Source organism: Tamandua tetradactyla, chromosome 1 (assembly GCF_023851605.1).
Source record: "Tamandua tetradactyla isolate mTamTet1 chromosome 1, mTamTet1.pri, whole genome shotgun sequence".
Taxonomy (NCBI): Eukaryota; Metazoa; Chordata; class Mammalia; order Pilosa; family Myrmecophagidae; genus Tamandua; species Tamandua tetradactyla.
Window position 1 is genome coordinate 8114517 of NC_135327.1, and position 288358 is coordinate 8402874.

Here is a 288358-nt window from a genome sequence, read left to right on the forward strand (position 1 = left end):
ATTGGGTGAAACAAGCAAAACTGCTCAATGTAATCTGTTGTGATATGCTGACTCCCCCTCTACCTTCACGTTTCACAGACATAGAATGCTAGTGTTGTAAAGTCTTTTACACAAGTATGCCTACTCAATTTACAGATTAAATAAACAGGATCAAGAAGTAAAGGATCTTGCTTAGGGTCATAGTTTGCTAGAGGCAGAGTCAAGATCAGAATTCAGATTTCTTGCTTTTGATAACAGCCCTCTGGCTACTGGACAAAGGTTTGGCCAACACATAGTTTCATAGTAGAAGATATTTGGAGTCACTGCAACCAAGGGAGAGAAATTCATGGATATGTGGATGTTCTCTTACAGATTTGTATCCCATTTTCAACGTTTCCTGTCGCCTCTCTGATCTCAAGCAATTTAAAACATTGAAACGGAATTAGATAATATATGTAAAATAAAAAAGGAGGCAAATTGTTAATGAAATAGGTGGAAGCATTTTTCTATTTACCGAATAAAAGCCCTTGGCATCTAAGCTCAATGTAATATCAGAGACACAAACAGACAGGCCAATGCTGTGTGGCCATGTTATGGGTCAAAGAGATGTCCTCACACATAGTGTCCATTTGCCCAGTAGGTTTGTGGATTTCTGTGCTGGTGAATGTGGGAGCTGCAGAGAGCAGACACATATCTCACAACTGTCTTCCTCCTTCCCTGGATTTACCTTACACTCGCTTCCCTTTCCTAAGAGCATTAGGAAATGAACAACTCAGAAGAGAGTTTTATTTTCTTTCTTTAATCTCTATCTTCTTTTGTTCTGTTGTAAAAAAAACTTTATTGAATTATAACTGACACATAATAAACTTCATATTTTGAAAATAAAGTTTAAGTTCTGTCTTATCCTGAGAAATCATCACCACAATCAAGATAGTGAACATATCTCTCATACCTTAAAGTTTCCTTGTTTTCCTTTGTCATCTCTCCTTCCCAACTTCACCTCCCCTCCTCCCATCCCTAGGTACACCTACTTTTACTGTAGGTTGGTTTGCATGTCTTTGAGTTACATATTAAAGAAATTATGCATTAGGTATTCTTATCTTTGGCCTATCTTTAATCAGCACAATTATTTTGCATGCTCTGCTTTTTAGAGTGGGTTTTAGAAAGCTTATTTTGAGAGTTCACACATTAAAATGAAAAAGTAGAAATAAGTCAATGGAAGCAGCAGGAAAAATGTAATTAAAGTATTTAAATGTATGAAAGTACCCTGAAGCACTGCTTTATCGTATCCCACAAATTCATGTTTTATTATCATTCAATTTTAACATTTCCCTTGTGATTTCTTCTTTGATATAAACTTTTTCTATTTCTATTTTTCTTATGTTCATGTTTTCCTTTAAATCCTTTAACATTTATAGTAGCTGTTTTAAAGGCCTTGTCTATTAATGCCATGACCTCTGTCATTTCTGGATCTGGTTATACGGACTGTTTTTTCCCCTTGTATTGTGTCACATTTTATGGCTTCATATGTCTAGTAATTATTTTTATTGGAATCTGGATATTGTGAATATTGTGGTGTTGATTATCTGAGTTTTGTTAGCTTAAAGCGTATTTTTGTTTTATTTTTGCAAGAAGTTCATTTGCTTCTTCCAAGGCTAGCTTTGTTAAGTGTAGGTCTCGAGTAGCTGTTACTCAAGGGGTACTTGAACCCTATTGGCTCATAAAGTGGACTTTCTGTGGTATCTACTCAATACTCGAGTGTTCCACAATATTGCTCTACAGTGATTAGCTGGGACTCAACTCTCTTCCGTCTTGACATCTCCCTGGTGGCTGTTCTTTCTTTGGTAGCCATTCCCTCCTGAGTTCTGTGGAGTCTCTGCTACTCCTGGGCGTCTTGGTATTCAGCCAATGGCTCAAGGAGATGCTGCTGGAAGTTTCTGGAGCTTTTTAGATATCTCTTCCTCTCCAGTGCTCTTCTCTGTAAGTTCCAATGGCCTCAGCCTCCTTGAATTCTGAAAAATGTCTCCTTAGCTCAACAAGACAGTGGGCTCTTCTTGGAGTCAGTCTCCCTGCGCCAGGGCCTGATAAATGCGTCGAGGTGGAAGGCTGGGAAAATTGAAGGATTCACCTTATTTTTGTTTGTTTCCCTGCTCTCAGGAATGGTATTCTTCTGTTGCCGGTTGTCGTGTTTGAAAAAAATTAATATATTCCATTCAGACTTCTGGTTGTGTAGGATGGGAAATCTAGTCTAGTACCCAGTACTGTGTGATGCCCAGAGGCAGAATTGGGAAAATTAAGAATAAATTTGGTAGCTGGACATATTCAACTTACAATTTTAGGTTTTTACTTCTAGCTGCTCTAAAATACTGGAGACTAAAAGAGATATCAGTTTAACGATTCAGCATTCATATTCGTTTGTTAAGTCCTATCTTCTATGTATAATTCCACCATCACCTTTGATCTTTCCATACCTCTCTTTAGGGTTGTTTGGGCTATAGCAATTCTAAATTTTTGATATTGGAAGGGTCTGTCACTAATACGGGGTAGGGAGATGGAACTATCTGATGTTCTGGAGAGGCTGGGCTAGGTTTCAGGACTTATCTGGACCAGGGACCCACCTGGAGGTTGTAGGTTTCTGGAAAGTTACTCTAGTGCTTGGAATCCTTGTGGGATCTTATATGTTGCCCTAGGTGTTCCTTAGGATTGCTGGAATGCTCCTGGTACAACCATTTTTAATGGCTGGGAAAAAAAGAATAATGCTTGTGGCATGTAAGAGTAATGTGAAATTCAGATTTCAGTGTCCATAAACCAAGTTTTATCGGCCATAGCTAAGCTCATTCACTTACATACTTTTAACCTCCACGAAAGACAGAGTTGAATAATTGTGATAGATGCCTGCCTGCATTTGGCCTGCAAGACGTAACACTTTTACTGTCTGGCCCTTACATAAGAGGCTTGTCAACTCCTGGTTTAGGTGATTCAAAGTCATCTACTGACTCGGCTTCTGCAGGGAGCCCTGTCATCTGTGCTCTTGCTTAAGGTCTGCTGAAGACACACCTCTTGCCTCATGACCTAGTTTATAGGAAATGAAGGCTCACTTAGGCTCTGGGCCCTGCAGATTTGGGAGAAGGGGCAGGGGCTAGATTTGAAAAAAAAAAAAAAGGCTTCACATGCATCATCTTTTCTCCACTGTTCTGCTAGCCCTGGACTCTGGTACTCCGTCAAGATGGTCCAAGAGAACATGGCAGGTGGTAGAATGCCAATCCCCGTCCCCTCCAAGATGGCTATGGCTGTGTCCTACTCCCCAGAACCTGTGAAATCGTTCTTCACATGGCCAGAGGGAATTAAGACTGCGGCTGTAATTAAGGTTGTTTGTCAACTCACCTCCAGATGGGGAGGGTAGCCCAGAGCATCCAGGTGGCCCAATCTAATCACATGATTCTTTAAAGACAGAACCGTTCCCACCTGGGTCAGAGAAAGCTCTAGGATGGAGGCAGGGTCAGGGAGAGGCAGATTTGTTGACTCAGAAGATGGAGGAAGAGGCTGTGTTCCGAGAGATGTAGGTGGTCTTTAGAAGCTGGAAAAGGTAAGGAAAAAGATTTTTTCCTAGAGCCTCCCAGAGAAATGCAGTCCTGCTAGCACTTCGCTTTTAGCCCAGTGAGACCTGGGCTGCCTCAGACCTACGGAAATGTGAAGCTCTAGACACGTGAGAGGAGCCGCCTGGCTGTCCAGCTCTGGTCACCCCAGCCTCGGGGACTGGAGCGGGAGAACCACCCCGTCAGCGCGCGATGCCCAGGTGGGATGGATCATCAGATTAAGCACCGAGTTTTGGGGCAGGCTGGCAGCAGTGGGTGGCTGACCCCGGGTGAGGGCTGGCTGCTAGTGACTCCCTTTTCCCCACTCTTGCAGGTTTGCTCATTTCCTCTCTCGGGCCTGGGGTGCACCGGGGGCTCCACAGCCCCACACCTGGGCCCAGGACTCGGGTCTCCTCTAGACTGCGTTCTTCCCGCCTGGGCTGATGTAGGGACAGGTGGGCACCCTGCTGAGGGTCTCCACAGGGGAGCTGGGGGGAGCCTGGGTAGGAGGCGGGGCAGCAGATTCCATCCTTGGCTTCTGGTCAGCACCCACCTGCTTCTGGGTGCCGTCCCAGTGCCCAGGCAGCCTCGCTAACGCGTCCCGTGGTGTTTGTCTGCAAGGGTCAGGCGGTCCTTGGTTCTGGCCGATCAGATGAGTAGTTAAAATTAGCTGGCCAGATAGTATGCCCATTTTGGAAAACATTTTGGCAATTTCTCATGGAGTGAAACATGTACCTACTCTGTGATCCAGTTTTTTCACGCCTACGTATTTACCCAAAAGAAATGAAAACATATGTCCCAAAAGACTGGGATGACGATGCTCGTGGCCGCTCTATGCATAATTGCCTGAGTGGAAACAACACACATGATTATTGACAGGAGGCTGGAGAAACAAACTGTGCTCTTTCCATCTCAATGGACTTCTGCTCAGCAATAAAAAGGAACAAACTGTAGCTGTATACGCAATAACATGGATCGGTTAGAAGCCCATTATGTTAAGTGAAAGAAACATGCAAACCAGTATGTACCATGTGCTTCTGTCTACATGAAATGCTAGAAAAGGCAAAGCCAAGCTATGTGATAGAAATCAGAGCAGTGGGTGCCTGGGAAGCAGGGGTGCAGGCTGCCTGGAAATGGGTATGAGGAAATGTCTGGGGTGATGGAAAAGTTCTATATGCAGATCTGTCAGAAGTCCTCAATCTGTGCACTTAAATTCTGTGTATTTTAGTATATGTAAATTATACCTCAATTATTTAGAAAAGAGGTGTGGAATTTAAAAAATAAGGCTATTTTAAAAAGCAAAGATGAGTAAATCAGGTCATGCTTTTGAAAGCCCAATGGCTGCCCAATGACTGGTTACAATCAGTCACACATTGGCCTCTAACTGACCGTGGCAGTTCAGTGGTTTATTGATGTTTCTTTATGATGCATCTGTCAGTGGGGGAATGGGTGGGTCTTTGCTCTCCCAGGCACACGGTCAGTTAGCAGCAGGCCTCCTGGGGCAGGCTGCAGGCTCCTCCACTCCCTAGCAAGCCACTCACCCCTCTGAGCCTCAGTTTCCTCATTTGTGAAATGTGGATAATCGTACCTACGGCACGGCTTAATGAGATGATTAGTGAGATGAGACAATGGTTTCCAGTGCAAGCTGGTGGAGCTGTTGTCATTTCTTCATCTGGAAGCAGGAGCCAGCCCTTCCTCTTTGACTTCCGGGCAGAGGGTGGTGGCTTCAATTGGCGGGCAAAAAGCCAGGGATCTTCCAAGGAGACATGAACAGAAGGCAATAGGGGGAGACCTGGTGTGCTTGTCCCCCCTAAGCAGGGAGCCCCGGTAGCCTGAGCCCCAGGCCTGGCCCCGAGTCCCCCGTCCCCTGGGACAGCTCAGAGAGCTAGAGGGCGGGGCTCCGGTCCCAGGTAGGCCTCCCCGGATGGGCTCCTCCTTCTCTCCCAGGTCGGACTCCTGGCCTCTGAGAAGGGAGAAAGCTCTTCAGGCCAGCACAGCAAGTGGGACAGAGGCGTGAGCGGAGTGAGGTGTCCAGCTGAGGACAGTGACAGCATGTACTGTGCCTATCCTGCTGTCCTCAGGTCCCTCCTGTCTGGGAGGGAAGCAGCTGATAAACTCATTCTTTCCTGGGTATTGGGGACGAATGCAGTCATCCTTCCAGGGGAGTTTTCAATCTGTAAGAGAATTCTGGAATGTGTAATCCAAAGGACTATTTTTGACCCAGTGAAATTTCAGGTTTCTCCTGGGGGCTTTATAATTTCGGTAAGGGGCCCCAAACCATACTAACTCCCTTCCTAAAAGAAGAAAAATAATAACAACTGGGAACCCACGTGTTTCATCTTCTCACAAGAGAGAGGGATGTTGGCAGTTGTGGGGTCATGCCCTGTGCTTATGATGGGCTTACTGTATGCCAAGGGACATTATATTGTGTCATTCACCTGTCAGAGTCACTCCTTGGGGTCCTAATTGTTAGGAAGTAGGAGGATAAGAATGGAGGCGGTGACTTATGCTATGTAGTTCCATATGGCAGAACTGGATTCAAACTCTGTTTTACCCTTAGCCCAGCTATAGCTCCTGTTAGGCCTGTTACATGCCACTGCAGTTCTAGACTGTAGCCGGCAGGAGGCACCCTTGCTCCACAGATGAGCACTCTAATAAATTTGCTTGAGAAGGTTGCCTTTTTAAAAATTCATCGTATCTATTTTCTGATAATAATAATAGCTAGTATTTATTAAGCACTCACCATGATCCAGGTCCTGCACTAAGGTTTTTTTTGTACGCTGTATGGTGGGGGTCACTTTTCATTCTTTTTTCTTGGGGCTATTCTGTTACTGCAGCAGCATTTGTGGATATTTTATTTGGGGATGGGGGAAATGCACAGAGTGGGAATTGCACCCTGGTTTCCCGCATGGCAGGCGAGAATTCTAACCACTAAACTATCCTTGCACCCCCTGCACTAAGCATTTTGCATACATTATTTTATATATTCCAAGCAACTCTGTTTTGTTTATAAGCACACTGAGACGGGCTGACAGGAAGCGCCTTGCCCAGGCTCACAGCAGCTGCGAAACTGAGGTGCAAGCCCTGGTCTGTCCGCCTGTGCCCAAAGCCATGCGCTCGGCCGTGTCCTCAGGGGAGCTCACAAACCAGCCCTTGCCACTGGTGAGCCTCTCTGTGAACTTGGTGTCCGGCTGGCAAAGTGTGCCAAAACACACTGAGCTGAAATGTGTCATGACGGGGCAGCCATGCTTCACTGCACCCACGCCTGCCCACCGTGTGGCATCCCACCTCTCTCCTCCTTTTATGCTACCTGGCTGTCCCTGACCGAGTTTGCAACTCCATCTGTGCCAACAAGTTTGTTGACTCCATTTATAATACCATTTTATGGACTGACTTAAAGGATCTAGAAAAGAAGAACTTCGGGGACGTGTGGAGGGTTAGGGGCACCCAGGAAAGATGGCAAATGGATGTGGCCCCATGTCATTCTTGAGAAGAGAGGAGGCAGCCCTGTCCTTCGGTGCTCTCCCCTGACGTATGACTAAATGTCCTTTGAGTTCCTCCAGCATGCGCGGTGCCAAAGCAGACGGGGGCATGTCCTGCATTGGCACAGGTGAGGTGGAGGTGAGGCATGGTGCCTTCCGTTGTCACAGCATCCCCCAAGAAGAGGGATCCAGCTACTTTCTGCACCTGTGCAGTATCCTCTCCAATTTGTGTCTCTCTTTGTCTGGCCCACAAACAAGCCGTTTGATTTAAACAGGACCACAGGATTTCTAATCCTCATCAAAGACCCCTCTCCATCAAAGGTGGGCGGGCAGTGGCTTAGACAGGGACGGCTGAGCCGTGGACATGAGTATGTCCTAGAGCCAGCCTGAGAGAGGAAGATGAGGGGCCTTGGAAACTACCCCCCACCCCACTCTCTGCAGTGTGAGACATTTCAGTGAAGGAATTAATAGATGTGCTTTTTCCATCACCACGCTCACACTATTAGTGATGAGAACCATCAGTGCTTCATGGAGAAGATAACAAAGAAGCCACCTTCTCGGCTTTGCAGTTCAAAAGCATGATCTTGGAGTAAGAAGAGTTTCGAAGGGGAGAGGTAATTTAGCACCCTTTGGATTCATTCATTTCACCATGATTTACTGAGTGCCCGGGTGCTTGGAGTATATCGGGGAACCAGACAGGCAAGAGGCTCTGTCCTTTTGGAGCTTATGTTCTGGTGGAGAGAGTAGGACATAAAGAATAATATGTAAATTATAAAATAAAGAATTTTAACTGAAAAATGCAATGACAAAAAAGAATAGGGCAGGGTAAAGGGCCATCAGGGCTTCTGGGGGGTAAGGGCACGCTGCATATTGGATGGTCAGGGTAGAGCTCATTGAGAAAGTGACATTCAAGTCAAGTGTTAGAAGTGAGAGAGTGAGCCAAGTGGATGTATAGGGGAAGAAGGTTCCAGAAATACGGCTCAGCTGGAGTAACCTGGAATATTTAAAACATTTAAGGCAGCCTCTAATACCAGAGATTAAGACAAAGCAACATTAAAAAAGAATTCTGAGGAAACAGAGACAATGCAGGAAACAGAGAAAACAAAAGCTTTAGGGGAAAAACATAATTAATTATAATTATTATAATACTGTAATTAATATACTCAGAGCAGAGCTACCATGCTACCAACTCCAGGTGGTAGGCTTGAGACTGCTTTTCGTGTGAGTAGTATTCCCTGCAGCTGTGCCACACAGCGGCCCCGATCAAGTGAGAAAAGAGGAGACACTGCATCTGTAAAACAAGAATGGAATTCTATAAAAAGAAAAAAAAATTGAGAGCAAGAAATTTCATTTAAAAATTAAAATATGATATGGTTAGAAGATAAGTGAAGGAAATTTCCCATAAAGTCAGCCCAAAAGACAAATATATACAAAATGAAAGAGAAAGGAAAAGAAAATGAGAGGATTGATAGAGGGGGTCCGATATTAGCCCACAAAGAGCTAAAAGAAGACGGGGGCAGGGTGAACTGATAAGAGAAAATGTCCCAGAAGAGGACAAGAAGTTTCAGAGTGGAAGGGTCCACCTGGCACCAGCATACTGTAAAAGACCCTGATAAATGGACATCACTGTGAGATTCCAAGACGTGGTAGGTAAAGAAAAGACCTGAAAGTTATCAGAGAAGAGGGGAAAAAGTAAGCAACATACAAAGGAATAAGAACGATGTTTGACTTTTCAGCAGCAACGAAGTCAACTAGAAGGTAATGAAGCAATGCTTTCAAAATTCAGAGAGAGAGAGAGTGATTTTCAACCTAGAAGTCTTCACCCAACTATCAACCAAATGTGAGGGTAGAATAGAGACATTTGCGGAATTGCAAACTTATTTCCCACATGCCCTTTCTTAGAAAGCTGCCGAGAGACATGCTCCACAAGAAGCAAAACAAGAGAGAAAAGTAGAGGAAATCCAGGAAAGAGACGAACTTTTAGAGGAGAAAAGCAAAGGAACTTGCCCTGTGACAACACAGGGAAGCTTCAGATGACAGCTGCGACACTGCCTGGAGACCGAAACCAGACCCACGTGCCTGGCCATCTTCAGAAAGAGTTTACAGGTCCGTGAGGGTTCGGGAAGACAGAGATGGAGGCAAATTAAGCACATGAAAACCAAAACGTTAAGAAAAAAAGTTATTGAAGAGAAGGGTATAATTAAAGTGTACAACTTGGTCCCTCAGTAACAATAACTACATAATTGTGACATTGTAAATGCAGAATATTGGTTTAACCACAATCACGTAGCTTCACTGGGACAGGGAAAGAGGAAGCAAAGATGGAGGGTGTGAGTGTGGAGTCCTTTTTGTCCACAAAAAGAAGTCAATAAATATTTTAGAACAGATAAATCAAGAAATAACAGTATTTGGTAAACAGCAGAAGCTAGCTGAAGGGGTTGAAAGTATTTATCTCTATATGGAGAGACTCCGGATTGGAAGGGATGGAAGGCAGGGGACAGTTTTTTAGCTCAGTTTGACTTTGAAAGCTGTGTGCCTGCGTGTTAAAAGTGGAAGTCAAGGACCTTGAAAATGAACATTCTCATGCCACGTAGCCGCTAATTGCTGTTATATAAAAAAAGCATGAAATTTCTGTGTCGGTGTGTCACAGGCGTGCTCCATGCCATCGCGGTCCTGGTAGGTCCTGCTTTCTCCGAGCGTCACGGCGTCATACCCCCTTTCCTGGTCTTTCCGGAGCCCTTTATCATTGGGAAGGCAACATCCAAACCACAGCTGGCCTCGATGGCCCTGCTTCTCCCTTGATTGCAACTTCTTCAGAAGCGTTTCTTTAACCGCTTCACACCTGTGGGCCAGATCGCCCTCTCGTGTCCACGCTTGGTCCGATTCCCTTCCCAGCCCCGGCGGGTGGTGTTGGTGTCCCAGCACGGAGAGGCACCCTGCCATGTGCCCTGCGGCGGACACTTGGGGCTGGGGTCTCTGGGTCAGGACTCCTGGCTCCTTGTCCAGTGCTCCTTCTCTCGGCCAGCAGCTCTTCTAGGCCCCGCCGCACCCACCAGCACCTGCCTAGTTTCCCACGGCAGGTGTGAATTCACGTCCCCACTGCCAACACTTTTGGGCAATGCCACCTCCCGCCAATCTCCCCGTGTCCACTCACGCTCCCCTACAACCCTCCCTCACCCAGCAGCAGAGGGAGCTGGTGAGGATGGAATTTGGATCCTGCCCCTCCCACTTAAGTGGCTTCCCCTTCCCTGGCAGCAAAGTCCAGTCGCCTTCTGTGATCTACAAGGGCCAAGTGTGCCCCCCTGCCAACTTCCTCAAACCCACCTCCTTCCACCCTTCTCTCGCCTGGTGTGACCCTTGCAGCTCTCAGACAGGCTGATTCCTCCCACCCCGGGGTCCTCACTGGTGCCTCTTCTTCCGTGAGAGCGCTGGTCTCAGATGTTTTCTTTGCATGTTCTTTTTTTCCCTTCAGGTCTCTGCTCACCTGTCCCTACAGACATCTTCTGAAGTAGCCACCAGCTCCCCTACTCTGTCACTGCCATTTCTCTTTCCCGTGTCATTTTTTTAGCATTCATCATCACAAAAGACTAATTCGGTAATTCATTCGTTTCTGTAAGAAAATGTAGACTGGAACCTTTGAGTTGCCCAGTGTGGGTGACCAGGGCTCCCCCCAGGAGAAAGAGGGTCTAAGGGCTGCAGAAATTAGTCCACAGCTGGGGCCAGCATCACCTCCCCATCAACACACTTAGACCCAGTTCTCATAAAATGTGCATGGATCCCCCCTCTTCCCCTGGCCAGCACCCAGCCCCAGCCACACCCCCAGCTCCTGGGGCAGGGGTGGCTCTAAGGTCACAGCATTGGGACTCTCGCCCAAGGCAAGAGAACTTTCTTCGTCTCCCCTCACTCCCGGGGGTGCCTTACCTTTCCTGGGGCTGGTGGGGGAGGGGCTCCTGGTGCTCAGCCACAGGTGTCAGCACCGTGTCTGGGTAGGGGGGTCATCTGTCCTCTCCCTGACAGGTCACGTCCTAGACTGCAGGCCCAGCCCTGCTTCGCGGGTGCTGCTCTCGGAGCAGAGAGCACATGGCACCTCAGGAGGGCTCGGCACGTGCCACCCCGCAGCCCGGAGGGAGAGTTAGGAGGGCAAACGAGCCCATTACGACTATTGTTAAGTAATAAACCACCCCCCACACTTAGTGGTGTAGACAAAAACCACCGTTAGTGCACACGGGCCATGGCTCAGCTGAGCAGTCCCGCTGGTCGGGCCCTGGCTGCTCTCGGCTGGGCTGGTTCCTGTGGTCTGCTGGGGCACAGCGGGGGCCTGGAAGGACGAGGTGACCTCGCGTGCCTAGCGGGTCACTTGCCATTCTTTGGAGCAAAGGAGCGATGGGGTCTCACGCCTCCTCCTCCAGCAGGCTCGCGGGAGCTTACTTGCCCGGTGCTCGGTGTACAGCACAGACATACACATGCAGTGCACACATGTACACACAAAGTGCATCCCCCTCCCACGTGCACACAGGCGCAGCGCATATATGCACACAAACACACCACACAGACACACACATACTGCATGTACACACTCACCCCCAACGTGTAGGAAACGCATGGGCACATCATATCCAAGCACACGCCTCCACGCCTACCCCACACACGTGTCACCCTACACCCCTCCCCACCCACATAGCGGGGATCAATGTTGGCAGGAACCCCTGGGGCTGGCTGCAGAGGCTCTGGAACAGGCACTGCCCGCAAGGCTGACCTTGAACCTGAGGGTGGCCTTCCTGTTCCTGACTCAAAGAGCTCCCCACGCGGCCACGGGGACCCTCAGCCTCAGCTTCTTGCAGAAAGTTCTCCAAAATTCTCATCGGGAGTCTCAAGTTCAGAGTCCCCCACCCCCCAGCTTTGGGGGTGAGGGGTCAGGAAAGCCTGGCCTAGTGGAGCCACGTGCCAGGCCTCCAGCCCGCTCGGGGCACAGCCGGGGGCTGCCTGCCATGCAGCAACCTGGACCCCCTCTGCTGCCGTCTCCTGGCCCACTCTTCTTGCACCTGGGTTTTTTTTTTTTTTTTAACTTTTTAAATTTAAATTGTATAATATCACATATACAAATCAAAGAAAGGAAAAAGCAATAGTTTTCCAAACACCCTTCAAGTAGTTACAGGACAGATCCCAGAGTTTGTCACGGGCTACCGTACCATCCTCTCCGATTTTTCCTTCTAGCTGCTCCAGGAACACTGGAAGTTAGAAGGAATGAATATTATGTTATCATCACAATCAACTTTTTTCTTTTTTTGTGAGAAATAACATGTATACAGAAAGGCAACAAATTTCAAAGCACAGAACAACAGTTAGTTGTAGAACAGATCTCAGAGTGTGACATGGGTTACAATTCCACAGTTTTAGGTTTTCACTTCTAGTTGCCCTAAGATACTGGAGACTAAAAGAAATATTAATACAATGATTCAGCAATCATACTCGGTTGTTAAACCCCACCTTCTCTGTATAACTCCACCGTCACCTCTGATGTTTCTCCCACTCTAGGGGTATCTGGGCTATGCCCATTCTAACTTCTTCATGTTGGGAGGGGCTGACGATACTATGGGGCAAGGGATGGAACTAGCTGATGCTCTGGAGAGGCTGGGCCCTCTAGGTGTCAGGTCTTACCTGGCCACCTGGGGTAATTTTAATTGCTCTTCTCCCTCTCTGCCTCCCCTGCCAGACCTTAAGCTCCTAGAGGCAGCGTCTGTGTCCAGGTCCCTTGTTGCCCCTGGTGCTCAGCCAAGGGCCCGGCAGAGGGCAGGTCCTCAGCTGTTTTTATTCTTGCTAACGAACAAATAGAACTTACGTCATGGTCACTGAGCGTTAACTGGAAGGTCCTTCCACCCTTCCCGCCCCACCCCCGTCCACATGGAAATTCACACACAACCCTCAGGAGGGGACTCGCCACGTGGTGGCCTCAGGAGACACCACCTCCTGCCCGCAGGACCTTTGGCCATGCGGGGCCTCCCTCCCGCTGGGACTCCTGTGTGTTTGGGGGTGGGGCGGGGGCAGAGGGGCCCGTGGGGAGGGCCAGTGGCTTTGGCCTGGGGCCTCTCTGTGCACAGTGGGGTCTGAGGAGCTGTGGCTTCTCCCAAGGCAGGGGCACCTCCCCAGGGCTCGGGCTAGGAGGCTGCCCCTCACTTGACAGGAAGAGATTGCCCACTTCTCTCCTCCATGCTGGGGGCGCCAGTAGGACAGGGGTCACGGGAGGGGCCCACAGCTGTCACATGCCGGCACCTCCGTGGCCCCTGGGCAGCCGCCTCACTGAACCGAGTCACCTCCAGCACCACTGCGGCCTCGTCCACGGACAAGCCCCGCAGCCCCTGTCCCCGGCAGTACCCCGCAGCCGCGCCCGCAGCCCCCCACGCCTCTGCAGGCCCCCGGCCCCCGTAGCCCCCTGCGCACCCGCAGCCCCCTGGCGCCCCCGCCCCCCGCCCCCGCTGCCCCTCGGGCGGGCGGGATTTGCACCCTCCGCTGCCTCCCAGATGCCGCTTCCGGAGGCCCTGTTCACACAGCAAGAAGAGACAGACTTGTTTTCAACTTTTTAGAAGTTTTATTACAAAGAAATTCGAGAGAAGCACTGGGCACCAAGAGAGACACTGCCTGGGTCAGGAAACAGCTGCAAACACCATGAAAAACCGAAACCGAGACATAAGAAACCCAAACAGAAAACCACGCACACGCACACTTTGTGATAAACTGCAATTTTGTTCTCAATTTTTCTTCATAAATAGACCAAAGTCATGGTTGGCAATTTTAAATAGATGGACATAGTTTAAAAAAAAGAAAAAAAAAAGAAGTAGCGCAGCGCCTCCGAGTGCGGCCGGCAGGGCCCGGCGGTGCCTGCAGCGGGGGACAGGGTGGCAGCCGCTCTGGTGACATCTCCCTTCAAATAAAACTTAAAAAAGTGTGCTAAGGGTCATATAAAACGCTTTTTTTACCTTAAAGGAAGCTACTTTTTCGCCCCACAAAATAATCTGACGGATGTCTTTAGCACAGTTCTAAAACACTTAGTCAACTACGCACACGGAGCCCACAGCTGAGGGTCGTCAGCTTTTGTTCACGCCGGAGAACCGGGTTTGCACGTCTGCGGCCGGGCTGGGCCCCGCGACCCGTGGGCAGCCCACGGCGCCCGGGCTGGGCCGGGACCCGCCACCCTGGAGCAAGCGCGTCGGGGCCAGGAGCTGCCCGCGGGGGCTGTGGGCGGCGGGCGGCCCCCGGAGGAGCCCGGCGGGGGGTGGAGGAGGCCCCGCCCTGGGGCCCGGCGCGCCGCGGCTCTCCCGCTCGTCCCCCTGCGGCCCGCCAGAGCCGCTCTTCCGCGGCCGGCCCCTCCTCCGCTGAGCAGGGCCCTTCCAGCCAGCCTCAGGGAGGGGAGGGAAGGCGGCTTAGGTGAGGTAGAGCGACTTGTCCCTGGGGAGCAGGCTGTGGGAGAGAGGAGGGGCTGTCAGCGCAGACCCCACCCCACGGGGACCTGCCTGGCCTAGGGGGTCCAGGCCTGCACTCGGGCGCTGTGCCCGCGGCCTGGGCCCACCTGCCCCTGGATGGTGAGAGGCGGACGCGAGGCCGGACCCCCCAGCTCTCCCCCAAGCAGGCCCCTCCTGCCATCCGGGAAGGGGCTCCTCGGCGAGGGGGGAGGGGGTAGCAGGGTCTCCACCATCAAAGCCCAGCTCACCATCAGTGGGGTGCGCACATTAGCTGTTAATCCCAGGGTTTCCATGGCTAAATCTCAAAAAGGATGAAAGCAGGGCAGGAGCTTTCTGTTTCTCACATGGCACCACTGTGGTCTGATGCTAGATAAAAACCCCCCAGTTCTCTGACGGTGGGGAGGGGAAATCGTGGTGAGGGGTGGAGGTCTACACCTGTTTGGTGTGGGGAAGGGGATTCTTGCTGAGCTGAGGGTCCGCCCTGCAGAATCTCTCCCTAGGCACATGGGAAATGGGGGCAGGTGCCATATTTGCAGGCTCAGAGCCCAAGAGCTGCCTGAGCTGGACCCTGCCTGAGCTGGCGAGCTGGGCAGAGAGGGCAGTCTGAGCTGGGAGGCCGACAGCGAGAGCTGGGGTGGCAGGAGCTGGGCGGCAGAGACGGCCACCAGCCCAGCATGCCTCCGTGTGCTGTGTGCCTTAGTGGAGAGGCTGCTGGGGGGCTGCTCAGCACTGCGCCCCCAGGCGTGGCCACAGGACTAGCTCCTGCCAGTGGAATAGAAGCCAGAGTAGGCAGCTAAGCAAAAATGTGCTCCCCCCACTTCATTCTCCCTTCTGCTGGCTGAAATGAAAGTGCCACCCTCCCTTGGGTGGCAGGGGGTAGGAGGAGGTTGCACGGACCCAGAAGGCTGCAGGGCACCAGTAGGGGAGCCTCTGAATGTGATTCTTTGGGTGTGATCTGTGGACCCTTTTCCTAGGTGCAGTGTACACTGTTGGAACCTCACCCGGGTCCCTTTTACCAAGGCCCCAGCTTCTGGCTTCTCCAGAGAACTGCCCTCAGCTGAATGGGAACTGCCTTGCCCAGGGGGCCACAATCCCTAGTAGGTTGTCCCTAGTGCTAGGGTACAAATGACTGGCTCCCTATCTCAAGGTGGGGCCAGCTCTGTGGTGCAATTCATGCTGCAAAGCTCCCCATGGCATCAGGCTGAATGGGTCTCAGCTGTGCCTACATCTCTGCCCACCTCCTTCCCCTGCCCTGTCCTGCCCCCTCCCCTCCTTCTCCTGAGAGCACTTCCCCAAGTGCACTCAAACCCCTGCTGCAGGCCCTGCTTCTAGGCAACTAACACATAGGACCTATAGGTGAATATGTGAATGTCACATGAAAGCATTTGTAAAAAAAGAAGATGGAGGAGAAAAGGCCCCCAGGGGCCTCACTTGCCTCTGCATTCATCCCCTGAATACCTCCAGCATGAAGTGCCCAAGGGAAACTCCAGCAGGTCAGGCAGTGGCCTGCAGGGACTCATCCCTGCTCCACACTCCGCCTAGCCTCTTCCCCATCCCCTTATCATCCCGGTTCCCACTCTTCATGCATCAATAGGGCAAAGAAGGGACAAGCGGTGGGCTGGGGTAGGAACTGACCTGCAGGTGCTGATGCCACACTCCCCACTGGGGTAACTGCTGTCCCAGTCTCCACTGCTCGGGGGGTTGGATGGACCAGGTGAGCGGGAGCCTGAGCCACTGGGGAACTCAGAGATGTGAGGGAAGTCCTGCAAAGGGGCAAGGAGGGGACATGTGAGGAGAGGAGAGATAAAGGGGCGGACCGTCTCAGGCAGCAAGGAAGCAACGGGGGCTCCATGTCCCTGAGAGTGTTCCTACACGCTGGCGAGACACTTCTCTGGGGTATACAGAACCCCCGCTCTGCCTCTCTGTCTGGAATGCTTCTTTCTTTCCTCCAGTAGAGCACCTTTTGAGAAATTCAAACTTTGTCTTAACTACCTAAGAGGGCAAAAAACTTTGTCTACAGGGTCTTTCTCCTTATGGGCCTCAGTTTCCCAATCTGTGAAATGGAGTTATTGGGTTGGTTGACCTCCAAGGGCTATACTGAGCCCATACCAATCTCTGTGGACTAACTGGAGGGGGTGGGTGGTCAGACTTCCAAGACTTTGGGGAAAGCCAGAGGCTAGGGACAGATCTGGCAGAAGCCACAGTAGCCTCAACTCCTTAGGTCAGAGAGCAGAGATGGACAGAAGGCAAAAGATGAGCCTAGAATAGTCTAAGAATCTGTCTGGCAACTTGGTCTCTGTTCACTGCAGCCAGTATATCTCAAGTAAGGTACACTAGACCCATTTCATAGATATGGTAACTGAGGTTAAGACAGATGAGGTGCCTAGGCTGAGGCTGGTGAGTGTCAGGGCCTGGATCTGAAATCCCAAGCTGCCTCCTCTCTCTGCAAGGGGTCACAGAAGGGCCCATGCCTGCTCCACCTGCTTACCTGTGGCCCTGGAGGTGAGGGGCTCATAGCCAGCTGCACCTGGAGTGCCATGGGGGTGGGCAGGACAGGAGGCTGAGGGGCTGGGGACATGCTAACTGGCGGACTGAGGAGGGCACCCTGTGCATGGTGGGGCAGTGGCAGCTGCTGGTGCAGTGAGGGGCTGAGAGGGAAGGAGGGTGGCGGTGGAGGTGAGGGAGCACTGAGGCCTGGCAGCAGGGACTTGGAGCCCAGTGTCCTGGCGAGGCTGGCGGGAGACGCCCCGCTGCGGAACGCCTGGAGGTCTGATGGCGTCAGGAAGGAAGCCAGGCCTGGCATGGCGTACATGGGCTGCTTGGGTGGGAGCATTTTGGCTGGCGGGTTCGCCTGGGAGCTCTTGGTCTCAGCCTGGTCCGGGGGGCTCTGGAAGGAGACAGAAACCAGTCACTCTGGAGATTAGAGAAATGCCAGAATGGGGGCCGTGACAGCAGGTGATTCTACAACCCACTGAAATGGCTCCTGACTGACTCTCTGGCTCCTTAGGGGAGATCTGTGGACTAACCAGAGCTAATTCAGGTCTTTAGGAGACTTGGCTCTGCCTCTAATCCCTGGGGACCTCCCTGTCCATGGGGTAATTCCATGCTCCTCAGCCTGGCCAAAGAAGTCAGCATCATTCAGCCGAGACATCCTTTATGTATGCTCATCCACAGCCTCTGAGCCTTTGCATATGCTGTTCCCTCTTCTTAGGATGCCCTCTTTGCTTGGATCTTTATGGCCTAACCCAGATGCTTCTGTAACAGCTTCCAGGACAACCTCCAGCCCACCTGGTCCACATATCCACCTCCACACTCAGCACCTCAGTTGCTGCTGTTCTCAGAGGAGGCAGGTAGTGTGAGAGTAAAGGTCAAATTGAAGACCTGTAAAACTGGGTCTGAATCCTAGTCTGGCCGCCTAGCCATCTGGACAATTTCAGGCGAGTTACCTGAACGCTCTACGTGTTAGGTACCTGCTGGAAGAACCCGATTAAACAACATGCGTATCAAGTGTCCAGCCTGAGCCTGGCACACAGAAGGCGCCCAGTGGAAGGTCCCGCATGAGCACTGCCCATCCTTTCCAAGGCCGACAGCACTCGCCGTTCCCATGCACCCTGGCTCTTGCTCCAGCCCCCAAGTGGCCCTACCCTCACCAGGGCTGTGTCTGGGGCTTCCAGGTGTTACCTTGGAGATGAGGCTGGCCCTGTAGGCTGCCAGAGCCTTCAGATATTCCTTCTTAGCTGCTTCAGTCTTTTTCTTGTAGGCCTGAAAGATCCAAGACAGGGCTAGTGTTAGGGAGAATGCCCTGGGGAGGGGCACGGAGCAGGGGCCTGGAAGGAATGGACAGCAAGCCGCTGATTCAAGAGCCAAGCCGAAAGGGGCGGTGGGCCAGGAGCTGGGTCAGTTTCCCACGGCGCCCCTCTGGGAGCACTGCACAGGGAGACTGGAGATGAGGCTCCATCCCTGTTTCTCAGCCTTGAGCCACAGGCTTCACCTCCCTGGTCCTCCAGGTCATTGTACCTGACCATACAGAAAAGGCTGCCCTCAAAGTCCCCGGTTCTGACCCAGCCCAGCACGGATATCCTCATGGCGAGCCACCCTTGCATTCTAGAATGAACCCTGCTTGTTCACAGTATGCTAGTCTTGCTCCAATTTGCCTTTGACTTTAATTAGGGCTCCTACATCCAGATTCATAGACAGGGTGGGCTGAGGGGGGCTGTTCACACCCCGCTGTGCACCTGACTTTTGGAACTGTCCCCCACAATCACTCTAGGCTTGGCTTTACGGCCACTTTAGCCAGCAGGGTGCTAGCAAATGTGGCGCCGATGGTGATGTGCGCTCACATGTTACACAGAAAAGCGCTGACACGCAGCTGTTCTCGGGGCCCTGAGGTGCTGTGGGAAGAAGCGTGGGCCAGCCTACTGGCTGACGGGACACACACAACTCAGCATGCACCCCCTGCTCCCCTGCAGCATCAGCCCCCAGACGCACTGCAGCTGACTCAGGTAAAGGCGCGAGCCCAGCTGGGACCAGCTCGCTTCAGGGACCCTTGCATTCACGTGCTGAAACACTGGCTGGCTGAAGCCACTTGGGGTCATTTGTTACACATTCAGAACTAACTGATACAGTTAGCTTCATTATGTTTTAGTGTCAAGATTATGCTGTGATTAAGACTTGTGAAAGTTTTGTTTTTTCTAAGTTCTGGAATTATCTTCATTTGAAATAAGTTTTGTGTCAGTTAACTAGACCTGGAAACTTCTGGACCAATAGTTTTTTTTTTCCCCCTCCCATAATTTTCTTAACCATTAACTCCCTTGGTTGTTAGTATATTAATTATTAGTAAAATATGAATATAAAGAAAATATCTTAGTATGATAAAAAAAATTGGCACAAGCCAATAGCCAGCCTTATGCTTAACAGTGCTGTATGAGAGACAATTTCAAGAAAATCTGATGACCACTATCTCTATTGTTATTTAACACTTTTTTTTGGGGGGGGGCATGGGTCACCATTGCACCACCCTATTTAACACCTTTTATAGGCGGGCCTAGTCAATATTAACTTGGGAAAGAAAACAAGAATAGAAATACAAGTGTGGGAAATGAGGAGACAAGATTACTGTTTGGATAAGGAATTTATACGTGTAACTTAAAAACAAATATAAAAAATAAATAAAATGTAAATGTTACCTGGAAGACACAGGAATTAATTGAAAAACTATTAGAAATGATGAATTGGTTTAGTACAGTAGGTAATGACAAAATAAATACTTAACTTTTTAATATATCAACAATCTGCTGGAAAAATATAACGGGAAAAATATGCCATTTGTAATACATTGGATAAAAAGCGAGATAAATACCTAACTAGTTTTTGGATGAAAATAAAATATATATATATGTATACCAAGTTCTTGGATTAACCAGAAAGGCAAATAAAAGTCACTTTAAAGTTCAGAAATGAAACTGATGTGAGAGGCAGGACTCTCAAGCATCTCTGCTTGCCCCTGGGCGGTTCAGAAGGAGCAGCTGGCCAGAGCCCCTGAAATCGCTGTCCCACCACGCCTGGGCACAGGAGGGAGAGGAAATCCCTTGGGCCCCTATTTAAAAAGTGTTAAATAGGGCGGTGCAATGGTGGCTCGGTCATGCTGGAGACCCGGGTTCGATTCCCGGAGCCTGCCCATGCACCCCGCCCCCGCCAAAAAAAGTTAAATAGCGATAGAGATAGTGACCTCCCCAAGAAACAGGAGGTCTTCTGAGGAAAGGGGATGGATGTCAGGGTAAAAACAACGACAAAGGTCCTGACTGCAGGGCCGGGCAGCTCAACTCGCGGCTGCTGACACCGCAGCCCTTTGCCCGGGGAAGCAGGAGCCTGTCAGGTCGGAAATGCTGGAGAACGAACGTCCCAGCAGCAGCATCCGTTCCCCAGGGGTTGGTGCACACCCTGCTGGCTTGCCTCTCGGATGGGTCACCCCAGGGCACCACGAGCTCTAGCTCCCAGAGGTCCCCAGCGCCACGGATCTTCAGTTGCGCACGGAGCTGTCTGCTTTGATGACGCAGTCTCTCTTGGCTGCCTTCCTTTCCCCGCCTCACTTCTCCACGCCCCTACCCGTGGGTTCTGGGCTCCCACGTAAACTACTCTTGCTATAATATATCCCACAACTATTTTAAACTCTAGAACGTGAGAGAGACGCATTGCACGTAAGTAAAGAAAGGACTGATGAGTCGATCAAGCTTCTCCCCGGCCCCAAACCTGGCACTCCTCCTGTGTTTACCATCTCAATGCGTGGCGCCCTGTTCACCCAGAACGCACACCAGGGTCAGGAATTAGTCTTTCTTAACACTCTCTGCACCGCCCCCCCCCCCCCCACCTGGCCCTGGCCACCGCTGTCTATCACCTGGAGGGCTCCAAAAGTTTTCTGCTCCACTTTGCCCCGTCCAGGCAGCCGCTGCGTACAACTGCTCAGTGGTTTTCTCTGCTCTTAGATCAAGGACCCGACTTGTGCCAAGGCCTACAGAGCCCAGAGGGGCCCCGCCATGCCTACCGCCCAGCGTCATCTGTGCCATGCTGTGTCACACTGACTCTCGCTGGGCAGGTCTCCTGTGAGCCTGTGTGCTTGCTAGCCTCCCTCCCCTCATCAAGCGTTTGCAAGTATAGCTGCCCTGCCTGGAACACTTCCCTCCTCCTAGGTAACTCACCCCACTACAGTGCCTGTTCCCCCTCTTTTCACTCTCATGCATCCTGTACCCTCCTGGTCCATAGCACCATCAGAATCGTAATTTTACATTTATTTATCTGCTTATTGTCTCTTCTGCAGACACTCCAATTGAACCTCTCAGCTCTAAGGATTTGAGTGCAAATTCTGACTGCATCCTGACTCACTGTTGGGGCCCTTGGGCAAATTAGCCTCTAGGAGCCTCCATCTCCTTCTTTCAGAACAGGAAAGCAAAGGTTACTCCGCAGGGTGTTGTAATGGAGGGGAAGTCCAGCACAAACACAAGATTGGAGAATGGTAAGGGAACAGGTTCAGAGAGGTTAGGTGATCAACCTGAAGTCACACAGCTGGTACCTGGTATTTGCTGATGAACTGGTTCTGCTCCCTATTCCCTGGAAGCCCTTTCGAGGGACCAATGGCACATGGCCAATGGAATACGAAGCTCTGACCTGGCCTCTGGATTTCTGGAGCTGAAGGGACAAGCTGGACAGAGATGTGTGTCCTCATTTTATATATGAAGAAGCAGAAGCCCAGAGGGTTAAGTTGCTGGTTAAGGCAACTGGGGAAGAGAATGAACAGTGACCTGGCATCCTAGCTTGCAGCTGGGCAAAAGGAGCCCAGGAAGGGCCTCCACCAAATCTCTGCCTCCAAAGGCTTCAAGGTATGTCCTTGCCTCCAGGACCACCCAGCCTCGGGGAGTGGCCTAAAAAGGGACGGGGCTCACCTGCTTCTGCTCCTCTCCCAGGCTGTCCCACATGGAGGCCACGATTTTGGACACGTCCCCAAAGGTGGCGCTGGGGTTCTGCTCCTTGATGGCAGCCTGGGTGTCTCTGAAGAACAGGGCGTAGGCCGACACGGGCTTCTGGGGCTCATTGGGATCCTTCTTTTTCTTCTTTTTTGGGTTCTTGGCCTTTTTCCCTGGGTCAGCTGAGGGTCTCTTCTCTCCGGAGATCTGCCAGGCGAGAGGAGTCAGAAAACCATAGAAGCCCAAGGGCGTGCTGCCAAGCAGACCCCACCCAGCCCCCACCACAGCGGGGCTTCCTGGCACCCCTGGCACCCCCGGCCCCACCCCAGCTGGTCAGCCGGGCTCACGCCCAGGCAATGGCCAAGGCTGACCCCCACCCAGGGCTCGGACCCGTGCAGCCGGGCTGCGCTGCCGGGCTAACTAGTGGGGAAGGCAACCGAGTCCTGCGCAGGGTTGGACGGACAAATGGACAGACAGATACACACACACTGGGAGGAACCCTGGGGCTTTTGTTTAAGTCACTGGTGTGGAAATCAGCATGATGACGAAGCCGAGTCAAAGAAATACAAGAGGAAGAGACATACTTAGAGTCACTGAAAGAACGCCAGAATAAGAAAGAATACTAAATTACATGTAAAACCGGTTAATGCCCCACAGGACAATAAAACTATAACCTTTGGGGGTTTTAATCTTTTCTACTGGACAGAAATCATTTGTATCTCCACAGGGCAAAATTAATTTGCCTTGTAATGAGACAAAAGTCATTTACATTTCTCTCACTCTCTTCCAAGTTAACGTCTTTCTTTACAGGGATGTAAAATGCCTTAATCAATAATGGATAATGAGTCAAAGCAAAGGTCCATCCTCCCAGATAATCAGATAGTTCTTGAGGGGGTATGTTAGACAGTGCTTTGGCATCACATCGAAAGAACGTGCAGTAACTATGGGGGCTAATTTCCAAGGTTTGGCTGTATATATATTTTCCTTAACAGCCCTGCCACCTCATCATCACAAGCAATTCCCAAAGGTTATCCTTGATTACCAAAGGCCGGTCTCTCCCACCACGTTTCAGCTGTGCACTCTGGGCAGGCTGCTTAAACGCTCGGATGTGCTTGTCATCAGCTCAGCACAAGAGTGGCTGGCCTCACTCGCACACCTGGCCTCACCCGCACACCTGGCCTCATCTGCACACCTAGCCTCACCCGCACGCCTGGCTTCACCTGCACACCTGACCTCATTTGCACACCTGGCCTCATTTGCACACCTGGCGTGACTCACCCGCATGCCTGGCCTCACCTGCACACCTGACCTCATTTGCACACCTGGCCTCACCTGCGCACCTGGCCTCACCTGCACACCTGACCTCATTTGCATACCTGGCCTCATCTGCACACCTGGCCTCACCCACACGCCTGGCCTCACCTGCACACCTGGCCTCACCCGCACACCTGGCCTCACCCGCACACTTGGCCTCACCACACATCTGGCCTCACCTGCATACCTGGCCTCACCCGCACACCTGGCCTCATCCACACACCTGGCCTCACCCACATACCTGGCCTCTCCCGCACACTTGGCCTCACCACACATCTGGCCTCACCTGCATACCTGGCCTCTCCCGCACACCTGGCCTCTGGAGCAACCAGCCTCCAGGAACACCAGTGAGGGCCTGGGTCAGGGCTTCAGAGTGGGTAGGGATGGTTGCCCGTCCCTCTTCTACTCCTTTCGAGAGGCAGGGGACACCCATTTCCAATGGCACCTTCCCACCCTGCCCCATACCTTGAAATGCGCTTCAGATTCCTCCTCCTGCGTAGAGCTGGAAGGGGAGGGCGTCGCCGACTTGCTCCCTGGGGGTGACGGGGAGCTGTGGGGGATGCTGGTCCGCAGGCCCATCTGAGAGATGAGCTGGGACTGGCTGAGGGCGCCCATGTGGCCGGCCAGCATCCCCGGGCGGCCCAGCAGGGGCCCCGGCCGGCCGGGGTCATAGGCAGCCACCTCCGAGTGGACCATCTCCTGGATCTGAGAGAGGAGGACGGGGGAAGCGGAGTCAGAAAGCCCGACCCTGCCACCCCATCACTTCTGCATTAAGGGCTGCAGAAGGTATGCGGAGATGAGGCCATGGCTGGCCTGGCTCCACAGGACAGAGGCTTCTCCCTGAGAGACCCCTGAGAGGTGACTCTCACCGTGGTGGCACCCCATTCTACTCTGACTCCTGTGCTTGGGGAGTTCACTTGGGGAGGGGCCCTCTGGTTCCCCGAAAGTTTGCCATCATGTTGACATGCACCCTGGGCAGAGGTTAGCATGTCAGCCCCTGCCAGACAGCTCGGCCCACTGTGAACTGACCACTTGATGCTACCAAGTCCCCTGCGGGCACATGGTCTGTGTCTCCATTTAGTCACCTTGCAGCCTCATGGCAAAGAGCCCAGACACCGAAAGCCACAGCCTTTGAGTCCTGGTTCCACCACTCAGAAGCTGGGTGACTTTGGCCAAGTTACTTGACCTTTCTGTGCCTCAGCTTCTTCATTGATAAAATGCAGATAACAATGAAACCTGCCTTATATGGTTGCTAAATGATTAACTGTATCTGACACACCTGGTAAGCCCTATGTTAGATAAGTGTTTATTAAATAGATAAAATATATACTCTCCTTCATAAAAGGTCACACTTTTTCTCTACAGGGCAAAACTTTTCTTATTAACTCTATAACAATGGGATTTTTTTTTACTGGTTATTTTTGGAATATAAGAAAACTACTGATTTTTTTTCACATATGGGTATTTCTCATATTAAAAATATATTTAGAATAATGCGTACTTAAACCTAAACTTTACGTATATTCACACTGCATATACCAATATGTATTCTCACATAATTAATATTTCCTTTGTGTTTGTGGTTATTTCCTACTTTTATTATATCTGTGTTTCCCTCTCACTTTTTCTTTATTAGGCATGCTAACAGGGTTTTTATTTTATTATGTGGGTTGCTTCTTTTCTCCTCCAAAGAATCGACTCTCAATTATCTCGATTATCACTTCTGCTTCTCTGCTTTCTAACTCTTTAATATGTAATTTTATCTTTACTAATCCTTTCCTCTGCCTTTTAAAGATTTGTTATCATTGTTCCCCCCTCAATTTTGAGTTGCATATTTAATTCATTTATTTGTATTCTTCATTTTTAGTAATATGCTTAGTGCTATGAATTTTCCTCTGAGCATAACTTTAACATTTCTCATAGACTTCATCATGTAAGGTTTTCATTATTATTTTCTACATATTTAATTTTTAATTTCAGTTTTAACTTTCCTCTTTGATCCAAGAGTTAAAATTTTAGAATTTCTAGGTGGTTAGGTTTTGTTTTCATTGTCTTCCTTTTCACTCCTAATTTCTGATAACAAAAGCAATCAGAGAATATGGGCTGTACTATTTGCCTTTTTGAAAATTGGTTAAGGATTTCTTTGGGACCCAAATATGATTAAATTTTATACACTCCATAGTACCCAAAAGCAAAGGGTAAACTGTGTCTTTAGATTAATATTTCAATCTAATATATATTGATTTGATTAGAGATAATTATAGTCTTTAAAGCCCCTTCTTACTCTTTGGCTCTGGGCTCTAAGGCAGGCTGAGAGAGGTAAACCAAAGTTGCCCACAACTTTTCTGCTTCCATGAATATCTCCTTTTAACACTTAAAATTTTTGCTTTGGGAATCCGTTGTTGGGTTTCAGTGCAGAAAGAAGAACAGCAACTATATTTTATTGTGGCTTGAACCATTAATTATTATAAAGTGTCTTTCTTTGTCCCATTTTTGTTGTTGTTGTGAATTCAGTCTGATTTTAATATTGCTACCTTTGCCTATAAATTTGTTTGAATTTATTGTGTCCTTGTTTCTGAAGAACTTTTTGTATACATATCTTTTAGCTGAGTTTTCATTTTTCAGAGTTATCTTCGTCAAATGTTAGTGCTTATGTTAAAACACAAAGTTTATAAAAGACCTAAGATCCTTCCTTTTTTCGCTATGCTTTGGAACAGTGAAAATCACATAGAAATGATATTTTTCTTATGGAAATGGAAGAGATTAATCATAAGATCTTCTGAGGCCTCGTGCTTTTTGAAAGGGTGACTTCTACAATATTTTCCATGGCTGATAGGTCTAATTAATGTCTATTTCCTCTTGAGCTTGTGTTACTAAATTATATATATATATAATATATAAATGTGTATATATATGTATATATGTATATATAATGTATATATAATATATATAATGTTATATATTTTAGAAAGCTTTCCATTTCATTCAGATTTTAACACTTAATAACATACATCTGGGATGATGTATGTTATTTTTTAATCTACTCTATGGCTTTTATAGTTATGTCTCCATTTCCAATTGCTTTTAAAAATGTTCCTTCTTAAAAACTTATATATCTTGGGCAGTGTGATGGTGGCTCAATGGCAGAATTCTCACCTGCCATGCTGGAGACCCGGGTTCGAATCCCGGTGCCTGCCCATGCAAAAACAAATAAATAAATAACGACAAACTAATATATCTTAATTTATCTATCCAAAAGAATCAATTCTTGAATTATGAAAGTCAACTTGACAACTTTTCTGATCATTAATTAAATTCTGCTTTTCTCTCTAGTAATGTCCAATCTTAGACATTTTATGTTGCTTTTTGTCTAGCATTTAAAATTAAAACAGGCATTCATTTACTTTCACATTTTCCTTTTTAATAGAAACGTCTAGGGCAGTGGTCCTCAACCAGGCAGGGTTTTGCCCCCCAGGGGACAATTCAGCAATGTCCGGAGACATTTTTGGTTGTCACCGCTGGGAGGGGTGCTGCTGGCCGCCAGCGGGTGGAGACCAGAGACGCTGCGAAGCATCTACACTGCACAGGACAGTGCACAACAACAAACTATGCAGCCTGAGACGTCAATAGTGCTGGGATGGAGAAACCCTGCTCCAGAGCTATGATTTTTTTCCCCCGAGGACTGCATCATAGAAGTATTTTTTAAATATTCTACCACTGATGTTTCAATTTTCTTCTTGACTGTAGCATTACTTAGGAGAGTGTTTTAATTTAATGTGTCTTTTTGTTATTGCTTTCAGAGAACGTAACTCCTGGTACATAACTTTCCGGAATGTACTAAGGTTTGATTATGGCTTAGGATATGATCAATTTTTTTATACAGTTTTCATAGACATTTGAAATAATACTTACTTTGTAATGAATAAGTTTCTGTATTCAATAAACCATTTTATTTGTATTAATCAGATCCTCTATATTCTGGCTACTTTATGTAACATTTCAAAGAAAATGAGTTAAAGTCTCCTGCTACTTCTGTGTTCCCATCAGTTTCTCTTTAGAATTTAAACAGATTTTCTTCATATGTATTGCTGTGAAGTTATTCATCCAGTAAATGTCCCAGAATGCTACAGCTTCATTATTGGCTTTTCATTGTTAATAAAAAGAAACCAAGAAAATTGAAATTTGAGTTGTAGAATATTTTAAAAATACTTCCATGGTGCAGCTAAAATCTTGCTTCAGTTAATGTTTCTGTCTTAAATCCTACTTTTCTGCTATTATTATCACATTGTTTTACCCACTGATTTTTGTCCCGTATCATTTTAAGTGTATGTCCTGTAAATAGCACAAAGTTAGATTTTGGTTTCTAGCCCAGTTCTTAATTTATCGTGAAATATATATTGACTTTTTGTTATTATATTAATCATAAAAAGGCCTGAGAAACAGACATATTTTAAATCTATTCTCTAAACATCCCCTTCTCCCTACCCCAAAATGTACGCACTCTTCCAGCCACACGCCCTAAGCAAAAATCTGACATGATTTCCTCAAGGGCAAATTGGTGTTGGGGTGTTAAAAAGTTCCCAGCTGCCTGCTTTAGACTTCCTCAAACAGGTATCTCTGACTCAATAATTTAATATCCTTGCCAACACTTGATAAAGGCAGACTTTTGAATTTTTGCAAATGTGCTAAGTGTGAAATGCTATCTCAAAGCTGGTTTCATTTGCACGGTTCTGATCACTAGTGAGGTCGAACATTTTTTCATAAGTCTAACAGCCCTTTGGGTTTCCTCATATACGTAGGAAACCGTCTGATAATATTGCTGCTCAAAGGTGCCCCGGTCTTACAATGTAGCAATTCTACTCCAAGGGAGTTATTATGGAGAAACTTTCCCATTTGCATAAGCAGACATTTAAACTGCCAGGAAAAATTGAGAAAGACTTTGAAATGGGCAAATGAATTCTTTAATGGAATGCTAGGCACTGTCTGTGTGGACCTCTGGGGTTATCTGAGTCTAAAGAAATGTATGCCTTTATCTTTCATGAGACTATTCTAACTCTGTAGGCTATCGAAAGTGGATATTAATACAATGGACTCTTGCTCATAAAAATGCAAATTAATTTTGTTTGGTAGAAGTATAATTGATCCTGTCCTATAGAATATATGATTTTAGATGTTGCATTCTATGACCCTACAGACATTAATAACCAGTTGTGAACTATTAGCAAATTTATTTTTGCATTTCTTATTATCTACATTCGTGTCTGTTCTTCAGGTTCTCCCTTGAACCACTGTTACATCTTACTGGCTTTTTCATTAATTGATGAGTTAAATAATTTTTACATGTGCTCATTTTACATCTGTACAAGACCACGATGTTCCCTTTCAAAAATTATACATTACAACAAATAAAAAAAAGGATGTTCATTACAGCATTTTTATACTTCCAGGAAAAATGAAACAATCTCAGCATCACCAGTTGGGAAATGGTGAGAATTTTTTATATTTTCACATAATGAAATTCTAAGCAAAGTTAAAGCAAATGACCTAGAGCTACATCTATCAATGTGAATGAACTGAAAAACAATAATGAGTGAAAAGAGTTTCAGAAGGAGACGTATGAGACAACACCTTTATGTACACACTTACAACATGAAACATTACTATAAAGCGTTACGGACATACAGAAATGCAGTAAACACATAAAAACACCCACTATGGAATAGTGGCCATTTGCTTCTGGGAAAAGAGTGACAGATATAAAGGAGGCTTAACTTGTGTCTGTAATATTTTATTTCTTAAAAAAAAGATCCCAAACAACAACAAGACTAAATGGGCTCTTTAAAGCATTATGTTGATCTTTAAATGTGGTGGGTTCTGGGAAGTCTGAGGTGAGAGGAAATGGTTGGTGAACACATGGCTTCATTGGCATCATGAAATGATACAGATATCAGGAAATGTCCGCAATAGGGTAAGACTGATTCCTGTGCTGGTTTGAAACTGTTATGTATCCCAGAAAAGCCATGTTCTTTTAATCCAATCTTGTCAGGACAGACCTATTGTTTGGTGGAATCTTTTGACTGGGTTGTTTCCATGGAGATGTGACCCTACCCATTCAAGGTGGGTCTTAATCCACTTACTAGGGTTCTATAAGAAGGAGCTTTAATGAGGGGAACTCGGAGCCGGCACGGAGAGCAGAGAGATGAAATCAAGTGACAGACCTCTGGAGATGCAGAAGGAGCTGAGAGAGCTGTCTGAACCCAGAAGCCGGGAGAGAAGGACAGCAGACATTTCTGTGTGCCTTCCTATGTGTCAGAGGAACCCTGGAAGCGATCGGCCTTTCTTGAGAGAAGGTATCCTCTTGTGGGTGCCTTAATTTGGACATCTTCACAGCCTTAGAACTGTAACTTCTAACCTGATAAATCCCCTTTACAAGATCAATCCATTTCTGTATATCACATCCCGGCAGCTTTAGCAACTGAAACAATGACCTAATCTCCAACCTGGGCTGCAGACTCTTACACTCAATTGCTTAACTGACATCTTCACTTGTATGTCGTACAAGCAGATCAAATGCTATACCTTGAAAATGGAACTCTAATTCTCCTTAAATCCATTCCTCCTCCATTTTTACTAAATTGGTAAATGGCACCTCATGGTTGCAGTTAGGTGCCCAATCCACAAACCTGGGCAGCCTCCTTGATTTCACCTTTTCCCTGACCCTGCCATCACTGTTGGCTCTACTCGACAATAAATCCTAACCCCTCACACTCCTCTCCTGCCTACACATTGCCTCCTCTTCTCACTTTCTTTGCTCTTGCCACCCCAATCTATTTTCCACATAACTGCCAGAGGGCTCTCCAAAAATTGTCAACCAGACCACACTACTCCCTGACTAAAATGCTTCATTGGTCTCCTGATCTCCTTAGAATAAAATATAATCCACTTATGATGGCTTTCACGGCCCTGCATTATTTGACCCTAGTTTCTCTCAAAATATTTTGGCGCACCGTCTTCCTTACTTACTGCCCTTCATCTCCACTGGACTTCCTTCTTTCAGGACTTCAAGCACACAATGACGATGGCTGACTCAGACTTCTACGCTTGCAGTTCCGTCTGCCTGGAGCTCTTCGTGTGGCTCCCCCTCCTTCAGTTATTGACTCGAATGCCACCTCCTCAGAGAAGCCTCCCCTGACCACTCTGTCTAAAATATCTAGCCAACCAAGACTAAGATTTTCTAAAGTCTTCCTTTGTTTATTTAATGGTTATTCCAAGCTGTAGTTACTTCATGACATTTATTTGTTTATTGTCTTTCTTCCTCTGGGACATAAGCTCCATGAGTGGTGGGCTGACTGCTTTCCGTTGTATTCCCAAAGCCTCTGACAGTTCCTGGAACACGGTATGTCTATGCTTAATCAATACTTGTTGATAGAGGGAAATGGAAGGAAGGGATGGAACTTCTGGAAGTAGAACTCCACACTTAGCTCTTTTCTTGAGGACGTTATGGAATGTGCATCGTCATGGACAGAGAATGGGGCAGAATTGGTTGGGGGTTAGAGGAGATGTACCATTGGTTGGATATTTCCTTCTCTGAATTAGACTCGGGATAGGACATTGTTCAAAATGAACACAATCTCCTAACATTTTATGAGCCAGATAAGATTCCATTTTCTCTACATTTTTTAGGGGGGCAGCTGAGGAGTTTCCTTCACCATCCTGGTAAAGGAAACACAAGTATTCAAAGAAAACAAAAAACTGAAAGTACATAACAAAGTGATAGAAATAAGAATAAGTAAGTAGGGATAAGTAAAATAGTTATGACAACATGTATGAGGCATCTTGTTTATAAATCAAGGAAATTAATACATTCATACTTATTGCTGAAGGGTGAATTATTTGTTCATAGTTATCTCAGCTCTTTGCTTCCTTACTTTTAATTTTTTTCCTATCTTTCCTTTGTTGATCAAGTGATGTAGTGAGCTGTATAGCATCCAATATAAACCTCATCCAAGTTGTTATTTTTGTATTTAAAAAAACTTAAACATGTCTCTGTCATCCATTGCACTATATCTCTGCCTCCTCATGTAATAAGAATTCAACTTTCATTTTTCCTTCCATGAGAGGTTTGAGTTACAGATTGTTATTATTAATTCATGTTTTTCATAAAACAACTTATTCCAATTTTTTTTATCTTTTGGATTAAATTTCATAACCTTGATAACAATCATACTTAGATGTTAACTCTAAGTTTTGCCTTTTTTCATTGCTTGCCACCACTTTATATTTATACCATGTATTTTCCATACTTGACCTCTTTATTTTGATTCATTTCCCAAACAAGTAGACTGCTTTGTTAAGTAATTTTCTACCCCAATGCTTCTTTGAAATAAGAAAATTGCCCCATGATATTTTTAGATAGTAATATTTGGTAGGCTCTTTGGAGCTAAACACTTGCCACTTTCCTCAAATAAGAGATTGTGCTGGTTTGAAAGGATGTATGGACCCTAGAAAAGCCATGTTTTAATCAAAATCCCATTTCATAAAGGTAGAATAATCCCTCTTCAATACTGTATGTTTCAAACTGTAATCAGATCATCTCCCTGGAGATGTGATTTAATCAAGAGTGGCTGTTAAACTGGATTAGATGACGACATGTCTCCCCCCATTTGGGTGGGTCTTGAGAAGTTTCTGGAGTCCTATAAAAGAGGAAACATTTTGGAGAATGAGAGTGATTCAGAGAGAGCCAGAGAAGATCAACATAGCCATGAGAACCCACAAGCCAGTGACCCTTGGAGATGAAGAAGGAAAACGCCTCCCTGGGAGCTTCATAAAACAGGAAGCCGAGAGAGAAAGCTAGCAGATGACACCTTGCTTGCCATGTGCCCTCCCAGCTGAGAGAGAAACCGTGACTGTGTTCACCGTGTGCCTTCTCAGATGACAGAGAAACCCGGAACTTCATCGGCCTTCTTGAACCAAGATATCTTTCCCTGGATACCTTTGATTGGACATTTCAATAGACTTGTTGTAATTGGGAGATTAGCTCAGCCTTAGAACTGTGAACTTGCAACTTATTAAATTCCCCTTTTTAAAAGCCATTCCGTTTCTGGTATATTGCATTCCAGCAGCTAGCAAACTAGAACAGAGATATTTTTTGTATTTTTTTTATTATTGCCTCTTTTTTATTGGCCTTATTTCTGAATTTCCTATTAAACAATCATTGAACCATCAGGATTCAATGTGTATTTCTTTTATCTTTTCAGTTATAATTTTGAGCTCTTTAATTTCCTCCTTGGAGTTCTGGGAGCAAATCTTGACCTGGTATTCTTAGCTTATTTATCTATTTGCAGGTTTTTTGTTGTTTTGTGTGTGTGTGTGTATGCTGCTTTCATTGCATTTTAAATCCAATAATTACATAATTTATTTGAAAGCAATCTTTCCTAATTTCAAATCTTTCTCATCACTTGGATACATTATGTAACTAAAGCTTTTCCCCCCATTTCTTGAACTAGGATCCTCAGAATGGACCTTTTTTTGAACTACAGGAATTGTACACTGACTAGTGATTTTTAAAATACATATATTCTTAATACCTAGATTAGTGCCTTGCACCCATAAAAAGCAAATGCTTCTTGGACATACTGAATAAAGTTAAAGACAGAACGGCAGGACTGGATGCGATCCGGGAGTGGTGTTACATCTGAATGGTGAGGGCTCTGGCACCCTCTCCTGTTGGAGAAGTAAGGAGGCCAATCTCCTTCCTCTGTGGTGCAACTGTGCTTCTGCACTTCCCGTGGGATCAGGCTGAAGCAAGTTTCCAGCTGAGACTACAACCCTGCTGAGCTCCTCCCTTTGAGCCATCCTGATTTCTTCAGCTCCCTTCTCCTGAGAGCACTCCCTCAATAAACAACTTTCCCAAGAATCCCCATCTTGGGCTCTGCTTGGAGAAGATCAAGCCATCTTTTGTCCCACCTTTAAACAAACACCCCCCTTAGTTCCAGGTCTCCTAAAAACTTCTGTCTCAACACTCTTCTCTCTGCACAGCTAAACTTCAATGAACTGCCTGTGTCTAGGTCCTCCTCCCGTCAACTCACCTGGCATCTGTCCTCATTCCCACCTCCATCACTACAATCATCTTCACTGTCCTCACCACCATTCTCATCAGAAAAAGGAGGAGGAGGAAAATTTTTATTAAGCACTTACTACGTGCCAGGAACAGTGCTGAGCATTTCCATGTATGATGCATGGGAGCTCCCTAACTCCCACAGGAGGCAGGGAATATAAGCATCCACAACTGCGGAAACCAAGGCTCAGACAGGTCCAGAGAACTGCCCGGGATTGGTGCAGCTACTAAGGGTGGAGCTGGGTCTCTCCAGATCGCAAGCCTTCTCCCTAGGCTGGGCCACCTTCCCTAAGACGCTCCTCAGTCCCCACCCCCAGGACTGCTGCCTCCCCCGCAGCTCTTCCCTTTGTCCAGGGCACAAAGCTCTAGGCTGTCCGATGCTCTCTAACCAGTGCTTCCCTGTCGTCTCCAGCCCAATCCTGGAGCACTGGCAGTCCTTATCCTCTGTCCCACCTTCCCTCCTCTTTCTTACCCTCCCTCCCAGGGAGTCATGGCTTCTCCACGGATAACTATAAATCCGAGGGCATCTTCCTGGTGGTGATTCTAGAGTCCCATCTCCCACCCAAGAGAGTTTCATTTAAAGCCAACTGTAGGGTTTTTTGTTTGTTTGTTTGTTTTTAAACTTTTTTATTAATTAAAAAAAATTAACAAACAAAACATTTAGATATCATTCCATTCTACATATACAATCAGTAATTCTTAATGTCATCACATAGTTGCATATTCATCATTTCTTAGTACATTTGCATCGATTTAGAAAAAGAAATAAAAGGACAACAGAAAAAGAAATAAAATAATTGAGAAAAAAAAGACTATACGTACCATACCCCTTACCCCTCGCTTTCATTTACCACTATTTCAAACTGAATTTATTTTAACATTTGTACCCCCTATTATTTATTTTTATTCCATATGTTCTACTCTTCTGTTGATATAGTAGCTAAAAGGAGCATCAGACATAAGGTTTTCACATTCACAGAGTCTCATTGTGAAAGCTATATCATTGTTCAATCATCATCAAGAAACATGGCTACTGGAATACAGCTCTACATTTTCAGGCAGTTCCCTCCAGCCTCTCCACTACATCTTGAACAACAAGGTGATATCTACTTAATGCGTAAGAATAACCTCCAGGATAACCTCTCGACTCTGTTTGGAATCTCTCAGCCATTGACACTTTGCCTCATTTTACTCTTCCCCCTTTTGGTCAAGAAGGTTCTCTCAATCCCTTGATGTTAATTCTCAGCTCATTCTAGGGTTTTTCTCAGTCCTTTGATGCTGAGTCTCAGCTCATCCCAGGATCTTTGTCCCACGTTGCCAGGAAGGTCCACACCCCTGGGAGTCATGTCCCACGCAGAATGGGGGAGGGTGGTGACTCTTAGGCCTAAATTTTAAGTAGACTTGACCTATCCTTTGTGGGGTTAAGTTTCATGTGAACACACCCCAAGACTGGGGGCTCAGCCTATAGCTTTGGTTGTCCACACTGCTTGTGAGAATATCAAGAATTCAACTTGGGGAGGTTGAATTTCTCCCCACTCTCACCATTCCCCGAAGGGGGCTTGCAAATACTTTTCCAGTCACTGATCAAATCACTCTGGGATTCATTGGGGGATCACTCTAGACAAACCAACAAAATCTCATGTCCTACCTGAGATTCCAAGTACTTATGACATTCAATCAAACTATCTACATGAGTTATATTAGGAAATGCTCTAGTCAAAATCTAAATTTTGTAACAAACATTTTTTGCTTTAGTCTCACACATAAGGTGACATTTTAAAGTATTATCATCTATTTTCAGCACCCTGCAATAATGACATTGCTTTGTTCTTCCTCATGCCAAAACATTTTAAAAATCTGTACATTGTACATTTCACTATTATTATACACTCTAGGCATTCCTAGATTATACCATCTCAATCTTTAACATCTATCTTTCTTTCTGATTTCATTTATGTCCCCAGTCCTCCTCCCTCTATCATTCTCACTTGCAGCTTCATTCAGTGTTTTAACATAATTACATTACACCAACTGTAGGTTTTAAAAGGAAAAATAAGAAGAACTCACAGGAGAGGCACACAGAAGTGGTCAATTTCCCTCCCTCTACTGATTTTAGGAATACTGTATTAGTTCACAGGACCCTTTCCTCAGTTGGAATCCACCCCTCTGCCCCAACACGCTCAGCAGCCATCACCTTCCGTCCCTTTCAGCTACAGCAGACGTCGCACCCTAGGGCGTAGTGTACCTTCTGCATTTCTGCCGTCCACACCCCCAGCCCGAGGGTGTTTGCAGCTTGCGGGGGTGGGGGAGGGGAGCTGGACACACCAAGGAGTTGAGGCCTCAGGAGTGAGTCACTCAACAAGCACAGGGCAGTTCTCAGGGGATTCCAGCGTCCCCCCTGCGGGTCCCCACGGGGATTGCACTCCAGCTGCCAGCAGTGATACCAACTCCTTAACACCCCCATACTGGCTTCTTCCCTTCTGGCTCTCACCGCCCCTCTTCCCTCACAGTGTTTCCTGAGATCACCCCAAAAAACCACTTGCACCCAAGTCCTTGTCTCAGGGTTTGCTTTTAAACTGCTTAGCTTCCCTCAGGGTTCCTGCTGGCACCAGAATGACCCTGCCTAGAACCTTTCAGGGGCTCCCCCGTGGCCTCGGGGCGATGTCCCAGCCCTACACAGTGTCCCCCGAGGACGCACAGCTGCACGCAGTCTCTCTCCCCATGACGTCAGCCCTTCCCAGGGCTCCTGGGCCACGTGGGCTTCCCTGGAGGATGGGAACCCTTTCCTCTCTGGCCCACTGCTCAGTTCCCCACCCCCATCCTCGGGGCTCACGAAGGCGTCACCTCTTTAGAGAAGCGCTCCCTGCCCTTTGTTACCCACCCCCTGCCGCGCCTGCTGCCTGCGCGCTCCCAGCACTCGCCCACGCGTGCTCCTCCCCCACGTGCGCCCCCTGCCCACGTGCAGCCCATCACCCGCGGTGCGTCCCCCTCGCCCACGCGCGCCCCCCCTCGCCCACGCTGCCCCTCCTGCCCCGGGCTCAGGGCCTGGAGCCGGGCAGCCCACGACCTCCGGCCTCTCGCGTGGACACAGATGGACTCGTGCGGCAGCCACACGGCTCCACGAAGGGTGAAAGCGGGGCCAGCGACAGGCACGCTGTGAGCGTCAGTAGGTTCGCCTGGCTTAACAGATTTTCAGGGCCGCGGGAACGCAAAGGCGTGTTTCACAAATCCCCCCCAGAGATCGGTCCTGTGCGCTCAGGGTAACCCCACGCAGCCAGCGGGGAGAGAAGAACTCACCCCTTCTCCTCTCCCCTCCCAGGCATTCACACAACTAAGGCCAGCCAGGTACGAGGCCGCTTTAAACACTGACTCTCCCCGGCCTGGGGAACTGGAATGGTCTTTTCCTGGTGGCGACAGTGGCATGTTCAGCTGTGTCTCTCCTTAAACCCCTGCCCAGTTCCAGAGGGCCCAGAAAGTTCTTAATCTCTAAACACAACCAGACCCCAAAGGAAAATTAAGAAGCCACTGACCAGCATTTTGCAATCCCTTCCATAGTCTCAGGTAGCCACTGATACTAACAGTCCTGTTTTACAGGAACAATGACAAGTACTGTACTTAGTGAGTACTCACTCTGTGCCAGGCACAGTGTCAGAAGCTCCGCAAACAAGCTCTGCTATCAACCCCATTTTACCACAAAGCCATTGATCAGAGAGGCTAACTAATTTTCCCAGGGTCACACAGCCAGGGATTGGTAAAGCCAGCATCTTGGGTGTCTGAGTCTAAGACCCAGATCTTACTGGCTTTAATTTAGAAGGAGGAAGGTGACCTGGGGCCGCTGGGAGGATCCCCACACATGGCAGGGGTTCAATATGTGAAGGTTTCCTTCCCTTCATCCCTTTATGGTATGAGTTCGCAGATCTCAACTCAGCTAAGAAAAGGTCAGAAATAGCAACATTCTGAAATAGGAGAGGGAAGCAGGGAGGGTGGCTCCTATGACAATAAACATAACAGCCTAAGGTCTGGCACAGGGGCAGAGCTTCACAAATATGTATTGTATTTATTAGATCGGGAGTTGGTTTTCTTCTTTAAAGGGTCACATATGGACTATTTTAGCATATCATGAAAAATTTTACATATTGTCCGTGGACAATCAGTGGGTGTGGCTGTATGCCAATAAGCCCAGGTTGTAGGCCCGATTTGGTGGGCAACCCCCGTGTTAGATGAATGTAGTTGAGTGACTAGAAATAATGACTAAGCTGTGTCTTTTACTTAGCAGTTACCCCTTGCCAGGCACTGGCTTACCAACCACATTTACTTCTCCCCTGGTAGAGAGAGGAGAGTGTGTTCATTATTATGATGTTACAGATGAGGAAACTGAGGCTCAGAAGGAGAGCACTGAGCCCGAGGTCATGTCGTAAGTGGCAGAGCTGGGATTCAAGTCAAGGTCAGCCTGGTTCCCAAGCCCATGTCCTCAGCCGCCCTGAGGCCGGTGTGGCCTCAGCTAACCCAGCTCAGGGAGCTCCCCTGGGTGGAGCCCTGGCCTGGCCCTCGGCTGGGCGTGCTCTCTGACCTTCATCCCAGCTGCTCTCCACAATCAGGGCAGCCGTGACCCTGGTATGACTGCCACGGGGTACCTCTGGTCTCCTGCTGTGGGACCACAGCACCCTGTGCCCCAGCTGCCGGCTGTGGCTGCTGACAGTTAGCAATTGCCTCCCTCTCTAGGCATTGCCTTTAGCTGATGAAGTTGCCTTACCGAGGCCACGAGCCTTCCCAAGGGAGTAGGAAGGCCGAGCCCCTTTGCCTCCATCTGGGAGCTCATGAACGGGACGTCCCAGCTCCAGAGCCCCCCACGGGTCGGCCGAGGCCTCTGGTGAACATTTTGGCTCATGCTCTTTCTCTACCCAATCCTGCTCCCCTTAGCCCACAGAGATGAGGTTCCCAAGAGTGGCCCCCATTCCTGCACAGCCTCCATCTCTGAGTCCTTCCAGAGAACCTGACTGATGACAGTCCCCTCGCTGCCCCTCCCTGAGCCCCACCACTGCAGAGGGGCAGGAAGCAGATCCTCGCTGATGCAGTCGAGATGCCTCCTCTGTCCCTTCAGCAAACCCAGGGCAGGTACTGGGTTCCGAGACTACAGGTTGACCAAACCCAGCCCCTTCCCTCGAGAGGCTTGGGAGTGGGGGCAAGGGAGCGAGGCCTGTGCACGCCTCCCCACCCAGGCTCAACAGGAGGCCCCAAGAAGTGGGGTCTGAGCGGAGGCTTGCAGTTGCTAGGGGTTACGTGGCTGGTGAAGGAGAAGCACGAACAGGAAGAGGGAGCTGCCAGACAAAGCCTGCAGGCGAGACGAAACCAGTCCCCCCAGTATGGACAGCGCTGAGGCTTCGGAGGGCGGCAGGGGTCAGTGGTGAGGGTCCCTAAGTGCCAGGCCAAGAAGCTTCTCCAGGCCAATGGGGAGCATCAGAGGGTTTTAAGCAGGAGACAGATGTATTCAGGTTGCCCTTTGGAAAGACCTGTGAATTCAGGCTGCACCTGTGAATTCAGTCGGGCTAGGATGCCTCTCAGGCTGCTGGGGCGTGGACAGCTGACTGTGGTAAGGAGTACTGCATGGTGTGGAGTACTGCGTGGGGAGGAGTACTGTGTGGTGTGGAGTACTGCATGGGGAAGAGTACTGCGTGGTGTGGAGTACTCTGTGGGGAGGAGTATTGTGTGGGCAGGAGTTCTGCAGTGCTAGGGGCTGGGGTGGGGGTGGAGAGAATGGGGTGGGTCTGAGAGGCATTTACAAGGACTGACAGGTGACTGAGTGGGATGTAGGGGATGAGTGGCCAGGAGTTGAGTGCGGCTCTTCGGGTAAATAATGATACGGAGTGGGTACTGCCGTTTTCTGAGGCACAGACATAGAAGGGAGAGCAGGACTCGGGAGGCGGGCTGAGCCCAGGCCGAGATGTGCTGCAGTGTCCATGGAAGTTACACATTCCCAGGTTCTGGGGAGTAGGGCGTGAACATCTTTGGAGGGCCGTGGTTCAGCCTCCCACATCCTGGAATCACTGACTGTAGGAATTTGCTGCCCAGACTGCCCTGTGCCCGTCCGGAGGAGGAGGACAGGCTGCAGGTCTGGGGTCCAGCCCAGAGGCCTCGACCCAGCAGAGAGGCCTGGGATGTGACAGACCTGTCCCTCACCTCTGGGCTGTCTCTGCTGCCTTGAGCCTCCGTCTCACGTCCACAATGGGGCCTCTGCTGTGGTTTGTCTCATCAGAGCTACCTCTGAGGTTGTGTCTCTTCTCCCATCCTCCTGGGTCCCCAAGCCTGCTCCTATTACTCATTCCTTCATTCAACAAACATTCCCTGAGGGCGGCTATGTTTGAGACCCTGGGTTGAATGCAGGCATCAAAAAGCAGATAAAAAGCATCCCATCCTGTGTGCAGAGTGATGAGAGAGGCAGAGGTGTACCCTAAGAGTTTTGACCAGTGCAGCCACACAGGGCCACACAGCGCCCTGGGGGGCAGGGGGCACCAGAGGAGAAGCCCCTCTGATGCCTGGAGCTCTGAAAGCCTTCACCCAGGAAAAGACCCTGAGTGGGGTCTTGAAAGGGAGGCTTGCAGAAGCCAAGGAAGGTGTGGAGGCGTGCCCGGCACTGGAACAGACTATCTGGAAGGCACAGAGGCGGGAGCTGTGCCATGAGATCTGCAGCTGCCCGTAGCCTGGCACAGCTGGTGTCGGGGAGAGTGGGAGACCAGGACGCAGGGGGAGTTGGGCTAGGAACCCAGAGGGTCTGTGGGTGTGCCTCCAGGTGCTCTAACAGAGGCGGCCCCAGACCTGTGCTTCAGAACGCTGCTGGGCTCAGAACCCAGGTCTGTGCCTCGACAGCCACCAGAGTCCTGTGACCTGCAAAACGGCCTCCCCAGTGGAAGTCACCACATCTCGGACTCCAGGGTCTGAGCATTTGTTTTCCATTGCTGTGATACACAACCACAAACTAAGTGGCTCAAAATCACACAGATCCATTACCTCACGGTATTGGAAGCCAGGATGCCAAACTCTCTCCCTGTGCTAAAGCCAAGGCGTTGGGCTGCTTCCCTTGGGGCAGCAGGAGGGGCGCAGGGCTCCTTCCCGTGCTCCCGGCCTCCTCTCTCTCTGCTTCCATCACTGCGACGCCCACCCTGTGTATTCCACCCTCCTGCCTCCCTTTCCTAAAGACCCCTGTGATAACTCTGAGCCCACCAGGATCTCCCCATTTCAAAGCCTCAACTTACACCTGCAAGGTCCCTTCTGTCACAGGAGGTGACACAGTCACAGGTTCTGGGGATTAGATGGGGACATGTTTGAGGATGACCAGCCCCCCACGCCCTGGAACCGACGACACGGGGCGTCCCTGCCAAGGAGCCCCCAGGCCAGCCTTCCCGGGGGGACACGGCTCTCTGAGGTTCTTCAAGTCGAATTTTTGAAAAGTATTTCCTTTTCGGAAAAAATTCCAGCCCAAGAAGAGAAGAAAGGAAAGCTGATCAGAAGCCACTTGCAGTGCCTGCCCCTCAGCCCCAAGCCTTGTCGGGAGTGTTTCTAATAAACTTTCAAGCTTGGCAGAAGATCCTTCGTGCACTGACAGATTTCTCCAGGAACTTGAGATGTCTTGTTCAGAGTAATAGCTGTAGCACACAGGTGCCCAGCTGCTATTGTAAAATCAGTAAGCATTTAATTGAAACAAACGACTATAATAATAGTGCATTATCCCTGCAGGCCGAGCGCCATCACAGTTTTAATTATTGAGTTAAGAGTGAGACTAATTTATCCTTTAACGCAACAGCCCAATTCCTCGCTCCACTATCCTGTCAGGGCTGGGAGGGCGCCAGCAGGGAAGTCTGTAAACGGAGAGCAGTGGGCCCCCTTGGGGGCTGGTTTCGTCTTTGGAGTAATGTTTGCAAACATGAGTTGCTGAGCCGCGGGGTCTGGGGCTGCCCAGCCGGGGGTGCGAGACGTCTGTGCAGGTCAGGTGGGGGCCGCGGTCCCGGGGCTTCCCATCTGTGGGTGCAGCCCTCCCTCCTTTGCTTGGAGCCAGCAACAGTTCCCACTTCATTCCGAGTAAAAGCCGAAGTCCTGGCTGCAGTGTAAAATGCCCCTGCCCCACCCTGTTCTCTCTCTGGCCTCCTCCATCCTGCTCTCTCCCTCCCTCCTTCTGCTCTTGAACTTGCTACGCCTGGCACGCCCAAGCGCACTCCCTCCTTGGGGCCCCTCACACACTCCCTTCTTGGGGCCCTCGCACACTCCCACTTCCAGATCCAAGTATACTCCCACCCCAGGGCCCTTGCACACTCCCATCTCCGGGCCCTCGCACACTCCCACTTTGGGGCCCTCGTACACTCTGACATCAGGGCCTAAGCAAACTCCCACCTTGGAGCCCTTGCACACTCCCACCTCTGGGCCCAAGTATACACCCACCTCAGGGCCCTTGCACACTTCCATTTCTCGGCCCAAGCACAATCCCACCTCCGGGCCCAAGCTCACTTCCACTTTGGGGCTGTTGCACACTCCCATGAGGACCCCAGCTCTAGCCCCAGGGAACACCTGGCAACGTCTGGACACATTTTTGGTTGTCACAGCTTGGACAGCGCTACTGGCATTGAGTGGGGAGAGGCTAGCAATGCTGCTAAACACCCCATAGTGCACAGGACGGCAGTGGACAGGCCACCACCACCAAGGATTGTGAAGCCCAAGATGTCAATGATGCTGCGGTTGAGAGACCCCCCAAGGCAGCTGTCCCCTCTGGAATGCTCTCCCTCCAAAACCTACCTGGCTCCCTCCCTCCCTCCCCTCTTGCAAGTCTTTGTTGAAATCCCCCCTTCATCAGGGAAACCCTGATGAATCACCAAATGCTGTGGCCTGTACCCCCAGCCCCTCCCAGCCCTGCTCCTGCCTCCCCTGCCCGCTTTCCGTGGCTGTCCTTCTTCGAAAGCACGCCTCGCCTGCCGGCCCACTCTAACTACTGTGCCTTAGTTTACTGTTGGTTACTGTTCTCCTCCTTTAGAATGCAAGTTCCACAAGGACTAAGATCTTCATCTGCCCCCAAGGGACTGTCAGCTCCCGGAAGAGCACCTGGCACCTGGTGTGGGATTTGCTGAAAGAACAATGTGCAGACTCCTGCTGCCCTCACCTCCCACAGTCTTTCTGCCTCCGAGTCGAGTCGGGCACGTGCTACCTCCTCCTGAATACCCAAATCCACTCCCTTTTTGCCAACCAGCACTGCCAAGGTTCAAGCCCATTTCTTTTCCAGGACAATGAAAAAGTGCTTCATGGGCTGCCCAAGCATTTGGGCAACTCCACATGCTACGTGGTGCATCCTCATTTCTTTGAGGCCAGACGCTGAGGTGGGTGACCTGCCATAGGCCCCGGCCATCCAGGAAGGGACACCAGGCCCAGCAGGAAAGAAGGACGCATAAGCTGACCATGTCATATGAGGCAGCAGGCACCATTAACTCACTCTCTGCTCCACTGTGACCCAAGTATAAGTGGGGGGCAGTCACGCCATGCGAAGTCCTGCTCAGGCGCAGGTTTCTTCCACTGCACCAGGACGTTGTGCCTCCATGGAACAGCAGCTGGACATGGAGGACACCGATTGTGGAAGTTAGGTTCAGTGTCAATTGGCCAGGTGAAGGAGCCTAGTTCTGTAGCCGTGGACAGGAGGCAATGGCATGTGAAGCTCACTTGTCACTGATTGCCTCTGCAGTCGGCTAGGAGGAGTGCCTGCTGCAATGAATGATGTTTGATTTAACTGGCTGGTGCTTAAATGAGAGACTCAGCGTAGCACAGCCCAAGCAGCTGAGCACACCTCATCTCAGCACTCGCAGCTCAGCCCAGGCCTTTGGAGATACAGAAAGGAATCACCCCAGGGAAAGTTGTTGGAACCCAGAGGCCTGGAGAGAAGGCCAGCAGAGATCACCCTGTGCCTTCCCACGTAAGAAAGAACCTCAGATGAAAGCTAGCTGCCTTTCCTCTGAAGAACTAATGAAATAAATCCCCTTTTATTAAAAGCCAGTCCATCTCTGGGTGTTGCATTCTGGCAGCTTTGGCAGACTAGAACACTGATCCAGCCAAGCTCAGCAAGCAGGGGAGACACAGAGCGCTATTCCCGTCACCCTTCCTTCTTCCTCTGGTCCTATTCTGGCCCTGTGCCCTGGCCCAATCTTCATGCATTTTGCATTTGTCCACAGAACCCAGTAGCCAAAACAGGTCCTTACATCCCCTTCTGACAAGCTATCTTCCCAGTTCCTACGGAGTATTTTTTTAAAAATGTTTCCATACATATATCAGGATTGTCACAGAATTTCCTTAGTAATTTGGTTAGAAACTCATGTAGACCTCCATAGTTTGGCCCAACCATTTTTCCCACAAGTCTTGCTGCTTTTAGCATTTTGCAGGCTTTTTAGGAATTCGTCTAACTATAGCAGAAATGCCCGTGTTTATTATGCATCTGCTGCACGCAGGCACTGCCCCACGCACTGGGGAGTCACGGTGAATAACCCAGGTGCCTTCCCTGCCCCATGGGGCTACAGTCTTGTGGGGGGAGATGGACATTCATCAACTCAACACCAGACAATACACAGCCACAGTGGTAACGAGCACTTTCAGGAAAACCACAGGCCACCGTGGGGGGCCCAAAATCAGAGTGGTGGGTCAGCATAGGTCTGGGTCTGGCTGATGTGAAGCATGTGGGGATGGCTGGGGACAGTGAGGAAGGACTTGCTCAGAGAAGCAGGCTGGGGCAGGCTGCTTATTCCTAAGCATCACTGGGAACCCAGAGGGGTTGAGACAGAGGCGAGTCTTCTATTTTAGAAAGGCCAGCTTAGCTGCTCAGTGACAGGTGGAAGTTTCCAGATAAGAAGTGACACCTGTGGCCTCTGAGGCTCAGATGGATGGAACAGAAGAGATATATGGGAGAGATGCCAAGAAGGAGACTCTGCAGGACTTGGGACTGCTCGTGGCAGGTGCCCAGGGATGACACCAGGTCATCGCTGACAGTCATGGGCTTTCACACGGGGAGGAGGGCACGTCCAGCCACATGGGGACGAGCAGTCAGCTCTGAACAGGGCCTTCAGCTGGAGACAGGGCCTACCCAGCTCAGTGCTTAGCAGAGGGGACTGAGCCGCAGAGACTGGCCTGGGCTCCCCAGTGGCACCAGTCCCCGTGGTGGGGGATCAAGCAGAGTGTGCTGGTTTGAAAGGAAGCATGCCCCCTAAGAAAAGTCATGTTTTAATATAAATCCCATTTCATAAAGGTAGAATAATCCCTATTCAATACTGTGTATTTGAAACTGTAATGAGATCATCTCCCTGGTTGATATGATACAGTCAGGAATGGTTGTTAAACTGGATTAAGGGATGACATGTCTCCACCCATTTGGGTGGGTCTTGATTGGTTTATTGGAGTCCTATAAAAGAGGAAATATTTTGGAGAATGAGAGATTCAGAGAGAGCAGAGAATGCTGCAGCACTATGAAGCAGAGTCTACAAGCCAGCGACCTTTGGAGATGAAGAAGGAAAACGCCTCCCGGTGAGCTTCATGAAACAGGAAGCCAGGAGAGAAAGCTAGCAGATGACGCCGTGTTCGCCATGTGCCCTTCCAGCTGAGAGAGAAGCCCTGACCATGTTCGCCATGTGCCTTCTCACTTGAGAGAGAAACCCTGAACTTCATCGGCCTTCTTGAACCAAGGTATCTTTCCTTGGATGCCTTAGATTGGACATTTCTATACACTTGTTTTAATTGGGGCGTTTTCTCGGCCTTAGAACTGTAAACTAGTAACTCATTAAATTCCCCCTTTTAAAAGCCATTCCGTTTCTGGTATATTGCGTCCCAGCAGCTAGCAAACTAGAACACAGAGAAAGATGCAGGAAGAGCCTGCAAAGGGGCCTGAGCAGTGATGGAGAGCCCAGAGCTTGTCACACGAAGGCAGCAGAGTAGGGAGAGAGTTTCAGGAAGGACAGAGTGGCAGCGGGCCTAAGCCAGCCAAATTCAAGTGTGAGAAGGACACTTGAATTTGTGCCCGATGGCATTGGCAGCATGACGGCACCAGTGACACCACCTGGAACAGCTTTGTGGTTTGGGTGGTGCCAGGCCCGTGTGAATGGGAGGGAGGAAATACAGGCTGCCCATGGGGAGGCTCCACCTGGTACCCCACTGGGCCGCGAGGGGAGAGGTGGGACAGGAGACCCACATCAAAGGGACTTTTCACTGAGAGGTGAAGGTGAACGTGCACTTGTCCATGGGGCCCTGAGCTGCAGAGCTGATGGGCGCTGTGCCACCGATGGGCCACGTTCCCTCTGGTCCCAAGAGGTCTTCCTGACAGCCCTGAGAGGTAGAGGCTGCGTGTCCACTTCACAGAGGAGCCAGTGGAGTCTCGGAGAGACAACGGGACTCCCTCCCCAGACACGACTCGTAGAGAGCAGGGCTGGGATTCAAACCCGGGTCTGTTGGACCCCAAAGCCTGAGCCCTTTTGACTCTGGGGCCAGAGGGGCCCAGGGCGGGCTGGGCTGGCCTTGCTGCTTCTTTCTGCCCAGGGTTCTGTTATCACCGTTCAGGGAGGGAGCACAGACCCCTGTCTTGTTCTGACTAACGCAGCACGATTCTGCCTCTCTGTAAAGAACCAGGAGGGAGCCACGGGACAAAGGCGGTGACAAAACACCATGGAACTGCAGTGATGACAACCAGAACTGGAGGGTAAGCTCTGGTGTCAGCAGCCAGCATGTCAGGGGGCCACGAAAACTCTGTGCTTCCTGGGGGGTGGGGGCAGCATCCAGGCTGGGGGAGGAGCCAGGAGGGGCAGATGCCAAAGAGGACTTGGTTCCAGGGGCGCTGGGGAGCCAGAGTGGCATCAGAGCAGAGGGTGGCACAGCGCGTTTCCCTGTGCCCAGGGGGAGGCTGGAGGAAGGGTGAGGAGGCACCTGGGGCTGATCCTGGGGCAGAAGGAAGATACCCCAAAATGACCTTTCCAAGCAGCAAACCTGCCGTTTCCATTTCCCCAGGGGCCTGGTGGCCCTGCCCCCAGCACTGGGGCTCAGCTGCATTCTGGAAGGACGTGTCAGCTTGCCAGGCAGAGAGCCTCTATCTGCAGAGTGGCAAAGGCAGAGTTTACTTCATCTAATTGTCTGTCCACTCCACTGGACGGGAAGCTCCACAGGTCAGGGGCTGTCACCAGCTTTGCTCACTGCCCAGGACTTGAACAGTGCCTGGTACACAGACGGGGGCTCGAGGAAGGCTTGCAGAATGAACGAAGATGTGCAGGAATGGGTCCTGATGGCAGGAAGCTCAGAAACTCCACAGGACTTGCAGATTTAACATTGGACCCAGGGTTTGGACCCAGTGAGTTCCCCATGGAGAGATGCCTCTTCCGTATCACCAGCCCAGCCCCGACCTGGCCTCTGTGGGTCCTCTGCTCAGCCCCCTGCCCTTAGCACCTGCCCAGGGCACAGGGCAGCTCTGTTGCCCTGCAGGCTCAGTTCCCTCCACCTGGAGCCCCGTTTGCCTCCCTACCCCCTACTCACCATTCAGGACCCTGCTCAAATATTACCACTTCCAGGAGGCCTCCCCTGACTCTCCCACCTAAACCAGGGTCCCCCAGTGATTCTCTCTCCTGGCACCCCGTGATTTCTTCAGTGAACTTAACCCAATTTGTAACTATCCATTCAGCTGTATGTGAGCTCCACCCATGAACGTGGGCACAGGCTGCTTTGCACTGGGCCATTTCTCGTGTCCAGCCCCAGGCCTGGCATACAGTAGGCACTCAGTAAATGTTGAATGAGTAAGCCAGGTCGGCCTGGGAGCTCTGGGTCTGTCTCCAGACCAGGCCCGTGGACACTGAGCCTCCTGCAACCTCCCTGGCCAAGCACTCGAGGCACCCATGGGTGGGCAGGGTGGGCCCCTGCTCCCTGCAGCCTCTCCTCGTCCACTTGCTGCACATCCCTGTCTCCTTGGCTTGTGACAGCCCCTCTGCCCGCGAGGCCTCGCCCCATCCCCACACGCCCACGCAGGAGGGCCTACTGTGTCCCTTGGGCCGTGGATGACCTTAGCAAGGCACGTGGGCTCCGGGGGCTTCCTCAACTGAGGGTCCCAGGAAGGGGCATGAGATGGGATCTGGCCTGCGTTTTGGAAAGCTCACACTGGGGGTCCCAGGATGAACGAGACGGGGAGAGACAGAAGCAGGGAGACCAGTGCAGAGGCCTCTGCTCCAGGCCGGGCCGGGGCGGTGATGCCCAAGCTGGGATGGGGCAGTGGAAGGGGTGGGGGTGGGGCGGCGGGAGGCAGCTCTGCGGGGGGTTGGGGGGCGAGGCGCAGCTCAGCGACTTCCCGGGTGGCGGCACCCACGTGAGGGATGAGGCCTAAGCCGAGGGGGGCCACCCAGCCCCTCCCCTTTAGCGCCGAACACTCTGCATTTTGAATTAGCACGTGTGCTAATTAAAACCATCTTTCCAAAGAATTTATTATAGGATAATCCAAGCTAATTATAAATTCTCTGTTGCTGATCCTGAGCAGTTTGCTAATGCGGCGTTGAAATCTCTTTGGCCACCCTCATTTAAATTATTCATCAGGCCCTGCAACAGTTGTGAACTGTAATTTAAACAGTCAGCTCATGAATATTCAATTAACACAACAAACACTGGCATGTTTTACTGCCTTGATGCTCAATATTTTGTATCCTCACCCGTGTTTACATGTTTTTATGAACTCTCGAGGAAAGCGCTGCCTGCCGAAGTCCCTGGTTAAGCTGAGACTGAAAGGCGGGGCGGGGTGAGCAGGCAGCGAGCAGCAAAGCTTTCCCTTTCCCTCCCCAGGAGTTGTGGGGGGCCCAGGCAGGGCTGCTCAGGGTAGGGGTGAGCAGAAGAGGAAGGGGGGGGGCCCCAAGAGGGCTAGGACTGGCCCTGCTGGGACTCAGGCGTTCTGAGCCACTCCTGCTCCCTAGTCTGCCACTAATCCATGGGCACAAAGGGTCTGGGATGAGCTGGCCGCCCAGAGAATTTTGGGGAGCAGAGGTAGCCTGGCATTCTGTCCCCCAGCCTCTTATGGGCAATGGCCAAGCACTGCCCTCTCAGGTCCAGTGCGGCCAAGGTGAAGGGATGTCTTGGAATGCAGCTTTGGGGCCTCCCCAGGCTCCACAGCTCTGGACCTGCACAAATGGCTCCTTTATTCTCACATCCCTCCTAGGCCAGAAGCCGATGACGCGTCCCATTTTCACGGAGGAGAAAACCCAGATGCCAAGGGCCAGGCAGTGTGGCCAGGACGGAGCTGGCGCTTGAGCTGGGCCCTCTGTGCCAAGGTCCCTCCTCTCCTCCTTGCATCACACTCTCCCCCGCTGAGGATCCAGTCGTCCTCGGGGACGCTGAGCAGAGGCTCCGAGGTTCTAGTCATCACATTAGTTCAAACATTTTTTACATCTACAAAATCCAGTGCTGACATAGTGGGAGAAAACTGGCACCTCTGGTCCCGTGATGGGGGTGGAAGCTGATGCATCCATTTGCTGGGCCAGAGGTGGTGAGCAACAGGTGACACCTGTTACGTCATCTCTCCTTAACCCTTGGTGCCCTTATCCATACAATGGGTTAATAGCAGGGCCAAGCTCAGATGGCTTAGTGAGAATTAAATAATGCATAAGGAAGCACTCAGCAGTCGCAAGCAAGCAGCAGGAGCACCCGGCTACAGTTTGGCTATTATCAGTCCTGTCTCCAGCTATTACCATCATCAAAACGACTTGGCCACAGGCTGCACGGTGGCATGCCTCCCTGCCCCCACCACTCATTCAGATTCATTAAAAAATATTCGAGGTGCATCCACCATGCATCAGGTACTATTTGACCACTGGGATACGGCAGTGACAAAACAGACCAAGTCCTGCGCTCAGGCAATGTGCACTCCAGCGTGGGAGACAGAAGACACCAAAATAAGTAAATAAAATGAGTAATATTCTAGGCCATGCACGTGCACTGATGAAGAGGAACAGGAAGTGGTGTGGGGGGAGGGGGAGGGAGGGGGCTGTAATTTTAGAAAGGGGTGGCCCGAGAAGACCTCACCTCCTTGGTGTGGTCACTGAGACGTGGAGGAGGCGTGGGCACCACCGGGCAGCCCTCTGGAGGGAGAGCATGTCGGGCAGAGGAAACAGAAGGGCAAGGAACCAGAGGCGGGCGTATGGCTGGCACCTCCGGGGAGAAGGGAGGCGGCCCTGGGGCTGGAGCTGAGAAAGCCTCGAGGGAGGGCTGCAGGGCACGCTGCAAAGACCTTGATTTTACTTTGAGGGAGAGGTGGAGCCACTGACAGGCTTTTAACAGGACCCTCACCTGGTGCTCTCTCCTTAGAGAAGGAGGAGGCCAGGACGACCCCAAGTTCTGTGTCTGGGCAGCTGGGAGACGGAAGTTGCTGTTCACTGAGGTGGGGTGGGCAGTGGAGGAGCAGACCCGGGGGGAAGCAGCAGTGGCTCGGTTTGGGAGAGGCTGTTTTAGTTAGATCCTCGAGGCTGGAGCTAAAAATTTGGAAATGATCTGTTCCTAGGGGGTATTTAAAACCACAAAACCGGACGGGATCCTTGCATGCCTGAGATGGGTATAAAGGAGAAGTCCTAGGACTGGGGCTTGGGGATGGGGGGAGCAGGTCCCGCAGAATGAGACAGAAAGGCGGAACATGTGTCCTGGAACCCAAGTGAAGACAGTGTTGGCAAGGGTGAGAGAGCGAGGGGTCACACACTAGGGTGATGGCAGGCCAGGCAGGGTGAGCCCTGGGGACTGGCCGCGGGATCCAGCCCCGCCGAGGCTGCTGAGGACCAGGAGACGGCTTTCTGTGCACCGACTGCATGGAAAGTTGAGAGACTGGGAGGGCAGAATCCGGGAACAGTGCAATCAGACAACTGCTTCAAGGGGCCCTGAAGTCCCAAAGGAGATAGGTAGACAAATAAATAGACAAATAGAAAAAGATAAGCCAGCCCACAAACCATATCTATTTCAAGATTGCTTATGTAGTGCAGGGTCTCTCAGCCTTGGTACTATGGATATTTTGGGGACTTCTCTGTCCTGGGAAGCTGTCCTGTGCACTCACTGCAGGGTGTGTAGCAGCATTCCAGCTTCCGCCCAGTTGTGATAACCAGAAATGGGCTCAGACATTGCCAAATGCTGCCTGGGGGGCCCCGCCACCCCCAGCAAAGAGCCCTGATGTAGTAGAAGCGCTTGGAGTGCTACCAAGACCCCTTGCAGTGTAACTCGTGCTCCCCATGGGATCAGGTAACTTGTGCTCCCTGTGGGATCAGGCCGTGAGTCCTCAGCAGAGAGAAACTCCTTCCTCTGCCCTTTCATTTCTCTCTCACTTCCCTCTCCCGAGGCCAAGCTCTCAAAAAACATTTTCACAGCTGCTAAGGGCCCATCCGAGAGAGTATATAATAGAGAAAAATCAGAAACATCCTGAATATCTGTCAATAGAAGATTGACAAAGTTCACAATGAAATATCTATACTATAAAATGCTATGCAACCACTAAAAAAGTCACAGACCTATAATTATGGAGGTGGAAATACATCTGTTACATACTATGGCAGAAAATTAGGAGATTACAGCACAGCTTCAATAGAACAGACCAGAAAATACAGCGAAAGGCATCATAGTATGGTCCCATTTATATAAATTATATGTGTATAATGCACAAAGAGATGACAGAAAAGATATTCAGCAAATGGCTAGATTAATAATGGTTACTTGTGGATGATACAATTTTAATGATTTTTATTTCTTCTTTGTATTTGCTTGTGTTTAATTTTTTTTTTTTACGATGAACATGCGCCCTTTTAATAAAATCAATAAAGCTATGTTTTTGGAAAAAAGAAGGTAAGATGTAAGAATACTTCATTTCAAAATTTATGGGATGCAGCCAAAGCCATATTAAAAAAATGTACACCCATAAACTTTTATTATTAAACTATAAACAATAAAAGTAAATGAACTAAAGGATCTAAACAGAAAAATCTGAACATCTACAGAAAGAAAGAGGAAGGAGTAATAAACACAAAAGATGAAATGGATAAATTAAAAAAAGAAAGTAATAGAATTGAAACATAACTCTGATTATTGGTCCTTTGAATAAGAGAAATAAAACAATGTAGATAAACCAATAAAATAGATAAACTTCTGGTAAAGATTAACATGAAAAAAGAGAGAAACTACAAATATAAGACATTAGGCATATGAATAGGGACATATTTACAGGTTCAAAAGCTATAAAAATTATAAGATAATGCCATATACTATTCAGCGGTAATAACTTTATAGATGTCAGTGACATGAACTATCCATTTCATAAAGATGGTATAACCTTGATATAGAAATATGAGGAATTTCTCTTAGAAAAAGAAAACTACAGACCAATTTCACTATAAAAAATAGAAAAATCCCAGGTAAAATAATAGTAAATTAAATTCAGCCACGTAGTGATATGTGTATGTGTTGGCATGTATAAATGTGTGTATACACACACCCCAAAACCAAGTAGAATATATTCATGTTGGAGAATGTATAATAAAATTCATTGCCTCAACATGCCAAAAAGAAAAACTTTTTGATTATCTCAATACATGCTTATAATACATTTGGTAAATTTCAACAAAATAATTAGTGAACTGAAAATGTGAGAATGTTTTTTTAAAGTATGATAAGAAAATGCACTTCCTGCCAATGGCGAGTCACTCGAGGCTGCCCATTAAACTGGGGCCGAGGCAAAGACCACTGATCACTGCTATCGCTAGTATTTAGTGAAAGTTGGGCCGAATATATTGAAATGAAAATAAATAAGAGTTCCAAACATTGGGAGGCATATTTTTTTTGAGATGTGATAACATATCTAGAAACCCCAAACAAACTGAATTTTGAAAAATTAGAATTTAACACAGCCAGGAAAAATAAATATGAGAAATAAATTGATTCCTTATTTACCAGCAAAGTTAGAAAACACAGCGGAAAAGTTCTAATCATAATAGCAATGCAAAAATATAAAATTCCAAGGAGGGCGTGCCACAGTGGCTCAGCAGGCAGAGCTCTCGCCTGTCGTGCCGGAGGACCTGGGTTTGATTCCTGGTGCCTGCCCATGCAAAAAAAAAAAAAAAAAATTCCAGGGAATGAAATTTACAAGGAATAAGATGAACTCATATGTGTATGTGTTTGTGTATGTGTGTGACTATAAAGAAAGGCAAAAATTATTTAAATAAATGGAGATTGACATTATCTTTTTAAATGGGACAACTCAATAGTACAATCATGTACCCCCCATTTTAATTTGAGAATATAATGAAATTCCAATATTAAAAAGCAATGGTTTTGTCAAAGTGACTTAAAAATTCGTCTGGGAAAAGAAATGGGGTGAGATTTTTCAGGAAATCATTGAAGAAGGGCAGTAACTTTGGAAAACTTACACTGTGAAATATTAAAACACACTACAAAGTTAAAGTAATTTTAAAAGTGTGGTAAGGATGTGAGAAAAGACAAATCAAATCATGGAACATGAAGGAAACCCAGATCACTATGACTATAATTTTTTAGCATATAATAATGGTAACAATTCAAATCAGTGGCAGAAAGGATGGACTTTCAAATGAACATGATTGATAACCATCTAACACTTGGAAAAATAATATTAGAATTTATGTGTTGGATTAGAATCTATTCTGTTGCAGAAGGGCTTTCTAAGTATCACATTGAAGGGAGAAACCATAAAGAAGAGCACAGTTAGGTTTAATAATATAGAAAATTAAGGTTTTACAGGAAAAGAGCATAAATTACATGACAAGAAAATAATAAATTAGGAATAAACATATGCAACACATATGACAAAGGCATAGTATTCTTAATACGTAAAGAACTATACATACCAAATCAATAAAAATTAACAAATGCCCTAACAGACGACTAGACAGAGTAAAAGAAAATACAAATCACAACAGAATGAATTAAAATGGATAGCTGCTGTGTGGTGGTGCTGTCATGGCTAGAGCGAATTAATAAGGCCTCAGGTTCATGGTATGCGGCCATTAATTTGTAAATGTATTCCTTTCTATTCCAGTTAGAAACGAGGATCAGAAATAGTTTGCATTCCCGTGGGCCAGACAACACTCACTCACAGTTTTGTCTCAGGGCCATGCTAACTCTCCTGCCCTCTGCCATAGCACAGCGAAGCGATCTGAGCATCCCAGAGGCTCACAGTAAATTAGTGCACTGATGACATCTTACTGACCAACCAGGACAATCAAGAGGTGGCCAGCAGGCTGGAGGCCTTGGAATGATACACGCCCTCCAGAGGGTGAGAGACAGACCACATGAAGATCTACACACCTGTCAATGCTGTGAGGTTCTTACTAGTCCAGAGTCAGGGGCACACTGAGACATCCCCTCCAAAGTAAAAGAAAAATATCTACAGTTTGCTTCTCCTACTACCGAAAAGAAAGCAAAGGGCTTGGTGGACCTTTTTGGGTTCTGTGACACATTCCACTTCTACATACATGTCCCACCGCATACGGGGAGGGAGACACTGAAAGCTGAGAGTGGTCCAGAGCACAAAAGGGCTCCCGGCACCTCCAGCTTCCGGACAAGCAGCCTTGCCGCCTGGGCCATTTGGGACAGTGTTGGAGGCGTCAGTGTGGGAAAAGACATAGTGTGGAGCTTATGGTAAATTATAATGCAGATTCCTGGGATTCTGAGTAGAGTGATGTCATTTGCAGCAAGTAATAACTGAGAAAGAGCTCCTAGAGTGTAACTGGGCCATAACAGAGATGGAATGCTTGACCATGGGTACCAAATGGCCATGTGTCTGGAACCGCCTATGAAGAGCTGGGTTCTGTTGGACTCGCCGAGTCTAACATCAGCTGGGCCCAGCAGCAGTCCATCATATGATGGAACTGGTGTATCTAAGATCAAGCCTGAGCAGGACCAGTGGCATGGGTAAGCCAGATGGAAAGACAGCCACGCCCTCAGGTCACATTCCACAGATGCACCAACGAGCCTTCCTCAGCTTACACCTATGGCTACACTGATGGGGAGGGGGTATCCTATGCATCCAGCTGAAGGAAGAGGAAAAGGTCTAAACCAAATTGGATGGTGATTCCATCATAGCAACATCCATTGGGTGCCTTGAAAGGGAGCAGAGAAGAAAAATCTTCCCAGTGGGTGGAGCTGTGAGCATTGCGCCTGATCATCCACTTTGAGTGGACAGAGAAGTAGCCTTAAGTACATGTCCACCAGGCAGTGGACAGTGGACAGTGGTCTGGTTGTCTGCTCAAGAGCCTGGAAGAAAAAGAACTTGAAACTAGGGCACGAGCTGGTTTGGAAGAGAGGCATGTAGATGGGCATAAAGGAGTGGGCATAAAATAGGATACTGGAATCTCACATTTTGCCAATCATAAAGAATTCACAACAGAAGAAGTGTTGAACAATCAAGGTGCCAAAATGGCTCAGCCATTAATAATAGTTATACTTCATCATCAGCCATCCCAGAACTGGCAGCAGGCACATGAGTGGGGTCGCCAAGGTGACAACGATGGAGGCTCCCTAAGGGCCCAACAGCAGGAACTCCCCTTACCAAGGCCAGCCTAGCTGCTGCTGCCTTTGAATGTCCAACTTATCAGCAATGGAGACCAATGGGTGGTCCCCAGTATGGCACTGTCTCTTGAGCTCAAACATGTGATGACTACACAGGGCCCCCGGCATCCTCTAGGTAGATAAGTATTCTAGGTATGGTTTGCCTCTCCTGTCTGCACAGCCTCAGCCAACACCACTCCCTGGGGGCTGAAAAGAAAGCCTGATCCACAAGCATGGAACCCCATGCAGCCTCCAATCAAGGAGCCTGTCTCCCAATGACAGGGGTACGAGAATTGACCCATCACCACTGGCTGTAACACGTATTACACCAGACAAAAGGGGCTGGCCTCAGAGAGTGCTGGAATATCCTTCTGGGGTGGTCTGTAGTTGTTATGTACCCCAGGAAAGGCCATGTTCTTTTGATCCATTCCTGTGGGTGGGACCTTTTGATTAAGATGTGATCTGTCTCACTCTGGACAGGTCTTGATTGTCTTTTATCTCTTTATAAGAGATGAAATTAAGAGAAGCCCCAGGGAAGCTGAGAGGCAAGGACACACCCACAGAGGCAGAGAGAGGAAGCCACCTAAGCCAGAAGCCGAAAGCAATGAAACCTGGGAGCCACGGGCCAGCAGACACCAGCCATGTGCCTTCCTGTGTGACAGAGGTGTCCCGGGTGCCAGCAGCCTGTCTTCAGAGTCCAGGTATCATCTAGTTGGTGCCTTGAGTTGGACATTTTCACAGCCTTAGAATTGTAAACTTATAAGCTAATAAATCCTCATTGTAAAAGCCAGCTCATTTCTGGTATGATGCATTCTGGCAGATTTAGTAAACCGAAACACCTTCTAAAAGCATAGTTGAGGTGCTCGCCTGGAGCGGCACTCTGAAAGGATGGAGCACTGTCCTCAGGATGTGGTATTGCCATTAAATCGGAGACCTCCATCCGGTGATGTAAAGGAACAGCACCTGGGTCCAGGACAGTAGGGGTCCAGCTCCCAGAGACCCACTTGAGGGTTCTGTGCTTCCCAATCCTGCAACTCTTGGCTCTGCTGGATTGGGGGACCTGGTCCTGAAAGGGGGTGACTTCTTGTTGGATGACACAACAAGGGTCCGACTGAATGACAAGTTACGGCTGCCACCAGGGCCCTTTGCAACTCTATGTCTAGGGAATAGCAGGTGAGAAGAGGCGTCGCCAACACGGCCAGGGTAACTGATCCCAATCGGCAGGAGGAGGTAAGGCTGCCATTACTCAGTGGGAGCAGGGAGTGGAACTCAGGTGATTCACCTGGACACTGGCTGGTGGCCTTTGTAACTGTGATGGACATGTGCAGCAAGCCTGGGTGGAGACGAGTATGACTGCCAAGGACTTGACGGCTCGGGAATGAAGGTGTAGAGCACGTCACCAGGGAAGTGCCAAAGTGACTGCTGAGGAAGGAGGGAAACCAACTGCAGCAATGGGGGTTGTAATTTGTAAGTCCACCCCCCCGCCCCCAGGAACCATGGTGAGGCTGCTCCCTCACCTGCAGGGAGAGGTCATCTGCATGGCCCAGGGAATGGACTGGTGGCCGTGCAAATGCACTCTCTGGATCTCCTGCTTTGGGGAGCATGAATGCTCACAGCTCCAGCATTTGGACCCTGGGTTCTCACGGAGGCCACACTTGCCCCAGGCCACTCCCAGCCAGTGCCTGAGCACACCAGGTTTGCTAAGGCAGCCCCTCCTGGTGAGACAAGGGACTCCTCGAACCCATGACTTTGGCTCGAGGCCTCCCCATCAGCTGGGTCAAACCTTTCTTGGCACCTTTCTGCAGTCCAAGACTCCTAGCCCACCCCATCCTTCCTGCTCTCCTTCCACAGGGTCTGAGGCTTCCCCTGCCCCCTGCCTTCTCTTTTTTTCTCCTTAGCATCTGCTTCCTGATGGATATCAACTAAGGCAACCCAAAGGCATCTCTGGGAGAAAACAGTACTGGTTTGAAAGAAATACACTGATGACCTGCTTGGAGTGGAGGGCAGGCCCCAAAGACGCTCCAATAAAAGCAAGTGGTCACTAAACCGACCTCTTAAAGGGTGGACCCTGCTAACGGAGGGACTTCTGTTTAATTGAGCACAGAGATACGTCTGGAACAGTAAGGCTTGGGGGCAGGAGAGCTGAGGCTGAGGGATCATCGTGACATGGAACCGAGAGGCGCCCCCAATACTGAGCACGCCATGGGGGCAGAGACACGAGGGATCATCACAGGGACGGGGGCAAGGGGAGGCGCAGAAAGGGACTTGTGGGCACAGAAATGCGCAGACTCTCTATAAAATCCCCAGCAAATCTACTTTGCTCACCAATGCTTGAGCAGGTAGATTTCTTGGGGGAACCAGTTTCCCACGTGGGTTGGCAGGAAGCAAAAACAGAGGCCGCTGACACAGAAACTGCTTAGACAAACCGCAGCATTGTCATGGCTGCCATATCGCACACCCGACAAGCATTTCTGCATTTAATTTTCAAAACAATCCCATAAGATAAGAATTACTAATACACCCATCTTACACATTAGAAAGTTAAAATTCAAAAGGGCCAGGTAACTTGCTCAATGCAGCAAGTAATTGGAGGAACTCAGATTCAAATCAAGGTTGCTCGAAGTCCAAAGCCAGTGATGCCAGTCCCGACAGTGGGCCGACCCCCTTTGTGCAGCCTGGTGGGCACGGCCACAAGGTGTGAGGGTCCAGGCCGTGGGGCAGAAGGTGACAGAGCAGGCTGTCTCCAGCATCACTGGCTGGCACTGCCCACTCATGCAGTGGACACCAGCTGGTGTGGCACGACTGCAGCATGTGCTGGGGACAAAGTGATCCTGGTCCCCACTGCATTTAGGAACCATTCTGCAGGGAATTATGGGAAGGTACAGTTCTGGTTTAGTGTGATCCAGGCTACAAAGGTGGCAGCAGCAGAAGGGTTTGTCTCGTTTGCTGGCTGGGGCTAATTCTGCTTCTCCTAGTAGGAATATAGGAGGAGTAAGTGATGTCAAGTTTACAGGCCAGGTGAACAGGAGGGGTAGGGTGGTCATGTATGCAACAGCACAGAGGGCTGGCGTCTGAGGCTCCCAAGGGAGAAGAGAAGGTCTATAGGATGGGGTACTGACCAGCTCAGACTGACCCTCTGACCCAGGATCTCAGCCAGGGGGTCCCACACTTTGGTGTCACTCTGTACCTTTGACCAAGATGCAATTATCTGGTCCAGTTGCTGCCAGTGCTGCAGATGTGAGGCTTGAGGTTCTTTCGTCCAGCAGTTCTCGCTCTTTCTTCTCCGAGTTCTGAGAATGGGCTCCAGTGATTGTCCCTTACCTGGTGCGTGTGCCATCTCACCCATAAGCAGCTGGCAGAGCCCGGCCTCCTGGTCACCCAGAAGCCCCTCTGTCTTCCCCTGCCTGGGGGTGGCCATTCTTTTTACCTCTTGCATCTTATTTCTGTCTCTGCTTAGGCTGTTGGTGCACAATTGCCCCGGAAGCCTTCCAAGGATGAAGCATTCTACAATTTAAGGAGACCTGGAGCCTTTCTGATCCCAGGTTGGGGACTGTCCTTCTGCCAGGTCTGCTTTGACACCTGAGCCAATGGGAAGCTGGAGAGGTTGACAAGGGTCAGGAGCCAGAGGCAGAGGTAGAGCCCCTGGGGAAAGGTTTGCAGCTGTCACAGGGCAATGAAATCCTCAAGGCAATGGAAACACAAGTGACAGTTCCGTGTGTCCTAAAACAAAGATGACCACAGTCCAGTGGTGCTGAGCGTTCATCAGAATCATCCGGGGGGCAGGGGAGCAGTTAAAGCACGTTGCTGGGCCCCACTCCAGAGTTTCCAATTCAGTAGGTCAGGGGCCTGGGAGTCTCCACTTCTGACAAGTTCCCAGAGGATGGTGATCCTGCCGGCTCGCGGACCACACTTTGAGGACCACTGTCGTGGCCGACGCTGCCAGGGCCTCTGCCCAAATCGCCCGCGGGGAGGGCTGGGCACCAGAGGCTCAGGCTCCCCTCGCCCGGGACTGCCCTGCGCCCATGGGGGCCTCCTTGCCGAGCAGCCTTGCCTGAGCCCCACTCCCAGGCCAGCCCATGGTCAGTGACTGTCCCACCTCATGGGGTCAAATGCTGGCCCCCTTGTCTCAAGCTGGGGGCAACACTCAGCCCTACTTCATGCCCCAGCGCTCCCCACAGCATGGGATGGGCTCCCTCTAGCCTCCCGAGGGTCTATTTCCTCCTCCCAGCAGCCCTGAGGAGAGGGTGCCTGGCTGCGGCCACCGGCTGGCGGCACCCCCGAGCCCTCCCTCCCACCCCTGTGGGCCCCCTGACCTGGGCTCCGACTTGCATCCCCACTGACTACAACCTCTCGCCAGGCCCTTTCACAGAAGCTTTACAGGGGAACTCTCTCTCTCGGTGTGCAACTCAGCACCCCGAGGTGGGCTGGGTGGTTTCCATCCAACATGAGGAAAGCAAGGCCCAGGAGGAGAGTGGCCTGCCCCATGCATCCGTTCAGGGCAGAGGCAGGACACGCACCCAGCACCTCCGGCTCCGGTCTCCCCATCAGTTTCCGGGTGACGGGAAGGACTGGCAATGACTGACTCAGGTGGAGACTCCCCTGGGGTCCAGCATCCCGGGCCCATGGGCCCATCCAGCAGACGTGACCCAGTGACAGGGTCCAACCACTCACCTCAGTACTCCTTTCCTTTCTCCTGGCTCCCAAGAGTTTGGAGAAACAACCACTAGGGACCAAGGTTTCTGCTCCTCCCACCTGGGTGGGAGTCAGGTGAGAGACCCCACCCTCAGGTCACAGGCCCAGGGCTGGGGTAGGGGACACTTCTGGGCAGTGCTGGGAGCACAAATCTAGGTTTCCATCCTGCCGCCACCACTTCCTGCGTCTCTGGACAAGTCACCTGCCCTTTTGAGTCTCGGGTAAATGTCTGCAAAGGAAGCAGATTCCATCTCCCTCCAGAGTGGAGAGGAGGTTCGGGTGAGATACGGTGGATGGCACTATGGCAGAAGAGGCCTTACAGGCACCATCTGGACTAGTCTCCAATGCTGACATGGATGGCACGCTACAGTTTATGAAGCATTTCCACAGGCAGCACTTATTTTCATTCATTCATTCAATCAGTCAGCCAGCCAGTCAGTCCATCAACCAGTCAGTCTATTATTCAGTCAACAAACACTTAGCAATACCTGCCAAATCCCACACACAGAGCTAAGCACCAGGAATATTTCATTAGTATGTTTGATTCTCACAACCACCCTGTAGAGTAGGTATCATCAGCTGCATCTTACGTGCTCTTTACTTACTTATTCTTCCACCTTTCAGAGAGGGAGAGCAACCCCAAGATCACACCATGGGGTAGAGCAAGGACCCCAGACTCTAGACTCTCAGTTAAGTGCTCCTGGCTTTGGTACCATGCTGCCCATCATAACAACCCTGATCACAGCCCCAGCCGAGCTGGCAGGCTGAAACCCCCAACAGGACACCCTTTCCCTTAAAACACTCCCGGGCCCTCAGCTTCAAGAATACATCGATGCTTGCTTCCTTCTGGAGATTTAATATTTAGATGAGCTTTCTTTGTCTTGCTGCCTTTTATAAAGACTCGGAGTTCTAAATGGACAAAGCCACAAGATGAGAGAAAGAGCGCATGAGACGGACTTTTTATTATCCAGCCAGAGCAGGGGGAAAATGACTCCAATAAATCTCAAGTTTTATGTGCTCCAGACATTCTGAGAAGCCAGAGATGGTTTCTCAGCAATGCCGACGGTACATTAAAAGCTCATTTTCCCAAACATGGTACTGAATATGCACTCAGAGGAAAGAGGCATTACACCGAGTAATATCAAAGCTGCAGCTGACAAATGCCGCTGTGATTCTCTCAGATTCTCCCTCCTGACTCGGGACCAGGTCTCAGGGCTCTTACTCTGCTGTGTTTGGCATTCTCCTGGAATGGCAGTTCAATGCCCACCCTCGTGCCCCTTATGGCAAGTGGTCATGACTCCGATTGGGAGGCTGGTGAGAGGTGGAAGGGGTGGGCACAGGGGGCAGCCAAGCAATCATAAACCACTACAAGCTGTCTTGCAAATCAGAGGCAATGGCTGGACCTGAACAGGGAAGTCCATGCAGCTGTGAGGTTTCCTTTCCTCAGGCTTTGGCCACTGTCCTCCGGCCCTCAAGGCCCAACCCAGGGCCACCACCTCCAGGGAGCCCTCCCTGCCACTACTCTCCTCTGAGCTCCCCCAGCACTTCATCAACGCTCTTATACTTCATGCTGTGGTTATTTAGGAACATGAATGACGAGGCAGGTCTCGATCCTGTATGCTCACTCCTCTACTCATTCATTTGTTCCCTCCTCATTTGCTCATTCAGTTGAAGGCTATACAGATTACATTTTGAGGGCACAGGGTAGAAGTCAGCCTGCCCAGGTTCAAATCTTGGCACCACTGTTTGATGGTTGTTGGCCTTGGACAAGTCATTTTGCCTCTCTGTGCCTCCATTTTCTCATCTGTAAAATGGCAATAATAGTACTTCCTTCTCAGGAGAGTCATAAGGACTAAATGAGATGACAACTATAAAGGGCTTACGTGGGTGTCAGGCACATAATAAGTGTAAAGGGAATGTTCGCAGATGATTACAGTTATAGAAAGTTCATCTGTTCGTTTAGGAAAAGTTCACTGAGAGGACAAGGGATCAAACAAGATGTCGACCTATTACCCTCCAAAGGCTAAGACGAGAAATCTGTGCACGCAGAGCGTGTGAGCGGTGCTCCAAGGGGCCAGCAGGGCCTGGAGAAGCTGCATTTGCCACCTGCATATCCCAGCTCCAGCCTGGGGGATGAGGCTGGAACAAGACAACCCACAGGGACAGCCAAGTTGACCCCATGCCAAAATTGTGGCTGCTGTTATCGGCCCCCCTGGCCTCCAGGCTGTGAGTGCCCCACGGCATCTTTGCATCCTCCCTGGCTAGGCACCACTCTACAGGCAACTATTCACCCTGTAGGCAGAGAGCACTGGATGGGGAGTCAGAGGTCTTAGGTTCAAGGTCCAGCCCTAGACATGAGACCTTGCATGAGTAATCTCTCTTCTCATTCATTCAGTCAACAAACACACTCTGTTTGCAAGGTCCTTTGCTAGATGCTGGTGCCAAAGAAGGGTATAAAGCTCTACCCCAGCCTTCAGCTGTCCCAAGCAGGCAGCACACATGGCCGCACAAATGGACACACACCTATTTCCAGGAATCCAGACTGAGGTGGACTTTATTTAAAGTTTTGATGTTTTGCTCATCATGACTTTTTCACATTTATTTTGATTTTTAAGAACAATATATTAAAATATTATTTTTCTTACTGCTGAGATTTTTTTGGTGCCCTCTTAAATTCCATGCCCAAAGCGAGCACTTCGTTTGCCTCACCCTAATCCCACCCTGATCCAGCGAGTCTCAGAGAGAAGACGCCTTCTGTGTTAGCCCGAACACGGGTGTAGGGATTCAGCAGGTGGATGAGGGAGAAGAGCCTTCCAGGCAGAGAGAACTGCATGCAGTGGGTCTCAACTGAGGGCAGTTTTGTCCTCCGGGGGGAAGGTGGCAGTATCTAGGGACATTTCTGGTTGTAACAACTGAAGAAGAGGTGCGGCCAGCATCTAGTAGGAAGAAGCCAGCGATGCTGCAAAACGTCCTACCATGCACAGGACAGCCTCCTACAGCAAAGAGTTATCTGGACCCAAACGTGAGCAGTGCCGAGGTTGAGAGACCTGGTGCTAAAGCGCAAAGCTGAGCAGCGTCCCGGCATACAGAGTCACCCTGGGTGCTCCTGTCACCTCACCAAGCCTCAGTTTCTGTGCCTGAAAAATGGGGACAACGGTGGTACTTAACTCAGAGGGCTGCTGGGAGGAGGCAATGGCACCTGAAAACAGGTGCTTAGTAAATGCCACATCCCTTCAGGGCTCTGAACATACCCCAAACTCGAATGCAAACAGTTCTCCAAAGCGAGAGCAAGCCCAGCATGCAAAGGAAACTGGGACACAGAAAAGCGCATGTTTTGTTCTCTTCCGACCGGTTCATAGGGAAAACCAAGAGCCTTATCTCTCAGCCAACGTGAGCCTGTTCACAGAGGCTGGTCTGGGCAGCAGCTTATCAGTGGCCTGAGTTTTAACAGGGGGTGAATTTTTATGACCGAGTTATAAACCTTTACAAAAGCCATTTTGAAAGTAAAAAAAAAAAAACGCTGACAGATTCTTAACTACTATAGCTGCTAAATTAAGCATGAGGAATGGGGCAGGCAGGGATAGGAAAGAAAACAAAAGTGCCTTAAAAGAGTTAGTGGAGGTAAAATAATGTTCATTAAAAATAGAAAAACAAACACACGCACAAAAATCTTTTGTGTTCAACTTCACACTCGTACATCATAATGTTCCAGTAAAAGGCCATTTCCCCCTGAGATAATAAAAGAATTGAATTTTTCCTTATCGGTCATCTATTTTTCTAGCTGAAGCTATTACTCCCGCTCTGGGGTTGCTAGGCAACAAGAAATATTAATAGCAGCTTTTATTAGCTTAGCTTTTGCAGCCGAGTACCAGAATGAGAAAATGGGAAACATAAATGCGTTACATAAATCTTTCAACCTTTCAGAGCCAGTGTTAGTCTCTGTTTTCATAATGATTTATTGAAGTGATGGTTCATTTATGAGAAAAAGGAGTGCAGGATAAGAAAACGGAGCAGTCCCCTGTAGGAGTGTTTGAAAATAAATAATTATAGCAGGGGAGCAAAAGCTGTTTAAAGTCATTTTTTTGAGTTTTAGAAAATGTAAAAAGACATATTTCTTTCACTTACTGCATCTGAAAAACGCAGGGAGGGAGTTTTACCTGGGCTCTGCTGAATACAAAGCAACCCGAGGCCCCTCGGAGGGCCCAACTGGGAGATCAATTTCACCGCCTCTCCCGGGACCCCTGTGCTCAGGGGGAAAGCAGACAAAACACGGCACCTGGAAGAGCCTGAGCTCGAGGCAGCCTGTGGATCCCCTGCTTTCACTAAGATGGATCCTTCTTCCCCGGATCACACAGCAAAGGAGACCCGGTGTCCAGCCCTCACTTTTCGGCAAGCAGAGAAACGGTGGTTGTTGCTGTCCTGGGGTAAACTGCCCCCCTTGGCCCCCTAGCTGGGGCCTCCTCACACTCCCAGCCACCCCTGCCTCTACCTCCCTTTTCTAACACTCACCCCTTGGACATTCCTTTTGGTGAACTAGTCTGGCTATCACCTCAGCAAAGCTGACCTAGATCCCCAGCAGGCCACGATGGGCAAACTGAGATGCAAGACTGCACACACTCAAAGCAGTCAACAAAATAAAAATAAATCAATAAACAGAGAGGCTGACGTTTTTTCAATGTCTGCTGTTTGCCTGGGACTGGACCGAGCACTCTATGTATGTCCGATTACGTAAACCTCATGCGCTCCTACCAGGCACACATTACTCCATTTTACAGATGAAAAACTGAGGCTCAGGGAGGATTCGTCCCTACTCTGGGCCACAGGGGTGGATAACGGTGGTGGAGCTAGGTTTTAAACTTTAGTTTGGTCTGAACTCAAAGCTCATGCTCCTAACACTAAATGTCAGGGGAAAAGAAAAAGGAAACCTCAATAAAGACAAAACACAGAAGAAAACATTATCCAGGTAGATCACAGAAATGCCCACAAATTCCTTCTCTCCCTGCAACACAGTCTCCTGCAATATGACTACCTTCTACCACCCAGAAGTGGGGTCTATGTCTCCAGTCCTCGAGTCTGGGTTTGCCCACATTACTCAGTTTGGCCAACAGGACATGAGCAAACATGACACAAGCAAAGGTTTGAAAAGCTGTTATTGCTTTGGGGGACCCTGTGACCATCCCCGTATTTGAACAAGCCCAGGTCACTGCATGATGAGACACCTACGGCCAGGTCATCCCCAATGCCACCAGCCGACACTGGGCGAACTGCCAAGATGCGAGTAGAGCCAGCCCAGATCACCCAGCCCCAGCCAAGCCATAAGCTGAGCCCGCAGATCAGCCAAGCGGGTCCAGATCAAAAGAACCTCCCTTCTGCAGACCACAGAATTGTGAGAAATAATAAAAGTTCATCGTTCTAAGCCACTAAGGGTTGAGAGGTTTGTTACCCGCCCAAAGCTAGCTGCTTCAATCGTAAGACCAAATGAAAACAGAAACGCGTAATGCATTAAAAACAACAACATGAATAGGTTGCGCTAGGAGGTCTCCATTACCCCCCGTGGCTCAGAAGTCCAGGGGACAAGGGTTGGGGTAGGGGGAGCCTCAGGACCAGGAAGGCATCTCCCAGGTCTCAACTTGTAAGAATTAAACAAGGACAGATCGGGCATGAAAGGGGGAGGGGGAACGGCGAGGAAGGCAAGGGAGTACTCCCGTAGTCAGTGCACAGGTCCTGCCCCTCAGCTCAAAACCCTGCTAGAAGCTCCAGGCTCTCAGCCCTGCCCAGGCCCCAGGCCCTCACCCTAGGCTTCAGGCTCCCTCACGGGAACCACCTGTAAGACCAGGAGGGGACGCAGCAGCCAGGTCCTGCCCGGTCTCCTCACCTACAGCCCACCTAGCCCACCCCACATATTGACTTGTAAAGACGCTTCCCTTGCGGTGGGGGGGGGTCCCTGGGCCATGGCCTCCAATGCTCATGGAGAGTAAGGACAAGTCTTGGCAAGATGTCTTGGGACAGGATCCTAGAGCACAAAGGACCTAAAACAGCCAGTTTAGCACTAAGAATTCTGATCCAGGCTGAACGGATTTGAGCCTCCCAGGCCTGTGGCGTGTGGAATGGTAGTAAAAGAAGGTCTACACAGCCTCAAACCCACACACGTGTCCAGAGTATCACAGCTGACAGTGCAGTCAGGTGCATTTTCCTATCTGTGAGTTCACCAGAACTGCAAGCACATTCCCCATTTCAGAGATGAGAAGACTGAGATCAGTAGAGAAATGACTTGTCCAAGGTCCCAGAGAAAACAAATAAGAGTCCAAGTTGGGAGGAGAATGCTTGAATGACAGTGTCTTAGTTTGCCAGGCTGCTTCGACAAATAGCACACAATGGGTTGGCTAAACATAGAAATGTATTGGCTCATGGTTTGGGAGGCTGGGAATCCCCAAAATCAAGGTGTTGGCAAGCCATGCTTAACTAATAAAGTCTTTAAAGGTCCTACGTGCAGATGAGTTCACACTCACAGGAATGTGGCTTAAGGCTTGAACATGTCTTAACAGGTATGTGATTCAAGCTCCTAAGAGGAGCACACAAGCACACTGACCCAGAGGATCAGCTCTGGGAAACCTCTTATTTCACAGAACCCATGGCTGGTATTTCCAGTCCCCGCCCCTGCTGTTAAAAGGCTCTTCCAGGAATATCCCTGGCCTCAAAGGAACTTGTCCAGGGAATGTCAAGCTTTGTCCCTCCCCAGGACAATTCCTAATCTGGGTAAGCCAGGACTATAAGCGCAAACATTTCCCAAGGACAACACCAAAATATATTATTTCAGACTTAACAGAAGCCTAATAAATTCCACTCTTCTAGTTTCTTTGGGTATTTTAGAAACTGATTTATACATACAATATCTTTCTTCAAAATGAGACAATCAACATAGGATAAAATTATTGAGTTATGAAAATAGGGGTCAGATGGAGGCGCAGCACTTTAAATTAAACTGGCAAAATATATCTTTCATTCTAAATTGACTCTTTTTGTCTCGGAAATGAATGTTTCATCAGTTAAGACGTTAAAGTTGAAGGAGAACCCTTAGGCATATTTAAAGGACCCAATTCCAATACTTCACAAGATTTCTGCTAACGGTAGGAAGGCTGACTCCCACGCCTGCCTGGGAGGTGGAGTGGGGTGGACAAGGGACCAGAAGAAACCAGTGGACTCTGGGATCAGAAGCAAGGAATGCCTGGTACTTGGGAGGTGGCTGTCAAATGCCCTGGGCCTCAGCCGATCCTTGCTGCAGCTCAATCTGCATAGATAGCTTCTGAGGTACCCTGGCCACCAAGGCATTCTTTGTACCCCTGCCCTATGGAGCAGCCCCACAGCTCCAACCCTTGATCACCTGGTAAAACCGAGAGGTGGATGGTAGGGAGCAGAGCTGGGTTTGAATTCTGATTTTGCCACTTACTAACAGTATGACATCCATTCATCCATAAAATATTTATGGAATGTACTATGTGTCTGGCCATCACTTTCCCTATCTAGGAAGTTATCTAGGAAGTGACAACCCACATCTGAGCCAGGTACCTGGTCTGGGTGCATACAGCAGCATGCACTGAGGCTATCAGGGCATTTCCTACATTTTTAGCAGTGGCCACTTCGCCTGTCTCTCCATGTGTACTAGGATCTTCTCAAGGACACTGTGTATAGCAGAGCTCAGAACAAGGACTGTCACCACGTAAGCTCTCAGCAAAATACCACTGCCTGGTGACGTTCACTGTGGAAGGTTAAAAACCATCTCCCAAAGATCTCAGGTCCCGAAACCCGGAGCCTGTAAATATTACTTTATTTTGAAAATGGGTCTTTGCAGATGTGATTAATTTAAGGATCCTGAAATGGGGAGTGCCCCTGGATTATCCAGGTGGGCCCTAAATGCCATCCCAAGTGACCATATAAAAGGGAGACAAAAGATTAGATCCAGAGGCCATGGAGTGATGCAGCCACAAGCCAAGGGATGCTGGCAGCCACTGAAGTGGGAAGAGGCAAGGGATGATTCTCCCCTAGAGCCTAGGAGCAAGACCCTGCAGCCACCTTGACTTTGGCCCAGTGCCTCAGATTCCAGACTTCCGGCTCCAGAACTGTGAGAGAATACATTCATTTTGTTTTAAGCCACCAAGTTCACGGTAATTTGTTACAGTGGCCACAGGAAACTAATGCAATCCTCTACCTCCTCTGAACTTGCAGTTTCTCACCTACAAGAGGTTTTATAGTAACACGAACCTCACTCGGTTCTTAGGAGCATTCCATGAAACATCGTTTGCAATGCCTTCTGTACAGTGCTTGACACCGAATAGTGTGTGACACAAATTCCAGTGTCATCCATCTAGCATGTGTGCCCATGCACACACAGACAAGCATACATGCTCCATCGTCATCCTGCAGTTCAAAACTATTTCTTTAATTGCCTTTAAGGGTGCCATGTTACTCCTGGTCTGATATCCCCAATGTGGGTAGATGTTGTTCTGTCATCTTCCCATTAGTCCAGCCGCCTCCCCTGGGTAATACCTCTTGGCTTATCTTTCATTACACAGAGAGGGAATATAAAATTCAGTGAACCCTCACAACTCTGACTAATGGAAGAATTATGGCCCTCCGAATTTGTGAAGCATCTTAACCATGAGCTGGTTTTAAAGAAATCTGGAAAAGACGACAAAGTGCCTATTTGGACAGAGCCCAACAAAAGCATTTCCTAGAAGGGGTCGCTAGGGGGTCATCTTTGATAAATAGATAACATGCTTTGTAATTATCATAGCTATTACAGCCAGGTGGCCTTGCAAATGCACCTGAGAGTATTTGCAGTCTGTTCCTTTAGGTAGATGAGACCTAAGGGAAAACACTGTAATTTGGTTACAGTGGGAATTTATTTTTATTACGAATCATGACAGCAGAAAATTTTCACTGACTGCATACTCTCTGCCAGACATTCGCCAAGACTTTACATGCACTGTCTCAGCCTCTGCACCACAATCTAAAGTGGGAGCTATTATGATTCCTAAGACAAGAAAACCGGAGCGTGAGAGATAGAGCCAGGACTCTGTCGCAGGTCTGTGGGGCTCGGAGCCCATTCACTAACCATTGCCCCACACTGTCCACGATGCACCAACAACCCCAAAGGCCAGCGACGCCGTGGCCAGGATCGCAGCTACGCTGACCAATACACTCACGGCCCTCCCAGGAGCTCCTGCTCACATCACCGTAAATCCTAAACTGGGATGGTGTGGAGTAGTGAGGTTTGTGTTGTTAAATTAACTGGGAAAGCAGTTAAGGAACAAGCATTCTAATAAAGTAGAACTAAAACCATTTGGATGCGGAGTCTGAACCATCAGGTATGTCAGAGAGAGAAGAGGAAGCCGGGTCAACATTACTGATGGGACCAAAAGGGAAATATATCCCATAAGAAACGGGGCATCGATTATCATTCAACGCTTTGTCGGAACCAGAACTCTTGAGTTGACTTCTTCCCTCCTTCCCTTCTCTCCATCCATTTCTTCTCATCTAGCTTCAAAAACTGTGTTGTGACTTACCCAAATACAGAGTACACCAAGTTTTTTTAAGCAAGGGAATCTGTTGGGAGTAACTAAGAAGAGTAAACAAAATAAAATGTAGTTACGCTGTTATTTCTAAATTCTCAGATGCCGAGATGTTTGTGCATAACCTGGTCATTCCCTGGAACTTCGAGCATTGGTGTAACACCCGAGACTCAGAGTTAGAGCTCTGAAGCTTTGAAAATCAGCATTATCCCATACAGCAACTGTTTAAAAGGTTGAAAAAGTAATCGGACTTCAACTAAAGATATGAATGACGCTGATCTGAGTGAGACTAAGGTAAATCAGAACACAGGGTAAGGATGATCTGGTCTATATTTTAAAACTTCAACTTCTGTGTGAGACCAAAGGAAGAGATGTTTATTTGGTGCAAAATGTATATTTTGGGGAGCACATTATCTAATTTAACTTGTATGGGCAGTGTATTCGAACACCATATACATGGAATCTTGAATAGGGAAAGATCTTGTTGGTTTGTACAGGTCAATATGATGTCCCGATACATCCCAGAGTAAGCTAGGTAGAAAATAAAAAAGTATTTGCAAAGTTCTCTTGAAGGACTGTAGAGAAAGGAGGAAATACTCAGCTTCTCCATCTGGGGAATTCCTGATATTCTTGCAAGCAGTGAGGACAATCAATTCAATAGGCCAAGCCCTCGATCTTGGGGCTCACCTCTGAAACTTATTCCTACAAAGGAGAAGCTAAGCCTACTTGTAATTAGGCCTAAGAGTCACCCTCCCCCAGAGAAGCTTGTTTATTGCTTAGATGTGGCCTCTCTAAGTCAACTCAGCAGGTGAACTCACTGCCCTCCCAGCCTCATGTGGGACATGACTCCCAGGGGTATAAATCTCCCTGGGAACATGGGACAGGACTCCTGGGGATGAGCCGGGACCCAGCATCATGGGCTTTAGAAAGGCTTCTTGACCAAAAGAGGGAAGACAAAAATGAGACAAAATAAAGTTTCAGTGGCTGAGAGAGCTCAAACAGAGTTGAGAGGTTATCCTGGACGTTATTCTTATGCATTACATAGATATCCCTTTTTAGTTTATGGTGTACTGGAGTGGTTGGAGGGAAGTACCTGAACCTGTTGAGCTATGTTCTAGTAGCCCTGATTCTTTTTTTCCCCCCACATGGGCAGGCACCAGGAATCGAACCCAGGTCTCTGGCATGTCAGGTGAGAATTTCGTTACTGAGCCACTGTCAAACCATCCCAGCAGCATTGATTCTTTAAGAAGTCTGTATAACTATATAACTTTTACAATGTGGTTGTATGACTGTGAAAACCTTGTGGCTGATGCCCCCTTTAGCCAGGGTATGGAGAGATGAGTAAAAAATAAGGGCAAAAAATAAAGAAAGAATGTGGGTGGATAAAGGGTAAAAAAAAATGAGTAGATTGCAATACTAGAGGACAAGAAGAGGGAGGGGTAAGGGGTATAGGATGCATATATTTTTTTCTTTTTATTTCTTTTTCTGGAGTGGTACAAACATTCTAAAAATGACCATGGTGATGAATACACAACTATGTGATGGTATTGTGAGTCACTGACTGTACACCATGATTAGACCGTATGTGCATAAAGATTTCTCAATAAAAACATTTTTTATAAGAACTTAAGGAAACATAGGACATAACAGATTGTTCTCCTAACTGATAAGTCACATTCCTGCACAATTAACTAGATTGACTGGCCCTACATAGAGAATTTATGGAGGTGGCTACTTTGAAGGCAGGTAATGACTTCTATTTTGCTTGTACATGTATATGTAGTCATTTTTGTCAGATAAATCAGTCAGTTGAGGTTAAAAAAAAAACGTAGTTACCATGGTTAGGATATAAATTGCCTGTCCTAAGGTCCGGACCTCTGCTAGAACTGAGTCACCCACGTGGGCATGGTATTTGAGCAGCTGTGGCAGAGATAAACATGGTCTGCCCCACCCCCACTGTGTGATTTCGATGGGAAAATCAATCAAGCGGCCCTTCCTTCACCGCCACAGATACGCCTGTGACCCGAGCTGACGAATTCGAGGACGGTCTCCTTCTGGACTCAGTGGTTGGTCCAGGGAAGGTGGTGGCTGCCACAGAGTGTGTCCAAGAGTTGAAGAGAGGGATGGGGCCCTACGTACGTAGCTGGAGCTCCTGGATCCACCCATGACTGAAACCCTTTGTCCACCCTTGATTTTTTTTTTTTTTTTTTTGCTTAAGCTAGATTGAGGTTGATTCCTGTCATTTAGGAACGAATGTAGGAGTCATGACTAATATATAATATTAACAGTGAAGGAAAAAGCAAAAACTAAAGAACAAGACAAAACCCATAAATCGCAGCTGTTCAGAAGTACTAAAATTGACTTAGGGGTGTCTTTCTATTGTCCAAAAAAAGCTCCACTGATTTTTCTATGGATCTTGAAGGCTCAAATCAGACATCTCCTTGGCATGGACCCTTCTGGCTCAGCCTCTGCTAAGCTCTTCCAGCTCCTCTCTCCCTCCCTGGCTCCAGGTCCCTCCCCTCCAGTGAAATAAAAGAAGGAACCCTGTGCCGTTTCCAAAGTTTCCAAGCACATGAGCCTCCTGCCTCCTGCTTTAGTGCACGCAGCTCCCCCGGTCCCGGAAGGTCCTTTCCTGCCTTTGTCGGCCACTTTCCACTTGTCCCACAGACTCCAACTCATCAATCACCTTTCCTGGCACCTTAAGCAAGATACGATTAAACATATATATATACATATGATTCCATTTATATGAAATGTCCAGACAGGCAAACCAAGAGAGGCAGAAAGTTGATTAATAGCTGCTGGGGGATAAGGGGTGCAGAGGTTTCTTTTAGGGTGATGAAAATGTTCAAAACCGCTTGTGGTGATGGGGCACCACAGCTCTGTGAATACAGGAAAACCACCAAATTATATAGCTTAAATCAGTGAATTATATGGTATGCGAACTACATATCAATAAAATTGTTAAATGAGATTACACTATAAAAAGTAATAATAATTTCAAGAACTATTGCTAACAGATCTCCAAAAGTGAGTGGTCCGAAGACCCCAACTTCCCTCCATACCCACCGTGGGTTTTTGCGGACCCCCATGCCAGCAACCAATGGAACCCATGCCCTGCCCACAAACCCCCATGCCAGGTGGGGCCTCGCCAGGGCACGGCACTCTGCTCCCTTCTCAAACCCCTCCCCTGCTGCAACCCACAGCCCCCAGGCCCGGTGGGAGCCACAGCGGGTGACAGGGACTCACCGTGGGCAGCTGGCCTGTCAACAGGTGGCCGTCCTGGGCCAGCATGTTGGACACCATGATGGCTGGGAGGTCCATGGCCGGGTACGAGTAAGCCGGGAGCAGGCCGTTGGGCGTGAGGCCGTGGCACAGCGAGTGGTAGCTGGCTTCGTGGTCCCCCAGGTGCAGGAGGGGCGGCTCGGGCAGGTTGGGAGGTGTTATCGGGGGGATCTCATAGTCTTCATTGCTCTCGCTCTGGCTGCTATAGCTCTAGAAGGTCAAAAGGACACGGTGGCTGGGGTCAGTGTCTTAGGGTTGCAGAGAAGGCCCCACAGCACCAGCAACAGCAAACAAGAACACGGCAAGCCCTTAGCAAAGGAGAGGAGGCTCAGGTGACCCCTCACTCCATCAGTCCCCTGCCCCATCCCCAAATGGAGGGTCCCTCTCCGTACACAAAACCCTGCTCTCCTGGGGAGTGGGGGCCGCTCCTGCCCACCTGTGCCTCTGATTCACCAGACCTGCCCACTACACCCCACCGCAAATGTGGAGCCCCACACCCAACCACTTTACAGAGAGGGAAGTCAGGACCAAGAAGGAAGGTGGGTCGTTCGAGCTTAGGAGAAGAGCTGGGAATGGAGCTGAAGGCTCCTGCCCCTGCCTGGGCCCTTTCCACTGCAGCTGACAGTCTGCTTTAAGTGTCCCTAGCCCCCAGCCCACGTGGGTCCTCCCTTGGTCGCCCCCGTCTCAGTGAATGCCACAAACATGCCCCCAGGAGCACAGGCTGGAAACCAGGAGTCATCTCAGACACCTTCCTTTCTGATCCTTATTTCTTTATTTTTCCCACCTTGCTGCACAGACCAGGAACTGACAGCACAACGTCAAACAGGAATAACGAGAATGGAGATCCTCATCTTTTTCCTTATCTTAAAAGTAATATTATGCAGCTTTAAGATAGAATAAACTTATGAAGTATGTAACAACATGGATGGACCTTGAGAACATTATGCTGAGTGAGACTAGCCAAAAACTAAAGGACAAATACTGTATGGTCTCATTGATATGAACTGACATTAGTGAATAAACTTGGAATATTTTGTTCGTAACAGAGACCATCAGGAAATAGAAATAGGGTAAGATATTGGGTAATTGGAGCTGAGGGGATACGGTCTGTGCAACAGGACTGGATACAAAAACTCAGAAATGGACAGCACAATACTACCTAACTATAATACAATTATGTTAAAACACTGAATGAAGCTGCATGTGAGAATGATAGAGGGAGGAGGGCTGGGGACATAAATGAAATCAGGAAGAAAGATAGGTGTTAAAGATTGAGATGGTATAATCTAGGAATGCCTAGAGTGTATAATAATAGTGACTAAATGTACAAATTTTATAAATGCTTTTGCATGAGGAAGAACAAAGGAATGTCATTATTGCAGGATGCTGAAAATAGATGGTAATTAATATTTTAAAATGTCACCTTTTGTGTGAAACTAAAGCAAAAAATGTTTATTTGGTACAAAATTTATATTTTGACTAGTGCATTTCCTAATATAACTTATGTAGATAGTTTGATTGAATGTCATAAGTACTTGGAATCTCAGGTAGGACATGAGATTTTGTTGGTTTGTCCAGAGTGATGCCCCGATGAATCCCAGAGTGATTCGATCAGTGAGTGGAAAAGTATTTGCAAAGCCCCCTTCGGGGAATGGTGAGAGCAGGGAGAAATTCAGCTTCCCCAAGTTGAATTTTTGATATTCTCACAAGCAGTGTGGACAACAAAGCTATATAGGCAGAGCCCCCATTCTTGGGGTTTGTTCATATGAAACTTAACCCCACAAAGGATAGGTCAAGTCTACTTAAAATTTAGGCCTAAGAGTCACCCCCAAGAGAGCCTCTTTTGTTGCTCAGATGTGGCCTCTCTCTCCAGCCAACACAACAAGCAGTCTCACCACCCTCCCCCTCTCTGCGTGGGACATGACTCCCAGGGGTGTGGACCTTCCTGGCAACTCTGGGACAGAAATCCTGGAATGAGCTGAGACTCAGCATCAAGGGATTGAGAAAACCTTCTCAACCAAAAGAGGGAAGAGTGAAATGAGACAAAGTGTCAATGGCTGAGAGATTCCAGAGTCGAGAGGTTATCCTGGAGGTTATTCTTACGCATTAAGTAGATATTACCTTGTTAGTCAAGATGTAATGGAGAGGCTGGAGGGAACTGCCTGAAAATGTAGAGCTGTGTTCCAGTAGCCATGTTTCTTGAGGATGACTGAATAATGATATAGCTTTCACAATGTGACTGTGTGATTGTGAAAACCTTGTATCTGATGCTCCTTTTATCTACCTTGTCAACAGATGAGTAGAACACATGGAATAAAAATAAATAATAGGGGAAACATGCTAAAATAAATTTTGTTTGAAATGCTAGTAATCAATGAAAGCGAGGGGTAAGGGGTATGGTAGGTATAATCTTTTTTTTTCTTTTTCTGTCTTCATTTTATTTCTTTTTCTATTGTCTTCTTATTTCTTTTTCTGAATGGATGCAAATGTTCTAAGAAATTATGAATATGCAACTAAGTGATGATATTGTGAATTATTGATTATATATGTTAATGTTTTATTTGGTTTGTTAATTTTTTTAATTAATAAATAAGTTTAAAAAAAAGGAATGTTTTCAATAGCTTACCATTAAGTACGGTGTCTGCCTTAGGTTCTCAAAGGAACTCTTTAACAGGAAGAAGGAATTTGTAGTTTACCAAGAAGGTGGGTGTTTGCTTTTATTTTTTTAGTAGTGCATAGATTTTCACTTTCAGCAAACTCTTTATCCCTGCATCTATTGAAATGCTTAAATGATTTTACTCCTTTAATTCAATTAACATGGCAAATTACCTCATTTGGTTTTCTAATATTAAAACAACCTTGGGTTTCTGGGATAAACTCTATTTGGTCATGATGTATTACTCTTTTTATGCACTGTTGGTTTTTGTTTGCTAATATTTTGTTTAGGATTTCTGCAACTAGTTCATGAGTGGGATTGGTCTATAATTTTCCTTTCTCATATTGCCCTAGTTGAGTTTTGGTATCAAGGCTAGAGAGTGATTCTTCCTTGCTATACTCTGGAATAGATTAGACTCAGAAGAAGAGAGATGTGTGAACGGGAAGACGTATCTGAAGAAATTTTCTAGGATTCAGCACAAAGGAAAAATATGAAAGACAGGTTAAGAGACCCAGAGGACAGAGTAAGAGAGTCTAATGGATGTCTGTTCAACTTCTCTCTTCCCCCTTTTGGTGAAGAAGGCTTTCTCAGTCTCTTGATGCCAGGTCCCAGCTCATCCTGGGAGTCATGTCCCATGTAAGGGGCAGGACAATGAGTTCACCTGCCCAGGTAGCTTAGAGAGAGAGGCCATATCTCTCTGCAGGGCTCCTGTGGGATTATTTCACAGATGGGCAAACTATAGCCAGGTGGGCAAATGCTGGTTAAACCAGTGGCCAAGGGAATTTGGAGCCATCAGAAAAGGTTGGGCCACTTTTGTTTGGATGAGCTTGGGAAAGTAATTCAAAAGCACATTTTCTCACCCCAAATCCTGATATTTCCCCTTTCCTTATTACCTCTTACTTTAAATAATAACCATGCACCACATATGGGTGTTCTACATGCATACCATCTCTCACTGTAAAAGAACCCAGTATTATCCCCATTTGACAAGTGAGGAAACCGAGATTTAGAGGCTTCACCCAGGTCACAAGTCTCGTGACCACCCTTCCCTGCTGCTGTGACTGCAGTAGCCTCTTCAAGGAGCTTCCAGGCTTCTGGCACCTTCCCCTCTGTCCCCTCTGCTCCCAGCAGAGTCGTCTCCTAAAGTACACACGCTTGGAACACTTTCTGCTTAGAAAACTAGTATCTCTCTACAGAAAAACAAAAACAAAAACATCTTAACATGGCCCAAGGATGATTTAAATGCTTTTTGGATAGTATTTTGATGAATTTTGGTGTAAATATGTGGGTGTTAATGTTATTTTATCCTTAAATGTTTTCTTTTCAGGACAAGGTACCAATAAGTCAAATTATATACTTTTGTGGCTAAGGCTATGGGTGGTTCAGAATTTAGGGATGGTAGACTGTCGTGGGGAGCAGTGAGGGGAGGCAGGGGAGAAGGTCCCAAGTAATCAGAAGCGTGGGGGGGCGCGGAGAGGAAGCCCCTGTGTCCTCGTATGCCAGGCGTCTGGACGGAAGGATCCCCACCTGATGGGAACCCAGGCTTCCATCCCCGTGTGCATGCATGAGCCTCTGCTAGCCTTCGCTGCCACTGGAAACCATCCCGTACGTCTCTCCCCAACTTGTTTCTTAATTTCCACAGTGATTCTCTCAAGTCTTTTATTTTCTCCTCAGTCTTCTAAACCCCACCACTTCTCCCTCATTCTTAGCAGGTGACTGAGGGAAAACAGAAAATATCTCCAACAACATGCTGACCCCAGAGCCATAAGTGTGCTCTCTCCTCCTTTGCAAGGCCCATCTCTCCACCCAGGCGTGGAATGACCCCATCCCTCCCTCTGCCCCCAGGACCTCGGCCAACCCATTAACCCTTCCTGCTCCTGCATCTTTGATGGTGGACACAGTATGGTATAGTGGTTAAGGTGCCCTGGGTTCGAATCCTGTCTTTGCCATATGAGCTGTGTGTGACTTCGGACAAGTTACTTAACCACTCAGTGCCTCCGTTTCTCCCTGTGACAGTACGTATCTACAGAGTAGTTGTAAAGAGTAAATGGATTAAGACAGTAGATGGTTCAGGACCTGCCTGGCCCGAGCCCTCCCTTCACGATCACTGCCATCACCAGCCTTCCCCACGGACACAGATTACATAAACAGTAGCCCACTCACCCAGTGTCCTCCCTCTCTTTCCCCACTGTGCACCTTCCTCAACTCCTGACACCAGGGTCTGTGTGGGGGGCGAGGTCAGTCTTCAGCCTGACCACTGAGATGGGCTGGGGGCCACCTGCCTTCAGGTGGGAGTTACCCCCGGGCATCATATCCCCCGGAAAGCAGAGTCCCACCGCCGCCTTCCTGTCCAGAGTTGCCTCGTCCAGGGAGCTTTCCCCAGCCTTCCTGCCCCTCCTGAGGCACAACCCTGTCCACCTTCACCCCCTCTGCAGCCCTGGCGTGTGCCCCCAGAGCATTCACTACCACCTGCAATTATTTTGTGACTCTCTTGCTGGTGCTTCCTGCATGCTGCATCCCAGCTCACACGAGCAGGGGATAAGCTGCATTTGTCACCTGTGTCTAGCACCATGCCGGGCACATAGCAGGAGCTCAGTTAGAATGCACTGAATGAGCACATGAAGTGGGGGTAAGGGGGGTGGGCTCTGGGCTTAGACCTCACTAGGGGTTCCACATCTGTCCCTCCTCACAGACTGTAAGTCCCTCAGCCACCTATTGTCCAAGTCTTTCCCAGCCCAACACCCAGAACAGGTGCTAGCACACATAGCAGGTGCCCAGTGAATGCTACATGAATGCGTGAGTCCATTCTCTTCAGTTAAAAACCAAAACCTCAATACACTGGATTCCGCCCAGAAGACCAGAAGCCTTGAAAAAATAAGCATATGCTGTATCAAAATATTGGAATAGCTTCAATGACAATTCATTTAAAGAGGCAATTAGCACACTTAAAAATAACTAAAACTACAAACGCATTCATGCCTTTTTCAAATGCAATTAAATCCTAAATGCACGACACCGCAGCACCAATCCAGCCCACTGTTAATTCATACTGAGCACCTACTGTATGCCAGCCACTGGGATGGCCTTTTCCACACACATTCTCCATTTAAACCGTGTGAGTTCTGCAAAGAAGTCACTATTATCTCCATTTTGCAGACAAAGAAGATGAAGCTTGGAGGGTGGAGGTCACACAGCATAGCAAGTCTTAGTTAGGATTCAAACCCAGGTCTCCTGGCTCTGAATCCAACATTTTCCACTCTAAGTCGGGTGCCACTTTAAGATTTACATTTCAAACTTCCCCTGATTAAGAGATTTGTCACTCAATGGTGCCTAATTTTCTCTCCGCCAGTAGAACAGCTGGGTGAGACTTCCACTTCAACGCCAAGGGAGAGGGTCCCCTCCTGCCTGGTGAGGACGCGTTCTCTGGAGAACACAGCTCACGTCCCCAGGAACGCCAACCAGTATCTGCCTCTCATGGGGAGATTTTGGAAGGCAGGAGGATAGCTGGAGCTGCCTAAGATGGCAGGGCAAGGAGACAGCCTGCAGGCTGCATGTTCATAGATTGGCAAGGCGTGGAGGTGGAGTTCCTGGGAGTGAGAGAATGCCACGGCAGGTGGCCAGGCTGAAGGCAACCAAAGGGGCGCACCTGAGAAGGTGCTTCAACAGGACCAGGGGACCTCAGCAGCAGGAGGGACACCAGCTGCAGGTGTCACAAGAGGTGAGCTGGAGAGTGAATCGGCAGGTCAGCGTGCTGCATGGGAACGAGGTAGCGTGGGAAGATTTGCTAGGACGGGGGTGAGACAGTAGGACATCTCTAGTACATTAAGAAAGATGTTTTGAACCTCTTTCTTTAATCCCACCTCACCCTCTCCTGACCCTAGAGTCTCCAGCAGCAGCAGAGAAAATGGGAGTGGAGGGGTGAAGCGACAGCAACTCCCGCCATCCTATTAACAGTTTCCCAAGGGGTATGGGCTGCGTGTGGGCCAGACCTGAGCTAGGAGCAGAAAGAACAAGGGTTTGGCCATGACATTGAGAGTTTGTTTCTTAGAGTTGGAAATGCTCAAGAAGCCATGGGATCTGCCAGAGATGTCGTTCAAGAACCAGAAAGGGAGATTAAGCAGAGTAAGTAGGAGGAAAATGAACTCATGTCTCATCCGGTGGAGCCCAGCCTACCAGATAAACTGGAGTTACAGCAAGAGTAATGATGCCTTATGGCAAGACAGTGCTCTGAGGTTTCCAAAAGCTCCAGTGCATTTCTAGTTCTCCTATAAGCACCGGAGACTCGGGTTACTAATGGGTGAGAGCTATTTTTTTGATCTGCAAAAAGATTCTGGCTTAAAAGTTAGGATAACCTGGGGGAATTCCAATCCTGCTATTTACTTGCTGAAGGGCTCCTGGCATATTATCCAAAATGCCTACTTCTTAGTTTCCTTACCTATGAAATCCCACCAAACAACCGAGAGACATGTATGGGGAAACAGATGTGAAAATACATGAACAGAGAGTCGACATGAATCCTCCGTTCACCTAAAGGAAGTGGGGGGAAAAAAAGATTCCAGGTGGCCCGCAGAATAAGCATTAAATATATCTTTGCCATTTTACAGATGAGGAAACTGAGGATCAAAAAGGCAAAAGGACCCATGTAAAGTCACCTGGAGTATAGCACTGTCAGAAACCCGACCTTCTGAAGTCAAAGTCTGCTCTACTACCGTTTGCACCCAACAAAACCCCAGTGCCCCGTTAGCCAGGGCACTCCTGGTTTGCGCCTCTTGTCCCATAGCCATTTCTAATCCCAGCCTCTTTCACTCTAAAAAGCACCATCGTTTGGACAAGAAGTAACAGGGCCACCCTACCATTCTGATATCTTAGCAGGTGAAACCTAGACCCTGTAAAAACATCACAGCTAAAAGAGGGGAGTGCAAGACCGCTTTCCCCAGCTGTTTTCAAAGCAAGGCACACAGCTTCTTATCGAACCTGAAACCCTGCCTACTGGAGCAGGGCACCAGCATCATGATGTCTTATTCCATGCACGGTGATTTTATGAAGTCTACGGAGAACAAAATGCAATTTTGTCAGGCTTTTCTGTGTCCACAATGACCAAGTCAAATTAATCATCCTGGGAAATACCTCTGTGTCCCCTGTCCCAGAGACGTTTAATAGAATCCTTCTGAGTCACGTCTCACGGTACTTCAGGTGGGGAGTATTGCCGCACTTCCGAAATCAGCACAATTATGTCTTCTTGTCGGCCTGCTATTTTCCTGGTCTAAAAATGCTTCTTAAAAAAAAAAAGAAAAGCAGCAGCAGCTCACACCATGTATAAACTAAATGGGAGTGGAAGCATCGTACAGCTGAGAGGACGTGCGGATTCTGGAGGAGGTGGGGATGGGATTGTCCTCTTTTCAGGCCTTTATTACAGGCAGAGCCTTCAGACGAGGGAGGTGGCAGAGGATGTACAGCCCTGTCACTCTGGCTGCCCGCCACCCTGCCTGCCATGGCCGCCTCTGGCTGTCCTGCACTCCTGCCTGCCATGGTCACTTTCAGACTGTTCCTGACCCTGAAACGCCTGGAGCAGACTGAGGCATCGTCACGTGACAGGGACAGGCTGTCACATTCGAGGTGAGTTTTGTTTACTAAAACTGTATCCAGGAACAAACACAATAATCCCCACAGTGTTGGTCAGGAAGTTGGCAACTCACCCCAAGATTCGGGCTGTTTTCTGGGCAGACACACCGGTGGGGGGAGGATGACGGGTTCTCTAGAGGGCTGAGGGATGCTGGTTCTATTTTCTTCTTCTTTAGGAAGAAGCGATCCTGCAGACCCTAAGTAACAAGGTGGGGGAAAGCTTGGGCACACAACCCGCCCCCTCATCTCACAGATAAGGAAGCTCACTTTCACAATAAGTGGCAGAGCTTTTTTTTATTTAAATGTATATTTTTATAATCAAATATCCAACTGTCTCTGACGTTTTCCCTTGGATGTCCTGGAAGAGGAGTCAGCAAACTTTTTCTATAAAAGGCCAGATGATACCTATTTTTTATGTTGCAGGCCATATGGTTTCTGTCGCAACTACTCAAATCTGTCACCGTAGCAGGAAAATACCCACAAACAATAAGCAAACAAATGAGGCTTAGAGTCATTGTTTCAGTTTGCTAATGCTGCTGGAATGCAATTATACTAGAGCTGGAATGGCTTTTATAAGGGGGATTTATGAAATTACAAGTTTACAGTTCTAAGGCCTCAAAAATGTCAAAACTAAGGCATCCAGAGAAAGATACCTTGACTCTAAAGAAAGGCCAAGGTCTGTCACATGGAAGGCACAGGACTGGCATCTGCTGGTCCTTGTTTCCACTTCTGTTGCTTCCAGCTTCTGGTTCCAGTGGCTTCCACCTTAAGCATCTGTGGGTCCTTACTAAAACTCCAGGACAAAACTCTGGGTTTCATCTCTCAGCTTGGCATCTCCCAGGGCCGGAGATTTCTTCTTTTCAGGTTCTGGCTATTTCTGTGAATCCTTGCTTAGCACCCAAGCTATGTCTTTTGGCACTCCAAGCATATTCAAATGTCTCTGTCTATTTCAGCTCTGAGCTTTTTCCAAAATGTTTCCCCTTTTAAAGGACTCCAGCAAACTAATCAGGACCCACCTTGAATGGGCAGAGTCACATCTCCCTCTAATCAAAGGGTCATATCCAAATGTGACAATTGGATGTGTCACATTTCCATGGAAACAATCCATTCAAGAGATCCCACCCTACAATATTGAATCAAGATTAACAGAACATGGCTGTCCCCACAAAATTGTATCAGTGTTTAAAAATATGGCTTTTCTGGGGTGCATAACAGTTTCAAACTAGCCCAGCTGTATTCCAAGAAAATGTTATTTACAAAGACAGGTGGGGACTGGATTTGGCTCATGAGCCATAGCTTGTTGACCACTATCCTAGAGGTCACTGAAAGTTAGCATGCCCAAAACTGAGCACAGGTTCTCCTCATCCCACCCCTTCCTATCAAGTATGCCTCTCCCTCCACCAGCAGCTCCTCCCAGCTACCCGGGAGTGATGCCCAATGCGCCTCTACCTCACCACTCCCCACCTCCAGACACCAAGGGCTGCGGCCCTGCCTCTCAAATCCACCCATTTCTCACCATCTCCAGGGCTGCTCCCTGGTCAAGCAGCCACCGTCTCACATCAGGACAGCCACAATCGTCTCTCTGATGGCCTCTGGCCTCCAGTCTTGCTCCCTCCTCTCCATTCTCTCCATAGCAGGCAGCATGATATTTTCACATGCAAATCTGATTACATCACTCCCATTAAATGATGTCCTACTTGTAGGCAGAAAACCCAGTGAAACCCCCTCCGTGGCCTGCAAGAACCTATGTGACCTGGGCTCACCTCCTTTGACATGCTCCGGCTGCAATGGCCTCTAACTTGCCAGGCACCATCCCATCTCAAGACCTTTGGACAAGCTCTTCTCCCCACCACCTGTGTGGCCGGCACCTTCTCAGCTGCCAGGTCTCAGCTCCAGCACCACCTCCCCAGACAAGGCTTTCCTGTATCACCCCATAAATAATGACCACTCTTTTATTCTTTTTTAAAAAATTCCTTTGTAATTTGTATTTGTTTTATTGTGAAAAATAACATATATACAAAAAAGCAAAAAATTTCAAAGCACACTGCAACAATTATAGAACAGATTTCAGAGTTTGGTATGGGTTGCCGTTCCCCAATTTCAGTTTTTTCCTTCTAGCTGCTCTAAGACACTGGAGACTAAAAGAAATATCCATACAATGATTCAGCACTCATACTCCTTTGTTAAATCCTATCTTCTCTGTTATAACTCCACCTTCTCTTTTGATTTTTCTCCCTATCTTCAGCAATATTTGGATTATGCCCATTGTAACTTTTTCATGTTGGAAGGGCTCTCGATAATAAGAGATAGGGGGATAAAACTAAATGATGCTCTGGAGAGGCTGGCCACTCTGTATTGCAGGACTTATTTGGCCTCGGAACCCATCTAGAGGTTGTTGGCTTCTGGAAAGTAATCATAGTGTATGGGACCTTTGTAGAATCTGAGCTAAAGCCCTAGGTGTTCTTTAGGGTTGGCAGGAATGGTTTTGGGTGGGGTTTGGCAAACCATGATAAACAGCAATATCTACCTGAAGTTTCTCAACTCTATTTCAACTATCTTGGCCACTGATACCTTATTTGTCACAATTCTTTTCTCCCTTTTGGTGAGGATAGCATTGCTGATCCCACAGTGCCAGGGCCAGGCTCATCCCTGGGAGTCCTCTCCCACACCCCCAGGGAGTCATCCCCCACACCCCCAGGGAGTCATCCCCCACACCCCCAGGGAGTCATCCCCCTACACCCCCAGGGAGTCATCCCCCTACACCCCCAGGGAGTCATCCCCCACACCCCCAGGGAGTCATCCCCCACACCCCCAGGGAGTCATCCCCCTACACCCCCAGGGAGTCATCCCCCACACCCCCAGGGAGTCATCCCCCACACCCCCAGGGAGTCATCCCCCTACACCCCCAGGGAGTCATCCCCCACACCCCCAGGGAGTCATCCCCCACACCCGCAGGGAGTCATCTCCCACACCCCCAGGGAGCCTTTCACCCCTGGATGTCATGTCCCACATAGAGGGAAGGGTAATAACTTTACCTTCAGAGCTGGGCTTAGAGAGAGGCCACATCTGAGCAACAAAAGCATCCCCCGGAAGTAATTCTTAGGTATAACTAACTATAGGTAGGCTTAGCTTCTCCGCTGCATAATAAGCTTCACAAGAGCAAGACATAAGGTCAAGGGCTTGACCTTTTGACTTGGGAGTCCCTAATCTTTGAGACAGTGTCAGGGGGTTCCCGGGTGGTAAAGTTTAATAGTTTCATATTTTTTCTTCCATCCCTCAAGGGACTTTGCCAATACTTCTAAATTACTTGTTCAACATACTCTGGGATGTACCCAGGCCTTACAATTCAGCTGCACAGAATTACAAGTCCTCACGCCCATTCTGGACTCCCAGTGTTTGGGTCGTTTAAATGATCTATCCAGATAGGCTGAGTTACATTGCGTTCTACAGAAAGTTTAGGTTTTCGACAACTCTTTTACTCTTAATGTCAGCACCCAGCTTTTTACCTTTAGACATTTCTCATGGTCCATAACTTATCTGGTTATTGCCTGTTTCTTATACCAGAGCATAAGCTCCAGGAGGGGTGGGACCATGTCTTTCTTAGGCCACGTTGAACAGAGCCAGGCACGTGGCAGAAACTCATAAAATATCTGTTCAGTGAACCAATGAATGAACGATTACACAAACAGCCTCTCTGACCTCTCTCTCCTTTGCTCCACCCTGGCCAGTTGGGTTGCTTCTCCCAGTTCCTCTAAGGCTCCAAATGCATTCCCAACTGGGTGTTTGCACAGGCTGTTCCCTCTTTCCAAAATGCTTTTCTCACTTGTGGCTTGCCCACCAACGTCTCAGCTTTCAGTCTCAGGCTGAAACCATGCCTGAACCCCCAAACAGAACAGGCTGCTGCCCCCTGCTGCCATCCACTACACCCTACCCCAGCACTCAGTACTGCTTGGTCTTAGCACTTATCACAGCTGGAATTATTTGTGGGATTGTTTTTGCAATGCCTGTCTTTCCCACAAGACAAAAGATACTTTTTCTGTATCCCCAGGGCCTAGCCTAGTGCTGGGAACAGACTAGGAACTAGTAATAATATTCTAATTTAATTATTTAGCTTTTTTACATAACTACTTACAGGTAGGCAATTCAGGTTGTTTTCTTCCATTTTTCACTTTGCAAATGAAGAACCTTATTCTTATATCTTTGAACACTGTTCAAGGACTTTCACAGACCTATTCCTATATTCCTAGAGATATAAATGCCAAGTTACCAAATATTACCAAGTTTTAAAAATTTAGCCCACATGACAAAAGAATATCTTGCTTGTATTCGCATTTAATCGTCAATGAGGTTGTGTACCTTCCCATATTTTTACAGACAACTTGTATTTCATGTTCATGAAACTGGCATTACCTTTGCCATATTTCTTTTGCCTTATTATTTATCTGAACGTACGCTTTGCATATTAGGCACGTTAACCCTTTCTATCTATCTATCTTATCTATCTCTGCTACAGATATTTCCCCAATTTGTCATCTGATATTATTTACGATTTGGGGGGTCATACCAAGGGTTTTGCATTTAAACTAATAAAATTAAATGGATTCTGGTGGGAATGTAGAATGGTCCAGCCGCTGCAGAGAATAGTTGGGAGTTTCTGAGAAAGGTAAGCCTAGAATTACCCTATGACCTAGGAATCCCACTCACAGGACATATCACAAAGAATACTTGTACAGAAATGTTCCTAGCAGCACCATTAACAATTGGTAAAAGGTAGAAACGACCCAAATGTCCATCAAGGGATGGATGGAGAAACTACATGTGGTATGTACAGAAAACGGATCATTAGTCAGCCCTAAAAAGGAATGAAGCACTGATTCCTGCCACAACACGGATGAAGCTCAGAAACATGGTGCTAAGCGAAGGAAGCCAGGCACCAGCCTCATGTATCGCAGGATTCTGCTTATGTGACGCATCCAGAAGGGGTGAACCCCACAGGGACAGAAGGCAGGTTGGTGGCTGCCAGGGTTCAGGGTGAGGGGAGCGACTGCTAACGGGCACAGGGGTGACGAACGCCTTATGGAATTTGATAGAGTTGGTGACGGCACAACAATTGTGCACCTTAAAATGGTTAATTTTATGTTCTATGAATTTCACCTCAATAAAAAAGATTAAAAAATTAAATATATTAATGCTTTATGGTTTCCGTTTTTCATATCATTAGGAAACGGTTTCCCCCATGTTAGGATTATGCAGTTATTCGGCCATGCGTGTATCCAGACATGGGCTGGAACTAAGGACTAGCTGATCTAAAATCCATGATCTTTTCCCCACATCACACTGCTTCCCTATGGAGGCCTGAAAACGGAGTTTCCTTTGGTCCCCAAGGCATACCGAGATGCTGAACTTCCCTTGAAATCAATGCAAGGGATGCCAGGCCATGCCCAGGCCAGGGCTGCTCCGCCTGCCTACAGGTCCGTGCTGGTGCCTGGTACAGGGAGGCGGGGCTGCACTGGCCCTCCACTGTGCCCCTGACTTGGTCTGGGGTTGCTCGGCCATATGGCTGGACGCTGATCCTGACCATGCAGCATTGTTCAGTGTATCTCTCACTCCCCACCTCGCCCCCTCACTCACTCCACTCCGGCCAGGTTCCTCAATATGCAGGCAACGTGCCCATCTCAGGGCCTGTGCACTGGCCATTCCCTTTTCTGGAAAGCTTTTCCCCAGATCTCACAGGCTCACCCCACACCCCTTCAAGTCTCTGCTCAGGTGTCACCTTCTGTGGGCGGGGGGGGGGTCGTTTCCTGACCACCCTGTTTACCCCGGCAGCCCCCGCTGAAACGCCCAGTTCCCCTTCACTGTCTTACTTTTCCACATGCAATCTACTTGACTTGTTAAAAATATCAGTGATCTGTCCATCTCACTTGAATGTAAATATGATAGTTTAGGCACTGATAAATCCCAAGGACAGTACCTTGCACATAGTGGGCCCTCAATAAATATTGGCTGAGTGAACGAGTACTCAAATTATGAGAACAGGGATTTTTGAAGGCTTTGTTCACGGATATATAACGTGTGTGGAACGCTATCTGGCACACTGTAGGTGCTCAGTAAATATTTTTTTGAATGAATGAATGTGTTTACTCTTGGTCTGCTGTAGCATTGGACTGGCTCTGAGACACCTTCCCTGTAGGCTCTAAGGTCACAGTGAAGGTTGAAGCAGCCTTCCCCACGGAGACCCGGCTCAGTATAAAATTATCCTAACTTGGCCCATGGTTCTCGTTCTCTGTTGTCATCTTGGAAAACAGCCTCCTATGAGGGTTTGGTCCCACCTCTGCCCCCGCAGCCCGTGTGACTTTGGGCAAACCACTGCCCCTTTCTTGGCCTGAGCTACATCACCTGTAAAAAGAGGGAGCTGGACTAAGGGATTTTCAAAACTCAATTTAACTGATACACGTGCCAGTGGTTTGCAGGTACGAGGTTTGCAAAGGACAGGGCAGTACTGATTTTAAAAGCATTTTTACATGATGAGTATGCTCTCTAGCTATTCCAGGGTTAAAACAGCTTCTGGAAGAATCATGTCTATTTGCAGTTTTTTATTTCCATTTCTACCTTTTGAAAACTACAGAAGCAGCATTGCCTAAAAATGTGCAGGGAGCTGTCTGTGGATGAAGGTGCCGAGGTTCTCAAAAATTGGCCTCGGTGAGTGCCCCGAGGTCCCAAGACACAGGCCAGTTCACACTGACCCAAGGACCCTGCCCTGCTCAGACCCTTCCAAGACTCACTGCCTTCAGAGGAGGGTCCCAGCACCAATCTGCTACCTGAGAACAACGCGGGTAGGTCCTCTAACCTTGGGTAACATGTACCCACATTCCAGCCACAGTGAGCCTGCTGCAGCCCCCAGACCCTGCGTGCACCCTGGGATCACCATGCCCCGGGCATGCCAGTCTCTCTGCTCTCTCCAGCTGACACCTTCTCACCTATGGGACCTCTACAACACCCCCTTGCCTTCCAGGTGGGGGGCACCAAAGCCTGGGCCCAGCCCTTCAGGCCTGCTCTGAGCAGAATGGGGAAGCCGATGCTCCTGCAGCCTGGACCCCGAGCTCCTGATAATGTGTGTGTGTGTGTGTGTGTGTGTGCACGCGCACGCGTGCACATGCGGGGTGGGGGGAACTGCGACGCACAGTTCGACCACTCCCTTGGGTCCCGTGAGTGCCCCCTGCGCTAGACCTTGTGCTGGGTCTTGGAGAGTTAGTGGTGAAGAGACAGCTCGGCCCCCATCCTCACCTTGGTCGGCCCAGCTTTTCTGCAGCTTGTCCAAAGAATAATAATAATGGCAACGAGCACTTACATATGGCACTTACATGCCATGTGTCTCTCCATTCCGTGTGTTTTTCAAGCATTAATTTATTAATCCTCACAACAGCTTAATGAGGCAGGTGCCGCTCTTATACCCATTTCACAGAGGAAGACAAGGAGACACTGAGGGGTCAGACTTACCCCAGACACACAGCTAGGAAGGGCGGAGCAGAGACCCAGCTCAGGGAAATGGAGGTCACAGGCACCTGGGGGGCTGGGCGGCAAGTCCTCTCTCGGCCAAGCCCTTGGCTGAGTCACAGCCTCATCTCTTCCACAGAGAGACCCTCGGACTGCGGCTTCCAGGTAGATGGGAGCCAGAGGCATCCAGCTGAGCTGTGCCTAGATTCCTGGCCCACAGGAACTATGAGAAGTTACTACATGTTATTTACTCAAGAAAAAAGTCAAGCTCCCGACCTGATATTCCTGCCCACTGTGTCATTTTGCCCCTCAAAATCAGGTTCTTTATAACCAGGAGGGACTCAGCCTCTTCAAGGCGACGCTGGGCTTCTGTGTCCATTCTGTGGTCATGGCAGCTCCCCGCTGCCTCCTCTCTCATTCTCTGCCCACCTTCGCCGCCTTCAAGGTGGGCATGGGCCTGTGTCCCACCCAGCCTGTGGCCCCCTTGGCACAGATTCTCTAATTCTTCTTGATACCTGGAGAAGGCACTGTACCTCAGGCCAGCATATCTCAACCTGCAATGAGCCATTGGATCACCTGGAGGGCTTGCTAAAATGCAGACTCGGATTCAGGAGGCCTGGGGAGGGGGGGACCTGAGACACAGCACATCTAACCAGCTCCTAGGTGATGTCGCTCGTCCACAGACCAGACTTTGGGAAACAAGGCATTAGGCAGTAAACGATCCTAGCCTTTGGATCCAAACTTATCGTGGTTCAAATTCCAGCGCTACAACATCCCAGCTGGAAGTCCTTGACATTTGAGAGAAGGAGAAACTCACCCAAGGTTACATAATAAACTAGAAATACCTGGGGCCACAAACTGAACTTTGTGTTCTGACTTCTAGTCCAGAGTCTCAAAACCGCAGCTAACCCCACCTCCTCATTTCTGTGTCTGGAGCTGCTTACTTGTGAACACGTGAATGAGTGTGTATTCCCTTAGGTGTCTGTGCACATAGTGTGTCTGTGACAAACACCTGTGCAAATGCAAGTGTGAATGTGTTTAAATATCAGGACATGGGCCAGTGCATTTGTGCGCATCATTCATCATTCATTCATTCATAGTCTCACTCACAAGACATTCACTCAGCTCCTACCACATGCCACACACACATCCCTGCTCCCCTGGAACTGACAGTCTAGTAGGGAGGCAGCCATTGAACAAATAAATGCAGAAATAAAAATCTCATTGGTGGGGTGGTGTGACGGTGGCTCAGTGGCAGAATTCTCGCCTGCCATGCCAGAGACCCGGGTTCAGTTCCCGGTGCCTGCCCATGCCCAAAAAAAAAAAAAAAAAATCTCATTGGTGGGTGTTTGTATGCATGTGTGAGTACATGCAAGTACTGCTCACAAAAGTCCCATAACGATTTCCATTAAACAGAGGAAACTGAGGCCCTGAGAGGGCATTGCTTTCACACAGCAATGCTTATGTGTGAAAGGTACACGAGTGATTATGTCTGTATGAGCACATGTGCACGTGTGTACATGTGCTTGCAATGGTGCACAGACATATATGTGGATCAGGATATGTATGTTTCTGTATGTGGACCCGCAGGCCCTTTTCCATAGACAACGTCAAAAGTTCCATAAGCAAGATTTTCTGAAATCATAGCATAGCATCACAAAAGCCACAAACACACACATACACATTTTGGGGGTATGTTCATTTTTTAAAACCATTCCTAAAACTCTGTCCACAGAGGAAGGCTGAAGGCTGCAGAGCCAAGCAGGCCCAGGGAGGACCACGCCAGCTGCTTCCCCAAGATGAGCCACTGCCAGAGCAATTTCACAGCTCATCCTCCAATATGTGGCTAAAACAACTCTTCCCCTTCCCCTCCCAGGAAAGTAAATAAATTGTCTGGCTCATAAAAGGCCCATTCACAGCCCCGGTGGGAAGGCCCTACTGGCGATCTGATTAACATGCCTACTAACAGCCATTCCCACCCCCCACTCCATCTCCAAAAGTGCAGGCACCTGTGCAAATACCTTGATAACTTTTTAACTTTTTATGAAGCCTAAGATGCCAACAGGAACGAATACATATCGTAAATGTACAGCTTGATGAATTTTCACGAAAACACACTGGCGTAAACAGCACCCAAATGAAGAGAGAACCTGTGCTCAGCCTCAGTGGCCCCCTCAAGGACCTTTGTAGTCACTACCCTCCCCAAGAAGGGAAACCACAGATCAGATTTCCAGCACCATCGACTCGTTTTGCCTGGGTGCGGATGTTATACACGTGGAATCAAACAGAATGTTCTGTCCTGTTGTATGACTGCCTTCATCCATCAAGAGGCTGGTGAGATTTGTCCACACTATTGCATGTGGTTATAAAGCGCAGTCCTCATTGCAGTGTGACATTCCACCCTGTAAGAATATTCCACAGTCAATTATCCGGCCTATTTTTGATGGACATTGGGGTTACTTCCAGTTCTGTGGCTTAGGAACATTACTATATAAATAGGAACATTCCTATATGCATCTTTTGGTGAACATGTGAACGCGTTCCTATCGAGTAAGCACATAGGAGCTGAAAGGCTAGGCTATAGAGTCATATGTTTAGCTTTATACACTGCCGAATGATTTTCTAAAGTGGTTGTACCAACTTATGCAGCAATGTATGAGGGCACCAGTTCCTCCATGCCCTTGCCAACATTTGGCACTTGTTGTCTTTTTATTTTTGCCCCATTTGTGGTTTTTTTTATAAATTTAAAAGTGCCTCCCCACCCTACTCCATTCACCCCTCTCTACTTTTCCCACTGGTATCTCAGGCAATTGTTCATTAAAGCCAACCACGCTGACTGGCTGTTCATGTCCCGTTCAAATCCAACCCCCAGCCCATCCTACCCACCGCTGAGGGCCATCTCAGCACGGTCACCTGGCCAAGCGTAACTCACATCCAACTCCAACAGCCTTTGGCAGTCGTGGAGAGATTTACTCGAGGCTTCTTGAGGGGACGGTTAAAGGGGAGGGTCCCACCTCACAACGCGAAGCAAACTTCCCAAGCCCTCCTTCCCTGCCTGCACCTCCAAAGCCGGGCGCCCAGCAGTGGCTCCTCCAGTCCCTCCCTCACGTCTCCTTCCCCCTTAAATCCCAGCCTTCCCTCCGCCTCCCTTCTTCCTCCTCCAGGATTCCTGTCTCTCCCCCCGTGCCCCAGGTACTCTCCACTGTAGATCCCCAGACCCCCACCTTCCCCATCTCCGCCCTTGACCCAACAGAGGCCGGGAAAGGAGCAGCTCAAACACGGACGGACATCTCCCCAGAACATGGGAAGGGAGAGTGCGGGGAGATGTGTCACCCCTCCCCAGGAACTAAGGGGTCGGCACGTAATGGCCTCCCCTGGCCCGGGAGCTGCTGCTCCACCTGTGAACGGCCACACACACGCCGGTGGAGAAGGAGAGGGGCCAACATACAATTTTTAAAAATTTAAAGATGTGACATTCCCCCAAACATAGATGAATATGTACCAAAGGTTTATTTAACTCCTCAGTGAGGGAACCAGCAGTTGGTTCAAAGAGCACCGGAGAATTACATAATTATGGGCACTATAGAAAGTGCTGGAATAATACAAATATGTCAAATTCAAAACCGGTTACCGTCCTACAGGGCAATAAAACTACCTCGTTTAGGGGCATCTCTTCTATCAGACAAAAACCAATCACATCTCTGTCCATGCAATATAGACAGGTGAACACGGAGCTCCTCCACACGGGAGCCCAACCCATAGTAGATAGCAAGTCAAAGAAAGGTCCATTCTCCAAGAAAACTAAACCACCCTTGAGTGCAGCACAACACAGAAAGGACATGCGGGCAGTTATCTCTTCTGCCTGATTTCCAAGTTTTCAATCCCTTTTCTCAGCAGGGAGATCACGTACACAGACACCCAGCCTCCAGGAAGATGCAGAAGACACTGATTCGGGCTGCGGCGAGAAGCAGGATGGAACCAGGGGCTTGCGTGAGACTTCGGGTCCCTCCGAGCACGATCCGCCTGCCTGGGTCGCACTGCACCCCGGCACCTGGCACCCCGACACCTGGCACCTGGCACCCCGGCACCTGGCACCTGGCACCCCGACTAACTGCTGAAGACTGCGGTGCTTCCCACCGTGAATTTTCTGGATAACTTCTCTCTCTCTCTTTTTTTTTTTTTTTTTTGCCATTTTAACCATTTATTATATACAATATTAAGGTGCAAGTTTAAGTAGCAAATAGGAAAATCTTTGGCTGATCAATGGTATCAACACTTGCTATGGGGATGTGCCGTGCTCCTGGGGTGTCCACTCTGTACACAGGTCCAGCTGGCTATGCAGCTCTGTACGTCTCCCCCCCTCCCTGCTTCAACCCTGACCAGCTATACGAAGGTGCCAGAATGTTACAGCAGGCACGGGGTCCCCTGGAAAGAACAAAGAATGCCACCCCAAGCAGGTGGAAACCGGGCACTCAGGCTGTCACCCCTCTTGGGTGACATGCCCATGCGTGCCCTCGTTTCACAGAATTTTAGAAGGCTCCTTGGCAAAGGGGAAAACACCTCAAATACAACTGCCTACATTGTTGTTGTTGTTTTTTTTTTGCATGGGTAGGCTCCGGGAATCAAACCCGGGTCTCCAGCACAGGAGGCAAGAACTCTGCCACTGAGCCACTGCTGCCCTCCCTACCTTCTGTTTTGTAGTAAATACTTACAGGTATCTACATGGGAACAGAATTCTGGGCAAAAGTCCATGTAAACACACCACTGGGTATCAACACTTCAGGAGCTGATGCAAGAAAATGCTGCATATTGTGTAAAAGAACATTATTTTAATTCTGTGAAGAAGCAACCATTCATGACAAAGAGACGCTCGGTCACAGAGTAACATGACAATAACGTGCACTTATGTATAACATGGCTTTGCAGAATAGCTGCTGCATGCTTTCTGCATGAACATACTTCACAGTGGTGATGTACACAGAGATGTGATCACAAACAAGGCACGGCAAGAAAAAAAGATTAAAAAAAAAAATTCACTCGAAGTTACAGCTACTAAGAAACACTGTCCTCTTTTGAAACGGCCACTCTGAGAGGTTCTCCAAGTCCAAAGACTCCCTGCAAGAAACGTCTTAGAAATGAAAAAAAAAAAAAAAAGAACTAAAATGATGTGACTGATCTTAATTGCCCATCTTTAGTCATTCAACTGAGCTCTGAGGTCCCCTTGGCGGCAGTGAGGGGCTGGAAAGTGGGGCGCTGGGAGAGACAAGGAGAAAGTGAGGGATAATTACACAGGTGGGTCGGAGGGACTTGGGAACTGACAGGGCGCAGAGGTCATTTTATTTACCAGCACTATGTGTCAGGCAGTCTTAGAATTATTTTACAATTCAGCTCATTTAACCCTAAGAAACTCCCTCGGAGGCAGGATTTATTATTCTCATCCCCATTTTCCAGAGGAAGAAACTGAGGTACAGAGACTTTAATCACATGTCTGAGGTCACCATTAGCAAGTGGTGGAGGTGGGACTTGAACCCAGGCAGTCGGTCGGGATTGGCGGGGAGAGAGGGCAGGGACTTGCAGTTTGGAGAGCTTCCCTGCCTCCCACCCCGTGCCCATGCGGACCTGTGGGGAAGCAGACTGTCACTTACATGCCCTCGGCCCGTCCCTCTGCACCTGGCCCACCTGCCTCTCCGGGCCAAGCACCCACCTCCCCCAGTCTCCCCGGAGCAGCTTTCCCCACACAGTGCTCGGTGCCCCAGGTTGGTCGCTGAAGATGATGGACTCTGCCACCTGGCAAACAGGTGCATGCTCTGAACCCTCGGTGATGGCCCAAGGTGGGGGCTCCTGGGCCTATACTGGCCTGGATTTCTTTTTACTCAAAACATAAGCCCCAGGGGGGGCCAAGGTGGCTCAGTAGACAGAGCTCTCGTCTGCCATGCCAGAGACCTGGGTTCAATTCCCAGTGCCTGGCCATGCGAAAAAAACAAAACAGAATAAACAAACTAAAATGTAAGTCCCACCTTGTTGATTACAGCCGAGCCCCCAGTCCTGGGTGAGAAATGTGCACAGAAAACTGGAGCCACTGGACCCCTCCCTAGCTCCTTCATTACTTTACCTCTCTCCTCTAAGTGGGAAATTCTCACCAAAATGATGTTATCAAGCCCTTATCATCAGTGCCAGCCCTAAGCTGGTTCCCTCTGACCACTTCTGGTCCCCTTAGCTAATCTGCAAGGCAGGTGTTAAGACCCCCATTTTACTGAGGTGGAAAGTGAGGCCACGAGAGGGTAAGCAGTACCACTGCTGGCTCAACTATGGTGGAGTGATAAAGAGTTATTTTCAATACCATGAATTTTCATTCACTTTGAAAAATGCTATTTACATTCGCTACCAATCCTTCAACAACCAGAGTGTGCTGGAAAAGGAGATGCAGAGAATGAATCCATACAAGATTGACGTAGGTGCAGTGTATTCCCACAGACTTAGACAATACAACACTGCGAAGTGGGAGCTTTCCAGGCTCAGGAAAAAGAGCTGGTGTTTGACATGATATGACAGATGATGATGATGTGAGGTGTCGTGATTTTGCAGACATATGCGCTAAGTGTTGGACCCTCATGACAATACCCATCATCAACCAAGCGTTGAAGGAGGTCTTTGGATTTAAGAGAGGTTAAGCAACTTGGTGAAAGTCACACAGCGGGAACAAGGCAGAAGTCACACAGAGCACAGCACTGCCACGCAAACTCTCACCCAGGGGCTGGCAGGCTGAAGGATACCAGGCCTGGGAGCCTTTGTTCCCCATCAGAGCCACAGGCGGAGTACATAAGTGATGGAGAACGTAGCCAGCTGGATCACATAAAGGTCTTTCAACATTAATAAGATGTGACTCAAGGAGGCTTTGCAAGTCCAGCTGTTCCCTGGGGCATGGAGTTGCAGGGTGAACACCAGGCATCAGCAGGGATGGGAGGTGGGCATCTGTTACAGGTTGGAAACTATCAGGAGTCATCTTTTACTGAATCTTTCATTCTTTGGTGTGCATTTCTTGGCACATTTTAAAAGCACGATAGTTTCAATATCATCTTTTCAGTGTCAACCCTCACTATCGTTTGATGCCCACTTGATAAAACAGCCTCCCCTGTGCTGATGTTTTGGATGCTGGATTTAATTTCTGTACCCACCACATCCTGTTGGGATGACTGTGAGCATGTTGTTTTACTTTCCTGAAAGTCAGTTTTTACATCTGTAAAATGGGTACTTGCACCTCATGTGTAACTACCAGGCATTAGAATAAGCACTGGGAGTGTCAATGCATTTCCTTCTTCCCATTTCGCTCTGAGGAACTTCTAAAGACCTCAATTTTATAAAGGAGGAAAGCGAGGCTCAGAAAAGTGGTAAACGTGTTCAAAATCTCCCAGACAGAAATGGTGAAGACCAGAATTTGAGCCCAGGTCTGTTTTCACATTATTACCCTCATAACCACTAGACCAAGGACACGTCACTCAGTGGTGGGGTGAGACATCACTCAGGTCCACCAGCCTCCATCCAGGGGTCCCTCAGCATTGGTGGTGTCTGAGCCAGGTGAGGATGGCTGGCTTCTGGCCTGCTGGACAGAAAATTGCCCCTGCTGGGCCCTCAGACAGGGAATGGTGAAGGAAGAGAGGACTTAGAAGCAACCCCTAGGCCACATGTCCTAAGCTGGAAGTACCCTCTGAGCCAGCCAGGCCCCATGCACCAGGTCAAACTGTAAGGTCCACATGCCTAAGAGTCACCCCAGAGCCTCTTTGGTTGCTCAGATGTGGCCTTTCTCTCTCTCAACCAACTCCACAGTTGAACTCACTGCCCTCTCCCCACCCCCCACAGGGGACATGACTCCCAGGGGTGTAAATCTCCCTGGCAATGCGGGACAGAAATCCCAGGATGAGCCGGGACCCAGCATCAAGGGATTGAGAAAGCCTTCTTGATCCAAAGGGGGAAGAGAGAAGATAGGCAAAATAAAGTTTCAGTGGCTGAGAGATTTCAACAGAGTGGAGAGGTTATCCTGGAGGTTATTCTTATGCATTTTATAGATACCTCCTTTCAGTTTATGGTGTGTTGGAGTGGCTAGAGGAAGTACCTGAAACTGTTGAGCTGTGTTCCAGTAGCCTTGATTCTTGAAGACGATTGTATATATAGCTTTTACAACTGGCCATGTGATTGTGAAAACCTTGTGTCTGATGCTTCTTTTATTCAGTAAAAAAAAAAATGGACAAAAAGTAAATAATAATGGGGGGATAAGGGGTAAAATAAATTGGGAAGATGGAAATACCCAGTGGTCAATGAGAGGGAGGGGTAAGGGGCATGGGATGTATAAGTTTTTCTTTTCTCTATTTCTTTTTCTGGAGTGACGCAAATGTTCTAAAAATGATCATGGTGATGAATGCACAACTGCGTGATGATATTGTGAGCCACTGGTTGCACACCATGTATGGATTATATGTGCGTGAAGATTTTTCAATAAAAATATATATTTTTTAAAATTCCAAGGCCCAAAGAGGCACCCCTGGGCACCCAGGAGATTGGCTCAAGAGGGGCCAGGAGCCCGACCCTGGGGATCCAGGGCCATTCTGGACAGGTCCCCACATCTGGCCTCATTTCCACTTCTTCATCAGGGAGTAAGTTTACACATAGGAGTGAACCAATGAGTGAAATCAGGGGCCTCTCCCATGCTCCCCAGCAGAGATTCAGGCCCTATGGGACAATGCTAAATTCAAGGAAACTGGGAGTGGGAGAGGGGTACTGCTTTTAAGAAAATCCCTGAAATTATATTTTCAAGCCACTGCTGCCCCCTTCCTTGTAAGCTCCCTGCATCATCTTCATTGTTTCCACCCCATTTAGAGAGAGTGAACGTTTCCTGGGATTCAATTTCTCTCATAATAGTTGGAAGGAAACAAAACTATACATTGTAAACATTCACTGCATTGTATGAAAAATATCTTCATTGCAGGGAAGGCGCAATAAATGAAGACGGAGGTTCTTCCCAGAATTGTCTCCCTAGCGCCTTCACGCCTGTGCCCTTAAATATTTAAACATCTTGCTATGAGGAATCCAGAGTTTTAAAATATGTATATACATTTTTTAGCCATTGGAATACAAAATGAAGATTGGCAAGGTATAAATACCAACTCCTCGGCAATTTTCTATCCGTGAAAATAAGAGAAGCAAGTTCATTTTTCTGAGCATATGTTTAAGACTGATGGGGAAAGCTCATTAGTAGTTCAGTCTGACATATACTCAGTTCTCTCCACATACATAGAATGTTTTTCTTTCCCACCTTGCATTTTATTCTCCAGCTGCAAAATGATATTAAATTTCATCAGATTTGAACAAAATCTATGGTCTTCAAACAGTTTCCTTTAAGGACCTCATATTTATTCAGAACTCATGAATCATGTTCCGATAACACAACCATAATTATTTTTAAAGTGTGATGTTTGTGGGTTTAATAGGAAATGCTCACAAAAGGCCTTTTCTCTTTGATTGTTTGTAATCTTAGCAGTAATCGCTTGTTACCTTCTCTGCACCGCAGCTGGCGAAATACAATTTCATTTTAATATGAATTGTGAGCTCTTCACCCAGGTTTTAATTAAAGCCATAAAAGCCGTGTCATCTGTGCCCTTCATAATGTACACAGACACGGAGGCCAGACTTACAAGACCCAGCATCTCAGGGTTCAATAACGGCAGGCAGGTCTCCTGCCCCCCAGGACACAGACTGGGGAGTTTTTTATTTTTCAAAAGCCTCCATCTCTCTCTGTGCTGCAGTTTCCTCATCTGTATAATGGGGGTAGGAGCAGAACCTTTTAGGGTTAAAGCATTATTATCGCTATTTGGGGCTGGGAAAAAACAAGAAACAATCTGCCCTCACGTCTGACACAAGGAAGCCGAGGCTTCGAGATCCCAACACAGTGAGGGCACCAGGGCAGGGCAGACTCCCCAGTCCAGAGTTCGGGCCCCTGTCCCCTGCAGGCTTGCTACACTGCCCCCTGCTGGATGGGGACTGCAACTTCCCAGCCACACAGGCTGCCCTGCAGCCTGCCCCGGCCCCCAGCACCTCAGGCCCCCAGTGCCCCAGCACCCCAAACCCCAGTGCCCCAGCACCCCCGTGCCCCAGCACCTCAGGCCCCCAGTGCCCCAGCACCCCAGGCCCCAGTATCCCAACAACTCAGTGTCCCAGCACCCCTCTTCCCAGTACCCCAGGACCCAGTGTCCCAGCACCCCAGGCCCCAGTGTCCCAGCATCCTTGGCCCCCAGCATCCCTGGCCCCCAGTGTCCCAGCACCCCAGGCCCCCAGCGTCCCAGGCCCCGGTGTCCCAGCACCTCTGGCCCCCAGTATCCCAGCACCCCAGGCCCCCAATGTCCCAGGCCCCCAGTGTCTCAGCACCCCAGAACCCCAGTGCCCCAGCACCCCAGGCCCCGGTGTCCCAGCACCTCTGGCCCCCAGTGTCCCAGCACCCCAGACCCCCAGTTACCCAGCACTCCAGGCCCCAGTGTCCCAGCATCCCTGGCCCCCAGCACCCCAGGCCCCCAGTTACCCAGCACCCCAGGCCCCCAGTGTCTCAGCACCCCAGCATCCCAGGCCCCCAGAGCCACAGGCCCCCAGGCTCCCACAGCCCAGGCCCTCAGAGCCCTAGGGCCCAACACCCCAGGTCCCAGGCCTGCAGACCCTGAGCCACCTCCTCCATGTCCCAAGCAGCTCCCTGTGCCGTGGCCTCCTGGTTCTATCATCCACCCACCCGAGGCCCGGAGCCGGGTCGACAAGATAAGGAAGACAGACCAGGTATCCCTGGGAATCCCTGAAGGCCAGTCACCACGCAAACGCCGTGAGGATGCTGGGAACCGAGAGGAAGAATCCATTAACTTAGTTCGTGGTGCCTGCTGTGTGCCAGGCATGGAGGGAGGGGCTGGGGGGGCCACTCTGCAGAGGGCGATCTCGGCCCTTATGATTATGCAAAGCTCCACTGCAGTGCCCATCGGGCTGGTACTTCTCAGGGGTGTGCAGGTGGGTGCTGCTGGGCGGCAGGTGGGCAGGGCCCATGCCGGCTACTGACACCCTCCGCGGTGCTCACACCAGGCAGCGCTCATATTCGGAGGGAACAGCACATGCCATGTTCCCTCAGCGTTCGGCTTTCACCTCAAGTAGGAGCCCCCCGAAACCCCACCTCCGTGCCGGCCCGTGTACAGGCACCAGAATGAGCACATAGGGTGTTAATGCACTGTATCTACAGTCCTCCCACATCCCCCAGGGAGCCCCTAAAGATGCCCTTAAATTTAAAAGAGGAGGAAATTGAGGCTCAGAAAAGTTGGCGAACTTGTCCTAGTCATCCAGCCATGAGGTGCCTGATCCCAAGAAAGTGTGCCGTAAGGGTTAATTATCACCAGCGCACAGCATTTGGGGTGGCACATTCTCCATCGCCCTTCTCCTCCCTTCCCAAACACATCTGGGCCCACAGGGGCTCCCACTCCAAGAGCCACAAAGAGCCCTAGTACCCCTCGCTTCTTAGGACCCACCTGCCACCTGCCCCCTCCCTCCACAGGAACCTGCCCCCCTGTCCCCTCCCCCACCTCATGGCTGGGCTGCCCCTCCCCCACGCCCCACCAACTTCAGGTCAGAAGGTGGACTGACATCCTCCCCGCTATGGCCACTGCCCCACCTAGACCCCTGCCCCCACCTAGACCCCAACCGCCCCCAGCCCCATCAGCACCCACTCTTCCACGCCTGCTCACGGCTCACCCTGCTGGCCCCCGCGAGCCCCAAGCCTCAGCTTTGGGTCCGCCTCCTGTCTACCCCGGCCCACCCCCCACCCCGGCCCCTGGCCCCCAGTCCAGTCCTCGCTCACCTCTGAGGAGCCGCCCCTCCCCCTGCCTCAGTTCCCGCTCCCTGGTGACAGCCAGGACCCTGTCAACACCCACGGCTGCTTCGCACGCATGCGCACACACACAGACACACACACAGACACAAACACACACACACACACACAGACACACACACATACCCTGTTGTGGCCGAGGCATCCTTACCGGGCAGCTCCTTCCCCAAGGCGCCCAAGACTGTCTGGGCCCGGGGCCACCGCTCTTCTCCCCTGCTCCTGCTCTCCAGTCTCTCTCGGCCAACAAGCTCGGGTGTCCTTCCAGGCACGCCCCCCACCTGTGGGCCCCGCGGCGCCTCCACCAGAGCCCACCCCCACGGCCCGCGACAGATCCCGCCACCTCCTCCCCGCCACCTCGGGCCTCTGCAGTCCTCACCCTCGGCAGGTGGCCCGGCCCCACCTGTCTGAGAAGACAGAAGCCTTCCGGGCAGGTGCCCTGAGCCTCAGCCTACCCACCCCCACGGCCAAGCCCCCCCTTTCCTCCCCCGCCCTCCTCCAGGCAAGGCCAGGGCCCCTCCTCTGGGCGGGGGCAGGTCCCACCTGCTCCCCCTTCTCGGAAAATTTACATCATCCCTCAACCCTTCCCTCTCCTGAACCTTCTCCTGGATGCCTTGCATCGCCGATTAAGCACACGAAAGACTCTCTTTTAAAAAGAATTCCCTTCCATGGAGTCCCAGGCCTCGCCCGGCCCAGCTGGACGCCTCACACAAGCTGTCCGCACTTACACGCCTCTCTCTCCTCCGCCCGCCCAGCAAACCTGGAAGACGTCCCCTATGCACCAAAACTGCTTTTATTTGAGGTCCAGGATGACCTCCCTTTTGCTAAAACTGCTGGACACACTTCAACTCACCTCAGCCAGCGCTTCAGAAGCATCTCAATTCACTGACATTTTCCTCTTTCTTGCTTAAGTTTTAGTTTACTTTTTGAAGTTAATATAAATTCCCATGTTAAAATCTCCAAATAAAAAAAAAGTATAGTGAAAAGTCTCTTTTCTATCCCTGTCCACCACCTGCCCAGTTTAAGTAATACACACACACACACACACACACACACACACGTGCACACAAACACAACGCTACTGCTGCCAGTTCACAAATGGACTTCCCGAGTTACTTTCATCAAATACACGAATTTAGAAAATATATTTTCTTATTTGTTCCCTTTTCTAGGTAAATGGTAACACTTGTCCTTGCTGTTTTACACCGACGTGCTTTCCATTAACCAATATACCTTAAAGAAGTTCTAGCTCACTTCCATTTCATTGTTCTTTTTCTAGAACCACACAACATTCATTTGATAGATGCACATTATTTATTTAACATTTGGGCTTCCAATCTTTTGTCATTACAAACAATACCAAAATGAATAATCTTGAATATGTCATTTCTTGTGTGTGCAAATCTATACATAGGCTATATCTCCAGAAGGGGAATTGCTGGGTTAAAGGATGGATGCATTTGCAATTTTGATAGATATTGCCAATTTGCAGGTTATAGGGCTTATACCAATTTATTCTCCCTCGGGGATGAAGTACCTAAAAGGGTGCTATCAAACCTCTGGATTTTTGCAGATGTGATCAGTGAAAACTAGTAGCTTTAATTTGTTTCTCTTATAAGTTATTCTAGCATCTTTTCATATATTTAAGGTCTATTTGTATTCCTTTTTCTGTAAACTATTGGTTCACATATCCTGCCTGTTTTTCTACTGGGGATTTTAATTGATCTGTAGGAACTTTCTATATATTAGGGAGATTAATTCTTCAACTATGTCATGAGTTGAAAATATTCTTACCCAATCTTTCATTTGTCTTTTGATTTTACTTTATGCTCTTTTTGGCCAAACAAAAGTATTTTTTAAATGTAGGATCAAATTTGTAAGTCTTTTCTCACAAATTTCTAAGGCTTTGAGTCATGCAAATGCCTTCCCCACTCCAAAGTTGTAAAGGATTTCTCACATATTTCTTCAGGTGCCTCTATAGCATTTATATCTTTGAGCTATTTAGAATTTTTCTTTGATGGGGAAGGAGCTGTGAATCCCCAACATCATTTTGCCATTTTGCCCCCAGACCTCCTTCCTCCTTCGTGAAACACTCTGCCTTGATTCTAAGATTCCACAGTCTGCTCCTACCTCTCGGACCCCTCCCTCTCAACCTATTTCATGGTCTCTACCTCTACTTTGCCTTCGGATATTGGAATTCAGCATTTAAGAATCACTGATCCTCTGCCCTTCTTACACATCTTCTCTCATGAATCTCATCCACTAACAAGATTTTAATACCAGGAATGAAGACTTCCAAATTTACTTTCCCCGTAAGCTCTGGACTCGTACAACCATCTACCTGCTTGGACATCTCCATCCGGATGCCCAACAGACATCTCCATTATCACACGCCCAAGTCAGGCCTCCCCTAATTCAGAAAGAGGTTCCCATCAGGCTGGAAAAGGGGCTTGTGGTAGCAACTTCAGAGTTATCCTTTATGCCTTCGTTTCCCTCTCTTCCTCAAACATCTTCCACAAGACCTACTGACTTAATCTCCAAAACACATCTCAGGTCCGTCCACTTCTTTCCGTCTCCTCTGCCTCTACCAGCCTACGACAACCTCATCCTTCACCTGGCCTGTTACCACACCCTTCCCGCTGGTCTCTCTCAAGCCACTCTTGCCATGAGAGTGTTTAAAAAGCTCAAAGCTACTCGTTGACCCAATCTCATTCTCAATCAGCAGCTCTCACTCACTCACAACACACATGGGGACACTTAAGTTCTTGAAATAATTCTTAGGAGAAAGTCGGGAATCTTTATCAGAAGTGGCACTTAAAGTCACCAAAGTGGAAAACTCTACCAATCAGCCAGGAAGACCCTAATGCGAAGGTGACATCTTTAGAGTCTCTGAAAGAACATAAAGGTGTCTGTTGGGTGAAAATGGCTGGGGGATTCCCACCAGAGGAAACAGTGTGCCAAGGCACAGTGTGTAAATGACCACAAGAGACAGCCAGAGACTTGTCTCGAGTGACCAAAGCCTTATTTATAGTAATAAAAACAATAAAAATAAGTAGTAGCTAGTTTTATCAAACACTGGTGCTTTAGATGCCATTGCAATTTAGGTTCCCTCATAGAACCTGGCGTGTGGATTCCTAGGAAAGCAACTTCCCCAGGGGAGCAGGACAGGGTAGGAGACAGAGCTGAGCAAAAATGGTGGAGACTGCTTCAGCCTGACCCATGGGGATCCCCAGAGCATGGAGTGTCCCAGGTTGGTCCCACCTTGAGGTGAAGAGACTGGTGGCCTTTGGTGCTCCCCCCACCCCCAACCCCTCAGCCCCTGTCACAGTTCTCATGTCTCTGGGGCCAGTTTTGCAGAGAAGGAAGGGGCAGCTGTGTCGGCTCCAACACTGCCAGCACCTGGATGGGGGCGACCCAGAGCACAGAGATCGGGGAGAGGCACCATCAGTGGCCTCCACCCAGCCTCCCTGACTTCTTAGAACACCTTGGGAGGCAGGTGTCACCCCTCTCATCCGATGGGAAGCTGAAACAACTTGCACAAGGGCACCCGGGTGTGAAGTGCAAAAGCTCTTTTGAATCCAGGCCTGCTGACGCCCGAGCCCAGTTTCCTTCCTCTCCACCTTCACCCTCGAAGAACACTCTACCGGGGGCACAGAACCAGGAGACACCAATCCCTGTAATGTCTGGACGGGGTCTGCTCTCACCAAGGGGAAGGTCCAACTCCCATGAGGTTCTCCACCGCTGGGGGCTGCTGGGGGGCCATAGCCCTGTCAACGAATTACATTTAATTCTCAGGCCACCCAGGCAAGTCTGCTACTAGAGAAACACAAGGTCCAGAGAGGAGGGGAAAAACGGTAATACGTGAAAGTGAAGGGAACAATGCAGGAATTTTGTGGAGACTTGGAAAAGCCAAACAATGGAGCCTGCATCTGCAAAAGAAACTTCAAGCTCATAAGAGCTGGCTTGAAGGAACTTGGTCAGCATAATAGGTATCTCGTGGGAGCCTCTGTCTCAGCCCCAGTTTCTAAATAGAGAAGATAGTGTTTCAGAAGAAGAGTTACATTAAAGGGCAGGGTTTCCACATGATAAAGTTGGACATTCTGGAAGGAAACGGCTCTCAACTCATATCCAGGGCCTTGACACACAGGGGCCTCTTGCAGTTTGCTGAAATGGAATACAGTATACCAGAAATGGATTGGCTTTTACAAAGGGGGTTTATTAGGTTACAAATTTACAGTTCAAAGGCCATGAAAATGTCCAAATTAAGGCACCCACAAGAGGATACCTTCACTCAAGAAAGGCTGCTTGTGTCCAGGGTTTCTCTGTCACATGGAAAGGCACACGGCCACATCTGCTGGCCCTTTGCTCCGGGATTTTGTTGCTTTCAGCTCCTGGTTCCAGCGGCCTCCTCTCTGAGCTTCTGTCTGTCTCCAAGCATCTGAACTCTCAGCTTTCTGTGTCAGCTCTTTTAAAAGACTCCAGTATGCTGATTAAGCCCACCTTGAATGGGCGGGTCACATTTCCATGGAAGCAACCTAATCAAAAGGTCCCACCCACAACAGACCTGCACCCACAACACTGGATTAGAGGAGCATGGCTTTTCTGGGGCACATAACAGTTTCAAACCAGCACAGGGCCCAGTAAATATTTGCCGGATGGGTGACCCTTGTATTTAACTCCATTTATAGTTTTTGTGCCAATTCAAAAATGTTTCTCCTCTGCATCTTCCGTGGACCATGTGGCCTTTACTTGCCCCCATGGTTGTGTCAATCTATTAGGGACCAAGAAAAGAGAATCTCTGCCACTGATGAGAGAACACACCATGAGAGGATGTTCATGTGTATGTGTGCCTTCACGCAAGCACTCCAGAAAACAAACCTGGAAAGAAATACCTAAAACTGCTGCCATTACAGTGACGTCCCACTGAGCTACAAGGAGCTTAGGTCCTGGAAGAGTCCAAGCCAAATCTGCAGCAAAATCAGCACAAACCACGTCCCCCATGTTTCCCACATGTGACACTTTGTAAAAAGACCACAAAACTGTCAGTCCTCCCAATGTGGGTGGTATTTACTTTTGTGACTTGCTTTAGCCACAAAAAGTGTCAGAAGGAGTCATGTGTCAGTTCCAAGCCGAGGCCTCAAGAGACCCTGCAACTCCTGCTCTTGCTGCTTTGGGAACCCTTCTCCTACCATGTGAGCAAACTAGCCTGCTGGAGAAAGAGACCATGTGGAGCAGAAGCGAGCAACCTAACTGTATCCTCCCTCCCCCCATATCATCTGACCTATGGCTGACCTGGCAGCTGACAGCTGTCACTTCAAATGATCCTAGCCAAGATCAGAAGGGCCAAATCACCAGCCTGGAATCATAAACTAGGCAAATGGTTGTTGTTTCAAACTACTAAGTATTGGAGGGGGTGTCATTTGTTATGCAGCAAAAGCTAACTGATACACTACAAGAAGTTTAGATTGCAGATGCTAAATCTACTCACATCAAGGTTGGTTCATGCTACCAGACAAACTTGGTTAATCTCAGAGAATACCGAATGTCTTTTTTCATAAAGTCTAAAGTTGCAGACACCCTCTGGATGACAATCCAAGAGACTCAGAAGGGCTCTTGGGAAGTCCAACCACCTCATTGCAAACTGCTGGTGAAACAAAAGCCCATTGAGGAGAAGGGGCCACATTCATTCATTACCCAAAAATTTCCTGAGTGCCTCCTATGTGCCAGGCACAACAATAAACAAGAGAGACCAGATCCTGACCTCATGCAGGTGACAGTCTAATGTGGAAATCAGGCATTAATCAAGTGAACACACAAATAAGTAGACAGCTACACACAGTGACAAATGCCAGCCTAAAAGGGCATGAAAGAGAATCAAGGGAAAGGATCTAATTTGGATTTTGTGAGAAAGTGACATTTAGGCTGAGGCACATTGCTGGCAGCCTCGGGTTGGGAACAGGGCTCTCCACAGACAGTGGAGCTCTGTGGAGAACCCAGCTAAGCAGTGGCACCATCCCTGGCCGAGGCACCTTGGCTGGGCCAGTGAGTATCCCTGAACCTCAGTTGTCTCATCTATAAAATGGAAATAATGACAATGTCTACTACTTCTCAAGCCTGCTGCGAACATCGGCTGAAACAATCACCGAGAAAAAGGCTTTGCAAACTGTGGTGCATACAGTTCCAGTCGTTGCTGTTAAAGGCTTGAGAGACACGTGCTGGCTCTGGGTCTCTCTCCAAAGAACTGTACTGCCCCTGCCCAAGCCCAGGGTAGGTTCAGAGCCCCACTGAGTCGCACCTCCCCTTCGGGATGCCAACACCCTCCATCAGGGTCTGAGCCAGAACTGCCTCCACTGGAGTCCAATTCTGGAAGCCGGGGCTCCGGATGTTAACAAAACACAATTCAAATATTGTGAAAGGGGCTCAGAAGAGATGTCCAGGGGTAAGCCCTGCTCTTTTGAGACAACCACGTTTCTAAGCCGATTATGAAAAGTTAAATGACCTCACTGGGCTTTTCCAAAATAATCACTCCCAGGACCTGGAGCCCTGCCAAGGTTGGGATGTGCGGATGCACTGTAATGTCAGCCGGGCCGCATTCGCGTGGGGCGTGGTGCTCATCCGGGACGGCCGAGGGGGGGCTGGCACGGAACCCCCAGTGCAGAGCACTGGCAGGGGGACAGAAGGCAGGGGAGGGGCTGCGGTGCCCTGCAGCAGAGCTGTTATACCCCACAGGGACAGTTGAATCTCTCTTCATGGGCAGTGCTCCCTCATCTATGCCCTGCACAGGACCTGTCACATAGTAGGGCTATAAGTGTGTGTAAAGGGATAGGCTGCTTTTTCCCTAGCTGGGGAATGTGGGTCCAGCCTAAGGCTGAGGGGCCACCCAACTTGGAATTCCAAGCCACCATGACAGAGACAGAGGGTGGAGGCCAGCTCCAGGGTCAGGCTTGTCCTTCAACTCTCCAAGTTTCTCAGCAGCTATGGAACTCCCTGGCCCTCCAGCTGGCATCCTGAGTGGCTGCTACCCTGCAAGCACCACTGCCTTAGGGCACTGTCCTCCAGATGCCCTGCACAGGGGACACATGAGCAACCACCTCCTCTGCAGGTGCCGAGGGCTGTCTTGCTTTGAGGATTCTCCTTGCCTCGCACCTGTGCAACAGCCTGCAGTGACCTGCCCACAGGGCAGCAGTACCCACGCCTGCAATTCAAACCCCTCCTCCAGGATGACACCCACTGCAGTGAGGACACACTGGGACACACAGCCTGCACCAGCCACCAACCCCCTCAGGTCCCCCGGGTGCAGTGAGGAGCTCCCTGCCTTCCGCCCGAGTCTCAGCTTTCAGTGAGGACCCTCCCCAGCACCCCAGCCTGAGTGAGGACCCTCCCAGCACCCCAGCCTGAGTGAGGTCCCTCCCAGCACCCCAGCCTGAGTGAGGACCCTCCCCAGCACCCCGGTCTGTAGTGACGACCCTCCCCAGCACCCTGGCCTGCAGTGAGGACCCTCCCCAGCACCCCAGTCTGTAGTGACGACCCTTCCCAGCACCCCAGCCTGCAGTGAGGATCCTCCCCAGCACCCCAGCCTGAGTGAGGACCCTCCCTGGCATCAGAGCCTGTAGTGAGAATGTCCCCAGCTAAGGGAAACCTCAGTTTTGGGAGACCAGGCCCCCATTGGAGAAGCTGATTCCAGCTGGCACCTGGGCCCAGGAGCCCTGTGACTCCCAGACGGCTGGGCCGGACCTGGGGACAGCCTTGCTCGGGGGATAACTCAACACGTGCAGTCACGGGGACTCACAGGAAGCCCTGCTCTCCTCCTCCTGTGCCACGGCCACAGTCCACCCAGAAGCAGGGCAACATGACTCTGCTGTGAGTCCCCAGGGGTGCTGGGTGATGGGAGCGGTGCCTGGGAGCACATGACGCCTCTACTCATCACTCTGAAAATTTCCCCTCTGAGTTTTCTCTGGACAACGCATTTCTCATTTAATCAAGTTTTAAATACCTTCCATTTTAAGTCAACAGTAGACAGGTAGTTGGTTTATGAAAACCAGTATAGTCCCAGTTTGTCCCTTTTAAAGGAAACCAACTGACATTCTCGATCATCTGAGTGGGCAGCAAGCTGAACCCATGAACACACTCTCTGTGCCTCTCCCACCGCCACCCTGGGAGCAGCTCAGCTCCAGCCCAAGGCTGGACCCTCGCAGGGAGGTTGCAGCACCCACCTGGCTGGTTGACAGGAGTTCTGGGTTTCCGTCACTCATCCCCACGTAGGCGCTGTCACCATCAAACTGGAACAGAAATAGAGAGAGAGAGAGAAGAGAGAGAGAAGGGACTCTGAGTTACATGCTCCCAGCAAGGCAGGAGAGCAGCCGGAGGAGGTCAGGGGATGGTCCAGGGGCTGGGAGGCCCAGGCCTGCGTGCACTGGGGCAGGGACTGTGGGGCCTGGAGAAGCAAAGCTGGAGCCTAGGGCACCTAAGGACCCTTCGAGGGTAGCCGGAAGAGCTCCTGTTCTGTGGCTCAGGCCAGCACCATTAGGCATCCTTAGGACAGACCGAGTCTGGAAGCCTTTCTGCTCTTTACACCTCTCCACAGACACAACGGTCTGCCTCATCACACAATGAGCTTCCTGTCCTTGGAAGTCTGCAAACACCCAAACACCTCACTTGGCCAAAATGCAATTCGACTATCAGCCAGGGCTGCACTCCCGTGGGCTGGGGGAGGCTGAGCCCTCCGGAGCCTTGGGGTCACGACGGCCTGCCCAGACCTGCCCTCCAGGAGGTTTCCCGTCCTACACAGCTTTGCCCCATCACTGACCCCATCCCAGACCCTCAGCCCACCTCTTGCCCCGGGCAGCAAGGACTGGAGTAGAAACCATTTACGGGGACCACAATCCTGTCTTCCATGAAGCCGCCAAGTCCAATCTAGGGAGGTTTCCCTGCAACAGGGAACAGGTGTGGTGGGAGATGTGCACATTCACCGGACGTGTGACACTGAGCTGGCATCTGAATGTCTGAGGTGCCCCGTCTGCCCACAGGGGACAGTCACGGCGGTTCCCTCTGCACAGGACGTTACACCCAAACACGGAGAACACCTGGTTAGTCCATCTGGCTCCCTTTCCCTGCGTCAGGTTCTCGGATAAGGCTCCCTAGAAGCAGAGCCTGAGACAGGGACTCAGATGCTTCTGGGATCCTTGAGGGAATACCCTGTAAGGGAGGGAGGGAAGCAGGAGGGGGCAGAGGCAGGAGCCGAGGGAGGTGTGGGCTCAGCTGAGACCAGCAGCAACCTGCTTCCAGGGGGGCCCTGGCATGAAGCAGGGGCCGGCCTTCCGGAGCCCCGTTTAAGGTGGTCATTAGTTGGGAGCTGCCCCCAGGGGACGGGGGGCCCTCCACGTGGTCAGGAGCGATTCTCCAGAGGAGGGGCAGCTAGGAGCCAGCCCTCATGGTCAGTGGGAGATAAAGGGGCACTGGGTGGTAGAGGGGTCTGGGAAGGCACAAATGGCAGCTGGCATTATTTTTTAAGTGAACAATTATTCTTTTGATTAGACAATATATTCACATGTTTCAAAACCCCTGAGGTACGAAAAACAACACACTGCACGTCTCCTTCCTGCCCACCTCCCGGCCGTCCATCTCCACTCCCCAGAGGCAACCACCGGGTCTCCCAATTTCTTTTCTTTCTTTTCGGCAATAGTCTACATATATGCATTTTACAGTCATTTCTTTGAACACAAATGACAGCATACTATGCAACCGTTCTGCACCTGCATTATTTTTCTCTTAGCAACATCTCATGAACAGTGCTTTACATCAGAGCACAGCTCTTTTTTCCGGTAGCTAGTACTCCACAGTCGGAGGGAACATAGAGATTTAACTCCTATCAGCGGGCAATTGGGTTGTTTCTAGTCGTTTGCTATTCAAACGTTGCTCCGGTGAATATTTTTATACATCCGTCTTTCAGCACAGATGTGAGGAGGAAGAACTGGTGGGAGTATTCTAGCTGCCTCCCACTGGAAGTGCTTTTGCGGTTCTGACGGACATCACCAAGCTGCTCTCCAGGGAGGTGGCTGGACCCTCACTCCCACCGCCAGCCTGGGACTCGGGCACGCAGACCCTCACACAGAGGCTCCAGGCCAGCCCCACCCCGACCCCTGTGGGCTCTGAGAGCCCCCAACACCCCAATTCCCAACTCCCTTATCCTGCTCTGCCTCTTTGTTCCCTTTTACCTTCTAAACCTCTTTTTAATGCATTTGCCATGTTCTTGGGTTAATTTAGTTGTCATCTCCATTATTTCTAGTTGGGCTCCCCCTACTAAAACGCAGCCCCTTGAAGTCAGGGATCATAATCTCTTCACACACTGATGCCTCCCAGGCCCCTAGAATCGTGCCTGGTACTTAAGAATTGCTTGTTGAACGACTCAATGAAGCAACTGCTATACTATTCCCACCGTCTCCTACCAGTCCTGCCTCCCCATCATGGTGGTGGACTGGTGGTTACACACAAGTGTTCCCAGCACAGGGACGGGCACAAAGTCCTTTGGGGGCTGCTGAACCCTCAGGCCGAGAGGCTGGGCACCTGATCCCGAATGCCAGGCTCTGCCCACACACTGTACCTAGAGCCCACGCTTCGAGGCCCTGCTGAGAGAGCACCTCCTCCAGGAAGCCTGCTGTGCTCACCTCCTCTGCAGTCCCTTTTACAACCCAGACTGTCCTCGCATCTGTCTTCTGCACCAAAGGCTGAAACCACATCCTGGTCTTTTCCAAATGCCCCAGCACCTGGCAAGGCTGACATCAGGAGCGGGACTGTGAATTGGGTAGAGCAGGACAGCTTTTGACAAAAGCTCCCGGGTACTATTTGACTTGTCACCATGGCCAAAAATTACTTTGATGAAAGTAGAATGCTTTTTTAAAAACTACGTATAATTTTTAAGTACATTCAAAAAGGAAGACTATTTGGAAATGGAGGGAGAATAAGCTTAATCAGGTACTTAAAACATTCTATAAAGCAAATTATATAGGAATCGAACAGTATGGTGTAGGTTGAAAATAGAGGATTATCTATCAAAGAATAGAGGGGAGAGGGATTCAAAAATCCTTGGTAATTGCTGCCACTTAAGAAATGTTGGCTAGAATGGAGCCAGCATGAAGGCAGGGGCCACTGTCCACCTTGCCCCTGTCACACACAGCAAGCACTCATACATATTTGGTGAATGAATATGACCGTCCCTGGCACTGAGTGAAATGCTTTACATCAAATACCCCATTTCCTCCTCGCAGCAACCCAGGGAAGCAGGTATTATTTCCCTGTTTAAAACCAAGAAAACTGGAAAACTGCTTAGGAGAAGCAGTCGCCTTAGATCACACAGCTCGGGAGAGGTGACATGGGGACTGGGCTGGGCTTCTCAGTGGTTTGTGAGTTTCTTCTGTGCATTCTCTGCCCTGACAGCAAGAACCAAGGTTTTTCTGCACCCCACTACCCAGCCAACAACCAGCCCAGGGCCTGGCACATAGCAGGTGTTCAGTAAATACTTGTGGTGACTCAGAGAAAGGAGGAACCCCCTCCAAGAGCAGTGTGGGGTGGCACTGGAGACATGACGAGAGGAGGCCCTAGGTTTTGACATGTGCGAGCTGGGGGTGAGCGAATGGGGCTGGGTAATGGGTCTCCATGAGGTCACCCAGATCTGCCTTGAGTGGGTTTATCCATTTTCTTATTTGTTCACCCACCATCTAAGAAAGCCCTGCCACATGCAGAGTGGGGCCTGCATCCTGCTTTCAGGGAGGCCTTGGGAAGGTGACAGAGGCTGCCCAGGCAAGGGCGGTGAGAACCTCCTCTGGCTGTCCCTCTGTCTGTCCCTCTTACTCCTCAGAGCTGTCAGCCCCAGTTCTACCACCCCTGGAGAGTGCCCTGGGGAGGGGGCACTCTAGCCTGGGACCTGGGTGCCAAGCAGCCGTGACAGGGGGACCTGTTCTCCAGGACTCCACCACGTCAGAGCCCATGAAGGCAGAAGGAAGGAAGGAGGGGACGGGGGATGGGGGTCTGGGCTTCCCCTGGTGAAGCCTGAGGCACTAAGGCCTGGACCTCAGCACGGGCCCCCCACCCTGTCTCCCCTCTCGTGGGCCCTTCCTGAGGGACGAACTTGCAAACCCAGGACACAGGTCACCGGCCAGCCTCCACCCTCCGACAGAGGCACGGCCACACCTCCGTGTGTGCACAGGCAAGGCTGCAAACACAGACACACCCACACTTACCACATCGTGGGTGCAGAGTGCATATGTGAACACATCACACTGAGCAAGTGCAATCACAAGTACACACCGGAATCGCGAACCACTGAGAGCCCACGTGATGCACCACACAGCAGCTGAGGCAGCCTTGGATCACGCGTGTACCCTCTCCGTGGGCAACACAAACCAGCAGCACAAGAATGAGTGTGCACAGAGTCACAAACCCTTCACGAGGCTGGGCACACCACCCGCAGGCACACACACAGGGAAGGAGTGAACAGCCAGCTCTGAGGCACCTGCACCTCTATAAATAGAGCTCACGTAAATGTGAGCACACTTACAGCCTGTGCATGTGGAGACACACAAAGCAAGGGGACGCACGGACTTAAATTCTGTGCACATTTTATGATTTATCAGTCCCTCAATAGAAAATCTTTTTTTCATACCATATAACCTCCTTATGCTTTAACATGCGAAAAAACATGTTAGGGGAAACAACGGCCGAAGAATTTCCAGGAGACCATCCCCTTACCACTGACTGGAATAGATTAATTTTCCCCATTTCATATTCTAATTATAATTCCTTTGCCCATCGCCATCTTCAGTTCTCATTACAGCTGGAAGATTGTTCTGCAAAAGCCAGGCCTTCCTCTTCTCTTCCCAAGAGTTTTGTCATGGAAATGAGTTTTGGAATCTGAAAGAACCCACATTTTTGCAAATATCGAATGTGTGGGAATAACCCTTTCCTGACGGTCACCGGGGACCACGCTCACAGAGGCTTCTCGAGGGGCTGCCTCTCCTCGCTCCGGGTGGTCCCCCCTGGGAGAGGGGCTCCTGGGCCCCCACCCCAACAAGCCTCCCGAAACCTCAGCACACCATGTTCCCACCCAAGAATTATTATTATTTTAATCTTTAAGGAAACTTGGCAAATAAGCAGCCATGCTGAGAGGTGAGGAGCCTCATCTTAGGGGCTCAGACGTGCCACCTTTGGCAAGGTCCTTAACTGCTCTGAGCCTCGGCTTCCGAATTCTTCTGTCTCAGAAAGTCACTGATACATAAGCTCAGATTAAATATTTGTGGGAGGGACATCTGTGGCAAGTGGGTAAATGAACAGGAGGAGGACGGGAGCAAGCGAAGGGGAGTTGGATGGATGGATGGATAGGTGGATGGAATAGGGCAATACTGTCTCACAGAAATGCACTATGGCCAAAGCAAGCCACACATGTAATTTAAAATGTTCTAATATCCACAGTTTCAAAAGTAAAAATATACAAGTGAAATTAATTTTTTTTTTTACATTGTGAAAGCTATATCATTATTCAAGCATCATCAAGAAACATGGCTACTGGAACACAGATCTACATTTTCAGGCAGCTCCCTCCAGCCTCTCCATTACATCTTGAATAACAAGGTGATATCTACTTAATCCATAAGAATAACCTCCAGGATAACCTCTCCACTCTGTTTGGAATCTCTCAGCCTTTGACACTATTTTGTCTCATTTCACTCTTCCTCCTTTTGGTTGAGAAGGTTTTCTCAATCCCTTGATGCTAAGTCTCAGCCCATTCTAGGGTTTTTCTCAATCCCTTGATGCTGAGTCTCAGCTCATTCCAGGATTTCTGTCCCACGTTGCCAGGAAGGTTCACACCCCTGGGAGTCATGTCCCACGTAGACAGGGGGAGGGCAGTGAGTTTGCTTGTTGTGTTGGCTGGAGAGAGAGGCCACATCTGAGCAACAAAAGAGGCTCTCTTGGGGGTGACTCTTAGGCCTAAATTTTAAGTAGACTTGACCAATCCTTTGTGGGATTAAGTTTCATGTGAACAAACCCCAAGACTGGGGGCTTAGCCTATAGCTTTGGTTGTCCACACTGCTTGTGAGAATATCAAAAATTCAACTTGGGGAAGTTGAATAAGTGAAATTAATTTTAATGACATATTGTATTTAATATATTCAGAATATTATGATTTCAACATATATTTAATATAAAAATTATTAATGAGAATAATTTTGGTACTAATTGTTTGTACCAAGTCTTTGAAATTCAGTATGTCTTTTACTTTTTAGGCCATCTCAACTCAGACTCGCTGCATTTCAAGGGCTCAGGAGTCACCCGTGGCTGGTCTCGGCCGCACTGGACAGAGCAGGAAATCAGGATGGCCAAGAAGAGTGGATGGGGCGGGGGGGATGAGTGGTTTGGGGAATGATCGGGACAGAGGGGTCAGGGGACGGAGGAACATGACTGGGCTGGCTGGACAGGAGAGGGGGCAGGAAGGCGGGGGACAGAGATGACGGATGGACGGGCAGGGGTGCGGGCGGGGTGGGTGAACTGGAGGGAGGGGAAGAGAGGGACGGGTGGATGGGAGGGGGTGGCTGGGGACCACCGACACACGGATGGAAGGGATGCGCCACCCCTCTCGGATGGGTGGGACGTCTGGGGAGATGGTAGAGGTGGGTGGAATGGGTGGGTGGGTGGATAAGGGGTTCTGGTATTTTCTCCTCACTCTACTCGCCTTCTCCCTGGACAATGTCACGTCCCTTCAGGGTTACCTGTTACTGAATCTCAAATCCTCAATTTCAGCCAAGTGACCTGCAGACTCTGAGGTAAACTCCCCCGGACAGGTCTCCCACTTGGCCCACGAGCGTCTCAGATTTGGCGCAGTCACCCACCAGGGGACTCAGGACATGCTGACAGACTCGCTCCTCCTCCAGCGTCCCTATCACGGGGGTTTCCCGGCCACACTGTTGCCCAGTCGCTTCCCCTGGGGTAACTGCGCCCCCTTCTCTCCCATAGACCCGTCCAATCACCCACAAAAACTTTCTGCTCCACCTCCCACTAATCCATCTTCCACTCTGGCTGTCACCAGAGACCTTTTAGCCAACCTAACAGCAACCTGGGGGTGAAACGACCCCCACCTGAGTGAGTCACCTGAAGGAGAAAGGTGGTGCCCACCGGCCCACGCCAGCGCACTCTCTCCTGCCAGGCTCGGCCCTGGAGAGGAGGGAGGGGAGGGGAAGGAGCCCGAACCAGGAAGGGGGAGGGCGAGGAAGGAAGCTAATCTACAAAAGCAAAGGACCCCTCATTGATTTTCATCTTTCCTTTCTTGCAAGAGGGTTCGCATGTCTTCTCACGTGTATATTCAATACACTTTCTATGCGCTTACTCCTGAAAAAGAAGAATCTACAGTGACTCCCCGTCACCTGAGCCCTGCATCTAGGACCTTCCGTGACAACCAGCCCAGAGCCTCAGGGCTGCAGGGACCTCAGGGCCCTTGCCTTCGCACACAGTGTCCCATCATCAACCCGGACCCCTGCCAGTCCTTCTCTAGCCACTGAAATCCAACCCTTCCTAGGTCTAAGTTATTTTTTCTTGCTAAGCGCTCCAACTTGAACAATCTTGCTTACTTTTTTTTTGTATGCTATATGCCCAGGGTCACATTTTGTTCTTTTTCCACGTGAGCATCCCATTATTGCAGCACCGTTTGTTGAATTTTTGTTTTTCCTTTGTTTGTTTTTGGGAAATACATGGACCAGGAATCGAACCCAGGTCTGCTGCATGGCAGGCGAGAATTCTACCACCGAACTACCCTTGTATCCCCTATTGTTTATTGGCCCAACCTTTAAACCTCCATGCAAAAGTAGCTTTGGACTTTCCTCCGTGTCAATGTGCAGTGCATTGTATTAGCTAGCAGGACTGATTCGCGGATTACTTACTCACTGTATGTTACCTTGGACTTAACCTCTCTGCCTCAGTTTTCTCATCTATAAAATGGTAAGAATGGCAGTTACCATCCCTACCTCATTAGGTTCTTGATAGGATTAAATGAGTTTCTATTTGTAACTTAATATTTAATACCGTTAGCTATTTCCAATAGGCACCTGATAAATGTTATCTATTACTGAAATTATATGCTAAAATCTTATCCCCAATCAGCCCCAATTTCTCAGTCCGGCAGACCATCTTGTCTGTTATGTCACTGAAAAATGGAGACCATCAGCTGCCCCCTCAGCTTTCTACCCTTCCCCCAATTATTTATCACATCCACCTCGACTTCCTTTACTTTAGTCTGAAAAGATGAAACGTCCCCCGCCCGCTCAAGGTCAGCCCCTTCACCTTGACCCTGCTCATCCCCACTCTCTGCCCTGAGTCTAAGACCTAATTCAAACGTTAAGAAGCAAATTGAAACCACAGTCACATAAAAAATAAATAAACCTCAGCCAGCATGTACTGGGCACCTACTATGTGCCATGTAACATACCCCAATGATGGGGGTTATAATACATGGAGCATGTCGCCGCCCCTGGGAGCTCACAGACAAGAACAGATCATCAGAACGCACTGGGGTGTGGTAAAACTGAGAGATCTGGTCATTAGAGGGGGCAGCACCTGTTGCACTTTGAACAGTACTTGCTGAGGGCTGACTAGGTGCCAGGCTCTGCACTCAGTGTCAGGCACGCCACAGTGCCAGGCATGCCCTGCCCTCAGGAGCCCCCGAGCCTGGCAGTGGTAGGAGAGAGAAAAAAGTTCCTTTTCTACAAATCCAAGCACAGGACATGACAGGCCAATTTCTTTGGCCATAGAGCCAAGCCACAGTCAGGTCGCCACAAGTCCAGTTTAAAGCCAGTCCCAAATGGTGAGTGACAGTTTCAAACCAGAACTGGCCTCTGCGAAGCCTTCAGTAACGGCGTTGCTCTAACAGCCGCCCGTGCAGGGTCAGTGCAGAGGCCGCCCCTGAACCTCCCGCTGCCGAAAGGGCCTCCATCCCGAGCGCCGTGCTCCCCCAACCCTACAGGAGACGAGACTGGCTTGATCTGGAGACACCAGCCTTACAACAGTAAACTTCGTTTCCTGACCCAATACTGAGAGGTGGCCTCTTCCGTGACACCTGTGGCAAGGGCCAGGAAAAGCGCAGGGTTAACCAGGTATGACCCCTTAAAAAGGTGATGTAAGGTGTACAGGAGATGGCCAGGCAAAGGGCAGAGGAAGAAATGACACCTGCGGCTGCTGTGAGCGTGGGCCGGTCAGCACCTACTGGATACTAGCCTTCGTCCCAGAGCTGTGCCTGGTCATCTCATTGGAACCCCCCCAGTCACCTCCTAAGGCTGCCATGACTAGCTGCACTGTAGAGATAAACAAAGTGAGCTCAGAGAGGTTAAGGAGCTTGCCCAAAGCCACCCAGCCATTTCTGAACCTGGCCCTGACCCCTGACACCAAAGCAGCAGCTGTTCTGTGGAAGCTGCTGCTCCTCCCCTCTGCAAAGAGGCCCTGATCAAAGGCCAAGGACGCACAGCCCTGAGCCGGGTCCCAGACACCAAGAGACGTACCTCGTTCAAGATTAAAGAGGAAACAATCTACTCAGGGCGCACTGCTCCTGCCTGCCCCAAGTCAGGCCGTGCAAATTCAGTGCAGATAAGATGTGCTTCTAAGGGCAGAGGCCGCGAATGTGGCAGTCGCACCCTGGGTTCCTCCGAGAGTGCAGTTTCATGTGGAAAGTCTCATAGGGTGATAAACATCAGGACGCGGAGGGTGCTAGGGGGAGGGGAGCCAAGAGGCAGTGCACTGATGAGGGGCGGCAGGGGGGCTGCGGCAGGACCCCGCCTGGGAGGGCTCAGGCTGCCACTCTGGGAGGCCCCACAGCTCAGCAGGCATGAGCCTGGCCCCAGTCTAGGCTGTTGGGATTTGACTCCAGGTTTACTGCTTTCAAGGCATGTGATTTTTAACCTCAGTTTTCTCATCTGGAGCATGGGTATAATTGTTATTTGGATAAATAAACTAACATACTTGAAGTGCTAAGGTGATGAAGAAAGCACCCAATAATTGCTAGCTATTACTTATCACATAAACCTCACAAATAACCTCATAAAGTTGCTATAATCACCCGTCTTCTAGAAATCAAGAAACCGAGCAAGGCTTCCTGCAAAATTCTCAGCTCCAAAGCACAGGAAAGGTCACTGATGCCTCCGCCCACGTACATAACTTGAAATAAAACTCGTAAATTAAAATCTTCATGAGAAAGTACAACTGAGGGTGGATTTTTCCCATGTGATGACTCTTGTGCTTTGTTCCTGAATTATTACCTACCAAGTTCTCTCCCCCCAGTTTTCCTCCTTATTGGTGCTCATGCTTTGCTGGGGCATAATGTGCATTCTTAGACTGCCTTCCAGGAAACCCAGTGCTACAACTGAGGTCCAGAGACGTTAGGGAATCTGCCCAAGGCCACACAGCTAGGATGTGCCCAAGCTGAGCCTCAAGTCCGGGCTGCTGAGCCCCACAAGCCCACACTGACTTTCCATCCTTGCCATTCCCAGGCTGTGTGACCCAGGAGAAGTGGCCTCACAACTCTGGGCCTGGGTCCTTATATGAGAACGAGGGGGGACAAAGCCCTGAGTGTGGCCTGCCAGAGAGGCTGGACATGTGCTAGCAAGTGAGCCCTAGTGTGGCAAGCTGCTGCAGAACCCACCTCCCCACCCCTAACAAGTGTTGGCTGCAACGGCACCACGTGTCTTATCAATAACAAATGAGAGGAACAACGGTCACGGTGGCTGCCGTGGCCGAACGCTGCCAGGCTCCAGGGCGCTCTGGAAGGCAGGAGTTCCAGTTCTCACTTCGCAGGAGAGGCAGCCGAGCCCCCCAAATGCCCCTGGCCCTGCTCCTCCCAGACCTGCCCCCTCCAGGGCGGCGGCCACGTGCCATGTGTAAGTAAAACACAAGCGGCTCTCAAAGACTTTAAGGACAACAGAATAACATGAAATAAATCACCAATGATTTTTATGTCCATGTTGAAATGATAATATTTGGGCTTACTTGGGTTAACTAAAATGTATTATTCAAGTTAACTTCTCCTGTTCCCTTTCACTGTTTTTGATATGGCCAGGAGAAAATTTCAAATGACATGTGGTCTGCACTGAATTCCTGCTGGACAGCTCTGCCTGGACGTGGTCCTAACTGCCCTCTGCTCCAAGGCCATCTTCCCATGTCCCAATCTGGAGCCCCTTCGGGCCCTATGTGGCGCCCGGAGACCCTTTGCCAGGGGTCTGCTGCAGAACTAGAATCTCGGTGACTGAAGACCCCTTATCAACGATGGATGACACACCTCTCCAAGACAGTTATGGGGAAACTGAGGCCCACAGGTTAAGGCCAGAGTCAGGTGCAGAGGCACGTACTCACTCAACACATCTGCCGGGAATGAAATAACGAGACCCCCGGTGCTTCTGGAGCCACAGCCCAGCCCAGGGCCCTGCCCAAGTGCAGGCCGGCGAGCCTGGCAGTGCTGGAGGATTCCTCCCCTGCTGAGCTGCCCTGGGCCGGGGCAGCTGGACCCAGCACCAGCCCCTCACTGTCCCACAACTGGCTCTAGCCACAGAGCACGGAGGCTGCCCCAGGGAAGACCTGCCAGGAGAGTCTGGGTCCACCCACAGCTGAGCTCTGTCCCAGATGAGCTGTGAGCCCCCCATTGCACCCCACCCTACCCCAACCTGCAGCACCTGAGCCAGCTGCAGCTGCTGAGAAGGCCGGCGGGCAGGGCAGTCCGATGGGCACCACACGGCTGCCAGGCAGGCCCGAGTCCCTTCCACGGGGCTGCCCCCAGGAGCTCACGTGCCGTCTGCATTGCCACGGATTTATGGCAAAAATTATCCTCTCTCTCTTCTCTCAGCTCCATTTAAAGCCTTTTGGAGTGCGCTCCCATTCCCGATTATAAATCTAATTGCACATTCCAAACAGACAAGCGCTCATTAAGCTTTAATTATGCACATGTTGTTTTCAACAAACATTTTCATTTGGCCGCTGTGAAGGAATGGTTCCAAGGGGGCTGCAGACGCTGCCCGCGGTGGGAGGGAGCTGGGCCTGGGAAGTGGGTCAGGGTGCGGCCAGATGAGCTCTCCAAGCGGCAGGCTGGCACTCCATCAGGCTGGGTTCCTGGCTTTGATGACCATCCGCCTGGCTTCATCCTCAGGAGATAATGAGGACCTATGGGTCCACAGCCGGCCCCTCATGCACCCCGCAGCGTCCACACCGTCTCATCTAAGCTGTCGGGATTTGACTCCAGGCTTACTGCTTTCAAGGTGTGTGATTTTTAACCTCCGTTTTCGCATCTGGAGCATGCGTATAATTGTTATTTGGATAAATAAACTAACCTACTTGAAGGTGCCAACTGGCCTTTGGGGGGTGTGGGGAGGACAGAGGTCCTCACTCCATGCCCTGAAGGATAAGCCCTTAAAGCCTTGGAGATGTCCCTGCTCACACCCAGCCCTACAATGCCACTGGAGTCACATCTTCCAGAATGACCTTCCATTCCCTCACTTGGTCACTCATCCACAAACCTCTACTAAGCACCAGGTTAGGTCTTCTCCAAGCACTGTCGCCCCTACTGGGAAAGAGTCCAGATTTTTCACCACAGCACTCCAGGCCCTTGGCAATCTGCCCCTCCAGGGCTGGCTACCTGTCCCCGCCCATCCCTCCCCCACGCTCATCCCACCCCCCTGCCTTTTCAACACACCTCAGGTCCCTGCACAGGCCACTCTCTCTCACCCTTCTACGCCTTCGCGGCTGCCGTACTCTCCCCCAGCAGCCCCCTTCTCTTTCTTTTCCATGCAGTTAACTCCCACACAACTCCCTGGTGCCAGCCATTGCTGGTGCCCACTTCCGGCCAGTGGTGCATGGCAGGGGCAGCTATTTAAAGCATCTACTGGATCGTCATACCATAACCGACTGCCACCTGACTCCTGAGACCAGCTGGTCCATGGCATCCCCGGGGCACCGTGTGCTCCAAAGGTTGAGAGGAGAGGCAGCATTCACTGTGTGCCCTCGAACAGAGCCTTTCCCACTCTGAGCCTCAGTTTCTCCATTTATACATGGAGGGGGTGGAGAGGTGAGGCCCTGCTCTGGGCCTGGGCAGTTCAGTGAGTTTTAAGTTTTATGCTTTGTCCAGGGGCTCGATTTTCCCCTTCCCACCTGAAGAGAGGTCCTGAAGCCACCAACCATCCTCTGAAGGCTCAGCCAGGACCCTCATCGTGCAGAAGGAGCCACCAAGATGCGCCTGGGGGGTGCATACCCTGAGACACGGGGGCGGCGCCAACCCAGGGCCATTCCTAAAGGAGCTTCTGTAAGCACAAGCAAGCGAAAGAAACGTGTGTTTGAAAGTGGAAATCGGGATCCCTTCAGCGTCTGTTCCTATTGTTTTGAGGCAAGTTCCCTGGAAACAGACTCTGGGGGTGAGCTCTGCATCCAGGCTGCGTCATGGAAGCAGGGCTGGTCTGAGTAAAGGGGGCTGCCATGCCGTCACAACAGAGGGGAGCTCGGAGCTCCAGAGATGTGCCCAACTGAGGCAGGGAGCTGAGCCTTTGCACCCCAGTGGGGGCTCAGGCTGACTGGGAGGAGTATAACCCTTGGCCAGGCAACCCTCCCTGCCCCCAGCCCCCAGCAGGCAATACTCGGAGAGAGACTCAGCTGGGAAGCAGCCACACTCTGCAGCAGCTGGGATGAGTGCCTGGGCGCTTGCCCTACGACAGCATTCTCTACAGTTAGGATCTTTTATGCATTTTTAATTAATTTTTGCCACATGCATGCTATGAACCAGGCATTCTTTAATAGATTTATAAATATGAACTCATTTATGTCTCACGACAACCCTGAGTTGAGTCACTATCACTGAGGTACCCATTTTACAGCTGAGGCAGCTGAGGCGACTGAGGTCGAGTGAGGTTAAGAAGCTGCCCAAGGCTGGGTAGAGTGGCAGGATCGGGATTCAAACCCAGAGCCCAGGCTGTCCTGCCTCCCCCATCCTGCACTGTTCCCATGCAAAGGCAGGAGCTGTCCAGCGGGGAGCCGCCTCCTCGAGGCCGCCAGGCGGAGCCTCGGGTCTCCGGGCACCACCCACATTGTGTTAGACAATCACCTAGCATCTGAGCGGTTGAAAACAAATCCCAAATCTGCTTCTTGCCAAAGCCACATGAGCGTATGTCGGAGGGGACTGTGGCATGGAGGGAGCGACTGCGGTTGAGACAATGAACAGCAGATGATTTGGAAGATATTTTCTCCCCAGCGCTACAAAACAAGCCTTCAATCATGCCACAAAGAGCTTGTATTGTTGGAAGGGAACTATGTCAACGACAGCGTTCAATCGTGGGGTGGTTAAAAAAAAACTGAAAAGAAAAGAATTTTTAAAAATCTTTTGAAGTTCTAATTTGACCTAGAAAGGTTTTCTAGGTCACCTGAACTTGGCACTTATGTATCTGACTCCGAAATCTAACACAGTCCAAGTACCAAGTTCACTTCCTTCTGTCAGTGCCAGATAATACGGGAGATGGTATTTGTCAACTCTGCTAATATATTTTTAAGTGTCTTGTTAAAGTCAGGCTTTGCCTTTGGAGCTGAGAGGTCCCAGGCACGGGGCAGCGCTGACAGGTCTGGGCCGGGTTCAGCCCGGACCCTGCCCTGCGTGGCTGTGGGTTGGGAGCAGGGCCTCCTGCCCCGCCGGGCCTCAGACCCCCCACCCCGTGCAAAACAGGACTGAAGCTGGTGGGAGCATGCGCGCTGCGGCCAGCAGGCCTGGCACACGGCGGTGCCCCGCAAAGCCAGTTCATAGGCTCCGCTCTTTGCTATAACCCTCCATTGCGCCAGATCTGGGCTTTCCCTGGGGACACCGCAGCACAGGGGCCAAGAGGACAGTGGGGGCCTCTGTCCTAATGGGCCTCTCCGTCCCCCACCCCAAACAGAGAGCAAACCAGGTTCCAAGGCACCAGCCGTGCCAAGGAGTTATTCTACTTCATCTTTGCTACCCGGTTCAAGATGAACCCCAAGGCCTCAGAGACCTTCTCAGTATCCCACTGGGGAAACTGAAGCCAGGGGTGGTGGACGGCCCACAGTCACCTACAATGGCGTGTCCAGGGTCACAGCCACCAGGCTGTGGGGTCTCCTGACCTGTGCCTCAGCTCGGGTGCTGTCAGCGTACAGACAGCAATCTCCCCTTCCCCAGTGCCTGACCTGAGCATGCAGGCGGCCACATGCCAGGCCTGAGGGACCCAGGACACAGAACCCACCCTCAGGGAAGCATGGGGGCAGAAGCGGTACAGTCACGAGCACCGACGTCACCTGGGGGGGACGAGGCCCTGAGGTCGAAAAGGTCAGGTGAGGGCAGTCGATGCACACCTGCCAAAGGAGTCATATAAGAGCAAAACCTAGGCAGCCAGGAGCACAAGAAAAATGGGGTCAGGGGTGGAGGATGGAGAGGGTGGAGAGGGAGGGGAGGGTGCAGAGGGAGTGGGTGCAAAAGGCCCTGGGGTGGGGTAGCAGGCAGAGACTGGATGGAGAGGAATTTAACAATAATTAAAATAAAACTCCTAAAAAGAGTAATGAAAGGAGTGCCTGGTTTGGCCAGAGAGTATAACATTCCGTAAAGCAATAATCAAAGCAGTGAGACAGTGACATAAGGAGACATTTAATCAGAGAAACAGAAGAGAAAGCACAGAATTTGAGCCATGCATGAAACTTTATATTATGATAAAGGAAAGCACTTACTTTATGCTTGGTACTGTGTTAAATGCTTTACATAGGATGTTTCACTTAATCTTTGCAACATCCTATGAGGGAGATATTATTATCCCATTTTACAGAAGAGAAAACAAGCTCAGACAATTTAAGCAACGTGCTCAAGGGTCACACAGCCCCAAATCAGCAAAGCCGGAATCTTGACTCTGCCAAAGCCCGTGTTCATAACTACTCTGTTTTCTCTTCCCTTTTGGAAAGAGACGAAGACCACTCATTTAACAAACAGACTGGAGACAGATAACAAGAACCACGAACTAGATGCTCACCACAAACCACCCACCAAAATGCATTCCTGACAGATTAAAGAGTTAAGTATAAAAATTCAAGCTACAGGGAAATTATCAGAAAACAGAACAGAATGTTTATCAGACCTGTGGAAGCCGAATAACTTCCGCAGCCCTTGAAGCAATCGCAAAGGAAGCAAGATTGACAGATTCAAATATATAAGCATTAATAGCTCCTCTGGAAGGACGCATAATAAAACCAAAATGAAAAGGACATCAGACTAAGAAAATATCAGCACCAACTATGAGACTGGTTCATACACACGATGTAGAAACAGCTCAGTCAAATTAAACAGAAGGCAAGCTGTCGACAGACAAAAAGGCACAGGACAAAAACAGAAAAGTCATATGAGAGGCTATAAACCACGAAACAAATACTTAGGGAAACTGTACCCTTGGTTCCATGCCAAGGGGGGAAATGGACAGGGAAGCAAACCTACCATGATGAAAACGGGAGCTTTCCTGGAGCAGGACCAGAAATTATAATTTGGAGGGGGAAGTAAAATGGGAGCGGGGGCTCACGGTGGCCTAGGGGAGTCCCAGGTAAGGGACAGGGGCAGGGGAGGTGGACGAGGAAGGTCAGGACGAGGTGGCTTCTAACAGGCCTGCCTTTGGGATGGTGGAAGCAGCCAGGGGAGGGGAGAGGTGCAGGAGGGCGGGGAGGGGGCCGAGCCTGGGGCCTGGAGGCAGCGGGAGGTGACAGGGAAAGACAAGGGGGCCCTGCCAGGTTGGGGCTTCCGGGGCTGCTCTGGGGAGGTGGGACTGAAGCCGGGGTGGGAACTGCACTTTCCAAAGTGGAAGGTCAGACAGCATCTGCGTAGGAAGGCAGGAAGTGGGTGCTGGGATGACCGGGGGATGGGACCAGGGAACAGGCCTCTGAGCAGGGCTTGGGCGGGAAAGAAACATTTGATAAAGCGACAATTACTTAAAAAGTATGGCGATGACTCAAAACTAGAAGTTCACGCTGATGGGCTAGGAAGGGAGACAGGTTTGAGCCAGTCAGAACCACAGCAGGCTCCAGTGTGGTTTCCAGAAGGCAGAGCTGAGATGAATGAGAGCTGCCCGGAGCAAAGGATCACCCAGGAGTCAGAAAGGCGGTGACTCACGCAGCACGCAAACCCTAATTTCCTCTCTTTGGTCACACGCTTCCTTCTGATTTATTTTTCTGATGATTCATAAAAAAAAAAAAAAGCCTCATTTAAATTCATACCAGCAATGCTTGAGCACCTGGGCTCACCCTGTCGCAAGCTATAACCTCTGTCCCTGAGCCCGCAAAACCCAGCGTAACCCCAGGTGATGAAGGAGGCGCGGGCTGCCAAGAAATGGAGAGGAAGCCAGAGGTGTCGGAATCCTCACTGGGATTCCACGGGTATCTGCAGACCCTCTAGGGACCCAGGCGGTATTGGCAGCAGCTACACGCACAGCTCTGCCACCCCTCAGCCGGACCCCAACGGCAGAGGCCCCTTCAGAACTCAGTATTTGCTTGAATTTCAGAAAAGTAATGAAGTGCAGAGTCCGCAAATTATGTAACATCTCAATGGCACCAGGGCAACTCTGGTAATCAAACGTGCTCACACCTCTGCAGTGAAATGCATGAATATTCACGTAAGTGTGTTAAGTAAAGATTGTAAATGGACTCATGCTATTTCAGGCCAGGTTTGGGGGCCAGATGAGTTCGCATCATATTTACAAAACAACTTTGGGCTTGCGGGGATTTTTGGATTTCAGACAAGGGAGTTGGGGGCTCCGTCAGGCACCCCCTGTGGACCAGGGTCAAGCGTGCTGGGCCTGTCGGGGACTGCCCCTCTGGGATCTTCATAACCACCCTGCGGTGTCGGCAACAGTATGCCCATTTTACAGGAACGGGGCCCAATAACGGGAAAGGGGCCTGTTCGCAGTCCACAGCTATTGCCTGAGCCAGGATTCAGGGCTTACCTCTTCCCACACGCCCCCGGGACCCTCCAGGCTGCTGGAAAGTCAGGCGGGACACTGGCTGCTTTGCCAGTGACGGGATCAGGGCAGGCACTGGCAGCGGGCTCCTCCGGTGGCTGTGCAGGTGCTCCTTCTCAGGGGACCCTGCAGGGTGTCTGCCCCTCGGGGAGGCCCAGGAGCTCCGGCTGCCCTCATTCCTGCATCCTTCGTGCCCAGGGCTCAGCCCTTCCTTCCCTGACAGACATCCAGTGGGTGCCCAGTGCGTGCCGGGCCCTGTACTGGGGGCATGGTGGGGAGCCAGGCTGATATGGCCCCAGCCCCCTCAGGGTCATGGTTCATGGAGGGAGGTGGGTGGCACAAGAGTAACTCACAAAAGTGACCCAAAATTGTGACAAATGCTGTGAAGCAAGCCAAGAGGGTGCAGAGCTAAAGGATGAGGGGAAAACCTACTTAAAGAAGTCTCATTTAAACCAAGTGAGCACTGAAGGAAGAGAAGGAGTCAGCCAGGCCAGAAACGGCTGTGAGCGTGCCAGGCAGAGGGAGCAGCAGATGCAGATATGCTGGAGGTACGCTGTAGGAGTAACGTGGCTGCAGTGTAACAAGCACGGAGGGGAGGACGGGGATGGCCAGGAGGGGACCAGAGAGGTCAGCGAGGGCCAAAGCATGTGGGTCCTGTGGGCCATGGCAAGGGGCTTGGATTTTATCCCAAACGTGGGGTCCCTGGAGAGTTCATGCAGGGGAGTAATATGCCCTGATTTATATTTTAAGAGATCACTCTCACTGTGTGTGGAGGATGAAATTCATGAGAAAAACTCGAATCCATTCTGTGAGTCTCAGTTTGCCAATCTATAAAATGGGTTCAGGAGAAACCTGGGGAACAGCACAGCCCTACAGCTGACCCTCAGAAGGCAGAAGAATAGAGACTAGGCTTTCCCACCAGTCACAAACCAGTTATATGTCATCCATAAATCACTCCCCTGCTTAAAACCCTTCAAAAGCTCCTCACTGTCCTTGGGATGGAGACTCACATCTTTCCTCTGGTTCCAAGGCCCTCTGTGATCTGGTCCCTGCTGATTTTTTGCAGCTGGGTGGATTTCTCCGTGCTCCCATTGGAACACTACTCTCTCACCAACTCAACTATTCCTGGGCTACAGCACAAGGAGCCCTTTACACGGGCTTTGCGTCCAGTCTTCCTTTCTTCTTACAAACGCTTGGCAAGCCCTGTCCCAAACAACGAGAGACTTAAAACTTGGCTGAGAGCATAAGTGCGTGTGTGTGTGTGCGCGCACGTGTGTATGGGCACATTGGGACACGTGGGAGGTGGAAGGAATATGCTAAGAAATGACTCTAACTGTGCAGGAATCCTTAACAGAGGGATGCAAAGGGCACAATGAGAACACAGAAGGAAGGGTTCAGATCTGCTGGACTGGGAGGTCAGAGAAGGCTTCCATGCACTGGGTTTCAAATTATTTTGATTTAAGGTGATGTATTAGCTTCCTATTGCTGCTGTAACAAATGACCACAAACCTGGTGGCTAAAAATTTCCCCTCTTCAGTTCTGGGGCCAAAAGTCCACAAGCAGTTTCATGGGCTAAGGTCAAGGTGTCATTTAGGCTGGTTCCTTGAGAAGTTCTAGGGGAGAGTCCATTTCCTTGCCTTGCCCAGATTCTAGTGGCTGCTTGCATGCTTTGGCTTGTGGCCCCTTTCTCCATCTTCTACGCCACGGACTTCAACCTCTGTCCCCGTCACTGCATCACCTTCTCTGAGTCCTCCCGTGTCCCTCTTAGGAGGACCGCTGTAATTATGTCAGGCTCATCAAGATAATACAGGATAATCTCCCCATATCAAGTTTCTTTATTTACTCACGTCCGCAAAGTCCCTTTTGCCATGTAAGGTGACATTCACAGGGTCTGGGGACGAGGAGGCGAGTATTCAGCCCAACATAAGTGAGCTCCATCAATCTACACCGACTGCGTCTCCGTTTGCCCGTGTGTGCGGGGCAGGGAAGGATCTGTCCACTGTAGCAGACTTCACTACTGCTCCCCAACAACGGGCTCACCTGCCCTTCCCAGCAGGTAAGACTACATCTCACGCTTGCCCACCCCCAGCACCTGACCATTTCATGGGCCACATGTGGAGTTTAGGCCAATGGGCTGTGGGCAGAAAGGACATTGGTGGAAGCACAGAAAAGCATCCCTCAACAGGGTCAGCATGTTCCAGGTGGTCAAGACTCCATCAAACTGTAGCCCTGAGTGACTCGGTGGAGCAGAGCCCCATCCTCTACCTCTCTGCTGAGTATCATGGGACATGTAAAAAGAGCAAAAATAAATCTCTGTTGTGATAAGCAAAAGTGAACCTTTGTTGTGATCAGCAGCTGAGATTCAGGGGTTTCTTACTGCATCATAACCCAGCCTGACATGACTAATACAATCAATTCCTCCGCTGTCAGGCACTTCACATACATGGCATGTAATCCAAGTGAGTGGAATTATCTACTCCATTTTACAGCCAAGGAATGGGAGGTAATGAGAGGTAAAGATGACCACACTCCAGGAAGTGGGGAGCTAGGATTCAAAGCCAGAACAGTGGTTGCAGACACCAAGCTCTTAATGGCCAAGGGCCTCTCCTACAAGGCACCAGGGGCTTCCAGGGCCTTCTCTGGCCCCATATAGCTTCACCCGGAGGTGATGCAGATGAGTCCTGGAACCAGAATCCCAACAACAGTATGAGCCCAACACTGGATCCTGCAGCCCTGGAGCAAGATGCCCAAACAAATATAACCTGACTCTCCTCTGATAGCCAGATGGGGTGTTATTCAAGCACTCCCCATCCACTTACCAAACGGCGCCCCATCATTTACTGAGCACCTACTTTGTGCCAGGCGCTATTCCGGGCACCTGGGAATCAGCAGTGAACAAAGATTCCTTGAGTTTACCTTCTAGCACTGGAGACAGAAAACAAAAAATAAACATAGTAAATAAGAAACATATAGTAGGTTAGGAGGTTACATGAAGGAAGGAAAAGTTGAGTGGGTAAGGCGAACCGGAAGTGGTAGGGTGGAGGTGCGCAAGTTTAAACAGGGTGGCCAAGGTGGACCTCAAGGAGAAAGTGAGAGTCAAGCAAAGATGTGAAGGAGGTGAGGGAGTGAGCTGAGCAGACGTGGGGGGAGAGCACTCTACACCAGCAGGAACAGCCTGTGCTAAGCCCATCAGGAACAGCATGCCAGGGTAGCCTGGGTCAGCAGGGGGGCCAGGGAGGTGGACCCAGGGGAGGGGGGGAGAGGTCAGAGCGGGGCACCATTTCTCCCTGACTCTGGGGCACTTAGTAACTGCCTTGGGGCTGGATCTGTACCTGAGTGAGCGAGTGAGTGACTGAGTGAGTGAGAAAGAAAAGAGAGAGAACAAACATATGTGTGTGCGTGTCCCGCAGATGGCACTGAGATTACCCGCCCTAGAGAGAGGAACTGGCACTTTTTCCACTGCCTTATCTGATGCTGTGGTCGAGGGGCCGGTGAAGGCAGGCGTGAGGGCAGGCGTGAGGGCTGCCGCGCTTGCACATCCGTGAAGCCTCAGCGGTGCCTCGGAGCAGCTGACATCCGCTCTGCCTGCGGCTTCTTCCTGTGGTTTCGGCAGTTCAGGCTGCCCCTGATAGCTGCTATTTTTGCTCCTGTTTGGGGTTCTAGGGAGGGCTTTTCTGTGCACAGGGCCCCTCTCTGGGTTTGCTCCACTGGGAGCAGAGTAGAGGGGGCACTTAAACCTTTAGAGTATCCTGTAGAAACTCATTGACCATCAAGTGGGAAAGAAGAGGGAATGTGTTACATGTGTCATCTTGTCAATCCTTATCACCCTCAAAGCTCAGAGAGGTTAGGTGGCTGGCCCAAGGTCACACAGCCAAATCAAATTACAGGCTGGCATTTCTCATCTAGTCTGTATAAGTTCAAAGACCCTTAATTTGCAGGGAGTTCTTTGCAATAATTGCCTGAATTGGTTTTATCCAAGCAGAGGTCCTGGGTCTCTCCGGCCTGCCAGCACGTGTGAGGATAAAGTTGCATCTCACATGGGTCCAGGCCGCCAGGAGCATCACAGCAGCGATGGGGGCAGGGAGGACGCTATGATAGAGGTGGGTATAGGGAAAGGGCCTCTGGTCCAGACTACTGGGAGGTAGGATGAGGAGGCAGAAAGCAGTGATGCCAGGTGCCATCTACAAAGATGAGCAGGATTTCGAGGGATAGAGGAAGCCCATTTGGACAAAGGAGCCTGCACGTACAAAATTTGTTTCAAGATGGCCAGTCAGTCCCTGCAATGAAGTTCTCTCCCAGGCAAGTGTCCACGGAAGTGACCAGACATACAGCAATGAATGTTAACCAGGGATGCAAAGCAGACTGAGGCCTGCTCTTGCGCTCCGAGAAAGAGAAACATCTCCCAGACCCTCTGGCTGTAAAACACAGGGCTGAGCTCCCCACAGGAGCCCCAGCGCCAGTGGGTCAATCAAGGGTATTGGAACAGAGGGACCATCCAAGAAAGTGGGAGGGGTAGGGGGGGAGTCACACCAGGGTGTCCACAGAGAGGAGAACAGGCTCTCAGAGGAAGAGCAGGTGCGGGAGGGCTCGGGAGGAGGCTCTTGTCAGCATCTAAGGGACTGGGAACAGGCGGATTCGATGCAGGGAGTGAGGCAGGGAGTCTAGGAAAGGGTGACTCTGGACCTACGACCTAAGCAGAGGGGTGGGTGGTAATGGGGTCTAAGAGGTACATGATCCCACAAGTACATGGAACCCTGAGCAGGGCATGAGATTTTGTAGGTTTATCCAGAGTGATGCCTCGATCAGTTCCAGGAGGATTTGAACAGTGATAAAAAAGTATTTGCAAAGTCCCCTTGGGGGAATGGTGAGAAAGGGGGAAAATTCAACTTCCCCAAGCGGAGAATTCTTGATATTCTCACAAGCAGTGGGGACAGCCAAAGAATAGGCTGAGCCCCCAATCTTGGGGTTTGTTCAAATGAAACTTAACCTCACAAAGGATAGGTCAAGCCTACTTAAAATTAGGCTTAAGAGTCACCCCCAAGAGAACCTCTTTTGTTGATCAGATGTGGCCTTTCTCTCCAGCCAACACAACAAGCAAACTTGCTGCCCTCCCCGTCTCTACTTGGGACATGACTCCCAGGGGTGTGGACCTTCCTGGCAACGTGGGACAGAAATCCTAGAATGAGCTGGGACTCAGCACCAAGGGATTGAGAAAACCCCTCTAATGAGTTGAGATTCAGCATCAAAGGATTGAGAAAACCTTCTCCACCAACAGGGGAAAGAGCTAAATGAGACAACATAAAGTGTCAATGGCTGAGAGATTCCAAACAGAGTCAAGAGGTTATCCTGGAGGTTATTCTTATGCATTAAATAGATGTCTTTTTAGTTAAGGCATAACAGTGAGGCTGGAGGGAGCTGCCTGAAAATGTAGAGCTGTGTTCCAGTAGCCATGTTTCTTGAAGATGATTGTATAATGATATAGCTTTCACAATGTGACTGTGAGATTGTGAAAACCTTGTGTCTGATGCTTCTTTTATCTACCTTATGGACAGATGAGTAAAACATATGGATTAAAAATAAATAAATAACAGGGGAAACAACTATTAAAAAAAAATTAGTAGATTGAAATGTTAGTGATCAATGAATGGGAGGGGTAAGGGGTATGGTATGTATGATTTTTTTTCTGTTTTCTTTTTATTTCTTTTTCTGAATTGATGCAAATGTTCTAAGAAATGATCACAATGATGAATATACAGCTATATGATAAAAAAAAGAAAAAAAAAGAATGTTCATATTGTGTGTTGATTGTTTTTACTAATAAAGATTTTTAAATATTAAAAAAAAAGATGTGCGTGATGGGGAAGGGACAGGTCCGGAGGTGGGGGGATGTGAACAAGGGAAGGGTCATTTAGAGCCACCATCTCGTTCCTGCTGGGCCCTCTGGGGATGAGGACGTGCAGACCAAAGCAGCCTGTCTAAACCACCTCCACCCAAGGCCTCAGCTGGGCTGTACAGCAGGTAAGACTCAGACAGGGCGACTTGCTTAAAGTCTCACAGCCAGAAAGCAAGCAAGCCTCGCCTGGAAACCCAGGCCTGACACTCACCTCAGCACACAATGAACAGTGGGGGCCCTGACCCCTCCCTGGAAAACAGGAGGGTCTGGGCAAAGCTGGAGAATCCACTTGGGACTGCATCGGCAATTGTCCACATGTGAATATCTGCCAGACCCCCTCGCTGGGCAGAGATGAGGACGCCCAGGCACACTTTGTGCCCCCCAAGACAGCCACGGTGGATGCCCCAGAGCAGCCCAGCTGTGCCCTGAGCTGCCTCCTTGGAAATGTCACATCCTGCCTCTGGTTCCAATTTTATTAGTCACTGGCTTGCTAATGCACAAGGCAGCAGGGGGAGTCAGTACGGGTGCTAACAATTGTGGAAAGAAAATGAACCTCAAACACGGAGCTCTCCCTGTTCTGGAGGTTCCCCTAATTTCCATCATGGAGTAGATTAGCAGCTACTGGTGGGATCAGTCTGAATTATTTTTCTGAGGGAATCAGAGGCCAAAAACTGGCGAAGAACTTGCCCAAGATTGCACAGCAATTACACAGTAGGATGAGCCCTATAACTCAGGCTTCCCCCTCTCTAGGAATCCTATCCCATTCAATCTTCCTAACAAACTACTATTTTGAAGGTGAGGAAACTCTGGCTCAGAGAGGCAAGGTGACCTGCCTAAGGACACACAGCATGAGAAACAGAGCCATGGTTTGAAGCTAGAGCAGACAGGAAAAAAGTTTAATCTGGTCTCCGCTACAACTCCAGCCACCCTCCCTCCCAAGACCATTCGTTCCCTTCCTAGGCCTTCTTTCCTAGCCCATAGCAAGCACGCTGACAAGCAGCAGGCTAAACACGGCCTTACTGCTGACCTCTGGAGACCCTACCTGCACAACACTGGTGACTACTGTTCAATATGTTGTTCAGATCAATAAAAAATTAAAAAGGTCAGTTCTGTATCAAGACGACAAACAAGTCCCTACAATTATCTCCTCTCCAAGTCCAGTACCCATGGAAACGACCAAAGACACAGAGAAATTAATATCAGCCAAGGCTGTAAAACAAACTGTGGCCCCACTTTTGAGCTCCCTCGGAAGAGAAACAGCTCCCAGAGCCTCTGACTGTAAAGCCCAGGAGAGAGCTCCCCAGACCACACACACGTATGCACACAAACGCACATCCATGTGAAGTCCTGTGATTCTCCTTCTGAGCACAGGCACAGGCTCTAGGTCCTGGGTTCATTCACTCAACGTTTATGGAGTCCTAACATACGCCAGGCAAACAGTTAGACACTTTGGGAAAGTGAGACACTTCCCCGTGTTGGTATCATTGTCCCCATTTTATGGATGAGGAGACTGAGACTTAGAAGGCTCCAGAGCTTGTCCTATGTCACAGAATGAATTTGAGGCAGATCTGAGACGTGCACCCAGGACCTAAGGCAGATCCGGGTACACAACAGGCACTCAGTAGCTGTGTCCTCTGGAGGCTGGTCCCAAAGCTTTCTTAAAAGATCTGTGGTCTGATACTTGCTTCTAGGCAGAGCATGGAGAAAGCAGAGCTCCTGGGGGAGCCACAGAAGCTGCTGGTTCCTGGGCTCTCCTGGTTCACTGGGATATTCCGAAGAAGGGAAAGAGGTCTGAGAGAGCACTTTGTTGTGGCGAGGCACCTGCTCGAACCTGGATTTCCACCAATGCCTGTCATACCTGCAGAGTGCCAGGAGAGGGCGGGGCTCCTGGTTGCTGGGTGCAGCCGCCAACAGTGCCAAGCCCCGCCCCCCGACTCAGCCACTCCCCTTACAAAGACAATGATCAGGGCCAGCTGGAAAATGGCATTCAAGTGAGTTCCTGCACTCTGAGTCTCTTTACCCTACGATGCATGTATGTCCTTGTGAATTTTTTTGCTGTCCTTTTTTCTACAAAAGGATGGTGACTGGAGATCCCAACAGGTTATCTGTAACGTCCTTCCTTGATAAAAGGAAAAGGTGACATTCACCAAATGTGGGGAGGAATTTTTATTGATTCCCCAAACTCCAAAATCCAAACTTTGTTCTTGGTGACATTCCCAGCTACTCTTCCTCTGCCTTGGAAGGCCCCCTGGCACCCCTCATTCTTCAACCCAGGGGACTTCTGAGCCTCCACCAGGCCGTGGGCCATCCCCAATCACTGCTCTCACTGCTTCGGGTCAGAGTCAGTCAGACCCCAGAATTCACACTGGTCCAGGCTGACACAAGGTGTGGTGAATGAATGAATGAATGAATGAATGGCTTCCTGAGTACCCAGGGCCCTGTGCACTCTGAGCACCAAGACCAGAGCCAGACCTCATTCTCCAGAAGTCAATCCCAACCACCTCCAGAATTTCCTTTCAAAAAGGAGTCGCCAACTGCAGGCTCCTGGACCCTCCAGATCATCTTCTCTCCAGAACACGACAGGCCCTAGTCCAGGTCCCTGGCCTGCCCCTGCCCAGGCATCGTCTGTCTCCGCCCTGCAGTGATAGCCTGATCACCTCCACCCCATGAGGTGGCCGGTGCCTGCTGCTTACCTTCTGCCCAAACACACCTGCAATGCACCAGCGTCTTGCAAACAGAAGGAGTCCGAGTCTCATTCCACAGACGCCCAGGCAACGAGAGAACGCACCCGCGGCAGCCTCAGTGCAATTCTGCTGCATAATCAGCAGAGAAAGAGAAAAAATGCCAGAAATAGCAAGCTTTATAAGCCCTCCTGACAACTCTTGGTCCTCTATTGGCTGGAGGCCTGGTACCCCCGCCCCCCATCCCATTCCTATAAGGTGAAATTGAAAAACCTGTTATTTAACCTCCTTTATCAAAATCCATCTTCTATCCCCATTTTGGCCTGCATGTTCACAGCTCTCGGTGGCGGTCTCCACACCAGGTTTCAGGCAGTGGAACGGGAGGCAGCCCCTACATACAGCCCAGCTCAGCGTCACTTGCTGCTTAAGAGCCTTCCCCACTTTTGCACGCTGCCCTGTGAGCAGGTATTGAACTGGAAGGGCCTTTGGAAGGCAATTTGGCAGCACCTAGCATCTGTAAAGCTTGCATGCCCTTTCATTCCGCAACTAGACTGCTGGGCATCAGTCCTGCAGAAATACCCGTACCCATGTGCACGGGAGCATGCACAAGGACGCTGCTTGCTACCATGAAAAATTAGAGTTAAGCTAATGTCTAACACTGAAGTCTAGTTGAATGAATCATCATATATGCATTCTATGGAATACGATGGAATGGGAAGGTCTGTAGGGGCTGACTTAGAACTGGCTGGGCAAGAAAGACTAAGAACACATTTACATCTTTCTAAAAACAGTAACTTTGTGTTGTACATATATTAGGCCGTCCACAGTAAAATACACCAAACTGGTAAGAGTGGTTCCCTGGGTAGTAGGAGCAGGTGGCATATTCAGTTGCTGCTTTTTTCTTTCTTGTTTCATTTTTTTTCTTTTCCACAAGCATGTAGTACATTTGTAATTTAAATGGGCTGGGCCAGGCTCTGACAGTACTGGCCACAGCTGCCAGGGATCACTGGCTCCCCCCTACCCCGTCCCCCCGGCCCCCAGCAGTCTCCTGAGCTGTCATACAAGTGCAGTTCAATCAGAGCCCGTGAAGAACCTAGGCTTTGGAATTGGACCCAGGTTCATATTCCAGCTCTGCTGCCTGGACTACTTCACTTTCCTGAGCCTTAGTTTCTTCATCTGTAAAATCGGGATCCTGACTATTCCAGAGAGTCGCAGGGATTCAATGCAAGGAAGCGCGTCAAGGACCTATGGCTTGCAGTAGGCTCAAGAGAGACCTTGGCCATTTATAATTTTCTTTAGTTATTGAGACTTATTAAGGTTGTATTCATAATAGCTGGGTGCTATTAAACCAGTACTCTTTTTTGACATTGTAGAAGCACCAAAGGCTGCTGGTAAAGACTGCTGAGAAAGCAACCAGGACCCACAGCAGAAGTTCTGGGGAACCGTCCCATGACTGAATTTATTTCAAGACTAAAGAGATAGTGAGAAGGGCCTGGGGATAGCAAAATGCCACGTGATGAAGGGGGCTGAGGCCCAGCGTGTATGCAGGAGAAGGGCACGGGGGGAGGGAGGGGTCCAAAAGGAACAAGTCTTGCTTTCGTGCCTCTGCGCCTTTCTCATGCCATTCCCTCAGCCTGGAAAGTCCTTCCGAGACCACACTCTGCGCTGCTTCTCATCCCTCAGGTCTCTGTTCAAAGATCACGCTCCTCCCCAGGAGACGTGTCTGACCTCGACCTCACCCACACCCGAATTACTTTCTTCCTAGAACACCCCTTCAGCCAGTGGTTCGAGATGCTTGTTCTGGTGGCTTGTTTGGTGTTTACTGTTCATCCCCCTCTCAAGGCTGTGAGCACCTAAGGACCAGGACCCTCTGCCTGGCTTGTCTGGGGGGTCCCCGATTCTAGCCCAGCGCCTGACACACGGGAGGTGCTCAACCACCAGGAGGAGCAAACAGCCTGCAGGGGCCAAGGCCGGGATGGCTGTCCTAGGCACAGGCAGACTTTGCACCCTGATACAGGACGGATGAGGACTTCAGACACACTCAAGAGCTGGACTGGAAAAGTACATGCACAAAGCTGTGAGGGCTTAAGAGAACCTGCACGTGAATATTTACATAATGTTATTATAATAACAGGATAATACACATTATAATGAAAGAATAATATATCCTGCCATTATAACCTTAGGGTGGGAAAGGACTTTCTAAGCATGGTACGAAATCTGAAATCATCGAAAACAACTGGCAGATTTGTTTATGAAACAAGTTCAACGCAAACCAAATTAAAACAGAGAATAGGTTAATGTTCTTCACTATATAAAGAGCATTTATGATTCAATAAGTAAAAGGCAAACAACTCATAGACAAACTGACAAAGGGCACAAATAGGCATGAAATATACAGCAAAGAAGCAGCTGGAAAATACACTAGCCTTACAAGTGATAAAAGAAATACAAATTAAAGTAATGATAAGATGCCATCTTTTGCTTACAAGAATGGGAAAGATTTTTAGATACAATAAATTCCAAAAGAGCAAGAGTGAAAGTGAAATAAGGACATTTATTGATTTTGACAATTTACACTGGTTCAACATTTCTGGAGAACAATTTAAAAGTAAGGACCAAAAGCCATGAGCAAAACAGCAGCTAGGAACTTAGACCAAGGACAAGGGCCCAGATTCACCTGGACAAGGCTGTTTATTGCAGCACTACTTATACAAAAATGAAAATGACAACAGATTTCACTGATAGAGGACTGGTTAAATCATGGCTGTTCATGCAATGGCACATTATGCAGCCATGAAAATGAATGGCATTTATCATATGGAAAGAAGCTCATATTGCTTGTTGAATGTTAAATCTCCCGAATGGAAAGGAGAGACACTGAGAAGTGAAAGGAATAAATCATTGCACAAAGAAAGCATGAAGGTAAAAAATCTTTCAATTATCATTTATTCATTCACTAAGTTACTCACTCACTAATTCATTCAACAAACATTTTCTGAACCTCTACTCGATGCTTTCCACTGTTCCAGATGCTGGGGCAATATGTAAACTGGACACTATCCTTGCCTTCAAAGACAACCCAAATCACCAAGGTAGGTGAGTAATTATGATTTAAGTGTGACAGTGGCCAAAGGCCCTGGGGTGACCAGCTGGGTGACATCTCCATGGAAAAGTATCATTTGAGCTGGGATCTGAAGGAGGCAGAGGGACTGCATGTATAGAAAAGGGAGGAGGCATTTTCAGAGGAAGAAGTAGGACACTAAAATTAGAAAGAGGAAGCCCATGCATTCCTCAACACGCACATGCAAGAAAGGGAGTCTGTGGGAACTGGGTGGGGGTGGGGGGTGGGGGGGGTTAGAAGACTCGACTTGATCTGCCATATCTACAGGAGGAAGAATTGGGGGACACGGAGCATGCTGTCCACAGGGCCGCTTGGGTAGCGGGCTCAGGGTGAACGGGCAGGTGGGATTCTCTCTGCTTTGCACTAGACTAGATATTTAGGTGCCCGCTAGGGGGCATGGAGGGAAGGCCCCAGCTCCCGGGTGCTTCTGCTCGGCCCTCCAGGGGTGGAGCGAAGGTGGGTTTGCCGCACCTTGAAGGAGGTCAGCATTTTTTGGTTTTATTTTATTTTTTGGATTCTGAGGCAGTTCGATGGTTATGGTTCGAAACAAAGAGAGATGACTCAGCTTCCTGTGAAGGAGCTGCAGCCTTTTGGAAAAGATATTTTTACTTAAAACGTTCCTTTCCTCTCAGCCATGAGGCTGTGTGTCCAGGCTCCCTTGTTTTCGTGTTTTTCAGCTGCCCCCAGGATCAAGAGCAGGGACAACTACAGGGAGGCTCTGGGTTCAAATCCCGGCCCCACCTCTCATTCGTACAGTGACCCTGGTGAAGTCATGTCCTATCTGACCCTGGGCGTACTTAAGGTGGAAATCACTGTTCTTTCCTCGTGGGGTGGTGGGAGTCAGCAGTCACTTATGGAAAGGGTCTAGGCCAGCATCTGGCACCAAGTAATGGACGATAAATATGACAGCTTTAAAAGCTGCCCATGATGGAGCACAATGGTCTCTAAGTTACCTGATTTAATCCTTACTCCTGCAAAAAAAAAGTTCCCATTTTACAGATGATGCAACTGAGGCTCAAAGCAATGAAGGGACTTGAGTTTGTGTCTTCCCATTCAAGAGGATCAGCGCATACCCCTCAGCCAGTTTGGAATGAGCTTTTTTCCACACAAGCTTTTTTCCCTTCTGTCTGACCAGAGTTTCTCTGGGCTAGCAGGTAAGGCGCACATCAGCCCCTCACTGCCTGCCCAATGGGGACAAGTATTTTGAGGTTGTTCAGATATTCTATCCAAGCTTAAAACAAGAATTCCATGAAGAGCTCAGAATCCTTCAGCCATCTCATCACTCCTTCTTTCCTGCGGAGCAAGGAGTAGTCCACAAAAAGCTGAGCTCTTCAGGTGCAACATTCCAAGGAGAGGCAAAGCTGTGCAGGAACCCCCTCACACGAGTACAGAGGAAATACAGAGGCTTGAAAAAGAGGGTGTGAGCTCATGCAAATAAAAAGAACATGCCTCTAACAACCCACCATTTAAATGGGCACCCTGTACTAACACTGTATTAACACTAACACTGTATTAACACTGGGTCTCTCAAAACTTTGTCCTGAAACAAATTAAAAAAAAAAACAAATCTGTTGCAGGTGAACACAAGGTAACTCAAGAAAGCCGAAACCCAAGTTTCCATCCCGCCTCCCTTGCATCACCCTGCAGCATATGCTGACAGAGCAGCCTTAATAGTAACTCGCTAATTTTAAACCCTGTGATTACCAGGGTTGATTTCCATGGAACCTTCTTTTCACAGCACCGAGAACCTCTCATGAGCGGTAATTGCCAAGTTCAGTTTTAGCTCTGTCATAGCCAACCACTGGTGTTAACGAAGGCGCTGCTTCCTCACCAGGTAAGCTGGTAATGGAGCCAGCTTCACCAGTTACTTTCACAATATTGTGATGCCCCCGTCAGCACCTGTAAGTGCTGAGAAGCCACCAGCTTCTACTCAACAAATCTCGCCCAAGGGAAGTGACTGCAGCTCTTTGTACCGGCGAGATCCACAGCCCCCACAGGGACAGTTTGGCCTGTGAAAGCCAAGGGCCTCCCTGCTCCAAACCTCCGCCCACCAGAGGGTCAAGCTCGCCCACCCCTCATTCCACAGGGATACATACACACAGCAGCCTGCTAACTCTCTCACCCATTCATTTTCCAGGCCGATCAGAATAATTGTCTTTAAAAAAAGAAGACGCAACTCTATGCCAGCCACCCCCCCAATTAAAAGCCTCCAACAGCCCCCACTGCCCTCAAGGTAGAAGGTCCTCACACCCTGTCATGATCGAGCCCTGGCTGAGCTCTCAGACCTCACTGTTCCCAACCCTCTTTGAACTGCCCTAGGGGTTTTCCTGCAGTCCCCCAAACTCCAAATACCCCTGGGTCTGAATTAACCAGGTAAAGAGGCTCCTCAAACCTCATTTTACTAAAAGAGAGATGTTTCAGGCCTGGCTGATGCTCCTTGCATAGAGGAGAAACCTCAGCGGACGATCGGGGCATAACCCCTGAGGTTGCCCACTGGCAGCACTGGCTGAATCTCTAGCTCACATCACCTAAAAACACCACAGACACTCTCTGGCACTCAGTAAGCACCTACTGCGTACTAGGCAATGGCACCCTCTGTCTCCCATTTTATTCTCAAACAACCTAGTGAGGTAAAATTAGTTACTTCTCTTTTCAGGTACAGTGACAAGCTCAGAGAGGTTAAGAAAGCTGTTGAGGCCACACAGCTTCTAAGTCACAGGGTGAGAATTCAAACTTATGTCGAATGCCTGGATGGTCTCACCAAATGAGTTCTCACTTATACTCTGCTGACTCTAGCCCCACTGCCTGGTCTCGTTCCAGCCTCATTTGGTCTGTAGCACCGCCTCAACCAAAAATCAAATAGCTTCTGAGCACTTGTTATCCGCAGAGCACAGTGACACATTCTCATTTTGCTCGGTTGGCCTTGGCCCCTGTTCTATTATTTAACCAGCCCCCAGCCGGGCTCTGACAGCAAAACTATACATCAGACATGGCTGGGGATGTTTGGACGAACTTCAAGCTGACTTCAGCTTTTGCCCAGAAACTGAGAGGAGCAAGAACTGGCTTTTGTCCTGTTTTCTCACCCGACTCCTCCAGTCCTGCATGATCCAATTTCTCTGCAAATGACTCGGCTGCAGGGCAGACCTCAACTGCAGGTTGGGAATGCAGCCACCTTAGGAGGCTATGAAATCTTGAACTGGCTTCTTCCCCATAGCTTGGACCAGTCCAGAGCAGAGGGATGAAACCACACCCTCTGAGTACCTTCCAATGTGCCCAGACACTCACCAGACACTTTGTACCTATCCAACCTCCACAACCAACCAGAGAAGCAAGGGAGCAGGGGCTCAGACCCCGGTTTTTCACATTTGGGATAAGCATTTTAAATTTCTCCATGAAAACAATGAGAGGAATTTCTTTTAGTTCCAATTACCAGTTATTCCAATTCCTTTGAGGACTTACCAAGCCTCTTCCCCCTAAATGAGGAAAGCATAAAGTGAATCTATTTCCCTTTTCACCTGTCTGCTAGGAAGCCCAGAGCCAGATTTCAGCACCTCTGTAGAACTCAGAGCCAATATGTCTGCTCATTTCCCCCTGGAATTTGTTCTATTTTCTATCTTCCTTGGCCCTAATTTTGTTATGAATTATATATACTTTTATATCTTCGCTTGCGTTCTTGTGAATAAAGGACTAAAAATAAACAAGCAACCAACCAAAGTGAGACTGGGAGAAGATAAGTGGGTGTCCCAAGGTCACCCCGCCAACCCCAGCACTCTTTCTACCACCTCACAGTCTCTCTCCTCCCTTCCTCAACCAAAAAGCAGTTTCTGAGTACTTGCTCCCAACCCAGGCTAATGACAAGTCTTGCTGCCTCCACACTAACTTCCCAACAAGTCCATAGCGTAAAATGAACAATAGCATAATAACAATTGCAAAATAAAACATCTATCAGACCTCCTAACAACCTACTTGATAAGTGCAATGATTATCCCCATTTTACAGAGCAGGAAACAGGCATGGGTGGGGGGAGGTAAGTAACCCAACCAGCCATGCAAGGGTGCACTGCTGGGGTCAGAGATGGGATTGAACTAAGCCTGGGGCCTGCCTTCCTCACTCATCACCTCTACGCTGCACTGTCAGCTCAAGCATCGATTACTTCATTTGACAGGACACCGAATTTTCAGAGATGACAGCTTCGACTAAGCTCTATCTGTGACTGTCCAGCACGGGTGAAGCCAGGGGCCCCACAAAGTCCCATCCCCAACATCCAGCTAAAGCAAGACCCAGCTTCTGCGAGGGCACGAGTCCTCCCCTGCGGGAGCCATGCAGAGAGACCACAGTGCAGTCGCACAAGGGCTGGGGGAACTTTCCGGCCATCCGGACCACTCCCCTGTGCTGTCACCACCTCCCTGGACCCCTCTGTGCTGGGGGCAGGCACCACAGGCCAGCTGCCCCACACCAGGAGCTGACAAACATGCTCTTCCCTGCCACACCGGCTTCTGAGCCCAGACTCAGCCAAAGGCAGTGGCGAAACGAATCCAGCGGCGCAAAGACCCAGGTTCAAATCCCAGCTCTGCTACTTACCTAGCTGTGAACCCAGGATAAGGGGCTGAGTTTTTCCATAAAGTGGGGACCTTGCTACCCCACCACCTCACTGGACAGCTATGAGGACTGTGCCAATCCACAGTACCCCAGCCTCTGAGGAGATCTGCCACCATTTGGGCACCTGCCCTGGCAGCATCCAGGCAGCTCTTTCCAGGGCACTGACCAGGAGACGACAAAGGGAAGGGTAGGGAGGTTTGTTCTAACTTATCCCATTCAAGACATGTCTTCTGGGACAGGACTGAAAAATTAAATGAAATAATAAAATGTGAGGTTGAAAAGAAACCCAGAGTCAGGACTGATTTTTCTAGAACTGGGCAGAGAAAAAGATGTCAGGGGGGCCTGGGTCCGTGACAGGCCTGTCCCCTGGCCATGAGCAGCGGCATGGGCTGGCGGCCCACGTGATGCTCCTGGGTTGCCATGGTTTCTGCTCATTCTGGGGGAGACAGCTTCCCTGACATCCGGGCCGCCGATGAGGAGGCATCTGCTGCTCTCCAGGCCCCGCCGAGCACGGCCGCACTCAGGCCAGCCCCTGCACGCACGGGGACAGAGACTCCCAGGCCTGCGGCCCCACACGGCCCCCTCCCCCACCCCGTGAGGACAGGCCCAGTCCCTGCTTTCAGATGAAAGGAATGTAGCTTGGTGCTGGGTGGTCCCTTGCCCAGAGTTTCATGGAGATGTGAGCAAGAGGCAAGGAAGGATTCAAACTCGGATTGGCCTGGTGTGACCCATTTGTCCAACTCTATGCTGGCTCATTTGTGATTGTTACTCACCAGTCCTGGCTCCCAGGGCTCCAAGTTTCTCCAAAATCACACCTCCAGTGCACTTTGAGGGAACTGGGGAAGGCTCCGAGGACAGCAAAAGCCACTCCATGGAGTACCAGGCAGCCCCCAGTCACCCAGGGGAACCCCCCACATCACCCCAGGACACCCCTCCCAGCCTGGCACATGGGCCAGAAATCTGGGTTAGGGATAGGGACCTGAGGGTCGGCTGGTAAGGAGCAGCCCCAGGCATTCCTGCTAAGGGGGCCTACCTCCAGGGTGCCGCCACCTCCCCACTGCTACACCACCCCACCCCCCACCCCCAGATCTGATCACATCATTCTCAGCTCTTAGCTCCAGGATCAGCAGCTAAGCCCCTTAACCCAGTGCCAAGCCTACCTTCCCCACTTATCTCACAGGCTAGACCTCCCAGATCCTATGCCTCTCACCCTCCCTCCTGCCTCCGCGCCCTTCCTCAAGCAGCACCTCTGCCGACACTACCTGCTCCAAAGCTCCACTCCCTCCTCTCCCACAGGGACTCCCGGTGGAAGCCCCAGCCTCTCTCCCCCCAGTGCTGCACAGGGGAAGGCCTGCCCCCGCCGCCCCCGAGACTACAGGATAACTCAGGGGGTATTCAGGGGACATCCGACCAACCAAAAGTTCCTGTCTCGGCCCCAGGTGGCTGACTCTTAAAAGGAAATGGCATCCGAGATTATCAATTAAGTACATCCCTCTATCCTTTAGCAGGGATACCCTTCTCAACATGACAAAGCTACAGCACGTACTGCCCAAAGATCCCTATAGACAGGGAGAAAGGAGAAGGACGAAGGTATAACAGAGAAAATGAGATTTAACAAATGAGTATGGCTATTGAATCACTATATTAATATCCCTTCTAGCCTCCAGTGTTTTGGAGCAGCTAGAAGGAAAACTTTGAGATGGTGGAATGGTAGCCCATGAGAAACTCTGGGATCTGTTCTGTAACTACTTGTTGAAGTGTGCTTTGAAAATATTCTTTTTTCTTTCTTTACTTTGTATGTATGTTATATTCTACAATTAAAAAAAGAGAAAAAAAAGGCAGTGGCACTTCACTTGGCACTCATGTGCTGGATGCCTCCTTCCACAGGGCCTTTGCATGTGCTGGTCTCTCGGTCTGGAATGCTCCCCCTCTACCGTGGAACTCCTCATCTCCCCACAGGACTCAGGGCCCTTCCTGGTCCTCCCTGTTCCCTGGTCTCACGGACTGTACCATAGGGCACCTCATCATCCCACTTGTCAGGCTTACATTATAGGCTTAATTACGTGACTATTTATTAGCCAGACCAGAGGTTGTAGAAACACAAGGACTGGGTCTGTCTTATTTACCAAAGAATCCCCGCTACAGCGGCTGGCACACAGCAGGGGCTCAATAAATGTCTGTTGTCTGAAAGAGCAAGGAGCTGAGGTTGGTTAGAAATATGACCATAAACCGCCCCATTCCTGCGTGCACGCCCTCTGCCACGTCCTGTGCCTCTCATCAAGACCAGTCTGGTTCTTCACGCCTTGAATCCGTGCAGAGGTCTGAGAAGCCCTTGCGCACTGGCGCTTACTCTCTCTTGCTGTGCCCAGGACACTACGAGCTCCAGGTGTACACGCCTGAGTTAGCCTGCTGGAGGATGAGCCAACAATCAGCTCACCCCAGCCGACAGCCTGCCGACTGCCAGATGGTGAGTTCATCCAAGAACATTCAGCTGCCAGGAAATCAGCCAGCTGACCCCAGACACAGGAGAGGGCCCTGCAAACACCAGCCAGTCAGCCCACAGAATCGTGAGATAAACAAGTCCACCAACATTGTGGCAGCTTGTTATGCAGCAATTGGTGACCAATATAGGAGCTGATAGAAAAGCATCTGCCATGATATGCTCACAGCCAAACGTACACGTGTCTGGTCTCTACAACATCAAGCTGAGACAACAAAAAGCCTCTTGGGAGGTGGAATGCAGCTGGGGTTGAGGGCCAGGCCCTGGGTTTGAGCCCTGCTGGCCAATGACTCTTGGCTTGTGCCCGGACAGAGTAAGTAGATGCTTGCTTCAATGCCTGAGTCTGCCTGTCTCTGCAGAGGGAATAAGAATTCCTATGCCAAATCTTCCCAGGTGGGACAGTTTAGGTCTAAACGGGGAACATGTGTGAAAGAGCTTCCACAAAGAAGCGAAATACCCTCAGCACATGCCAAGACATGTGGTGCAGAATAAAGATCCTGACTTCAGAGCCAGATCAGATTCAAGCTCTGCTCTTACAGACTGTGTGACCTTGGGCAAGTTTCTCAACCTCTCTGAGCTTCAGGTGCCACATCATAATATAATGATTCTAATTTATAACTCACAGAGCTGCTGTGAAGGTTAAATAAGATAGCAAATATAAGACACCTAGCACAGCCCCTGGCACGTAGTGGGAATTCAATAAATAGTAGTTCCTCTTCCCTCCGCACCCCCACACTAACCCGGACACACGCTTGGCTGTAACAGTTCCTCTGTGTGGTATCAGCATGTTGCACCAGGTGTCAAACTGTGGCTGTAGCTTACATGACACCCTGCAGGGAAGAGGCTTACACGGAGCATGGGGGAGAAAGCCGGACTTTGCCAGCTCTGACTGGGAGAGAAAATGCAGAGTGAAGATGACTAAATCCTCACCCCAAAGTCTTGACACACCCCAAGCCTGCATGAGTCTTCACCTGGGGTGATACTTTGTGATCGTTCTTCCATTCACCTCCAGGACACCACCACCCTGTGTGAGGGTGGGAACACAAGCAGGGCAGCGGGAAGGGGGCATGGCAAGATGCCAAGATCCCGTAGACAGGAGTATGATTCCAAGGCCACGTCAGAACCGCAGCCTGTCCTGCCCCACAAAGCACCTACAGCAAAGCAGACCCTCCCTCCCAAATACTCCAAATGCCCAGAAGGTGATCAAACCGCAGGGTCCTAGATGGGCTCCCTACCCTGAGCATGAAGAAGTTTGGATCTGGGAAAGGTAGACAGTGGGGGCAAAATGGCTCAGAGTGGAGTGGGGGGAAGGGAGCCCCCAAAACAGAGAGACACAGTGGTAGATGAGTCCGCTGCACACCCCACACCTGCCCCCAGCCCTCCACAGCTCCCCACCCCAGGATGCAAACTCCAGAGCCTGGCATTCAGCGCCGTGCACAACCCCCAGATTTTGCCTCCTCTTCTGAACCAGCATCCAGCCAGGTCTGCTGGAGCTCGCCAAGCTGCCATGTCACCCCTGTGACCACAGCCCCAGCTGTCACGGTGTGGGCCACAGGAAGAGAATGGGTGCTTCTGGCAAAGGGCTTGGGATCCAGCTGCCAAGTCATTTCAGTGCGCCAGCCTCTGCACCTTGCCTGCCCACTGGGGATGGCTTCTACTTCAAGGGTTGTCGTGAAGATTCAGTAAGATAACAAATGAAATATCCATGCTGGTACCAAGCACTTATCAATGCTAAATAAAGCCTGCTCCCTGCCTCCTCTTCTAAATGTCACCACCCTACCCTTCATGGAGGTCCTGCCTAAACGCCCCCTTATTCCAGGAAGCCCTCCCTGGACACTATGGCTTCAGGGATGTGTGTGTGTGTGTGTGCGCGCACGCTCACTCTTTCCCTCTCTCTCTTCCTTTGGCCTCTAAAGTAAGAGCTGCTTCTCCTGTACAGACCTCCACCTTGGCCCCTGGGCTCCATTCCAGCCCAAGGACAAGGACCAACCACACCTAAAACCTCTGTGTGGCTTCAGCACAAACTGTGCCCAGAGAGGAGAAGCAGCTTACCCAAGGTCACACAGCAGGGTACAAAGAAGAACCCAAGAGTCCTGCCTCCCAACCCACACTCCTCAAGGCCAATCTCAGGCAAAGGCCCTGTGTCTCCAATTCTCTCAGGCTGTAGTGGGTGCTGTTGAGGGCCCACCCAGATCCCCCTTTCGGACTGGTGTACCCATCCCCCCGGTGGCTATCAGGGCTGATGCCTGCTTAGACAAAGACCTGTCCTTGGCTGATAGGACCAAAGGCGCAGGTGTTCTGGCACCTTGTCCCCACCCGTCCCCCAGGCAGCCATGACGGATGACTGGCTGACAAGGGGGGGCAGTGCAAAGGCTATTCCAGCCCCGGACTGAAGATGGGCCAACTCCCCAGAACCATTCATGCTGCTGAGCTCCCGCAGGTCCAGGCCCAGGCAGGTCCCGGCTAAGCCCACAGCCCTGCCCGGCTCCTCTCCCCACCCAACAGCAGCCCCCACTAAATGTCTTTCACAAGAACCCTCCTCTCAAACTCTGCTTCTAGGGATCAACAGACCTTGCTTCTCTAACAGGGGTCCTCCGACCAGCAGCTCATCACCTGGAGCTTGACAAAAAGGCAAGCCCTCGGGCCCCACCCCAAACCTGGATCAGATCAGTATTTTAACACAACCCCCAAGTGACTGACAAGCACACTAAAGTTTGAGAAGTGCTGGCTTCAGGTAGGTAGTTTCCAGCCAGCTGGGGATCAGCCGACTAAGGACAGGGTTCCCCCAAACCTTGTGGCCATCATACAGCCAATGGGGATGTCACCCTGCCCTGCCTGCAGGTTGTGGCCATCAGCCAGCATTTGCGACACCGACCAAGCCCGACCTCCAGCACCGACCAAGCCCGACCTCCAGCACGGGCTCTGCATGGCCCTTTGGCACTGGCTGAGCGTGAGTCCCGACATTAACAAAGTGCAAGCTTCGTGTCCTTCTGGTTTGCATTCCAATCCTACACATCTCACCGGGGTCACAAGAATTCTGTTTCTTTTTGGATGTCACAGGAACTGATTCTGGCATTTGCATTAGTGGAGTAAAGCCTCTGTCTCTGCCTCCTTGAAAGGACCCCACCCAGAGCATGAGGGAAAGTTCCTCAAGTGCACCCCTGGGGAACGTGCCAGAAAGAGGAGTGCGTGCGATTCTCCAGGGCCTGGGAGCAGTGGGCAGGGGGCCAGGGCCCACGATGCCTCCACTCTGGAGGAAGAAGCCCCTGGCCAGGACCGGTAGAGAGCACAGCAATCCCTCCAAGCCCCCCCACCCCCACCCCCACCCAAGGTGTGCACCCCTCAGGGCCCCGCCAAGGGGATGTCCATGACCTTTGCAAAACTAAATGCAATAACCAAGACCTATGTGCCAAGCGGACCCCAGGGCCAGCCCCGGGAGCCCATAATCCATACGAGTGTTTGGACAGGAGGCACCCTGCAAAGCTCCGTCAACTCTGCCTGTCGCCTGGGGAGCGAAGCGCTTCACCTTTTGTTAATCACCCTAATTCATTTTTTATTACTAACTCTCCTGTTTTCTATTTGCCATCTGATTGAAGATATTACCAAAGACATTTAAACAGCCTCAGACCGTGCCACAACGGCAAACATAACTCTTTTTATTGAAATCTGCATTAATATACATATAATTCCCTGATCACAAAGACCTCATGGTCCACATGATAGACCCTAAATGAAGGCAGATTTGGCAAGAGGCATATGCACCACTGAAGCTTCTTGGCAGATAACAAGTTGTGCCAGGAGAGTGTGATCAAATGGGCAGCTTCACGTGCTGCCAGGGGACGCGGACGACGCTTCTGGAAAATGGCACGGCAGTGAGTCAATATCCATAAAAATGCTCACTCCTTGGGTCCCAGGAATCCTACTGCAGCCACAGCCAACAACTGGCTGCTCTGCTCGATGCGCCCTCCGCCATACCCTGCATCTACCCCATCCCCAAATCTCTGACATTCACCTCCCTAAAAATCTCCCATACCCATTCACTTCTCTCCATTCCCACCCCACCATGGCCCTGGCCAGAGGCACCCAACGGAACTTTCTGCAATGATGTAGATACTCCACGCCTGCACGCTTCAACAGGGGCCACCCATGGCTAAAGACACCCTGAAATGTAGCTAGTGTGACTGAGAAACTGAATTTTATTTTATTTTAAAAGGACATGGCCACACGTGGCCAGCAGTTACCGTACTGGACAGTGCAGTCCCAGCCATTAAAAATTCTCTCCCGAATCATAGTAGCAACCTCCCAACTGTTCTGCAGCCACTCTTGCCCCCGTCCAAGGTTCCCCTCCACAAAACAGCCACAATGATTTCTTCCAAATGCAGAACACTCCCACAACTCCCCACTGCCCTTGAGACAAAGCCCAAGCTCCTGAGGGCGGCCTTCAAAGACCCTGTCTCCGAGAAGCAGAGAGCAGCCGCTCCCAGGGAACCCACAGGGCTGTGCGTGCTGGGATGGGCAAGAATGGTGTCACTGAAGAGAGCAGCAAAGGCCTCTGGGAGGAGGCAGCATTTGAGCTAAAACTTACAAGACACGCGGGAGTTTACCAAGATGGTGAGGCATGACCAAACCAGAGGTACAGCTCTGTTCCAGGCTCTGGGAGACACATCCATGAGCAAACAGCAAAGCTCCCTCCCCTGGAAAAGTTGATGCTCTAGGGTGTGTGTACGCAGGGGAGCTGGGGGTCAAGGGACATACACAATAAACAATGTGAATAGGTAAATTATATTGTGGTGGAAGGAAAAAGAAAGAGACCTGTAAGGAGCTGCTGGTGGACTGGGGGTGGGTAGAGCAGCTTACAACACTGAATGTTTAGAAAGGAAAGAGCCAAAGCAAGCACTGTTTTACGCTGTTCTTGCATGCTGGGAGAGTAAGCAGGTGATTTCCCCTCCATCTCATAAAGTCGTGGCAGCGAACACAGTCCTCGTAATTTATACAGTTGAATAAAAAGAGAGGGGAGCTCAATTCAGGAGAGAAGTCACCGGAATCCAAGGCCCTCCCCAAAAGTCCAGCTTGTTTCACAGAAATGTTCCCACGGGCTGGGGTGAGATTTCCTTATCTCCCAAGGCCAGGCCGACAGATACCCCAGCCCAAGCTACTGGGAGTGATGCCTCCCTCAACAAGGCAAGGTCACCCCCCACAGGGAGAGGGGGAATGGACAAAACAGGGGCAGAGGTCTGCCCACCTTTGTCCCAGAGAGGCAGGCTTTGATTAAACAGCTGTAAGGATGAGGACTGATGACTCACGTTTCAACTTTCTTCCTTGGGCTCAGCTGGAGGTGAAGGCGGGATGTTGCTGCAACTGGAATTCACAGTTATCAACACTCGCAGGCCCCAGACACTTCCACATATTTAATCCTCCCAGCAACAAGGTACAAACAAGGCAAGTGGGGCCCAGAGAGGGCGAGTTATCTTGGATTCTCCTTGGCAGCACAGTCACGGCCTGCATTCTGGGGGCCATCTTTGGAAAATACAACAGGCCAGAGCCATTCATTGTTTCTTTCAGCAATGTTTTATTGAGCACCTACTACATACCAGAGACCACACTAGGTACTGGGGATTCAACAAAACAAACACAGTCCCAATGAAACAAACACTTATTGTCCTAAAAAAAAAGGAAAGAGACAATCAAGTAACTTCAAGATATATCATGTCATGAAAAAAAACACTTGAAGCTAAGACAGCAAATAACAGGGTGTAATTGCATAGATTAGGGGAGGCGAGTCTTTGAGAAGGTGAGGATAAAGGTGAGCACTGAAGAGTGAACAGGAGCCAGCCATCTAAAGGACGAAGGGAACAGCATTCCAGGCGCAGGAATATGCAAAGCCCTTCAGGCAAGAAAGAACACAGTGGGTCTGGGAAACAGCACAAAGGCCACGGAAGCTGGAATGGAGACACTGAGGGTTTAGGCTAGCTTTGTTCATCAATGCGTCCCTGGTTTACAGCCTGGTGATGCCTGGTAGGGTGGTGACAGTGAGGCTGAAAAGGCAGGCTGGGGCCAAATCACATCAGGACTTATGGGCCGAGAAGGGAGTCTGAGGTTATTCTGAGGGAGGTCACTGGAAAGTCCCAAACAGAGGCCCGAGAGGACGTGATTGAGCCTGGTAAGAGCCCACCAAGCTGCAATGGGGGATCTTTAAACAGTTTTGAGCAAAGAAGGAACAAGATGAGATTGATACATTGGAAAGGGTTCTTTAATAGTCACAACTGGCCCATCGTTTTTAGCTCACCCTGACGTGTGCCTCTGGGACACTGCATAGTCAAATGAGGCAGCTCCCTCTCAGAAAGCAAGACAAAGCAGCAAACGACAGGACGTGTTGACAAGCATCAGAAAGAACACGACTGTCGACAGATGGAAAATTGTCCCAGAGAATGCCTTCACAGTGTCGTGGCTTATGGTTAATGTCGAGCCATTAGGAAAACACAATTATGTGCTTCGCTGGTACTGTAAGACAGAACCCAGGACAGCGTGGAAACAATTAGTGCTCCATCCAAAACAGAGGTGAAGCAAGGAACAAAAGAACTGGGGGAAGTGCTTGCTCTGCACAGGTGGCTAGCCAGGCCCCATAGTACTTTTCTTTTTTCTCCTTGTCTCATTTAAAATCAAAGCCTGGCTTTTTAGGCATTCGATGTGGGATTTAAAAAGGCAATTAAAATTAACTACCCCAGGGCCCTAAACATCATTATTTCCTCAATTAATCTCATACTCAAGTAAGCATTATTAATCCCATTTTGTAGATGAGGAAACTGAGGCTCAGATATTAAGTAGCTTTCAAATGTCTCTGCTCCTCACTCCAGCCTCATCTCCTGACACTTGTGCTGGTCTGAAAGCATTATGTACCCGAGAAAAGCCATGTTTTAATTCCGATTCAATTTTGTGGGGACAGCACTTTCTTTTAATTCTGATTCAATACCATAGGGTGGAAACTTTTGATTAGATCATCTCCACGGAGATGTGGCACACTCAAGTGCGGGTGGGACCCTTTGATTAGATGGAGCTGTGACGCCACCCATTCCAGGTGGGTCTTGATTACTTTACTGGAGTCCTTTAAAAGAGGAAACATTTTGGAGAGAGCTTAGAATTGACAGAGAGAGAGAGCTGACAGAAAACCTCAGAGCAGAGCAGAGCTGACACAGATGCTGACAGTTGGAAAACAGAGACACGGATGTTTGGAGATACTTGGAGCCCAGCAGACTTCGCCATGAGATGGTAAGCCAGCCAGAACCTGGATAGAGCCAAGGGAAGCTTAGAGGTGAAAGCCAGCCCTGGAGAAGCAAAGTGAGGAACCCCCACAGGAACAGAGGCTGAAAGCAACAGAGCCCAGGAGTGAGGGACCAGCAGATGCCAGTCATGTGACTACCCAGCTGACAGAGGTGTTCCTGACCCATCAGCCACCCCTGAATTAAGGTATCTTTCCCTAGGTGCCTTAGTATGAATATTTTTATGGGGTTAGAACCGTAAACTCGTAACTTATTAAATTCCCTTTATAAAAGCCATTCCATTTATGGTATATTGCATCCCGACAGCTTTTACAAACTAAAACAACACACATCCCCTCCTACCTTTGCACATGCTGTTCCTTCCATCTTGGATGCTTTTCCCTACTTGCTTTACTTGGTCAACTCCTACTCACCTTCAAGCACAGATCAGGTGTCACCTCCTCTGAGAAGCCTCTGTGACCATCCACACCCCATCCTGTGAGTCTCCTTCCCAAAAGCACAGTCTTCTGTGCTACTTCTACCTCCCGCTTACAAGGCACATTTTAAATGGTCTATTTTGCCTGTTTTTTTAGTAAGACTGTGGCTCCTCACGGCAAGGACCATGTCCTGCCCACCTCTTCATGCAGGCACCGGCGAATGCCCCTTGGGAGGGAGGAGAGGAAGGAAGGAAAGAAGGAAGGAGAGAAGGATGGAAGGAAGAAAGGAAGGATTGAATCAACTCTTAGTAAATGGCAAAGCGAGGCTTTGCTTCCAGGCTGGTATGACCCCAAAGCTTATCTCTTGGCCACAGTGTTCGTGTGTCTTCTACACAGATCCAATCAGAAAAGGACCACAAGTGTGAAAAATACTATAAAACATACTGCAGGCATCAATCTTCCCTCCAAAATAAGATGCAGGAATGCACCAACTCAAAGGATAATGGGTGTGGGTAAAGTGCTAGCCAAACCATTTCCCCTTTCGGAAGAGAATCTCGCCTTTGCTAAGGGTCTAGCATATTCCCCTGGACACCCAGCGAAGGCAGGATGCCAACCATGCAACCAGGCGACGCTGCTCACAGTAAAACTGAACCCTGACTGGTAAAGTGCCTCTGGGCCGGGAGGAGCTACAAATGTGTTATCAATATCTGATAAAGAGGCCATGCCCTGGGTTTCCCTGAGCCAGTAACTCCTGTTACTGTCGTGTCCCTTGCAGGGACCGTAGAGGTTAAGCTGATGGAATTGCTACCAGGAACAGGGCTCCTGCCGGGAGGAAGGCTTCTAGGCCAGGCAGGGTCTCATCCTTTGTACCTGACTACAGTTGGGGCTGGAGGGCAGCAGGGGCAGAGGGAAAGCTGCCGGACATCCCAGTGGACCACTGCAGAGATGGCTGGCACCGCCCTGGGGCAGGTGGTGGTTCCTGCCCAGGTCCTTGGAGGAGACAGGTGCCAAGTACCGCCCGCATCAGTTCTGTGGGCCTCAATGTTTACTCGAAGCCCTTGCAATGAACCCATTCTGAACTGAAAAGCTCCTTAGACTCTGTAATTCATAAAAGAGATGAAAACCTAGGATGGACCCGACAGGACCTGTTCTATGGAGGCCCAGGTGGCCTGAATAGTGCTTCAGCACACATCTGAGACACAAGCACTCAGAGAGGCTGAGTGAAAGGTCCAAAGTTGCACAGCCTCTACTAAGTCAGAATATGAACCCAGGCCCTTCCATCCAACTCAGAGACACATTTGACCCCACCAACTGGTACGGCATAAAACTTAACCTACATTCCAGGTGGAAGTGTAGAACAGGGGGTGGGGAGGGGTGGTGAAAGGGGCCTCCTTAAATACCGTGGGGAGCATACAATTGGTGAATAGTAAATATTTGCAGAACAAATGAGCAACTTAAGGTCCTGGGTCAATCTTCCACTTTACAAAGTTCCGTTCAGGTCAAAACAGCCCAGTGGAAGAATAAAAGTGCAAGCATCACATTGACACTGGCTTGTACTACCCAGGGTCAGATGTTTCCAACAAGTTCCTGATTTTTTTCTGCAAATAATGTGAAGGTATTCTATTAGCAAATGATGATTGAAGCTGAAAAACAAGGGCAGGAGGCCCAGCTGTGAACCCCTGGCTCCCCAAGAAGAGCCAACGCATCAGTGATAAAAACCCATCCCCTGCAGGGGCAGGGGGCAGGGGCAGGGGGCAGGGGGCAGGGGGCGGGGGCAGGGGGCAGGGGGTGGGGGCAGGGGGTGGGGGCAGGGGGTGGGGGCAGGGGGTGGGGGCAGGGGGCAGGGGGCAAGGGGCGGGGGCAGGGGGCAGGGCAGGGGGCAGGGGGTAGGGGGTGGGGGCAGGGGGCAGGGCAGGGGAGTTCCACCTGGCATGGCAGAGGCTGCAGGAGCCAGGAGCAGAGAGAACCAGGTCTGAGTCCCAATTCTGCCACCAGCTTCCCGGCGGCCTCTTGTTACTTGATCTATTTGGATTTCAGTTTTCTCGCCTACAAAAGGAGGACATGTGTGCCTAGCGTTGTTCTTATGAAGACTTAACGAGATGATCTGAGTGAAGGAGCCTAAGATATCAGAGACACTCAGTAAATAATTTATGCTTATTTCTACCCAATTTTCACCATAAATACAAGATCCAAAAATAAAAATCAGTGAGAGATGACATTTTGTTCAAGATGGATAACAGAGCACACACTTATTTTTTTCTACCTCTCTTCTCTTCTAAATCCCAATGGAATGACAAAAAAAAAATTATTATGTGCCATATATACATACATACATATAGTCATAATTCATATATGCATATGTGAAAATGGAATAAATCCATAAGAACCCTAGAAAACATGAAAGGGCTGGGAATTAGAAACACTTGAAGATTGCCGGAAGGTTCAAACTCAAAGAGAGAGACTGACAACGAAACCTGTCCACACCAAGGAACCAGCGCATCAACACAGGACCTTTGGAAGAGTTATTTTCCTAACTGAACCCCAGAAGCCCAGAGAGAGGCGGCATGGGCTGGGAGCCCTGGGCAGTAACTCAACCCCAGTAAAACACCAACAGTCTGTCCAAAGCCCTCAGAGAAGCCAATTGGTGGTTTAGATCCCAGGACAAAGCCAGGGAAAAGAATTCTCCAAAATAAGAGGACTGCCTCAGAGACTTCCTCCAGTTGGAACAAGGCAGGGAAAAAAAAGTATTCTAGTGCCCAAAGGTGACTGCCAGCCTACATGGCAGAGATGCCCCGCCTGGAGTGAGTTGGTCCCATACAGTAATAAAAACACCCCAGCTGCAAGTCCCCACCCCCAGAACACCCCCAGGGCTTTTCAAAGCATATCTACATAGCCTTCCCCCACAACCGTGGCTTTCAGAGGTGTTGAAAACTCTCACAACTACAGATCAGTTGATCTAGACTCTCGTTTATAAACATAAATGTCAACCCAGAAGCATCAGGCATTTTGTAGAAAAATCAGCATAACAGAGAGGCCTAAGAGTGAACAGAAGAGCTAATCACCAAGAAACAGAGTTAATGCCAGAAACAAAAGATAACATCGTTAAAAATGTAATTATCATCATCAAAAAGATTTAAGATATTCCCATATCCTTTAAAGAAAAAAGGCTACTATAAGATTAATCAAGAAATAAATGCAGAATTCTAACAAGGGAAAAAGTTATTACCAGAAATAAAATAAACGTACGAGAAGTGTTGAACTGAAGGACTGACATGCCAGGAAGTTTATCCACCGAAACTCTCTTCAGCGGATTGAGTGTGGCGCGGGGGAAGGGAGCGAGGGGAAGCGCGACTCTACTTCTTCCCTTTAGTCTAAGGTATTTCTGTAGGTTTTACAAAGAACAAAATCAATTTAAAAATAAAAAAAAAAGAACTGAGGGATTCAGGAGCAAGTGGGGAAACGATAGAAAAGAAGAGAACAGGGGAAGCCAATGCACAAGACTTGCCTTAACTTCCCATACCATGACCCACCCATTTGCCTCTGGGCTTCCTGGGAGCTCAGAGTGGGTGCAGAGAACAGCAAAGCCACAGAGAGGAATGGTCCCTGTGCTGGTCTGAAAGGCTGGATGTCCCCTAGAAAAGCCCTGTTTTAATCTAAATCTAAATCCCATTGAATAATCCCTATTCAATACTGTATGTTTGAACACATACAGTATTGAACACATACATACACAGAAAAGCCCTGTTTTAATCTAAATTCCATTGAATAATCTCTATTCAATACCGTATGTATGTTACAATACTGTAATCAGATCATCTCCCTGGGGATGTGATTTAATCAAGACCGGTCGTTAAGCTGGATTAGGTGACGACATGTCTCCATCCATCAGGTGGGTCTTGATTGGTTTACTGGAATCCTATAAAAGAGGAAACATTTTGGAGAATGGGAGATTCAGAGAGAGCAGAGAATGCTGCAGCATCACAAAGCAGAGAGTCCATCAGCCAGCGACCTTTGGAAATGAAGAAGGAAAATGCCTTCTGGGGAGCTTCACGAAACAGGAAGCCAGGAGAGAAAGCTAGCAGATGACGCCGTGTTCGCCATGAGCCTTTCCAGATGAGAGAGAAACTCTGACCGTGTTCGCCATGTGCCTTCTTGGATGAGAGAGAAACCCTGAACTTCATTAGCCTTCTTGAACCAAGGTATCTTTCCCTGGAGGCCTCAGATTGGACATTTCTATAGACTTGTTTTAATTGGGACATTTTCTTGGCCTTAGAACTGTAAACCAGCAACTTATTAAATTCCCCTTTTAAAAGCCATTTCATTTCTGGTATATTGCGTTCCGACAGCTGGCAAATGAGAACAGTCACTGAGGCAGGGGCAGGGCAAACAGCTTCAGGCTGAAGAACCCAACAGGATTCCAGCCTAAAGTCATAGCCCCTGCAAGGAGTTGACTCTCTTAGGCACAGCCCAGAAGCTCCTCAGAAATCACTCTGGAGTCCTCTCTACCACACAGGATGGTGGGTGAGATCTCAGAGCAGGAACTCTGGAATCTATAAGAGAATCTCCTTGGGTCCCAGAAAATCCCCTTCATTATAATAATGAAGCAATCCCGCATCTCCCAGAGAAGGCCCCTCTCACTCACAACTTTTCCTGAGATGGAGAAGAGTCTCCAGCAAGTGACTCAAATGCTAAAATCATCAACATGCCAGCCTCTGCTTCCTGGAACCAAGAGAAAGGTGAGTCTGGGCCTTCCCGGAGAGGACACTGTGGTGCTCCCCCAAATCTTCCATGCACTCACCCCACAACTGCTGGGAAGATCAGTTCTCAGCCCACAGCTCTGCCCGCGCTGGGCACGGCTCTGCCATACGGCAGGAAGGCCTGCTGCCAAGGACTGCGTGGTGCTGGATTTGAGGGCATGGCTGCCCCCCTGCCTCTATTTGGGACTAGGAAGAGCCACTTCAGCTCCAGAGCTCCCTGTGGGATTGGCTTTCATTAGTAACCAAATTATGGACCAGCTTTTCCCTTTGCCCACTCATGCTCCTCACTCCCTTACAAAAAAAAAATCCTTCTGCATACAACTCTCCATCTTAGAGCCTGTTTCCAGAAATTCAATGTAAGACTCTCCCTAAAGTGAAGAAAGTGAAGGCAACTCTCTTCATGACATATGGGAAAGACGAGTCTCAGGGATACACCAGACTGTAAGCACCGGGTTAGGGATAGATCCCTCTATCCTAGAGCAGGGTTGGAAAATATTCCCATGCAATAGTCTAGGGCAAAAGAGCAGTTTTGACCAGAAGCAGCAGCAGCAGCATCAACTTGTAAAAACACAAATTATCAACCCCTTCCCAGACCTACTCAATTAAGAAACCCTGGGAGTGGAGCCCAGCTATCCTGAGTTAACCTGCTCTCCAGGTGATGTGATGCACACTAACATCTGAGACCCAGAGCATCCCTGCCTACCTGCAAAGTCAAACCTAATCATTCAACTTTCCGAGCAGCAGAAGACCAAGTGGCAGTGACTGAGGACGCTCTGAACCCAACTAGGGGAAAACATTTCACACTCCAAGTCCTATAGAGCCCACCTGGCATTTCCTGTTGGCCTCTGCCACGTGAACCCTTCCCACACCCCTGGCACTATTACTTCCCCCCCAGACAATTATATATTTAATTATTAATCTGCATTTTGAGCCATTATCTTACAAATCCACGCAGCCTTTTCACACAGTAAATAAAGGATTTCTGTTGAGTCACCGAGCCTTCAGGGCAAGGCTGAGCACCCAGCGCCTAGCACACAGTAGGCATTCAATCAAAACCAGTCGACTATCCGAGAAACGCAGCAGTTAAACAGGTAATAAATTATTGAAAACCCACAACCGTGTTGCTCATTATAGCTGGGACCAGAAATCGCAAGTGTCGGTAGCAAGTTTAAGCCCGGGGTAATTGATGGAAATGTATCATCCCATGTTACATCCTTTCACTACGATGCAAAACTACAATTTAACACGACTCATTAAGTTAATAATTACTTACCACATGTTTTTATTGCTGCTCCCAAACCACACTGAAAAAAAAAATCAGCCTGTAGGTTCTGTCCATGTAAACAAGATGACTGTCAACCACAGAGAGACACAGGACAGAATAAAAGGCTGAACAAGAAGCATGAATCTTAAAGCTCTGTCCCTCATCAATACCGTCTTCTAGTTCACCTGGACCACACTTTCTAGATTGCTGGTTCTCAGGCAGGGGCGGCTTTGTCCCCCAGGGGACATCTGGCAGTGTTAGAAGACATTTCTGGCTGTTAGGGACATCCACCCTGGCAGGGACTTATCCCAAATGTTACTAATGCTAAGGGCACAGATTGCAGGGCATCCCCACACCTGTCACGTTCACCTGAGCTCAGGGACCCCGAGCGCGGGAGGCATCACTGGCCCCTCGTGGGGAAGGGGCGTCCGCGCTGGGGCCACCGAGCCCTGCACACGAGGTCGCCAGCCGGAGCCAGCGCACGGACGGCGCAGCCCGGGTCGGGGCCGGTTTTTCTCTGCCCCTAAGAGGCATGTTCTCTCTCACACCGACCCCGGGAGGGAACGGAGAGACGCCGAGGCAATGAGCAGCTCCCTGGACCGCGCAGCTACCGACCTCCCCAAACCAGGGGCCAGGAAAACCAGGTCCAGAGACCGTGGCGCGGAAACGCCCGACGTCAGGAAAGCAGGCCCCGCCCCGCGCAGGTGGCGGGCGGGCGACAGTCCTCCTCCTGCAGCCGCGGGTGAAAAGCAGGCTCCGCTCACACGTCAGCTTTCAGTTGTGCTGCGCTTGGTGAGCGGAAATGAAAGCAGCACTTCAGCTGGTGCCACGTGCTGGACAAGCCTGAGCTCTCACCCTTAGGGCGACCCCCACCCCCCACTCCCCCTGAAGGCGCCCAGGTACCCACGGGGCAGAGGGAGTGACTCGGGCCCAGCCTGCAGGGATGCTAAAGGCACCGTTCAAACCCAGGTCTGCCGGGTTCCAGGATCCAGGCTGCCTCCACTCCTGAGACCAGCCCTGGGACCCGGGTAAGCCAACTTACCAACCTGAAGGAATCGCACAGGGCCAGTGGCTGTGCTGCAGGGGGATTCCTGGGAAGAGGCTGCGGAGTGGGACCCTTTTCTGCTTGCACAAACTCTGAGCTGCGCTTCCCTGCTTCCGAGCTGCTCTGCAAACTGGGCCCTGTCCTCTGGGCCCACTCAGAGAAGCTCCTCTAGAAATGACAGGTCAGCCACAAGACTCGCGGCCCCTGCCCTGGGAATACAAAAGTAGACACACGCACAGCGCTTCCTGCTCTCTGAAGCATATGCAGGACCAGCCCCTCATAAAGCGTCATCCTCATCCCTCCCGAGTGCACCTTCTCCTACAGTTATAAAGGATGTTCATTATAAAGGATGTCTCGTTATACTTCCACACCCCACTACGCTGAAGGTGACTTTGCTTTCCCTATGCAAAGAGGGGAACAGAGGCCCAGAGAGAGTATGCCCAAGGCCACCCAGCAGGCCAGGGCAGCAGTGCTAGGTCTGGGCTACTGCTCCCAACGCGTGAGAGATACAAAAGCAAGGTCCTGGAGGCCCAGAACAAGGGAGGGATCCTTTTAGATGGAAAGTAATGAATAGCTTCCTAACAGAGAGGCAGGCATCCTGCCAGAATTCCCTGGGACCAGCCATCTCAGCTCACAGTCCCCCCACCCTACCCCACCCCACCCCACCCCCGGCCCAGGGCTCCTTCCACGGATGCACTCACAGCCACCTTTGCACCTGCAGAAAGAAGCCATGGGTGCATCAGGCATGCTGAGCGGGTTCACCTATCTCACATCTGCGTAAGGCAGGAAGAGCTCTCCCAACTTTGTGGCTATTGGTCAAGAGGAGGTTCCAGTCATTCGTTAGCCAAATTCTGGCTAGATTGCCAGCCTGGCCCAGAATACTGTGCCCAGGTCTCGCCGGGTGGAGAGTTCAATCACTCACCCACCGGCACATATTCACTGGGCAATTATAGGTCAGGCACGGTGCCAGGTGCTGGGTATGCTTCCTGCCTGCTGCGAGACCACAAAAGCCATTACACAAACAACCAAACTGCTGCTACTCAAAGTGTGGCCCCCAGATCAGCAGCATCACCTGAGAGCTTATTAGACAGGAAAATTCCCAAGGCCCCAGCCCAGACCTACTGACTCAGAATCTCTGGGAGTTGGACTCAGGAATGTGACTTAAAAGCTTGCCAGATGATTCTTAATGTGTACGAACGTTCGAGAAGCACCAGTCTAGACCACACATCTCCCCCTACCTTCCTACTAAACCTGCAAACAACTTCCAGGCCTTGTGCCCCACCCCAACCCTCTCTCCTCCTCTATTTTTCTCCATAGTTGTATTGCCGGCAATCATAATACAATATATTTACCCACATATTTGGGACTTCCCCCAATTTGTCTCTTTTTTCCACCATTGCAGAATCGGTTGCCTAGCACAGTACCTGGCACAGAAGTGCTCAATAAATATTTGTTGATTGAATGACAGATGGCAGAACATGCCATGTCCCGTGCAGAATCAGTTCTTGGGGGAGCCTAGAAAAAGAGAAATGGCTGATGGCCACCACTGCATGGAAAAGGTGGGACCCAGCAGTGGGGTGCTTGGATCAGGGATGAAGGGTGCTTGGAACCCAAAGATGCTAAGCCCCTTCCTGGAACAGGTGCCAGATGACTGATACTGTTGTTGTAGAATTCGTAGCTGGTATGTTCCAAGAACTGTATTAGCCTACGTTATCTCCCTCAGCCCTCCCGAACCTTAGAGGTAGGCAATGCTGTCCTAAGTCCACACAAGAGAACACTGAGTCTCAGAGATATTAATTAACCCCATCCACAAAAAGACTTGTATAAGAATATTCACAAAAGCTTGAGTCAGAATCACCCCAACCTGGAAACAAATCAAAATGCCCATTAACAGGTGAATGGATAAACCAATTGTGCTACATTCTTTCAAAGGCATATTATTTAGAAGTAAAAAGGAACAAACAACAGATACACACAACACGGATGAACCTCAAAAGCATGTTAAGCAAAACAAGACATGCACAAAAATATACATGCTGCATATGAATTTCTAGAAACTTAAACATACTTAATGTACTTAATAGAACTTAAATAAGCATTGGCAATGGAAACTAGATAAGTAGTTGCCTCTGGAGGTGGGGATAGGGAGTGGTGCCTGGAAAAGGGCAAGAGGGAACTTTCTGGAAATGTTCTATACCTGGACTGGGATGGAAATTACACAGGTGTTTGTACTTGTTAAAACTCATGGAACTACACATTAAAATCGGTACTTATTGTATGTAAAGCACACCTCAATAAAAGAAATAAGTTAAAAATCATTTGCCCTAAGTCACAAAGTCATAAACAGAATTTGAACCCAGTTTGCACTAGTCTGCTGTGGATCCTGAGGGTGGGCTGAACTAAGTACTCCCAGCCTGCTAAAATGCCTTGCTAAAATCTTGATGGAAAGAATTCAACTCTGACCCCAGGAAGGATGTCCCAGTCTTCCAACCCCCAAACCACAGCAGAGACATGGGGAGGCCAGAGGAGTGTGGACTTGGGAGTCAAGAAACCTGGGTGCAGGCCACAGCTCTGTTCTTCACTTGCTATGAAACCTGTGAATGGATACTTCATGACTCAGTTTCCTTCTGTGTAGCAAGGAAGATGAAGGGGATCAATGGATCCTGGGGGTCACAGGGCCGCAAGCCCCTATGCTCACTAAGCACTGTTATTATGTTAAATAAATAATGTGTCTGCCTTATATCTGCTAAGTTATTTTTCACATGCATGCGAATGTTATTGTGATTAATAAAATACAAATCTATGTTAAAGCCAAAATGAAACTGGAGCAGTTTTTTGTCACTGTGCATTTTCTCAAACAAAAGATACCAAAAGAACAACCACTGCCCATGACTTTGGTTGAAAGAGGCAGGGAATCTCTGTGCAGTGGATCGCCAAGGGGCCAGTCGCCAAGGGGACGGTCGCCAAGAGGACGGTCGCCAAGGGCTCTTCCAGGTCAATTGCCCCATGGCTGTCCAGCATCCCTTGGACAAATGCTTGCCCTTATGTTTCTCAGGCCTGAGTCGTCGTGGGGACAGTCTCCTGTCTGGACTCCAGGGACTGAGCCCCCAGTGTGTAGGCTGCCACCCGGTTGTGCAGTCCAGACTGCAGGCTCCACGTGTGGTCACTGCGACACCTTGGTTCTCAGTTTCCCCTCCAGCACTGATAGCAACCAGCTATAAGGGTACAGTCTGGGCATCACCCTCCTTGCCCGTCCCCCCACCGGTTTCTGGAGCTAGAGAAGAGAAGCTCCTGCTCACAGCAGCCCCCCTCCATTAAAGATCATGGCCTACTTGGGGTCTGCTATGAACAGGCCTTTCACCCACCCTTAGCTGAGCAGAGTGGCCTCCCACTCCTCACCCTGCCATAAGCCCAAGGATTGAGAAGCAGGTGTCACAACAAAGTGAAAGGTCAGACCTTCCTTTCACCTATCCAGGTGGCCAAGAGGGACCCCTCCACCCCCGGGGCACCCCCAGCTCTGGGCCAGGGAGGAGGGTCGTAAAGCACAGACAGAAACCAGAAACACTGGCTTCTCATTCCCTGCACGATTCCCTCCCTGCCAGGTTTTCACAGTTAGTTCTCCTGCTGAGTCAGAGGTTTATGGAACATAAGAGTAAAGCAGGGGCCTCTCTGCATCCCGCCTCCCAAAAGCCTGGCTGTGGGACAGCCCTACCCAGCACGGTTTACAGAAGCGTCACCCCAAAGGGAGCACTCCAGGCTAAGCCCCCACCCACTCAGAGTTTGAGGCACCGGTCCCCAGTACCCACCCACGCTTCCAAACTAGAGGCTGGATGCTTGCCAACTTCATATTTTAAGAAAATAACAAAGCCAAGGGCAGAGGTAGACCAGCTGCCCCCACACCCAACCGCCCTCTCCTCCCTGAAAACTCCACTTGCTACTTTTAATCAATTTTCCCTCCATCAGACTTGCAGCGGCCAACCTTCTCTAGCGGACAGCACCTCCTCCTCGGGCTTCTAACCCTGCGGGTCACGGACAAAAGATAATCACCTCCACCCGCCTCGAGGCCGCACTCGCTGCCCCCACCCATCACCCATCCCCGCCCCCGCCCCAGGCCCTCGCGGCCCCACACGAGCTGCAGGGGGCCTTGCCCAGCAACCCCGGAAGCCGCTCCCCAGGGACTCTGCTCCAAGCACGCGGGGTGGGGGGTGGAGGGGAGGGTCGCGGGTCCAGCCGCCGACGCGTACTCACCACGCAGCACCGCGGGACCCGCGCGGCTGCGCCGGGGACGCGGGGAGCCCCACGCGCGCCGTTCAATCCGGGCTCCGAGTGACGAAAAGCGGCGCTCGGCTCCGGCGGGCCCGGGACAGACGCACTGACCAGCGGACGCACAGACGGTCTGGCTTCCTAACTAAGTTTGAAAGTTCTCTCCCCCGCGAGGGAAGAGGATACCGAGGGCACAGCTGCACCTAACCATCTGCGGCTGGGCCCGGCGCGGGGACCGGATGCCTCTGGTCCCGGGTTGGAGGCACGCGAGCTTCCATCACCCGAGGAACCTGGACGCAGCGCGGCAGGGGCCCGGCTGGGACTGGTGGATGGGGGCAGCGATCTCGGGAAAAATGGGGGGGGGGGGGCACCCCTCACTGCATCTGAGACCGGGAGGGACGCCGGCTCGCCGTCCCCGGGAGAGGACAGGCCTCTCACTCAATTGGCCGTTGCGGGCTCCGAATCCAAGGCCCCGCGGGCAGGGCCGGCCAATTACTAAACGGCCCAAATAGCGCCGCCCGAGGAGTGTAAACCCGACGCGCGAGTGTGGACGACCGAGGTGTGGGGGCGGGGGAGGCTGCGGCGGTCCCTGGGTGTGACCGCGTGGGACCGCGCGGCCGTCAGGGCCACTGGTGTGTTTGAGACTCACAGTCCGGGGAGGGTGGGGGGGGTGCTGTATGTGTCCTTGTGAGTGCGAGCGGTGTGACTGTTGGAGCGACTTCTTTGTGTGCCTGTCCCCCGTTGTGCCTGCGTGTGACAGCAGATGGGAGCACGTTACGGTGTGCATGTCATCGTAGTGTGTGTGAATGAGTGACTTATATGTGGAGGTGTGACTGCGTGTGGGCGAGGGGTTTGGCATTGTGTACGAATGAGTGTCAGGGTGACTTGTGCGGGACGGTGAGACAGTGAGAGTAGCAGCAGGCTGTGTGTGTGTGGCTGTGGGTGTGCGTGCGTGTGTGCCAATGGGCCCCTGTGTGCCAGCTCGGGGACGAACATGAGGCTGTCAGGGGGACGTGGTGAGTGGCTGTCGCCGTGGCATCGTGTGGGAGACCGTCGAGGTGACTTCTGCCTTGACCGGAACTCGGGGTGTGAGTGGAACCGCGAGGGTGTCGGTGCGAATGGCACGCGCCCGTCGACGGGGCTGCCGTGGTGCTTGTCCCCGCGCGCTGGCACGGCCGGCGTCGCCCCGCGTGTGCCTCCGACAGTGCCCGCGTCCCGGGCCGCGGGGAGACCCCCGACCCGCGCTGCAGCCCGCGACGCTCGGACCCCCCGGCGCCCCGGGTCCGAAGGCGCGGCCGGGCCCCCGGCCACCCGCGCCCCCCGCCGGCCCCAGCCTACCTTGCCGCCGTGGTAATAATCCAGGTGCGCCAGGCCGGCCGGCTCGGCCCCGGGCCGCGCGCCCACCGCGGGCGCCGAGGGGTACAGGCGGACGTCCATGGCGGGCGCGGCGGCGGCGGCGGCGGCTCCCGCGGGCAGTGCCTGGGCGGGCGGCGGGTGGGAGCCAGTGTGCGAGGGGGTGTGCGAACGCGGGGGGCGGGCGGGGGGCGGCGCCGGGCGGAGCGCCCCGCCCGCGCCCCGCCCCCGCCCCGCCCGCGCGCGCTATTGTTCCGGCCTCCGGCGCCGCCGAGGGCCCGGGGCCGCGGCTCAGGCAGGGAGGTCCCTTCGCTCGGCTGGGCCGCGACCAGGTCGCTCGCCTGGCCTTCCGCCCCCGGGGGTTTGCGAAGGCTGCGCGCCTGTCCGGGAGGCCCTGTCTCCTCTCGCCTTTTGCCACCAGCGGGGAGGGGAGGGAGAAGCCCGTACGATACCCCTCCGCAGAAGTGGGACACTCCCCACCCTAAATACTTGGGGAGGGGCTGATCTCCGCGCGGCGTGAGAGGGAGGGCGCGGGAGTGTCCCAGGAACTCTTGCGGAGGTGGATGCTGCCTTACCTGGGGGAGTCAGGGGCCAGCGGCCGAGGTTGATCTTAGGATGCCCATCCCTGATTCCGAGACACCGCGGGAGGGGCCCCCAGGGGATAGGCGCGCTTAAATCCTCATTGTACTTATGGGGAAACTGAGGCAAAGTTGTGCGTCATCAGTAATGGCGCGCCAGGTGGATGGGCTCCACTGTCCCCAAAAGATCCAGGACTGAAACCTCTGGGAAAAGACAGATGAACCCCACCTCCTTCCCAGGGGGGTTGGGACCTAGAAATGGCCTGGAACCAAGAAGCTCAGAGGAAGGGTGCAAAATCCCACCCCACTGCCCCTAGGGTTTCTGGTAGTGCTGGTTTCCTGGAATGAGGACTGCGGTGGTGAAACACTGTTCCCTCCTCTAAAAAAGTTTTAAAGTCTGCAAACCACTCATGCCACCTGCTCGCCTATAGCCTGTTGCTAGCTTTTCATCCAAGCATCTCTTAGACCAGCAGTCTCCACTCCCTCACCTCTCCCACTGACTGCTCCCACCACTGCCCTCTGGCTCCTGGCTGTCCTCACACCACTGATGCCTGCCTAGGAAAGGCCAGGAAGCAGAATGGGAATTCTCAGCCTGATGGCTGAGGACACAGGGTGCTGTTTGGAGGAAAGGAGGTGAACTTTTGCCCACTCAGGAGCCAGGCTGGAACGGAGCTCCCAAATGCTCCTTTGATTTATTGGTCCTGGCCTGGAGATAGGACCACCATTTCTGGCCACAAAGATCCACCAACACAGGACAGGTATAGGAAACAGGCTTTCACTGAAGATTTGGAGGGCAACAGAGGGAAGAAATAGCTCAGAAAAGAATTTGTGTTAAATTTCAGCAGTCATTGTTTCTAGAAAGTAATTGCCACACCGTCAGGAGGAATTTCCAATTGGCCCCTTTTTTTTCCATAAGGTTATCCAACTAACCCAGCACTATTGAGAAGATCACTCTTTCTCCACTTCTCTGTAGTGCTACCTTGATCATAAATCAAGTAGTCCATATATGCATGGGACAATTTCTGAATCTCTATTCCATCCCACTAGTTTACTTTTCACTCCTCGTACCATCATCACACTGTTTTGATTACTTTAGCCTTACAATAAGGTTTTTTTGTTTGTTTGTTTTTTGTATGGGTAGGTACCAGGAATCAAACCCAGGTCTTCGGCATAGCAGGTGAGAACTTCGCCTACTGAGCCACCATGGCCTGCCCACGAATTCCTTACAATAAGTTTTAATATCCTGTGGAATAAGTCTACCCACTTTGCTCTTCAAGACAGCCTTGACTATTTGTTTTCTACAGGAACTTAAAAGTCAGCTTGACTATTTCCACATACACACACACAAAGCCTGCTGGAAATTTGATTGGGATGACATTGAATCTTTAGATCAATTTGCATAAAACTGACAAATTTTCGCTATTAAGTCTTCCTATCCATGAACATGGTATGTTCCTCCATTTATTTAGGCTTTTAAAAAATATTATCTGAGCAATATTTTGTAGTTTTCAACGTAGAGATCTATCATATATCTTATTAAATTTACTCCTGGGTATTTTATGTTTTTGATGCTATTATAAATGGTGTCTTTATTTTATTTTCTTTGTTGCCAGTATAGTGTGGTGATTTAAAAATGTGTGCACAAATTCTTTGACATTCCTCCCAAGCACTGAAGTCTGATAATCTCCTTAAAAAGGGCTGGCCTTAGCAAATGGATTTTGCTAAGATAGAATGGGGCAGAAGTGATGCTGCATAACTTCTGAGGCTAGGTCATAAAACTTGATACAGCGTTTGCCTGACTACCTCTCTTAGAACATTGATTTTTGCCTCCATGTGAGAAGTGTTAGACCACCATTCTTTAAAGAAGCCCAAACTAACCCACTAGGAGAGATCGTATGCAGAAACCTGAAGCATCTAGCTGAGCCCTTCCTGAATCAGAAATGCACAGAAACCATGGAAGATAATAAATAATTACTGTTATACTTAAGTTATTCTATACATGTATATATATATATATTTCAGTGCCCTTGTAGCCAGCCACACTGTCAAACTCACTTATCAATTCTAATAACTTACCTGTAGATTCTTTGGGCATTTCTAAATATGCTATTATCTGATCTGCAAAAATGAAAGTTTAATTCTTTTTTTTCAATCCTTGAGCATTTTATTTATTTTTTCTTGCCTTCTTGCACTGACTAGTATCACCAGTACAGTATATGGAAATAATTAATAACAGCAGCCATCCTTGTCTCAATCCTCTGAAAGGAAGGCTATCTTGTTCAAATGTACTCGAACATTTATTGCTTTTTTGTATATATGTTATACTTCACAATTTAAAAAAAGGTAGCCTATCAATATTTAATATTCATTAATTAGAATTTTTGCTGTAGTTCTGTTTTGTTTTTTGTTGCTACCATTCATAGATCTTCTGGTGGGGGTTGAAGAGGTCAATCTTCACAGCAACCCTTTGGATCAGGAAATAAGACTGCTATGGCCATTTTACAGATGAGGAGAGTGAGATCCAGAGAGGAACGTTCAACATCACAGTTAATAGTAGGACCAGGAATAGTACCAGAGCCTGGAAATCCCAACTGGAGCATTTCACATATTTCCAATCTTGATCTCACTACTTTCACCAGAGGTCTAGAACAATAATTTCAACCAGAGTAGAAGGCCCGTGTGCAGTGGATCAGCTGCAGGCAGCAGTATGGATTCCCTGAAACCTGCCAACAGCAGTAAACCTCAGCCCTCTCAGCCAACTACATCCAGTCTCTTCCCTGATGAGCGATAGTCAGCACCAAGGAGGCATCTGGGAAGTCCACCCTGAAGTCTAACAGGGAAGCCATGCTGGCTCCAAAGCTTGGTCTTGCTTTATCATGTTGGAAGCTGGTCAGATAGGAACTTGTCTCAGTTTCTCCAAGAAAACACCCCAGCCTCATCTATTGTCCTCAAGATGGGAGTGGGGCTTGAATCCTCCACTTCCTCTTGATGCCTGTGGAATCTGCAAAAGGGGAGGCTCAGGCCACAGTACGAAGTCTCAGCCAGTGAAGGTTCCTCTGGCCAGCATGGACATGATCTGCACACAGCAGCCCAGTGTGGAGGCCCAAAGTGTCTGCTCGTGAAGCTCCTTCTCAGCTTCCGACAACATAGATGGCTATGGGACCAGAATACAGATATGCCCACTTGCCCATGGGACTGCAGAGAGAAGTGAGCTCTGCTCCACTTATGGCCCCTTCACCTGGAGAATGTCTTGGCTTAAAATAAAAATGAGCAACCCCTAAAAAACAACTTCAACAGGGGATCTGAATATCCAACTGTGGGAGATCTTAGATCTGATCAGGAATATTTCTGTCTCTCCTCCTGGACACGTGGTAGAATTGTCCTTCCTTTCCCTCTTGGAGTTAGGTATGACTGTGTGACTTGCTTTAGCCAATGAAACATGATTGAAAGTGGGGTGTGTCACTTCCAGGCAGAAGCTTGAAAGACCTGGGCATACTTATCCCTATTCCCTTTTCCTTCAGCTATAAAAACCCTAACAAATTCCTACTCATTCTTTAAGACCCAACTCAATAGTCACTTCTTCAGTGAATACTTGCCCACAACTCCAACTCACTGCTCCAATTTGCTGCTCCAATAACCCTCTGCACGCAGGACTATTAGTGCTGGCCTCACCGAACTGTAATAATACATTTGCCACATTTCTCCAGGGCAGAGAATATGGCTTTCAAGTCTTTTTAGTGCCCCCAGTGACAAGAACAGGGGCTAACACTGCATGGATGCTTCTTGCCCTACTCTAGGAGAGGTAAAGCTCTCAGGGACCCTCCTGTCTACACACACGCATGCGCGCACACACACACACATACACACACAGATGTCCTCAGGAAGAAGATGCAGCCTCTGAACTGTTTGGATTCCAGGGCACAGACAGCCTATGTTTGCCATTTGGAAGATCACAATTCAGGGCATAGGATGAGGCTCCAGCCCTACTTTCCTCTCCGTCTTTTCCCTCCAAGTAGCCAGAATGCAGATCTGACAGGAGGTGTGGGGAGCATGTGAAACTGGCCTGGGGCATAGAAAATGGAGGTCCTTAAGGGAAAGCTCATCTCTCTTAGTTTGGGTTCCTCCAGCAGCAGATCCTCAACAAGAATTCTAGTACACGTGGTGTATTTGGGAGTGATGGCAGGACACACAGGTAAAGGAGTGAGGAAGTGAGGCAGGGAAAGAAAGACAGCCAGTTCACGCAGGTCATCAAGCAAATCACCACTGTGGATAACTGGGGAATTCTGTAAAACAGAACAACTTCAATGCCTTGAAGTTATTGCCTGGAGAGGCAAGAGAGTGGGGTCTTTACCCACCAACAGCTATCTCTCATTGGCAACCAGGGAAAGCCCTTAGGCAAGGAGATGCAGGTGCCAGGAGTCAGAAACTGCTGGAGTGGTAAGGTGTATGGCTGGGGGGCAGGGCACCAGTCATGTCTGCCACTGGGCTCTGGTCCATCTGACAGCAATGCAGAACTCTGGTTTCCTGAGGCATGCCCTCTCCACGTGTGCTCATACACACCTCCTTCTGGAACTTGGCTGAGGTGGGACAATGGTTGACCATTTTCTCCAGCCCCAGCCATTGGACTCCTCTAGTAATACCTCAACCTGTCCATTCATTCTGACAACCGGCCAGGTCAGCCCGCAACAACCACTCAGAAATGTCCACTGGACAAAAGAACAAATGGACCAATGCATGGTATAAGTGGCAGAGACCTTGAGCAAAGAGGATTTGCACAGGCCCCTGCACACAGCGAGAAGAGCACAGGACGAGATGGTCAGGGCTCTGCGTTTGAGTCATGAGCTCTGCCCTGTTTGACCTTAGCCAAGTCGTGGCACCTCTTTGAGCTTCAGTTTCCACTTCTGCATAATCAGCAATGACGCCTCCCCGACTGGACTGGTGTGAGAACAATGAGAGTGTGGGTAGCATAGCATTGCTGAAACTCTGGAGCACCATTAAACCATGAGTCACTATTACTAAAAGATACTTTTTCCTAGTCAGGGCTTCTAAAGCTCTCACACCAAAAAGGAAGAATGAGGAGGCTGTGTTTTCTCCTTCTACTTTATGCCCCACCGCCGAACCATGACCCATTTCCAGTTGTCCAGAGCGATGGTGCTAAGGTCCGTCTGGGAGCCTTCAGACTCTGTGGAACCCACTTTCGTGGAGAGGGGAGGTAGGAGCAAGAAGGAAGAAGGGAGAGTGGAGAGTCCTTAGGAGAGGACTGAGGTTCACGGAGAACCTCCTGGCGACCAACCACCCATCTTTACAGGTCTTCTCGCCAGCTTTTAAGGTGGGTGTTATCATCAAAGCACTTTTTACAAATGGGGAAACTGAGGCTTAGAGAAGTGAAGTCCATGGATCCCAGCCACAGAGCCAGGACTACTTGGAGCTGGGATTCATACCTGAAATCCATGTTCCTCCTACAACAACAGCCTCGTATTGCAGTTAAACTATGCTGGGCAGATTGTCTAACAATATAAAGAGCCTATAATGGATGCACTGCCTGGAACCCATTCTTCAAGGTGTCCTTTCCTTTGTCTGCCTGTGCACACCTATATGTCAGTGTGTGCTGGTTACATAGGGAGAGAAATAAGAAAAAGTAAATGTAAACGAACCCCTCACACACACAAAAAAGAAAGAAGGATAAGAAAAGAGGGGAAAAGAAGGAGAAAGAAAAGAAAAAGTAGATAAATCACCATGTGCTGCTCTCTGGGGAGAAATGAAAAGAGGAGCTAACAATAGGTATTACTGAGTGCCAGTTACTGTGGTAAGTACTATACACTTATTACTTCTGTTAGTCTTGACAACATCCCCATGAGGTATGTACTACTATTATCCCTATTTGACAAATGAGGTTACTGAAGCACAGAGAGGCCCAATAACATACCTTCAATTAGTAAAAGATGTAGTCAAGATTTGCAACTAGTCAGTTTTACTACAAAGTAAACACTCAGTAACCACTATGCTTTACTGCCTCTGTCTGATCATTCAAATGAATTTCAGGCTAAGCTAAAAAAAAATTCTGTTAGCGTTCTGATTGGAATGACATTTAATTTTTAAATTAACTTGGGGAGAATTGAATTTTTTATTAAAATTTTCCAATCTATGAATATATATCCATTAGTATATTCATTTTCTACCTTCACATATTTGTTTACATATTCATATTTATCCATTTATTTGTTCCTTCTCTTATATTCTTTTAGCAATGCTTGGCAAATTGAACATATTTTGTTAGTCTTTTTCTTATGTACCTTATAATTTTTTATTGCAGTAGTAAAAAAAAAAGCCTTTCTATTATGTTTTTCAGTTAGTTATTCCAGTTAGTGTATAGGAAGGAATATTATTAAGTTTTGAATGTTTATCTTGTATCTGGAAGACTTACTAAACTCTCTTATTTGATCTAACAGCTATTTTGTTGATTATCTTGGATTTTCTGCAGAGATGATCATGTTATCTGAAAAGAGAGAAAGAAAGATAGTAAGAGAGAGGTGCAGCTCTTCCTTTCCAATCATCTTACTACTTCTTTCTTCATCTTATCTTATTGCTTTGTCCAGCACTTCTAGTGTCAATGTTAAATAGAAATGATAAAATCAGATTTTCTTGTCTTGTTCTTTTCTTCCATAAACACATTTCTTACATTTCACCACAAAGCTGTTGAGCATGATACTTTTTGTAAGCTTTTGATAATACCGTTTGTAAATTAATAACATCTGCTTTTATTCCTGATCTGCCAAGAGATTTTTTTTCTGGCATGAATGAGTTCTAATTTATAAGTGCTTTTTTGGCATCTTTTGAAATAATATCTGAATTTTATCTTCTAACTTATTAATATGATGATGTATTACAATAAAGTTATGATCACATTGAACCATCTTTACATTCCTGGGATAATTATTGAGACTTTTATTTGGTCATAATTTATTTTTAATACACTGCTAAATTCCATTTGCAATGATTTCATTTTGGATTTTTTATGCTTTTTTTGTTTTCTTAACCAAGGTTTGCCTATGTCATTAAGTTTTTTTGAAAGAACCAGGTTAATTTTTTTCTATATCCTTCTTTTTTCCTCTGCTCTCCAGATTTTCTACAGCAAGTGGGTAAAAATGGATTAAATATTTTACTAACAAAAATAATATATTCAAGTATCTAGTGACGAATGGGTGTTTGGCAAATATTGGTTAAACTAACAAATGAAAAATATTTTTGAGCACCTGTCAGAAGCTGGAGATTCTACTAGGATCTAGATGTGATTTGTGATCTCATAGAGCTCACAAGTGAATTGGAGAGAAAGAAAAATAGTCAATTAAGTACAGTGTGATAAACATGGCAGGTGAGCGCACGGTAGAAGGGGAGCACAGAGGAGAGCTTCCTAGGGGCACTATAGGATGAGTTGGAATTTGGCAGGTGAAAAATAGATGGCTTTTGGTCCTGCCCTTGGGTTCAGCTGGTTCAGCTCTGAGCTGGGGTGAGTTGCCTGCCACTCAGGAATGCATGATGTGAGGGCCCCTTCATTTCTACATGAGAAATCCTTCCACCTTCTAAAGACAAGAATTCCCTGCTAGGGGTCCTGGCACCCCTGTGAACCCAGATTCCCCATCACCTGTAGTGCGCTCAGTGAGGCACATTGCCAGGAAGCCACATGGGAAAATAATTTTGCTATAACGGTAAGTGTAAAGCAAGTGACAACATGGTGTGTCGGGGGAGGAGTCCGGGAGGAGGAAGGTTGACTGGGAAGGCACGTAAGGGAACGTTCTCAGGTGATCACAGTGTTCCATATCTTGATAAGCATTTGAATGACACAGGCAGGTGCAGTTGTCAAAACTCTGCAAATACACACTTAGGAGTGGCACTTTGTTGCATGTAAATTTCAAACCGAAAGGAAAAAAGGTAAACAAATATTGAACTCTAATTAATGGTATGCATGCCCAAGTATCTGGGGTGAGGAGTAAATGGATGTCTGCAATTTGACAGTGTCAAAAAAATAAGATGGATTGATGGATGTCTAGAGAAATGGCTGCATGGATAAACAGGTGATAAAGCCAGGGGAGTACAATATTAATGGTAGAATCCCGGTGGTGGAGGTTCAGGTGCTCGCTATAAAATTCTTTCAACATTGTTCATTAAACTGCCATAATAAAATGTGGAGAGAAAATATCGCACGTGGTATGGTGGCAATTGCTTAAACGCGGTTGTGTCTGTCATGTTTGCCTGCCTCCTGCCATTTACCGTGCTGTCTCCTTTTAAAAGAATGCAGGAATAGCCCTTACCTCTTTCTGATCTCCTTTCTTCCCTCATTCCATCCCTCAAATCGCAACAAAGTGTCACTGCTAGGTTGGCAGCAAATTCCTTCTCAGGTTTCAAGATTCCATTCCACCACCCCTCCTCCATTAGGTTTTGCTCATCCTCTTTCCCGTGCGGCCTCGGTGATTCCCTCTGATGGACATCTCCCTGAGCCCAGCTGAGGCCGTGCAAAGCTGTCCCAAGAGCGCACTTACACGGGACCCCCATCACATCAACCTTGGAAAGGGGGAACCTTATCTTTGGACCCCCCCCCACCCAGCTCTTCGCTTGGCAGGCAGTGGGTTCTCCAGGACCCCTTGGCGAATGCAGAAGCAGAGACAAGAAAAAGTGTTCTGTGTTCCGTGGGTGGAATTCCAGCTAATTTTTTTTTCAAACTTTCCTTCTGTGGCGTCTGAGTGATTGTGTCTTGGAGAAGAAGCGCTCATATCCAGTGATGCCCAGCTTCCTCACGAGAGGAAGGGCAGGCGTGCTGCTTTTCAAGGATCTGTCTGTTTGCATGCCCATGTATTTAATGTTGGCTGATTTATTTTTTTCTCTTGGTTTCCATATGGTTCTTTTAAAATAACCAGAGAAGGAGACCACTATATGGAAAGAAATTTGAGTTTCTGAGTACCCGGTTCCCATCTGAAATGTCACTTGCACGTTAAGTCTGTGTCCCTGAGTTGCTGTGGCAACCTTGGCTGCACTCTTTGCCTGGGGTGACAAAGGGGCCCTTTGTTAGCTGGGAGGCCAGGTCTGGGTGCAGGGACATCCTATTCAGCCCATCCTAACAAAGGAGCACACGTCCCCCTCTCTGCGCAGGGCAGCCGCCGCCTGATTACGCCTGCGTTGTTGACAGCCTTCCATGGGGAGGCTGGGAAAAGAAATCCCCTATTATTGGCACCTTTGAACCAAAGTTAATTTTTTTCCCCTCTGTGCTGCTTGCTGTACAAAAAAAGAAAGAAAGAAAGAACCACGAAGGGCCCCCTTCACGTGCTCTCACAAAGCAAAATACCAATTGTGAGGCCTCCCTGGAAGAGGGTTGAGGCTCCCAATCTTAATTGAATCTCCTAAACTTGTCTGTCTTATCCGCTGTTCACCAAGGCCAGCACAGCCCCTGGCACACCGTATGCACTCAGAAAGTATTTGTCGAACCAATGGCTCATGAATGAATGAAAACATCCAGTGTGGACTCGTTTCATCCTATCAACCTCTCTTGCAGGTTGAAGCCATATTCCCCATTCAGTTCTGTTACATACTCTCTCCTGCTGTCAGGCCGAGGGCTGGGGCAGTACCAAGATGACAGGTGTGGTCCCTGCCTGAGAAGGGCTGTCTGTGTTCAGACAGATGTATGGACAGGCACTGCAGTGGAGGACAATGAGTGCACAGTGGGGGGGGTGGCCAGGGGCAGGGTGGAGGTGCAGGAGGCAAGAAGACAACCGGGATGAGAACCTTCCCAAACAAAGTCTCAGGAAGGAAGGAAGGACCAGGAGCTGACTGGGCAAGGAAGAGCGCTTCGGTCAGAAGAAACAGCAAGAGCAAAGTGAGGCTGGTATGAAGGTGTTATGCGCAGAGCTCCTCATTAAGCTGCTGTTGGAAGACGACACAGGGCCTGGCGGGGAGAGGCCTTGAAACAGCTGTAGAGGCAGAGTCAGAAAGAGGGCCCCAGGAGCCAGGCATAGGAGCTCAAAGCCAGGGGGACCATGCACAGCTGTATAGGTTGTGTACTGTGTGAAAGGGATGGATGGGCTTGAAATCCAACCTGCATTTGGCTGGCCAAGCCCTGTGGCCACGCTGCATCCTTCCACTTAAAGGGTTGGCAGCGTCAGCTCACAAACGCATTGGGCACTTGGGGGTCTGTTCCCAGGGGTAGGCAGCAGTGTCCTCAGTCTAAGCCTCAGGTGGTTGGGGAGGTGGGTGGGGAGGTCAAGTCCAAAGGAAGGCCAGGCAAGAATCAGGAGCACCTACCCCCAAGTCTACCCAGCTTCTCCAGACTTCCGCACCTGGGGTGAAAGCGTTTGCCAAAGAGCAGTGGAAATCCTCAGCCTTCAGTAGAGACATGATGGCAGGAGGGAGGAGAGTAGGAAAAAGTGAGGAGATTCTGATTTGGGAGGCGCTCGTGGATGGGACTGGAAGAGTGAGATTGCAGAGGAAGAGACGGTGAAGTCCTCGAGTTGGACGTTTTAATGTAAGATGGGGGAGTGGCAGCTCTAAGGGAGACAACCTCAGGGGGAGTGTCCTTGGCAGTGAGGATGGGGCAGCCTTTGGAGAAGGGTAAGTCCAGGACCAGGAGACTGGGAGAGTGGGCTGGGCCCCAGGTGAGAGGATGAGGGCTTCAGGCCGGTGGCGGAACTTGGTCGCCTCCAGGAAAGGTACGGTGACATTTGCTTTGTGTCCCTGGTGTCCAGCCTTGCTCCCCGCATACAATGTTACCTGACATGGGGGGTGGACTCTCTGCCTGAAGTGCCCAAATGACCAATTCCTGAGACACTGGGGTTGCAGAGAGAGAAAGAGGTTATTGCCAGGTGTGAAGCAAGAGGCCCCAAAATCTGTCTCACCAAACTGCAGTAATTCGGATAGTTTTATCAAACTATCAAAAGATGGGCAGGGGAGAGTGGCGCAAGAGTAGCTCAGTAGTAGGATTCTCACGTGCTGTGTGGGAGACCTGGCTTCGAATCCTGGTCCATGCACTTCCCCAAAAAAACAAACAAGCAAGACAAACAAACAAAAACCAACAGAACAAAAATTCAACCAATGGTGCTGCAATAATGGAATGATGGGATACTCACATGGAAAAATAATGAAATGTGACCCTGCCATAGAGCATACCAAAAAATAAGGGGGGAGGGGGGCAGGTTTTAGGATAATGAGCACGTGGCCCTAGATGTTGTAATTAGATGTGATCTAATTACTGAGCATGCGCATATTGATTACATGCTCAGTCAGAGAACAGGTGTGAGAAGATGGTGATCTTAATATGATGATGGGCATGATTTTTAGTATTATACTAAGGCACAGGTGACTTATAGTAAAGGCTTAGCTACTGTGCATGTCAGGTGAGCCTGTTTTGGTTAGAACCATTTTTGGCTACAAGGTAACTTTCGAACAGGGGTGGGTTAGTTCTGGGCTGGCCAAAAGCCCTTTATTAATAAGCAATAGGGGCTGTCTCGAGTGATCATGAGTCTAAAGTAAAAAAACTGGATAAAATGGGGACAAGTAAAAGTGAGTCCCAAGGTGTTTACAATCACAAGGGCACAAGATAAAGGCTACACATCATTATCAGAGATGGAGGCGGCTGGATTGCAGTTCTAAGATTTCAGGCATTTCCCTCTGTCTTCTGCAATATACCAGAAAGTAAAAAGGAATTTCTATAGAATGATGAGTAATTGTAATCATCACTCAAATCCTAACTTCTCGGTGACATATAATAGATGTGCTAGAAATGTTAGTTTAATCAATTACTAAATAGATAACGTCAGTGATGCAGATACATGCAGATGTGTGAATGTTGCCTGCATCGTGGTGTTTGAGATAGAACGAAATGGGGAAGGGATGCCAAGGGAAATACGGACATGGGGAAGGTCTATCAGTTAGGGTACTGCAAGTTGCTGTAAAAAATAACCCTCAAATTTCAGTGGCTTAATGTCAAAACAGAAGTTTGTTTCCTCATCAGTGAAGCGCTCAATTTATTTGATCCTTGCTAGCTGAAAGTTTTCCTCCATGTGATGATTCAGGGATCCAGGCTCTTTTGTCTTGGGCTCCACCATCTCCCAGGGCCCGGAAGTTCTTTGCATCCAGCTGGCAACAGACCTGGGGGGGGGAGCAGCTCTACCTGCTTTGTAGAAACCCCTGCCAGGAGGGGACACATGACCTCTGCTCGCCTTCCATTGATGAGAACCACTCACATAGCTAAACCCAGACACGAGGCAGGCTGGGAAATGCAGTCTCAGATGAGAAAGAAACCTCAAAACAATGCTACACCACGGGAGGGGCAGCACAAATTATGTGGTGGCCTGGCATGGGAGGTGGCGGGAAGGTGAGTGAGGCAGGGGCCTACCATCTGAGCTCTGAATTTTGGCTCTTGGCTTTGCTGGAGACTCCAGCCGGAACATGGAGAAAGTTGCATGTGTGCTGGGATGGGGTGGGAGGGGGAGGCCGGGGGTAGCATGTCCCATGGCAACTTTTTTTCTCCCAGGCATCTAGAGTGGCATGCTGCCATCAGGGCTTTCCACAGGTTTCTTTCAATGACAGCTTAGAGGACGGGCCTGTGTCCCTCAGCCCTGGAGGGGGGCGGGGGTGTTGACAGGCTGGCCCTGCTGTGTCAGGAATTCCTCCCTAGTGGCTCAGCAATCTGTTACAAAGTATAAGCTCTTTTAATATGTTTTTAAACACTGTCCACTCTGCTCTGGGTTTGTTACATTTCCCTTTGTCCTGAAGCAGGACCAGACAAAATCAGTTTTTTCCATCAAAAATTCAAAGGATCTCATACAAAGTGACGGTTGGTTAAATGGCTCCATTTATATTAGACTTCCCTCCACACCCTCTACGTTTTTTTTTCCTTTTGTGGTACCACAACCAAAAATCAAACGCCAAAAAGGCAAAACCCACCTCTGCAGCTTTGAAACAGGCTAAGTCAGTGGTTTGACTCTGAACACTGGAGTCCCCATTGTAGAAATTCACCCGTGCAGTCAGCCCCGTGCCCCAGGGCTGGCTCATGGCAAGGTCAGTCCATTTTGGTTGGAAAACCACTCCCTGGGTTTCCCTGACTTCCCTGAAAGGCGATATATTAGAGTTGTCAAAGAAACTCACTCTCTGTGGATTTCCACTTGAAATCCAGGCCTTCTTCCATTGCCTTAAGATGTACATGTGACATGTATGGAGGGCTGGCATCGGACCCCCGGCACCCAGCACAGTGTCTCTCAGAGCAGGACTCAATGAAGCATTTGATGAATGAATGAACCAATTAAGTAATTAATGTCCCAAGAGGGCCTTTCACCATGGCCTCATTTCCTGAGATCCCAGTAGCAAAGGGAGCTCCTTGCAGATTGGTGGGCTGCCCAGTCCTGGGCCCTGCGACCTGCCCCTTCCCGGGCCCCACCGTGCTCTGACCCGAATCCAAACTGCCGCTCCCACCTCCTCTTTCCCTGTCCCCTCCTCTCCCTGCCAGTGCTCATAACCTTCAGATTCCCACCCCACTGTGCCCTCTGGCTCCACACCCATTCTCAGTTTTGCTTCCCCACCAGTTCTCAACCCTCACCCTTCATGCAATGCCATCTAGCCTCAGGGTATTAGGGGTTCCCCTCTGAGCCAGGGGAGGGGAGCCCCATGTTTCCTCCTGGCCCTTTTCACCGCCCCTGATGAGGGGAGGGGCAGGAGGGCCATGTAGGCCAGCTGGAAGTGGGGCTGGCAGAGGGCTGGGTGCCTTTTGGTTCCTGGTACTTGGAAACCTCTCCATGCTGGGGGATCCAAGAAGGTGGATTCCTGCAGGAAGGGAGGGGAAGTCAGGACCTAAAGGTCTTCCTGGACTCTCACCAAAGTGTTATTTAGCTCCCAACTTTACTCCTTTCCCTGCAAATTAATATTAATTGTATTAACCCATTCTCATATATATTTACAATTTTTTTCTTCCACATTGGTGTTTATCTTTTAACATTACGGCTTCATTTACCCTATAGAAGTTTTGTATTTTCATGTAATTAAATCTGTCAATGTTTTCCTTTAGTTCTACTAAAATATTCTCTTATGTTTTCTTTTATACCGTTAGGGATTGACTTTTTTTAAAGCAAGGCATGAGAGCTGTTTCTAGCTTAGCTTAATTTTTTTGTCAAAACAACAAACTAATTCTATATGATTTATTGAATAATTCATCATTTCCTCCTCAAATATGGAACCCTAACCTCCTCGCATGCTGAATGTCCATGCTTAGTTGGGACAAGGTGCATTGGAGACGTCTTCATATCCAAGCGAAGAGATCGGGCAGGTGGTGGGTCTCCTGGAGCAAGGGCAGGCAAGGGTCCCCAACTTGCGACACAAATGTGTGATTAACGAACACCGTGCAGGTGCAGTGCTTAGCCCATCGCAAATCCTGGAAAAGAGGAGGCCAGGGGCATCTGGGCACACTCTGTGCTAACTAACTTGCCCTGACATACCAAAGTACACAGTTTAAATGGATGCTTCTGCAAAAAGCACGCAAGTTTTATGTGTCCAAGTCCTTCAGGACCCTCACAGATGGGTTGTAACAGAGCGAGAGCACCAGCGTGAGCAGTGCTTTCTCCAATACCCATTCCTGAGCTGTGCCCTCACAGGCTCCAGCTCAGTGGGCCTAGACCTTTATTTTGCAAAACATTTCATAAAAACACTTTGTATTTTGTAAAATACAAAATTGGAGGGATGAGGGTTTTGAGAAGGGAGGGAATGAAGGAGGAAAATGACCTTCTCTGAGGGTCCCCAAGCCTGGCTCTAAAGTGAAACAGACGACTTCACACAAGGTCAAGAAACCTACCCTAATCCAGTTTGGGCAAAAAGGGTCATTGGTGGATGGGTTTGCTTAATGTGAACAGGGTTTGGTGGTTTTCATGGACACCCCCAGATCTAAGCCACTGCTCAGGGTCTTCAGTGCTCAGCTCATAGATGCCAAGAATATTATTGAAGAAAAACCACTGAGATAAATTTGAATATTCAAATAATAGGGGCTGGTGTTCTTATCTTCATTTTATAGAAGAAAAATCTGCTGCTCAGAGATTAAATAACTTTCTTAATATCACACAGCTGGCGACTGGCAGCCAGGATTCAAACCTGGGTTATAGGGACAAATATGTTTTTGTCACCTCGGCAGGCTCCCACTAAGAAAGGTCCAGGCTATTGTGACCTGTCAGGAGTAAATTCCCTCACCCTCTTAGCCCTCTCTGCAGTCTGAGAGGCAAGGATTTGGTCAAATCCTAGAGCACTCAGCATCTCTGGTGGCACAGGGGGCATTCCTGAATCTCAGCTTCCTTAGGTCTGAGTGAGAAGCCAGCCTTGGTGCAAAGTGGGAGCCACTTTAGATGCTTGCTCGTTCCACAAACTCTTTCTCATGCTTTCCTCTGAATGCCCAGTAGCAGCTCACGAAGCTGCCCCAACCCCACCCCCCCACCCCCGCCCCAGCACTGGTTCCTGGGGTCCTGGCATGAGAGGGTTAAAGCCCTGAGAATGCTGAGCTCTTCTCTCATGAGAATGGAATGTGGAGCAGGGGCTGGCTGTCCTGCACAGGGATGGCCATTGTTAGTGAACAATTGACCCCCAGGAACAGAACAGCAGATGCTAATTATCAGACACTTGTGTTGTCCTGTAATTATGAGGCCTTTGTCACCATTAGCATAAGAAACTATGTTCACAGCTTTTTTCTTTTTTCCGCCATAACTTCCCCTAACTGTTCTGCTCAGGAGTCTGAAGAAGCAAAACTATTAATGTAGTGCATCATAAAAGACTTAACCCTGAGACTGAGAATCACTTTTGGTCATGTTAGAATCACTCGGATGCTTGAGAGACATGCAGATGCTTGGAACCCACTTTCAGAAACTTGGATTTGGTGGGTCTCAGTGAGAATGAAGGTGATTTAGCCATTGAGATTCACAGAAGTCTGAGCTCAGCCCTCACTAATGGGGTCTCCCTTAGGGGGGCTTGCGGTGGTCACCCAGCCTTGTGAGGCAATCAACATAATCCTCCCACACTGACTGCACCCCAGCTAGCACACCAGAAGATCAAGACGAACCGCTATTTGCCTTAGAGCTGGAGGGGAGGGTAAGAAATACAAATAGAAATGCAAAGCTCTAAGGAGGGGAGAGAACGGAGGAGGAAAATGACCTTGTCTGAGGGTCCCCCAACTACTGGCCCCTGAGCGAATCAGGAGATTCCATGCGAGGGCCAGAAATCTCTCTTAATCCAGCTTGGGCAAAAAGAGTAAATAAAGAGCAAATGATGGGTGGACTCGTTTAACATGGAAAAAGCTGCAGTTAGTCTCAGAAATAACCAGAACCCAGTGTTAAATGCCTCCTGGCTCTCCCCTGGCTTCACTCTATCACACTGGCTTTCTGGACCACATGGATGCCACAACTCCCTGCCTCACATCTTCAAAGCTCTCTCATCTGAAAGAGGCTGCCCTCCCCCCCATTCCAATCTGAAAGTTCCCAGCAAGGCTTCTGATTGGCCCAGCAGGATCCATGTCCCCGCCTCTGTGTTCAGGGAAGTAAGGAACAATGATTGACAGCCCATAGAACCAATGGGTGGAAGAAGGGAGGGAAGTTTTTGAGCAGGCATGTAAAGTTATGGATTTTTGCTACTAATCCAGTCTCTAAAGGAGCTGAACATGTATGTGCTAGTCGGTACAGAGAGAGGTTAGAGTCTCAAGGAGCCCACACTACTCACAGCATCATGGACTCTCAGCTCTTCCTTCTCAGCAGCTACCTGCCAGCCATACTCACTTGGAATCCTCAGTCCCTGGGCTGGCCAGATTCTAGACCCCAAATCTTCATACATACTTTCCCTTTAACTTTTCAACAAGGAAGAAAGGGATGGTCCTTATTTGGGATACTGACTAGCAGCTGGCAGTACAAAGAGCAGAGCTCTCAAAGGGACTAGAACGGAACAGGGGAGGTTCCAGGCAGGGCTCTAGCCCCATAGGTGACCTTTCAGAGTTAGTGCATCCAGGATCCAGCTATACAGAGTGATATAAGAAGGGATAGTGCCAAGTTGTGGTTACAAGTGAGCATATAAGCTCTGGAGCTAAAAAAAAACTTGGGTTTGTCTCCTAGGACCAGCAATATAAATATTGGCTATATTGGTAGCCAATATTTATATTCTGTCATATCAGAGGCAGTTAAGAAGGTAAGGTGGAACAGTGGAGGGAACCAGTGAGAATCTTTAATAATTCTGAGAACTTTAGCTGTGGAGGGGAGGAGGAAAGAAAGCATAGTTTTGATGAAGAGATGACAGCTTATTGAAATGAGGATGGATATGATGGCATAATGCATGAAGTATCATCCACTGGGTTTCTCCTTACCTGGCTGCACTCATTGAAAACTCAGGATCCTTGCATATTTTTCCTTGACATAGGAAGCCTGTGTGACACCAAATAAGGTCATTTCAGAGGAACCAAAAAATAACTCTGTCCTGGTTTTGGCTTGTGGGTTCAAACAAATCCATCTAGGAATAAGATAAGTAAGATGTAGAAGACAATTTATGCAATGATCCCATTAGAGACAATTAGACAGACTGACTAAAATGAAAAACAAATATTTACATGAAGGCATCTGAGAGCTAAAGGAGCACTTAAAAATTACCAGGGCAAGACTCAGGAAGAGGAGGAAACCCAGAAATATAAGCTTGAAAACTGGATAGTATTTGCCAATTCTGCAAAAAGTCGACTGAGAAGATGAAAGGATGGGCAGCACCTCTAACAACCTCAGAGGACAAGAGGGACAGCAAAATAAGAGGGACTGGTAATCACCACAGGTGTGGGGTCATCACCCTGGAAGGCTTCGCCCAAAAGTTTAAGGAAAATAACCATCCCCCTACCACAGGACTAAAGCCTAACTATGAATTATTTCAATCACTGCTTTCTTTGGATTAATGTAATTTGTATTGCTAGTGTTCCTAGGCATTTGCCAGAAACAAATGCAAATCCTCTCTGGAGGAAAATAATATCCTCCTGTGACTCAAATTATTTCTACATTTTTTCTTATATAGTCCACAACACACAATAAAAATACCAAGGTACAGGATGAGATGATACAATATAAACAAACAAGTTCATCAGAAACAACAAGCATGCTGCCTTGAGATTTTGGAGTTGTCACATACAAAATTTAAAATAAACGGCAAGATCGATGACTTCAGCAAAGAACGAACATATTTTTTAAAAAGAAAATTGAATATCTTAAAAAGAACTAAATAATGATAATAATAGAACTGAAAAGAGAGCAACCAAAATTAAGAACTTCATGGATTGGGAGATTAGACATAGTTGAACATGGAATTAGTAAATTGGAGGGTAGAACAAAAGAAAATATCAAGAAAGAAATATCCTTGAGAGAAAAAAATTGAGGAAAGATACCAAAAAGAGAATAGAAAGCCCAGAGAATGGAAGGTGCAAGGATAATTCAGTGATAGAATTATTGCCTGCCATGCAGGAGACCCAGATTTTATTCTTGGCCCATGTACTTTCACAAGCAAACAATTCAACAAACGGTGCTGCAATAACAGGATACTCACATAGAAATAGAATGAAATGTGTCACCCTCCATACAGCATACAAAAAGAAAGAAAGAAAGCATAGAGTATGGGGTGATAAGTTCTAGAAAATGTAAGATGGAGGGTCAGAAGGAAAAAGAGGCTGTAGCTTAAACAATATTTGAGGAGATAATGGTTGGGAGTGTCTTCAGATGGATGAAAGCATTTTGCAGCTTCAAAGCAGCAGTACAAATGGATAAATTAAAAGGGATCTACATCTAGGCACAATAAAATAATGCTGTTGAAAAAACAAAGAGAAAATACACCTTGTAAGCAGCATGGAAAGAAGACAGACTACCTTCATCGGGCAAAGTAGGCTGACATCCAACTCTTAAAATTGACAATATAAGCTGAAGACAATTGAATGAAACTTTCAAAATTTCAAAAGAAAAAAGTTCCAACTTAGAATTCTGTAAGCATCACTTTTGACAAACAAAAAAAAAAGGAGAGAAATTTGTCATTAGTAGACCCACACTAACAAAATTACTAAAGTTTCTTCTGGCAGAAGTTCAGATGTGTAGGAAAGATGAAGAACAATTAAAAGGATAAATATATGGATGCATCAAAATGAATATTGACTATATTAAGTGATAGTAGTAGTAATGTATGGGGGACTCAAGAGAGGTATTATAATCAAATATATGACAATAGCATATGGATTAGGAGGGAGTAAATGGTGTCAAAATCTTTTGTTTTGCATTGACTGAGAAGAAGGTAAAAGTACCAGTTAATTCAATCTTGGTAAATCAAGGATGCATGTTGTAATCTATAGCTTGTACCCTCCACAACAGCGTTGAGCTGAAAAGGTGAGTGGAGCTGAAATCCAGCTTATGCCTCACTTACCATGCCAATGTGGTCTGAAGAAGAGCTGTTCCTGCCTGGAGAAGGGGGCCAATTTTTTAACTTGGTTAACTGTCTTTAACTTTCAGTTCTTTGAATATGCCATTCCACTGACTTCTGGCCTGTATGGGTTCTGATGAGAAGTCAACTTTTAATTTTCTTAAGATACTGTTACATATAATGAGTTGCTCCTCTCTTTGACTTTGGTCTAATCAGTTTGATTATGATTTGTCTAGGTGCGAAATTATTTGAGTTTATCTCCCTTAGAGTTCATTGAGTGTCTAAGATGTGTAGACCAATGTTTTCATCAGATTTTGCAAATTTTTGTCCATTATGTATTCAAATATTCTTTCTGCTCATTTCTTTCTCCCCTCTACAGGGATTCTCACTATGCATATATTGGCATGTCTGATGGTGTTCCACAGGTTTCTGAGGCCTGTTCATTTTCGTTTATTATTTTTTCGTTCTGTTCCTCAAATGGATAACCTCAATTGGGCTATTATCAAGTCTGATGATTCTTTCTTCTACTTGCTCATCTTTACTGTTGTGCTTTCCTGGTGAATTTTTCACTTGTTATTATTCTTTTCAATTCCAGATTTTTTTCATAATTTCTTTATGCTTATTGATAATATTTATTTGGTGAGACATAGTTCTTTAGACATGGTTTCTTTGATTCCTTGAAAATACTTAAAATATCCAATATAAAATCTGTGTCTTATAACACCTGGACTTCTTCAGGGAGTTTCTATTGGCTGGCTTAACTCCTGCGTATTAACCATACGTTCTTGTTTCTTCATGTGTTTCATATTTTTTGTTGTTGTTGTTTAAAACTTTTACAGGTAAACCCACTGCCTTCCCTGCTCAGTGGGACATGACTCCCAGGGGTGTAAATCTCCCTGGCAAGATGGGACAGAAATCCTAGAATGAGCTGGGACTCAGCATCAAGGGATTGAGAAAGCCTTCTCGACCGAATAGGGGAAGAGAGAAATGAGACAAAATAAAGTTTCAGTGACTGAGAGATTCCAAACAGTATCAAGAGGTGATCCTGGAGGTTATTCTTATGCATTCTATAGATATCCCTTTTAGTTTATGATGTGTTGGAGTGGCTGAAGGGAAGTAGTGAAACTGTTGAACTGTGTTCCAGTAGCCTTGATGCTTGAAGATGATTGTATAACTTGTAGCTTTTTATTTTCTTTCATTTATTTATTTATTTTAATGCTATACCTTTTACAGTGTGATTGTGAAAACCTTGTATCTGATGCTCCCTTCATCTATGGTATGAACAGATGAATTAAAAAAAAATAATAAGGGTTAGGGTGCATGGGTAGTTCACTGGTGGAATGCTCGCCTCCCATGTAAGAAGGATCCAGGTTCGATTCCTGGACCACGCACCTATTATAGTCTGCTAGCTGCCAGAATGCAATATACCAGAAATGGAATGTCTTTTTAAAAGGGAAATTTAATAAGTTGCTAGTTTATAGCTCTAAGGCTGAGAAAATGTCCCAGTTAAAGCAAGTCTATAGAAATGTCCAATCTAAGGCATCCAGGGAAAGATACCTTGGTTCAAGAAGGCTGATGAAATTCAGGGTTTCTCTATCAAGTGAGAAGACACATGGTGAACACGGTCAGGGTTTCTCTCTCAGCTGGAAAAGAACATGGCAAACACGGAGTCATCTGCTAGCTTTCGCTCCTGGCTTCATGTTTTATGAAGCTCCCCAGGAGGCGTTTTCCTTCTTCATCTCCAAAGGTCGTTGATGGATGGGCTCTACTTCTCATGGCTGCGTCATTCTGCTGTCTCAGAATCATCCTCATTCTACAAAATGTTTCCACTTTTATAGGATACCAGTAAACTAATCAAGACCCACCCAAACAGGTGGAGACATGCCTCCACCTAATCCATCTTAACAACCACTCTTGATTAGATCACATCTCCAGGGAGATGACCTAATTATAGTTTCAAACATACAGTACTGAATAGGGATTAGAAGAAATGACTGCCTTCACAAAATGGGATTAAGATTAAAACATGGCTTTTCTAGGGTACATACATCCTTTCAAACCAGCACACACCCCTCGCCCCCAAAAAAGGATTAAAAAGTAAATAAATACTAGGCAGGGATAAAGGGTAAAAAATTGGGTAGATGGAAACACTAGTGGCCTATGACAAGGAGGTGTAAGGGGTATGGGATCTATAAGTTTTTTCTTTTTCTTTTTTCTTTCTTTTTCTGGAATGATGCAAATGTTCTAAAACTGATCATGGTGATGAATACACAACTATGTAGAGATGATATTATGAGCCACTGATTATATACCATGTATGGACAGTATGTGTGTGAAGATTTCTCAATAAAATATTTTTTAAAACTGATCCTTTAAAATGATATAATGTGACAATTCTGGAAATCAGATCTCCCCCCTTCCCAGAAATTTGTTGTTTGTTTAGTGTCTTTTCTGAACGCTTCTGTAAAGTCTGTATTCCTTGTCATATATTGTCACTGAAGTCTCCACTCAGTTAGCTAAGTGGTCAACCAATGACGAAAAAGAAATTTCCTTAAATGTCTGGGATCAATAAGTCTTCCAGTCTTTGCCATGGGGCTCTGTGTATGTGTTGTGGCATAGCCTCAAAACTCTTTCAGGAGACAAATAAAAAACTTCTGAAAAAAATATTCACTAAAAGAAAGTTTAAGTTCCCAGTAAAATTCAAGAAAATATGGAGGTATTGAAACATAAGATGAAAGGGGAAATAATAATACTGTAGAATGAGATAAACAGAAGCCAAGCTGAGATATTTTAATTTCAAGAAAATTAATATAAGAAACTAATAATAATATAGCATAACTTAAAACTGTACTAGAAGTAACAAAGTACTGAAACAAATAAAAGAACATCAAATCATCAATGTGGTGAAGATGTCGGGAATGCAGTGATGGGAGAGCAAGTTTATGAGATACAGGAGGCAGAGAATGGAGGATGAAATATGGGGCCCACTGTATGGAAAACTGGTGTTTCCAAAAAAGAAACAAGAATAAACATGTCAGAAAAAATTATCTACGACACGATATAAGAAGACCTGAAAATACAATTAAACTAGCTTCCAAAGCATCTTGTATGTCTGAAAAACTTTCTGTTGCCCTTGTGAATATACCAGCCAGCATACTCATTCATTCATTCATTCATTCAACAGGTATGTATCAATCACGGGTATTGTGCTAGTCACCATGGATAAAATATACACAAAACAAAGTTTCTGCTCTCATGAAACCCACAGTCTAGTGGGAATATAGACATTAAACAAGTAAATACATGTCAGGGGGTGATAAGTGTTATGAAGAGAAATAACACAGAGTGAGGGGTTACAGAGTGACAGGGAGAGGGCAAGTGATTGGAATGATGGCATCTAAGCAGAGATATAAATGAGATGAGGGAGAGAGTCCCATGGATATCTGAAAGGAGAATGTTATGGAAGCAAGGAATAGCACATGAAAAGCCTTTAAGAAGACAATGAGCTTGGTATTTTCATGGAAGGGCAATGTATTAGTTAGGGTTCTCAAGAGAAACAGAATCAACAGGGAACATTCACAAATATAAAATTTATAAAAGTGTCTCACGTGACTGTGGGAACGCAGAGTCCAAAATCTGCAGAGCAGGCTGTGAAGCCAACGATTCTGATGGAGGGTAGGAGAGGCTCACCAGCCAAAACAGGAAGAGCCTGTCTCTTCTGAATCCTCCTTATAAGGCTTTCAGTGATTAGATTTAGCATCACTCATTACAGAAGACACGCCCCTTTGGCTGATTACAAATGGAATCAGCTGTGGCTGCAGCTGACATGATCATGATTTAATTCTATGAAATGTCCTCATTGCAACAGACAAGCCAGCACTTGCCCAACCACGACTTGGCCAAGTTGACACATGAAACTGACCATGACAGGCAAGATGCCTGAATGGCTGGTGCAGAGCGAGGAAGGGGGAGAGTGGCAGGAATGAAATCAGAGAGGGAGTGGTGAGACTGTGAATGATCTTAAAGGTCCTTGTGACTCTGAGTGTGATCTGGAACCAGTAGGAGCAGCATCACCTGACAGCTTAATACAAAATCTCAAGCCCTACCTCACACGTTTGGAATCAGAGTCTTTGTATTTTAATAAGATCCCCTGACTTGTGTTCCCATTAAAGATAGAGAGGCAGTATTCTATTCCATGTAATGACTTTGGATTTTATTCTAAACCTGAAGAGAATCCACTGCAGGCTTTCGAGCAAAGAATGTGTGGTTTTTAGAGGATACTTCTGGCCCTCTGGTCATTATGTGGAGGACAGGCTAAGATGGTCAAGCATGGGGACCAGTTCTGAGGCTTTACCCAATAGTCTGAGAGACAGATTAGTAGCCTGGTGCTAGCTGAGAGTGGTGGTGGAAGAGGTTAGAAACAATCAGATCAGTGGTGGATTTTTAAGAAAGCGCTAACAGAATTTGGGAGATGGACTGGATATAGGAGTTGATAAGGGAAAGAGAAGAATCAAGAACGACTCTTAGATGTTTGACACTGGGTAACAGGCCATTAACGGAGCTGGAGACAACTGAAGGAGGAGCAGCATCTGGAGTGAGGAGAGGAGCCCAATCAATACTTGTGAAGTTTGAGATGCCTGTTAGACATCGATTGGAGCCGTTCGGGTGTCAGATGAATGTGTGAGCTGGACACCAGGAAGAGGGGGGCACTATAGATACAAAACTGAGAGTCATCCGTGTGTAAATGATATTTAAAACCACTGTTCTTATAGCTGGCTAACTGTTGGGTCAAAGTACAGAACCCAGAAACTGGAAGGACCTGATAAAAGAGGATGGACCATTAGCAACAAAAACCAACTGAATATAGAATTTATTCCAAATATCATATATTCTTAAAAACTAACTCTCAAAAAGAATTGCTCAAAACTGAGTCCTTATAAACTCTTTTATATTATGAGAACACACTCTTAATTTCTCTATTTTGAAGAAAAAAAATCCTTTTGAGGAAGAGGCATCAACCTGAAATGACCTCAATCAATGCTGGTTTGGGTTGACGAGAGATGTCACCTGACAGAATCTGTGGCTAAGGAAGGCAAAGAACTTTGACATAAATTTAGTAATTATTGCTGCAGGTATCACCTCACAATTGCAAGTGTCTGATGTCTTTGTAAACAAGCCTTTTAAAGCTCACTTTAAAATCAATACAGGAAATGGTTCTCTTGCGGAAATCATTCACGTACATTCCCAGGAAAATTAAACAACCCAAAAACCTGTCCTGTCATACTGGGTTATTGTGGCTTAGGATAAAAATTCCTAATATAGCAAAAATATAGATTTAAGCATGAATGTCTTGAATACCTTAGATGGAAATGAAAATAATATGCTGTGGAAACCTGTGTTGGATGACTCAGTAATGACTACCAACAATTAAAAAAGAAAAAGGACTCACCGATGACAGACACTGATGGCCGAGATGCCCGTGAAGAGTTTGAACAATGTTCTTTATAAATGTTTTTATAAATTCATAAAATTTATAAATTTTATGAAATTTATAATGTTCTTTTATAAATGTTCTTTATAAAATATGAGTGGGAAAATTAAATAATTTGATAAAATACAGCATTTAAAATGTGTACATGTAATTGAATAATCATGATAAACATTATAAATAATATTTCTTCTTTCATCTGTGCCTTAAAAGATTTTAATATTCAAGTTGGCCAAAAAAATTTGTGTGTGGGGGGATTCTAAGTTGGAAAATGGAAGGGGGTACCTTACATTCTGGGTGGCCCTGCGTTTGAACAAATATGGGTATAAAATATTTTTATGGCTATAAAACTAAATGCAAGGTGATGGAACTGCCCCCAATTTGGAGGCATGAAGAGAAGGACATGCACGGGCCATGAGAAAGTCAGGGACACATTTCCCTACACAGACAACATTCTGAGGTCATCGTCCTGGGGTTGAAAGAGAAGACCTAAAGTCTACTTCAGTAAATCTCTATGACTTATATTCCGAGTACAGCCAAGGGGATACTCCAAAGAAGGAGTATAGCACATGTACACACACACACACATTATGAAAATAAGGGCAAAATCAGGGAGAATGGGGAGAAATCACCCTGGAGGTATTTCATAGCTATTGACCACTATCATCAACAAATACCACTAGCGGATGGAAGTAGTGATGGCCTCCAACACAGAAAGTCTGCACTATGAGCTTTTTTATTTAGCTTGACGTCTCGTTGGCATGGTTGTTTCACCCCCCAGAAGGGAAATAAAATGTGAATCTGCAGAAGTGCCCACAATAGCGCTTCTCCAGCTCCATGTTGCACCCTGGGTTCAACAAATAAAGAAAAAGGTATCAATTTCCAGTTAAAGATGATGAATCGAACTCAAGCTTTGAGCTCTGCTCCCTCTAGAAACCCTACTAAAGTACAATAAAGGGATTTAACAACAAATAAGAGATATACTTATAAGGACCAACAGGAGAAGAACTATAACATCACACATATGGGGAGCTGGAAAGTGAAATTTACTTAGCTGAGAACCAAATAAGTAAATTTGTAAGCTAGCAGAATGTAAATACAAGAACCAACCCAATTTATATTAAAGAACTCCCAAATAACCAGAATCTCTGAATGTGGAGTTGAGGATGAAACTGAAAACTGGGGGATGGGTTGAAAGTCTGTTTAAGAAACATTGGACACTCCTGCCTGTTCCCTCCATGATTTTCCCAGCAGGTGTCCACCCTTGCTCTACCCAGGCAGAAGATGAGTGTCTAATCTCTGAACCCCAGGCATAGTTCAGGACAAGGGTACCTTATTGGAAACAAGATGATTAAGTAAACACATCTTGAATCTTGAAATTTCCAGGCCTCTTCCAACTCACAGCTTGCAGAACTCTAGTGGCCAGGTCTCTGGCCTCCAAGGAGGAGACTGAAGAGTCTTCTCTGGGGAAGCTGACCAGGCCAACAGAACAGACCCTAAGATGCTGACCCAGGGTTTCCCAAGGTAATGGTCCAGTAGAGCCACTCACAGTCAATAAGCCCCATTCATGTGATAGCTTCCAATACACTTTTTAGTCTCTCATTCTCAAATATATGCCAATAACTAAGGACTAGCAGACATCTGAGGAAAACCCCTAACTTGAAAAACAGAACAAAATTAAAAATAAAAACAGGGAAGTGTGGTAGGCAGGATAAAGCACCCTCCCTGAATTTGTCCATACCCTAACCCCTGGGACCTGTGAATATGTTAGGTTCCATCACCAAAGGGAATGAGGTTTGCACATGCAATTAAGGCTGATAGTTAGCTGAGGAGAGCAGCCTGGATCATCCAGGTGAGACCAATTTACTCATATGAGCCCTTAAAAGGGAGCACCTTGGCCAGCTGTGGTCAGAGAGAGACATGATGACCAGAGAAGGATCAGAGAGATGGACTCTGCTGGCCTCAAAGGTGGAGGAAGGGGCCACAAGCCAAGGAATGCAGGTGTCCACTGAGAGGTAGAAGAGGCAAGGAAACGGATTATCCCAGAGCCTTCAGAAAGGAACACAGTCCTGCCAACACCTTGATTTTAGGCCAGTGAAGCCCATATCAGACTTCTAACCTATAGAACTCTAAAATGATGACATTGTATTGTTTTAAGACATCAAGTCTTAAAACTTGATATCAAAGACATCAAGTCTGTGATAATCTGTTATGGCAGCAGTAAGAACCAATGTAGGGGGATTTAGAGAAACAGAAGTGGCTCAGTAATAAGAAAATCTCTTTTTAAAAGTACAATTTCCTCAAAGGAATAAAGTACTTCAAACATGAAATAAGAACAGGATTCTACTTTTAAAAAGCGATATTTTGAGAACAAAAAGCTACCCCTAAAATTAAAAAAATGATGAAAGAAATAAAGAATTCAACAGCAGGGTTGGAAGAATCAGATAAGGATTTCTCCCAGAAAAAAGACAAAGGTATAGAAAATTGTCAAGAAAAGACAACAATATCAGAGAAACTATCCAGAAGATGCCACATCCAAATAAAAGGAGTTCCAGAGAGAACACGAAACATAGCATTTATCATCAGCAAAACAGTAATAAAAATTTCCACCAAAGAGAAGGATGTGAATTTCCACAGGCCAATGAGTACCCAGTAAGATGGACAAAAATAGACCCATCAAAAAAAGGAAAAAATAAAGAAGAAGACAACACAGAGGCAAATTCTAATGAAGTTATTTCATGTTAAAGATTGTACTAGTTTGAAATGATGTATGTACCTAGAAAAGCCATGTTTTAATCCTAATCCCATTTTGTAAAGGCAGCCATTTCTTCTAATCCCTATTCAGTACTGTATATTGGAAACTGTAATTAGGTCATCTCCATGGAGATGTGACTCAATCAAGAGTGGTTGTTAAGCTGGATTAGGTGACAACATGTCTCCACCCATTTGGGTGGGTCTTGATTCATTTACGGGAATCCTATAAAAGAGGAAACATTTTGGAGATTCAGGAAGAGCAGAGTAGAACAACATAGCCACGAGAAGCAGAGAGAACCAGCCAGCGACCTTTGGAGATGAAGAAGGAAAACACCTCCCGGGGGAGCTTCATGAAACAAGCCAGGAGAGAAAGCTAGCAGATGATGCCGTGTTTGCCATGTGCCCTTCTAGCCAAGAAAGAAACTCTGACTGTTTTCACCATGTGTCTTCTCACTTGAGAGAGAAACCATGAATTTCATCAGCCTTCTTGAACCAAGGTATCTTTCTCTGGATACCTTTGATTGGACATTTCTATAGACTTGTTTTTAACTGGACATTTTCTCAGCCTTAGAAATATAAACTAGCAACTTATTAAATTCCCCTTTTTAAAAGCCATTCTGATTCTGGAATATTGTAATCCGGCAGCTAGCAAACTAGAGCAAGGATAAATAAAAATTTTTGCAAAAATCCATGAAGAAGAAGCAGCACTCTGCATTTTCTGCCATGTGATTCATGGACAGAGGGTGAGGCAAAAATTTTAAGGAATAATAGGAATGTGGTGCCAGGATTCTAAACCCAAGCAACTAGTCAGTCTCCTGCTAAGGAAACAGAAGAGGCATCACTCAACATTGCAGAACTTGAGGGGGGGGGGGGGGTATCACCCAAACCTCTTTCTCGAAAACTAGTTTTACAAATATAGGCCCACTAAAACCATTTTTGAGCATCGAAGTTGAAATAGAAGGACTGGAATGAGAGCCAAATCCATCCAAATTCTAAACATGGAATGAAGACTCAACAACTGTGGGAATTAGTTATAAAACAGAATGAAAATATTAAATTTGTTCACAGAAGAAGGGCACACAATATACGTATTAATAATATTTCATTCTAATACACTGGGACAACAATTCAGGATGCACAAATCTGGTGGCAGTGGATTTGGAATTGAGATTGACAGAGGAGAGGATGAAAGGAAGTAAGAATTACTATTTTCCTCTTTTGTCATAGAGAAAAAAAAAGATAAGGCCTTACTTCTAAAATTGATGAACTGGAGAATCCAGAATGAACCAAGATATTTCTTTATTAATAAAACAAAGAAAACCAGAATCTGTATAGCCACTAAATTATTTTGAAATTATAAATAATATAGAAAATGACCTGAGACAAATGATACTTCAATAAGTCACAACAAAATAACCTAATGAAATTTTCAAACAGCATAAATTATTATGACAAAAGATGAAAATGGGATAAACCACACATATATTTAACTCTTTTACTGTATAGTATAACATAGATACAAAGCAAAGAAAGAAAAAGCAATAGTTTTCAAAGCACTGTTCAACAAGTAGTACAGGACAGATCCCAGAGTTTGTCATGGGCTACCATACCATCGTCTCAGATTTTTCCTTCTAGCTGCTCCAGAATACAGGAGGCTAGAAAGTTTAAATACTTTTTTATCACCACAATCGACTTTCTTTCTTTTTTGTGTGAAAAATAACATATATACAAAAAAAAAAAACAATAAATTTTAAAGCACAGAACCTCAATTGGTTGTAGAACAGATTTCAGTTTGACATGGGTTACAATTCCACAATTTTAGGTTTTTACTTCTAGCTACTCTAAAATACTGGAGACTAAAAGAGATAGCAATGTAATGATTCAGCATTCATATTCATTTGTTAAATCCTATCTTCTCTGTATAACTTCACCATCACTTTTGATCTTTCCATCCCTCTCCTTAGGGTGTTTGGTCTGTGGCCATTTTAACTTTCTCATGTTGGAAGGGTCTGTCACTAATATGGGGTAGGGAGATGGAATTATCTGATGTTCTGGAGAGGCTGGGCTAGGTTTCAGGACTTATCTGGAATAGGGAACCATCTGGGGGTTTCAGGTTTCTGGAAAGTTATTCTAGTGCCTGGAACCCTTGTGGAATCTTGTATATTGCTCTAGGTGTTCTTTAGGATTGGTTGAAATGGTCCTGGTAGGGTTAGGGTTGGCAGGTTATGATAGGTAGCAGACAAACATACATATGTTTTTAAAACTCAGTTGAGTCAAAACACAAAATATGGCTCCTACAAAAGGCTTTAGTAAAACAAAATGTTCAGAAAGATCACAGTTAAGAACACAAACACACTTGTTTTAGGTGATGCAAATGAGAGAAAAGCAAGACACAATGTTAACTTCAGACTGATAGGATGCTCTCTAACATTGGAACAGCATAGAAGTTTGTGGCTATTTAAAGTGCTCCAATGCATAGAAACAGGACATTTTCAATTATTCTTATGTATTATGCAGAATGCAATATTTTAAAAAGCAGGAAAAGGACAAAATGGAAAACTGTAAGCCAATTATGAGTACAGGTATGAAATACTAAATAAAATATTAGCAAATAGAACAAGCAGTACCTTAAAAGAAGAAACAGATTAAGCAAAGATTGTTCAAAATTAGGTGTTTTATTAATATAAGAAGAACAATCTCAATAGATACCTAAATATCGATTTTCAAAAATAACCTGGTAGCAATGTTTTGTAAAATAAGAATAGAAGGTATTTCCATAACATGTTATAAGAATTACACATGCACATTAAAAGACTGTTAGTTTCATGCTCAGTGGGAAGACACTTAAAAGCATGAAAAAAGACAAAGGAGACTGCTAGTCACCACCATTTTTTCACTCTTTTCAGGAAGTGCTACCTAAGTCACAAGGCAAGAGAATGAAACGAGGTATTAATTTTAGAAAAAATCAAAATGATCAATATTTCACATTATATGATTGTCTACTTAGAAATAAAAAACAAGAAAATCAATTTAAGAACTGTTAGAAATAATGACAAATTCAGTAAGACAGATGGTTTTAAAATAAACAGACTAAAATCAATAGTTTTCTTAGATTTCCATCAATGACCAATCAGAAAGTATAGCAGATTTAGAAAGAGATTTCATTCATGCCAGCAATAAAAAGCAGAAGATACTTAAGAATAAACTTTTTCAAAAGTAGGTGATTTATAAGAAAACGCGCAACAATGATTTCACTCTCCTCAAGTGTTTAACTGGAAAAAAGAGAGAAATAGCACGTTCTTGAATCAGAACACTCAGCTGGGACAAATATTTTAAAGATAATTTGGCAGTATTCATCAAAATGGCAAATGACCATCACCTTTTATTCAGCAAACCCGCTCCCAGGCACCTTATAGAAATCCTACCACAAGATACAAAATTATTACATGCAGAATGACTCAAAAATTTGAGCCTGAGGAAATGGGCAAATAGTAGTGCAGCTTCCAAGGTTAGCAAAATTTATCAAATCCACAAATGCCTTAAAAAGTGCTTACCACAGGAAATGTTAGGTTGTGTGTGTTACCAGAATAAAATTAAAAAAAAGAAACAGAACTGTACAGCACAAAGAGAGAGCCATAGTGTAAATTATGGACTCAAGTTGAATAATACATCATTTTAATAAAACTGTTTAATTATTGTAATAAAGATAACACACTAATGCAAAATGTTAATATTAGAGAAACTATGGGGAGGGGGAGGTATATGGGAACTCTGCACTTTCTGCTCCAAATAAAGAAAAAAAATTAAGTGCTTACCCTTTGAGCAGGCAAAGCTCAATAAATTCCATTCCTAGGAATTTATTCTTAGGAAATAACTGTGGTCATGCACTCAGAATCAGTTATCAAGAATTTTATTGCAGTGATGCTCATAATAATGAAAAAAATGAAAATAATTTAAATGTCTAGCAATGGAATATTGTGGAGCCCTTAGCATTTATGTAGAAGAATATTCAATGAAATGGAAAAATATATGTGATATAGTGTCACATGAAGAAAAATCGTGATGCTGGACAGTATATCCTATATGTATAATATGATCCAAATTTTGTTGAAAAAATCTATATGGATGTGTATATGCTTAGAAAATAAAGACTGGAAGGATACAGACTGAGTTATTTACAGTGGTTGTCTCTTGGTTGTAGGCTTCTACGGTGATTTTCAATTTTATTTCTGAATTTTCTCCAATAATCATACTTTACTTTTGTGAAATACAGAAAAAAAAAAAAAGAGGTTTTTCTTCTGTGCAAGTCCCTAAAGGAATGCAGCCTGCTCTGCTAACATGCCATAAGTCATCTGTGATTTTCCTCTCTGGGTCTTAAGATCCTCATCTGTAAGCGAGCAGGTTGGTGTTGGCTGCAGTTTACTAAGCATTTGTCATGCTCCGTGGCTCACCTTTAACCTCCAGGGACCCTTCAGCACTGCTCTAAACCAACTACTTGCTGTTTAATACAATCTCCCGCTGTACTAGCTAGAGTTCTCTAGAGAAACAGAATCAGCAGGAAATATCTGTAGATATAAAGTTTATAAAAGTGTCTCATGTAACCGTGGGAACGTAGAGTCCAAAATCTGCAGGGCAGGCTGTGAAGCTGACAATTCCAATGGAGGGTCCGGACGAAAGCCACAGGAGAGGCTCACTGGCTGAAGCAGGAATAGCACCTGTCTCTTCTGAATCCTCCTTAAAAGGCTTCCGATGATTAGATTAAGCATCACTCATTGCAGAAGACAGTCCCCTTGGCTGATTACAAATGGAACCAGCTGTGGATGCAGCCAATGTGATCATGATTTAAATCTATGAAATGTCCTCATCGCAACAGACAGGGCAGCACTTGCCCAACCAGACAAATAGGTACCACCACCTGGCCAAGTTGACACATGAAGCTGACCATGACACCCACATCTACCACCCACAGGCCCTAAGCATTTGAGTGCTGACCAGCTTCTAATTGCCATCACCTACCTTTTTTTTTCTTACAGGATGGCTTTGCACATCCTACAGCCCATCTAAGTGTAAGAGAGGAGGGGTGGAGGGCTTAAATAACCCCTAAACAATGGCAGCCCTCAAACAATGGCCACAGAGAGTGGCCAGCTCCTCACCCCTCCTAAGTCTGAGATGTGTTCTACACTGTCTCCCAGAGGTCCCCAATGGGATTGACCTCAAGTTAACTCTCAGTGGAAGCCTTTTCTACAGATATCTCAACATGCATCAAACCACTGGACACCTAGAAATTCCACTGAGGTGGAAGGCCCTTGAGTTTTTGTTGGATTTATTTCTTAACCTCTGACACACAAGTCCTAAACCAGTAAGTCTAGAATAGCTGCTACTTCTTGTGCTTAAGGTCCAATCAGCATAATGTCTTCAATATAATGGAGCAGTGGGATGTCTTGTGGAAATGAAAGGTGATCAAGTTCTCTGTGGACTAGATTATGATATAGGGCTGGCGAGTTGATATAGCCCTGAGGTAGGACAGGAAAGGTATACTGCTGGCCTTGCCAGCTGAAGGGAAAGTGTTTTTGGTGGTCTTTATTATGAGCTATTGAGAAAAAAGGTTTGCCAGATCAATTGCTGCATGGCGGTGCCAGGGTTGTGTGATTTGCTCAAGTAATGATACCACATGCGGAACAGCAGCTGTGACTGAGGTCACCTCCTGCTTATGTGTACAACATCCACTGCCATTCTCCAAGACCTGTCTGTTTTCTGCACACGCCAAATAGGAGAGTTGATCGGGGATGTGGCGGGAATCACCACCCCCTGCATCCTTCAAGCCATCCCGTTGGCACTAACCTCTGCAATCCCTCCAAAAATGAGATATTGCTTTTGATTTATGATTTTGCTAGGTAGAGGCAGTTCTAGTGGCTTCCACTTGGCCTTTCCTACCAAATAGCCCTCATGCCATAGCAGGGAATCAATGTGGAGATTCTGCCAGTTGCTGAGTACGTTTAATTCCAATTATGCCTTCTAGAACTGGGGAAATAACCACAGAGTGCATTCAGGGACACACTGAACCCCCCGTGAAATAGACCTGAGCTGAAATTCCATTAGTCACCTGGCTTCCATAAGCCCCTACTCTGGACCAGAGTGATGATTTGGGTCTCTTGGACCCATCGTCAGTTCAGCGGAAGTATCTAATAATCCTTGAGGGTTGTTCATTTCTTTTCCCCTAGTGCACAATCACCCTGCTAAAAGGCTCTGGGTCCCTTTGAGGAAGGTTGGGATGAAGATTGACAATGTTAATTTTTGGCAGCACAGCAGGTCCTTCCCTAAGGGGACCTGGGCTTCCTTTCGTCCAGGGGGTTCTGTAAACTGTCTCGAGTCTGGGAACTGACTGTGGGGCTGTGACTCTCTGTTTTTGTGATTCAAGTTAGACTTTTGTTCACTTGATTTAGATCTCTTCTGCTTATACAGATCAAGTAAGCCTTTAATTGACTTCCCATCTGTTTCACTTCTAGGTACTCCATGTTCAATTAGCCAATGCCATTGGTCTCTGCAAGTCAGATTATTCTGATTACCGCTTCATCTTTGGCAATTAAGTGCTGCCCGATGGCTCCTGCCACCCCACAATCCAGTCATCCCCATTGTGTTTAAGGATTCCTTCTCAGTGACAGCAGTTCCCATATAACATCTGACCGACAAAGAAGAGTGACCACAGAGCTCTTCAGGGATGATGGAGCTGCTCTCACAAATTTATTCCTCATGGTCCCAGTGAAAGACATGTCCTCTGGACATTCCTGGGGTAGTTAGCAGTTCTTACATGCTCCACTCTGACATTCCCATCTCTCTAAGCCTCTGGTTTCCCTCATCTACATTATACCAGGGCAGTTCTGGCATTTCAGTTCAGGCACTGTAGGCCACGTTTTGGTCCATCCTTCAGCCAATCACCTAACAAACTGTTGGAGCCCTTTCTAACCCCTTGAGCTACAACATTAAATCCAGAATCTCTGCTTAGTGGGCCCATATCAATTCATTCAGCCTGATCCAACTTTATGTCCCTTCCGCCAGGATCCCACACCCTTAATATTCATTCTAACACATAGTCCCCTGATTTCTGTCTACATAAACTGCAAAAATCATGCAGCTCTTTCGGAATGCAGCACACCGCCTCATGGCTCACAGTTTGAATCTCACATTTCAGGGCTTGTCGGGGCTTCAGTTTAGTTATAGGGCTGGAGGAAAAGGGGAGTGGTGTGGGGTGGGTTATGAGAGGAATTTGCAGCCTCTTACGAGCCACCTACTTCGGGGCATTATGTTGCAGTCCCATCTGCTGAAACAGGGTTAATCTCTTCAGACAGAGGAGTGAGGCCTGTCTCTGCAGAGGAGGCCGTTACCGGTTTATCGGGTACAGCGGGGTTAATCTCTTCAGATGGAAGCAGGATGACCTGATTCCACGGGGTCTACATTATAGGTCTGTCTGGCAAAGAAGACTCAGGAGAATCTAGGATTTCCATGTTTCTACTTACACCCTTATCAGCCCGTTCCAATTTTCATTCCTCCTGAGCAGTGCACTCACTTTAACAACAGACACCCAGGAAGGTTAGGAATTCAATTTACATTGTAATTCAGCTGCTCACGGCATTTCTGTTTTTCAGAAATCTCAACTCTGTGACTACAAGAAATAAGAGTTTCTTCCTGGCACACACAGAAACTTTAACGTCCTTCATACATGCTTGTGCTGGGAGTTTGAAGCCTTCATTTCATCCCTTTCTTTAACAACTGTATCCAGAGCATTCAGGAACAACCAGCCAAAACAATTACACTTTTTAGCCCCACAAAACTCTGTTAAGTTATCAAACACACTGTCACCCAGAGCCTTGCTTCATAAGCATTTGATTAGCAGTATCCAACGGTGACATCTTGCTTATCTCTATTACCAACTCCCACTACAGACTATCAGTGTAATCATGCTCATTGGAAACGATTTTAATTTAATCAGAGTAGGGAACCAATTCCCAAAATCCACGAAACAACTCAGAGATCTTATCCCTAAGATTCTGTTTCTCAAGAACCACTCTCTCTACCAAAATCTGTATTAGGGTTCTCCAGAGAAACAGAATTGACAGGCTACATAGATGTAAATATGAAGAGATTTATTCTAGGAATTGGCTCACGTGACTGTAGGAGTTGGCAACTCCAGATTCCATAGGGTAGGCCACAAATTGGGAGCTCTGATGGAAGTTTCAATGAATTCTCCCAAAGAAACTGGCTGGCTGAAGTAGGGATAGAAATTCTTCTTTCTGACTGTTGAAGTCCTTGCTCAACAGTCCCTTTAAGATCTTCAACTGACAGGGAGAGACTGTCATTGCTGAGGACAGCCTCCTTGGAGTCTAGATGTCATCAGCCAGACATGCACTCAACCAACTCCATGATTTAAGTCCGTGAAATACCCTCACAGAAACAGTCAGACCAGTGCCTGCTTAACCAAACAATAGGACACTATAGCCTAAACCAAGTTGACACGCGGGCTTAACCATCACAAATTACAACTGCAAGTGTATTATTACTAGTAACAAATAATAATACATGTAACATTTATTTAGCACTTACTATGAGTTGGTAGGGGCTGTCATTAACATGGTTTTTAAAATGAGGACATGTAGCACAGAGAGGTTATGTATTTTGCCTAAAACCACACAGCTGGTTAGGTTGGTAGTGGGATTTGAATCCAGGTGGTCTGGCTTCAGAGCCTGTGCTCTTATCCATCCTCTACACTGGACAAGGCAGCCTAGAGCACTGGAGCCCATAGGCAAGCTGATCCTTGAAACAGAACCACAAACTTGCTCACCTCAGGCATTTTACGAATTAGGTTTTAACTGTCCTCGTTTTCTAGGTAAGGAAACTGAGACCCAGAGCGTTAAGTAATTTGCCAAAGGTCTTGTAGGACTCACACCACGCCACCTGTCATCTGGCTCTCCAATACCTAACATGTGTCCAATTCAGATCAAGTAAGAGGACGGTACAATGGTGGCTCAGTGGCAGAGTTCTCGCCTGCCATGCCGGAGACCTGGGTTCAATTCCCAGAGCCTGCCCATGCCAAAAAAGAAGATTAAGCAAGAGAGTGAGTGAGTCAATAAAAGAATGAATGGATGAATGGAGAACATTCTCCCTGCCCCATCAGTCTGCTGCAGGGAAGAAAGAGGTTGTGCAGATGGGCTGTGTGAGCTGTGAAAGCCTCCTTGCTATCAGGCTGGAGGCAAAGTCAGGGTTTGAAGCTCTGGGGGCAGGCTTAGGGCAGAGGAAACTGTGCTGGGGGAGGGTTGGAGTAGGGGAGGGTCTGGGTCAGAGAAGGGGCTCCTTTCCCTTCGTTTGACTCTGAGCTTCCCCATGACAAAGCAGGATTCACATCTTCCTGGAGTCTACTTCCAAGACCCATTCCTTCTGCCACAGAGGTCTCAAGGAAGCCACCTGGGTCACACAGGGTGAGCTTTGGAGCCACACATATGTGAGAGTCTCAGCTCTGCTGTGTGACCCTGGCTAAATTAACTACCTTCTCTGAGTCATCATTTCTCCTTTGTAAAATGGCAATGAGAGTCCCCAGCCTGGACTGCCCTGAGGACTAAATCAACGTGCAGATGTGCAATCACCTGGCAGTAGCATGTGGTTCTCCCCATTCATCAATGCCTCTGGACTATGTGGCCTGACCAGAAAGATGGGGCTTGGGCAGACTCCAAGTGGGTGCCGAGGGAGCCGGGCAGTCCTCACAGTGTGCTCCCTGGCCAGCAGGACAAACCATGGTATCTGGGCATGTCTCTCCCCGAGTCTGGACCTGGATTTTTCCATCTGTAACACATAATCCCAGACCTGACCCAGCTCTGATCTCCTGAAACTCAGAATTCCCAGCCACATCAGACCAACGAAGAGTCATGAGATTCCCTGACCAGAGGAGCTCCAGGGATGAGCCACAGAAAAGGGGCCTGCTCCTCCTGGCTGGCACACAGCTGCAGGTCCCCAGGGCTCCAGGCTCTGAGCCTCCGGTTCCCAGCTCCAGCTCTCCACGTCTGAGCCCCAAGTAAAGGAAAGAGCCCTGGGTGTGGAATCGGTGCCCGTGTGTCTAGTCCCGGATCTGCCACCGCACAGCTGTAGACTCAGCTAAGTCACTGTGGGTCTCCAAACCTCAGTGTCTTCATCTGTAAAATGGGAAGAATAACCCCTATCTCTTTCAGAAGAAAACACAGGAATATTGTTGGTGTAGAGGAGGATTTCTTCAACAAGTTCATAAGGCACAAACACAAAGAACATTAGACGACACTGAAACCTAGACTATCTACTGTAAATAATAGTTGTCAAACCAAAATTAAGGGATAGGCTGGGAGGAAATACTCACAACACATATAACTGACAAATGACTGATATCTATAATATATAAAGAATTCCTATAAATCAATTTTTAAAAAGTAAACAGACAAAGGGACAAAGGGTATGAACAGGCATTCACAGAAGAAGTCCTAAAAGCCAATAAATATTATATGAAAACATCTTCAGCTTCACTTGTGATAAGGGAAATGCAAATCAAAATAACCGACAGCCCATTTCATAAACATCAGATTGGGGGATTAAAAAAAAAAAAAAACGCACCAAAATATCAAATAATAGCAAATGTTGCAGAGGAGGTCGGGGAAACAGGCGGTGTCATATATTCCAGGGGACTGATTCCAGGGGAAGTGTTAATACTCTCTCTTTGGGGAAAATTTGGCAACACTTGTATCTGGCCACGTTGGAGGTGTACACACCCATAACTCAGCAATTCCCCTTCAGGGAAATAACCCAGAGAAATTACTATACTTGGGCTCAAGGCTGTTCAATGCAGCATTGATTTTATTGGCGGCGGTGTGTGTGCGTGTGTGTGTGTGTGTGTGTGTGTGTGTGAGGAAACAATTTAAATCCTATCAATAGTAGACGAAATAAATTTTAAAACATTTTTACAAATAGAACACTAGATCATAATTAAGGCAAAGGAACTAGATCTTCTTGTAAAAAGTACATGTTGCGTAAAAATAAGTTGCATAAAGGGCACATACGCTGCGGCTCTACTTTATGTAAATACTAAAAGCTTCCCTAACCCTGCTGTATATTATCTGTGAGCATACATAATGCATGCAGTAAGAGTTTTATCAGACAGGGTAGGAGAGATTCACACTGATTCATGAGAGTGGTTACCCTCGGGTGTGGGATGGGGACGGCTCCAACTAACTGTTTCTGTAATGTTGCATTTCTTTAAAAGAATTCTACTTTACTTCTTTAAAAGAGAGGATGGATGAAGGGAGGGGAGAGGGAGCGTGCGAATAAGAACAAAACAAGGCAACTGTGGTGAAACAGCAACAATTGTGAAAATCTTGGCGGTAGGTTTTTAAGGGTTATCTTGAAATATTAAGCTCTTGGCCTTTTTGGATGGTTGTAATATTTCTGAATGAAAAAGAAAAATTATGGGGGTGATGGAAGTGTTCTCTGATTGCGGTGATAGTTCAATGAATGCATACTTCTTTCAAAGCTCATTGAACTGGACGCTTAAAATGGGTACATTTCATTGCATATAAATTATACGGCAATAAAGTTGATTTTTTTTTTTTTTACATGGGCAGGCACTGGGAATTGAAACTGGGTCTCCAGTATGGCAGGTGAGAATTCTGCCTGTTGAGCCACCATGGCCTGCCCTAAAGATGATTTTTAAAAAGAGTAAAATTAAGTGAAATATTAACTAATGGGTCCAGGGCACTCAGCCTCTCCTATGGAGCCTGATTCTGGATGTAAAGTGTAAGTGGAGGGAAGGGGAGTGCCACAGTCTCTGGCTCAGTCCCCAGTGCGGCGTTTTCAGGCTGCCAAGGACCCAGAGTAAACAAACGGGGCACCCTTTGCTGTAGGGGTGAGAGAGGGGCCCAGCCCTCCTCACAGGTTCTGCTGAGTCTAATTTTAGATCTTGTTGGGCAGAGGGTGCAGCTGGCTCTGCTTCTGTAATGAGTTCATCATGTTCCTTGGCACCATTTAATTTTTTTGGAAGTACCAACAAATCAGAAAAGAAGTCTGCCCGAAAATTGCTATTTGGATGAACGTGACATTTGTAGGCCAGCAAAAGGAAGCTGGAGGGGCTGATGTGTTTGCAACTCACGGCCTCAACTCACGGCCCAGACTCCCAAACAATGCATGTACTTGTAGGGCGAGAATATTTGCCTGGATGGAAAATTACAGCTAAGCAGATAGACTCTCAAAGAGGCAAGGAAGGAAAGAGGAAAGAAGGGCGGGCAGGCAGACTGGAGAAAATCTATCCAGCTCTCCCTGTGTCCCAGGTCCACTGTCCATTTAATCCTCAAAACACATATTGTCACCCACAAGCCAGGGGAGGGGAGGTGTCGCTTAGTCAAGGACACAAAGCCACAAAGCAGCAAAATTGGATTGACTCAGTCTTCTTTTGTTGTTGTTGCATATTTTTGCTGTTGCTGTTTGCTTTCTAAATGCAATTTTATGGAGCTGTATTCATACACTCTAAGACCATCTGAATGACTCAGGCTTTTTGATGTCACATGCCTCATTATGCCTAGCAAAGAGCAGCTCAGTAAATGTTTCCTTCCTTCCATCCTTCCTTCCTGAGGAAACTGAGGTCCAGCGAGATTAGGGGATGTGCTCAAAATGATTCAGCTGTTTCGGGGGCACAGCAAGGACTGGGTGACTAACTGGGTGGTGAAGAGAGGAAAGTGGAAGAATCCAGGAGGCGTCCCAGGTTTCTGTCGCCAGCAACATGAACGGAAATGAGGTGCGTTGAGAGGAAAAGGAGCTGTTGGTGGGGGAGGAGTGGGGAGGTGATGGATTTAAGGTGTCTTTGGAACAAGCCAATAAAGAAGGCCTGAGACAACTGGATATTTGGCGCTAGACTTGAGAGAGAGAGAGCTGGGCTAGAAACACGGGGAGTCCTCTCAAAATGAGTAATTAGACTTTTCATCTTCGAGTCAAGAATGATTCCTCATGGGAGAAGCAGACAACCTGAGGGCCAAGGAGGAGAGAGGAAACCATAGAAAATGGGTATTCATAATGACATACTTAGCACCAAGAAAATGCTATGTTCGGTCCCTAAAGTTAAATAAAGCCAAGCAGCCTAAACACACGTAATATTGATTTCCATTCAATATAAATTTAAAATGCTGCTTAAAGAAGTAAGTCTCAGTTTCTAATTCACTCAGGGGAACCTCCTTCAGGGAAGAGGCTATATTAGAAGGAATATATCTCAGATCAATTTTTTGTTTGTTAAAAATAGAATACTTTTTACAGAGGCAAACCCAGAGGTCAAACCTTTAAAGGGTTATCTAGGCCTCTCCTTTTTTCCCCCTGCTTCACCTGTTCCTCGGGTTCTTTGGAACACAGTTTGAAAACTACTGGGCTTATCTAACACAGATCTTTTACAGATGTGTAAATTGAGGCCCAAAGAAAGGAAGCACCTTGCCTGAGGCCACTCAGCAACATGGGAAGGCCCAGGCTGGAGCTGTGGTCTGGGGCCAATTCCCAGGTTTGGATTTCATGTAATCTGAGAATTTCAAGGCTGGGAGAGTGTGATAGCCCCTATACCTTCAGTTTCTACTGGGAACAGGTAAAGCCCAGAGATGTGCAGTCACTTGCTCTTGGTCACACAGCTGAGCCAGGAACCACAGTGTTCTTTCTCTCCATATAACCTGAGTGAATGGGTCCATCCCACCATGGAACCGAAAATGGGTAGAGGCTGAAATGTCCAACCTATGGTGAGCCGATACATTTGTTAGATTTCTTTCATTTCCAATAGGCGGAGGAGAAAACCACATTAATATATAATTGTACTTACAACACCTGTTTTCATTAAATTTTTGCAGTTGCTGAACAGTGAGAAATGAAAAGTAATAATAAAATTTCCAAGTCGTGGGAAGTTGTTCCAGTTAAGTTCAATTAAATGTGCTCTTAGGTAGAACAGATATGGTGAGAAATGTCTTGTCAGAATCCAATTTTCTCTAACAAACACACTTGCCAGCAGACACAAGGAGGCTGTTATTTTATTTGTTGAAAAGGAATGCAGAGCAGTGGAAAAGGCACAAAAACTGAGAGTCAAAAACATCTAATCCACAGCAACTCACGAGCCATGGATGAATGGAAGTTTATATAAAATGGGCACAATAACCTCTGTCAATAGATGATCAGTGGATTAAATAAGATAATGCCCAGAAAAGAGTGATTTGAAAATGTACCCCAAATAATAATTATATCCACTTCTGAATTATGAAATTGAATGAATGAATTATTCTGAGATTTTTTTTTTTGTTGTTACTGAAACGTCCAAGGGAAGATGATAAAGTAAATGCAAGCTTGCTAAATGTTTCTCTCTCCATATTGGATAGAATGAACAAAAAGAAACAAAACCTGATGGAGGGCATGCCAGCCAGCACTTCTGAAGCTAGGGAGAGGACCCAACAGTGTGGGTCAAATTTTGAAAAATATCTTCTTGAAAAAGAAAAATTTGGACCGAATTGGAAGAAGACCCTGAGAACTGATATGCTGACGCTCTCTGCAATGGACAAAATGTTGGAGAACTGAAATTCAGAAGACTGTTATGATATCACCCATTTGATGGGGTGAGATCTGGGAGAATGAACAACCCAGGAGAGTCCAGGGCTTCTCAACCTTGGCACTATCAGCACTTGACTGGATAATCCCCTGTCGTGCAGGCTGTGCTGTGCATTGAAGGATGTTTAGCAGCATCCCTCATCTCCGTCCACAAAATGCCAGTAGTAAACTCCCCACCAATGACAACAATCAAAAATGTCTCCAGACATTGCCAAACGTCCCCTGGAGTCAAAACAGTTCCCAGGTGAGGCCCACAGGGTCTGCAAGACGCTCTCTTACTCCAGAAAATAGCAAACTGGCCAAGGACAGACAACCTTATAGATCTTGCCTTTTTCCCTCTAGCTGAGAGGGAAGCAGAAGTCTTTCAAGGGGATAAACACTAAGACACAATGCTTCTGACAACAAACAAAGCCTCACAGAATGGAGAGAGAGACAACCAAATCCCCTGTGGAAGAGGTAACCCGGGGGAATGTTATACAATGTGAGGAGTGGTTCGCTTGGCCTGTCTCCCTCCCTGTGAACAGACACAGCCTGCTGGAATCCTTAGGCTTCAAACTCAGTCGAAGAAAGAGGAGTTTGGTTGGACAGCGAAGGCCCGAAAGTGGCTGTTCCTAACAGCTGAGGCTCCGCCTCGGAAGGTGGGCTCTCTCTGCAGCTGACTGGGGACCACCTGTAGCCCAAAGTGCGCCTCCTTCCCATCCCCCCTACTGGATATGCCCCCCACCGGGCAGAGTGACCCCACTGCGGGGCTTTAAACCATGTCCCCTATAAAGGAAGTCATGAAAATTTCACTTATTGTCACTGCCCAAGGCCCAGCTCCTCCTCACTGGCCTTACACAAAAAGAAAAGACAACAACAATGAGGAAAGAAAGAAATCCATCATACCACAAACAGATAAAGACTCTGATTTTGGAAACTGGCATAGCCCAGGAAACAAAAATTATTAGAACCGAAATGCATCCCAGTCTCAAAGAAACTAAAAATGAGATGATAATTCAATAGAATAAAATTAGAAGGATCACAGAGCCAAGGTAAGAAATTATGAACCAGAATAATACCTCTATACAACTATTAAATGGGTAGGAAACAGCAAGGACAGAACTACACAAAAGAAAACTAAGTTGGGGGTGTTAAAGCCCAGCTATAGAAAAATCACATAATTCAGAGGAAAAGGTCAGAGAGATAGAAATAATTTAGCGAAGATGATTGTTATGGCTGGCTGGCAATGGAGGCAAACATACAGATAAGTAGCAGCCTTAAAGAAGGGAACAGCACAGATACTTCATAAAAACAGTTCATTATATGACGAAGGGAAAAAAACAAATATGAAGATTGAAAGAGTATATAGCATTCCAAACGCAATTATTACAGAAAGATGAAACTCTAGATATATTTGGATAAAGATGTTCAATTTAAAGGATTTGAAAAGGAATTACATAAGCAGCCAGCCAGGGATATCAACTTATCAACAAGAAAAAGAATATAATGCTACCCTCATGAATTTCTCTATATATTCGTTCGATTCCAGAAGACAAAAGTAACATCTGCAAAATTGTGACGGAACAAAAGTCTAACTTAAGAATGCTATGCCCAGTAAAGCTGTTATTCATGTTTGTATTTATTCACGGACTACAGAACCGATTAACATTTCTTTAAAAAAAAATGTGTTGTTTTCTTTTATAATAAAATTCAAACAAACCAAAAGATCACTCAAAATAAAGCAGTCAGAAACAGGAAAGCTATTGAAGGGAAGTCTAGAAGTGAGCCTGGAATCCTTTTAAATATATAACTTAGCCCTTTAAATAAAGAGCTAAGAATTAATTGTGAAAATTAACTTTAAATTGAAATACAAATGATACATTTCCTAAGAGAAAAATTTATTTTATATCAAAATAAGCAATAAAAATGGAATTCCTATAATTAGCCGTGATAAAAATCTCAGATCATAAAATTGCTACCAGACAAAGGCCATGGATTCTTTCAGCCCAATGTGCTCAGTAGACAATACCTGAGACCCTAGCGTTTCAAAGAGAGAAACAATTTATTACTAGGCACCTAGTAGGAGAGCAGATGGCCTAGCAGCCCAAAATCTGCCTCCCCGAACTTCAGTAATTCAGATAGTTTTATAGAGAAAAAGGTGGGTAGGGTTTAAAATAATGAGCACAGCAGCCCCAGATGATGTAATTAGAGAGGATCTAATTATCGAACATGTGCAGACAGATTACATGCTTAGTCAGAGAACATATGTAAAAATGGTGGAATGAGGTCTAGGTGACTTGTAGGTTAAAGTCTAAGCTACTGCACATGTCAGGTGGGCCCATTTTGGTCGGATCCAGTCTCAGTTATCAAGATAACTTTAGACTTGATGTGGGTTAGTTCTGGGCTGACCTAAGACCCTTCATTAATAAACATTAGGGGCTGTCTTTAGAGATTACAAGACTGTAATGTTGAAAAACAGGATAACTGGGAATGAAGGCTAGTCACAGGGTTTTTACAATCACAGGCACAGAAGATAAGTGCTGTACAATCATTATCAGAGATCAAGGCAGCCAGAGTACAATTTAAAGATTTCACATATTTTCCTCTGTCTATTCCAATATACCAGAAAGCCAAAAAGGAATATTTATAAAGATTTGGCAATTAAAATCATCCCTTAAATCCTGATTTCTTGGTTACAATATTGGAATGGAGATTATTTTCTTATTAGGATGGCTAGACCCTGATGACCAGCCAATTTTCAGAGACTTTGAAAGGTGTTTTTTGCATTGGTTTGTTTTCGTTAGCTCCAGGCACTCAAGGAAATCTCTCGTCATAGCACTATCTGAATAAAAACTTAAGGAACAGACAGTTCTGGGACTAAATCCGAGAGTTAATACTTTAAAATACTAAGATTTACTGTATGCAACACAAAATTACAAGACAAAGAAACAGTAAATGATGACCCAAAACAAAATAGAAATTCCAAAACTATCAATGAAGTATGACCAGACTTTGGACATACCAGACAAAAACTTATAAAAAAATGATTCTCAGTATGCTCAAGGAGATAAAAGAAAACACAGAGAAAGAACTAAAGGACATCGGAGAACAAGGATGAACAATATGAGAAAGTCAATAAAGAGATAGAAATTTTAAAAAGGAACCAAATAGAAATATTGGAGTTGAACACCACAGTAACTGAAACGAAATATTCTCTAGAGGGTTTCAACAGTAGATTGGAGCTGGCAGGAGAAAGAATCAGTGAACTTGAAGATAAGACCATTGAAATCACTCAGGCTATGGAGCAAGAAGAAAAAAGAATGAAAAAAGTGAACAGGGTCTAAGAGACTGCGGGACACCATCAAGTATACTAATATACATGTTACGGGGTTCCAGAAGAAGAAAAAGAGGGAGGGGGGCCGAAGGAATATTCAAAGAAATAATGGCAGAAAAATCCCCAAATTTAACAAAATACATGAATATGCACATTCAGGAATCCAAATGAACCCCAAACAGGATAAATTTGAAGAGAACAATGCCCAGAAACATAGCAAACTGTCAAATGCCAAGGTTAAGGAGAGAGTTCTGAAAGTTGCAAGAGAAAAGCAGTGTGTTATGTACAAGGGAGTCCCAATTTGATTAAGTGCCAATCCCACATCAGAAACCATGGAGGCAAGCAAGAAGGCAGTGGGACAAAATATTTAAAGTGCTGAAAGAAAAAAATTGCCAACCAAGAATTTTATATTCAGTGAGACTGCCTATCAAGAATGAGGGAGACACTGAGAGGCTTATGATACAGAATATAGGGGACCTAGAGATACATGGAAACTAGAGATGGGGGCAGGGTTAGCTAATGAGGTTGAACTTAAATGTAGGGGAATGGATAGAAGTGAAGGCAGTTCATTAGTGGGTCTATAAGTAATATTGTCATATTGAAGGTGAACATGATTGAAAGGGGTTATATAGAGTCATGTATACCACCAATTAACACTACAAACATGAATAAGTTCTTGCAGGAACTACTTCAAAGGTATGAATCTTGTATAAAGAGTTTATAATATCAGAGTAAGGGGGGAACTACTATTGCATGCTATGGTAGTTCTGTATAGTTATGTATGCATGCTACATTTAACAGGAAGACATCAACAGTATCACAGTAATACCAGGGGTAAATAATGGGTGGGTGGGGGAAACAAGAGTTAAGGGGAGGCTTGGATTTTCTATTTGGTGAGGGTATGTTTATCAGTTATTTTTCTCTTGGGAGCAATGAAAATTGTCTAAAATTGAAAGACTATTGACTTTGGGCATTACGTATGATGCCCAATGGTTAGAGGGGGCTGAAGGAAATATTGACTGAGAAGTACATTGGCAAATTGTGATATAGACATATGATTGAATGTTGTGCTGCTACAGAAAAGAACAAAGTTGTGAGGCATGCAATGTTGTGAATGAACCTTTGGGACATTACATGATGTAAAATAAGCCAGAAACAAAAGAGCATATATTGTATGGTAGCATTTAGAAAATACTTATAAGAAAATTGGGGCCTGGCTTGTAAGTTCTTATAGCAGTCACATTAGTCTGGAGCTGTAATTGTTATTTCTAGATTTTGAGAAGCTGTGCCATATATGTATAACCTGGCATTTCCCTGGAACTTTGGGTACCTGTGTGACACCTGAGACTCAGAGTAGGAGTTCTGCAGCTCTGAAGGTCATCATTGCCACATACAACTACTGTTGAAGAAATTGAAAAAGAGATCAGGCTTCGATTACAGATAAGCAAGAAGTGATCAGATTGGGACTAAGGTAAATCAGAATACAGTAATAAGGAAGAAACTGTATTTTAGAACTCCACCTACTCTATGAGACCAAAGGAAGAGAGGTTTATTTTGTCCAGAACCTAAATTTTTCTGTAGCACATAATCTAACTCAACCTGTCTGGACAGATCATTAAAATAACGTAAACACATGGAGCCCAGAATGGAAATAAGGACTTGTAATTCTGAATAGCTTGATGTAAGGCCTGGATACATCCCAGAGTATGTTGAGCAGATAATTTAAAAGTATTGGCAAAGTCCTTTGAGGGATGGGAGAAAAAATATGCCACTATTAAACTTTGCCACCAGGGAAACCCCTGATACTGTCTCAAACATTAGGGACTCCGGAGACAAAAGGCGAAGTCCTTGATCTTGAGGCTTGCTCTCATGAAGCTTATTTATATAGTGGAGAAGCTCAGCTTACCTATAGTCATGCTTGAGAGTTACTTTCAGAAGACCTCTGTTGTTGCTCAGATGTGCCCTCCACCCCCAAGCCCAACTCTGCAAATGAAATCATTACCCTCTCCCCTATGTGGGACGCGACATCCAGGGGTGAAAGTCTCCCTGGCAACATAAGATATGACTCCCAGGGATAAGCCTGGCCCTGGCACTGTGAGATCAATAATACCTTCCTGATCAAAAGGGGGAAAATAATTATAACAAACAAGGTATCAGTGGCTGAGAGAGTTCAAATCGAGTTGAAAGGCTACTCTGGAGGCTACTCTTATGTAAGCTTCAGCTAGCTATTGCTAGTTATCATGGTTTGCCAAACACCAACCCAAACCATTCCTGACAACCTTAAAGAACATCTAGGGCTTTATCTAACATCCTACAAAGGCTCCATGCACTATGATTACTTTCCAGAAACCTACAACCTCCAGCTGGGTTCCTAGGCCGAAGTCCTAAAATCCGGAGAGGCCAGCCTCTCCAGAACATCAACTAATTCCAGCCCCCTATCCCATATATCAACAGCCCTTTTCAATATGAAAAAATTAGAATGGGCCTAGCCCAAATACCCCTAAACACTGGGAGAAAGATCAAAGGAGAAGGAAGGAGTTATAACAGAGAGGATAGGATTTAACAAATGAGTATGACTATTGAATCATTATATTGATATTTCTTTTAGTCTCCAGTGTCTTAGAGCAGCTAGCAAGAAAAATCTAAAATTGTAGAACTGTAACATACGCCAAACTCTAAAATCTGTTTTACAACTAAGTGTTGTGTGTGCTTTGAAATTTATTGGTTTTTTAAATATATATGTTATTTTTCACTAAAAAAAAAAGAATGAGACATTCCCAGATAAACAAAAGCTGAGGAAGTTCATCACCACTAGATCTTCATACAAGCAATGCTAAAGGGAGTTCTTCAGACTGAAGGGCAAGGACCCTAAACAGTGGATTGAAGAGGTATAAAGAAATAAAGACTTCCACTAAAGGAAACCACCTGGGTAAATATAAATGCTAGAACTATTGTATTTTTGGTATATAACTCCACCTCTTACTTCTTACAGGTGCTGAAATGCAAATCCATAAAAAGTAGTGATAAATCTATGGTTTTAGACATACAATGTACAAAGAAATCGTTTACAATAAGTACCCAAAAAAGGTGGGGGATGGAGGGGTATAGGAATGGTTTTTGCATATGCTATTGAAATTAAGTTGGTATCAAATCAAGCATGATCGTTACACATTTAGGGTGTTAAATTTAAGCCTCTTTTAGTCTCCCAGCTACTAAAAAAAAATACCAAGCAATGGGTTGGCTTAACAACAGGAATTCACTGGCTCCCAGTTTGGAGGCTAAGAGAAGTTCAGAACTGAAGCATCAGCAAAGCAATGCTTTCTCCCTGAGGATACAGCATTCTGGGGTTGACTGCTGGTGATCTGGGAATTCCGTGGCTTTTCTGTCACATGCAATGTCCACTCCTTTTCTCTTCCAGGTTCTGTTCATTTCTGGCTTCAGAATGAGCCACAGCTAGTTTCTCCCCCTGGCTTTTTTTTTTTTTCTGTGCCCAACTGAAGTCCAAGGACTTCAGCCAACGTGGATGAAGGCCCACCCGACCCAGGGTGGCCTCACCTTAACTAACAACATCTTCAAAGGTCCTATTTACAATTGGGCTCCCACCTACAGGACCAGGGGTTGCGACCTGAAATGCCTTTCCTGGGGGACATGATTCAATCCCCAGCAAAGCTCCATAATAACCACTAAGAAAATATATGAAAAAACGTATACAGAAAGAAGTCAGAAGGGACTCCAAATGGTACAATGCAAAAAATCAAATAAATATGAACGCAGACATTAACAGAAAAATTAAGGTTCCAAAAAGAGACAAGACTTACAAAGATAAAATAGCAAAATGGCAAAATACAGTATTTTTTATTCTTTACTTAAATGTAAATGCATCGAACTCTCTAGTAAAAGGCAGAGATTGGCAGAATGGATGAAAAGCATGACCCAATTATATGCTGCTTACAGGAGATTCACCTTACATTCAAAGACCCAAGGAGGTTGAAAGTGAAAGAATGGGAAAAATATATACCAGGCAAACAGTAAACAAAAGAGGGCTGGGGCAGCTATATGAATATCAGATGAAATAGATGTTAAGTCAAAAACTATTGTGAGGAACAAAGAAGGTCACCATATACTGATAACGGAGTCAATTCAACAAGACATAACAATTATGATATATATGCACTTATGGCAGAGCCCCAAAATATATGAAGCAAATACTGACAGTTTTGTAGGGAGAAACATACAGTTCTACATCAATAGTAGGAGAATTCAATATACCACTTTCAATAAGGGATCTAGAGAGAAGATCAATAAGAACTAGAATGCTTGATTGACACTATAAACCAAGCAACGCTTCACCCAACAGCAGCAGATCATACATTCTTCTCTAACACGCATGAATCATTCTCCAGGACAGACCACACGTTAAGTTGCAAACAGGTCTCAATAAATTCAAAAATATGGAAAAAGTGGCTCTTCTCATCCTCCTAGCTCCTGCTCTCCTGTACCGGCCCTTCCTCTCTCTCTGTCTTCCTTCTCCTCCCCTCCTTTCCTCTGTTCCTCCCCCCTTTTCCTTTGGTTAGCAACCTCAACCAAAGGTTGTGATGAGGAGATGTTCTATATTCTAATTATGGCGTTGATTGCATATATGTGTGTGCAGAACGGTACACCTCCCTCTACTTTTAAAATAAAATTTAGTGTTTCAGAGAAGTTGGAAAGAAGAAACTTTATGAATTTTTTAAGAAAGCAGTAATAAAAGAGACACTGAACCCTGAAAACAATAGCCAAAAAAAAAAGAAAATCAATCCCAAAATGTTAAATAAAACATTAACAAACCGATCACAGTTGTATGTCAAATGATGACCATAAATGTCCAGGCAGAGGTGTGCACCAAGACTGCCAGGGTAGTGCGATACCAGGAAATCTTAAATATGATTCCATATTAATTGGTCAAAACAGAGAAAGGATAAGATGATGTTCTCAGATGACAAAAGTTTATTTGATAAAATGCAGTCTGATGCATTTTTAATGAAAAGGAATTAAAATTCTTTCATAACACTATTAAATATTTATCTAGATATTTATATACATATATCTCCAGCTATCTATTGGATGAACATATACATATATCTGCAATAACCAACACCTAACTCAAAGGTTAAACAGTTAAAACATTTCTGATAAAGCAGAAATAAGATCAGGACATATAAAAGTAGAACATAAAACAGAATAAGGTATAGCTTTTGGAAAGGAGGTAGCAAAATATTCATAGGTTATATAATTGCCTTCCTAGAAAACCTAAGAAAATCAACTGATAATCTATTAGAAATCATAGATGAGTTAAAAAAACAACTCATTAAAAATATTTAATAATAATAATAATAGCTAATATTTATTGAAGACTAACTCTGTGCCAGCGATATGGCATTGCAATAAGTACAATTTTTATCCTTTGACAAATGAGGAGACTGAGGCTCAAAGAGGCAAAATCACCTGTGCACAGTGACACAGCTTGTGAGTGATGAGGCAGGATGGAAATCCAGATACTTCCTCTTCAAAGCTCACGTTTAACCATTAGGGATTACTTCTTCCCAGGATGCCTTCACATATACAAGTAATAGCTAGCTGGAAAAGAGGCCGAACTAAGAGACTCACTTCACAATAGCAACAACAACTAGAAAACACTAAGGAATGAACATAACAGGGAATGTGCAGGATCTGTAATGCCGAGGGAAGTAACATACATAAAAAAGGGCTTGCATGAGTAGTGATAGATACCTTCTTCTAAGTAGATCTAGCATCGTAAAAATATAAATTCTCCCCCAAATAGTCTAAAATTTAATGCAATCTGAACTAAAACCTCAAAAACATTTTTTGGATCATAACAAAATAATTTTAAATTTTGCTAAGAAAAGCCAACATTTAAAGCTGTAAAAATTCTTTAAAAAGAACAATGGAGGGAAATTTTTCCCACTAGTTATTAATATGCATTATAAACCACAGTAGTCAAACAATGTGGTATTGTTGTGTAAAGAGAGAGACAAATGAGTGAAACTGAATGGAGAATCCAGATTAGATCCAAATCTACGTTGAAGTTTAATTTCTTATAATGGCAACATTTCAAATGAGTCAGGAAACTGTGGGTTGTACAATAAAAGATGTCAGAATAACTGGACGGCCATTTGAAAATAAAATTCCCAACCTCCCTCCTAAGACCAAAATATATTCCAGAGAGATCAATGATTTACATATTTTAAAAATGGTTAAAATGCTACGAAAAATATATATTTATATGCAAAAATTGAGAACATGAAATCCTGGCGAAAAAACTGTTAATGTCATCATGTAAAACTTTAAAATTATAATGAGCATCATAGGCAAAATCAAAAGACAAGCAAACTTAGCATATGACCAAGAGCCAATATCTCCACTATACAAAGAACTCTATCATAGCAATAGGAAAACAGCTGAACTTCACAGAAAAATGGACAAAATAAATGAATAAGTCATTCAAACAAGAACTAACATGAAAAGATACCCAATCTCACGAATGCTTAAAGAAATTCAAATGACAACATGGAATTTTCCTTTTAAACTATACGTTTGGCCAAATTTAGTTCCTGTATGTACTGGGGCAGGCCGAGGGAGGAGAGGGAGGAGGGGGCAGCACCTGGGGAGTTGCTGGTTGGTGGCTGAAGATGACAAGTGTGGAAACTGTGGGCCTGAGCACCAAGGAAGCAGGGGCTGAAGGTGGACTGGGGAGCCGCCTGGAGCCACAGCAGGCAGGCACAACAGCCAAGGATGCAGCGGGGTGAGAGGGACGCCGAGGTGGAGGGAACGGAAGATAGCAGGCAAGGTTTAGAGATGGGATATATGACGTAAATAACTCAATCGATTGCATAAACAAGTAAATCTATTGTGCGTAGTGAGAGCCAAGATTCTCACTACCAAAAGAAGGTATTTACAAGTGGAAAAGTGGAAGGCTAGAAAGAGCCCTGAGATATTGCATTGGAATGGGAGGTATCGGTATGAACTTGTGGTTTGGTAATACATACAAATAGATATGGAAATAATTTATAGATGAGTACGTGTGAGTATGTGCATGTGTATATACATACATATATCAACAGACGTGCACTTACATATATCCATAAACATATCTGACGGTTGGGTTCGGGTGTCACTCGGCCAGGTGACGGTGCCCAGTGGTCTGGCCAGGCAAGCACCGGCCTGACCGTTGCTGCAAGGGCATCTCGTGGCTGGTTGCTAAACCACAAGGCTGGTGTATTAAATCATCGGTCAGTTGACTGCATCTGTAGCTGATCACATCTGGGATCAATTAAGGTGTACCTTCTGCAAAGCAGCGATTCCAATCACTTGGATTGATGATCCAATCAGCTGAAGACTTTTAAGGGAGAAAAGAGAATTTTCACTTCTTCTTCCAGCAAGCCTCTCCTGTGAAGTTTGTTGAGAAACTTCTTCGGAGCTGCCAGACCCGCAGCCTGCCCTACGGATTTTGGACTGTTGCATTCCCATGGTTGCATGAGACATTTTTATAAATCTCATATTTACAGATCTCTCCTGTTTGGTTTTGCTTTCTCTAGAGAATCCTGGCTAATACACAGATGTACACAATATGCACACACACGCACACACACACACACGATTGCCTAACTCATCCAGAGATGGCCCAGAAGCAATGACCCAGTGAGCAACGAGCAAACCGAGGGCCCAGTTCTTGTTAAATACCACCCTCCACTCCAAGGAACCGGGCTTCTCAAAGAGATGACAGATTCCAAAACTGGGGTAGGGAACCCGCAAGACGAAAAGATGACTCTAGAATATCTCATTGTGCCCGGAGTCATGTCTGAAGGACACAGGAGACACCGTGCCCTTGCAGGGGCTCCCACAGCCAAATCTGGGACAACCGGAGCATCAAAATAAATGATAGAAATGGGTTATGAAATAAGAATTCATGAGTTCCTGCTGATAAGACTATATACATAGCATATTGTATATATACTATATGTATGTAGTCTATTTAATAGACTATATAAATACATGGCAGAAAGGAAACCTTTTCGTACAGTAGAATGCCAACTAATAAGTGTAGAAGGAATCATGGAATGATGGAATTGGCAAATCACCATTTGGCAGCCATCACCTGGGGGGGGGGTTGATGCGAGCAGGAGACGCCCCTGAGGCTAAGGCTGGTGGGGGGAGGTTTGAGGAGGAACAGGATGTTGACATAATCTTGGGACCCCCCCCCCCCCCCATATCCTGACAGACCCGCTGCATGTGGGGCTCCCGATCGCTGCACCCACACAGCATCATTTCTGTGGTCTGCCCGCCCAGGAACAGCTGAGGAAACACCCGAGGGCTCTACATTGAGGATCATCCTACAGAATTTAAGACACAACATATAAAACTGGTGAGGACTCAGAAGGCAGGGAAAGACGCAGGAACAGTTCCAGACTGAAGGAAACTGAAGATACGTAATCACAAATGGCAACACGGATTCTTGGAGAAGATTCCGGACCAGAAGAGAAGAGACATACCGTTGGGCTTGCTGGTGAGATTTGAGAGTGGTCTGCTGGTTGGGGGGGTGGGGGTGGGGCTGCACCAGTGCTGACTTGCTGATTTGAAAGGTGACCTGGAGTTACCTGGCAGCATGAACTTGGATTGAGAAACATGCTGCGGTGTTTGGAGATGATGGGGTATGGTGTCTGCAGCTTGCCATGGATTCAGAGAGAGGGTGGCATGGTGGTGGCATGATGGTGGCTCAGTGGCAGATTTCTTGCCTGCCATGCTGGAGAACCTGGGTTCGATTCCCGGTGCCTGCCCATGCAAAATAAAATTAAATAATGGAGAGAGAGAGAGAGAGAGAGAGTGAGAGAGCACAAGTGTATAAAATGTGAACAATTAGGTAATCTGGGTGGGTGGTATTTGGGAGTTTTTTGTATTGTTCTAGCAACTTTCCCAAAAACTTGAGATTATTTCATTACATATTATTATAAAAATATGTAACTTGGTGAGGCAACAGAAAAACAAATTCTCTGATGATAGGACTGTAAATTGGAACAACCTATAGGAAGGAAAATTTTACAAGATCTATCAAAATAAGCCTTTTTCTGAGACTAAAAAATGCAGAAAGAAGTATGCACAAATATATGTGCTTGAAGAGCCGGAAACAATCCAAGTACCAATTAGTGTTGTTGAATAGGTGACACCACACAACTTAAATTTCAGCCACCCTGAAACAAAGAAGTATTGTTCCATGGACAAACAGAGGAAGGTGTTTGTATTAAATTTTTGAAAAATAAATTATTTTATTCATAATTTGGACATCAGTTTAGGATTTATTGCATCCTCCTATATATGAATTGCTGGCCAAGATATGAGACTTATAAAGATTAGTAAAGCACAGAATCCCCTCTTCTGAACCTCAAATTCTAGACAAGAAGGCAAACAATAAATACAGACAAATAATGTTTGTGATATCTTAGGTTAAAAGTGCAACTCGTAGGACAGTTTCATAGACCACCATTAGGAGAAAATGAATCAAATTACTGGTAATATGCGAGTGTGCATGCAAGCACGGTATGATGTGTCCTAAACTGTTAGTGGCACCTCTGGGGAATGAGCTAAAGTGGGAGAAATTTCATTTTCTGTAACATTTTGAATTTTTTACAATTCACATGTATGACTTGTACAATCTGCGGTGGGGGGTGGGGAGGGGGGAGGCAATAAAAATATGACTAAGAAGAAATAAACCACGTAATGTTACCTGAACCCAAAGCATGAAAAACATTGGTCTTTGTCCCTAAAACCGAGATGTGGCTTTGCCCCCAGGGAGAGTGATCTAAATTCTTATTAATCGCAGTTGTAGGCCTGAGCGCTGTGCCATGTCTGCAATGTTTAAAAGCAAACAAACATCTTGTTCTCAAGGTAATCCCGAGCTGTTTATATTTGGTCTTCCTGAGAAAGGGCGCTTCGTGACTCACCAGCGTTGAAGGGCGAAAGGGGCAGGCTCCTGTCCTCGGATTTGTGGCTGCTGCCGCAGCCTGCATTTGGGGAGCAGCTCCCATGGCCCCCAATTTCAGCCATGGGGACCCCTTCTCAGGAGAACCCCCTCACACCGAAAGCCCTGGGATCCAGTTTCTTCCTTGTTCACCCCTAACTATCAATCACAGAAGAGCTTAATGGAGGGGGCAGTAAACTTGGGTGAGAAAACAGAGACACCTTTCTCTTCACTAACCTTGAACCGAAATTCAGCATTCCCTTCCCTTGTCAATGTCGACAGCAAACTATGGTAGTGTCAGCAGTGTCCGCGGCTTTGCCACCAGGAGAAATCACAGATATTTTCACAACACGTCAGTCATTGCTGAGTTCTTGAAAGATCATTTACACTCATTGCCGCTTCAAAATTGCCAAACTAATTAGACCTGCCCCTAGCTTTTGTTATTTAATGCATTAATAAAGAAGCACATTTATAACTCTTATCAACAATGTGTTTTGAAACTATACATATTTGACAGCTGCAATTCAACGTAGTTGGAATCCTTTGTCATCTAATTTATTTTATTTGGTGCATTTAAAAGTTTTGTTCAAAAGGAGCATTGTCGTGAGGCATGCAAAGAGGTGAATGAACATGTGGGACATTTGGTGAGACAAAATAAGCCAGAAACAAAAAAACAACAATGGTATGGTCACCTTTAGAAAATGCTCGTAAGAACACAGGGGCTTAGATTGCAAGCTTTTAGAGCAGACACTTTAAGTCCAGAGTGGTGATTATTATTTCTGGATTTTGAGAGGCTGCTTTATATATGTAACCTGATACTTAGAGATAAGAACGAAGCCGAACAGCTTGGGGTTAAAGTAATCCAGAACATAGGGGTAAGGAAGACAGTGTCTATATTTTAGAGCCACACATACTCTTTGAGACCAATGGAAGAAAGGTTTATTTGATCTGGAACTGAAATTTTCTGTAGTGCATAATCTAATTCAACCTATCTGGACAGCTCCTTTGAACAACTGAAACACAGAAAGCACAGAATGAGAAAGAGGTTCTTGAATCCTGTATAGATTATTGTAATGCCTGGAGACATCCTACAGTATATTAACCAGATAATCAAAAAGTATTAGCAAAGTCCCCTGAGGGAGGGAGAAAGGCTATGGAACTATTAAACCTTACCATCAGGGAATCCCCTGATACTGTGTGTCAAACTTTAGGGACACCCAAATCAATAGGCCATGCCCTTGATCATGAGGCTTACTCTTGTGAAGCTTTTATGTAGGTAGCAGAGAAGCTTAGAGTACCTATAGGCATGCCTAAGAGTTACTTCTGGAGGACCTCTGTTGTTGCTCAGATGTGGCCTCAGTCTCTCTAAGCCCAACTCTGCTAGTGAAATCATTGCCCTCCCCCTACGTGGGACATGACATCCAGGGGTGAAAGTCTCCCTGGTGACATGGGAGAGGACTCCCAGGGATGAATCCAGACCTGGCACTGTGGGATCAACAATTACATCCTGACCAAAAGGGGAAAAGAAATGTAATTAATAAAGTATCAATGGCAGAGAGAGTTCAGAGTTGAGGCTACTCTGGAGGTTGCTCCTACACAAGTTTCAGGTAGACCTTGCTACCTATCATAACCTGCCAACCCCCAACCAGGACCATTCCAGCCAATCCTAAAGAACACCTAGGGCCATTTATAAGATTCCACAAGGGTTCCAGGCACTAGAGTAACTTCCCAGAAACCTGCAACCTCCAGATAGGTCCCTGGTCCAGATAAGTCCTGAAACCTAGCCTAGACTCTCCAGAACATCAGACAGTTTCATCTCCCTACCCCATATTAATGAAAGATCCTCCCATTATAAAAAATTTTGAATTGCCATAGCCCAAACAACCCAATGAAAGGTATGGAAAGATCAAAAGTGATGGTGGGATTATACTTAGAAGATAGGACTTAACAAATGAATATGGATACTGAATCATTAAATTGCTATTTCTTTTAGTCTCCAGTATTTTAGAGTAGCTAGAATAAAAACCTAAAATTGTGAAATTGTAACCCATGTCGTTCTACAACTAATTGTGATGCTGTGCTTGGAAATTTATAGCTGTTTTGTATATATGTTATTGTTCACAAAAAGAGAAGGAAAAAAAGTCGATTGTGATGATAAAAAAATATTTAAGCCCTCTAGCCTCCTATATTCTGGAGCAGCTAGAAGGAAAAATCTGAGAGGATTGTATGATAGCCCATGATAAACTCTGGGATCTATCCTGTAACCACTATTTTGAAGAGTGCTTTGAAAACTATTGCATTTTTATTTCTTTGCTTTGTATATATGTTATACTATACAATTAAAAAAAGTGTTCTAGTTTGCTAGCTGCCGGAATGCAACACACCAGAGACGGACTGGCTTTTAACAAAAGGGGATTTATTTTGTTAGTTCTTCAGAGGAAAGGCAGCTAACTTTCCATTGAGGTTCTTTCTTACGTGGAAGGCACAGGATGGTCTCTGCTGGTCTTCTCTCCAGGCCCCTGGGTTCCAACAAGTTTCCCTGGGGTGACTTCTTTCTGCATCTCCAAAGGCCTGGGCTGAGCTGCAAGTGCTGAGATAAGGAATGCCAAGTTGCTTAGCTGTGCTACGTTGTGGTCTCTCCTTTAAGCACCAGCCAATTAAGTCAAACGTCATTCATTGCAGCAGACATGCCGCCTGACCGACTGCAGATGTAAATCAGCAACAGATGAGGTTCACGTACCATTGGCTCATGGCCACAGCAACAAAACTAGGTACGCTCACCTGGCCAAGTTGACAACTGAATCTAACTACCACAAAAAGTTTTTAAAAAAAAAACAGCACAGTGAACTTGGAGAGAACTCAGTTCACAGGTTAACTGAGAGAACTCAGTTCACCCAACCTTAACTGACTGGAAAATAAAAGATGACAACAAGAGTAGACAATTCTTTCGTGATAATTTCTGTGAGAGGATGCGATAGAGTATAGTAGGAAGGTCTATAGACTTTGGAATCAGACAGCCTGGATTCAAACCCCAGCTCTGCTGACCTTTTTTTTAAATTAAAATATTTTGTTTATCTGTTAAAAAAAAAAAGTTTTGTTCAGAGAAGGTGTCCATGGCTCAGAATGATTAGAAAGCTCTGATCTTAGGCCCACACAGGGCTAAGGGTCCTAGCAGTCACCCCCATGCTCCTTTAACAGACGAGCTTTTATCACTTGGCACAATGGACATGAAAATCTGAATTTCCAATTTCCCTTAAGAAATTCCAGCAACACCAGGCCTGCCTCTCTCGTGGGATGGAGCACTGGACACAAGTGGAGGGAGTTCTGTCAGCCAGCATGGCCTCTGCCCTCGTCCAAGCACCCCTCCATTCATATAGGGGCACCCCTTATCCCCCCCAAGCCCCCACCCCTACCCCGCACAGTATCTATAGAGATGTGGAACCAGCCAGATCGACTCATTTGTGGCACCACCTGAGAGCATTTGATTTTGCAACCCCTTGTATCAGTCAGGGTTCTCCAGAGAAACTGAACCAACAGGATATATGTCTATATGTTGGGATTTTTTTTTTAAGGCATTGGCTCATGGGATCATGGAATCTGGCAAGGATGAAATCTTTCAGGCAGGTCGGCAGGCTGGAGCTCAGGTGTGTGAGCCGAGGCTGGAGCTGAGGCTGCAATCTGGAGTGTGAAATCTCCAGGATGGGTGTGCCAGCTTGAAAGGATGTATTTACCCTAGAAAAGCCATGTTTTAATCCTAATCCCCTTTTATAAAGGCAGCCGTTTCTTCTAATCCCTATTCAGTACTGTATGTTTGAAACTGCAATTAGATCATCTCCCTGGAGATGTGACTCAATCAAGAGTGGTTGTTAAACTGGATTCGGTGGAGACGTGTCTCTACCCATTCAGGGGGGGTCTTGATTAGTTTACTGGAATCCTATAAAAGAGAGATTCAGAGACAGCAGAGAAGGACAACAGAAAATGCTACAGAACTACAAAGCAGAGTGTCCACTAGCCAGCAACTTTTGGAGATGAAGAAGGAAGGATACAGACATATCGACCTTTTCCTTTTGGTTGCTTCTGAGGAATGGGAGTTGGAAAGGATGAGGGGTCTCCACTCTTTAGCTGGCTCAGCGCTACAAAGGGCTGGCACAGAAATCACAAGAGAGAAGCCAGGTGCAGCGTTGAGCAAGAGGCTGGGCATGCACGAGGCCTCCATAAGTGTTAGTGTTTGGAAGAGCTGGCAAAATGGGGTATTTGGTTACATAAACATGGTTCATAGATAACATAAGCCAACGATCAATCAATTTTCAGAAAAGGTTTGTACAATAAAAGGGTTTATAAAACAAAACAAAATACATTAGCACTAAAACTAGACAACTCATTTTTACAAAAGATGATCCAGAAAACTCTGTATGTTTAAGACCTATGTTCTCCTGTCCTCCAGGATACCACATGCTTCTGAATTTCCTCATCTCATCATTATTAGGCTCTCCTCAGTCTCTTTTGTCATTCATTCAATTGCTCGCTCACTCACTCAGCACATATTTATTGAATCTTTATTAGATGCCAGGCCCTCTCCTTGGCATTGGAGGTACATACAACTGCAAACCAAACAGTTGAAATTCCCCATTCTTGTGGAACTGATTCTAATTGGGGCAACAGACGATGAACCAACAAGTTAGATACACAGGAATTGATAAGTATCGTGTGGAAAAACAAGGTGAGGCTGGGGAATCAGAAATGGGGGTGGGGTGGGGTGAAGAGGGACTTGTGATTTTAAACAAGTCATCAGGGGAAGGTCTTTGACCACAGACCTGGAGTGGATGAGGACACAGACCTCGTGACTACCTTCGGAAGAAGGGAGTTGTGGGCAGAGGAAAGAGGAATTGCAAAGGTTGGGAAGCTTGAGAGAAAATGTCATCGTCCCTGGCTGCTCTTCTCTCACACCCCACATCCAAACCATCAGGAACCTTGTTGGCCCGGTCTTCAAACACCCAAAATGTGACCACACCTCACCTGCTCCACTCCTCCCCAGCCCTGGCCTCGGCCACCACCTCCTCCCCAGCTCCCCTCCCCGCCTCCCTGCCTCCTCCTGAGTGAGCCTTTTGGAGGGTGAGTCTGACTGCCTCTCTCACTCAGTAAAAGCCAGGCCTTGCAGGGTCCTACAAGGACATTGTAGGACCTGTTTCCTCTCTGACTTCACCTCCTACTTACTTCTCTTTCCTTTCCTTACTCCTCTCCACCTACAGTCTTTGCTGTTCTTCAAACATGCAAAACCCATCTCTTCCTCAGGGCCTTTGCACTGGCTGATCCCCTTCCTTGGAATCCTGCTCCCTCAGCTATCTCCATGGCTTGTTTCCTCACTCTTCTCAGGGATCCTCCACTCCCAAGATTCCCAATTCTTATTACCCTCCTCTGTTTTGTTTTCTGTGTCCTCACCATCCTATAAACGGTATCATTTGCTTATTTCTTTTGTTTACTCTTCAGTCTGATATTCTGAGATGGAATGCAGAAAATTTTGTTTGTTTTTTTTATTGTCTGTATCAAGGTTTAATTTATTTAATTATTTTATTATAATACAGTACCCTTTTCTTTAGTCAGATAGGGAAATAATAAAGAAAAAAGGAACCAGAATTTTGTCTTTTTTGTTCTTGGGCTTCTCCACTGAGCCCAGAACAGTGCTTGGCACAATAATAGATGCTCAGCAAGTGTTTGTTGAATGAATGAGGGAATGAATCACTGGGTGTGGGGTTGAGGAGGGGCAGGAGTACAGAATGACTCCGGGGAGTCTAATTCCAGGTTCTGCAAGTCCATTGGGGCCTCGCCTAAGGAGGAAACAGAGCAGGGCAGGGCAGGGCAGGGCAGGGCACGGGTGAGAGACTGGAGCTCAGGGAAGGTGCTCTGTGTCTGAGGTAGCCCAGCACCTCAGGGGGACAGGCCCTCCAGGGCAGGAACTCAAAGAGACTCTGGCTGAATGAAAGAACCTGGCCCAGATGACAAACTGAAACAGAAAATGCCCCCCTCCCACCCCAGGCACACCTGAGTTTGAATCCCAGCTCCCCCATTACTGACTGTGAAAACTTGGGCAAGTTTGCACTTTGCTGAGCCTCAGTTTCCTCATCTATAAAATGGGACAGTCACTCTAACCTCCCCCAGAGGGTGTCGAGAGGCTGAAATGAGATCATTCTCAGAGCACTGGATATGTGGGGACCCTCCTGTCTCCCTTCCAAGGGCCGCATGGCAGGAAGGGAGCAGGGCTCCCAGGATGCCAGTCCCGGGGCTCTGGGCAATATCCAAAGCCTGGAGCCCACAGTCCCTGCACGGCACAGCCTTCCAACCCCTCTCAGAGAGCCCCATGCACCAGCGCTGCCTCACCCTATGCCCCATTCCATAGTTACAGCAAAGGCAGTGGATGCTTTCAGCAGCGCTCGTGTGCTAATGGGCCTCTGACCCATTTTTCTAGCAGACTCATTACCTCTTCTTTACCCTTGAAGTCGCTGGAGGCTGGCTAGCAGAGGAGCCTTACAGACAGGAGGGGTTGGGATCTGACCTCAGTGAAATTAATTACGGCAGCACCAGTGCAGCCAGGATGAGTTCAGGGGTCCAGGAGAGCATCCACCAGGGAGACAGGGTCGCCATGTTTATACGTTCCCCAGACCTGCCTGGCTTCCTCCCGACCCCCCTGCAGGCCCCCAGGGAGGGGTGGTGAGAAGGGACAGGCACCAAGCATCCCCTGCTTGTGAGCTGATGCTTCCTGGCCGGCGCTGCTTCAGGGTGAGCAGGGGACCAGCAGGTCGGATGAGAGGCTGTGTGGCCACTGCCTGGGCCCACCCCAAGCCTGACCCCATGTGGGCAGCACCTCTCCAAGGAGGCCAGGTTGGGGAGCTGGGCGGGGCCCCTTCTGCAGATATCAGGGGACCTTGGACGCTCTACAGGGCAGGATGCAATGGGATGAAGACAACAGGCTGCAATCCCCAGAGCTGCCCACTGCCCTTCCCTGGGCCTGAACTTCCCCATCAGCCAGTCCCCGAAGTGTAAAATACACACACAAAAAGAACATAAAAATATTGCATTAGTACATTTTTATATTGGTTACATGTTAAAATGATAATATTTTGGATATATTTGGGTTAAATAAAATATGGTAGTGAAATTATTTTCATCTGCTTCTTTTCTTTTTTCTTTTTAACTTTTTATTTTGAAATACTTCCAAATTTACAGAATGGTTACAAAAATAATACAAGCCCCATATGGGAAACTCCAACACACTCGTATTCCCCACCCCTATCCCCCAATACCCACATCCAATGGTTTAAACATTTTGCCACGTCATTCTTTCTATCTATCCATCCGTCTGTCTCTCTCTGTCTGTCTATCTCTCTATCCATTTTCTGAACACATCATGCTCCTTGAACGCTTCAAGGACCCATGCACATTTTCTAAAAACAAGGATATTCACTTACGTCACCACCTTAAGTGCAGTTACCAAGTACAAGGAATTTAACAGTGATATAAATCTTCAGCTTATATTCCAATTTTTTCATGTGTCCCAATAATATCCCTTTGAGCTTTTCTCCTCCTTTGCATATCTCCTCCAGGATCATATATTACATTTGTCATTGTCTCCTTAGTTGGTTTTTCTTTTCTTTTCATTTTTTTAAATTTATTTAATTGTGGGAAAATAATATAACATAAACTTCCCCACCTCAGCCATTTTGCAGCGTACCCTTACCACCTCCCACTACTGAAACCTCCCCGTCTCCCCACAGAGACGCCCCACCCCATTGTGCATTAGACCCATTCCCTCTCACCGCCCCACAGCCTGACCTCTGTCTGCTTCTGTCTCTGTGAGCTTGCCCATTTGCTGATATTTTCTTTGTAGCTACAACGGGGCTTATATTTAACATTCTAAATCTGTAACAAACTCCTTTGCTTTGATACCAACTTAATTTCAATAGTACACGTGAGCTATGTTCCTATATTCCTCCATCCCTCCATCTTTATGTAGTTCTTGTTAAAGTTACATGTTTAAACGCTGTGCATTCAAAACTACTGATTTATCATTACATTTTGAGCACTTACCTTTTAGATCCTATAAAAGTAAAAAGTGAAGCTACAAATCAAAAAAATACAATAGTACTGGCATTTATATTTACCCACACCGGTACCCTCACCGGAGACCTTTATTTCTTCATATAACTTTGATTATTATCTATTGTTTTTTTCCTTTCAACCTGCAGAACTCCTTTTAGCATTGATTGGAGGGGCACTTGTTGTGAATAACTCCCTCAGCTTTTGTTTATCTGGGAATGTCTTAATTTCTTCCTCATTTTTTTCTAGTTTTTATCGATACAACAATGTACAAGCACATACATTCTTAGCATACAAACATTCCATACATGGTATACAGTGGCTCACAATATCATCACATAGTTGTGTATTCATCACTGTGATCATTTCTCAGAACATTTACATCACTCCAGAAAAAGAAATAAAAAGAAAAAAAAAAAACTCATACATACCATACCACTTACCCTTCTCTCTCACTGACTCCTAGTATTTCCATCTACCCAATATATATATTTTTAAATTTTAACATTTGTTCCCCCAATTATTTATTTATTTTTAATCCATATGTTTTACTCATCTGTCCATACCGTAGAAAAAAGGAGCATCAGACACAAGGTTTTCACAATCACACAGTCACACTGTGAAAGCTATATCATTATACAATCATCTTCAATAAACAGGGCTACAGGAACACAGCTCCACAGTGTCTGGCACTTCCCTTTAGCCTAACACATATTAAACTAAAAAGAGGATATCTATATAATGTGTAAGAATAACTTCCAGGATAATCTCTCAACTCTGAAATCTCTCAGCTACTGACACTTTATTTTGCCTCATTCTTCTCTTCCCCCCTTTCGGTCGAGAAGGTTTTCTCAATCCCTTGAGGCTGAATCCCAACTCATTCCAGGATTTCTGTCCCATGTTGTCAGGGAGGTTTACACCCCTGGGAGTCATGTCCCATAGAGAAGGGGAGGGCAGTGAGTTTGCTTGCCATGTTAGCTAAGAGAGAGATAGGCCATGTCTGAGCAACAAAAGAGGTTCTCTGGAGGTGACTCTTAGGCTGAATTTTAAGTAGACTTAGTTTATCCTTTGTGGGGATAAATTTCATATGAACAAACTCCAAGATTGAGGGCTTAGCCTATTGATTTGGTTGTCTCCACTACTTGCGAGACTATCAGAAATTCTCCAAATGGGGACGTTGAATTTTCCCGCATCTTGCCATTCCCCCAAGGGGACTTTGCAAATACTTTTTTATTCACTGTTCAAATCACTCTTAGATTTATCAGGGCATCACTCTGGACAAACCTACAAAATCTCATGCTCCATTCAAGGCTCCATGTACTTATGGTGTTCAATTAAACTGTCTATATAAGTTATATTAGGAAATGCACTAGGTCAAAATATAAATTTTGTACCAAATAAACATTTTTTGCTTTAGTTTCCACATAAGTTAAAGTTTTAAAATATGAATTACCATCTATTTTCAACACTCTGCAATACTGACATTCCTTTGTTCTTCCTCATGCAAAAACATTTTTTAATTTGTACATTTAATCACTATCATTATACACTCTAAGCATTTCTAGATTATACCATCTCAGTCTTTATCATCCATCTTTCCTTCTGGTTTCATTTGTGTCCCCAGCCCTCCTCCATCATTCTCACATTCAGTGTACTAACATTATTGTCCTACAATTAGGTAGTATTGCACTATCCATTTGAATTTTTACAATCAGTCCTGTTGCACAGTCTGTATCCCTTCAGCTCCAATTACCCAAACTCTACCCTATTTCTATCTCCTGATGGTCTCTGTTCTTAACTGAAATTCTCCAAGTTCATTCACTAATGTTAGCTCATATCAACGAGACCATACAGTATTTGTCCTTTTGTTTCTGGCTAATCTCACTCAGCATAATGTCTTCAAGGTCCAGTCATGTTGTTACATGCTTCATGACTTTATTCTGTCTTACAGCTGCATAAGATTCCATCATGTGTATATACCACAGTTTGTTTAGCCACTCATCTGTTGATGGACATTTGGGCTGTTTCCATCTCTTTGCAATTGTAAATAATGCTGCTATAAACATTGGTGTGCAAATGTCCATTTGTGTCTTTGCCCTCATGTCCTCTGAGTAGATACCTAGCAATGGTATTGCTGGGTCATACGGCAATTCTATAACTTAGCTTCCTGAGGGACCGCCAAACTTCCTTCCACAGCAGCGTATCATTTTACATTCCCATCAGCAGTGGGTAAGTGTGCCTCTTTCTCCACATCCTCTCCAGCACTTGTAGTTTTCTGTTTTATTGATAGTGGCCATTGTCATGGGTGTGAGATGATATCTCACTGTGGTTTTGATTTGCATTTCCCTAATAGCCAGGGGAAGTTGAGCATCTCTTCATGTGCCTTTTGGCCACTTGTATTTCCTCTTCTGAGAAGGGTCTGTTCATGTCGTTCACCCATTTTGTAATTGGGTTGTCTGTCTTTTTGTCATCGAGTTGAACAATCTCTTTATATATTCTGGATACTAGGCCCTTATCTGATAAATCGTTTCCAAATATTGTCTCCCATTGTGTAGGCTGTCTATTTACTTTCTTGACAAAGTTTTTTGATGCACAAAAGTGTTTAATTTTGCGGAGTTCCCATTTATCTATTTCTTTCTTCAATGCTCATGCTTTGGGTGTAAGATCTAGGAAACTGCCTCCCTACATTTTCTTCTAAAAGATTTATGGTCTTAGATCTAATGTTTAGGTCTTTGATCCATTTTGAGTTAATTTTCGTATAGGATGTGAGATATGGATCCTCCTTCATTCTTTTGCATGTGGATATCCAGTCCTCCAAGCACCATTTATTGAAGTGACTATTCTATCCCAGGTGAGTTAGCTTGACTGCCTTATTAAAGATCAATTTTCCATAGATAAGAGGGTCTATATCTGAACACTCTATTCAATTCCATTGGTCAGTATTTCTATCTTTATGCCAGTACCATGCTGTTTTGACCACTGTAGCTTCATAATATGCCTTAAAGTCAGGTAGTGTGAGACCTCCGGCTTCATTTTTCTTTCTCAGGATATTTTTAGCTATTTGGGGCACCCTGCCCTTCCAGATAAATTTGGTTATTGGTTTTTCTATTTCTGAAAAGTAAGTTTTGGGGATTTTAATTGGTATTGCATTGAATCTATAAATCAATTTAGGTAGAACTGACATCTTAACTATATTTAGTCTTCTAATCCATGAACACGGTATGCCCTTCCATTTATTTAGGTCTTCTGTGGTTTCTTTTAACAATTTCTTGTAGTTTTCTTTGCATAGATCTTTTGTCTCTTTATTAAATTTATTCCTAAACATTTTATTCTTTTGGTTGCAATTGTAAATGGAATTTTTTCTTGATTTCCCCCTCAGATTGTTCATTGCTAGTGTATAGAAACACTGCAGATTTTTGAGTGTTAATCTTGTAACCTGCCACTTTGCTGTACTTATTTATTAGGTCTAGTAGTTTTGCTGTGGATTTTTAGGGGTTTTCAACATATGGTATCATATTATTGGCAAACAGTGAGAGTTTTACTTCTTCCTTTCCAATTTTGATGCCTTGTATTTCTTTTCTTGTCTAATTGCTCTGGCTAGTACTTACAACACAATGTTGAATAACAGTGGTGACAGTGGACATCCTTGTCTTGTTCCTGATCTTATGGGGAAAGCTTTCAGGTTTCCCCCATTGAGGATGATGTTAGCTGTGGGTTTTTCATATATTCCCTTTATCATGTTAAGCAAGTTCCCTTCTATTCCTATCCTTTGAAGTGTTTTCAACAAAAAGGGATGTTGAATTTTGTCAAATGCCTTTTCTGCATCAATCGAGGTGATCATGTGGTTTTTCTGCTTTGATTTCTTGATATGGTGTATTACATGAATTGATTTTCTTATGCTGAACCATCCTTGCGTATCTGGGATGAATTCTACTTGGTCATGGTGTATAATCATTTTAATGTGCTGCTGTATTCGATTTCCAAGCATTTTGTTGAGGATTGTTGCATCTATATTCATCAGAGAGATTGGTCTATAATTTTCTTTTCTTGTAGTGTCTTTGTCTGACTTTGGTATGAAGGTGATGTTGGCTTCATAGAATGAGTTAGGTAGACTTCACTCCTTTTCAATTTGTTTTGAAGAGTTTGAGCAGGATTGGTACTAATTCATTCTGGAATGTTTGGTAGAATTCACATGTGAAGCCATCTGGTCCTGGACTTTTCTTTTAGGGGATCTTCTTAATGACTGATTCAATTTCTTTACTTGTGATTGGTTTACTGAGGTCATCTATTTCTTCTCAAGCCAATGTCGGTTGTTCATGCCTTTCTAGGAATTTGTCCATTTCATCTAAGTTGTCTAGTTTATTAGCATAAAATTGTTCATAGTATCCTCTCATTACCTCCTTTATTTCTGTGGGGTCAGTGATTATGTCTCCTCTTCCATTTCTGATCTTATTTATTTGCATCCTCTCTCTTCTTCTTTTTGTCAAACTTGCTAAGGACCCATCAGTCTTATTGATTTTCTCTTAGAACCAACTGCTGGTTTTATTGATTTTCTCAATTGTTTTCATGTACTCAATTTCATTTATTTCTGCTCTAATCTTTATTATTTCTTTCCTTTTGCTTGCTTTGAGGTTAGTTTGCTGTTCTTTCTCTAGTTCTTCCAAGTGAACAGTTAATTCCTTGATTTTTGTTCTTTCTTCTTTTTTTTTCTGTTCTTTTTTGATATAGGCATTTAGGGCAATAAATTTCCCTCTTAGCACTGCCTTTGCTGCATCCCATACATTTTGATATGTTGTGTTTTCATTTTCATTTGCCTCGAGATATTGACTGATTTCTCTTGTAATTTCTTCCTTGACCCACTAGTTGTTTAAAAGTGTGTTGTTGAGCCTCCACATATTTGTGAATTTTCTGGCACTCTGCCTATTATTGATTTCCAGATTCATTCCTATATGATCCAAGAAAGTGTTTTGTATGATTTCAATCTTTTTAAATTTATTGAGACTTCCTTTGTGACCCAGCATATGGTCTCTCCTTGAGAATGATCCATGAGGCCTTGAGAAAAAGGTGTATCCTTTTTCTCAAGGGCTGTAATGTTCTATAAATGTTTGTTAAGTCTAGTTTGTTTATTATATTATTTAAATTCTCTGTTTCTTTATTGATCCTCTGTCTAGATATTCTGTCCATTGATGAGAGCAGTCTTCCTTATTTTTTAAAAAGTTTTGCCAGATATAGAATTCTTGGTTGGCAATTTTTTGCTTTTAGCACTTCAAATGTGTCCTTGCTCTGCCGTCTTGTCCCCATGGTTTCTGATGAGAAATCATTTATATATATTTATATATATATATAGGCAAATCTTCACGCACATACAGTCCCTACATGGTACTCAGACAGTGGCTCACAATATCATCACATAGTAGAGCATTGGCACTTAATCTTACTGAGGCTCCCTTGTACATAGCATATTACTTCTCACTTGGAGGTTTCAGAATTCTCTCTCTGTTTTTGGCGTTCAACAGTTTGATTATAACAAGCCACAGTGAGGGTCAATTTATGTCTTGTTTAGAGTTCATTGAGCATCCTTGATGTGTATTTTCATGTCTTTCATTAAATTTGGGAAGTTGTCAGCCTTTATTTGTTTGAATATCCTGTCTGCCCCTTTCTCTCTTTCTTCTTCTGGGACTTTCACAATGCTTATATTGGTAAACCAGATGGTTCCTCAGGCTCTGTTTGCTTTTCTTCATTCGTTCTTCTTCTTGTTCCTCAGATGGGATGCTTCTAATGGTCTTATTTTCAGGTTATCTGATTCCTTCTTTGGCCAGCTCCAATCTACTACTGAACCCCTCTAAGGATTTTTGCATTTTTGTTACTGTGGTTCCTTTTTATAATCGTCATCTCTGTTCTGATGTTCCTTTCATGTCCATCTATCACTTTACTGATTTCCTTTAGTTCTTTGTTCATGTTCCTTGAGCATATTTAAGACCATAAAAAAAAAATTTTGTCTGGTACTCCTCATTGGTTTTTTTTTAATTTTTAAAATGCAATTTTATTGAGATATATTCACGCACCATATAATCGTTTAAAGTATATAATCAGTGGTTCACAATATCATCATATAGTTGTGGATTCATCATCACATTCGATTTTTGAGCATTTTTATTACTCCAAAAACAATAAAAATAAAAGTAAAAGTAAAGAAGAATACCCAAAACATCCCATACCCCCCATCTCCCTATTTTTATTTATTCATTTATTGTCTTTATATTCTTACTCATCTATCCATACACTGGATGAAGGGAGTGGCAGTCACAGGGTTTTCAAAATCACACAGTCACATTGTAAAAGCTCTATAGTTACACATTCATCTTTAAGAATCAAGGCAACTGGATTATACTTCGTTTCATGTATGTCCCTCTAGCTATACCAATAAAGAAAAAACTTCAAAGAGGATGTTGGATTCTCTGCTCGTTGAGTGAAGAAAATCTGCCAGAATCGCCTGAGCCCCATAACCGAGAAGGGCGCCGCTTCCCCTGGGGAGGGGGATAAAGACCCCCGCCACCGGCCAATGAGGATATTGCCGTGAAAGGCTCAGCAGCTGCAGCAGGAACCGGACCCGGCACCAGAGCAGTGGCGGCGGCAGCAGCAGTACCGGTACCGCCTCCTCACCCAGCAGCAGCAGCAGCCCCTCACCCGAACATCAGGGCCCTCCAGACCCAGGCACCCCAACAAATTCCTAGAGGACGTGTGCAGCAGCCTCTTGAGGATCGAATCTTCACTCCTACCATCTCGGCAGTATACAGCATGGTAACGCAAGTAGCAAGACAGCTGGGACCCCCCAACTCCTTCCCCTTATTCAGCACATGAAATAAACAAGGGGCATCCAAATCTTGCGACAATGCCCCCAGGACATGCGTCGTCCCCTGGACTCTCTCAGTTCGTCCTCCAGAACAACTACTAAATAACCAGAAACAGTACAGAACAGCTCCCGGGGCCATGTCAGTGACCGAACACACAGCATACCCCAGTCTGGACCAGCTGGACCGGCTGAGAGCCCCCCCAGAAGCGTGAGTTCCCCAAGACACGGTGCCCATCGCCTGGCGCCCCTCCCCCACAGGCAGCTTCCCAGAGGGAAAGGAAAGAGACTCTAAACCTGGTCAAGCAGAGTTCGCTCATTGGGCTCACGGAAAAAGAGGAAAGGGGGAGGAAACAGAGGTTTTAGTGGCTGTGTTTCTACGGAGTCTTGGCAGCCTCTGGATGCAGCGGCGGGACTTCTCAGGCTGCAACTGCCCCAGGCATAGGCAGAAATGGGTTGCTTTCAGGGCTGTCTCCCACCTGTGCCTTCCCCAGGGGAGGGGTGAAGCCCAAATCAAGTGGAATCCCTCCCTCAAGGAATTCAGACCCCAGGGCTTGGCAGTTTGAAGCCATTAAAACCAGCCTACAACCTCTCCTCCGCCTCCACCACGCCCCCAGCAGGGAGAGTCTGCCAAAGTTAAAAGTGCCGCAACATCTTTTGCTGGTGCGACCCACAGGCAGATGCACCACATACTGGGCAGGATAAGAAAAACAGAGCCCAGAGACTTCACAGAAAAGTCTTTTAACCTGCTGGGTCCCACCCTCAGGGAAAACTGAAGCAGGTGACCCCTTCCGCCTGATAGGAGGCCAGTTTAGTCCGAGAAAACCTGGCTGGAGTCTATAATAGCTATGTAAACCCTCCTAAGGGTGGGGAGGGAAGAGGCACCATACAAGCAGGGCAAGAAACAAGAAAACAAGAACTGAAAAATTATCCTCTGTTAAACAAAACCTAAACTAGAGGTCCAGAAAAAGCTGAACTGAAGGCCAAAGAACAGATAGACAACAAAATCATCTAGCAAGAAAGCCCTAGGTAAGAGAAGTGAAAGCAATCTCCAGAATAAACTAATTAAGGTAATTAAATGCCTAGACACCAGCAAAAAATAACAAATCACACCAGGAAAATTGAAGATATGGCCCAATCAAAGGAACAAACCAATAGTTCAAATGAGATACAAGAGCTGAAACAACTAATTGAGAATGTATAGACAGACATGGAAAACCTCATCAAAAACCAAATCAATGAATTGAGGGAGGATATGAAGAAGGCAAGGAATGAACAAAAAGAAGAAATGGAAAGTCTGAAAAAACAAATCACGGAAATTATGGGGATGAAAGCTACAGTAGAAGAGATGAAAAAAACAATGGAAACCTACAATGGTAGATTTCAAGAGACAGAGGTAAGGATTAGTGAACTGGAGGATGGAACATCTGAAATCCAACAAGATACAGAAACTGTAGGGAAAAAAATGGAAAAATATGAACAGGGACTCAGGGAACTGAATGATAATATGAAGCACACAAATATATGTGTTGTGGGTGTCCCAGAAGGAGAAGAGAATGGAAAAGGAGGAGAAAAACTAATGGAAGAAATTATCACTGAAAATTTCCCAACTCTTATGAAAGACCTAAAATTACAGATCCAAGAAGTGCAGCATACCCCAAAGAGAATAGATCCAAATAGACGTTCTCCAAGACATTTACTAGTCAGAATGTCAGAGGTCAAAGAGAAAGAGAGGATCTTGAAAGCAGCAAGAGAAAAGCAATCCATCACATACAAGGGAAACCCAATAAGACTATATGTAGATTTCTCAGCAGAAACCATGGAGGCAAGAAGACAGTGGGATGATATATTTAAACTACTAAAGGAGAAAAACTGCCAACCAAGAATTCCATACCCAGCAAAATTGTCCTTCAAAAATGAGGGAGAAATTAAAACATTTTCAGACAAAAAATCACTGATAGAATTTGTGACCAAGAGACCAGCTCTGCAAGAAATACTAAAGGGAGCACTAGAGTCAGATACGAAAAGACAGAAGAGAGAGGTGTGGAGAAGAGTGTAGAAAGAAGAAAAATTAGATATGACATATAAAATACAAAAGGCAAAATGGTAGAGGAAAGTACTACCCAAACAGTAATAACACTAAATGTTAATGGATTGAACTCCCCAATCAAAAGACATAGACTGGCAGAATGGATTAAAAAACAGGATCCTTCTATATACTGTCTACAGGAAACACATCTTAGACCCAAAGATAAACATAGGTTGAAAGTGAAAGGTTAGGAAAAGATATTTCATGCAAATAATAACCAGAAAAGAGCAGGAGTAGCTATACTAATATCCAACAAATTAGACTTCAAATGTAAAACAGTTAAAAGAGACAAAGAAGGATACTATGTACTAATAAAATGAACAATTCAACATGAAGACATAACAATCATAAATATTTATGCACCGAACCAGAATGCCCCAAAATACATGAGGCAAACACGGCAAACACTGAAAAGGGAAATAGACACATATACCATAATAGTTGGAGACTTCAATTCACCACTCTCATCAATGGACAGAACATCTAGACAGAGGATCAATAAAGAAACAGAGAATTTGAATATTACAATAAATGAGCTAGACTTAACAGACATTTATAGGATATTATACCCCACAACAGCAGGATATACATTTTTCTCAAGTGCTCATGGATCATTCTCAAAGACAGACCATATGCTGGGTCACAAAGCAAGTCTCAACAAATTTAAAAAGATTGAAATCATACAAAACACTTTCTCAGATCATAAGGGAATGAAGTTGGAAATCAATAATAGGCAGAGTGCCAGAAAATTCACAAATATGTGGAGGTTCAACAACATGCTCTTAAATAACCAGTGGGTCAAGGAAGAAATTACAAGAGAAATCAGTCAACATCTCGAGGCAAATGAAAATGAAAACACAACATATCAAAACTTATGGGATGCAGCAAAGGCAGTGCTAAGAGGGAAATTTATTGCTCTAAATGCCTATATCAAAAAAGAAGAAAGGGCAAAAATACAGGAATTAACTCTCCACTTGGAAGAACTGGAGATAGAACAGCAAACTAACCCCAAAGCAAGCAAAAGGAAAGAAATAACAAAGATTAGAGCAGAAATAAATGAAATTGAGAACATGAAAACAATAGAGAAAATCAATAAAACTAGAAGTTGGTTCTATGAGAAAATCAATAAGATTGATGGGCCCTTAGCAAGATTGACAAAAAGAAGAAGAGAGAGGATGCAAATAAATAAGATCAGAAATGGAAGAGGAGACAAAACCACTGACCCCACAGAAATAAAGGAGATAATAACAGGATACTATGAACAACTTTATGCTAATAAATACAACAATGTAGATGAAATGGACAACTTCCTAGAAAGGCATGAACAACCAACTTTGACTCAAGATGAAATAGATGACCTCAACAAACCAATCACAAGTAAAGAAATTGAATCAGTCATTAAAAAGCTTCCCAAAAAGAAAAGTCCAGGACCAGACGGCTTCACATGTGAATTCTACCAAACATTCCAGAATGAATTAGTACCAATCCTGCTCAAACTCTTCAAAAAAATTGAAGTGGAGGGAAAGCTACCTAATTCATCCTATGAAGCCAACATCACCCTCATACCAAAACCAGGCAAAGATATTACAAAAAAAGAAAACTACAGACCAATATCTCTAATGAATATAGATGCAAAAATCCTCAACAAAATTCTAGCAAATCGAATCCAGCAACACATTAAAAGAATTATACATCATGACCAAGTAGGAGTCATCCCAGGTATGCAAGGATGGTTCAACATAAGAAAATCAATTAATGTAATGCACCATATCAACAAATCAAAGCAGAAAAATCACATGATCATCTCAATTGATGCAGAGAAGGCATTTGACAAAATTCAACATCCTTTCCTGTTGAAAAAACTTCAAAGGATAGGAATACAAGGGAATTTCCTTAAAATGATAAAGGGAATATATGAAAAACCCACAGCTAATATCATCCTCAATGGGGAAAAACTGAAAACTTTTCCCCTAAGATCAGGAACAAGACAAGGGTGTCCACTATCACCACTGTTATTCAACATTGTGTTGGAAGTTCTAGCCAGAGCTATTAGACAAGAAAAAGAAATACAAGGCATCAAAATTGGAAAGGAAAAAGTAAAACTATCAGTTTTCAGATGATATGATACTATATGTCGAAAACCCTGAAGAATCCACAGCAAAACTACTAGAGCTAATAAATGAGTACAGCAAAGTAGCAGGTTACAAGATCAACATTCAAAAATCTGTAGTGTTTTTATACACTAGTAATGAACAATCTGAGGGGGAAATCAAGAAACGAATCCCATTTACAATTGCAATTAAAAGAATAAAATACTTAGGAATAAATTTACCTAAAGAGACAAAAGACCTATACAAAGAAAACTACAAAAAACTGTTAAAAGAAATCACAGAAGACCTAAATAGATGGAAGGGCATACCGTGTTTATGGATTGGACGACTAAATATAGTTAAGATGTCAATTCTACCTAAACTGATTTACAGATTCAACGCAATATCAATCAAAATTCCAACAACTTACTTTTCAGAAATAGAAAAGCCAATAAGCAAATTTATCTGAAAGGACAGGGTGCTCCAAATTGCTAAAAGTATCTTGAGGAATAAAAACGAAGCTGGAGGTCTCACGCTGCCTGACTTTAAGGCATATTATGAAGCCACAGTGGTCAAAACATCATGGTACTGGCATAAAAATAGATATATTGACCAATGGAATTGAATAGCGTGTTCAGATATAGACCCTCTCATCTATGGACATTTGATCTTTGATAAGGCAGTCAAACCAACTCACCTGGGACAGAACAGTCTCTTCAATAAATGGTTCCTGGAGAACTGGAAATCCATATGCAAAAGAATGAAAAAGGATCTGTATCTCACACCCTATACAAAAGTTAACTCAAAATGGATCAAAGATCTAAACATCAGGTCTAAGACCATAAAACAGTTAGAGGAAAATGTAGGGAAATATCTTATAAATCTTATAATTGGAGGTGGTTTTATAGACCTTACACCTAAAGCCAGAGCACTGAAGAAAGAAAGAAAGAAATGGGAGCGCCTCAAAAGTAAACACTTTTGTGCATCAAAGAACTTCATCAAGAAAGTAAAAAGATAGCCTACACAATGAAAGACAATATTTGGAAACGACATATCAGATAAAGGTCTAGTATCCAGAATTTATAAAGAGATTGTTCAACTCAACAACAAAAAAACAGCCAATCCAATTACAAAATGGGAAAAAGACTTGAACAGACAACTCTCAGAAGAGGAAATACAAATGGCCAAAAGGCACATGAAGAGATGTTCAACGTCCCTGGCCATTAGAGAAATGCAAATGAAAACCACAATGAGATATCATTTCATACCCACCAGAATGGCCATTATCAACAAAACAGAAAATGACAAGTGCTGGAGAGGATGTGGAGAAAGAGACACACTTATTCACTGTTGGTGGGAATGTCAAATGGTGCAACCACTGTGGAAGGCAGTTTGGCGGTTCCTCAAAAAGCTGAATATAGAATTGCCATATGACCCAGCAATACCATTGCTAGGTATCTACTCAGAGGACATAAGGGCAAAGACACAAATGGACATCTGCACACCAAAGATTAAAGCAACATTATTTACAATTGCAAGGAGATGGAAACAGCCAAAATGTCCATCAACAGACGAGTGGCTAAACAAACTGTGGTATATACATATGATGGAATATTATGCAGCTTTAAGACAGAATAAACTTATGAAGTATGTAACAACATGGATGGACCTTGAGAACATTATGCTGAGTGAGACTAGCCAAAACCTAAAGGACAAATACTGTATGGTCTCATAGATATGAACTGACATTAGTGAATAAATTTGGAATATTTTGTTTGTAACAGAGACCATCAGGAAATAGAAATAGGGTAAGATATTGGGTAATTGGAGCTGAAGGGATACAGACTGTGCAACAGGACTGGATACAAAAACTCAGAAATGGACAGCACAATACTACCTAACTGTAATGTAAATATGTTAAAACACTGAATGAAGCTGCATGTGAGAATGATAGAGGGAGGGAGGCTGAGGACATAAATGAAATCAGAAAGAAAGATAGATGTTAAAGATTGAGATGGTATAATCTAGGAATGCCTAGAGTGTATAATAATAGTGAAATGTGCAAGGTACAATTTAAAAAATGTTTTTGCATGAGGAAGAACAAAGGAATGTCATTATTGGAGGGTACTGAAAATAGATGGTAATTAATATTTTAAAATGTCACCTTCTGTGTGAGACTAAAGCAAAAAATGTTTATTTGGTACAAAATTTATATTTTGACTAGAGCATTTCCTAATATAACTTATGTAGATAGTTTGACTGAATGCCATAAGTACTTGGAATCTGAGATAGGACATGAGATTTTGCTGGTTTGTCCAGAGTGATGCCCCGATGAATCCCAGAGTGATTCGATCATTGAGTGGAAAAGTATCTGCAAAGCCCCCTTCGGGGAGTGGTGAGAACGGGAAGAATTTCAACTTCCCCAAGTTGAATTCTTGATATTCTCACAAGCAGTGTGGACAACCAAAGCTACAGGCAGAGCCCCCAGTCTTGGGGTTTGTTCATATGAAACTTAACCCCACAAAGGATAGGTCAAGTCTTCTTAAAATTTAGGCCTAAGAGTCACCCCCAAGAGAACCTCTTTTGTTACTCTGATGTGGCCTCTCTCTCCAGCCAACACAACAAGCAAACTTACCACCCTCCCCCTGTCTACGTGGGACATGACTCCCAGGGGTGTGGACCTTCCTGGCAATGTGGGACAGAGATCTTGGAATGAGCGGAGACTCAGCATCAAGGGATTGAGAAAAACACTAGAATGAGCTGAGACTTAGCATCAAGGGATTGAGAAAACCTTCTCGACCAAAAGGGGGAAGAGGGAAATGAGACAAAGTGTCAATGGCTGAGAGATTCCAAACAGAGTTGAGAGGTTATCCTGGAGGTTATTCTTATGCATCAAGTAGATATCACCTTGTTGTTCAAGATGTTATGGAGAGGCTGCATGGAACTGCCTGAAAATGTAGAGCTGTGTTCCAGTAGCCATGTTTCTTGAGGATGATTGAACAATGATACAGCTGTCACAATGTGACTGTGTGATTGTGAAAACCTTGTGTCTGATGCTTCTTTTATCTATCTTGCCAACAAAGGAGTAGAACATATGGAATAAAATAAATAATAGGGGGAACAAATGCTAAAATAAATTTAGTTTAAGTGCTAGTGATCAATGATAGTGAGGGGTAAGGGGTATGGTATGTATAACTTTTTTTTCTCTGTTATCATTTTATTTCTTTTTCTGTTATCTTTTTATTTCTTTTTCTAAATCGATGCAAATGTTCTAAGAAATGATGAATATGCAACTAAGTGATATTGTGAATTACTGATTATTTATGTTGTTTTTTTGTTTCTTTATTTTTTTAATTAATAAATAAATTTTTTAAAAAAAACTTCAAAGGGAAAGCATTGTACTGCATAAGAATAACCTCCGGAACGACTCTCAACTCTATTTGAAATCTCTCAGCCACTGAAACTTTATTTCATTTCATTTCTCGTCCCTCTTTGGTTCAAGAAGTCTTTCTCAATCCCAAGATATCAGGGCCAGGCTCATCCCCTGGAGTCCTGTCCCACATTGCCAGGGAGATTTACACCCCTGGGAATCTTTTTCCATATAGGGAGGAAGGCAAGGAGCTCACCAGCAGGGTTGGCTTAGAGAGACCACATCTGAGCAACAAAAGAGGTTTTCTGGCGGTGATCTTAGGCATAATTTTAAGTAGGCTTAGCTTCTCCTTTGCAGGAATAAGTTTCATGAGGGTAGGCCCCAAGATTGAGAGCTTGGCCTATTAAATTGGTAGTCGCCAATGCATGTGAGAATATCAGGACTTCTCCAGGTAAGGAAGTTTAATATTTCCACATTTTCCCCAGTCCCCAAGTATTTACAAATACTTTTTTATCTTCTGCCCAGATTACTCTGGGATGTATCAGGGCATCACACTGACCTGTACAAATCAACAAGATCCCACTCCCTATGCAAGCTTCCATGTAATCATGGTGTTTAAATCAGCTGACCATAACAGGTTTAATTAGATAGTGTGCTAGAGAAAATAGAAATTCTGTACCAAATAAACATCTCTTCATTTGGTCTCACACAGAAGTTGAAGTTTTAAAATACAGTCAGTATCATCCTTTACCCTGTATTCTGATTTACCTTAGTCCTAACCAAATCAGCTCATTCATATCTCTAGTTGAAATCTGGTCTCTTTTCCAGCTTTGTAAACAATTGCTGTATGGGCTACTGCTGCCTTTCCTAGGTGCAGAATTCTAGCTCTGAGTCTCAGCTGTCACACAGATATCCAAAGTTCCAGCAAACAGCCAGGTTATACACAAAGGGCTCAGCATCTCGGAATTTAGAAATAACAGTTACAACTCAGGAGTAGATGTGACTAGTGTAAGAGCTTACAATCTAGGACCCTTTACAATAAGCCTTCCCCTGATACCCTAAGCTTTCAAATTCAGTTCTCAGAGTTTTCACATTATAGTTAGTCCATATTAGTGAGGCATTATAATATCTGTCTTTTAGTTTCTGGTTTATTTCACTCAACATACTGTCCGCAAGGTTCATTCACCTAATTGCATACCTCACAACTTCATTCCTTCTTATAGCTGCTCATTATTCCATTGTATGTATACACCACAGTTCCTCTTTCCTGTACCCTTAGGCCACCTCCAGCCATTGCAAATCATAAATACTGCCACCATAAACACCAGTGTGCAAATGTCCATTCATGTCCCTGCTTTCAGTTCTTCCAAGTATGTACCTAATGACGGGATTGCAGGATCAGATGGCAACTCTACACTTAGCCTCCTGTGGGTCCACCACTCTGCCCGCCAGAGTGGCTGCACCATTCTACTTCCTTACAACAGTGAATAGGCACATCTCTCTTTCCACGTCTTCTCTAGCACATGTATCTTTCTGTTTCTTTTGAAACAGTTTTATTCATACATCATGCAATCCATTCTAAATAAATAGTTGATGGTTCCCAGTATAATACATAGTTGTACATTCACCACCACAATCTATATGAGGACATTTCCATTTCTTCCACAAAGAAAGAAGAGGGAAAAAAAGATAAACAAGATATGTAAAATAAAAAGGAGAAATAGCACCACTCCCAAGAATTCCATACCCCTTCCTTATATCCTCCTCTTATTGACATTTAGCTTTGGTATATTTGCCCTTTTTTACATTTAATAGAAGCATATTACAATGTTACTGATAACTATAGAACTTAGTTTGCATTGATTCTATTTTTTTTTTTCTGTATACCGTCCCATTCTCAACACCTGGCACTGTTAACATTCATTTGTTCTCCCTCATGTAAAACCATTTTTATATTTGTACGTTTAGTCACCGTCACTGTCCACTCTAGGCATCACTAAGTTATACCATCCCAGTCCTTATCCTCTGTCTTTCCTTCTGGTGGCATACATGCCCCAGCCCCCTCCCTCAACCATACTCATATCCAACCTCATTCAGTGTACTTACAATATTGCACTACCATCAGACAGTACCATTTCTGGATCTTTACAATCAATCCTGTTGAACATTCTGTACTCCTTCAACATCAAATGCCCAATCTCCACCCTCTTTCTATCTCCTGATAACCTCTCTTCTCGACTTTAATTCTCAAAGTTGACTCACTAATGTTAGTTCATATTAGTGAGACCATATAGTATTTGTCCTTTTGTTTTAACTTATTTCACTCAACATAATGTCCTCAAGATTCATCCACGTTGTTGCATTCATCATAACTTCATTCGGATTTATCATATCTTATTTTCTTCTCTCTTTTTACCCTCACTGATAGTCTCCATTTCTACACTTTATTCCAGACCTCCCTCTCCTGTCTTTTCCTATCTGCCTGTAGTGCTCTCTTAAGTATTTCTTGTAGAGCAGGTCTCTTGTTCACAAACTGTCTCAGTGTCTGTTTGTCTGAAAATGTTTTAAACTCGCCCTAATTTTTGAAGGACAGTTTTGCCAGATAGAAAATTCTTGGTTGGCAGTTTTCCTCTTTCAGCATCTGAAATATATCATACCTTCTAACCTCCATGGTTTCTGGTGGGAAATATGCACATATCTTATTGAACTTCCCTTTTCTCTTGCTGCTTTCAGAATTCTTTCTTTGACATTTGACAATTTGGTTAGTAAATGTCTTGGAATAGGTCTATTTGAATCTATTCTGTTTGGGGTATGCTGTGCTTCTTGTATCTGTAATTTTATGACTTTTATAAGAGATGGGAAATTTTTGGTTATTATTTCTTCCATTATTCTTTCTGCCCTTTTCTCTTCTCTTCTCCTTCTGGGACACCCATAATGCAGACATTTGTATGCTTCATGTTGTCATTTAATTCCCTGAGACTCTGCTCTTATATTTTGCATTCGTTTCCCTATCTATTCCTTTGTGTGTAGGATTTCAGATGTCCTGTCCTCTGGTTTACTAATCATTTCTTCTGCCTCTTCATATCTGCTGTTGTAAGTCTCCATTGTGGTTTTTATCTCTTCTATTGTGCCTTTCATTCCCATAAGTGCTGCCATTTCTTTTTTCAAGCTTTCAAGTTCTTCTTTATGGTCATCCAATGTCTTCTTTATATCCTTCATCTCTTTTGCCATATCTTCCCTCAAGTCATTGATTTGATTTTTTTAATTGATTTAGCATGCTTTTTTGAACATCTTTAATCAGTTGTTTCAAACTCCTATATCTCATTTAAAGTGTTAGTTTGTTCTTTTGACTGGACCATAGCTTTGTTTTGCTTAATATGACTAATAATTTTTTTCTAGTATCTAGGCATCTGATTTCCTTGATTATTTTATTCTGGAAGTCGTTTTCACTCTTTTACCTAGGGTTTTCTTGTTGGTTAGTGTGCTAGCTTGAAAGATATAATGTATCCCAGAAAAGCCAGGTCCTTGTTCCTAATCCAATTTTGTAGTTGAAGACCTATTGTTTAGGGTGAAAACTTTGATTGGATTGTTTCCATGGAGATGGTGACACACCCAGTTGTGATTGGGCCTTTTGATTAGATGGAGATGTGACTCCACCCATCCAAGGTGGGTCTTAATTAGTCTCCTGGAGCCTTTAAGATAGCTCACAGAAAGGAAAAGAGCTCAGAAGTGACAGAGACACAGCTGCAGACGCAGACATTTGGAAATGCAGAAGCCCCAGGAGATGCCAGGTGCTTAGAGAGCTGATAGAAGCTAGACAGGAGCCAGAGCCAACAAAGATGCAGATGTTTGGAGATGTCTGGAGTGCTGACAGAGAGAGAAGATGCCTAGACATGATGTTTGAAGATGCAAAGCCCAGCAGATGTTGCTATGTGCCTTCCCATAAGATGCTAAGCAAGCCAGAAGCCAAAGCTTTTTCTGGGAGAAGCTAAGTGAAGGCCCATAGATGCTTAGAGAGGAAGCCACTGGAATCAGGAGCTGGAAGCAATGGGAGAATTAGTCAAGGACCAGCAGATGCCAGCCAAATGCCTTCCTATGTGACAGATATTGGCCTTCCTTCAGAGTCAAGGTATCTTTCTCTAGATGCCTTAGTTGAGATACTTTTAAGGCCTTAGAACTGTAAACTTGTGACTTAATAAATCCCCTTTATAAAAGCCAACCCATTTCTGATATATCACATTCCTGCAGTATTAGCAAACTAAAACAGTTAGCTTGTTCTCTGTTCTTTGGTTAGCAGTCCAACTTATTCTAGCATAGCTTCTGTTTAACTGATCAGAAATTTTCAGCTCTTATTTTTCTGATTCTTGCCATGCCTGTATGGAACCTTTTTTTTTTTCTTTTGAGGACAGTCTCCCCAGATATGCCCGACCCCAATCCAATTTTCCCAGCTGAGGCAGGCCCAGGTGTCAGGAGGAGGGTGTCATCAGTATCAGGTTTCCCTGTTGGTGGGACCCAGCAGGGACCCTCTAGACTCTGTGCTTTTCCCATCCTGCCCAGCAGGTGGCACTGGTCAGCACACAGCTCCCCACCTGTGCAAAGTGGTGTGGTGCCTTTATTCTCAGCAGTCTCCGTCCCTATCAGGGGCATGGTTGAGGCAGGGACTGAGGTGGGAGGCACTTGGGTTGTTTCTGATTCCCAGCCTCTGGGATCTTAATTTTCTGAATGAGAGCTGCCACTTGAGCTGGGCCCACTCCCCTTTTCTTGGGGAAGATACATAACCCTGTAGGGAATTAACTTGACTTGTTACTTTTTCTGTCAGTCCTATCTCCGCCCTTGCCTAGGTCAGTGCTGACAACTGAAAATGCATAAAGCCTTTCTCTTAAAGCTGCTTAGAAAACTTTAAGAGAGACAGAGACAGAAAGAGAGAGAGAGAGAGAGAAGAGAGAGAACATTTTTTAAAAGATAAATAAAGTCTCTTTTCAGAGCAAGTCCCCAGCCCCCAAGTTTCACCAAGAGCAGGAGTTGGTGCCTGGCTCTCTGTGCCCCTTCTCAGGGGGTGCAGCCCTTTCCCAGCATTCTGAGCTCAGCCAACTCCAAAAGCCTCCTATTTTTGTTTGTTTGTCTTCTTTGTCAGTCCCTTCTCTCCACTGAAAGAGACCTTAGGGTTACTTTCCTGCCTTCTCTGGGTATATCTGTGCTCAGAGCTTGTATTCTGCAGTCCAGATTTGCTAATTAAAACCTGAATTGGAGCTTGGTTAAGCTATCTTCCCTTGCTCCTAGTAGCAACTGCTTCTTTTTCCCACAGGGGGCATCTCCAACAGCCTGCCATGCCAGTGGGGGAGAGGCGCCAGCCTCCACAGTTTGGGGGCTTTACCTACAGTTCTGGGCTATGATCTCGGCCCTTCCACACACTCCAAACTGCTGTATGATGAAATGTCCTGCCACAGATGTCCCCCAAACAGTTGTCCAGAGAGTTCCTGGCTATTTACTCCACTGATAGTTTTCAATGCTTTAATCTTCTCCTTTGCCTGGGCCATTGCTTCCTGTTCCATTGTATATCTTGCATACTTTTGTTAAAACCTGAACATTTTGATATTTTAATGTGTTATTGTTGGAATTTAGACTCTGAGACATCTATTCCTTAAGTTTATATCCAGCTAGTGTTATGGCACAGCTTCCCATGAACGCCAAGAACTAAAAAAATAAAATAAAATAAAATAGTTTTCATTTTCCCAGTCTTTGCAGATTGATCTGGGAAGTGTCTCCTTCAGGGCTCATCCATACAGAGTTAGAGAACAGCCCCCAGCCAAGCACAGGTCACGGCATTACATCTTGTGGGAACCAGGAGCTGCCCTGTTTATATGGTCAAAATGTCTCCTCTTCCCTAGGGAGCAGCTTCTTCAGGGTCCAGGCACGATGCTGCATGTCCTCCAGCCAGCAGCCCTTGCCCCAAGCAGCGCGATTTAAGTCCTCTCTTCCAGTGGTCTGTAGGAGAATACCGACCCTGGCTTCTAAAGGCCAGGCAAGTGCTGGGATGGCAAGTCCCTCAGGCCACCGCCAGACAAATTAGGCCAGACACACGTGCGCCTGTTTGCGCACAAGGGTTGCTCTGCTCCCTCTGGAACTGGGAACAGGGACCCAGGCAGGCCGGCTTCACACCCAGCCAGAGAGGGCTGGGAGAGGGGCCGGCCAGGACGTCAGGGGCCCCTGCTGCCTTCAAATAGCCTTTTTCTGGATTCAGGGTTCGCCCTGCTACTGCAATCCTTTAACTATATTCTGAAACTTTAAGAAAGATGTTTCTTCCAGTTCTTCCTGGTTGTTTACAGCTTCAGTGGCGGGGACAAAGGCTGAAGTGTCTCACTCCGCCACCTGGATCGCGACTGCCTCTTTTTATTTTTCAATGTGGATACCGGGAATTTTAAAACTACTTATGCAGGTCTCTGGATGGCACTGCTCTAGATACCTTCTGACTTTACATTTTTCAAAGGGCGTGTGAAGGCAGGTATTACGAGTGTGTTTGAGCGTGAGTGTGCGTTGTGAACTGAGGCATGCAGCTGGCAGGGGGATTGTGTGACCCCAGCGTGTGCACAGAACCTGCATGCATTAGAGCATCCTGCCGGCGGAAGGATGTGGGGGGAGCACAGGCCCCCCAACCACAGCTCACATGCGTGTGGTCTCCACAGGTAGAAAGCTGTCCCACCCCACCCCCATCCTGCTGGGGCCTGACAGAAACCAGGGGTTAGGGGGCAGGTTCCACTTCTAGGAGAGGAAAATGAGACCCAGAAGACAGACCCATAATAAGCATCTTCCATCCCTACCTCCGCCGACACCCCGACATAGCAGCCGGGAGGCAGGTCCCAAGCGATGAGCCTGGAAGGAGAAGACACATTGGGGGGTTGGGTGGGGGGCCTGTGCTGGCTGTCTTTCCTGTGCTCTCATTTTATAACCCTCATAACATGCTGTAGGGTACAAAGGATGAAACTGAAGCTCAGAGATGTGAAGTGAGCTCAGCCCACACGACCCGGCCCTCCACCGACATTCTCAGGCACCATCAGCCACAAACTAAAAATGGTGGTGGGTGGGGGAGGGAGGAAGGGTGGTTGTCCTTGCTCCTCCCTCCCCCTCACCCCGTACCCTCCCCACTCATCCTCAACTCTTCGATTCCTCTTCCCAAGTATCGTTCCATCTCTCCCCACCACACCCCACCCAAGCCCTGCACCTGGCTGGCCACAGCTCTCCTGCCCCTTCTCCCCACAGCCACTAGAGGGAGCTTTCCAAGTCCAAAATTAGATTTTGAACCTCCCCCACCCCCCCACCCCCCCCCACTTAAAACCCTTTATCGACTCTCACTTCTCTAAGGATCAAGACCAAAAACACTAACAAAGGCTCCCAGGCCAGAGATCCAGCCTCATCTCTCACCACATTTCCCTTCGATCACTCTGCTCCAACCTCATTAGCCTTGTTGGGGCCCCCAAATGCACCAAAAGCCATGCAACCACAGGGCTTCTGCACATGCTGTTCCTTTGGCCTGGAATGCTTGTCCTTCCCATTGTTGCCTAGTTACTGCTGACTTGTCCTTCCAAGCTCAGCTCAAAGCCACTTCTTCTGGGAAGTCTTCCTTGACTAATTGTGATAATAATAATGATGATGATGACGACAGTGATGATAAAAAGGGATAACTTTTTGAGCTCTCACCATGTGTCAGGAAACTCTAAGTACTGTGCATGTATTAATTCGTTTAAACTTCATAACAAACCTAGGAGGTAGGCAGCTTAATTGTCTCCATGTTACAAACGAAGAAACTAGCACAGGAAGGTTGTGCAATTTGCTTACCATCACACAGAAGTTTAGCTCCAAAGCCCTCACTCTCTGAACCGAATCCCATATTATACACACTCAACACCATGTCCCTCTCCTGCTTAGTGTTCATCACCATCAGAGCACAGCTCCCTGAGGACCATCTGCTGCAGTCCAGGCACCGTGGCAGGCTCGGTGCGAGCATTCTCTGCCTTGAAATTTTGCATTTATCTGTGGGATTTGGCATATGTGGTTCACGAAGTTTGCATTTGTACTCACACATTATTTCATTTACATCCACTCCAGGATATTGGCTAAGGGCAGGAAGGCTGAGGAGACTGAGATTGAAATGCAAGTCCGTGAGTGTCCCTGCAGTGATGAGAATTCGCCGCTTTGCCTCGGGACGCCTAGTCTCAGTGCCATCTGATGGCAGTCCTTCTAAAGCTCACCCGCATGCCTCCAGCACCTTGGAAGCTGATTTCGCAGACAGAAGATGTTGGCATGGGGACAACCAAAGTAGATTTTCATTTACTGTAGGGAAAAGAGCCTGTTCATACCCACAATGCATTCTTAGACAAGGTCTTATCAATAGCAGCCCGAGGCCTTCTCTCTTATTTAGTCAACTTGAAACAAAACCTCAAAAGGATCCAACAAGTCAGTGGTTTTTATTTTAGGCACAAAATGCAAAAATCCCTAACGTCAGGCCGGGAAAGCAGTTTTTCCCCATTTCGACGAGGAACATGATTAAATGTCAATCTGTGCTTAATGTGTATTTGTTTCCCAGATCAAAGATGATATGTCATTTTCAAATATATTTGTCAGCAAACTGCAGTTTGTTGCATAATTAATTCAAAATAAATTGTGTGCATTTCTTTTTAAAGGGGTGAGATAAAAAAGTCTCTATATAGCAATTGTATTAAATATGGACTTTGTAATATAATCTTTAATAGTATGCTGAGCTAAACACTTTACTTTTTAACATAGTCCACGTGAAAGAGATGAAATAGATTAAAAATATTCTAAGAGGGTGGGAGAGATGGTTTTTCCCATGAATGGGAAATGCTGATTAGCAGCCCCCTTTTGCAGCTGGGCTGGAGGAACGGGTCTAGTGCAGGGATGTCACTGCTTCCTGCGGCTGGTCACTCAGGGCAGACCTGGGGTCACAAGCCAATCTCCTGCCTCCCAGCCAGAGCTCAATCGCATTCTCACAAATGGCATAAGATCCTAAGACACCCCTTCCCCAACCTCTAACTCGGAGGGTCTCTTCTCCCACCCCCCACCCGCCACCTCCCCTCTACTCTCACAGGCATCTCACACAGCCCTGCAGGTCACATCTTCAGGCCTGTGCTCCTCACCTCCTCCAGGAAGGCCTTTTTGACTGCACTGCCTGTCACCAGAGCGTGTCCTCAGGCTCAGCTCCTGTGGAGTGTAGTCATTTTGCTGGGTCAAACTGGGCCTCTGATCCCCCTGCCCGCTCCCCCCTCCCGGGACTTTGACCTCCTCCAGAGCTCTGCTGCATCCCACCCCTCTCTGAGCCTTTGTTGTCCAGCCCAAGGGAGGGGCTCACTGTTATCAGAGGCTGTGTCAGTCCTGAGCCCTGCAGGGCTGGGGTCTCCCCCTGGCTGGCCTTTCCTGCTTCCCAAGGGGTAAGGCGACTGTGTCCAGCAGGGCCACAGGAGTGGACAGGGATCTTGTTTAGAGCCGTGCCTGCTGGAACAACTTGAGCAAGTTATTTCATCCCTGGACGGGGGTGGGGGCGGGGTGGGGGCGGGGTGGGGGGCTCCATGTGCCCACCTGTCAATTGGAAGGAGTTCCCAATCTGACACTCATGCGCAGAAGTCAGCCTTGGAAGGTGTCCTCACGCCACCGAATACGAATATATCTTGGTCTGAGCTCGGCTCACGCCTTCACCACTCCCAGCGCCACCCAGTCCCTGCATCTCCGCCTGGGCTCCCCGCAGCCACCCTGCCCCGCCTTCAGTCTGTCCCGAAGCCAGAAGGATGGTCCTACAAGGCGAGTCCGCTCCCGTCGCACCTCTGCCCCCACCCCGGCCGTGGCTCCCCGTGTCCTCACCCAGGACACAAAAGCCCCGACCCGGCCCGCTCCCCGCCTCGCCACGCTCTGGCAGGAACCCGCATCTTCTCTGAGCCCCTCGAGCAGCAGCTTTCTCCCACCTCGGAGGCTCAGCGCAAGCCCAGCCCCCGCGTCTCGCCCCCACCCTCCAGCGATCAGCCACGGAGAGGCCTGCCCCTAAAGCAGGACCTCCCCCCACCCCCCAGCCCCCTGGGCCCCTGCAACATTTGTTACTGCCATCGCAGGACTCACAGGGGGTAATTAATTGGTTAACTTGCTGACTTATTGTCTGTGTCACCTCAATGCTTGTCCTATGGCTGCCCTTTTCCCCAAGGCTGGAAACGGGGCTCAGCACATGGCAGAAGCTGCAATAAATATTTGCTGAATGAATGAATGAGCGGCTGTGGGTGGTTGTGCTTGGTACCTCATGAAGGACTGCTAAATGAATGAATGAGCAGCTAGAGGTGCTGTCCTTGGTGCTTCATGACGGACTTGAGAGATGTGAGGGGCAGTTATTTATAAACACCACAAAACAGACTCAGACATAACTCCCTCACCAGCAGGACGGGTCCAGGCTGGCCTCTGTGCAGCCTGACACCCCAGCTGGGCAGCCCCTTTCTCCTTTAGTCCTTCCCAGCGTCCTCATTCCACTCGCCTCAGCCAAGCCTAAGGAGGGGACCCACCATGTGCAAAACACGTCTTGAAAACAGCATGGGTTTTGTTTGAACATCTCTTCTCAATTCTTTGGGGTAGACACTAGGAGTGGAATTTCTGGGTCTTACGGTAATTCTGAGGAACCCCAGACCACTTTCCACAGCAGCTGCACAATTTTTACCTTCTTACCAGCAATGTGTGTGGCTTTCAATTCTCTACCTCCTCACCAACATTGTTCATTTACATTTTTAAACAATTACGGCCATCCTAATGGATGGGAAGTGGTATCTTGTCTTTCTCTAATGACTGATGACATTGGACATCTTTCCATGTGCTTGCTCGCCATTTGTATTCACAATAGCCGAAAGGTGGAAACAGCCCAAGTCTCCATCAGCTGAGAAATGAATGAACAAGATGTAGACAAGCATGCACGAACACTGAAAACAGTATGCTAGGGGAAAGAAGCCAGACACCAAAAAAACTCACATAGTGTATGACCCATTTATATGAAATATCCAGAAATCTCTCTAGAGACAAAAGTAGATTAGTGGTTGCAGGAGCTGGGGAATGACTGTGCCGTGGTAATGGGGTTTCTGCTGTGGTAATGGGGTGATGAAAATTTCCGGCACTAGACTACGATGGTGGACAATAGCGTGAATGTGCTGATGCCATGACCTATAGATTTTTTTTAAAGGCTCAACTGGTCAATTTTATATTCTGTGTATTATACCACAATTAAACAAACAACTAGGAAAAAATCAAACCACCCTCATCTCAATTTGTAGGCATGGGATTAATTCTGCTAAACAGATACATCACCCCCTGCCAATGCCACCGTGTTGGAGAAAATGCCCCCGTGGTCTGGGTGGGTCTTTGTTTCCTCAGTGGGTAAAATGGGGATGATTCCACCCATCTCATAAGGCTGAGGATAAAATGAGAGTGTGCAGGAGAAGAGGCCTGCCCAGGGTCTGGTGCTTTGCAGCCCCTGGGATATGCTTTAGCCTCTCTCCAGCCCTCTGAGTCAGAAAATGCTGGGATGCAGACTCTCTCTCGATATTTGGAACCAATGACCACGTTTCTGCCAGTGTCTGGCTACCTCTCAGGGCCTTCAAGAGTCTTAATTAATTATGATCTGAAAGGGTTTGATGTTCCAGGAATAAAAAGGCATCAGGGAGCCCAGACTATTTTCAGGAACATTAATTATTGAATGGACATTATTCGTAGAAAATTGGGACTAACTGTTAAATATAAGTTTCAGGTTGAGAGCACTGTGATTATTTTAACCCTAGGGCCATTCTCTCTTCCCTGCTGTCAAGAAGTAGTTGTGGGTCATGGCAAATAAAAGGAGAAAGTTCTGCTCTGAGCTTTGCCATGGATTTGCTATTGACCTCAGTGTCTCTGCTTGCCAGAGCTGCTATGGCAAACGCCACACGCTGGGTGGCTTAACAACAAGAGTTTTTTGGCTCACAGCCTGGAGGCCAAAAGTCCGAAATCAAGATGTTGGGCCAGCCACGCCTTCTCCTGAAGTCAGGAGTATCTGGTGATGGCAGACCTCCATCGCATGGCAGTACCCTTGGTCTCCTCCTGTGTCTTTCTGATTTGTGATTTCTCTTTATAAGACTTCCTTCCAGTAACACAGATGAAGACCCATCCTGATTTAGTGTGGCCACACCTACACAGAATCTTAGTGGCTCCTTTTCACACCTGAGTCACACCACAACTGATAAGACATCTTCAAAGCGTCCTATTTACAGTGGGTTCACATCCACAGGAATGCAGCTCAAGATTAAGAACAGGTCTTTTGGGGGATGCATGTTTCAATCTTCCCTACTCAGGTAGGTCCCTTTCCCTCCCTGGGCCACAGTTTGATCACGTGTCAGAGTCTGGACTGGACCTGCACTCTGGCACTCACTGGAATCACCGAAGATCATGATGAGCGTAGGATCATCTTGGGATACTTCAGAAATGCCCCATTCCAGGCCCCACTTCTGCAGTTCCGATTCAGTGAGTTCAGGGTGGGCTCCAGAATCTGCACTTTTTAAATTTTACATGGGCAGGCACCGGGAATCGAACCCGGGTCCTCGGGCATGGCAGGCAAGCATTCTTGCCTGCTGAGCCACCGTGGCCCGCCAGAATCTGCACTTTAACCGGGGTCCTTGGGCCACTCTCTGGGGACAAAACAAAAGTTTCCCCTTATAATTAGCTTTAATCAGTTCACTCCAGTGACTCCCCAAGGAGAAGTCATAATTCTTGTCACCCAGAACTAGAGATGAAACATTCACAGCTCAGCTCTCTGCAGACAATTTTCACATAAGAGATGTCCTTACATCTGAAAAACTGGGATTCGGAAGTCCTCCATCCATCCTGCCGTCTGTCCATCCATCCATCCATCTATCCACTCATCCAAGAAATGTTAGTTGAGGACCCATTATGTGGTGAGCACTGGAGATGCAGGTGGTGAGCAGACGGCATGGCCTCTACCCTCTGCACTTACTCTCTAATGAGGGATACAGACATTTAACTAATAAACCAACAAAATTATTACAAATTGTGAAAAATGCTCTGAAGGAATCAAATAGTTCTCTGAAATAGAGAATGGCAGGCTGGGAGAGGATAAAAGCTGCTTTGAATGAGTGATCAGGGGAGACTTCTCTGAGGAGGTGACACATCTGAGGCTTGAAGGATGAGGAGGCAGCCACAGGAAAAGCCTCTAGGGCGAAATGTCGTGTAAATGCCCAGACTGTGGGTATGCACTGCTTCAGAAACTGAGACACTCCCCAGTTTCCCTCACGTCCAAAGAGCCCTGGTCAGACAATCCTCTGGCTTCTGTTTATACACTTCAGGTGACGGTGAACTCACTGCCTCTAGAAATACTGGGAACTTTGAAAGGTCAAAGTTCTTTCTTATATGTAATTTCTACTGTCTGGTCCAGGTTGTGACCCTAAGCCAACCAAGACAGGCTTGAACAACTGAAAACAAAAGCAATAGCCACAGGTCAACTCCCTCTTTGCCTTGTACACCATCTTACCAACATCAGCCATTTCTCACCAGCCATTCTGGTTGCTATCAATGGTATCTGTTCCAGTGGGCCCATGTTCTCCTTATCCTGCAAGTTCAGAACTGATGAGGTCTGACCAGGATTGCCAGGAGTAGAAATTTCACCTCCTTTATTCTGGGTGTTATACCTCTATTAATGCAGCCCAAGGCACTCCACTCTTCTCTTCTTCCTTCACACTGATAAAGGCAATGATCATTGTCCAAAGGAATATTTGGTTTTTGCTTATTTTTAAACCTTCAAGCTGACCCTGTGATCACTGCTCAGAGAAATTCCCAGGCCTGGCTGCTCAACCACTCCTAAAGCAATGGGAATTGTACTCTCTCAGCTTCTGTTTGTCTGGGAATCTCTTAATCTCTTCCTCATTCTTGAAAGACAGTCTTGCTGAATATAAAATTCTTGGCTGGCAATTCTTTCCTTGCAGCACTTTAAATATTTTGTCCCACTGCCTTCTTGCTTGCCTCCATGGTTTCTGATGTGAGATTGGCACTTAATCATTTGGTACTCCCTTGTATGTAACACACCACTTTTCTCTTGCAGGTTTCAGAACTCCCTCCTTGTCCTTGGCATTTGATAGTTTGCTATGTGTCTGAGCACGGTTCTCTTCGAATTTATCCTGTTTGGGGTTTGCTGGGATTCTTGAATGTGCATATTCATGTCTTTTGCAAAATTTGGGATTTTTCTGCCAGTATTTCTTTGAATATTCCTTCCGCCTTGTTTGTTCTTTCTTCTGGGACTCGCCACGATATCCCTTCTGCCTCTGGATGGCCTTTCTCAGGAGGCCTCTTGTGTTGGGATCCCCAAGATCACCCCCAGGTTTAGTGATTCACCAGGAGTGCTCATGGCGCTCAGCATGTGTGAGTTTTATTCACCTGACCCACGTAAATCATCCTAGCATGATCTATTACAGCAAAAGGACACAAAGCAGAATCAGCGATGGGGAAAGGTAGATGAGGTGAAGCCCAGAGGAAACCAGGTGCATGCTTCTAGGGGTCCTCTCCTGGTGGGGTCACACACGACGCACTTAACAGCCCCAGTTGCGCCAACACTGGGAAATTGTCTACTAAGGAGGCTCCTTAGAGTCTCAGCGCCCACGGGTTTTACTGGAGGACTGGTCACGTAGGCACCCTCTGCCTAGCACATACCCAGCTCTCCTAGCAGGAAAGCGGGTGTTTGACATCAACCACATTGTTTCTACGCTTCATCCAGGCTCAGTGAGCCACTCTGATCGGTTAGGGTGGTGGGACGACTCCTCACATCAAGTTCCCAGATGCCAGCCAAATGGCCAGCCTTCAACCAGGCCTTTCTGAGAACAGCAACCTCAGGCCTGCCATGCTAATTCTCTCCTGCACACCTCCGCGCAGCTCCCTTCCTCCGGCCTCCTGTCCCTGTGACAGCTCACCCATGCCACACTGCTAAAGAGGCACCAGTCGCACCTCCAGTGCTCACCGCTATGGCAGCAGCCGCACTCTTACAGTTACTCTTCCACCTGCCACCCCACCGGACCGAGCTCCCCTATCTCAGGAACGCCTGCCTAACTGAAGCATAACTCTTCGTGGAAACGGGAGCATGGACTGTTGGACCTACTAAATCATCTCCCGATCTGGTATTTCCACAATCATATGAAAATACAATTGATTTTGGTCTCAAAGCCAAAGTGCCTTTTATTCATAATCTGTAAATGAGAGAAGGGTTCATTAGACACCAAACGATTTATTTTAAAAATTCTTATTAAAAGACCTGATATGTATATTCAGAAGCAGCTCGCCCTTCAATTAACTAAAAACTCCTTATGACAGGAATTCATACATAATCGCTATAGTGGAGTCAACTTGTAAGAATATTCCAAGCAGTTAATTGACTTTCAAAAGAATAGCTACAGCAAGTTAATTAAATATCAAGTTAGGGGATGTGTTAATTGATATTTAATAAGGATGTCAATTGATGTCTAACCAGCCAATATGTCATAGCTCTCTTAGAATATGTCAATGGGATGCCTAAAGATCCTCTTCAAGGGGATTAAAAGTTGACTGCATTGAGGATGTAATTTGTTAATTTTTGTTTTAAATAACAAATTGCAACCCTCCCTGCTGGCTTTTCCAGGATTGTGGAGCCATTTGTGAGTATGAATGAGCTTCAACCCTTCACCATGACTGGTTTCAGGTAGAGTCTGTGCATGGAGTGTTCATGCTGCCTCCCCAGCCAAGCCGCCCCTTCTCTGCCCTGGGGCAGTGCTTTCGGTGGCTAAACCCGATATACCAGAAGTGGGTTGGCTTTTACAATGGGGATTTATTTGCTTACAAGTGTACAGTCTAAGACCTTGAAAATGTCCGAATTAAAGCATCAACAGGACGATACCATCTCTTAAGACAGGCTGCCAGGATCCTGTCACATGGAGAGGGACAAGGCTGGTGTCTGCTTATCCTTCTCTCCCAGATTTTGTTGCTTTCAGTTTCTAGCTTCTCTGTCTGTGGCCTTTTCTCTGAGTGCTTCTCTGAATCTTATCTGTTAGCTTCTGTGTGTGCTTTATCCTCTTATAAAGGACCCTAATAAGCAGATTAAGACCCCTCCCCCTTGAATGGGGTGGGTCACATATCAATGGAAAAAAACCTGATCTAAAGGTCCCACCCACAACAGGTCTGCACCAGAGGAATGGATTAAAAGAACCCTTTTCTGGATATATACAGCCTCCAAACTACCACAGACAGGGAGAAGGTGCTTCAAAGGCACATCTCCACACCCCTTTCTCAACAAGATTCTCCATACCTGAAACCCACACAGGCCAAGCCCCTTCCTTCTTGTCTGCTCCCTGGTCACACTGAGAAGTTTAGTCAAGTGAACCCTGCATAATTTGGAACAAATAACAGAAGCACTCCTGCCTCCCAAATACGACCACCAAATAATATCAACAATAACAGTAGCTCTTTATCCAGTCTTTCATTCACCCACCACTTCAGTGTGCACCAACCGTGTGCCAGGCAGTCTGCCAGGAGCTGGGGAATGAGGCAAGAATTCTGCCCTCACGGAGTGCAAAGCCCAGGGCAGAAGTGGTAATTAAGACAAGTGACTCAGAGGTCATTAGAGTCGCGTTCAGGAGAAGTTTGGCATGGGATGGAAAACCATGAGGGGGGCTGACCTGGTCTGGGAGTCGGGAAAGGGGCCCAGAGGAAGCGAAGTTTGAGCTGAGAATGAAAGATGCGCCAGTGGAGAGCAGCTGAGGGGGCAGGGAGAAGAAACCCAGAACATTTCAGGCAGAGGGGACAGCCAGCACAGAGGCTCTGAGATGAAAAGATGCACAGGGTATTGGTACACCTGAAGCAGGTGAGGGAGGGAGGGGGAGGTTTGACAGAAGGTCCTTCCCAAAGGGTCTTGAAGGTCCTGAGTAGTATTTGGATCTAGGTCCAGTTATCCTTGCTGCATAATGAGCCACCTGTGCTGGTTTGAAAGGATATATGCCCCCTAAGAAAAGCCATGTTTTAATATAAATCCCATTTCATAAAGGTAGAATAATCCCTATCCAATACTGTATGTTTGAAACTGTAATGAGATCATCTCCCTAATTGATGTGATTTAGTCAAGAATGGTTGTTAAACAGATTAGGTGATGACATGTCTCCACCCATTTGAGTGGGTCTTGATTGGTTTACTGGAGTCCTATAAAAGAGGAAACATTTTGGAGAAGGAGATTCAGAGAGAGCAACACTACGAAGCAGAGAGTCCACCAGACAGCGACCTTTGGAGATGAAGAAGGAATACGCCTCCTGGAAAGTTTCATGAAACCAGAAGCCAGGAGAGAAAACTAGCAGATGATAACGCCATGTTCACCATGTGCCCTTCCAGCTGAGAGAGAAGCCCTGACTGTGTTTGCCATGTGCCTTCTCAACTGAGAGAGAAACCCTGAACTTCATCGGCCTTCTTGAACCAAGGTATCTTTCCCCAGATGCCTTTGATTGGACATTTCTATAGACTTGTCTTAATTGGGGCATTTTCTCAGCCTTAGAACTGTAAATTAGCAACTTATTAAATTCCCCTTTTTAAAAGCCTTCCGTTTCTGGTATATTGCATTCCGGCAGCTAGCAAACTAGAACACCACCCTAAACAGCCACCATTTTATTATGCTCATGCTTTGCAGGGGGCAGGAATCCAAACAGGTAACAATGGGGATGACTAGTCTCTACTCTCAATGTCTGGGGCCAAAGCTGGGAAGACATGAATGGCTGGGGGTGGCTCAATAGTTAGGGGTGGGAGGTGCTGGAATCAGGAGGAAGCTTCTCCACTCACATGTCTTGTGTCTGGGCTGGGATGGCTCCGTGGCTGTGCTCAGCTGTGACTGTCAATCAAAACACCCATACACATGCAGCTTGGGCTTCCTCACAGCATGGCGGCCACATGGTCAGCAAACCACTTGCATGATGAATCGGAGCTCCAGTGAGACAGAAGCTGCCATGACCTTTCACAGCTTAGCCTTAGAAGCCACATCACATTGTTTCTGCCATACACTATAGATCGAAGCCATCACCACCCAGATTCAAGGGAGAGAACATAATGAGCAATGATGCTTTAAAACTGCCACAAATCTTCATGTGAGCAGTGGATGCCAGTGAAAAGATTGAAGCAGGGGAGTATTTTAAGGTTATTCTGACCAAGAGACCAGCTGCCGCAGGCAGCCAATCCAGCAATAAAACTGGCTAGAAGAAGGTGATGGCAGCAAAGATGGAGAGAAGCGGGTAGAATCTAAAGACGTTTTAGGAAATAGAATGAATTGGACTTGGGGATGGATTAGATGTGGCGGGTGAAGGGTGAAGGAGAGGAAGGGTCCCCATGTTCTTGCCTTTGACTGGTGGGGAGAAAGTGGCATTGCTTCCTGAGATGGGAAACATGAGCAGTGAGCAGGCTTGGTAGGGAAGACCCCCATAAGTTTTGGATGAACTAGTCTGAGATGCCGTGAGGACCCGGGAGGAGATGGGTAGTGCTCCAGGGTAAAGTACTCCATGGGTAAAGCTCAGGATAGGTGTGAAGGAAGATTTCCCTTTGGGGACCCTTGAGGTGGAAGTGGAAACTGCACTGACGGTGGCAGAGAATGTCCTGTGGGACCAATCCTTAGAGCACTCCAGCAAGTAGAGGCTAAGTAGAGAAGGGAGAGCAGAGGAAACGGAAGGAAAAGCCAGAGAGGCAAGAGGGAAACCAGGGAGAGGAAGGCTTGCAGGAGACACAGGCGGGGAGTTTTCAAGGTGGAAGGTAGACGTCAGTTTTGTCAGAAGCCACGGAGAGATCAAGAGAGACAAGGGTCCTTCTTAAAAGGTGGCATTAGAATTTGAATGTAGGTTTCCAGACACCAGACTCGGGGTTCTTTCTCACTTCCAGGTGGCGGGGCCTTTTATGCCAATCCGGTCAAAATCTCAGCAGGATTAGTGCTGAGTCCTGGCAAAACTGATTCTAAAGCTCATCCAGGAAAAGCAATCAGTAAAAATAGACCCAAAATGCTTTGCAAAACAAGAGTACTGAGGGAAAGATGGTAAAAGTTCATGCAAAGCCCAAAGCTCCTCGTAAGAGCAGTCTGAGGGACACTTGCACGAGCAGGGTTCTCCGCAGCACAGAGAGAGAGTGCGGTGGGGAGGGCAGAGGTTTGGAGACAACAGCCTGGGTGAGGAGGTCCCTTCTCCTCTCTGAGACTCTGTTCCCCTAGGGCTACAGCATCTGACCCTCCAGTCTGCGGGACAATCAGTGAGACGGCTTCTAGGACAGACCCCTGTGGACCGTGAATCATTGTGAGAGCCACCGTTCCCATAAATACTTAGGCAGGCCCATGGTGTCACAGGGAAGGGCTGACAAGGTTGCCATGTGATGTCAGAGGAAAGGAGCAGAGGCGGAATAGGATGTGGTCAGAGGTTCCCAAATCCCACAGGTCAGGGTTCAAATTCTGGGTCTCGCTAGCTGGGGGCCCTGATCAGGTTTCTCAGCCTGGGAAATGCACACTAATCAGTTTATCCTAGCCCTCAGGCAGCAGAAGGCTGCAGGTAAATAGGAGTGTGGGTTCAGCTGCCCAACACCAAGTGAAGACCCCTAAATGAGGGCAAAGACCCCAACACCAAGGCTCAATCAGCCAAGGGCATGACTGCTCTCACTTTCAACTAGAAGGAAAACTCATCAGCAGCTCCAGCCCCTGTTCTCGGAGATGCTCATTCAGTTGCCAGTAACAACAGTTGTCATGGAGACAGGTGGTCCAGCCTGTCAGCTTGGAATTACTCTCAGGCCAGGGCCCTATTTGCTGCTTCCACACCCTTTCCAAACCTGCTCTCTCTCAATCGCCTGGTGGGGAGCTTCCCACTTCATTTTTTCCTCTTCTTCCCACTATTTGAAAATTAAGTGGGATACATGGCAAAGGTATGGAAATTGGGGTGTCCGACCACCAGTCTTTTTAAAGTCAGGGAACAGCTCATGTTGGCCCAGGAAGGGTCACAGAAAGGTGGGTGAGGCAGCTTTGGATACTCAGGGCTGCAGCAGGTTCTGTGGAACCCAGAATTGCATTAGATCCCCTGGGGCTCTCTGCTGGTGTCATCCTCCACAGGGAGAGGCAGGGGCAGGTCAGGGTGCTACCAATAGATGGGCAGCTGAAGATGCCTCCCAAGAGGGATGGTGATATCCATCCCTAAAGAGGACTTTAGCTTACCCAAGTCCTTGTAGATCTCTCCTGAAGAGAAGGAGCCCAAACCAGAAAATAAATCACAACATCTATGCTAAAAGGTATAAGAGGTCAGCTCTCTTTGCAGGGAGGAAATCCAAACTGGTGCCAAGGATGGGGCTTACCCGTGGCTACCTCAATCTCCCACACAGTTTGGGCTCTTCTTACCAGAGCAGGCTTCCGAGTTGTTCCTGGAAGGGTCCTGGAAAGCAGAGCACCATCTGCAACATCTGCTGAGGTAGGTAGTGAGTTCCCTGTCAATGGAGGTGTCCAAGCAGAGGTCAGACAACCTTTAAAGGGCATTTCAGAGAGGATTTCTGCCTTGGCAGTTGGTAGGACTAGAAGGCCTTGGAGCTTGTGGTGGATGGAGTTATGTACCGCACAAAAAAGCATGGTCTTAATCTTAATCCATTCTTGTGGGTGTGAACTCATTGTAGGTTGGACTTTTGAGGATGCTGTTTTGGTTGAGGTGTGGCCAACCGAATCAGGATGGGTCTGAATCCCATTATGGGAGGCCTTGTAGAGGAGGCTCTAGAGAACAAGCCAGGGGAAGAAGCTGGAGGTCAGTGGAACTCAGAAAAAGAGGATGTTGTCCTGTGCACTGCCACATGATGGAAAAGCCAAGCACCCAGGGTCACTGGCAGCCCAGCCCCAGAATGCCACAGTCTTCAGGAAAATAGCATCTCTCTGCTGAGGCCTTGATCTTGGACTTCCCCTAGCCTCAAAGTCAGTAGCAAATACATTCTCGTTGTTTAAGCCAACTGATTGTAAGGTATTTGTTTAAGCAGCCAGGAAACTGAGACAGAGCCCTGTCTTCTCTGCACTCCATATTCTCCCCTGAGTGGCAGTGTCCCCAGCCCATCTAGGGGCAAAACATGCAAAACCCCAGCAGCCTGGGTCCTTCCCTGTTTCTCTTCCACTCTCAGGGCTGGGCCTCAGAATGGAGACTGGAAATGCTTTCTCAGCTCACGCTCAAAGAAATGACCCAGAAATGCTTCAAACGACAGCATCCAACTCAGCTCTCCATCCAGTAGCCCCGAGGCCTGGCCCAGAGGCTCTTTCTGCTGAAAAAGCAGCCACATGTATAGGGAGGGAGGACAGCAAGTGCCTCCTCCCCGAAGTTGCAACAGAAAAAAGAGGCAGGTAGGTGACGGCTCCAACAGCTCTCGTGGTCTGAACCCAAATTTGGGAGATGGTATATTGAAAATCTGACTTAGTCCCAACCCCATGTGCCATCAGCTTCCAGCTGCGTGAATATTGAGAAAATAGCTTCAGATCTCTGAACCCTAGTTTCCTCAAGTATACTCATACCTGCCAATAAAGTAGATTTATTATAAGTGTTAAGAAGAGACTGTGGCGTTTGTTTGTTGTTACATATATATTTTTAATTTAAAAATTAACTAAAAAAAAAAGAAGAAGAAGAAGAGACTGTGGGGCAGCCCTCAATACAATGCTGGCAATTAAAAATTGCCAATTTGCTTTAAGCTAGCTGGGGGTCGCAAAGTCAAAACCATTTTCCTACAATCCTAAGACGCCGTTTGCCAATGTCAGTCTCCTCTCACGAGGGGAATGTGCAGTTTTCCAGAGACTATGTGTCCGATGATATCACAACAGATTGGATGCAGAATCAGATAAGAGAATTCAGCTATCCAGTAAGTCAGATATTAAAAAGCCTTGCAAAATGACTCTCTTCTCACTAATTTTTTTTTGTGGAAACTATAGTCATTTTTCATGCAAAAATTATTTCTGTTGACATGTCATGGGTTTATTGTTGCTCTTTTAAATGAATTAATAAATATTTTAAACATCTCAGTTTTAATGTATAATATGGTATATATCAATAGGCATATTGGGACTCAGAACCCCAGCAATAATTTTTTTAAGAATGTAGAAAGTTGCTGAGGCTGAAAATTTGAGAATGATTATATGATATTATTCCCTCTATTTTTTGTATATGTTCTAAATTTTTCAAATTAAAATTTTGTATTTTAATAATATTTGACCAATCTCTTTCTTTTTCCCAATTTAGGCAAGTTGTTTAACTTGGATGAGCCTCAGTTGTCTCACCTGTCAAGGGGGTAGATCATTCCAAAGCACTTCTATGACTCAAACCTAACACCACACAAACACAGGGGGCTGCTGCGCCCCAGTTGGAACTTCCACCGAGATCTGAGCCGCTCTGTGGTAGGGAAAGAGGGAAAGTGCTCCTGTATTAATCAGATCCCATTAATTTTTCAAAGTCGACAGCAGCCCACTTACTCATCTCCCATGAAGCCTCATCCATAATTGATCTTAAGCTGCACTTACCCAAATAGAGAAGATGCCCATGGCACGTGGGCTCTGCAGAGGCGCCCACTCTCTGAATTAATGGTTGTCATGTAAAGGGACTCACAGACACAGCATATTATAACCAAGGGGACCTGGCACTTTTCACCCCCTCAAAAACAATGAGACAAAGAGAAACTACTCCTTAAATGCTCTGAGTAATTGTTCTCAGGTTATTTCTATATATAAACCATCCTGAAGGGAATTAAAAATGATCCCTGTACTGGCCAGGTGGACACAATTCAGGCAGGTGCAGCCCTCACAGTTTAGGCCTCAAAACCTGTTTAATCATTTCAAACCTCAAACCCTCTACCTGAGGTCATACAGCTCTGGCCCCGTCCCCTACTCCAAAAGAAACGCCCGGTGGATGAAATTTAGGTGTTTAAAAAGTGAGTTTGTTGAAAAGTTAAGGACAACAAAAGGTGAACTGTTATCAGATGAGAAAGAACTTTGTAGAGAGAAAGAGAAAAACAGCCCCTGAAATCTGGGAGCTAGACTGGCGTTCACGACTAGTCCTTGGTGTTCTGTTGGAAATAAACCATCCCACAAATGACCAGCTTCAGAGAAGGGCACTATGTGACCACAAGGGAGCAGACAAAAGCAAGTCCACTCTAGAATCATATCTGAGCTTAGGTGAAAACAAGGACATTGTCCAAACCACAGAAAAAAAATCAAACATCCCTGTATTAGTTTCCTGTGGCTGCTATAACAACTTAGGGTGAATTTGGTGGCTTAAATCTACAGAAATTTATTTTCTCACTGTTCTGGAGACCAGAAGCCTGAAATCAATATCACTGAACTGAAATCAGGGTGAGAGCATGCAGCACACCTTCTGGAGGCTCTAGGAAAGAAACGTCCTTATCTCCTTCAGCTCGCGTGGCTGCCAGCATTCTTTGGCTTGTGGCCATATCGCTCCAGTCTTTAAGGCCAGTGTCTCCAAATCCCCCATGGCTCCATCCTCACATCAGCTTCTCCTGGGAGTGTGTGCGTGTGTGCACATGTGAAAATGCCACCCGCTTTTCACTTGTGATTGTGCTCAGGTCCCACTTGGATAATTTAAGATACTTTCCCCATCTCAAGATCCTTAACTTAAAGACTGGCAAAGACTATAATTTCCATATGAAGCAATGTTTTCAGGTTCCAGGGATATCCTCACAGACCATGACTCAACACACGACATCTCCCTATCCTGGGTAATGGGTGTGACTGCTGCTTCTTTACCAATTGCAGCTTTAATTTCACTTCATTCCTTCCACTTTCTAAATAAGACATTAAAATATCCAATCATAGAATTTCCATTTCCAGAAAACATCCAATTCACAGAAAAGCCTTGCTTCCTTGAAATCTCCCCCAAATCACCTAACACAACTGAAATCCTATAAGACCTCTGTAATATCTCTTACTGAAATGCCTCACAATTCCCCATGATGCGTGATTTCCCTTGTTGCACTGAGCCAATAAACCAAATTTGGTGCAGTGACAGCAAAATTCATGGCCATATTTGGCTGGAGTATGTTAACAGTAGCATGACAACTATAAAAAATATCATAATTAAGAAAAGTTGAAAGTTTGTCAACATAGGAATGACATCATTAAGAATGGCATGGACCCCCCAAAATCCTCTCCTCCAAAAATGAAAACACTGGCAAAAAATTGTCAAAATCAACTACTTCAGAACCCTGAAAATTAACCAAAAGCTTGCAGCAATCTGGGGGTACTGATCCAAGAAAAAAAAAATACTGAACCTTAATAAGAATGGTGAGCTTTGTGGTATTTTAACTTGTCCTGTCTCACCCTCTGCTCTCCAGCTCCACAGTACTCTTGAAAACAAACAGTCACAGTCATAGGGAAACCCAGCAGCATAGCAGTTGCTGGAGGAGGCAGAATGGGGTTGGAGACTCTCAAAGCCCCATTCTCAGAGAATTATCATTATTTGACCTATCTGGTAGGTCCCTGGAAAACCCCACTTGCGAGACTGGTCTTTATTTGACCTGGCTCAGAGCTTGTCTAGTGCAAATAGTCTTTTCCCTGGGGCTTTTGTTAAAAACAATTGGGAGCAATTCTTTAACAATGTACCTGCCTGAGGCAGAAACAACAGTTTGAGGGGAACAAGAACCTCACCAAAAAACTTAAAAAGAAAAGAGGGGAACTCCATAAGAAGTTTTGAAATGCCCTGACATATTCCTGGGATCTTAGAAGGCCATACAGATGAGTAGAGTTGTGTGCACGCATAGGGCTTTCATAAAATCAGGAAAGACGTGAGAAGGCACTCTGTCACCTCTGGCTGATGTAGACACTCTGTGCCAGCAGGAAGTGAAGGATAAGTCTGAGCTGTAAACTGTTTGGTCAAGTATTGAAGGCATGCCCAAACATGCACAGAAAGCCCCTCAGCAATGATGACAGACTTTCTGGTTCTAGGCATTTAAGAAAATCTCTGTCCAGTAATGACCTGTCCACTAAGCTGACTATGTAACAGACTTCAATGACTAGACACAACAAAATATACAGACGTTATAGAATTAGCCCAGGGAAATTACTAAACAATCAGCAGCAACATCAACAATTAGCAAAACAATGAACTCTAGGCAGCAGAATCTGATTTTCATGGTTGTTATATTAATATTTAGAAAATCTAGTTTTTAACCTAAAAATCATGAGATACGCAAAGAAACAAGAAAGCATGTGGACCATACACAGGGAGGGAAGAAAGCTGCAATAGATACTATCCCTCAGGAAGCATGGCCATTGGACTTACTAGACAAAGCCTTTGAAATAGCTATTTTAAACATGTTCAAAGAACCAAAAGAAACCATGTCTAAAGAACTAAAGGAAAGTATGAGAACAATGTCTCAACAAATACAGATTAATAATAAAGAGATAAAAATTATTTAAAAGAACCAAATGGAGAATCTGTGGTTGAAAAGTACAATAATTGAAATGAAAAATTCAATACAGAGTTCCAAGAATAGATGTGAGCAGGCAACAGAAAGAATCAGCCAATGGTCTCAATTGAGATTATCCACTCTAAGGAACAGAATTAAAAAATCATTTAAAAAATGAGCAAAGCCTCAGAGATCTGTATGACAACATTAAGTGCACCAACTTCCACACAATTGGAGTCCCAGGAAGAGAGGAAAGAAAAAAGGGGGACAGAAAGAACATTTGAAGAAATAATGTCCAGACACTCCCCAAATTTGATGAAGAATAAATCAATATATCCAGGAAACCATGGAGTCCAAAGTTAGTGGGCTGGCATATTCAAAGCACTGAGAAACAAAGACTGTCAACCAATAATTTTATATCAAACAAAAATATCTTTCAAAAAAAAAAGGCGAAATTTAGACATTCCCAGACTTTGAAAAAAGTGAGAGAATTCATTGCTAGCTGTGCTGGTTTAAAAGGATGTATGCCCCCTAGGAAAGCCATGTTTTAATCAAAATCCCATTTCATAAAGGTAGAATAATCCCAATTCAATACTGTATGTTTGAAACTGTAATCAGATCATCTCCCTGGATGATGTGATTTAGTCAAGAGAGGTTGTTAAACTGGATTAGGTGATGACATGTCTCCACCCATTTTGGTGGGTCTTGATGAGCATACAATGTATAAAGATGTAATTTTTATGACAAAAATAGCGCAAAACTGTAGGGACAAAATGGAACTATATAAAAGCGAAGTTTTTACATACTACTGAAACTAATTTGATATTAATTCAAACTATACTGCTATAAATTGAGGTGTTATAAGTTAAGGAGTTAATTGTAATAACCAGAACAACCATAAATAAAATAACTCAAAAATATATAGTAAAAGAAACAAGGAACTGAAACCGGTGCATGAGAAAATATCTATTTAACACAAAATAAGACAATAATGGAAAAATAAAGGAACAAAAAATCCATGACATATATTTAAAAATTAGCAAAATGGCAGATAAAATCCTACCTTGTCAGTAATTACATTAAATATAAATGGATCAAACACTTCATTCAGAAAGTAGATATTGGCAGAATGTATTTAAAAACATGATCCAACTATATGCTGTCTATAAGAGTCACACTTTAGACTCAGAAAGTAAAAGGATGACAATGATATGCCATGAAAATAATAACCAAAAGAGAACCAGAGCAGCTATAACAATGTTGGACTTCAAAGCAAAAATTATTATAAACAAAGAAGAAAATTTTAAATCATGAAATGATCAATCTATCAAGATGATGTAACAATTATAAACATATAGGAATTTAATAATGGAGTCCCAAAAAGAAGTAAAACCTGGCCGAATAGAAGGAAGAAATAGATAACTCAAAAATAATAGTTTTTGCCAGTTTGAAAGATTATGTGCCCTAGAAAAGCCATGTTTTAATTTGTTCCATCTTGTGGAGGCAGCTGTTTCTTAATTCAGCACTATAGTTTGGAAACTTGATTAGATTATCTCCACAGAGATTTGACATAGCCAATTGTGGATATTAACCTCTGATTAGAGGCAGATGTGACTCCACCCATTCCAGGTGGGTCTTGATTAGTTTACTGAAATCTTTTAAAAGGGGAAACATTTTGGAGAGAGCAAGAGAGCCATGAGAACCACAAGAGCTCACATGCCCAGAGACCTTTGGAGATGAAGAAGGAAAACGCCCCCAGGGGAGCTTCATGAAATAAGAAGCCTGGAGAGAAAACTAGCAGATATCACCATGTTTGCCATGTGCCCTTCCAGTTGAGAGGGAAACTCTGAGCATCATCGGCCTTCTTGAACCAAGGTCGCTTTCCATGGATGTCTTAGATTGGACATTCTATATCCTTGCTTTAATTTGGATATTTTCAAAGCTTTAAAATGGTAAACTTGCAACTTAATAAATCCCCCTTTTTAAAAGCTATTCTGTTTCTGGTATATCACATTCCAGCAGCTAATAAACTACAGCATAATGGCAGACTTCAATACTCAACTTTCAACAATGGATGGAATAACTAGACAAAATATCAACAAGGAAGTATAAGATTTGAATAACTCTAACCAGATCTAACATCTATATAACACTCCAATCAACAACAGCAGAATATACTTTCTTCTCAAATAGATATGGGACATTCAGGGTAGACCATACTTTGGACTAAAAACAAGTCTCAGTAAATTTAAGAGGATAGAAAACATTTAAAGTATGTTTTCAGACCATAATGGAATGAAGCTAAAAATCAATGATAGGAAAACTGGAAAATTCACAAATTTGGGAACATTTTTAAAGCATACTCCTAAATAACCAATGGATCAAAGAAGAAATCACAAAGGATATTAGAAAGTACTTTGAGATAAATGAAAATGAAAACATAAAACACCCAAACATTTGGGTTGCAACTAAAAGCCATGCCTACAGGAAAATTTATAGCTGAAGACATCTATATTAAAACTAAGAAAGGGCGGGCAACAGCAGCTCAGTGGCAGAGTTCTCACCTGCCATGCCAGAGACCCAGGTTCGATTCCCAGTGCCTGCCCATGTAATAAAAAAAAAACTAACTAAGAAAAATATCAAGTCAATAATTTAAGCCTCCATCTCAAGAAACTGGAAAAAAGAAGAACAAACTAACCTCAAAGCAGGAAGAAGGGATGACATTTTTAGAGTGGAAATTAGTGAAACAGAATAGAGAAACAATGGAGAAAATCAATGGGAAAAAAACTGTTTTGTAAAGATGAACAAAAGTGACTAGCTTTTAGCTATATTAACCACAACAAAAAAAGATTCAAATTGTATGAAATTAGGAATGAATGTGGGGACATTACTACTGACCTCACAGAAGTAAAAAGGATTATAAGGGGATACTATGAACATTTGTGTGCCAACAATTTAGATAACCTAGATAAAATAGATGAATTCCTAGAAAATATAAATTACGGAAATTGATTCAGGGTAACATAGAATATCTTAAACACTTATAATAAGTAAGATGATTGAATTGGTAATTTAAAAACTGCCTACAAAGCAAAGCCCAAGATGAAATGACTTCTATTGGTTCATTTTATCCAACATTTAAAGAAGAATCAACATCACAACTCTTCCAAAATTTAAAGAGAAGGGAATACTTCCTAATTCATTCAAGAAGCCAGTATTATCCTCATCCTGGAACTAGGCAAAGACATCACAAGAAAATAAAACATCAGACACAGACCAATATCCCTTATGAATAGAAACCCAAAAATCCTCACCAAAATACTGGAGAGCAAATCCAGCAACATATAAGAAAGATCATATACCATGACCTAGAGAGATTTATTATAGGAATTCAAGGTTTGTTCAGCATATGAAAATCATTCAGTGTATCACACCATATGAATGGTACAAAGGACAAAACCCACATGATTATCTCAACAGATGCACAAAAAGCAACTGACAAAATCCAATTCCCTTTCAGGATAAAAACACTCAATAAGATTGAAATAGAAAAGAACATCTTCAAACCTGATAATGGCTGTCTATGAAAAGCCCTCAGGTAATTTCATGCTTGATAAAAGGCTGAAAGCTTTACCCCTAAGATCAGGAAAAAGCAAGGATACTTCTATTCACCACTTCCACTCAACACTGTACTGGAGGTTCTAGCCAGGGAAATTAGACGAGGACATAAAAGACATCCATACTGCCAAAATAGAAGTAAAATTATCTCAGTTTGCAGGTGACATGATCTTCTATATAGAAAATCCTAAAGAATCCACAAAATAACTGTTAGAAATAACAATTTCATCAAGGCTGCAGGCTATGAGACAGACATATAAAAAATCTATTGTATTTCTTGCAATGAACAATCAGAAAATGAAATTAAGACAATTCTATTTACAACAGCATAAAAAATCAGCTATTTATCCAATAATAAGATGGCACTGATAGCCCTTGGCATGCGTTGGCAATAGAGATCCACAAAATATCACCATCTGATTCTGCTAATTGTACAAGGCAAGGCTCTGGGTGAGAGTGCTTTTGACACCTTAACAGAGTTTTGTGGACTTAAAAGGTATAACGATGTTGGTTGGTTGTGTTAAATATGCTGAATACAATTATGATGGAAAGGGGCGAGCTGAAGTCTTCAAATTTACAACCTAAGTGCTGTATGAAAGATGTAAAAATGTCTATGTGTGCCCTAAAAGAAAATCTTATTTCCTGTGGTCACAGACTTGAGATCTCTGAAAACCAGACCCAGAGTCTCATTGTGTGAGTAGCAAATTTACAATGCAAACTAAAATCTCAACCTTGCAGTGTATCTTCTGGTAAAGTAAGGGCTTTGACTGGAAAAGAATGGGATCTTGAAACTTGGGAGGGGAATATATGGGCTGATAATGATGGCAGTGGCGACATGGAAACCCTGGATTGTGTTGAGTCTTTGCTAGATAGAGCTATAATGGTCTGTCCATAGGAAACAGCCGTCCCACCTCCAGCATGCCCTGAGGAAAGAGCTTCCTAACCTCCAGTCCACCCTGAGGACTCTGCCATCCAACCTCAACCTAAGGAGATTAACCCTTCAGTGCCTGCTAGACCTGTAACCACCTCCCCTGGGGAAACAGATTTCTCTCCAGAGTGATTAATCCTGTTTCCCCAGAAGAAACTGCAATGGAATGCCCTGAGTGGTTGAAGCCTTTCTATGAAGAGAATAGAAAATGTCAGAACTGGCAAAGGAGGAGGACAATGACAACTAGCCAGCCCTCTGTAGTCTTCCCAGAATGAAGAGCTTCTGACAGCAGAGGTCCTCATCCATTGACACGCAGTTTGCTGATGGCAGTGCTGGAACCAAAATCAAGTTTCTAGGCCCAGACAATTCCCCTTACAAAATCAACTTCCACATTGCTGATCTGGGTTCATAGCTGCTTTGTATTTTCTTGAGAAATAAAAATATTTATAAATATTCTTTAAAAATCAACTATTTAGGAATAAATTTAACCAAAGAAGTACAAGACCTGCACACTGAATCTATAAATCATCACTGAAAAAAAAAAATTAAACAAGACTTAAACAAATGGAAAGACATCCCAGATTCATGGATCAGAAGACTTAATATTGCTAAGATGCCAATATTCTCGAAATAGCTCTACAGATTCAACACAATACCAACAAAAATCCCAGCTGGTATGTTTTCAAAAAATGACAAGTTGATCCAAAAACTTATATGGAAATACAAGGGACCCAGAATAACCAGAATAACCTTGAAAAAGAAAAATAAAGAGTACTCACATGTTTCAATTTCAAAAGTTACTACAAAGCTACAGTAATCAAGACAGTGTGGTATGGGCATAAGGACAGACATCCAGATCAACTGAATAGAATTGAGTCCAGATACAAACCTTTACATTTATGGTCACTTGATTGTGGACAACACTGTCAAGACAATTCAATGGGGGAAAACAGTCTTTTCAACAAACAGCAGTAGGATAACTAGATATCCACATGCCAAAAAATGGGGTTGAACACCTACTTCACACCATATACAAACAATTATTTCAGAATGCATCAAAGACCTAAATATATGAGCTAAAACAATAAAACTCTAGAAGAAAACATAGATATAAATTGTTATAACCTTGGATTCACTAAATGTTTTTAAATACGACACCAAAAATGGCAAAAGAAACAAAAAAAATGGATGCATTAGAGTTCAACAAAATTTAAAACTTTTGTGTTTCAAAGGACACTATCAATAAAGCATAAAGATAGTTGGCCAAAAATGGAGAAAACGTTTGAAAATTGTGTATCTGATAAGACAGTATCCAGAATATATATATAAAAAATCTAGTATCCAGAATATATATATTAAAAAAAAGAAAACCTCTACAGCACAGCACTCGTTGAATGTTTGCTGAATGAATGAGTCAGTGACTAAATGACCATAATTCTGCTTGGGGGAGTCGGGGAAAGCATCATAGAGGAGGTGACATTTCATTGGGTCTTCCAGGGGGAGCAAGGGGAGGTACACTGGAGGACAAGCCTAGGGGCGTGGCCATCTTCTAGGGCTCACATGGGAGGTGGGAGTTGAGGCCAGAGCTAGGCTAAGATGTCCATGTTAGGGCTTGCTCCTGTAAGTCAGGGGTCCCCAACCCAACAGAGCATCAGAATTGCCTGGGCCCCAACTTCACAGACTCTGGTCCAGCCAGTCTGTGTCCCTAAGATTGTAATGCAGCCAAGGTCAGGAATCCCTGCTGGAGGCATCAAACAGAGATCCGGGGAGGTTTCCAAGCAGGGGAGGGACATGCTCACATCTGCATTTGAGAAAGTTCAGATCCACCAGGAGACCAGACAGAAGAAAAGTCCAAGTCAGATTCAGGCAGATTCAGGGAGCTATGATTGAGATAGCAAAAATGAGAAGAAATCTAGAGAGATTTGGGCTCCCACTGAATGCAGGAAAGGAGGGAAGTGGTGTTGAGGTGGAGTGGTGAGGCAGGTGAGTGTGGGTTACACTATTTCTGAGGCAGCTGTGCATGCATGCTGCACCGCCCACCCCTCCCAGCACACATGCACGCACACAGGCACACGTACAACCCTCCCTCTCTCCAGCCAGCTCCCCATCACAGCAAACTCTACACACACCCCCGGCATGCTGAATCTGGCTGAGTGATCTCCAGCCTTATAAAATTTCTTGCACACAACACTGACAAGGTGAGCCCTGGCTCAACTCCAATTTCCACTGTATCAGTTTCTGCAGAACAACAAGAAGACAATAGTAGCTTCTAGAAGGAGCTTCAGGCTCCAACGGTTTTGTCTTTCCTGAGAAGCAATTGCTATTTTCATAAACACTGAAGTAGCGGGGGAAGGAGAGTGGGGGTAGCACAGACAGATAGTGGCGCAGCCACTGCTCATTACAGGAAAGTCCTGATACAGGGAGGAGAAAAAAAAATCCAGTTTATCCTATCTTCAAATATCACAGTGCTCTGACTTATAACAGCATCCACTGTATCTTGTTTCATTACAACTGCCAAAAGGAAAAAAAAAATTGAATTACCATGCTAATGCCTTCTCTTTTGGTGAAATCTGTGATTCAGGTACTTGGATATAAAATACATCATTAGTTGCTTTTAAGCTTGTCTCTAATGATGAGAAACCATCGTGGGGCATGAGGAGGAGATATAACTAAACTCAGCTGGCTGGCAGCATTGGGGAGCCTCTCATAAACCATAATGTGACAGTGCAGTTTCGTTTTCCCTCTGAGATGACAGTTAATTCCAGACCAGGAAGGCTGTCAAAAATGCTTAGTTCTGCTCCACTTGAGTTAATTACTGGCCCTGGGGCAGCCTGCCCTCCTCTCTACTGCTAATGGGGCTGGGCTCCAGGTAAAAAAAAAAAAAATCCATTTGCAAGAATGTTTTCCTTGCTCCAGATCTAATTTATTGAATATCAAATATTTATGCCAATGCAATTAGAGAGACAGTGTTGCTCTCCCTTCTCCCCTGCCCCCAGCCCCCAGCTTGCTGACAGAATGCATTATCCAGCCAACGCCAGGTAAAAGTTCTTCTAGACCTTCTAAAGCAAGAGCTTTGAAGCCTCTTCAATCCATAAAGTCACCAGGTATTCTTCATCTTTACCTTCTTTGTAGGCAGCTAGGTGACAGGTTATGGAGCATTGACAGAGAAGCTGGGGCAGGAGGTAGATAGAAAAGAACGTTCTAAAGGTGGCCCAACCATGGCTTCAACTCAACCCACATCCACTGTGGCTTCTGAGTGTGGATTGGGCTCTGTGGGAGACAGTCCTGGTGTAGATTTAGTCCACATCCATGAGCAGCCTTGTGGTCTGGTGGAGGAAAAATCTCAGGGCTGTGCTGAGTGGCAAACACTGACAATCAGATAATCTGGGGAGGTGCCAGAAATAGGTCCTTACAGTTCTTGACTTTGTGGTTTCTAAGACCCAAAGTGCACTCAGGACCCTTCCCACCCAATTAAATTTAAATATCTGTCTAAATTTCTGGAGATTCTAAATATCTTCAGAAAGTTCCAGATCCAGTCGAGTATACTCCATCTTTCCCAAAACCCATTTACCCAGCAAGAGGGCCTCAGACTGCCCAGCACCCTGGAGCCTTGCTGCATTCCCCTTTGGGACAGCCCAGTGCCTACTTCATACCCGTGAACATGGCTCCAAGACACATGATTTGACATCTGTCCCATAAAGATGGACCAATGAACAATCTAGTGTGCATTTGAAATGGGAAAAAGAAAAATGGATTTGGCTAAAGAAGGAAGATTGTGTTGGGAGATGGGGAAAGGGGATAACTTTCTCTTTTCTTCCCTGAAACGAGAGAACTCAGCAAACCTACCTAGCCCAGCAGGTAATACAGAGTCCATGATATATCTGAGGTTGTGCTGGGATTCCCTCAGGGAACTTGCTGTCTACATTCACCTCTCCCTCCCCCACAAAGGATCAAAGGCCTTTCCTTGGGTCTGAACTAGGTTTTGAAGGAGGAACAGTGGTTCATAGTGGACCACATATGCAGAGGCATAGTAGAGGGAACACAGCAGAAGTTCGGAGAGGGTTCAGAGGACTAAAAGTAGATTGATTTTTATTGGAAGTGGAGTTGCAAGTAGTGAGCTGTAGGAATATAAGCATCAAACAAGGTCATCTAAGCATGTCAGAAAATGTCGTCTTAGATAAATGTGAAGTGTTTGAATTGCCACCCATCTCACTGGAGTGTTGGAGAACCAAATGATATGTTATATGCATGCTTGCATCACATAAATTATAGTTATTACAAGATATTTTGGATTAAGATATATTGGATAATGTGGATTAAGTTTCAACCATGGAGATAGATCAGAAAAGCATAGCTATATGTTCATTTCTTTTGATCCACATTTTTAGAACTATTTATAAACTGAGAATTGTGGTAAATTTCCTTTCTGTCCTCTTTTTCAGATGAACTTTAACAACACTTACTATTTAGATATTCTTGATTTCCTGTCAGTCAGACTACTATGCTTTAGCTGTGAAGCTTTGTGGTCATTTTTTTTTTAAAGGAAAGACAGAGAGAAGGAAGGAAGGATAGAAGGAAGGAAGGAAGGAAGAAAGGGAAACATTTTTAAACATTTTCTTGTTTTATTGTATTCTGTTTCTCCGTTTTTGTTACATGGGCTGGGGCCGGGAATCGAACCGAGGTCCTCCGGCATAGCAGGCAAGCACTTTGCCCGCTGAGCCACCGCGGCCCGCCCACTTTGTGGTCATTTTTAATGGCCAGACAATTATTTTTTGTCTTTTGCTTTTCATTCTTTCTCCTCCTTGCTGCCTTGGAGCATCTGGTGACCTTGGAGCATCTGGTGACCTTGAAGTGACCGTGAGGGACAGGCCAAGAGAATCACAGAGACCTCCAGCTCGGCCATGAGCAAGCTCTATGAACATGAATGGAGAACTTGACCTCTCCAAGGCTCAGTTTTCTTTCCCACAAACTGGGGGTCGTAAAGTCTCACCTCAGTATTGCCAGGATTCACTGAAATACCTGATCACACATAGACAACAGGGCCTTCTTGTTTTGTAGATGACAGATTTTCTTGCCCTTTGAAAGCTGAAATATATTTTAAAGGTGAGAACCTTGGGGGGGGGGGAATAACAATATCTCTACAGGACATTCTCTTTAACAGGAGCATTTCCTCGACAGAAACACATTCCCTTCTGTCCATCAGATGCAGCCGTATGTCCTGTTGTGCGCTGTCTAACCAATTGCAGACCACAAGCTAACTTGCATTCTCCAACTCCAAAGATCTGCTACCAAATCAAAATGCTCAGGCGTGTCATCTTTAAAAAAGGAAAAAAAAATCCTCTTTTCAAAGGTAACGTGTAAGTACTTAAAGTTCATTTCCAGGTTTGTTATCAGGACATGGTAAGTGATGAGTATAGGAAATGTATAACTTTTTGTATTTATCCAATATATATCCACCTTACTATACTCTTTCATACATTTCTAGTCATGTATTTGTTGATTGCTTTGGATTTTCTAGGAAGAAAATCATAACATCTGCAAGTAATGTCAGTTTTGTCTCTCTCTTCAGGAGCTATACCTCATTTCTTTCCAGTGTCTTTTTGCATTGGCCACTTGCCACCGCGATGTTGTAAATGAGCATCCTGTTTTCATTTCTGACTTGAATGGGAACGTTTCTGTCATTTCACCACTCGATGGGATGTGTCCCTAATCCTTTAGAGTTTCTTTGCCAGGTTAAGAAACTTTCCCCTCCTGAAGATCTCCAGAAATTTCTTCCAGCCTCACTGCAATGCTCAAGGTACAAATCCCTGGGTTATATTTGAGAAATTCATCTCCACTTGCCTCCCTCCCCCCCCATCCTCAGGTAAAGCACACCTGGATGCTTCCTTGAGTTACTGGTTTTGTTCTGGTGATGGATAGAGGCCGTTCCTTCCAGGGGTGGGGGTACAGCTTCCGCTGCAGGGAGGCTGCTGCTATCAAAATATTTAGAAGCTACTGGACTCCCATCTCAAGGCTGATTTAGGGCCATATTCTTGGAAAACCCCAATATCAGTAACTTTCTTTCTTCTTGCCATATTTTATCTTTCACCTTATCTTATGTGAGAAGAAATTCCATCACGCTGGCTGGAGCGAGAAGGACTGGCTGCCTCTCTGAGGCTCAGTTTTCTTTTCCACAAACTGGGGGGTCATAAAGTCTCACCTGCAGTATTGCCAGGAATCACTGAAATACCTGATCACACGTTCTGGGGGCCTTGGGCCTCGGTGTTTGGTCTGCATGTCTGTCCTCACCAAGGTTCCACCGACCTCCACTGCACCTGGGACGCCCGGTCTGGACACCCTCCCTCTGTCCCTCTCCAAACAAGAAAACCTCCTCTCCTCTGGGGGAGGGAGGAAAGAACTTCTGCTTCTACAGACTTTTACTCACTCTTCCTTATTTAAGCCCCCCTTCTCCTTTCCCCCACACTTGCCGAGGTAGTGGATGCGGCCATTCCCGGGAGATCCCTGTGTGTAAACTGCAATGGCTCTTGGCTTTCGTGAGGCATCTGGGCTTAGGATTTGGCTATCTCAGATCTGCTAAGCCAGTTACCACTCAAGCACTTGCATTCCACCTTCCAGGAGTTCGTTGCTTATCTCCTCCTCCCATTTTTGTAGGTGTGTGCCTCCCTAAATAAATCCTTTTACTCCCATTTTGGTGAAATTTGGGGAAAAAGTAAATGTAAGGTTTTTATTTGTCCTTCGAGTCTAGGAATTTTTCTTGAGTTATTTCTTTAATGATTTCTTCCCTTTCATCCTCTGTGTTCTCCTATTCTTAAGCGTCCTGTTACTCGAGTGTTGCATTTCTTAGACTGTTTCTCTAATTTTCTTTTGTTTTTCTGTCTGGTTTTCAAACATCTCTTTGTATCTTTCACTCTGCAGTTCTGAGACACTGACTCATTCTTTTTCATCCGACACTTCTATTGAATTTTTCATTCTGAACATTTTCAGTTTTCAATTTCATGAGTTTTGGGGTTTTTTTTTGTTCTGTGAATTTTGTGTATTCTTTTTATTATGACTGGTTTCATGGAGGCCATTTCCTTTTACCTTCTACTGTTCCTCTGAAAATGTTAATGATGTGTGTTTTGTAGGTTTATTCTTCCTGCATAGTTTATCTCCTCCAAGTTGCTTTTGTTTCTTTTCCTTGTTTGTTTAGGTCTCTGTCCTGCTTCATAGAGGTTTTCCTCAAATTTCAAGTGATCCTTGGTTTTCTGCTCATATTTAACATTGGGACACTAAAAAACCTGATTTTAGTGTTATTAATTTTTGTTTTGCTGCATGTGGCCACAGCTGGTGGCATCCCAAGCCTAACTAAGGGGTGAGAGAGAGCATGTGACATACATTTGGGATGAGAGGAAGCGTGTGCCATACTTGAGCTCATCAACTCTGCAATTCATGCAGGGAGCTCTACCTAAATCATTTTGTTGGGAAAATTCCAATGTCAATATGTTTAGGACTCTACTGTGTATCTGGTAAGATTTCCCAAAGAAGACTCTTCCCAGCTCCCACACAGATGCCAACATTCTGTGAGATGAGTGGGAGCTTAACATTGAGTACAAATCTCTATCATGTCACTCCCAAGTCAAAAACCCTCATTGACGCCCTCTCGTCTGCTGGTTAAAGCCACACAAGTAGAGCAGGCGAGTTTTATCAGCTCAAGCCTGTTTTTCCAAAGTTAGCCCTCAACCACTGACTTCCTCCCCACTTCTGACCTGGACCCAATTTCTCATGGGTTTCCTGAGGCTTGTATGGCACCTGCTTCCTCTCATCCCAAATGCATGTCATATGCTCTCTCTCACCCCTTAGTTAGGCTTGGGATGCCACCAGCTGTGGCCACTTGCAGCAAAACAAAAATGAGTAACAGAAAATTAAACAAAGGGACCGTCTGCCTTCCTGCAGCCTCTGTTCTCATCAGAGAACTCCTGACAGAGGGCTTAGGACTTCCTCACCTCCTCCACCAAAGCTTCCGTCATCAGCCTAGATTTTACCGAAGATTTCAGAGGGAAGCAAAGGAGTATGTTTATATTATATCTCCAGAAAAAGCTCCAGTCAATGGATATCTTTTCTAAGTCTGCCTTCTCAGCCACAAGCCATCAAGACTTCCTTCTGCTCTGCTCCCCTTGCCACGCCTACATCTCCCAGGTGATTCTCAAGCTGAGAATTCTCAACCCCTCTCCCTTTCTTCTTTAGCTCAGATTAAGCTCTTCCAAAGCTTTTATACCTACATCTGCATCACTGTGTCTCAGGCAAAGCATAGTACAGGGCCTGGAAACATCCTCCCTAGAAAGCAGCGGGGAATTATAAGTAATTTTTTTCCTCTCTCACAAATCAAAAGCCCAATTGCTTAGATATTTTTAAGTGTGTTCTTGGAAAACATTTGGGCTAATGAAGAACTCAAAACTGCTGAGGGAAAATTGCATTTCTCAATGAAAATAAGAAAATTATATAGCAAATCTTGTGAGATGTGGCAAAGCTGATTCATAGGCAAATTCATAACCTCAAAATATTTTTGTGGTTAATCCAAAAAGAATTAAAATAAGAAAATAAATATTCATTTAAATAATTTTTTATGAGATCAAAACAAATAGGGAAAGGAAGCTGGAAAATAGAGTCTAAAACAGACATTATTGATTAGTAATCTCAAGAACCAGAAAAACAGTAGAAATAATCATTAAATATTGTAACTGGTTCATGAAAAACCCTTGCTTTCACCATTAGAAAAAATACAAATAGGTACTATAAATACAGAAAGGGAAACTACAGATTTTAGAGCCATAGGAAGACTCCATGCATAACTATATGCTAATACGTTTCAAAATATGGGACTGGATTGTTTTCTGGGAAATATATAATGTACAAAAATTGCCTTGAGAAAAATTTTACTACTATTCATAGACCAATAGTAAAGGGAAATTTTTAGGAAAGTTGTTAAAGCCTCACCTCCTAAAATGGCTTCCAGATTCAGATGATTTTCTGGGTGAGTCACTTTAACTGTTCACAGAACAAATAATTTCCATGTAACATAAACCCCCTTAGGGCATGGGGGAAAAAAGGAAATATTATCAGCTCCTTTTACAAAGCTAACAAAACTATCTACATAATGTTTTGGATGCATCTCAAAATATTATGTTGAGTGAAAGAAGTCAGACACAGAGAAGTTCGAAGTGTGGGTTTCCACTTGCATGAAGTTCAAGAACAGGCAAGGCTAATCTCGGGTGATAAAAATCAGAGAAGTGGGGGTAGGGTGGAGGATTGACTGGAAAGGGCCACAAAGGAACATTCTGGGGCCATGGAAATGTTCTATACCTTGATCCAAGTGATGGTTACAGAGATGCTTCTATTTGTCAAAAATCATCATACCGTGTGCTTAAGACTTAAGCATATTACTGTATATAAATTATATCTCAGTAATGTATTGTTAGAAAAGAAAAACCTTGTAAGCATGTCTTAAACTATAGCCAACAAAGATAACAGGCCAATCAGACTTAATTTATTACATATGCAAAAGTACTAAACAAAAGATTGGCAAATGTCATCTTGCAATAAATTAGAAAAATATGGCTAAGAATTGTGAGGTTGTTTCAATAGTAGAAATCTACTAATATAATAATTCCAATAATAAATTAATACTGGAATTGGTTTATAAAATTCATTTATTCCTGATTTTAATTTCTAATAAATTCAGATTTAAAACGTATTATCCCAACATGAAAATAATAGCTATCTCAAACTGACGGCTCAAGTCATCCTTAACAGTGAAACTCACGGGGCCCTCACTCGTGTCAAGGTCAAAGCGAAGGTGGCCACTGTTCCTACTACAATTTAATATTGTTCTGACATTTCTAAGCAATGTAAAAGGATCAGAAATAGATATGAGTCATAACTGTAGGAGAGAAAGAGACAAAAGGATCATTTTTAGTCCATGATAATACTGTCTTTCTAGAGAACTCGAGAGCCAACTACAAAACGGTATGGTGACTGGTTATAAAATAAATATATAGACACAGGTGAGGATGTTCACTGAAGCATTGTTTGTCATGATGAGAAATTGGAAACCACCTAAATGTCCAATAATAGGAGAATGGACAAATAGAAGTACGTGCACATAGTAGAAAACTATATAACAAATTAAGTAGATATAAAAATATTATATGAAAGAAGAAAATATAGGATGATATCCACAGTATGGTGCGTGTGATGTAATATTTAAAAAAATAAACTCCACTGGAGAAAAACAAAAATACGGATATGAAAGGATACATACCAGCTTCAGACACTGGCTGTCTCTGGAGAGAGAGAGGGAATGGTGTGAGATTAGGAGTAAATACCAAGGAGCTGCTGCTATAGTTGTACCTTTTTTTTTTTTTTTAAGGAATAAAAAGCCTGGGGAAAATACTCTCCACCTGCCAACTAGCCCAGGTGCCAGAAATAATCCCCAGAAAGTTCTCTTGCATCTCTATCTACCTCCACCCCCAGCCAATCCTCCACCCCCACCCCCAGCAACCATTTCTCTGATTTCTCACTGGATAGTAGCTTAGCCAGTTCTTGAACTTTATGTAAATGGAATCATGGATCTCCATGTAGGCCTTCCTTGGTCTGCCCCTGAATATGGCTTCCTTTAGGATGCTGAGTCTCTCAAACAGACAACCGAGCACCACACACTCAGAGCTCTGGGGTTCCAGGCAAGCAGGGGCACAGCCCTGGCAAGGCTGCCCTTTCCAAGGCATGGAGTGGACAGTGAGGGGACAGTGGACCAACCCCCCAGGACACTGGACAGGGTCTCCTCTGTGACTTGATTGAAGTCTAGCTAGGCCGGTGGGACAACACCACGGGGAAGAGATTCCATTCTTAATAAAAATGGATCAGGGTTTCTGGACCTCAGCTCTTCTGATGTTTGGGGCCAGATAATTGCTTGTTGTGGGGACGATTCTGGTCATTGCAGAAAGTTTAGGAACCTCCCTGGCATCCACATGCTACAGGCCTCTACCCAGTAACTCATCTACAGCTGTGGCAACTCAAAGTATCTCCCAGTCATTGCCTGGTTAACAACCATTCTGATGATAGCTAGATTAGATAGATAGATAGAGATGATAAATAATGATAGACAGATAGATGATAGGGCTTTTAATTTAGGAATAAAAGCATTAGGATATATGCAAAAGTAATTGAAGAAGCAATAAAACTTTGTAGGGGACATAAAAAGAAGACTTGCCTGGTTAGAGAGCATATCATATTCTAGGGTGGAAAAACCATATTACAAATCTATTGATTCACCTTGAAGTGGCATGTTAGCTTAATAGAACTGCAATTAAAACCCTGGCTGGAAACTTTCTGGAGCTTAAAATGTTATTCTAAATGTTTGACTGGAAAAATAGAAAGAGGCTGAATAATAAAGAACATGTACAAAAATATGAACAAATAATGGATTTGATCTGTAAGTTGTGAAATGGGTTATAAAATTATAATAATTAGAACACTGTGAAAGGATAGATGTAGCTATGAAAGTGTAAAAAGCCTAGAAACAGGCCAGACGGTATGTAAGAATTTAGTACTGACTAAAGTGGCATTAAATTGATGGGAAATTTTGCAGAATGCTCAATAAATGATACAGGAGCACCTTATTAACAGTTTTGGGCAGGAAAAAATTTAGGGCTTTGCACCATACATCAAAATAAATTCCAAATGAATCAAAGAGTCATAATTTAATAAAACCATTAAAAATTTAGAATAAAACATAAATTAAAATTTTTCTGATCCCTGGAGAAGATTGGATTTCCAAGCAAAAGGTAGGACTAATAAGAAAATAAGTTGGCATAAATATGCCAGTCTTTTTTTATATCAGAAAGTTCCACAAACAAAAATTAGAGTTCAGAAAAAAAGATCACACAACGAAAAATATAGTATCTAAAATATCTTCTAAATTAGTGTAACAACATTCCAGGCTCATTTTTTATTTTAATGAACAAAGGGCAGGGAACATGCAAGCCACAGGAGATGAACTACAAATGGCCAAAAGACATCTTAAGAAGTTGATCTCCTTGGAAATTTAAGTTATACAAATATGCAAATTAAAATATTGAGACACCGCTATCAAATTGGAATTTTTTTTTTAAGTTGATACCAAATGTTTGGGAATTTCCAAATACTCTGAAAAGAGTCTTAATTCATCAATCTTTCTGAAAGGGGATTTGACAGTTATTTTCAAAAGCCTTAAAAAGGTTCGTGTACAGGGAAGAGTTCCACATTTATGCCTTCAGCTCCAAATTGCAGAGCTGGCTGTCCCACTGTCTCCCACCCAAATCTCCACAGGTGGAATGACTGGTCTCTGTAAGCGGCTCTTGCACATTTGTGTGGAGCCCACACTTACCTCTTCCCTCCTCTTATTTCCACGTAGGCAGTCTATTTATCAGCATTCATGTCTCCACTGATTTGTTAATGCCGTTGGTTAATTCAGATTTGTTCTTGGCAACACCTCTGGGCCAGGCCCCGTGGTGGGCACTGGCGATGCTGACTGAGTTTGGAAGCTCTGCGAACACCTGGCGGTGTGCCCGTCTGAATCTGTGGTGGACCCCAGAAAAGCCATGCCCTTTGATCCTCATTCAATATTGCTGGGTGGGAGCATTTTGATTGTTTCCATGAAGATGTGACCCACCCAATTGTGGGTGGTAATTTTTTATTAGATGATTTCCATGGAGGTGTGTCTCCACCCACTGAAGATGGAGTTGCTTGCTGGAATCCTTTAAAAGAGGAAACATTTTGGAGAGAGTCCCTTTTGGTAGAGCCACGTGAAAGCCAGCAGACACCGTCATGTTCGCCATGTGCCCTTCCAGCTGAGAGAGAAACGTTGAACATCGTTGGCCTTCTTGAACCAAGGTATCTTTCCCCAGATGCCTTAAATTGAACATTTCTATAGACTTGTTTTAATTGGGACATTTTCTCAGTCTTAGAACTGTAAACTAGCAACTTATTAAATTCCCCTTTTTAAAAGCCATTCTGTTTCTGGCATAATGCATTCTGACAGCTAGCAAACTAGAACAGGTGGAGAAGGGAAAGCCAAGGGGAGGTGGGGAGAAGGCTGGGCAGGCAAACTCTAGCAACCACAGCTGCTTACACGGGGCTCCGCTGTCCCCACAACCGATGGGCAAGCCAAGGCACAGAGAAATGGAGGCTCCTTGAGGGTACATGGTGAAGAGGTGCCAAGCAGACCACAGGCCAGGCGTCATCCACAATGGTCCTTGCCCACAGGAGGTGAGGAGCTGAAGGTGGGGCCTCACTGGGCAGTGCGCCGGTGCTGGTTTTCTGACCCCCCCTCACCATCCAAACATGTCTCCCCATTAAGAGAAGCCCCCCGGGCATGGCCAGGGACCCGGCTGGATGCAGGCGGCCAAGCCAGTCTCTCTCCTCTTTACCTACTCTTCTGTCACACCACTGTGGGTCCCCATACTCTTACCTGCCAAGGTGTGTGAAAGGTGTCTTCCAGAACTTTCCGGGGCCATACGGATGCCTGGGGGAGGGGGCGGGGAGGCGGTGCCCAGGCCTGGCTAGGTCACCGGTGACAGAAAGGGACATAAAAATCCTCTTCCACAAGACCAGCGGTGAGCACGGCCGGTCAGTGGCCAGGACTTACGAGGAGTGGCTGGTTCCGTGGGGGCCGTTGCTCAGTCCAGCTGAGGAGACTTAAAGCCCCTTCGCCTCCTCAGAGCCGCGGGCAGGGCAGGGCAGCCTGCGGGAGGGGGGCTGCGGGAGGAGCCGCCCGCGCCCCACCTGACCCCCTGACCTGGCAGTTTGGGGCCCTGTCTGCGCCCCTCGTGGGCCCCTGGCAAAGACTGACTTGGGGAACCCCTCTCCCAGACACTCCCCTTCTCAGAATTTGGCCCTCAGGGAAAGCAGCTCAAGGCAATTGAAGGCAGACAGTAGGGGTGAAGGTGTCCTGCTTTAAATACCTGGGAGAGGGAGGTTTGTCTCCTGCGAAAGAGAGGGGGCACTGGGGCCCTGTAGACAGGGGGGATCCAAAACGACCAACAAGCACATGCCCAGGACAAGATAGACCAGAGAAGCCAGGCAGGGCCCTGAGCTCTGTGTTAGCCTTGGGCAGTCCTTCCTGATAGGGTGAAGCTCGAGGAAATCCGTCATATCACCACCTGGTTACAAAACCAAGAAACAGACATCTCAGGGAATATATCCCAGAGTTAACATTTTAAAATATTAAAACACACAGTGCACTACAAAAGAGTACAAGGCAAATAAAGAAACAGGCCCATCCAAATGAAGGGGATAAAAATCCAGA

At 46.6% G+C, this 288358-nt stretch overlaps 1 protein-coding gene across 3 annotated transcripts; it reads right to left on the minus strand.

Annotated features, from left to right (window-relative positions):
• Window positions 1-14337: 14337 nt before the first annotated feature.
• Window positions 14338-165421, minus strand: TOX2 (TOX high mobility group box family member 2). Of its 3 annotated transcripts, none has more exons than XM_077168153.1 (9): window positions 165323-165421; window positions 108388-108453; window positions 72468-72713; window positions 23730-23969; window positions 21930-22157; window positions 18175-18255; window positions 16982-17380; window positions 16129-16256; window positions 14338-14491 (listed from the first exon to the last, which is right to left on the minus strand). In XM_077168153.1, the coding sequence occupies exons 1-9, from the start codon at window positions 165419-165421 to the stop codon at window positions 14455-14457; spliced, it is 1524 nt and encodes a 507-aa protein (XP_077024268.1). In that variant the 3' UTR covers window positions 14338-14454. The 3 variants fall into 3 exon arrangements, with proteins under 3 accessions (XP_077024268.1, XP_077024273.1, XP_077024274.1); XM_077168158.1 differs by lacking the exon at window positions 165323-165421 and adding an exon at window positions 159292-159346; XM_077168159.1 differs by lacking the exon at window positions 165323-165421 and adding an exon at window positions 134752-135710.
• Window positions 165422-288358: the final 122937 nt, after the last annotated feature.

Excerpts from the sequence above, each read along its gene's own strand:
- TOX2 (XM_077168159.1), bottom strand. The coding sequence starts at position 134,988 with ATGGGATGGGGGGCGGGGGTACCAGGCCTCCAGCCAATAGAGGACCAA. Across the intron at positions 108,454-134,751 it reads CAGGTGTGTTTGGGCAGAAG|TTTGATGGTGACAGCGCCTA; the intron begins GTAAGCAGCAGG and ends TTTCTGTTCCAG. Across the intron at positions 17,381-18,174 it reads GGGCCAGCCTCATCTCCAAG|AGCCCCCCGGACCAGGCTGA; the intron begins GTAACACCTGGA and ends GTCTCCTTCCAG.